This window comes from Mauremys reevesii, linkage group 3 (assembly GCF_016161935.1).
Source record: "Mauremys reevesii isolate NIE-2019 linkage group 3, ASM1616193v1, whole genome shotgun sequence".
Taxonomy (NCBI): domain Eukaryota; kingdom Metazoa; phylum Chordata; order Testudines; family Geoemydidae; genus Mauremys; species Mauremys reevesii.
The window spans coordinates 104,105,118-104,342,057 of record NC_052625.1 but is presented as its reverse complement, the minus strand read 5'-3'; the positions used below and the strand labels follow the sequence as shown (position 1 = coordinate 104,342,057).

The following is a 236,940-nucleotide window of genomic DNA, read 5'->3' as shown; positions in this document are numbered from 1 at the left end:
GGTCATAGAATATTACCGAGTTATTCCAGCATCAAGCCTATTATCTTGTAGTTGAATTGTGTAAAATTTGCAAAAGCACCTAAGTGACTTAGAAGCTTTGGGCCTGGTCTATACACAGTTTTTGTACTACTATAACTGTGGGAATAGAATGTGAGATGCTGAGATTGTTTAGGCTTCTGGGCTGGGAATTGTGTGTGAAGGGCTGGCCTTGGGCTTGTTCTCATTGGCCAGCTAATTGTGAACAGGATGATAAGTTAGACAGGTGTGTAGGATGATAATTACCCTATGGGTTACAGCTGTGGCTGTTTGGGTTTAATTAATTAATTAGCAATTGTGATTGCTTACCATATTGTATATAAGAGCATGCTGGGAATGAATAAACGCATATGCATACACACACACGCTCTCTCTATCTGCTTGGGGTCACATTGAATGTTGAACTCTGTTCCTGCTCTTCTGCGATGCAACAAATGGTGGAGAAGCTGCGGGCAATAGTATCGGTGGCCCGAAAAAAGGAGGCGCACCTGAGTCTCAGTGTCGAGCGTCTGGGAGCCGCAGGACGTCCGAAAAGAGGGGCGCACCTGAGCTCAGTGTTGAGCGGCAAGCTGCAGGGCGTCTGAAAAGGGAGGCACACCCGAACTCAGAGGTGAGCAGCTACCATGGGAACCGCTGTATCAGCGGAAGAAAGGATGGTGATATGCATCGCGGAGCGGGGCAGGCGGCGGAGGAGACCCGGCCTCGGCCCCTCATGTCCGAGCTGCTCCCCCGCGAGGGGGAGGCGTGGAGGAGGAGGAGCCGCGGTGGCGGTGGCGGCTACACTGGTTGCTTTGCTGTTGAAAACTTAAAACTTTCGCGGTTGAGGCAGGAGTGCAGGCGGCCTTTTCTGAGCTCTGCCGCCCAACGTCCGGAATGCTTTTTGTGTTGCCGGTTAATAGAGTGCAGTGCCAATGTGTGCACTGTGTTATCACGTCCGACAGAGAGAATGTTACTGTGATAGTGGAGTTGCCTTTAATTGAGTCTCAGCAGAATACAACAGTCTGCACAATCAGGAAGGATTTGAAATTTTGTCATTTTGCAGCTGGAGAGACCAAAGTACAGGCCAGCGGAGTTAGAGAGTTTTTCGGTGGTCCCAGTGGATACCGGCGAAGTGGGTCCGGCTTTGGCTGCGTCCTCGAGCGTGACAACAGGCAGAGTCAGACGAGCCACACGAGACGTGCCCGGATGCCGCGGAACCCGAGCCCCTGGAGGAGAACTGCTTGTTAGCTATGCCAGGATTTTTTCCTGTTTGATCCTCCGTGACTGATTTATTTGTTTGAGATAATTTTGCTGTGCTTGTAAGAAATCTTGTGCTGGCTGCATAGCATTTAGTGTACCATGCAATTATTATTAAGAGTTATGTTTTGTGTTTTTGTTTTGTGATGTCTTCTGGCCAGAATTGTTGTTGTGTTGTTAAAATGTTTATGTGGTTTTTTATGTATTTTCTCTAGGACCCCCCCTCCCTCAGTGTCAGTCTGATCACCTGACATCTGAGGGATGTTTCTATTGGGAAGGGGGGAATCCTGTAGAGTTTGCACTATTTATTTGTTGTGCCTTGTTTTTGTTTGGTGTTATTAGGGTTATATGTTAAGGATTGCATGGTTATATGGGTTGGCTTTATAAAGTTTTAATTTTGGCTTGTGATAGATTGTGGTGCTATGTTGTTATAAGTTGGAAATGTTTGGCGAATGTTTTTATCTTGTTTTCCTTTTTCCCCTTCTTTTGATTGTGAATAAAGGGGGGAGATGTGGGAATAGAATGTGAGATGCTGAGATTGTTTAGGCTTCTGGGCTGGGAATTGTGTGTGAAGGGCTGGCCTTGGGCTTGTTCTCATTGGCCAGCTAATTGTGAACAGGATGATAAGTTAGACAGGTGTGTAGGATGATAATTACCCTATGGGTTACAGCTGTGGCTGTGTGGGTTTAATTAATTAATTAGCAATTGTGATTGCTTACCATATTGTATATAAGAGCATGCTGGGAATGAATAAACGCATATGCATACACACACACGCTCTCTCTATCTGCTTGGGGTCACATTGAATGTTGAACTCTGTTCCTGCTCTTCTGCGATGCAACATATAACTATGTCAGTTAGGGTGTGATACTTTTATCCCTACAGTTATGCCAGTACAACACCTAGAGTCAGTGCAGTGATGCTGGTATCCATGTCGTTATACCAGTCCAGTTTATCCCTGTTTCGTAAGCTATACTGGTATAACTACATGCGTGCTAGGGTGGGTCATACCACTTTAACTACACTGGTAAAGTAAAGCACCACAACATTTGACTGTAGACAAGGCCTAAGTCCCATTTCAAAAGTGACTTAAGAATCCAAGTCTCATTGACCTTTTCAGCCCTTGAATCATCCTTCAAGTCCTTCTCTGTGTTATTCAGCCAAAGCTAAATAAAAAATACTTATATTTATTTTACCTTAGTTTGCTGATTCTTAAGCAGTGAAATCAATGAAGAAGTTCAGAGGGGTGGTCATCGCTAAACAAATTGAGCAGAGCTGGCGATAGGCATAAGCAGACAAAACAATTTGATAGGGCATCAAGCATCTCAAGGAGTCTCCCTATTCACTTTTTATTATGTGTTGTGGGGGGAGGGGAGCAAAAATATTCCTGCTTAGGGCCCCCAGTGGGGGCTAGCACCGCCTCTGAGAAGGAAACCCTTAAAGAGAATAAAGTAGACATAAAAATCAACTGAAAGGTACATAACAATCCTGTTTTTCCATGAAATCAAAAAATAATTAAGGAGCTACAAGTTCCCCCATAAAAGATTTTCCAGTGGAGATCAGGCAATACGAGTCCATTAAAAATAAAGTAAAACCAGGCATAGGCATACTTGATAGTGGGGGAAATGGCAAATCTTTTGCAAGCTGGCAAGAGGCTACAATGAACAACTGAGTTCTAAGAATAGTAAACTGGTGTGCAGTACAAATACCTATAATAAAACAAGCCTTTCCAAAGGAAATGTCAAGTATTAAAAGGTGGACCAGCAAAAGGGAGGATCTAGTGGTAAGCCTCAGATGCATTATTGAGAGAGATCTCTGTGCTCTGCCCCTCTTCCTCATTCTTCACATAAGTCATTTTCAATCGTGTCAGTTCTCATGACCTAAATCAGTCCCTAAAGGTGTGAAACAAAGACACATGTACAAAATATTTCAGAATGGAAGACCCCATGGAATTCTCATGCCCCTCAGAGAGAGGAACGCAGATGACAAACACACTGAAGCATAAAAGCCAAAGAAGATGGACATAGAACTAGCAGAAGCTTGCAGTGGATGTTAGAACCTATAAAAGTTAAATTGTCTGTTTTAAGTACTTGTTGCTTAAGTTATGAAATAACAGTAATCTGTACTATAAATTGGCTTCCAAAATGTCTACTGTCTAACAGCCAAAAATCTTCCTTTAATGGGCTGGGAAAGGCCATGCACTGCCAGAACCTCCCTGTCTCCTGGCTACAAACTCGTCGTTAATGATCAGTAATGAGTAATAACCCGTCTTTTGGAAAAACACTGGAGAGCAAATATTTAACAAATTGACTCTACTCCTGCACTGAGTGCTGCTTGGAAAAAGAGAAATAGTGTATAACAAAGACCAGAGCAGGAATGAGCACAACTTTTGATGGCTCTCTCTCTAAGTTACGGTGCTTCTTGTTCATGCTGATCTGTTCTCTTTACTGTACCCCTCTCCATAGCCACGGAGCAGAGTTGCCAGCTCTTGTGGTTTTACTGCAGGTCTCGTGATATGTTGTGTTTTCTTAGAGCCTCAGTAGCTGGAATCAGGTTATTGACCGAGAATCTCAACTTTTTTTTTTTTAAAGTATGTTGCTGACCCTTGTAGTTGTGGAGAAAAGCTTGAACTTGTGAGCCCTACGCATTCCAACACCAGGAAGCGATCAAAAGAACCCCCAAATTATTATTTTTTTAAAAAAACTCATGGTTTTCAAACCAATCCCGTGATTTTGGGGGGCCTGACTCATGATTTTTTAACACTTGGAGCTGACACTTGCTCCTTTTTATATGCATCTCCCTCTCCATTGAAACGTCCTTACCACAGACATACACAATAGTTTGACTTATGCCCACTGCATTAATCATCTACATTATTTTTCTGTTGCAAAGATGCAGAAATAAGGGCAGTTTTAAAATGAAATGTTAAGCTCCTCAACATCACACTAGATCAACAACAATTTTTTTTAAATGACACATTTTCTGAAAAAGAAGACTTTTCTGTAATTGTCTCAGTGTAGCCACTATCCCCCACTTCCAAGGCAGCAGAACAACCACAGCTACTCAACAAAAATGCAATCTGAATATTCTGAGAGGACAGTTGGGCATTTTTGGGAGATCTGAAAGATGTATTTGGTTTATTAGTGAAAAACTGCCTAACAGTCATCACAAGCTGAAAGAAATTTAGCCTTCTCTAGGATTTACAGAATTATAAAGTCTGTTTTGGTTTTTCATTCTGTGTATCTGAACTAACTTGTGTTCTCAGTAGTTCACCAAATTCTTACTCCCACTGCCTGAGTAATTCTCTAAGGGCAAGAATGAGAACCCAATTACAAACAATCAACTATTTTATATGGCTCATAATAGTAGCAGAATAGGTTTTCTTTTGAGCATTGTCATTCAGCTAGTGGCCTTTTGAAGAGGTTATATTCATTTTTATCTCACCATGCACTGCACACAATTACCCTAGGCTGTGCTGACTACCTTTAAGGAAAGGATTCATATTCTGCTAACTATTAACTAACCTCAAAGTGTGGTGCCAGAATTGTGTTAAGAAAATGGTTTAGACGTTTAACTAAAACAGATCAGAAGAGTTGGAGTCAAGGACTTACTAGTGTTTATAACATATGCAGCAGATGTACAGGAATTCAACAAAAAAACGAGGGATGGATTTTTGTTACAGATGGACATGAATTAAAAGCCCAAACATCCCAAAACTCTGATGTTTGGCTCCAAATTTGGATCTGAACATTGCAGCTCAAACCATCTGTTCTTATTAGAACTGGATGAATGCATTTCACCTAATTACAAAGCCTGAATTAATTTGAGAGTTCAAACGCGGTGGACTTGAGCTTCTAGACTTGACAAACAGAACTTACAGTTGCTTCCTGTACCAAAATGTAAACTATCTCCTGGGGGCAAAAGACACTTCCTTCCTTCATGGGTTGGAGATAATGTAAGAAGTGTTGTCCCCCAGGATGACCTGCCTATACAAGCTGGCTGCTGTGTGGCTGTGAACCATTTTGTTGAAGAGAGGAGCCAGAGGGGTAGAAAATCATTGAAAACACACAGAAGCTCTGTGAGGAACAGTACAGAAAGGGAAAAAAACCTTTGTTCAAATCAATACAGAGGGAAAAGGAAAACAGGGAAAGCAGTTACACGGCCTGAGGAAAAATCTTTTTACAGTTGCTGTGCTGTGTTGCGGGCAGCTACGGTGTTGCTGTGCTGTGTTGCGGGATAAAATATTTAGCTTAAATTTTCAGAAAGTGACTAGTAATTTTGGAAGCATTGTGTTTTGTCCTACTTGAGACACCTTAAAGGGGCCTGGGAAAGTGCTGGGCACTCAAAACCACTAGTCACTATTGAAAACTTAGGTTTGCAGTAAAGAGAATTGTGTGGCCTTTGAACTCTGGTGTCAAATTTTCAATAGGCTTATCTCAGCCTCAGAAGTGAGCAACTTTGCACTCACTGTCTTGGCACATTAATACTTGTTCATATAGTATGATAGAATATACAAACACAAACCCCATGTGCACTTGATTTGCATATGCCCCTGATTAGATTAAGCTGAAAGTAAATGTTTGCACACTAAGAAGATACACCAGAATGCCCTCGAGACTGTAATACAAAATGGCAACAGTTATTAATGCAGTTTTTGCTAGAGAATTTAATTATTCTCTTTACTTTTAAAATGTAGGTTGGTGGTATTCAATACCATTTTGAATCTTAAATCTCATCATATATTTTGTTACTGTATAAAAGACACTGACTAATATGAAAAATATTGCTCAAAAATGTGCTTTAACTGAAGTCTCATGAAAATGAATAATGTTTAATTTATGACAGAAAAGGTTTTAGAAAGCTCAGTCACCTGGTGAAACTCAAAGTGTCTAACATCTATGCAGCTCACGAAATTACCACTGAGTTTGTCTCTCCCTTGTATTTGTCCTTCGATGGCCATAGTTAATGTCTGAGTTTGGCTGTGTGAGCCTATTGAGATGGTCTTTAGAGTCTGGCTATTATGTACTAAGGGCAAGGAAGAACTACACTCATCTGTAAAATATTCAATAGCAAAAAATGACGTTGAAGCAGAGTTAAGGTTGCTTGGTGGTACATTGTCCCCTGGCAGAACGTTGAGTTGAGCAATACTCAAACTTCTGAAAACAAGGAAATGCACAGTTAACCTTGCCCATGCAACCTAATTCTGCCCTCTTTCAGCAATATGCCAATACACTCCATTAACACACATACCTTTACTCTGCCAACCCCAGAACTGCTGAAATGTACATGCTCTTCATCTCCATTTACAACCTATTCACTGTCACCCACAGAATTCCATCTAACACTATAGAAGGGAAAAAAGTGAGAAAGAAAAATAAAATAATAAGTTGCCACCTTACCTCTGTCCTCTTTGAGCAATGCCTCAATATGCACATAGCAGGACTGACACTGGCCTTTGGCACTGTAAGATTCAGGAGGTTCCAGATCCTGGTGTACACTCACACACTTTGCCAACTGCCCAAAAGAATACCACATGTGTACCATTTCCAGCCTTTTACCACTCCTTTACACACTTCTACTTAACTATCATTAAAGCATTAGAATCCTCTCAACACCACCTCACTGCTGACAATAGCCTTTGCAATAAAAGCCCTATGCTCTGCTACTGACATAACCTATACAAATATGCATATAAATTATGCACATTTAGGCATAAGGATTAGATTTGTGCCATACATGATTTCACTGTACATGCACAAACCAATGAACAAATGTTTCTATCCATAATAATCTAAATTTACAGATAGGCAAACAAAGAAAAATGCTGCTTGAGAACTATTAGTGTTTATTTAAGGATATGTATTTTGTATATTTTGATGTGTGATGTTGACCCTCCTCCCCCAAAATTTTGCACAACTGTGAAAAATTGATAAAAATATAAGAAGATGCTTAAAAACAAACATTGGTATTATCTGTTGACATTATAAAAACATAACAATTGAATTCTGCCAAGCCTATGCATACTGCATCCTGAAGGTATACATGCACCTTTTCCCATTCCTGACACACATCAGAGGGTGCAAAACATAGGAGTCCTCACATCACAATCATAGTTCTGTCACACACCTCAATGTAACCTGCCAGATCTCACAAACACACCTCTATCAAGTAGTGCTAACTACTGCCTCCACCGTTCAGCACAGCTATGCCTGATACCAACCACACTCACTTTACCTGGAGTTCATTATATTATATATACTTAAACTGCTTGCACATCCCAGTTTGCTACTGACAATAACCCTTGTAATAAAACCCCTGCTCCCGCCTAGTGGTATAACATACACCATTCTGCATTGCAGTGATGCATGCTGGCTCTTGAAGGTACACATGCAGCTCTTCCCTTTGCTCACACATGTTGAAAGATGCAAACATAGATCTCATGTCATAATCACAGCTCTGTCACATACCTCAAAGCAATCCACAGATGGCCTCATATCCCAAACACACCTTTGCCAAGCAGGCCCAACTAATTCCTCGATCACCTAGTGTAGGTACACCTAACACACTGACTGCACCTGAATCATATGCAGATAATGCCTACTGGTTACTGCCAGTTCCATGGGAACATAGGGAAGGCATGTTTCATTTCTTTGTTTCTGTCCTTTAACAGTGTTAGCTGGAAGCCTGTGGGGGTGAATGAATGGGTTGTAAAATGAGGTGAAGCAATTGTGGGGTTGGCAGAGTAAAGGTATGTATGTTAGTGAGGCAAATTAGGGCACTGCTGAAAGAGGGCAGAGTTAGAGTGCATGGGCTATACTCTGCATTGCCTGGTTTTCCTAAGTTTGAGTCTTGCTCAATTCAACATTCTGCAAGGGGATGATGTACCACCACGCCACCTTAAGTCTGCATTAACATTTTTTTTTGCCTTTGAATTTCCATTTTTTTTGAATAGGGAAAAATACGTGGTTGGCAGGCATTAGTAATCAATACAGCCGTTGTATGTATCCTGCCCTGAAATTAGCATACTGAGTCCACCACCCCACCCATGCACACCCACTCACATGCACCCTCTGAGTCCCAGCAGCCTGCTTTGGCACCCTGACCCATCCCCATGAGGCCCACCACATTTCAAAACAACCCAAAGATCCATTCAGATTTTAGAGCATTTACAAGAGTGGAGCTTTAAACCATATCAACAGGCAGGAGTGGAAATCCTTTAACCATTTTTCTCTATTGGTGCATATGCACAGTAAAAATATATATTTTCTTAAACACTGGTATCAGTTTGGGTCTCCCAATGATTTAGTGGGTGCTATCCACTATTTTGGGTAAAATTTGACAGATTGAGAGCATTTGACCCTCATCACATCAGTAGTTTGATCTCTAGCTCTGGACCAAACATACTCACCTAGAAAGTTTTTTTTTTAATGGTTATTATTTTTAGCGCTTATACTTCCAGAACCCTGACTCAAATTAGTCCAAATGTGGGTGACTAATCCTATCCTGCACCCTCTAGAGGAATACCAGATTTCAAAGAAATCTAAATATGTCAATTTTAGAGGACTTAGAAAGGTCAACCTTTAAACAGATATTGTGAGACAACCTTAACTATAGTGGGGCTGGCATGTCGCTATAATATGGAGTATTCTCCCAAACAGTGCTACTTGAAGTAAAGAAGCCATGGGAAAAGTTGAAGGCACCACCAGAGTGACAGGGGATGTAGCTGATTGCGGTAGCCATGAATATTTGAGGGGACCTCAAGTAGCCACCATGGCTTTGAAGGGCCATTACAGTGAGGTATTGTGCAGGAAAATGAACTGATTGGTGGTTTTGTGGAGTGCAGGGGGAGCAGGGATGAAGGCTTTGATGGGTTTAAGAGTGTGGTGAGAGTGGAGAAAGGGGAAGGAAATGTGATGAATTTGTTGGGGAAAGAGGGAAAGTGGGGAGGCAAACTGATGGAGAGTAAAACTGTGTCTGAATAGGCCCATGTTGAATGTCTAATGGGGATCTATCCAAAAATCATTACACTCATCCCACCAACCAACTGACCATGGTTCAATGACCAGAGCAGCTGGGTTCTTACTGCCCCAGCACACTAATTAAATACATTAAGTCTTCATGGATCAATTGAGTTGTCCATATATGGTTTTAATCAAATATTCACTGATTCTGAGGTGAAAGACTCAAAATAAAGAGACTATAAAAAAATCCTCAGAGTCTCATGTTTTGAAGACTTCTAGCCGCCACACAGACATTTTCATAACAGCTCAGACTTAGTCCCACGAGTTCCATAAAATATATTGGATCTCCTCAAAGAACAGGTCTCAAATTTCACCAGCTACTTCTGTTCTCTGCCACCGCCAGCCTGCCTCTCTGGCTCAACAGCTTTGTCGCTGAGAGCCTGGAATTCAGGGAGGCTGATGGTAAAACATGGAGTATAAAGAAGAAAGGGACAGGGGAAGAGACTGAGGTTCTAGCAGGAAAGAGGATGTAGGAAGAGAATGGGGCTGTGGGTGCAGAGGGGAAGGCCAATGACTTGGTGCATACAGACTGAGATCCCCATGCTACCAGCATCCAAAGGTGACACTATCTGGAGCTCGCCACAGTGCAGCAGGCAAATGGTGCCACTGGGCACTGGAAAAGGAGGGTGGAAGGAGATACTGAGACTCAATAAGGTGAGCTGTGGATGGGCAGGAGTTGGAGAAGACCTGCATGGGGCAAGGTTGGGTGAGGAATGCAGGGCAGAGCAGGGAACTGGAAGGAAGCCTAGATTCTCAGCCTGTACCAGAGGTCCCCATGGAGTTGCTGTCTGGCAGCAGCTCCATGAGGAGTCAACTGAGTCTTCACCAAGGGGAATGTTGCTATGAAAATAAAATTTAGGCAACATGATGCCGGCTTTTTGAGAGCAAACATGAAATATCTTTATTAGCCATGGTATACGCAGATGGAATACAAACCCAAACATTGTTGAGAGAATCTAAGAAAGTATAAGATGATTGGCCAAATTTATTTGGGGGTTGATATTATTACCCTCATCTGGATATTGCAACTGAATTGTTGTCTTAGCGCAGTGGTTCTCAACCAGGAGTACGTGTACTCCTGGGTGTACTCAGAGGTCTTCCATGGGGGTACATCAACTCATCTAAATATTTGCTAGTTTTACAACAGGCTACAGGAAAAGCACTAGCAAAGTCAGTACAAACTAAAATTTCATACAGAAAATGACTTGTTTTTACTGTTCTATATACTATACACTGAAATGTAAGTACAATATTTATACTCCAATCGATTTAATTCATAATTATATGGTAGAATGAGAAAGTAAGCAAATTTTCAGTAATAGTGTGCTATGATACTTGTATTTGTATGTGTGATTTTGCAAGGAAAAAGAATGCGGAGTACTTGTGGCACCTTAGAGACTAAAAAATTTGTGCATAAGCTTTTTTGGGCTAAAACCCACTTAGTTTTTAGGTGAGGTGAAACTTGGGGGTACGCAAGACAAATCAGACTCCTGAAAGGGGTACAGTAGTCTGGAAAGATGAGAGCCACTGGCTTAGTGATTTGCCTCATTGCACTGTATGAGATTTGTTTTGATAAATCAGTGATTAAAGAATCTAAACAAGTGTAATGAGAGCTAGAATATTAGACTACAATATGACATTTGTATCTAAAAAGACACAGGAAGTGTATAAGATTCTTGGTGACTTTATTAAGATAGTTCTTTACTTGAGTTGCTTGTCTTCTACACACATTCGTAAGCTGAGTGTATCACTATGTTGCCTCCCAAATACACAACTTTTTCTTTTTTGGTACAAGAGTTACATGTCTACACATTCTCCATCTCTTTTCATTTCAGCTTAGACAAAAGGTTACATTTTCACTATTGGTCAGGATTTTATATACGTCCTAGATCATCCCACATGACATTTTCCACAAAGATGTTTTACACATACTGTCGTTTCCATGGTGAGGAGTCTTTTGTGCTGACCATCCCTCCAGACCTGTTGTTCCTTTTGAAAAGCAAGTAGAAAAGTCATGGAGTTTTGCCAGTTCTTTCCCTCAGGGAAAAATAAAATCTAAGACATCTAGGGCTAGTTCAAAATTAAAAAATAATACAGGTTCACAAAAACACAATACAGATGCCCTAGCATTCCACAATTTTTGCCCTGAGGGCAACTCAGTGTCAATTGCTACCAAATCTGTTCCCATTGCCTAACAAGAGTAGGACACAAACATAAAACATGAGAAATATTGCTTCCAGTTTGCCCACAGCAACAATGCTTGTCCAATTAACTAAGGTCACATTGGTTTAGGAGACAAGGTACCCAGCATGCTCTGTCTTGTATTATAAGTTTCATAAGCCTTGGTCAGTCCTCCCTAGTCATTCCATGAGCAAAATAATGCTAAATATTTTACTGCATTGTTTCCCTGAAAAGTTTTCTTGTAGTTCTCTTTCCAGGCTGCCTTTGAATGTTACAAAGGAAAAGTTAATGGGGAGCTTAAGTTTTGTAAACACGCAATATGTTTGTGAAACTAAATGAACTGTTACTCCTGATTTCTGCAAATCAGGGAAGCCTCAGGGGCTACATTTATGGAAATATTTAGACCATAATGGTTAAGTTGCAGATATTTGCACCACTGACACCAAGTCAGATGAGCTGTATTTTGCAGTTCATAAAATGACAAACAGCATTGTCCTCTCTATAAAGAGGCACTCTGCTTTCCTGATGAGTTTGCCCCATTATGACTCCATTTTCATGAATTGAGTGGCAAAAAATATGTAAGTATTAAAAAACCCTTGAAATTAAGAACTTCAGTGTGGGACAATAGTGAAAGTACTGTATGCTTGTTTTGATATCTGTCAGTCTTGACTCTATCTCCACTTTAATTTTGCTTTTGTCACCAGTCATTTTGTATTCAGCCATATTCATCAAAAGAAAACAAGGACAAAAATAATATTTGTGCTACTCCATGTGACAATGGCCACCAAGTGTCATCAAATTAAAAGCAGTATGTTCATTTCTGTTCTAGAATATAAATGTGATATGTTTTAAGTTCTCCCCTTTGTAAAAATCCTACTTTCATTCTAATTTGATTCAGAAGGCATTTCTTACATAAAATATTTAACTAAAGTTAAGTAATGGATGCTCAAGCAAGACATTATAAAAATACAAATTTGAATTTTCCTTAGAATTGCAGCCATGTGCAACCAATTATTAACCAGTAGCTCTAATAAGATATAAAGACACATAAATGTGCATTTTCTTGTTATAAGAGGCATATCACATTTTGTCAGCAATGGAAAGATCTATTCATAAAAGGGGATGACTGGTCATAGAGATCCCAATATTTGATACAATTGGTCAATTTTGGTGATCTATTCTTCACTCAAGGATATTTGAATGTTAGTTTTCATGCTCCATATAAGCAAGCAATTGGTAAATGCTCATGACCATTGGGAAATGAATGACACAATTTACCTCTTGCCCAAAATGTTGGTGGAGCCTCCTTTTGAATAGAATTAACTTCTGAATCCTAAACATGTTCATGATGGTTCTAGATCAGGGATGGGCAAACTTTTTGCCCTGAGGACAACATCTGGATGAGGAAATTGACCATGAATGTAGAGCTGGGGCAGGGGGTTGGGGTGCGGGAGGCAGTGCAGGGTGCAGGGGTGGTGGTGTGCAGGAAGGGGCTCAAGTCAAGGGCTTGGGGTTTAGGAGGGGTGCAGGGTGTATGAGGGGGCTCAGGGCAGGGGGTTGGGGTACAGGAGGAGTGTGGGGTGCAGCAGGGGTTGGGGTGCAGGGGGGGTGCAGAGTGCGGGAGGGGGCTCAGGACAGGGAGTTGGGGTGCGGGCTACAGGAGGGGTTCAGGGTGCAGGCTTCGGCCCAGCGCCGCTTACCTCAAGCTGCTCTGGGGTGGCAGCAGCACACAGGCTTCCTGCCTGCCCTGGCCCTGCGCTGATCCCGGATGTGGCCAGCATGTCCAGCAGTGGTTCCTCGGGGTGGGGTGGGGCAAGCGGCTGTGCTGCACTCTGCCCTCGACTGCAGGTACCACCCCCCCCCCCCGGAAGCTCCCATTGGCCGTGGTTCCCCATTCCCGGCCAATGGGAGCTGCAGGGGGTGGTGCCTGAAGGTGAGGGCAGCACGCGGCAGAGCCGCTTGCCCTATCCCACCCCTCAGAGGCCACAGGGACATGGTAACGGCCACTTCCTGGAGCAGTGCGGGGCCAGGGCAGGCAGGGAGCCTGCCTTAGCACCGCTGCGCCAAAGGGATGGCAATCCCATGGGCAGGATTGAAAACCCTGATGGGCTGAATCCAGCCCGCAGGCCGTAGTTTGATCAGGAAATATATGACAGCACTGTTTCCAGTGATCCTTATTTAAGATTTAGCCTTATTCATACCTAATTTAAGATCCTACCAGTCTCTTTTTTGAAAGGCAGTGGGGGTAATATAATGCTGAAGTAATTGGATTGTAGCCATAAACTAGAAAAGATCTGCTCCTTACTAGACCACAGTGAAGCATTTCCAGACTCTCACTAACTCTTGTTTCTCTGTTTCATTGGCCAGGGGCTAGATTATGGCACCCTTACTCCCATGGAGGAACTCCATAATCTGGGCCTGATCCAAAACCTGTTGAAGTCAGTGGGAGAGTTTTTCTTGATGCCAATGGGCTTTGAATCAGGCTCATGAGTAGTCAGATCAATTTCAAACAAAAATTTCACCCAATGAGTTCAACGGAACTATTCACGGTGTAAGGTACTACTCAATGTGAATACGGTGGGCCCTAAATGAGTAAGCTGTCGTAGGCTCCCGCAGTACAGCTGAGTTTATGATATAATGAAGTTATTATTATTCTCTTTTAGCCTGCATTTCAATAAATGTAAATGTTAACAGCTGTCTGGGAGACAACAGAGAATTTTTTTCCTGTCTATTGAGACTGAAGAAATTAGGAACAACAAATGTACAACTTCAAAGGAGTTTTTCATCACTGAGCATCATTGGAGACATCTTAATGATCCTTTTTGTCTGTCTTGTCTTCTCTAAATCCCATGCTCATAATACAAGGTAATTTATTCATTATATTGCAGAGATGGCTTTCATGTGGAGAGATTTTTCAAATAATACAGGAACTGGTTTGGATATAAAATGAAAGGACCAAATCCTGAGAGGAGCAGAACAACCCCAATTCCCACTGAGTTCAGTAGGAATTGTGGGTGTTCACACTACTTGGGATTTGGGCCAGATGTTAAGACTGCTCTGCAGAATGTCAAAATTAAATCCCTCTGTTAAACCAAGCAGCACTGGTGCCATTCTAGTTGAACACAGAGCAAGCCACTCTAAATAAATTAAAGTAAATGAAGAAAAATATGTGTGTGTGGGGGGGGGTCTGTTTTCAGCTCCATTTTCTCCCTATAGCTTAATGGATGGATGCATTTAGGTTCATGAAAAGGAGAGAATGAAGAACATAGATCATCCTTAACTCTGAATGTCTTGGCTTTTTAATGGCTAGAGGGGTTGCTGGGGTTTAATGTTCCTGTAGGGTTGTTTACCCTTAGCTTACTGGTATGCTTTCTCAATCCTACCACTTTTTGTATGGGAATTGTATTTGTATGTACTCTCTCTACATATATACAGTATATACAGTATATAGAAACATTACATGAAAAGTATCTTTCATTTAACTAAAATCAATTCAAAATAAATCTTTGTCTCAATTATATACATTCTTAGTCTATCTTTTCTAAGTTGTTCAATGTCTGTTTCCCTTTGGTCTCTCTTTTCTATTTGTTTTATTAATTCTTTCTTTTCTCCTTTTTTTCAAAATTTTATTCCAAATCTACATCTCAGCTTCTTGTTCTCCTTCTCTACCTTCTTCTGCCATGTTCCCTTCTTTCCTTTCTATAGCACATTCCCTCTCTCATTTTCTCATTATTACCACTTGTTCTGACTTTTCTTTCATTCTGTAACATTCTTTCCAGTTCTCTTTCCCTCTCAGTCTTTGCTTATTGTCTGCTCCTCCTGCTATGTCCACTGCTTCTTGTCTATCCCCTTCACCTCACTTTTCTATATCCTGCACTCTCCCTCCTTCCAGTGCTTCTTCACACCCCCTACTCTTCACTTCCAGCAGTTTTCTCCTGACCCATCAGTCTTCTGAAATGTTCTCCTTATGTCTGTCTCAGAACGTATAAAGTCTCATTCTTTCCTCAGTTGCCTCATACCTTATCCCACCCTCTTGCCTGGGGCATTGGACTTTCCACTCCTGCTCAGCCATCGCCTGTTTGCCTCTGATTCAGTAAGGGGAGCCGCAACTTCCATTCCAGGGTAGTGCTGAACCCAGCTGACAGGAAGTTATTGGGAAGAGGAGTAGAGTGGTGACTGTATGTATGGGGAACAAAGGGAGGATCAGGGGTAGCAATTTTGTGCTGCATTGACCCACTACAGCCTCCTTCATAGAGTCATAGAATAGAATAATAGAATATTAGGGTTGGAAGAGACCTCAGGAGGTCATCTAGTCCAATCCCCTGCTCAAAGCAGGACCAACACCAACTAAATCATCCCAGCCAGGGCTTTATCAAGCCGGGCCTTAAAAACCTCTAACGATGGAGATTCCACCACCTCCCTAGGCAACCCATTGCAGTGCTTCACCACCTTCCTAGTGAAATAGTGTTTCCAAATAGACCTCCCCCACTGCAACTTGAGACCATTGCTTCTTGTTCTGTCATCTGCCATCATTGAGAACTGCCTAGCTCCATCCTCTTTGGAACCCCCCTTCAGGTAGTTGAAGGCTGCTATCAAATCCCCCCCTCACTCTTCTCTTCTGCAGACTAAATAACCCCAGTTCCCTCAGCCTCTCCTCGTAAGTCATGAGCCCCAGCCCCCTAATCATTTTCACTGCCCTCTGCTGGACTCTCTCCAATTTGTCTACATCCTTTCTGTAGTGGGTGGGGGAGGGGACCAAAACTGGACTCAATACTCCAGGGGTAGCCTCACCAGTGCTAAATAGAGGGGAAATAATCACTTCCCTCGATCTGCTGGCAATGCTCCTACTAATACAGCCCAATATGCCGTTAGCCTTCTTGGCAACAAGGGCACACGGCTGACTCATATTCAGCTTCTCATTCACTGTAATCCCCAGGTCCTTTTCTGCAGAACTTCTGTTTAGCCAGGCGGTCTCCAGCCTGTAGCAGTGCATGGGATTCTTCCTTCCTAAGTGCAGGACTCTGCATCATGGTCCAAGAAGGTGTAAGGTCATGGTGATGGATTGAGGAAGGAGGTTATTTTGTCCCCTGTGGAAAATAGTGGCCTAAATTGACACCTGCATTAGCTGAATGGTGTACAAAGTAACCAACCAGGTGGCAGGCCTTTTAAGCAAAGGGTAAGTCTACACTGAAATAAAAAAACCTGTGGCACCAAGTCTCAATGCCTGGATCAGCTGACTCGCGATCGCAGGGCTCAGGCTGTGAGGCTATAAAATTGCAGTGTAGGTGTTCGGGCTCAGGATGGAGCCTGGGCTCTGAGACTCTCCCCCTTCATGGGGTCTCAAAGTTCAGGCTTCAGCCTGAATGTCTACACTGTAGTTTTATAGTTCCTCGAACCCGAGTCAGCTGAGCCAGGCCAGCTGCAGCCATGCTCTGGGTCTTTTTATTTCAGTGCAGACATACCCTAAGTAGCTTAAGAGATACTTTTATTTTTATTTTTATTTTATTTTTAAATTTTGGCAGATTTTAGTATTGTAGACTGAAGTCCTCCTCCTTTCCACAGAAGAAGCACTGCATGGACATTGCCACGTTCCCCAACTTTCCTGCTCATGTGCCTCATCTAAGTCAGTCCCAATCTTTGTTCCATTTTAAGCCTGTCTGCTGAGAATTTCAAGAGACACACCAATTGGGATTTATGGCAGCATTTATGATGGTGAAATCAATCCAAAGGAAACTGGACTCAAATTCCCATTCGCATAATACACAGAAAAGCCTATAAATCATATCATTACTTTGGGGCCTCATTTGACCTACTAATCATCTAGTTTTCCAAATACCTCTAGCTTAATAAATTATTTACTGTATTAATATTGCCAAATTAATAAGCATGAACATTTCCACAACAGAAATTTCCTTTTGCCAGTGCAAAAAATAACGTGCTCAGAATAAAATTAGACAAAGAACAACCACAGAAAATATTTCGACATCATAATGAAAATGGTAAAACTTCAAAGCAACCGCTGCAAATTTTAAATTAATCGTTGTGGGTTGTCAAAAGGACAACAAATTAATTTCAGCTGAGGAATTTATTAGGCATGTATTTATTTCAGCTCTCTTCACTTTCATGATTAATGTCTAATGAAACTAATTTCAAATAATAAAATGAAGTTACAGCATGTTTCTGATAGAGAGAGGCAAATGAAAAAAGCATATCCAAACACTTGAATGTTAGAAACCTGAACCCAGGTCTCTAATCCAGGCCCACAGGCTGTGGCTGCCACCAGATCTAGTGGACAATGCTTTAGGCCAAATCTAGTGGACAATGCTTTAGGCGCTTGGCGTGCTGGGGCCTGGAGCCGGCCCTGCTTCCAAGGTATTAAAGTTCAATACATACTGACCTTCTTTGGGGTCTTCAGCCCCTTCATGGGGCCTATGTAAGCTCCCTCCTCAGGGCATGCAGCCTGTTCCCTAGTGGTGGCTGGGATGGGGGGGAGGGGCAGACCCACCCACTACTCCAGGTCCCAACTCAGGGACCCTACAGATAGCAACCAACTGCTGCATCCCTTTTAACTCTGCTGCTTCTGTTCTCCAGGCAACTTCCCTGCAGCCTCAGCACCTTCACCCTTTCCTCAGGGCTGAAGTCTTACTTGAGACCCGTCAACCAGCCAGGAGCTCCTTCCTTCCTTGCTCCCCTAGTCGCTGCCAGTAACAGAATCTGCTCAGGCCCAGCAACTTCTTTTATAAGAGCCTGCTGGGCTCTGATTGGCTGTTTCCCTGCAGCCCCTCTATTCTAATTGGCTGCTTCCCACACAGCTTGGAGGACTCACCTCTTCTCCTCTTTTCTGGGGCAGGGTATGGTAGGATTGTGAAGCCTCAAGCAGGGGATCCCAGGGCCTGGTACACCCCATCCCACTAACTATAAGGCCCCAGACTCTAACCATGCAGACAACCTAGAAAGAACTCTAACCTAGAGCATATCCCCCCAAAACCCACCTATGGCTGTAGACTCAGAGCTATTGCTAGAGTGACACTGTGCAGAGCTTCCTAGCCGCTAAGCAATGGGGAATTAGCTGTCAGAGCCAGGACCCAGCTGGAGGCCAGCAGCCAAGTCACAGCATCTCCCAACTGATGATAGAAGGCAGCCAGCTCCCCCTTTAGTCCAAGGCAAGCTGTGGCTGGGCAAAGCCAGAGTTATTAGAACACTAGCCCAAAGAGATGCAAGAGTCAGCAAGAATTATAGCAATTCCCATGTTCCTGAAGCTCATTTCATGCTGCAGCCTTAAGTTCTGGCCAGGGCCGGCTCCAGACCCCAGCGCGCCAAGCGCGCGCTTGGGGCGGCATTTTGCCGGGAGGGCGGCAGGCGGCTCCAGCGGACCTTCCGCAGGCACGTCTGCAAGAGGTCCCCCGGAGCCATGGGACCGGCGACTGCCAGCGCGCCCCCCGCGGCGTGCTGCGTGCTTGGGGTGGCCAAATTCCTAGAGCAGCCCCTGGTTCTGGCTAATCAGGACATTTGCTGTTATTTATGTGGATACAGTAATGCTTAATCAAATATGTGAAGTAATTTGCATAACTTCATAAGATTTATGGATCTTTAGCCTCAGCCGCTTTGACTGAACTGGAGCGCTCACAATGCACATGCTCTAACACCCCCCAGAGGCCCTTCAACTAGGGAAGACCAAATTTCACATTCCTATTATTACACAGGTAAAGACAAAACACAAACAAAAACTGCTTAGGTCTTTAGCATAAAGAAGCAATAATGGGTAAAATTCCATCTTAACCTTTTAAACCAATTTTACATCTTCCCTGAGTAAATTTTACATCTTACATGGACCAAGATTAAAAATCTGAGGTATTCTGATGTTGTGTTTTGATGTCAACTATAATGACAGAGGCCATTGTCCAAAATTCAGATAGAGATTGTAAAGACTGAGGCATCAATGGTAAGTTCTAGTGGTCAAAGTTGGAAGCCAGGAACCAGAGCCAGGGTTGTAGCTGGAGTCAGAGTCAGGGGATGAGCCAGGGGTTGAAACTAGAGTTGGAGGTTGGGTGGAGAAGCAGGGACCTGGAGAGAGGGGGGGAAAGCAGGAATCAGGAACAGAGGAGAATCTGGGATGAGGACATGAACCAGGAACAGGTAGGAAGACAGGGCTCAAGAGTCAGGGTCCAAAGTGTGTGCCTACCTGCTAGGGATCCACCTCGTTGCTCAGACAACATCCTGTGCCTCTTTCTGACTTCAGCAGTGCGTCCAAGCTAATCAGAAGCTTTGTGGGCTGAACCCTTGGTGAGCTAGAGCTCTGCTAGCCCCGTTGTCCAGGGCCGGCTTTATGAACTGCGGGGCCCGATTCGAATACCCGGCGGCGGTCCAGGGCTTCGGTGGCACTTTGGCGGTGGGGGGTCCGCTCCGGTCTTCCGTGGCAAAGAAGGACCTCCCGCTGCCGAAATGCTGCCGAAGACCCGGAGTGGATCCCCCCCTACCGCCAAAATGCCGCAGAAGACCTGGAGCAGACCAGGTGAGTAAAAATTTTTTTTAAAATTAATAAGGCCCTCTTAGGCGCAGGCATGCCTGCGGATGCTCCACCGGAGCCGCGGGACCAGCGGACCCTCCGCAGGCACGTCTGCAGGAGGTCCACCGGAGCCGCGGGACCGGCGACCGCCAGAGCGTCCCCCGCAGCATGCTGCCGTGCTTGGAGTGGCGAAATTGCTAGAGCCGCCCTTGCTTGGAAGGGGGGTGAACTGAACTGAAAGAGCAACTGAGCTGGAGAGCTGGGGTCGGTCAAGGCTTGCTACAAAATGAAGAGTCTCCAGGGAGGAAGCCTTGGGGGCACTGTTCCATTCCAAACCAGGGACTATTTGAAAGCTAGCCCAGGAGGGGTCTATTTGTGTTTTATACATGGGCTGTGTGGAGGGCTGAGCCACTGAAAACTCACCTGAAAAGAGAAACTGCCAGCAGGGATCACTGCAAGTAGAGCAACCAGGGCTAGAAAAAGAAAGAGCAGGCACACACATACATGATAGGAGGCACTGGAGGGAGGTGAGTGGCGATGTCACAGGATTCTGGAGGATTCTAAACATAGAGATCCCACCTACGGTACACATAACCATAGCGATACAATCTAGAGTACTTAGATCTCCAAATCAGGAAGATGTAGAACTTGGATGAGGGTAAAGAATAAATAGCTAAGAACTTGAATCTCCTGGTCCCAGCAGGAGACCAAAGGAGCCAGCTTCAGTGAGAGTAGAGCTGATCCAAATTTTCCAAGCAAAGTTTTATCATCAAAATAGAGCCTATTTAAAAAAAAGATGAAAATGTGTTTGAAATTGTCATTTGTTTTTTACAAAAAACTATTCCTATGTTTAGGAACTAAAACTATATTTCAATGTTTTTAATAAAAAACATAAAAATAGGTATAGATTTTTTTTTTCATTTAACAAAAACCTGGAGTTCAATGTTTTTCACAAAATATATATTATACTCAATTTTTTTTGTGAAAACTCAAAAAACACAGTCCCTTCTGAACACTTTGAAATGAAAATAACCAAAAATTTTCACTGAAATAAATTTAAATTTTTCAATCCAACAAAACCATTTAAGATATTGAATATCTAAGGTCTGGTCTACACTAGGATATGAGTTTGGTATAATTATGTCGCTATGGGGTGTGAAAAATCCACACCCCAGAACAACGTAGTTAAGCTGACCTAACCCTTGGTGTAGTCAGTGCTAGGTCGAGAGGAGAATTCTCCCGTGGATCTAGTTACCATCTCTCAGGAAGGCTTCACCAATGGGAGCTAGCATCTTCACTAAAGTACTACAGTGGCACTGCTGCATTTTCAGTGTAGCCTAGCCCTAACAAAGACAATTAACTATCAAGTGTTCATTAGGCACAGGAGATAGATAAATTTTAGGAAAATTTTAAGATAATACAAACAAAACACTATGGTTTGACACAGTCTGAGTGAAAATCTTTTCTTCTTTTATTTGCTTAACTTTCAGTTACTTGCCTCTCGTGATGTCATAATTTTGCTAGGTCTCCAGTCACTATAAAGTTTTCTGGGTAGACAGGACTTACATTTCCAAAATAAAAAAGCAGACATCTCCCATCTCTGCTCCCCATACCCTTTGGCCAAAACCTTTTCAGGCCTTATTTATTCATCATAAAGAAATACAAGTCCAATTGTTTTTCCTTTGTAGTATCACCTTTAAAATAAGGGACAGTAGAGAGGCAGTGATGGTAGTGTAAACTCCAGCATGAACCTAGACTAGACACCAAAAGAGATTGGTGGGTTTCGATTCCTGCGCTGCAGAGCTTTGTGTTAAGCATGCATTGTATAAAACTAAAACTTTTGTGATATGATACCACTTTGAAATAGAAAATAAATTTAGCTTGGGCTGTGTTTGGCTACTACAATGAGATGTAAACACATCTGTACAAACATGCTCTTCGTTATCTGACAATAGATGGGAAATTTGTGGAATCATGCACATTCATGTTCCAACTTGATAGGGTGCTTGCTTACTTCAGTAATGAGTGTCATAGCAATGTTTATGTATAAATAGACTGAATTAATTTAAACTGAAACGTCCGTGATGGGATTTTCCTACGCCCTCCTACCCCCTGCCCCATGGTTACATGCAGTGTTTCCAATTTAGTCGTTTTCAAATCCCACCCCGCTGTAAATTTAAACAACACCTCTAATTTCAATTCCTGGGGAAAACATATCTTTTAATAATGAATTAAACATCTTTGGTTTGTAGAACAGTGTCTCTGATTCTAATTCTGAGTTAAAGACCCATCTTTGAAAAGTTTTAGTGCATAATTCTCTGAATTTTGACTTCCTACTCCAGTTCTGCACCAATGTCATGAAAACCTACCATTAATTTCTCCCTTTGTCCGCACAACTACTGTTCATGTTCTAATAGACAGTAACAAAACTTGCCTTTGATTTTTTTTTATTTAATTGAAAAGTGTTATGAATGATTATCTTTTAGAATTCTTTTCCCATCAGGAGTTTGTCTATATTTTTATTGTGTTCTTAATCCTGTTAAATATTCCCAGGCTGGCATGGCAACCCCCACGAAGAATCAGGGAGCGTGAATGTGCACATGGAGATTAGCCCAGAAGCATGCTCCTGATGGCTACTTCTGTGCTGTAGGTCTAGGCAGCCCCAAGGGACAGAGGAAGGAGAGAATGAAGGGAAGCAGAGCCAAATGTAGGGTTGGTATTTCCTTCCCCTCAGCTCCACCTGAGGGCAGGTCTACACTTAAAACACTGTGCTGTACCGCTGTAAAGCTTTAATGAAGACTCTCTAAACCAACAGGTGAGAGCTCTCCTATTGGCTTAGTTAATCCACCTCCGCAAGAGGTGGTAGCTATGTTGGCAGATGAAGCCCTCCCACCGACATAGTGCTGTCTACACCAGCATTTAGGTCCGTATAACTTTGTTGCTCAGGGGTGTAGATTATCCACACCTCTGAGCAATGTAATTATACTAAAATAATTCTGTAGTGTAGACCAGACTGAGATGAGGATAAGGAAAGCCATCAGCACTACCCTCATGATGTGTGTGTCTGTGTGTTTTGGGATATATGTGTGGATAGGGGGCAGCAGGGCATGTTTGCAAGTATAAAGGACAAAATTCTGGCATGTGCATGCGTGTATGTAATCGATGTGTGTGTGGTTGATGCATTGTATTATAGTTAGTGGATGCAAGATTGGTAGTGTAGTCTGTTGTGTAGCTGGCATCATTTATTTGTTTTTTTTTGTGTGTGTATGTATGTGCATAGAAGATATATTGTGGTTATGTGATGTGTAGGGAACTATATGAGTGTGTATGTGAAGCAGGTTATGTTTGGGAGGGGGCTGGATTTAGGTAGTTTAAACAAAGTTTGATTCAGTTGGATGGGAAGTACTAAAGAAATGCAGGAGGAGTAGGCAGGAGCAGGAATCTGGTATCTTCTGAAGGTGAAGTGGATCAAAGTTATTATAGTGTGGTGCAGTTTTTAAAAATATATAAAACCAGGAAGCATATACACTTGTTAAAAAATTAACCATGATATCATGAAATGACACCCTAACAGCTTTATTCACATTCACGGTTTTAATATATTGATTTCACCAGCTCTTCACATATTTATCTCAGTATTCATGATCTTCATCCCTATACTATTCCTTTTCTTATACGGTGAATGGAGGAGAAAAAACATAGCTTGTAGCGCACTGCAAGAATATGATGATGTCGCCATGTTGATATAAATGAAGAGGAAGAACCAAGATGTGTCATACTCCCTGTTTGCATGTTTATATTCTGGTATTACCTGAGGGATCCGGTCAGTATCAGATTTCTAGGTGCTCCACAAACATATAGGAAGCAGAGTCCTTCCCAGGAGTTTGTAATCATATGAAAAAAAATTGTCAAAAATCTGTAAAAATCTGCAAAAATTCTGAAAGCGATTTTCTTTTTAGTATATTAAGCAGTTGTTAGTAGTATCATTCATTAACAGTGTCCTTATTACTCCAAGTTAATTCAATTGAGATTCTTTTGTCAAACTAGGAACATACACCCATAAAAGACACAATAGTAAAACATATTTAAATAGTTATTGTGCCTCTAATTTTCTCCTTATCTTGTGTTGGCTTGTCCATATGTTGCTCATTATTAATCTATTGTTCAAGGCCTCTTAAGAAAATATGCTTTAGCAAAAAGATATTATACCTCTAGAAGTTTATTGACTTAACTATTATTGGTATTATATTATTATCATTATTATTTTATTGCCATTGTGTAAAAATGCAGGATGCAGGGCAGCTGCTAAACATTAAATTTAAATTATTTTTACCACATTGAAGTACCTTTAATAAAATCCAGTACAATTTGTATATTTATCTCAGGCTTTTCTTGATTTGTCCCTGCTGAATATGGATTCTACATTTCGGTTTCTCTAACATGGAAAATAGCTGAATCTTTTTAAGCTGTAGAAACATGTTCCATGTTGAGGGTTCAGTATGTGGATATATTTTTAAAAAAATCCTATTTTTGGTAATCCCTCTAATTTTAGGCCTTTCATACTTTTAAGGGAGACTGGCATATATTGTATGCAATGCAGGAAGCACTGCCAATAGTTAAGGTTGCCAGACACTTCCCCATAATATGGCCCTGTTTTCAGTTGCTTATAACTTTGCCATGCTTTAACCATCTGGGATGAAATTTTCCATGCTGCATATCTGTCTTAGGCTGAATTTTTATTTTAAAGTTTCAGTGAAAATGATTCAGCCATTTCTGAGAACAAGAGTTAGGAAAATATGCTGTTTTGCCCATGTTTAAAAAAAAATGCCACAGATACTTTGTTGGAGCAGGGCCTTAAAATTTGGCAAGGAAATCTGGTGTCAGGGATGTGCCTTTTGCTGCCCCTCTGAAAATCTTCCCAAATTTGCCTCTGAAAGAACTGTTTGCACATGCTCAGTAAGGCCTGGTGGCACTTCATAGATAAATTCTCTGAAGATTCCATCTGTATTGGGCAAGCTTCTGCCCAGGATTCTAGGGGCTCAGCAGGACTTTCCCTGCAATTGCTCCTCTGTGCTGTTGTAGTGTCGGGGACTGGAACTCAGAGCAGAGAGCCTGTGCCCACACTGTTCTTAATGCACCCCTTGCTGGGCCCAGGCAGTATGGAGGAGGAAGAAGTTGTAATCTTGCCAACTCTTTTGACTTTATTGTGAGTCTCATGACCTATAATGTTTGTCTTACAGCCCCAGCTCCAGGAATCATGTTATTGCTCTGAAACCAGAAGCCCCAAAAAATAACATGTAGTTTTTAAAAAATTCCATGATTTTAAGCCAATTTCATTAATTTTGGGGGCTAGGTGCCTGGCATGGGTTTTTAACACTTGGGGTTGGTAACACTTGAGCTGACTGGAGTGCAGAGGAGTGAGGAGTGGGGGCTGGGGAAAGGGGCTGGCAGGAACCAGAGGGTGAGGAAGAAGCAGAAGGGGGAGGGGTATATGAGTCTGTGGGGAGTTAGGAGCAGAGGGAGGGGAAGAGGAGTGCATAGTGCATAGGGGGCATGAGCCAGAGTATGGGAGGGGTAGGACTGGTTAGGAGCAGCGTGTGAGGGGAATAGGAACTGAAGTTGGGGTGGGAGTAGATAGGAGGAGAGTGGTGGGGGCAGGAGCCAGAGGGTTGGATAGGAAAAGGAGGTGTGGGAAGGATAGGTATAGAAGGCAGGATGCAAGGCATGGAGAGTAATGGATGAAGGAAGGCAAGGATGGGTAGGAGTAGATAGGAGGAGAGCAGAACAGGGGCAGCCTTGTGGGGGAATGGGCTAAAGTGTCTGTGACCACTAGAGAACACTCCCCTCCAGAACTTAGGAATTATGAGTCTCACCAGTCCTCTGCTATCAGCAAATAGCTGTAAAACACATTGGCATCCCTCTTCTAGTCCTCATCCACATAGAGGAGAATAGACTACTACTGCTACTAGTTACTCCATTAATTCGAATGGTAGAGGTCTGTGTAGTGAATCTAAAGGTCCAAACCCTGATGATGACCCAAGCTGGGGTTCAGACCGATTCCACATGATTCTGACTTTTTTATTTTAAAAACTATGTTTTAAAAAAAACTATGCTAAAAAACTGTTAAGGCTGTAAATTTTAGCATTCAAAGTTTAGGAAATGCCAGAATTAAGGTTGCCTGTGCAATCCCTTTGTGTGTACATGTGAAAAATGTGGAAATTATCTTCATTAATTTTTGTGTGTGTTTTATATAATATCTGTGGGTTTGATGGACTAGGTTGCTTGTTAATGGTTAAAATCAGTCCTAATTAGCTTTTGGGTTGCAGGAACCCAGTTAACGACTATAAACTTCTCTAACTGTTGCTGCTCACAAGGACAATACCAGGAATCCACTATTTGAAGACCCTCTTCACAATACTTTGCACTTGTCTTTCTTGAATTTCATCTAATTGATTTCAGACCAATTCTCCAGTTTATCAAGATCATTTTAAATTCTAATCCTGGTTCCAAAGTGTTTGCAATCCCTCTCAGTTTGATGTCAGCCGCAGATTTTGTACGTGTACTCTCTACTCCATCATCCAGGTTGTTAATGAAAATATTGAGTAATACTGACCCAGGCCTGAGCCCTGCAGGACCTCACTTTATATGTCCCCCCAGTTTGACAGTGCCACTGCTAACTACTCTTTCAACTAGATTTGCACCCACCTTATAAGAGAGACAAAGTGGGTGAAGGAATATCTTTTATTGGATCAGCTTCTGTTAGTGAGAGACAAGCTTTTGAGCTTATATCCTGGGACCAACACAGCTACAATAATGCTTCATACACACACCTTATAATTATTTCATCTATCTAGACCACTTCATCTAGACCATATTTCCCTAGTTTGCCTATAACAATGTCATGTCTTCTACTGTAATGGCCCAAAACACTAAAATATCACTCTTGCAGGCATTAGTGTTCTTGCCAATTGCTGCAGAATACCATGAAGGGTTTTTATAAGAGATCCAATAGGCATTTAAACAGAAATACTATAGTATATACAAAGAGATATTTTTTTCACTGTCCACTAAAATTGAGATGAATTTACTTGGGTATACATGATGCAAAACCTCCCTTTCCTTCAAACTACAACACTACACCTCACAGGGTTTTATGCTCTTTGATATTTTCAATGTTTGCAGTTGTGTTTTGGCATTTAATTTTCATTTTACAGCAGAAAAGTAGATCATTTTTCTGACATGGCTAAAAACTAATTGAATGTGACTAATCTGGAATTATTTCTTTTGTCTCTCTGATCCTTTGTCTTTGACTTTGTTACCATGTGTGTATAAAAATATATATTAGTGAACTTTAAAAGGTTCAGCTTTATGTTGTGGTTCAGATAAGCATCCAAACATTTGGATACTCATTCAAAGCTTATCCACACTTTCCTAACCTCTGCAAAGCTGGACTGAAAATGTAGGACTAGGAAAAGCTTTCCTCATGAGGTTTCCAGTGCTTCCATTACTGGAAATACCATGAGGTCAGTCTTTCTTCCAGTATTTCAAATCTTTTACATCTGGATAGACACTGGAAGGGAGAGATCCTGTGTAGAAATAGCATTATCTGAATATTGCAGTGCCACAAAAAAGTTTGGTTTTAAAAATAGGTGAACCAAACTGATTTATCCATCACTTATGAAAATTATTTAAAAATTCCAAAATTATAGTGGAATCCAGGCAATTGGCACCAGAAGCAATGGCATGTTCAATTAACCCCTTTGTTGCTTAGCTGATGGCACTTTCCTAGGTGCTTTGGTAGTGTTTTTTTAAGTGTGAGACAGTTCGGAGTCAGTGCATGGAATGTGTATGTCGTCAAGGTAGTATGTGCATCCCTGGGTCGGTGTGTGTATTCCTCGGTCATGTGTCCCTGGGATGTGTGTATGTGCTCCAGAGGCGGGGTGTGGTGTGTCACTGGCAGCAGGGAGGGAAGCACAATGCAGTGTGTGACCCTGGACCAATGTGGAATGTATCTCTGGGAGTGGTGTGTGTCTCAGGGTTGTTGTGTGCCACTGGAGCAGTGTGTCTTTCTGGGGAGGGGGTGTATGGTCTCTCTGAGGTGTTGTGTCCTCACTGTAGTGTGCCCGCCTGGAGCAGTGGGTAGTGAGTGGGTGTCTCTGGGGTGTGTGCCCCTGAAGCAGTGAGTGGAGGTCTCTGGAGCAGTGTGTCTCTCTGAGTTGTGTCCCCTCTGTATTGTATGCCCCCTGGAACAGCATGTGGCGGGAGGGGGCACGTCACTGGGGCAGCGTGTGGTGGGAAGGGGGGTGTCCCTGGTTCAGCGTGTGGTGGGAAGGGGGGTGTCCCTGGGGCAGCGTGTGGTGGGATGGGGGGTGTCCGTGGTTCAGCGTGGGGCGGGAGGGAGGCATACAATACAGGGTGGCAGGGTGTGGCCGGTGGGGGGGTGTCCCTGGGGCAGCGTGTGGCGGGAGGGAGGCATACAATACAGGGTGGCAGGGTGTGGCAGGAGGGGAGGTGTCCCTGGGGCAGCGTGTGGCGGGAAGGGGGGTGTCCCTGGGGCAGCGTGTGGCGGGAAGGGGGGTGTCCCTGGGGCAGCGTGTGGCGGGAGGGAGACATACAATACAGGGTGGCAGGGGGTGTCCCTGGGGCAGCGTGTGGCGGGAGGGGTCACCCCTAGGGCAGCGTGTGGCGGGAGAGTGTCCCTGGGGCAGCGTGTGGCGGTGGGGTGTCTCCGGGGCGGGGCGTCCCCGACAGTGTGCGCTCTGGGCAGCTGCAGGGGGTGCCCCTAGCGGCCCGTGCTCTCTCTCCCGCTGCTGTTTTGGGGCTCAGGTCACTGCTGCCGGGTGGCGCTGCGCCTCCAGCCCGGCCTCCGAGGGGAGCGCCCGCGGGCAGGGGACGGCCCGCCGGCCGCACTGTCCCGAGTCGCAGCCAGCGGCAGCAGCGGCGCAGCCACCTGAGTAATCCCGGCCCGCTGGAAGCCGGGAGGCACCACAGCTGCCCGGGGCCGGCCAGCCGGACCCCAGCGAAGGGGAGGGGTGGGCAGCGCAGGGACCCACCCTCCCACTAGCCACCCCCAGCCTCCCCCCAGCTCAGCACCCGCCCAGAGCAGCGGCAGCTGCTTGGCCAGTTCAGCCCTCGCTTTCTCCCGCCGGCTGCGAGAGGCAAAGCCCGGCCGCCGCGGCGAGCGGGAGGGACCCGGGCTGAGCAGGGGCCGCTCCCCGCTTCGCCAGCCCGCGCGGGGCTCTGTGCGTGTCTCAGGTGGGCAGCGGCTGCTGAACTTCCCGGGAAGTGCGAGCGAGTGGGAGCCAGAGACGGCGGCAGCAGTACCAGGGGATGGTGGTTGGCACCCGCCAGAGGACAGCAGCCCAGTAATGTCAACATGTAAGTTTCGTCTCCCTGCGCTTTCCACACTGGGGCGAGGAGTGTTTTTAACCTTCGGAACAGTTTGGTAAGGACGGACTCTCTCCAGCTGCTGGGGCAGCAGACCGGTTTGTCCTTGGTCAAAGAGATTCAGGCCAGACAGACCGCATTTCTTTCCCCCTTTAGCCAGTGATGAATCTCATGTTTATTCTGTGCGAAAAGGTAGGGCTAGAAGAATGGGTAAACCGTGTTGTCTGTCTGTGCACACTTGCCAACGGATCCTGCTTGGCCAATATCTGGATTTGCCAAGGGAATGTTCTGTAAGATCTAGAGAAGACCGATATATATATATATATATATATAATTATTTACAGTCAGTTTGAAAGCAGAAGTTACTCTTTACTTTCGATGCTTCCAGGGGAATATTGCAAAACCCATCCCATCCTGTGTGTGTGTGTGTGTGTGTGTGTGTGTGTGTGTGTGTGTGTGTGTGTGTGTGTGTGTGTGTGTACACACACACACACACACACACACGCGTTATCTGGAGCCAAAAGTTCAACTCTTTCAAAGTGGAGTTCAGATCTAAGAAACAGATCGGCGAGGGGTACTCTTTCTAGCCAGCAAGGTACTGTGCCAAAAATAGGAAGGAACAGAAGGGAGAAGGAGGGGTCAGGCGGAATAAAAATTTAAGTTCCACTCCTCGCTGTTCCCCACAGTCTCCTGCTGGAGAGAGATTGTTAGATTCCTGCAGCCTTTTGGAGGGAGAGAAAGGGCACCTTCACAAGGGTTCGTAGGCGCTATCTTTGATAATCTATCCGGTCCAGGGGTTAGCCTTCCCCTCTGTAATTGTATTGAATCTTGGGCAGATTCCCAGGTAGACTCTTTTCCTTTGCTGACATATACAAAGGAGCTGTTGGAATCAGTGCTTCTCCAGCACATTCACACCTGGTGATACAGAGGCTATGATTGGGACTGAATGAAAGCAATGATACAGGCGCAAAGGGTAGATTTCTTTTACAGCATAAGGTAAAGTAAGAAGAATTTATGCCTAAAGAACAAACGTTGCACTAATACAGTGCTACCGCGTTAGTAATGTGAGGCATGTTGGTAACTTGCAACTCTAGAAAATTCATTTTGGAGGGAAATCCAAGGACCAAGAAAATATCGGACACGTACAAATGACACGTTTTAAATTAAACTGTATATGCCTTACTGAAGGAAGATGAAGGTATTTTCAAGTCAGATGTTTGACTGGCTCTGAGAACGGTTGTATATGGGGAGAGTAAGCAGCACTCTACAAAACGAAAGTTTTAAATGGCATTGTCTGAAGTTAGCAATTTACAATTAAAAATTAGGTAGAATTGAAATGTACTCTTGTTAGTTTGCAGGAACTAAAACGCTAAGTAGTCTCTCACTCGTTGCATTATAACTCCATAGTGATTACATCATAAAAGACTTTTGTTTCATAACTTAAATGACATGTTTTGAAATTGATGGTATCTCTTTTTAAATTTCAAACTGTCAGCAGCATTTTTTTCTTAATAGTTTCACCCATGTCAAAGATCAAAGAAAATCCAGTCAATCTGCCTAGGGCAGAATTCACATCCCACTCTGGAGAACTCTGCCCAGGTTTTGAACAAGGTCCATGGTGTATGCAGATATGTCCAGCATGTTCTGTAGATGGAGTATTGGTGCATGAGCCAAAGGTGATTGGATTATTTAGGAGTAGTATGTATTTTACTCCAAAGTTGTGTGCTTCCAAAAATATGCCGATGTTGCTTTAGCTGGATATTGTATATACAATGTGGGATTTTTGGTAGTTAGATTTAGCAAGGCAAGCACTAAATTGGTCTTGAACCATGTCAAATTACCACCCCATTTATGGTTTAGATAAATTGCATTACGATTTTGCTCTTCCAGAATGAATTGTGAATACACCCATTGTCTCCTGCACCATAGGAAATAGAAGTACAGTAGCTATGGGTTGCATGAAGTTGGTAGCTGGAGTGCTCAACTGGTTATGTCACAGCAGTATCTAAAATTGTCTTTTCACTGAAAAATTTGGTAATGCTTTTGTTAGCCATTGTAGACTGCATTTATTATTCTGCAGAGCATTTACATCTGCAGAGGGATAACTGAGAGTTATCTTTTTATACATGTTTTTAAAAACTATAGTGAGATTACATCCAACTATAATGGGATTAATGATAGTTACCAACTACAGTATATTGAGCTGCTTTAGCTACATGGATTTCTCTGAGGTCACATGCAGGTACTAGGTGAAGATTGAATCAGACTCACTGTTGTGAAGTTTGCCTAAATTTTAAAGAGAGAGAGAGAAAGACATCACCTTGAGCCATGTTCACAGTTGTAGTGATCTGGTTGTTAGAGGCAGAAATAATCTGCAGTTTTACTCCTCTGTAACAGACTTGTCATTCTTGTTATAGTTTACAGTATTTACTTAATCCTTTGGAGGGTTTTATTTCACTACTATCCTAATATTCTTGTCTCTCCATTAGTTACGAATAGGGCCCTACCAAATTCACAGCCATGAAAAATGCATCGTGGACTGTGAAATCTGGTCTCCCCCCATGAAATCTGGTCTTTTATGTGTTTTTACCCAATACTATGCAGATTTCGTGGGGAAAACAAGCATTTCTTAAATTGGGGGTCCTGACCCAAAAGGGAGTTGCAGAGGAGTCGCACGGTTATTTTAGAGGGGTTGCAGTATTGCCACCCTTATTTCTGCACAGCCTTCAGAGCTGGGAAGCTGAATAGCAGTGGCTGTTGGCTGGGTGCCCAGCTCTGAAGGCAGTGCCTCACCAGCAGCAGCAATGCAGAAGTAAGGGTGGCAATACCCAGGGCCGGCTTTAGGCCGATTCCCATGAATTGGGCCCCGCAGTGTCCGGAAGAGGGGCCCTTCAAGGTAAGGCCCCAGAAGACAACTGCTGCCGAGGAAGGAGCCTCCGCCGAAGTGCCGCCGGAAACAGCGGCAACCAATTGAGCTGCCGCCAAATTGCTGCCGCTATCTTCAGCGGCAGCTCAATCACTGCTGCTGTCTTCAGTGGCATTTCGGCGGCAGCTCTTTCAAATCAGGCCCCGCATGTCCTAAAGCCGTCCCTGGCAATACCATACCATGACATCCTTACTTCTGCACTGCTTCTGGTGGCATCTCTGCCTTCAGAGCTAGGCTTGTGGCCAAGTGGCAGCTGCTGGCCATTATCATAAGGACAAATCAGAGGGTATTGCTGATGGTGGTGATTATTTGCCTGGTACCACAAGCACAATATTGTTAGCGTAAATGAACTTGTGCAAAATTGTGTCAGGTAAGTCATTAATGCAGATTTTGAACAGTAAGGGAGCCAGCATAGATCCCTGAGGTAGACAATCATTGAGGGTGTGTGCTTTGATGATCTGCCCATTCAAAAGGACACTGTACCTTTGGTTGTTCAACACTGAGTCGCATAATGCTATGGCATTTGATGACCCTTGATGCCTTGAGCAATAGCCCATATCGCTACACCTGAGGTGGGGTGGAGGAAAGGGAAGGGGCAGGAGCTAGCTTCCTGAAATGGGGGAGGGGGAGTTCATGTACCGTCCATGACTAGCACAATAGGGTTCTGGCTTCTAAGCACTACAACAGTTCAAACCCCACCACCCCAAAGTTGTTGTTGTTGTTATTATTTAAGTCTTATAGGATCAGTTTAGTTTGGTCAGTTTTGAGAGAATCAGAACAACACAAGACTTTTTAGAAGTAGGTAGTCACCAGAGACAATGTAGTCCAGTGGATTTAGCACAGAACTAGGCACTAGAAACTCTTGAGTTGTACTCCTTTTGCTGGATGGTCTTGAGCAAGTTACAATGTCTGTTTCTCAACTTTTCCATCTATAATATGTAGATATGTAGCTCACAAAGTGTTAATGTGTATACAGTACTTTGAAGATGGAGACAAAACCAGGTTTCTTTCAAGTCCAGCAGAATTGTTCTGATTGTTTGACAGACTGGTAATGCTACCTCTGCTCAGAAATTCAGTCTGATGGCTCTGTGAATTCTACTGGTATTAGTGAAAGTCCTGTGCATCATGCTAAAACTTTACTCTGTCAGTGGCTGACATTAAATATGCAACACTTCGTTCTTGTAGAAACAGCAGTATCTTCCTGCATTTGAAATAGAAGATTTCCTGTTACAGTCACCACCCCAATTGGCAAATGTTGAGATTTTAATTGCATCACTGTATATAATTTGTTTTGTTGTCTCAACAGGGTAGATTCTCATCAACAGCAACTTTCTAGGGGAATATTTAGGGTATCTGTATATGTATGAAAATTATTTTTTGCATACTGTACAGCTCCCAAGTCTTGGCATTCTGTTGTCTGAGATGCTAACAAGAATTTATGGACCACTGAGTTGGAGGACAGTATTTCTATTGTCTAGTAATATGCTTATTCTGCTGTATCTGGCTTCATCAAAGAGATTCTTGTATTTCAGAGCCCTGAATGTTCTGTGCTTGTCTTTAAAACTTTTAAAGTTTAATTTTACCATATCTCAGAAAAATAAATCAGCTTCAAGTTAATAATTTAACAAAACTTTCAATAAAGAATTGGACCTTTTTGTAGTCAGATACTTATATTAGAGAACAGCAGTTAGGTTTTCCTACAATCCATTCGCAACAGTTGATCTCATGAAATGTTATTTACCTAGGTCTGTAGCATATATGGTTCAGGGGACTGATTTGAAGAACTATTACTTTTAAACTTGCAACATTAGTTGTTTCATCAGTTGATTATTTTAGGATGCTTACTCATCTAGGCTTGTTGGTGTTTACATTTTTTTCTTTCAAAAGCTAGAAGAGCCATTAGTGGACAAGATTTTAAATTTACCCCTGGTTTCCACTATCCGTTTTAAAGCAATATATATGGAGTGGGGAAAGAGAAAAGATTTCCATATGTTTAAAAAAATCAGGTTTTTATGATATGTGGTTTAACTGCCTGGTGTTTTTTTTTCTCACTAACCTCCCTCACATTCACAGCCTGACAAATGGCATTAAAGTTCATCCAAATGTCTTTTGGGTCAATTTATTTAATATTTCACTACCCTGACAGACATTTGTGTGTGATGATGTTTTTTCGTTACTGTTAGTTCGGTGTTCTTGCCAGTCCATCCTGTTTCCTTCCTCATTCTGTCCCCTCAATATAACCCAACAATTTCTTACTGGAAAAAGGCCAGTTATAGGCTGTCAGTACAAAATAGGATGGGAATGGTGTTGGTCAATATAATATGTGAGCTGTGTTTCACTATTTCTTCTTTGCTGTTGCTTGTTGCTGAGTTTTTGCATAAAAAGAGAAAGCAATACAATAGGTTACAATTAAGTTTGGATCCATAGTAAAGGTTGGGACTAAGTTCCATTATAAGCCTTATTTCTTGCTTGTCCAGCTTCCACACACCATAATTTTAGCTAGGACCATTTTGATTTGGCCTAAAAATTGTCATATATGCTTTAAAGGCAAAGGAATGCAAATAGAATTGGCCAAACTATTTTTGTATTTATTGTTTTAAATATCAAAAATCTAATTTATTTCAGTGAGAATAGGATTGGGCCTCTGGACACTGACAGTCAGAAAATACTACCTCTTTAAGTTAAGGTTCCTATTTACTGTACAATATGTAAACTAAGGAATGTTACAGCTATAAAAACCTTAAGACTGAAAAGTGTAGGAAAGAACAGTTATGGGAAGAAAGGGTAAATATTCAAATGCACTCTTCATATTGTCTATAATACATGTCAGTGCATTGCAAATTCCAAAAAGAACCTTAATTCTACCCATATTCCTGCCCAGTCTCAACATACAGACCATATCCCCTTTACGTCATCCACCCTACATGTTTTGAATATGGGTTACAAACTGTCATAAACAACCACTCACCCACCATGCATGGCCCACAGACCCAACCACAGTCCATCTTCTGGTTTGCCTGTCTGTTATCAGACATATGAACACCTTGTCTTTTACCTGCCATAAAAAGACCAGAGACAACACTCTTTTAAAGCAAGATTCTAAGGAACTCCATATTTTTAAACTGCTGGTGTAATAATAGCAATATCTTAATTATTACTGAAAAAATCAAGTTTTGGCTTGTTTAAAGGTTTCCTAAACTGTTGCTTTCTTGCTTCACAGGATGTCACCTGTGAATGATATGTGGTGCTATCACTGGAAACGGAAGCTGCAGCACTTTCTGTATTTATTGACTATTTACATGATATGTGCGCAGGATTTGGGTAAGTGAGCAAACTATCATCTCTTTCCAATAAAAAAATCATGGGCCCAATTTTGATGAATAAGAGCTAGTCTTATGTATGGCTGTATTATGTATTTCTGTTACATTCACAATTTAATATTTTGATTACGTTGTAATTTGATAGTTTGATTTATGTTTTATGCTATTGCCAACGTTCAATTTAGCTGTTTTTGAAATAGTATTTCACTCATCCATCACTGCCATTTCTTTTTCTTCAGCTAATTGTGAACCTTGACTTTGAGTTATTTGCTTGACCCTTTCTTCTGATTTTTCTTTGTAAGTTCTTGCATCTCTTCTGATTTTCTCATTCATTTCCTCTATTGACAGAATAAGGTGTGATACTTAAATATTTTTCCAAATTTGGGTATGTGGGCATGTGTGTGCGTAATGTAGTGACTCTTCACATCACAAATAAGTTGACCTTAAAAACTGTAAATGAAGTATGATGATGATTAATCTAAAATTGCTTCAAAAATCCATATGAACATAGAACAATCATATACTGGACAGGACATTTAATTAAAATCTCAGCCTTTGTCAGTCTGTAGAAATTGGTGAGTGCAGAATTTTGTAATATCTTGAAATTATTGTCTGTAAACTGAAGACCTATAGATTTGATTTACCAAATGCAGAAAGTATTTTAGGAGTTTCAGCAGTTTACTGCACAGTTCTTGAGCATAAGAAAACCTTGTAGCAGATTGTGGCATGCTAATTCCATATCAAATAGGAAATTTTCCAGTTATTAACTTCCCAATGGAAAGACCATACTAAATCTGAAAAACAGGGTGAAATATATAGCGATGTTCTGTTGTTTTTTTAAACAAACAAGTAAAGAGCTTTGAAATTTCATCAGAGGTTATGTATTTGTTAAACTGTCCAAGCTGCATATTCATAGTTCCAACTGCACAACAGTTTAAGTGATGTACTTTTTAAACCTAGATAAAATATTATAGACACAAGTCTACATTTGGGGCCAGACTGTCTGCTGTAGCTGAGGAGGCTCAGCACAGCTGGGGTGTGCAAAGCTCCTATTTGAATCCCCTTGATCTTGATCTCTCCAGCTGCCAGTCTGGTCCTTAGTGTAAAATAAACCAACTGGGGGACTGATCTAATTTTCATCAACTGTTTAGTGGGCCCTGTGTCTGGCAATTGTGGAATGCTGGGGCACAAGGATGCCTCAGCCAGTCTCCCTAAGCTGGTCACTGGAAGGATCCAGAGCCACTACAGTACAACGGCTCTGTACCATTGCAGGATCCCTCATTTGCAGGGGCATATATGCCAGCAGCTGGCTGGCTACACCAACTTTAAGGTTGCTTAATGCCAGTGGAGTGGTACAAAGAAGCCAAAATGCACTTGATAATCAGAGACAAGGTGGGTGAGATAATATTGTTTATGGGACCAACTTCTGTTGGTGAGAGAGACAAGCTTTCGAGCTTACACAGAGCTCTTCTTGAGGTTACCATCAGAAATTGGCCCAATAAAAGATATTACCTCACCCACCTTGTCTCTCTCATATCCTGGGACCAATACTGCATACTTGTTAATCGGGCATTTTGTTTTGAATTCACTGATTTGATACTTGTCAATTTTTATGTTTCTGTTTTGTTTTGTTTCTCCTGTGACTTTTGGCTAAAGAGAAAACTTGTGTTTTTTATGTGTTAATCCCTTTATTGCTATTCAAATATGAATGTGTATAGGCAGGAGTTTTCTGTTGTACATTATTTTTCAATTAATGGAACATCAATCATCAGACACTTTAGATAGGATAGCTAGGAATAAACAATTTCAATAGACAGATATGTTTGCTGTTCAGCAATGAAGCAGGTCGCAAGCAAAATTTGTTAACACTCTATTGAAATGAAAATGAGACATTTATATCTCCTGTGATGTGATTTCAGTGGACCTGTCTGCAGACCTTTGGGTTTTCATTGTTAATGCTGTCCTTGCAACTCACGGGTGTGTGTTTCTTCTTTGTTAGGCTATAACTAGAGATGCCATATACTAACCTTCCCCTCCATTTCTTTGTACTTTTTAATAGAAGTTTTGCTATTTGAGGTGTACTAAGCAGATGACAGCAGCCCTTTTAATGCATTACAGATTCTTTGCCATGTTTTTTCCTTTTTACTAAAGATGTATGTCAGTTTGGCTTTGGACACACGTGGTATCCAGAATGTTAATGTTAACTTAAATAATACTGAAGTTAATGCAATAGAATAAATACCATAAAATCTGACATTCAGGCAGCTTCACTAGTGATCCGTGATCTCAGAAAGCTATTGATTTTTTTTGCACTTTGACTAGCGGAGGTTAGATATGTGGAAGGATGATGATAATCAGATGCCTTTCTCATGGATTAACTATAGGGCTGGTAGTCAAGGCAAAAAAAGTCAGTCATGCCTTTGTCGGGGCACAAATGCAAAAGTAATAATTTTACAGTGAGAGCTTTGCTTGCGTAAGGATGCAGGATCAGGCCTGTTTTCAGGAAGAAAACTCAAGGGAGGAATAAACCTATAATAGTAGCAGAAAACCTATAATAGTAGCAGGATTGTCTCTAAATAGAATGTTTGTTCAGAGTTTTCTGTGATGTGTCAGCAGCTATTTAAGGTGAATAGTTCCTTTTTTATGAATTGGCTAGTTAAATGCAAACATACTGAAAGACAGGTGCAATAGCTCAGTGAATTACCCTAATATAGACCTGCTCAAAAGCACATTGAAGTCAGTGGAAACACTCCCAAGGATTCATAGATTTTAAGGCCAGAAGGGACCTCTGATCATGTAGTCTGACCTTCAGTCTAACATAGGCCATGAGGATTTTCCTGAATTAATTCCTGTTTGAATTAAAGTGGGCCTTTTGCAAAAACTTGCAATCTTGATATACAATGTGCTTTGGATCAGGTCCTAGAAGATCATGGGACAAATCCTCAGCTGCTGTAAATTGTCATAGATCATTGACTTTTAATGGAGCTATGGCAATTTACATCCGCTGAGGATCTGTATTGACCAGCAGGGTGAGAAATAGTGTATCTTTTCCCAGTGTAAGGCTGCCAGCTGGAGATATACAAATAGCTCAAAATTTCTTCTGTAATTTGAGCAACTGGACCATTGGTTAACATACTGTGCTCTTAAAAATCAGTATAAAAAACAAACCAAAACAAAAACCACCTCATTCAAAGTTTAGGAAGTGCACTTTCCACGTCTTTTAAAGTGTAATAATGCACATGGAATGTCATCCCCAATAGCCTGAACTCTGTTCTGTTCTACCCTATGCACCTGTTGCATCTTGGACATAAGAGAGTGATGTTATGAGGAGTGTGGCCTAGTTATAGGGCACTGGCTGGGGACTCAGAAGACCTGGTTTATATTCCTGGCTCTGCCACTAGACTGCTGGTTGGCTGTGGGGAAGTCACATCCCCACTCTGTGCCTTACTTTCCACATCTGCAAAAATGAGACTAATGATCATTAGCTCCCTTATAAAGTGCTTTGAGATCTACTGATAAAAAACACTATGAAAGAGCTGGGTGTTGTGGTGATGATGATGATGATGATAATAGAGTTTTTAATAAGGATGACGTAAATCCATCCCATTTATGTAGCTGAGAGTCTCTGGATTCCCTGGCTTTGTTTTTGTACAATATGTCAACAATATGTAAGTTGGTCCCCTGAACGTTGGCATAAAATCGATCTGAATTTTGATTCAGCATTTAGAAAATTGGGAGATCCAGATACATTATATCTCACAATATGACAATGTTTTTGCCATGGAAACCCTACATGCATTTGGGATATTGTACTGAATGGTTGGCTTAAATAAGGACATTTTTAGTGAAGAGATGTAAAAGTCTGTCTTTTTACAGTAACCTCATATCATCTTAAATAAGGCAGAAATAGTTTGATCTAGAGAAGTAAAAACATTGGGGTTTAATTGCCTCAAAATATATAATTAACCTTTCAACAACAGTTCTGTTAGATCACTTCTCAGTTGTTGTAGTTGTGGATGCATAAGAAGATGTCTGGTCTTTAGAATAGGATTGTTTCCTGATTTTGGTTGCTCTATGGATTGTAATACAGGATCAGAAACAAGGTTGTTTAGGTGACCTTAAATGTATGTTTCAAGCTCCATATTTGCTTTCCAATTTCTTTTTTTAAAAGTATAATCTCTTCATTGAATTTCCAGCTTTTCTAATGTCTGTGCCTTTTGAGGGACTTGCAACATTCTCTTAAGAATTTTTATCCCTTTAAGTAAATGCTATAAATCTACACTCTTAACTACAGCTTAATCAATTTTAATGTATTCAGGATGTGGAAAAGATATTTTAAAAATAAACATACATAGAAGGAAACTATAGTTTACGTTAGTTCCATATTATATCCCCTTCTAGTGCTATTATGGAACCACTCTGTTGCAGCTGATATCACCCAACCTGTGGCAGAACCTGATCTGAAGATGTCAGTAGCCATCTTTTGACTTTAGACTTTCAGTTGACTTCAGTGGGTTTTCAGTTAGGTCCATAGAACTAGATGTAGGGAGAAGAGTAACTGTGTGACATGTGATATCACAGGTAGTGGTATTCATTGGAGTGTAGGGAACCATGTTAGTCTTTCCAGTGGCTATTTAAAAATAGTTATTATTTGAACATAAGAACATAAGAATGGCCCTACCGGGTCAGACCATCTAGCCCAGTATCCTGTCTTCCAACGGTGGCCAATGCCAGCTGCCCCCAGAGGAAATTAACAGAACAGGTAATCATCAAGTGATCCATCCCCTGTCACCCAGTCCCAGCTTATGGCAAACTGAGGCTAGAGACACCATTCCTGCCCATCCTGGCTAAGAGCCATTGATGGACCTATCTTCCATGAATTTATCTAGTTCTTTTTGAACGTTATGGTCTTGGCCTTCACAACATCCTCTGGCAAGGAGTTCCACAGATTGACTGTGTATTTTGTGAAGAAATACTTCATTTTATTTGTTTTAAACCTGCTGCCTATTAATTTCATTTGGTGACCCCTAGTTCTTGTGTTATCAGAAATAGTAAACAACACTTCCTTATCTACTTTCTCTACACCGGTCATGATTTTATAGACCTCAATCATATCTCCCCTTAGCCATCTCTTTTCCAAACTGAAAAGTCCCAGTTTTATTAATCTCTCCCCATACGGAAGCCGTTCCATAGCCCTAATAATTTTTGTTGCCCTTTTCTGAACCTTTTCCAATTCCAATATATCTTTTTTGAGATGGGGTGACCACATTTGCACACAGTATTCAACATGTGGGTGTACCCCGGATTTATATAGAGGCAACATGATATTTTCTGTCCCATTATCTATCCCTTTCTTAATTATTCCCATCATTCTATCTGCTTTTTTGACTGCCACTGCACATTGAGTGGATGTTTTCAGAGAACTATCCACAATGACTCCAAGATCTCTTTCTTAAGTGGTAACAGCTAATTAGACCCCATCATTTTATATGTATAGTTGGGATTATGTTTTCCAATGTGCATTACTTTGCATTTATCAACATTGAATTTCATCTGCCATTTTGTTGCCCAGTCACCCAGTTTTGAGAGATCCTTTTGTAGCTCTTTGCAGTCTGCCTGGGTCTTAACTATCTTTAGTAATTTTGTATCATCTGCAAATTTTGCTACCTCACTGTTTACCCCTTTTTCCAGATCATTTTTGATTATGTTGAATAGGTCTGATCCCAGAACAGACCCCTGGGGGACACCACTATTTACTTCTCCATTCTGAAAACTGACTATTTATACCTATCCTTTGTTTCCTATCTTTTAACCAGTTACCAATCCATGAGAGCACCCTTTCTCTTATTCCGTGGCAGCTTACTTTGCATAAGAGCCTTTGGTGAGGGACAGTGTCAAAGGCTTTCTGAAAATCTAAGTACACTATATCCACTGGATCCCCTTGGTCCACATGTTTGTGACTGCCACTGCACATTGAGTTCTCTGCACTCAAAGAATTCTAGTAGATTCGTGAGGCATGATTTCCCTTTGGTTTGTTTGTATTCTTTAAGGGAAAGGGCTAGAGAAGAGAGGATGTCCGGAAGGTCTTCGCTTCCCCATAACTTGAATAGAAATCAGTGAGGGGTCTGGATATACACAAACTGGGAGTCAGGTCAGGGGATTGGAGGGGTTATCCACATGTAAAAGAGCCAGGTACTAGTTTGGGATGTTACCCTATCCCCATGTAAGGAATACAGGAGCCAAGTCTGGGGTGTTTGTGGAAGGTGGTGATTGCAGCTAAAGGTGGGATTACGGTGCCCACTTATGTAAGGGTGTGAAGCAGGTCTGGAGCTGAATGTCTCCTTCCCTCCCCCCATGAACAGAAGCCTGGTGAGAGCAAGTTTGGAGGAGAGGCAACAAGGCAGAAAGCATGCTAAAATAAGGTTAGTGTGGATTAGCAGGGAAAGCTAGTACTGTGCATCTACTGTTAAAATTGATTCAGCTTTATCTTTAATGTGCCTTTCTTGCCTACACAACTCAGGAAGAGTGTATTTGCAACTGTTCTGAATCAGCCTACCCTAAACAAGGGCCAAAGATCTTATCTCCAAGTGAGTGCTGAAATAACTAAAAGCAGAGTTGCTTATCTTTCTCCCTCCTACCATGTGTGCAGTAAGGATTGAAGTGCCAAGATACTATCCAAAACAGTCAGTGTAATTCTACATATACAGCTGAGAGGCAGGGAATGATTTGATAACTTAATTACTAACACTTTGCAAAAATTCTCTCCTGGCGTCACTGGGGTGGGGATAAGTGTGTAGACGCTGTGTGTAAGTGGAAGTGACATTTCTGACTCATACACACAATGAGTACTTAGAAAGTTGGGAAACCTAAAGAAGTTTCAGTTAAAAGGTATCTGCTTTCCCGCTGGCTAGAGGAAGGATATCTAATTTCTCAACTCTCTCTCGAAAGATACCTTTTAACTGAAACTTCTTTAGGTTTCCTAACTTTCTAAGTACTCGTGTGTTTGAGTCAGAAACGTCACTCCACTTACACACAGCATCTACCCAATATAATAGATGTGCATGTGTACATGGATGTTGAGAGGTTAAGTATCATAATACCGAGATTCTCTCTAGTAGTCCTGTAACACTTTTATTTATACCCTTTCCATGTTAATCTCCCTTCACATTTTAATGTAGTCCAAAGCAATATCAAAATAAGCACTTTATGCTGTATTTGTTTAATGTCCAGATTTATGCTCTAATGGGGTATGCATTGAGACCATTTATGGATTTACATCTTTTGTTGAAATCTGAGTTGCCTCTTTTATACACCCCTGCCTTGACCAGCTAATTAATGTGAAAATAAGTGTCAGCTGAGATGATTAGTTCAGGAAGCAGCCTCTTGTTATCTTCATTTATTTTATTTTTAACAATACATTTTTGATTGAACTGATTGTTATCTCCCTTGAAGTGTTTTGAACTTATTCTATTAAACATGAAAATATTACCTAAAAAGCTTGCTGGGTTCCCCTTCCCCCCCGATGTGGAACTGTAGCCAGAAAGTAGAATGCAGCCAAACACCACTGAAAATTCTGAGCTGAAGAGGAATTGTCAACACCTGGTCTATGCTTTCTGCTAATTTTTTTTGTTCCACAGTAGTTACAAAAATAGACTTTATATAAATAAACCAAAGGATGAAAGCATCAGTCAGGAAGGGTAGTAATAATTTTAAAGCACCTGTTGAAGAGTGTACCTTGAATAAAGATCATCTGCTTATCCCATCAAATACAGTTTGTGGAAACTGTAAATTACATATGATATTGTGTTTGCTCTGAGTAGCAGAGCCAAGAATAGAGCTCAAGTCTCCTGACTCACAGTCCAGTCCAATAGGCCACATTGCCTCTCATAAATGTTATGTTGTAAAAAGGTTCTCAAGTTGCTATAGTCTTCATCTGTTCCCTTAGCAGGATGAATGGCTTTCATTTCAGTATCTTTTATTCATCAATCTTTTAGAATTCTACTTTCCTCTACTATGAATTATTGACATCAGAAATATTGGATCATAAAGCAGAAATTTTAGTTGAGAATAGGACAATCCCTCAAGTAAGAACTGATACGTACATAAATCTAGCAAGTTTGCCAAATTCGTATTCATACAAATATCTTAAAATAAAATGAGTAATGGATGGATAATTAAAATAGCTGATTTCATGTGCCTGCCACTGTTTTATTAACTTTGGTACCACTAAAGAGTCAATATTTGTCAATAAATGCCAGGCCTCAATCTTGCAGGCACTTACTCACATGCCTTACATTATTCACATGAGTAGTTCCACAGGATGTTGAATCTGGTTACATAATGGGATTGCTGAGGTGATTAAAGATACACATGTGCATGTTCACTGGCTCAGGGCCTCATAGATCACTGTCTGGTAACTGTGGGTAAATGCTGGATTTATAATGTCAGCATTTGATCAGCTACCACATTGAGATAGCTGAGAGAGCACAGATTTGCCTTTATACGAACTACATGGACTTTGCTAAAAATAAAAGGCTTTTATTTTACAAAAAATTGAAACAAGCAGAGTGAAAGAATTTTAGTCACTGCTGAAAAGATAGAAAATACATCATATTACTCATTCAGATTTTAAGATTTTGTATAAATACACCTGCATAAATAAAAAGTCACACTTGCTAGTCCTCTGACTGCTGCGCCATCAGTATTTCCTCCATTCCTCACATCTGAAAGAAAAAATAAAGTTGGCTAAGCATGGGATGTAAAATTTTTCCACACGGTTAACTAGAAATGCAGCACAAAAATAAATTTCAAGGGAAAATGATATGCCTTTAACATGACATGGTGAACAATAGCCCCAACCTCCCATCACTACTACTTGTGAACCACCCCATTGCCCCAAGATCAGCTACAAAAGAAGCATCAATGGGGAGGGAGCAGGGGGAAGTGGCTAGTGGCTACCCCCCACCTTAAGCATTCGGACTTTGTAGGTTCTTGCCATGAGAATCCAAGTCTCCTAAGGGAACAAAAAATGGTATCTATCAATGACAACCCAGTAAAATGTATAATGATAGTAGGTCAAAATCAGATCATGTCCACAATAATATTTAAGCAATAGGGTTCAAGTCATACTGGAACTCTACAAAATACCTTTCCAACACTTTTTTTTTTGTGTGGAGACAGAACGGTGTTCCAGTACTTATGGTACTACTACTAGAAGTGTGTTACAACTCAAGTACTGCTAAGCAAGCGAGACTCTTCACAGACCTCAGTCAAGGCTGGTGTCCCTTGCTGAGCCACACCCTGCATCATGCCATTACAGAGTGGGAGTCTCCACTGTGTCTTTGCTCTTTTATATCATAAGGCACATTCTGAAGAGTATACTTGCACCTGCTGTTGGCACAAACTATGCACCACAATTTGTAGTCAGTGTCTGATAAAACTTAAGGACAGAAATTGAGCCTCCAACTAATCAAACTACTCTCTCTCTCTCTCTCTCTCTCAAAAAAAAAATAATAATAATACCAATTATGAATTTGTGACAACTTTAGTAATAGACAAGATCATTTGTAGCAAAGGAGTTAATCGGACAGAATTTGCCCTTTCTTGTAGTATTTTTCCCTGTCTTTCATTTTGGATTTTGTCCCACTGTCTTTCATATTTGGACCTTCGCAGTTTGAGCAGTACATTCATAATTGCTTTGTTATTAGGAAACAATTTTCTTTTACTTGTTGCTAATTATTCTCAAGGTTTCCCCCTGTATGGTCTTCCTGTCATCATTTTCTATTCCGTAAGCTTCCTGTTTTGTAAGTTCTATATAGCTCCAGTAGCTTCCCAGTTTTGAGTTGGATTGTTGACTGCATGGCACTTGAAACTGTAGGGCATAATTTTTTTCTTTTAAAAAGAAAGGCATTTGAGGCAATAGAACCCCTCACAGTTGTAACTCAGTTGTTTGTTTAATATTCTGAAGCTATTGGAATTATATTTTATAGTTAACATTTTAAATGTTTACTATTTCATGGGTACTATACATTTATTTTGTTTACTAATGAGCATATTCTGTACAGTTAAAAATTTACTTCATATGTTTGTGTATCATTTTGCATGATTTTTTTCAGTCCCATCAAAATTTAGGTTTCAGTTCTGAAAGTACTTATTCTGGGCATTCAGGTGTAATCCCATTGTCTTCAGAGGGCCAACTCATGGAAGTGAGTGCTACACCCAGTGGTAAATATGTGCACGATTGGGCCCTTATCTAGCAAGAAAAACAGAAATGTGGAAAGAGCTTAATACAACTGGCCTGATTATTTAAAGGGTGCAATATGATCATAGTTTTTTCCAAGTTCCAGCTTTTTTCCATTATGAATACAGTTCAAGATGAGTGTCAGGATACTGCAATTCCCCATCTTAAACAGAGTTTGTTTTGTTCAGATACATGCTCTGACTGCTCACTGTTCTCCTAATTAATGGTGCAGTGACAAACCCATTCTATAAAGCTGAGGTCATCTTTTATCAGAACTCAGTTATGAGGTGGAGAAAAAGACTTCATGGCTGAAGTTATCACAGAGGCATTTGTGGTAAGAGACACAGTCCTGAATGTGTGGTTTTTAGGTGGAGGAGGTGGGATGGAGAAGTGAGGTTATGGCTACTCTAGGGAGCTTTCCTGTCAACTTAATTAATCCACCCCCAACGAGCAATGGCAACTATGTCAGTGGGAGAAACTCTCCCACTGACATAGTGCTGTCCACATTGGCACTGAGATTGGTGTAACTTATGTCACTCAGGGGAGATGACTTATTCACACCCCAAAGCAACATAAGGTATACCATCCTAAGTGACAGTGTAGACATAGCCGCAGTGTGTGTTTCTCATTGCCTGCCTGGGATTTACAGGAAACTATTAGTAACTGCATCTGATTTTAAAATCTTTTAATAATTTTTCTTCTGTGTCTACTTTTTCCAATTCTCCAGCATATTAGCATATTTCATACTAGATATGTGAAAGAAGCTGATACCCAGGAACCATACTGTAATCACATCAGCTTAATGCTGCAATCACTACAATGCCCCAAAGACTATGGATATGATTTTATGGAATGAAGTCTAAATAAAGTGGAATAAAGTGTGTATTCATGTTTTCCCTAGGCATTGAGCAATTATCTCAAATGATTGATTTGACTGTTTCTGTGTTTTTGACTTTGTAAAATATTGTTATTACTTAAGAAATCAACACTATAATATACACTTGAAAAAATAAAAGCAGAAAAAATTATAGCATTAACTGAAAGCAGAATTGGTTAGAAAGAAAACTGAGACCTCTTTTGCGTCTTAATTTTGTGTGTGATATGAGTAATTGAGGAACTGGAGCTGCTGCAATGGGATTTTTTTCTATAAATAAGCAAGCAAAATCAGATGGTACAAAGAGATCTAGTTATGTAACAGTATGGTTTCCTGTACTATAAAATCTAGACTTTTTTTTCTTTGAGCTGTTAAAGCCTGACATATGATATTTGTTTCTTAGAGGACAGCTTAGTTAACCTTATTATCAGTCATATGCACCTGTTGGATAGATGAGATGTTTGTCCATTGTATTAGTAATTAATTTTTTTGTAATTCTTTAATTCTTTGTGGAGATGGAGGGCCCCAATCCTGGGTTGTATTCAAGTATTCTCAGCACACCTCAGGAAGTGGGAGAGCAAATAAGACAAAAATGGTTTTAAGTAACCTGATCCTTCAGCTGCCTAGCGACCACATGGCATCACAACTTAGAGCAGCCTCAACAGTGTAGCTCAAGCTTACACCCAGCTGCCTTCAGGGGGCTATTCCAGTAGCCAGGGATCACCAGTACATAAAGACATCTCTGCCATCTCCACCTTCCCCTGCCCATGCCCACTTGACAAATGGCCAGAATAGGGAGTGGAGTAGCAGGTGTATGTCACCCAGGGATTTGGCCACATTGGGTGGTGGGGGAGGGAAGGAGGGACTAGCCACTTATACTGGTATAAAACAGCTATAGCATAGATCAGGCCATAAAACTATCTACAAATTGGAAAGTTTATATTCTGTTCTGTCAATTACTGAATAAACCATAAAAGCACATTACAGTCAACTGTGTTCTCCCCCTGCTTCAGGTATTTCAGTTAAGGGTTGATGATTGCTTTCTGAATAACAGAAGCAGCATCAATAGCAGTAGCTTCTTTTGTTTAGCTCTGTACTTTTCTCACAGATAGCATTTTAATTAAGGTCACTATTAGAAAGTGACATCGAGGCTCAAGAAAGCATATCTATATGTAACCCCCAAGGAGATTACTTAGATTCCTGGGGCTCTGTCTGCTGGCTGCTCAGGGAGAGGCACACTGTCCCTGGTAGAGAGGGGGAGCCAAGGCAGACTCAGAGTCCACCCAGCAACCAATGGGGAGTGAGATGCGCTTCCCAGGAAGTTCAGGAAAGGGGAGAAGCCACTTTTTGAGTCAGTCTGGAGCCAGCCAGGGCAAGGGCAGGAGTGGCTGTGTGGGGAGCTGGTGAGTCCCAGGCTTGCATGCAGGGTTCCCCCTGAGAACTGGCCTCTACAGACCTAAAAGCAAGATAAGAACATAAGAACATAAGAAAGGCCGTACCGGGTCAGACCAAAGGTCCATCTAGCCCAGTATCTGTCTACCGACAGTGGCCAATGCCAGGTGCCCCTGAGGGAGTGAACCTAACAGGCAATGATCAAGTGATCTCTCTCCTGCCATCCATCTCCATCCTCTGACGAACAGAGGCTAGGGACACCATTCTTACCCATCCTGGCTAATAGCCATTTATGGACTTAGCCACCATGAATTTATCCAGTCCCCTTTTAAAGATCCCTCAGCTGGGCTTTTCCTTCTCCACTGATGATTCCCAGTTTGTAGAGTTTTGCTGGGAAACTTCCCCAGCCAGGCTGGGTTCGCCCTCCAGCTCCCTAGGGAAGACCAGTCACCACATGGTGAGCTCTGCTCTATCTGCTAGTTCAGGGCTGCTGCCTGCTGTGTGTGTGTCTGGACGCTGGGCTAGGAGACTACAGTTTGGATTTTAGTACAGTTGTGTAATCTGCACCTTGAGCCCTGCAGCCCTTTGTGGTGAGGGGAAATCCTGGGACCAAAGCAGCCTGATTCCTGCTTGAAGAGGATCCCTGCCAGCAGAGATCAGCCCCTCTGCAGTGACTGAGGAGTCCAGAGTCATCTCTGAACCTGAGGATCGTTCATGGAGTTTGTGAGTGCACCATCTTTTAGTTAGTCAGTCAGGGAATTTTGTTTCGGGGACCCCCTGCTCTCTGAACTGTGTCCTCAAGCCAGGGAGTAATGGTTTGGGGATTTTATAACATGCTGCATATTAAACCTGTGAAGGGATTTACCACCATCTCCCACTTGTGAGTCTTTTGAGCTGTACTGAATCCAGTCAGCTACACTGCTGAACCACTGCAGTGAAGAATTTTGTGATCATAGGTCATCAAGGGCCCCAACAAAGTATACATACCAATAGGACACAAATCTTACATTTGCTACATCAAGTCATGTGACTGGGAAGAGTCACAAATATTATAGGAGTGGGCACCAGTAATCCTAAAAATAGTGTTTTACCTTGTTATGTTATATTTGTCTCCTGTTTAATATAATTATTGTGTTAAATATATTGTATGTGTTTGTGTTATTTCTTGGAAGTCTCCAAGTATCTGGCAAGTAAGTGGGAATTATCCTGTGATTGGAGTTTTCCTCCCAAGCTGCCCTGGTGACCCTGTCAGGAAGGAGCGAGGGGGGTGGAGGCACCGCCAAATGAATTCATAGAAAAAAATAAAAATAAAACCTGCTAAGTGGGTGGCGGGATCCAGAAAAACCCAAACCTGTAAGCAAATTGGCATTAAAAAGGTAACTGGGTAGAGACGGGGCGCTACATATATATGTACTGATATATAGGTAGCTAGATAGATATAGATATATTACCTGTGAGATAGATAGATATGTGTGTGTGTATATATATAATGTGTATATGCACACACACACACACACACACACACACACACACACACACTGGACCGTAAAGCCATATTTTTCACAGTAATATAATGTAAAGTAAGTACTTCCTAGACCCTTTGCCAAAAAGCTAGTGACTGTTACCTATAAACAGTTCATGCCTTCTTTGCTTAGCTGTTTTCTTCTTTTTTAAGCTGATGCACTTAGTATAAACTGCATGAAGGAACCACTCCTCCTTTGGTGCTTCATCCTTCATTGACTCTGTCCATTTCTGAAGTGTTTGAAGCTGTTACAGAATGTCTATAAAATCTCAAATGTTGAGTGACCATTTGGCAATTTAATTAAAGTAATTATTAGCTGCTCTCTGGATCCTAAGAAAAGACTTCCTATTCTGTTACGTTTGGATGCCTAAATTCTCTCAGAATTAACAATGGAGTGTATCAAGTGATGGAAACATTGCTGAGAAGTCTTTCCATATTTGTAAAATCTCTTTCATAGAGATTATTTTCAAACACTTATGTTTCCTTGTGATCTTACTAATTTTCCCTGTGTAGTCACTACTCTGAATACTAATGAAGGACTATTCGTTGTTAGTGTGTTAATTTTTTTTCAAATTTCCATTTTTTGATTAAAAACAGGACATATCTGTGAGAACTTTTGCAATCCCCCCCAAAAAAATTTCAGTTAGTTTTAATGTTAATTAGTTCTTGTGACTTCCTGAGAAGACAAAGGGGGAGTTGATCTATAACATTTTTCTAGAACAAATGGGGAAATGTGCCATAAAACAGATTAATAGCAAATGTGCTCTTGGTTGCTTGACATCAGGAACAATCCAATTCAGACAGACCTGCTTTAAACAACGGGCTTGAACAGAATTTTGTGAAGTAGGAAATAAGAAGCTGTATGACTGATGTTCATCAATACATATTATGAGAGTTCTTACAGTTTTTCTCCTAATCAGTAGATGATAAATGTCCCAGTTGCAGAACAAACTTGCATATTTTGAATGGTATGAACATCCTTACATGATGGTGACTAAATGATAATTTAGTGTCAGATCCAATGAATGTGCAAGTTAATAGTTTTACTCATGTAATCAGTTTATTGAACTCAGGAGAGGAAAATTACTCATGTGAATACATGTTTGCAGGATTTGGCCCATTCATTGCATAATGGACATGGTTACTTATGAGAGACAAGGTGCGTGAGGTAATATCTTTTATTGGACCAACTTCTGTTAGTGAGAGAGACAAGCTTTCAACCTACACAGAGCTCTTCTTCAGGCCAGGGAAAGGTACTTAGAGTGTCATAGCTAAATGCAATGTGGAACAGATTGTTTAGCACAGTGGGTCTCGAACGTTTTGTACTGGCAACTCCTTCCAGACAGCAAGCCTTGGAGTGAGACCCCCCCCACTATAAATTAAAAACACATTTTTTATATTTAACACCATTTTAAATGCTAAGTGTAGAACCCTGTTATTTAAAATTAATTTCTCTTTTCTCACTGCTTTTAAATTAAGAGTAAATCACATTTTTTTGAATTATTGTTATAAGCCTTTTTAAATAGTTACTGTTTAATATTGGGGGGGCGAAGAAACTTTGTCAATATCACTTTTCACAGCAGACTTGGCGCCCCATTGCCACCCTTATTCTTACACTGCTGCTGGCAGCAGGTGCTGCCATCAGAGCTGGGTGGCCAGAGAGTGGACCAACAAAAGTTGGTTCAGTAAAAGGTGTTAGTCTAGGGTTCCCATATTTCAGGTTCCCAAAAAGAGGACACTGCCGGGGGGGAAGGGAGGAAGCAGGAAGGGGGAGCTGGAGGTGGGGTATAGTTAGGGGTGTTGGAGGCGGGGGTACTCACTGGAAGTGGGGGGCAGTGTCACTCCCTGTCATGTTAGCAGGGCAGCTGTGCAAGCCCAGGATGCAGCAATATCCATCAGTTAGCGCCTCTATGTGGGACCCCCTCCTCACAGCTGGGAGTGGGGCCTGGGTGGGTGGGATCTGGCACCTGTGGCTTCAGGGGAATGAACCAATCATCTGCCTATGCAAGGGAGGGACCAATCGGGGCTCTTTCTGAGCTGCAGTATCTGCTCTGAAAAAATCCTGGACATTGCCTGTTTGGAAAATCTGCCTGGACAGAGGACGGAGGCTCAAAAAAGAGGCAATGTCTGGGAAAACCCATATGTATGGTAACCCTAGATATTACCTTACTCACCTCATCTCTAATATCCTGGGACCGACAAGACTATAACTACACTGCATATCTTAGAATGTGTTAACTAATACTAAACAATCTGTTCCACCTTGTATTTCACTGTGACACTGAGTACCTCTCCCAGATCTGAAGAGCTCTGTGCAAGCTCAAAAGCTTGTCTCTTTCACCAGCAGATGTTGATCCAATAAAAGATAACAAGATAACAAAAATATAACAATTACTTCACCCACCTTGTCTCTCTAATATCCTGGGACCAGCACAGCTACAACAACACTGGAAACAATAGATTTATGGTATTAAGATTATCAATCTTGGACTGGGTATTTTTTCTGAATGGTGAAAAATTAATATTAGGAATGTTATATTTTTAATTTTTAGAAAACTGAGGCCCTGATCTTGCTAGGTGTCTTATACCACTAAGTTCAGGGGGTGTTTAAGGTGCTTGGCAGCTCACAGACTCAGGCCAGGTCTACACTATAAACCAGGGGTTGGCAACATTTCAGAAGTGGTGTGCCGAGTCTTCATTTATTCACTCTGATTTAAGGTTTTGTGTGCCAGTAATACATTTTAACGTTTTTAGAAGGTCTCTTTCTATAAGTCTATAATATATAACTAAACTATTGTTGTATGTAAAGTAAATAAGGTTTTTTAAATGTTGAAGAAGCTTCATTTAAAATTAAATTAAAATTCAGAGTCCCCCAGACTGGTGGCCAGGACCCAGGCAGTGTGAGTGCCACTGAAAATCAGCTCGCATGCTGCCTTTGGCACACGTGCCATAGGTTGCCTACCCCTGCTATAAACTTACATTGGTATAACTACATCGCCCAGGGTGTGAAAAATCCATACCCTTGAGCTAACCTAACCCCTAATGTGGACAGCGCTATGTTGACGGGAGAGCTTCTTCCCTCAACATAACTACTGCTTCTCGCAGAGGTGGATTAACTGTGCTGATCAGAGACTGTCTCCTGCCAACATAGTAGCATCTTCACTGAAGCTCTACAGTAGTGAAGCTGTACCATTCTAAGTGTAGACCTGCCCTCAGGCTCTGACTGAAAGAATATGCCCCTTACAGATCAAATGGGAGTTTCAAAAGTGGTTACCATTCAACTTAACTCTGCTCCCACTGAAGTAAATGGAAGTGTAACAGGTTGCTGGCCAGGAAGCCCTGAGCCAGACCCCTGTTAGGTCAGCTCCAATTAAGAAGTATTAATTGGGGCTGGCTGAGTATGCCATGCCTAATTGGTGGAAGAGAAGCTCCTGCGGGCCTTATTAGCCAGGGGACTATATAAGGCTGGCAGGCAGGAAGGAAGTGGAGGCGGGGTGGGAGAAGAGCAAGGAAAGGGAGGAGTCACAGGCTGTGTATCCATGCTGGCTGGAGAATCTAGCTGTCCCCCAGGTTGCTGGTTTACAACTGTCTGTAAATAGAAGGTGGTGGTGGGAGCTGACACTGTTAATTAAAAAAGCACTGGTGATTGCAGTTAAAGGAGGTCTAGGGCTGATTTGTGCGAGGGTGAGCAAAGGCCTCGTTATAGGAAGCTTTACCACTGACTTCAATAGGAGGAGTTAGACCAATGAATGCTTTTGAAAATCCCATTCCCTATGATCCAGTTAAAAACTATGTCTAGTTTACATCTTAGCCTAGCAAAGTTATTATGTCAGAAGAAGCCAAACCTATCTTCCCCCCCCTTTGTCTGCTACTACAGTAATGCTATTCAGTGTTCAGGATGGAAAAGGCTTAGAGGAAGAAAAAAGAATTGCTGTGTACCCTTGGCAGTGATTACATGTTTTAGCATGTGGTTTTGTATTGACCCTACTATGATCTCACCCACTAATGCCTGTAATGGAAGGGGATTTTGTATTCTGCTTTTTGCCTCTATAATCATTATGTCATATGATGACAATAAACTGATGCTTAAGGAATGAATTGATCCCCTGCTAAAGACCCTAATGCACAAATCCCATTGGAGGCATTGATATTAAATGACTTTTAGTCACCTTTATTCAGACTTAATGCAGGCTTTCCTATAAATACTTGCACAATATTGCCCTGATTTTCAGCAGTACTGAGCACCTGAGCTTCCCATGACTTCACTGGGAGCTATGGGTGCTTAGCCCTTCTGAAAATCAGACCAATACTAAGAATAGAGAACTGTTTTCATATTTGTATAATACATATTTTCATCTAATTAGATCTGGCACTGTGTTAATTATCTGTGTTCTGATTCCAATAATCCTCTTTTAAATAAGCTTTAAAGAACCTTACTGGTCACTGTTCAGTAATTGGTAGAGCCAATAAAGCAGTCAGTTGAATCTGAGCATCCATCCATGTTTCTACCTATTCATCCATGTATAATCTGGTTGTTTTTAATCCTAACTCACAGAGAAAAGCTTTCTTCACCCCTGTGAACAAATTAGTTGTGATCACATTGAGATGAAAGATTTGTTGTGGTTTTACAATAATTTCACTATGCTGTGTTGGCTCCTGATTGTAGGACTGTACAGTCAGGGCCAATTTCTAATCTCAGATGTGTGGTGTGCCGTGCTCCTTATCCTAAATAATCAGCTACTGCTTTTGTTCACTTGAGATACGTAAAGTACTGCACAAACATCTTGCATCAGCAGGGAGCAAGGCATAGTTCTAAAGAAAATGAAACTCTAATCTTTTGGCAATTTATATTATTTCTCATTAGACTTGTGCTTAGTGTCCCATTTAAAAAATTCACTTTTAGTTTAAAGATAGGAATCATGATAGGAAATAAACTTGCCACAGTTTAAAAGCAAAAATGGGTTGAAATCAGAATCGGGTCAATGAAGTTAAAAGCCATATTTTTATTTTGGATAATATTTTAATCTGCCCTCTAGGAGACAAAGGGAACATAAATTAGCTTGAAGCAGTTGGTGGAAGTTAAAGTAAATGACAAATGGAACTGTTCATTCTTTTTTTGACAGTTTGCCCTATATCGTTTGATATTTTTATATCTTTATTTTAAATACAGTTCCTGTTTGCAGTCCAATTCATTATATTGATGTAATATTCTTAATTAATTTTAATTAATGATATATCTGTAGATGAGAGTTTGTACCTTGTAAATAAGTAGATACATACCCAAAAGTCAATGGGATTTCAACCTATTTGTTTATGAAGCATCTAATACTTAGAGGCACCAACTTGCTTGGCCTTTTGGAGCTACTATAATATTGTTTTTTGTTCTTATTGATAATAATAGTCTACATTACTTTCATCACATAATGTGGTCAGTCTCAAACAACTGAGTTCAAAACCTAGAATGAACTATTAGTGGCTATCAAACCATGCTCTTCAAGGCAGGGACTCTCTGTTACTGTGTTTGTGCAGTGCCTAGTACAATGGGGTCCCATACTTGGTTGGCCCCCTAGGTACTTCCATAATAAACATGATTAATAATTATCTGGCTAGTGCAAACATTTCCATAAGAAACTTCAGTGGGGAAAAACAAAGTCTAATGAAACACAAGCTTATGATGGTAACTTAGAATTCAATAAAGAGCAATTTTGATGAACAATGTGAGTGTCAATATGCCACCACATGATGGAATTTCTGTTTTCTCAGTTTGCACTTTTAAAACCTAGGAAGTTCCACACACACAAAAACAGTATTAATAGAAAATTATTAAGATTGCAAAATCAAGCACTCAAAAGTTAGGGAATGCCATGATTAAGGCTGCCTATCATTCTCCCTCTCTCTCTCTCTTTCTCCCCTCCCCCATACGTACACCTTCTGCATATACATTATAAAACAGACATTAGTTACACAATCACACACTATTTTTTAATTAGGACCCCTGCCTTATTCATAAGAACATAAGAATGACCATACTGGGTCAAACCAAAGGTCTATCTAGTCCAGTATCCTGTCTTCCGACAGTGGCCAATGCCAGGTGCCCCAGAGGGAATGAACTGATCATCAGTAACATCAAATGATCCATCCCCTGTTGTCCATTCCCAGCTTCTGGCAGACAGAGGCTAGGGACACCATCCCTGCCCATCCTGGCTAATAGGATGGACCTATCCTCCAGGAGCTTATCTAGTTCTTTTTTGAACCCTATTATAGTCTTGGCCTTCACAACATCCTCTGGCAAGGAGTTCCACAAGTTGACTGTGTGTTGTGTGAAAAAATAGTTCCTTTTGTTTGTTTTAAACCTGCTGCCAATTAATTTCATTTGGTGACCCCCTAGTTCGTGTGTTATGAAAAGGAGTAAATAACACTTCCTTATTTACTTTCTCCACACCAGTCATGATTTATATACCTCTATCATACTCCTCCTCGGTGCACTGAGTGAGTCTGCTTTGGTGATGAATCTGGATTGTCCAGTAAAGGGGGCTGTTGTCTATAGAATTCTTGCCTCATTTGTTGCAGAAGCTGGAAAGTGTGAAGTACATGAGTAGGTTTGGCAGAATTTGATTTTTTTGTTTTATAATTCCAACCGGTAATCTCTATTTTTAAGCATTTTAAAATAATTTTAGCTATGTAAATGTTCACTGTTGCTCAGAATTATCGGTTTTAAGCTTTAAAAAAATCTATTTAAATTTTCACAATTGCAAGATGTTATGGGGGGGGATGTCCATTTTTTAATGACAGTAGGCATTGCGATTTAAGAAGTTAAAGCTTTATAGACATTAAGACACAAATTGTCAATATCACGTCAAAATATACAAAGTAAATAGCCTGAAATTAAACTCTAATAAATTCTCAAACAGCACTTTTCTTTCTTTGCCTGTCCATAAATTTCAATTATTATAGATGGAAATATTTTTTTCATTTTTGTGTGTGTGTGTGGTGAAATAGGCATTTACCAACATTTACTGATAAAAATCTAGTCGTTCCAAGCCTATGTATGTAGCAGGGAATTGCAAGAAGAGACTGGAGGTTCTCATGACAGTTGACTGCTGCCCTGGAGAATCGGATTCTGTCCCTCCCTCTGCCACAAAGTTCCTACATGATGCTGAGCAGGTCTCTTAAACCAAACTTTTTACAGGTGGTCACTATTTGTGTGTTCCTCGCTTTCTGGGTGCCTGACTTGAGATCCTGGGGTCTGAATTACAGCTATGCTGAGCACTCACAGCTGCAACTAAGGTCAATGGGAACTGGGCTTTGAACATATAAAGGGCTATGTAATGCTAAACTGAAAAATCAGGTCCTAGGCATCTCAAATCAGGCACCTAAAATTTGTGGATACTCTTAACCTTAATTTCTCTGTGTCTCAGTTCCATATCTGTAAAATGAGGTTAATTCATCCACTCATTTTACAGGGGTGTTGTGAAGAAAAATTGGTATTTATGAAGCACCCGGAGACTCTAGTGATGAGAGGCATAGAAAAGCTAATGAGGAAATCATTAATTCCATATTTAGAGCAGGGTTTGAATAGTGTTCAGGAAATAAGACATGGGGCCTGCATTGAACAACAAGGAGAACACAAAATATTGAATAGCTTTTCGTTAAGTAAGCACCATCCACCCCATGCACTGAATGAGGCAGGGTTGGCTATGGAAAAAAAGTATGTGATCATGTAATTAAAGACTGTATCATAATGTGTACTCACAAGGGGGGCACTTCCTACCTTTTGAGTACTTCACTTTACAACCATAATAATGTTATTGTAACCTAGTTTTCTGTGTGTAATTTTTATGTTTATATATACACTAGAAATGTTTGTTTGTTTAAAAACATAGCTTGACCTATGTAGAGATCACAAAGCACTGTTAACAAAATATTAGTTAAAAAATTTCCCTGGTGACATTGGCTTTTTGTTGTATTCTCTACTGCATTAACCAGGATGTTTTCTATGGCATTTTTGAGACAGTTTAAGGAAGTCTGGGGTAACTAGGCTGACACTTTGCTGGCTTGAGATAATCTAGCTACTTCACTGTGAAGCATGTGTTCTGGGAGTTGAAGATTTTTCCTTTTTAATGCATTACTTGTGCATTTAGTGTAGCCTCTTAATGACCCCAATCTTACAACAAACTGGTGCTATATGATATGAATAGCAGCAGCAGAAGTTGTTTCACAGTAAGAAAAAAAGGCCGGGAGATGTATGTATCTATTATATTGACCTGTATGTTATTTACAATTATAAAACTATTCTATTTAGGTTCTTTTGCCACTCTGATCCTGTGATATCTGAGAGCCTTCTAATTGACACATTAAGTGACATGGCCACCATCTATCACATGTGGTTTTTTCACCGTTCCTCTCTTCAGGGGACTTGTTGCATGTGGATTTATAAAAATTCTATATATTTGTTTTTTAATTCATGTAGATTCATGAAGACTAGGTAGAAAAAGCATGCTTTACACTTGGAATAAAATGGATATTAATATCCATAGGAAGAGGGGGGGAAACAATATGTGTGAAGACAAAATACTTAAGGCCCCAATTCTGCAAGGTACCTAAACATGTGTGTCTAAATTTAAGCATGTGAGTAGTCCCACTGGCTTCAGTGGTGCTTGAATGTAGACCCATGCTAAAGTACCTTGCTGAATTGAGGCATAAAATAATAAATACTTAAAACATACAGCCCAGAAAATAAATTGCATAGCATCACTTCTGCAAGACTAATCCTGTGGGAGGGCATTTGAAGAAAGCGGCAATATAAAGGAGTAGGGTCTGACATGGAGTGAGGTATTGGTTTACTATTTGATTGGATTAAGGCTGTATTTTGTTAGGGACTGAGGTTCTTTGAAGTCTGTACAATCTTTTTGTGTATCTAAGTAGTGGCAGGCTGCCCAGAGCTTGTGGAAGGGCACCTTCTTCTTGTATTATAAGTCCAAAAATAAAAATAAATAAATACCTTCTGTCAAGAATAGAGTATCTTTGATGTGAAGATCTTCTAACAGATGAAAGAGTCCAATTTCAAAGTTGATGTGCAATGCTAAACTCCTCTACTTCCCTAACACCTTTGGTGCCAGCATCTTCAAAAAGAGCAGGGTCATAATTCCTAACACATCAGATTTGAAAATGGATTCCTTTATTATTATTATTATTTTATTTTATTTTATTTATTTCTAATAATAGTTCTTATATAGTGCTTTTCATCAGTACATCTAAAAGGACTTTATAAAGGAAATCAGTAAGTCTGAGAATTCTTTCCAGGCAATTAGTTGGTGACAGAACAAGAAACACAAGAACTAATTCTCCAATTCTACAAGAATCAAGGGCTGCTGCAGTCTTTGAGATTGTCCATCAACTAACTTCTCTGATCCACAAGTATAGACTGAGATCTAGCACCTGTTCTCATGGTAGCTGGGGCACTCAGGAAAATGAGAAAATAAAATTAGAGCCTCTGGATGCTGATGCTTGTCGGCAGCATTTCTGCAGATGCTCATCTGCTGCCACGGTCCTCTGTGGCTCATTGTCTGGTGCCTGCCAGACGAAAAAGGTTGGGGACCACTGCACTAAACATTAAAAACAGTAAGGCGTTGATTCAAAAAGAGCCAACGATCCATTGTAACACAAGCAAAAGCAAAACCGTGATTCTGTTTGATGCTTACGATTAAATGTGCACACCAAGTCATAGCAAATGGATTAATGTACAGGTGGAAATGACTTTGTATAATGCTATAAAAACTTAACAGAAATCTGTCAAAATGCACAGCACCGTCTAGAGTCAAATGCAACTAGCAAATCTGAAGACCTGACATGTCTGGAGGAATCAGCTTTGCTAGTTATTCATTGTTGTGGGCATAATGTGCACGGTATGGTTCCCCCGACCCCGCCCCGAATACTTTCCACTCCTCCCTCCCCTCCTTGCCCCCCTCAGGAGACTTGCTCCCCAGTTTGAGAACCTCTGTTCTAGATGAATGATCTGTGAGAGGCTGTTACTCCAGAGTCCCAGACCTTATATTAACCCATTCCAGTAGCAGGCTTCAAAACAATAAGTGATCCTGACAGCCAATGAAGACGTCTGAGGGGTACATTCAAAATTGTCCTAAAAATTAATGAACACATGAGCAGCTCAAGGAAGTGACAGTTCCCCCATTTACAGCCATCTCTGTAATTACCATGAGCATAAGACTCTTATCACCTGCCACAACTGATAGATAAAAAGACATTTAAGTTGTGTGGCTAGATCTCATCTCCTCCATCTTTGAAAAAGGCCCCTTGTGGAAATGGGGGAAGTCAAATCTTCTCCATCTCTGAATTACATAGGAAGCTCCTTCAGACAGGAGATTCTAAGATGAGCACAAGAACCTAAGATAGGACATGTCAGTAGATCATGATGTTCAGAGCTTTCCCTTATTCAGGCATAGGGTGACCAGATAGCAAATGTGAAAAATAGGGACTGAATGGGGGGTAATAGGTGCCTATATAAGAGAGAGCCCCAAATATCGGGACTCTCCCAATAAAATCAGGACATCTGGTAACTTTATTTAGGCAGAATGGGAAGACAGTCAGCAACTTATCCCATTTCCATACTTACTGTCCTTACAAACATAGGGCCAAATCCCTCACTCTTCACAAAGCCCACGTAATTGAACTCTGCTCAGAGAAGTTCTGAGATGGTCAGCGAATGAGCATTCTCTCCCTGAAACTATGGAGCACTTCTGCATAAACTTGCAGGGATGCAGTTAGTCGTGCAAAATACATATACATGGGGCAGGTTGTTTCTCCTCTATGGAAAGCTGAAAAGTCCAGCCATTGTAGGAGATCTTTACATTTCCCTCTAAAATGAACCATGCTGCAGTATGTACTTAGCGGAAGATAACACTGTTATGCTATTGATGTTATTTTAGTGTACGGTATGCCAAGAACCTTCTGATACTATTATTTCCTGGAAAATGATTGTTTTCTCAGAACAGGAAATTTTGTAATTTGTAAATTAAATAGCAATGGTTGCATTTGAAGGGAACGGTGCAGCACTGATTAACAGGGTAGCTGGCCTAGCAGATAGATGTGGTATATCTTGATTTTAGTAAGGCTTTTGATACATCCCACATGGCAGTCTGTCTCATAAGCAAACTAGGGAAATGTTGTCTGGATGAAATTACTATAAGGTGGATGCACAACTGGTTGAAAGACCATACTCAGAGTAGTTATCAATGCTTTGCTGTCAAAGTGAGAGGGTATACATAGTGGGGTCCTACAGAGGTTAGTACTGGGTCCAGCACTATTCAATATTTTCATTAATGACTTGGATGATAATGGAGTGGACAATATGCTTACAAAATTTGCAGATTACACCAAGATGGGAAGGATTGCAAGCATTTTGGAGGGTCAGATTAGGTTTCAAAATGACCTTAGTAAATTGGAGAATTGGTCTGAAATCAACAAGATGAAATGTAATAAAGACAAGTGCAAAATACTTCACTTAGGGAAAAAAAATCAAATGTGCAACTACAAAATGGAGACTAACTGGCTAGGCAGTATTATTTCAGAAAATAATCTAGGGGTTATAGTGAATCACAAATTGAGTATGAGTCAACAATATTGTGCAGTGCAAAAACAGCTAATATTATTCTGAGGTGCATTATCAGGGGTGTTGTATGTCAGACACAGGAGATAATTGTCCTAATCTACTCAGCACTGGTGAGGCCTCAGATGGAATACTCAGGGGCGGCTCTAGCCATTTCGCCGCCCCAAGCACGGCGGCACACCACGGGGGGCGCTGTGCCAGTCGCCGGTCCCGCGGCTCCGGTGGACCTCCCGCAGACATGCCTGCGGAGGGTCCGGTGGTCCCGCGGCTCCGGTGGACCTCCTGCAGGCATGCCTGCGGATGCTCCACCGGAGCCACGGGACCAGCACACCCTCCGCAGGCACGCCTGCGGGAGGTCCCCCGGAGCTGCCTGCTGCCCTCCCGGCGACCGGCAGAGTGCCCCCTGCAGCATGCCGCCCCAAGCACGCGCTTGGTGTGCTGGGGCCTGGAGCCGCTCCTGGGAATACTGTGTCCAGTTCTGGGTGCCACACTTTAAGAAAGATGTGGAAAAACTGGAGATTGTCCAGAGGAGAGTAACATAAATGATAAAAGGTTTAGAAAACCTGACTTATGAGAAAAAGTTTAAAAGAATTGGCCATGTTTAGCCTTTTGATAAGAAGACTGATAATAGCCTTCAAATATACTCAGTGCTGTTACAGAGATGTTGATTAATTGTTCTCCACGTCCACTGAAGGTAGGACAAGATGTAATGGACTTAATTTGCTGCAAAGGAGATTTAGGTTATATTTCTAAGTATAAGGGTAATTAAGGTCTGGAATAAGCTTCTCAGGGATGTTGTAGAATCCTATCATTGGAGACTTTTAAGACCAGGTAGGACAAACAGGGATGGTCTAGGTTTCCTTGGTCCTGTCTCAACATGGGAGGATGGACTTGATAACCTCTTAAGGTCCCTTCCAGCCTTACATTTCTATCTATCTATCTATCTATCTATCTATCCACACACACAAGTATAAACCAACTTGAGTATGAATGATCCCTCTAAAATCCTATCTAAACATGCACTATAACACCTGCATGTATTTCTCACTTATATGTGGTCATTTTGGTTATCAGCATTATAACTAGCATGTAATATTTTACCCACTCCACCTCTCGGTGAAGCTAATGAGCATGTTACTCAGCTGGTGTAAATTGGCAGAGCTCAATTGATGTTAATGGAACTATAGGTGAAAATTGGTATGGCTTCCTTGAAGTCAACGGAGCTATGTCGATTTACACCAGCTCAGAATCTGATGCTGTATATTTTTAGTACAAGGCTATTAATATCATCTTCTGGAATTAGGTTCTTTTACCAAATATAAGTGCCAAAAGTTAAAAGTAGAAAATCATATGCTTCTGATTGTTATTACACATTTCTAATATGCACATGTCCCATAATATCTAGGTGACCAAAATTTAGAAATGCATTAACCCTTCTGAAAGGAAGAACTCCCCACAGTTCACTACATATGTTATCTTACTGTTGTCAAATCTTGGCACTGTGATTTGTCAGAGGGATTCATGGAATGAGAAGTGCTAGAGAAATCAGTGAATCTTGAACCACACTAAATATAGTAAGGCTTGGGCTTAGACATCATAGCAATAAGACCTGTAGGTGTGGGGTCCTCTCAAAAATGCCCTGCCTCCATCTCCTATAAGTAGGGCCCTACCAAATTCATGGCCATGAAATCAGACCTCCCTTGTGAAATCTAGCTATTGGAGGGAAGGGAGAGGGGCAGGACTGGGGACTCACCAGCCGGGGGTTCCTACTGTTCACCAGGCTCCAGCTGCTAGTCTGCCAAGGAACAGGACTTTCCTCTTCCCCTGCGCAGCCACTCTTGAGGTAGATCAGACCTACCTCTGGGTACCTCCTCTGGCTGCAGGAAGCTCCTCAGCTGCACTGCCTTCAGATCTGGGCTACAACCAGAGGAAGTTCAAGGAGGTGGGTCTGATCTCCCCTGTGCTGCTGGGAGTGCCCCAGCCAGGGGCTCCCAACTGCTAGTCCTGGGCAGGGGAGGGACAGAACTTCCTCTTCCCCTTCACAGCCACTCTTGGGGGGCGGGGGAGGGAAGATGAGACCCACCTCCAGGTCCTCCCCCGGCTGCAGGAAGCCCCACAGCTGCACTGCCTTCAGTGCCCCAGCAGCATGGGGGGAATTCGACCCACCTCCAGGAACCTCCTTCTGAAGTCAGCACAGAAGGGAAGGGAAGGGAAGGGGAGGGGAGGGATAGCTCAGTGGTTTGAGTATTAGCCTGCTAAACCCAAGGTTGTGAGTTCAATCCTTGAGGGGGCAATTTGGGGATTGGTCCTGCTTTGAGTAGGGGGTTTGACTAGATGATCTCCTGAGGTCCCTTCCAACCCTAATAATCTATGATTCTATGAACCCCCCTACTATTGCTTTGTGACACCCCCCCACCCCATGACTCCCTTTTGGGTCAAGACCCCCTCAATTATAACACCATGAAATTTCAGATGTAAACATCTGAAAATGTGAAATTGACTAATTTTAAAACCCTCCAGCCATGAAATTGATCAAAATGGATGGTAAAATTGGCAGGGTACTGCTTATGAGTTCAAACCTGGGCTCTGTCAGCCAATGTATCTACACTAAAAGTAGGCGGACAAGGTGGGATACAGGGAGAGAGAGAGAGGCGCAAGTCTTTGAGACAGCTCAATTTTTGGCTTTAAATTTGAAAACCATGAAGTGGCCCAGGACTGGTATTCAGAGCCAGTGTAAATAGTGATGTCATTTGGTGTTGTCAGTTTAACCCTTTAGAAGGTGGGTTGCAGTCAGCTGCACTAAATTACAACTTCTGGATGGTCTTTCTAGCCAGCCCAGTGCAGACAGAATAGCTTGTAATAGTCTAGCCTGCAGATGACAGCATGGCTATTGCATTTAAAACAGAAGGATAAAATCACCTGCCTACTCTTAAATGAAAGTTATTTCTAGCTGATGTTGCTATTTGGTGCACTTGATGAATCCAATAGGTCTGTCAGTTCACACACACAATCCATGGCATTTCAATGAGTAGAGACAGCTTAAAGTCGCTGCTGGCAATTCATTCCAGCCAAGTACTGAAGTTAGGGAGCAACAGCTCGTGTTCAGTGGTGTTGAATGTCAAAGACAGGTTCAGTAACATCAGCCTGCATGTTTGATCTCTGTCCCAAGCAGATCGTCCATCAGTGCTGTAAGTGTCATTTTCGTGCCCTATCCAACCCTGAAACATGACCAGAAGTCTTCTATACTAAAGAAAATCATGCCACAATTATAATTTAAGTAATTATGAGAACTGAACCTTTCTTTTTCTAATTATTGCTGCCTGAATGAAATAGGTCTTAATTATCATACATAAAAGGGCTTAAGAGCTGTCAGTATCAAGCACTGTCAAAACCTTCTTGGCTGTTCCGTACTCAGTTCCTGAGTAGTCAGCCAGGAGAGGGTGGGATCTTTTGTATGAAGAAACCTCCTCAGTAACTAGGGGCAGGAGAGAGCTACCCAGGCTACCGCAAGCCCAGCAATCTTTTCTGCCATAGAAGATACACAGGGGATGCTGGCACAACACGACTTAAGAAACCGCCACAGCCAAAGCAGGCAGAAAGAGAGCATCAGGATTCTTGGGGAACTGCTCAGGTGAGCAAGGAAGTTATGAGCCAAAGGTCCCCATTAGCAAGCACAGGGTCCCTCTGCTTTCTGTCCTCTCTCCGCTACAGTGACATCACATATCTTGAGGATCAATGGACAGGTGTAGAGCTGGCACACACACAAGGCTTATTGCAGTTTACCATGAGCTTGGATTGGGCCCATTGTCTTTAAATTCTCCCTTTCTGTCTCAATACTACATGTATTTCAGAACAAGCACAATGGGATAAGATAAAGATGGGATGTTAGCATTAACTGCGGATTTTCATATTTTACCATTTTATCTTGCCAATCTAACATTACTGAAATGTTGCTTTTCAGTTATGTTCTCATCCTCCCTATATTTGTGGATTCAAGATTGTTTGTAACAAATGAACAACATTTTTTAAAATGTACAGTTATTTGTTCTAACAGAACATGTTGTCCAAGGCATTATTAATGTATCTAGGTCAGGATTCTAAAAAAGTGACTTGTGATTTTAGCTGCCTGATGGTCTCTGGAAATCAGATCCCTTAAAGGTATCTCAAGTTGGGCACCCAAAAACGTGTTCTTTGAAAGTCTTGGCCCTACTATTTTGGGGCTCTAAAATGAAATTAGCCAGCTTCTGTGTGGCGTGGGAGCTATACTGAAAGTATTCATGTTGATTTGTCCAGACTTCCCAGTAACTTCCACTGAAAAACATGCTTGATCCTGTATGGTGGCATTTCACATCTAGTGCCAGGTACACTACACTGAAATAGGTTTGACATCAATGGAACTGGAGAATCTGGGATAATCTTTCTAGCATTTATTTAACTTCCTGGCAGGTTAAAAGCCTATTAGATAAGATAGCCTCGAGTGACAGCCATTCTGCCGATCTTGGCAGTAGGGGCAGAGCACTTTGGTGTGGTTATAGTGGGAAAGAATGGTTTCCTACACGAAGAAGCTCTTAGTACCTTTGTACAATGTAAACTACAGTTGAGAGGCCTGGATGAGATAATGTAGAAGAAAAAGATTCAGGCTATTGAGGCTGACTCATTAAACACTTAACCAAGGACCTGGTGTAAAAAGAGTGGATCACTCATAAGTCAAAGGAGTGACATTGAGAGTAAGATACATCTGCTCTCTAATCCCACCAAATCAAGCTTTATTAGAAGACCTGCCAGTTAGCCACAGAACAGGCAGCACTGACCTTATTTAAATAGCGTATTTTCTTTCCAATGCTGTTACAACGCTGCAATAGAAGATTCATTGATTCTAAAGCCATGGGATCATTTCGTCTGACCTCCTGTGTAGTCCAGGCTGTAGAACTTCCCCAAAATGATGCCTGTAGCAGATCTTTTAGAAAAAACATCCAATTTGATTAAAAAATTGTCAGTGATGGAGAATCTACCATGACTCTTGGTCATTGTTCGAATGGTTAATTACCCTCAGTGTAAAAAATTTACATGTTATTTCTGGTCTGAATTTGTCTAGCTTCAACTTCCAGCCACTGGATCATGATATACCTTTCTCTGCTAGACTGGAGAGACCATTTAAAAATATTTGTTCCTCACATAGGTACTTACAGACTATGATCATATCATCCCTTAACCTTCCCTTTGTTAAACTAAATAGATTGAGCTCCCTGAGACTATCACTATAAGGCATGTTTTCTAATCCTTTAATCATTCTCATGGCCCTTATTTGAACCCTCTCCAATTTATCAATATCCTTCATGAACTGTGTGCACCAGAACTGGATACAATGTTCCATCAGAGGTTGCAGCCGTGTCAAACACTGAGGTAAAATAACCTCCCAGTTCCTACTCAAGATTTCCCTATTTATGCATCCCAGAATCACATAGGCTCATTTAGAGAGGCTCAGAGAATAGGCAGGATGCAACAACAATGCCACAACACTTATAATTGGTTAAATATATAACTTGTTTGATTGTTATGATAATAAAATAATATGGCTATAGAGCGCTCCCCCAATTCAGAGATTCACCACCGTCTACCTTGATTATTTTAAAATCTCATCCAGATTAAATTCATACATTTTCAGTGCCTAAAAATTGTTACATTTTCTTTCTTTGGTTGTTCATGGTGACTAACCCTTTTTATTTATGTAAAATCTCGTGTGTTAAGATTGCAGTGACTATGCTGTGTTAGTTTCAAATTTCGTACATGACCAAAAATTAGATCTGCTATTCAATGTTCTTCCTTTATATCACATACATCTATTCATGTGTGAGCCCTAAAGGCCTGATCAAAAGTCCATTGAGGTCAATGGAAAGATCCCCCATTGACTTCAATAATCTTAGGATCAGGCCCCACAACTGCAAGGGCTGGAAAAAGCTCACATTTTGTTGAAGAAACGTAAAGAATCATTTAGAAAACTGTTGAAGTCACAGAGAAGGAATTTCTGCATGTAGAATTTCATGCCCTTGGCAGCTATATCTGGGAGAATAAGCAGTGGAAAGGCAAATGTGTCTTTAATAGACAGCAGTGTTATTCTGAAAAACACATACAGAACTTCTTTATTTAGAAAGTAGGTTGTTTTCTCATGATCAAGTTTAGTGCAGCCTTTAGTCTCAAAAACAGAGAATGAGTAAACAATGTAACAAAGGAAAATATTTCATTGAACGCACACAACCTACATCTTTTGCAAAGGTCAGCGTGTTTTGGATTTTACATTGTTTTTTTACTCTTGAGAAATAGATACAATATTGTAAATATCTCAATAGGTATGCAAGAATTGGGAGTTAAAACTATAAACTCACATTTCTATCTGAGACGAATGAGAACGACTCTCTTGCTTCTGAGCTAATGAAAATCAGCAGAGATCATGTAACACTAGTATGTATGCTAATATATTTCAAAAGCTGCATTGGACATTTCTTGTAAACTATCTAGACAAATAAATAAGAAGGAAAAGAGAAGATCTCCGGTAAATATATAATCCCAAACTAAAATATAAGACCAATAATAGTCTATGCCTTTTTTCCTTAACATACCTACTTCTCCAATACTAGAAATTTATGGCTCTGAATTCCTGTTTCTAAAGTTTATCTGGACTCCTGATAAAATATCTGAACCATATCTAGGCTGAACAACAACTGGAAAAGTTCACACTAAGTTTTTGTTTCACTGTATGATAGGGATGTGAGTGGGGGGCTGAGAAACTGTTCAGATCAGTCTCCTCACTTTGCTTTCATTCACTTAACTGACACACTTTCTTGGCCTCTAAAGTGAATTTTCAATACAGGGAAATGATTGCAGAGATTAGACCTTCAAAAGCCAAGACAAAGTGTCATTAATGGGTTCATTTAGTTCAGGTTACATTGCAAGTATCAGCAATAAGAGGGAGACATTAAAACCATAAAAATAATAATTAAATTACAGTGAGAAAATGTTACAAGTATAATCACATTTAAAGACAAATTAGTACATATTTCCAGAGCCGTGACACAGCAGGTGGCATAGGAGTCTATCTACATTATAGGATTTTTCTCCCCTGTCTTTTTGGTTTTAGCTTAAGAGCTATGCTCCAGGTTGCATTTCTATTGTTTGTTAATCATTCTTTTGCCAAATGCTAGGACACCTTTCTCACCTTCCCCTCGCAAAATTTTGCAACTAAAACTACAAGTGTGTCACTCTTTTACTACCAGCTCTACTTGTGGGGCTGATTATCCGTGCAAAATATATATATGTACAGAGAGAACATGCATCTCTCTGTGTCTGGGAAGCCCTCTCACACTCTCCAAACCTAGGTATTTAATTCTTTGTGTTTCTGTTGTTATTGTTGTTTAATCCAAGGTCAGAGTTTGCAATCTAACCATCCTGAAAATTTGCAGGATCAGGGCAATTTGTGATTAAAACATATTATAATCAAAATGTAAGTAATCTGAAGGTAATGAAAACCAAGGGAACTCAGCACTTCAAAGGATGAGGCCCTAAATCAGGGGTGGGCAAACTTTTTGGCCCGAGGGCCACGTCTGATGTGGAAATTGTATGGCCGGCCATGAATGCTCATGAAATTGAGGGCTCCAGCTGGGGGTGCGGGTTCTGGGATGGGGATGTGGATGGGGATGAGGGGCTGGGGGTCCAGGAGGGTGCTCTGGGCTGGCACTGAGGGGTTTGCAGGGTGGGAGGGGGATTAGGGCTTGAGCAGGAGGTGAGGGGATCAGAGGTTCAGGCTCCAGGCTCCAGGCAGCTCTTACCTCAAGCAGCTTGCAGAAGCAACGGCATGTCCCACCCCCCAGCTCCTATGCAGAGGCACGGCCAGGTGGCTCTGCACGCTGACCCATCCACAGACACCACCCCTGCAGCTCCTATTGGCCACAGTTCCCAGCTGCAGTGGTGGCGCTTGGGGTGGGGGCAGCGTACGGAGCCCCCATAGGAGCCAGAGGGGGCATGCCACTGCTTCCAGGAGCCACACAGAGCCACAGCACATGCAGAGCGGGGCAAACCCCTAATCCCGATCCAAGGCTGGAGTGCCGGAGCGGAGCAAGCCCAAACCCCACTCCCCAGCAGGAGCTCGAAGGCGGATTAAAACATCTGAAGGGCTGGATGCGGACCCTGGGCCGTAGTTTGCCCATCCCTGCCCTAAATGTTAAATTTGGACTAGCGTGGTTTTTATTTTAGCTTTTTTTTATTAATTATATCACATGATAGATATAAATGACAGGATGCTGGTGGAAGTTGAGGGCACTCAGCATCTCGCAGGAGGATGTAGCACCATGTAGCTGAGGATCCTGTTCCTTAGTTTCTGAACATTTCCACAGTAGTGACTCTTCAGTCAGGTTTGGAGTATGATTCTCAGAGCCGATTTCTATCTAGGATTCCTGTGCTGATGAACTGACTGGTGATAGTAAGTAGATAATCTAATATCATCATGAGTTTATATTTCAGGTGCAAAGGTAGAGAGCTACTTTGTTTGAGCTGGCAAATGGATTCCAACTCTAAACATCAAAGTTTATTTTTCATAATTGTTGTTTTGAAAATAACTTTCCTATGGAACATTTTAAGTGTAGTAATTAATGGTGTTGGAAGCACTTTCAGAGAGAGCACTATTATGATTGTGTTTTCTCTGTTGGCTTTTGCTGGATCCATTAGCTTCAAAGTTACAAAATGATGAAATTAAATTTTTGAGATGAAAACACATGTGGGCTTAGTTCAAGTTCAAAGCTCTGTCAAATGAAAAACAACCCAGTATAAAATTTAATTTTCTGTGAAAATATTTTTAAATGTAATGTTAAGTGGCAGCTCCATAACCTCAGGCAAAAGAAATATGGAATCCAGCTAGAGCCCAGCTTTCATTAACTGAAGCATTAATACAGCGTGATCTAGTACAGTGTGTTTAGAGTCAAGCTAAGGCACAGTACTTGATTGTAATTGTCAGGGTACAGTCATTTTTAAAGAACAATTTGTACATTTAGTTTCAGAGAAAGATGGTGCCATAAAAATTTGCCTTTTACTCACTTCCTGTCTCATTTCCAGGAACACAGTGCACCTGTCATTATAGTTCCTAAATCTTTTAAAACCTCCTTAAACTCTGTCTCTAGAGTTAAAATACCTTCTTCCTGTCTGCATTACTTTTAAATAACACATCATGAAAGAGATTTCCTTTGACTAATTTGCTTGGTTTGGGTTCAGAGATTACAAAACAAGGCAACTGTAAATCTCTGAACTTTCCAATGGGAGACTAGAGTTTTAAAATGTGGTTTCCAGATATCAGGGGTGAGTTCAGGATCAGGTCAGAAATGATGGTAAGTCCATTTAGAAGCAGCATGTTTTGTCGCTCTTAAGTGCACTAATTTTTATAAGCCAGCAATTACATAATTTGTTTTTTGGGAGTTTTGGAAATAGGAAATCATGAAGGCTTTTGCAGAAAAATGGAACAGTCACCAGGATCAGAGGGTATTTTTCCAAGAGTTTTGAAGGAACTCAGATATGAAATATCCTCCAGTCATGTGTACCAGATGACTGGAGGATAGCTAGTATACCGCTGATTTTTTAAAAAAGATCCAGAGGTGATCCTGGCAATTACAGGCTGGTAGGCCTCACTGCAGTACCAGGCAAAGTGGTTGAAACTATAGTAAAGAACAGAAATATCAGACACACAAATAAATACAAAATGTTGGGAAAGAGTCAACACAGTTTTTGTAAAGGGAAATTATGCCTCACCAATCTATTAGGATTTTTTCAGGGTGTCAACAAACATATGAACAAGGGTGATCCAGTGATTATAGTGTACTTGAACTCTCAGAAAGCCTTTGACAAGGTCCCTCAACAAAGGCCCTTAAGCAGTTAAAGCAGTCCTGGGATAAGGGGGAAGGTCCTCTCATGGATCAGTAACTGGTTAAAAGACAGGAAACAAAGGGTAGAAATAAATAGTCAGTTTTCACAGTGGAGAAAGGCTTATATTGGGGTCCCCCAACTATTTGTACTGTCACCAGTGCTGTTCAACATATTCATAAATTATCTAGGAAAAGGGGTAAACAGTGAGGTGGCAGAGTTTGCAGATGATTCAAAATTTCTAAAGATAGTTAAGACCAAAGTTACAAAGAGATCGCACAAAACTGCATGACTGGGCAACGAAAGGGCAGATGAAATTCAGTGTTGATAAATACAAAGTAATGCACATTGGAAAGCATTATTCCAACTATTCATACAAAATGATGGGGTCTTAATTAGCCGTTAGAAAGAGATCTTGGAGTCATTGTGGATACTTCTCTGAAAACATCCACTCAATGTGCAGTGGCAGTCAAAAAAGCTAACGTACTGTTAGTAACTATTAGAAAAGGGATAGATAATGGGACAGAAAATATAAAGCCACTATATAAATTCATGGTATACCCAAACCTTGAATACTGCCTGTAGTTCGTGTCACCCCATCTCAAAAAAGATGTATTGGAATTGGAAAAGGTTCAGAAAAAGGCAACAAAAATGATTAGGGATATGGAAGAGCATCCATATGAGAAGAGATTAAAAAGACTGGGATTGTTCAATTTAGAAAAGAGGCGACTAACAGGGGCTATGAGAGAAGTCTATACAATTACGAATGGTTTGAAGAAAGTGAATAAGTGTTTTTTATCCCTTCCCATGACATAAAAACCAGGGATCACCCAATGAAATTAACTGGAAGCAGGTTTAAAACAAACATAAGGAAATACTTTTTCACACTACACAATGTGGAACCCATTGGCAGGGGATGTTGTGAAGGCCATAAGTATAACTGTGTTTAAAAAATTAGATAAGTTTATGGAGGATAGGTCCATCAATGGCCATTAACCAAGATGGCTAGGGATACAATCCCATGCTCTGGGTATCCCTAAACCTCTGACTGTCAGAAGCTGGGACTAGACAACGGGATGGATGACTCGATATCTGCCCTGTTCTGTTCATTCCCTCTGACACTTCTGGCACTGGCCACTGTCAGAAGACAGGATACTGAGCTAGATGGACCATTGGTCTGACCCAGTATGGGTCATACCTTCTGTGTTCAAAGGTGAAAAAAAAATCCTGTTATATCTGAACTTTAAAAAAAAGTGTCATTGTATAAAACATGAATATATGTAACAGTTCATAGGACTGAAAGAATGAGGAAGTGTCTTTTTTCTCCCCACCCCCAAAAGTTCCTCCACTGTAATTTCTAGATAACATTAAAAGATCAGTGAATGGATTGATCAAGAACTTTGTTCCCAAGAATTATGGGTTGGCAAGATCATGGGAAAATATTTCAAAAGAAAATAAGTTATGAAAGTCAGTTATATAAACTCAATTCCAGAAAGATATTGACAAGTTGGAGTGAATTCAAATAACGATTTAAGGTGAATATCAGAAAACAATTCCTAACTGTGAGATCATTTAGCCTATGGACTCTTCTTCCCAAAGGAAGTGTTGGAAGCCCCATTTCTTGAGTCATTCAAAACTGGACTGGAAAAAAGCATTGGATTCTAGAGGGGAAATTCCTGCACTGGCAGAGGGATGGATAAGGTAGTTTTAATAAATTTCTTCCGTGATTATCTTTTATCACTGTAGAAAAGGAACCAAGGCTCTATTTCAAGGCTCATTGAAGCCAATGGAAAGACTCTCATTTACTTCAGTGAGCTTTAGATCAGTTCCTCAGAAAAGACTGTCAATATTCAGACACAGTAAATTTATTAATTAAAAATAAGTTGTGACAGAATGTACCCATGTCCACACCCTACATACTTTGTAATAATCTTTGTAGGAAGTATGTCTTGTAAGATATCCTTTGAAAACTCATCATTTTCTGATCAATATTGTTCTGATAAAATGTGTGTGGCAACATTGTATGTGAAGTTATACAATTCCACTGTATGGTGTTATTAACATATGTTGCAAATTGAGGTTGGCAAACTGGTCTGTCTCCAGTGGAATGTGTGCTCTGCTTACTTTGCATTTAAGCGTAAACTGAGTCATCAAGCAGGAAGGGGAGACAAAGGAAATTCAAACAGGTGACCAAAAAACAGCATGTAACATCCTTCCATATAGACTTTTTGTGTCCTGGTACCCAGCTGGAAATGTTTTTCAAAAGGGAGACTGAAGCTATAAAAAGGAAGGACAAACACCCCAAGAAACCCCTCTCTCTCTCTCTCTCTCTCTCTCTCTCTCTCTCTCTCCTTGCCCACCAATTCTCTACACCTGAATCACAAAAGGAAGCCTTCACTGGATTCTGGGAGAAGGGGTCCTAACCTGCAGGGTTTGGTCAGTAAGACTGCTGAAAGCATATGGCAAGAATCCTTGCTTAATACTGATATAGTTTTTTAATTTAAATACCAGTAGTGTTTTAACTTTATTTTCTTGTAATCATTTTTTACTTTTATGCCTCATTACTTGTACTCCCTTAAAATCTATCTCTTTGTAGTTAATAAACTTGTTTTATTATTTTATCTAATTCTGTATGTTGAAATTGAAGTGTTTTGAAAACTCCATTTGGAATGGCAAGTTATGTGCATATTATTTATATTAAAGAGGTAATGGACTTTATATAAACTTGTATTGTCCAGAGGAGGGCTGGGCAGTACAGGAGATACATATCTGTGGGAAAATCTGAGACTGGAGGTGTGTGGCTGGCTGGCTGCAGCACACACAGAGATGTAGCTGGGAGTGGCTTGCATGCTGGAAGCTGTTTGTGAGCAGACCAGGCTGGAGGCTACAGCAGTAAAGCATTGTAAAGGGCACCACAGGTTAGAGGGCAGAGGTGACACTAGTCTGGACTGTACCCTAGTATGTCCCAGAAGGAAATAAGAAATATTGAAAAAGGATAAAAATCAAAAGTCACTAGAGGGAGAAGGTGAATGGAAAGAAAATCTGAGGGAATGCTGAGAGAAATAAGAAACAACACATGGAAGAAAAAATGCAATATTGTGTGTTTAGTTGGAGGGATAGTCAAGGGGTACTTGGAAATAGAAACATTTAATACACTGATCCTGTAATTCATCTGCATTTATAATTGCTATTGACTTCAGTGGGCACCTGTTCTCTGAGCAGAACTTCTTCAGGTTGGGAGTAATATAAGAAGAATAAATCACACAACCCAAACCAGCAAATGTAAAAGGATCACACATGGATGAAGCAAAAAAAATCAGTTATTCCAGGTTTAATGCAAGTAGCATGCTTAACTAAGGATACACTTTCATATTTAATCTTGTATGCATGATCTTTGCATTTTTGCTGGAATGAGAAGAAATGAAGAAGGAAATGGAATCCAAAGATTGCTAATATTGATTGATCAGCAATGACAAAGTGAAGAAATTGTCAGTTTAGCTCATGTTATCTCCTTCACTTTAGGTCTGATTGGAATCATCTGTGCCGAAAAGCAGTGGTTGATGCTCCATCATTGAAGTTATTTATAATTACGTTGAATGACATTTTCAAGAATGTTCAGTAGAGAGGGCTATATCCTCACTTTGAAGAAGCTGGGGGAGGAGTGGGTGGCTATGTGTAGGGAAGATGGCTTTTTAAACCACTTTTCCAGTCTCCTGATTCTGAGGGTGCTGGGGGAAAATTCCAGCATAATTCAGAGCAGCCTAATAACTATTCTAAATTACTCTAGCTGGAGCAGTCCCAAGGTTGAGGATCAGCCAGAGTGCTGTGCATTGCAGCCTACCTCCTCACATCTCCTTTGCCAAAGGAGGGAGAGTAGATGCTGTAAAGCTAGTTACTCCAGCTTTACATGAGCTGAGGCTTCTCCAGCACTGGGGGAATCCTTAACAGCATATTTGAGGTAGATTTAAGCCCTCTTTGCATCACAGGAGCAGTGTGAAGGGAACAGAGGCTGGACCAAAGATCTGGCCCGGAGTATGCAGATTAGTCTGTGTGCTTTACAATTAATGATGACTGTGTCCACTTTGTAGCAAAGTGGATCAAGGATTGGATTGTGACTCAGGAGACTTGAGTTCTATTGTTGACTCTGCCACTGGTTTGCTGGGTGACCTTAGGCAAGTCATGTCAACTCTCTGTGCCTCAGTTTCCTCATCTGTAAAACAGGTGTAATGATACTAGCCTGCTTTGTAAAGCACTTTGAGACCTACAGGTATTAAGTGCTGTGTAATATTATAATTACGTATCACATGACCACAATGGATTTTCTGTTTGTTATTTCTATTACAGTAGCACCCAGAGGCTCCTTGGCGATCTGGGCCCCATTGTACTAGGTGTTGTACATACACATAGTGCGAGAATGCCCCTGTCCTGAAGATATTACAGTCTAATTAGACAAGACAGACAAAGGAAATATTATTAAATGACTTACTCAGGATCACACAGGGAGTCTGTGCAGGTATTGAAAACAAATCACCTGAAATCCCAGTTCAATGCTTTCATTCTACGACCATCCTGCCTCCTTCCTCCCTTTCCCCCGCCTTCATTCAAGGCTTTATGTGAACCTGACAGATTTTTAGTCATCAGATGCTCATAATACCCTGAAAAAAGAGAAGCTGAAATATTGTGCACCAGTCATGCTTTATTCTGTGACTAGGTTCTAGACTATTGATTTTATTAATAATTTGCAAATAGACCCTTCTAATTCCCAGGTGAGGTTCCTTGTACAAATGTTTCTTATGCAGATTTTAACAGGTGTTGTGTAGCCTTTAGAAATTCACATTAAGTAGAACAAAGCTGGAGGGCATATTAAAAATATCTAAAACACTTCATTAAATATCTGGTCAGGACCAGAGCTGGTTGAAATATTTTGGATTATTTGATCTTTTTCATGAAAAAATGACCTATTTTCCAAATTGGAAAACTTGAGTGAAAAAAGTCTGGGTATTTTTATCAAAATTGGAAAACGAAATTAGCTGTTTTTTTCAGGGTGTCTCCCATTTTTTTAGTCTACTGGTTTATCATTATTTCCTTTTTTATCCCCTCTTCTCTCTCCATCCCCCAGTTTTTTCCCCATTATCCCCCCTTTCTTCAGTGGTAAAATAGAAAAATTAAATAAAAAAGGGAGGAGGAGGTGCAAAAGAGAGAGAGAAAGATAAATGGAGACAACAATGAAAAATTTCAAATACTAATTTTTTGTTAAAAATGAAAATGATGATAAATGAAAAATCCTTCCTTTTCAAAACCCATTAAATGAAAATGACTTTAAAACTTTTGAAAATTTTCACAACTCTCCTGCTGCCACCCCTTATTTTTAAACCAGCTGTAGTTAGGATTGATTTACTAACCCACACAGGGACTGAACCTTGGGAGGTGAAAAAGCATTTTGAATTGCAATAGTAGATGGTGGGTGAAGGAGAATCACACGTGTTCAAATTATTTCTCTGAAAAGTAAATCTGAAATTATGACACTGCCCCTCGAAGATGAGATTGGACAGAGGTATCGCAACCAATGGCTAGCTTTCATTGTGTACTGAAATGACCCAACAAATACAAAAGGACTAATTGCTGAACTCTGTGCAACCCTAAATAATGCTGCTGAAACAGACAGATTGCCGCATATAATGGAAAAATGAGAAGGGAACGGTTGCTGGGCAGATATGCACCTAAATGCCTACGCTAGCATGTCATCACTATCATAGAGAATTCCAATGAAAAGTAATTACTACCTGTTTCTACACTCTGTTAATCTCCAATAAGCTGAATTCAAGCAGTCCCAACATCTGCTGGCGAGGATTCAGGCGAGTCACCAACAACTCTTACATTTTTCTAGGACAGCTCAAAGGCCCAAACATTCTGCTTACAAACACACAAAGCTTAAAGAATATCTTTGGCATACAGTTTGGTAAAATCCCAACCTGTTATGTTCTGATGGATTCCATAAGAGCAAAGAATGAGGTTGATTCAAATAGACAGATCCTTAGCTGGTGTAACTTGGCATAGTCGCATTGAAATCAGTGGAATTACACCAGTTTACACCAGCTGCCCAGCCCATTTAGCTGTCTTAGTGCAGTACAGCAGCTGAAAACAAAAAGAGCCAGCTCCTGTGTGACTAGCCAACTCTTTAGACCACCAGATATGGCTCTGTGGATCTCACTTTGAAACTACTGCTATATAACATATCAAAATCCCTCAAAAGCTCCCTTATTCCCACTGTCCCTAAACTCATTTACTCACTTATATTTCCCTCTATACCGACATGTATAATCACCTGCATACAGCATTTCTAGGTAGCAAACTGTTTTTAGTGTTGTAAAAATCCCTCCATGTCCTGAATTTTTGTTACTTTGTAAAAATCTAACTAAAGCCAAAGCTAGTTAGTCAATTCTGTTATTTATATAAGATTATTGTGGAGATGCCAATGAAAATATTCTGAACTTACAATGGGTGTAACACAGGATTTTCACGTTGCCCTTTCCCTCTAGGGGAAATCCTTAACTTTGTTTAACATGTGAACTCTGTGCAAACAGGTCACTGCAGATTTACCTAGCTGATGTGTTTGTTTCCACTTCCCTTTACATTGGCACAAAACCAAAGAACCAAGGGGAAACAGGTGGTGCAGGGCCCCTACTCTGGCTTTGAACAGATTTTCTTCTATTGTAGTTTGTTCCCTCGATTCCCCAGATCAATCAGAAACTAATAGTGTTACTGCTTCATCAAGCCACCCACTGTTAGGAGACAGAATCTTATGTGCATACATATAATGATAATCATATGTAAATCTTTATATTACATAATGATTTATTCTCAGCAAGTGTCCCTCAAGTGGAACTATACTGATGTACCCTAGTTGAGGAATTGGCCCACTGAGTCCAATTTCACTTCCATTGTCAGCAGTGGGACTCTGCTATTGGGAGGAGGGCTAGCTCAGTGGTTTGAGTATTGCCTTGCTAAACCCAGAGTTATGAGTTCAATCCTTGAGGGGGCCACTTGGGGATTGGTCCTGCTTTGAGCAGCAGGTTAGACTATGTGATCTCCCCAGGTCCCTTCCAACCCTAATAATCTATGATTCCCTTTGCCATGGTTTGTAATGATTGCACTACTAACATTAGTATGTAAGAACATAGGAATCAATCCTAAATTCCAGCTAGTCTAGTATGCTAGAACCAGATGCTTCATAGGAAGGTATAAGAATCCTGCAGGAGGATGCCCCCTCATCTGTAATAGGATAGATAGGTTTAAATCCTGAATGTATGAGGTTTAATATCTCTTCCACAATGTTTATTCCTATTAATTATGATATATCCAGAGGTATCTCTCAATATTCTTGATATCCACAGTAATGTCCCTTTCTCCCTTTTCAGTCTTGCTAAGTTCCTGGCTTCAACATTTTTCTGTAGCAAGGAGTTACACAGTCTAATTATGCATTGTGTGAAAAAGTATTTCCTTTTATCAGTTTTGAATTACCCTCCTTTTAATTTCATTGAATGTCCCATTGTACTTGTGTTACAAGACAAAGAGAAGTTCCTCAGCTATCTTTTACAGTAGTAAAAATTTGTTCACACAGTAAAGTAAGCAGTAAAGGTCAAAGCTACCAGGAACAGATAAATTGAATAAGAAGTCACTTTGCTGACTACAATTTCACTTTCATATATAAGACAATAAATGCTAGACTCTGAGGAGGTGTTCTCTAGTGCTTCACTGTTATGTGCACCAACCAGTTCAGCCATATAAAGAGCTTACAGCAAGACATACTGTATCAGCAAATGAAGATGTGAGGCAAGCGGACATGACTGGCCAGTGCATAGTACTTTCTTTGTCTCCTGGCTTCAGTGGCCAAAACCCAATTGTTGAATAATTTGTGTGAGAGCACAATCTTGTCTTTCATTATAAAAGTCTCCGTCAGGGTTATGTGCTATTTCTAGTCAAGAATATGGAGGCTTTAAATTCTTGCTGTGTACAAGGAATACTGCTATACAGATGATGTTATGGGGTTGACCCAGAATGTGTGCCTGAACTGAGGTTTAGGTTTTAATGCTTAAAATAGCATTTTTTCTTGCAAGTAAATCGAAACCCCCCCACATTTCCTAAAGTTCAAACCAAGAATAGTACAAAGAAGTAGGAGATTCTTACTACATATGGCGTATTATGAAAAATATATTGTGGCATGTATGTGTTTGTATGTATGATAAATGATGGATTAGGGTAGTATAAGTTTGGTTTGGGATGGGCATATTACTCATGAGATTATGCATGTTCTCTCATGTGTTCTGACAAAACTTTCATGCCACAGCACTCCGCCATGGATTCTGTGTTTGCCACATATGCTACAGAAAAACAATTTTAATAACCTTTTAGAGAACTTTTAAAAATTGTGTTTAGACTATTTTTTATATTCATCAGCCTGCAAAGCAAGGAGCTTTAGTATTCATGAGGCCAGCTGTCAGAGCTCTAAGAGGAACTATAAAAATGACCCATAATGTTCCAATCTGTAACCAGTCTCTTGGGCATGACCCGTTTAGTGGGCCAAGGCCCCAGGCTTCTCACAGTTCCCCTGGGGCAGGCCCCTGGCCTCCAAGACCTTCAGCACTAGTGATCCCTGTTTCTCTACATGGCTTTCTGCAGCGATTCCACCTAATCCGGGCTTCTGCAGGAGACTTGTACTGTAACTCTTCAGGGTGCAATGCTCTCAGAGGGTATTTACAGTGACACAGGCAGCCTTTTCAAAACAAGATAGCCATTTGTTGGCCATCTGGAACGCAGAATCTGAAAATCCTTAGATTAACACTGAGAGGCAGAAGTTACTCTACAGTCTGTCCTGAGCAAGCCAGTGCCATCAGTCAGGCTGCGAAGGTCTCTGTTCCTGGCTCCCTCCCTCTTACCTTTGTCTCCCCAGGTGAGAGCTCCTATATCCCTCCAAAGGGCAGCCCTCCTCCAGTCACCTGACACCTTTCCACCCCTTTGTCCTCCACTTCAGTTCACATCCCACATGCCAGCATTTCCTGCTGTTAAGTGCTGATTTTTCAGTCACTGGGGCATCTCTGTAGTTCTGGACCCTCTGTTGATTTGGGTCAGTTTCAGCTAATTCTTTAATGAACCTTTAATGAATTCAGTCTCTCAGACAGCTAGGTGACGTGCATTCCTCATGCCTCCTGCACTGTTCTAGAAGCAGACTTAGATCTTTTGATAATACAAAATGCAAAGGAGGGGATATGGAGGCACACATAGGATTCATAAAAATGCTAGAGAAAATCCCCACTTTGTCACACCATCACTGGATCAGAACTAGACCTTGCCTCTCCTGGGCTTTGGGTAGATTTGGGGGTGGAGGGGAATATTTCAGAGGCAGTTTGATTTGAAAAAAAAAAGCAACCCAACAACCACAGTGGCCTTTTGAAGTTGCTTAGTGGACTGAGAATGGTAGAATATGCACTTTGGGGAGGAAAAGGCAGGAAGGAGGGGATTTGATTTATGTGAAAACAGTAAGGCAGACATAACGTGAACCTTTGAACATTATTTTATCACATGGAATCTAATTGATCAGCTGGTTACCAACTCCACATATATGGTGTGTGTGTGTATGTGTGTGTAGCTATAGATATGTGTGCATAAGATATAATGTGTGTATATATTATTAGATATATATAATTACCTAGTTATTAGTGACATACCTGATAGAGAAAATGGGAAAATGGTCAGAAATGGAAGAGATGAGCTTACTTGGCATCCCTCCCACTGCTGTCCTGTCCTGTGCACAGGCTTTTCTGCCTGTTTCATACATTTGAGATTATATACGCTTAGGGGTATGTGGCAGGGCAATGGCGTTAATTCCCATTGGTTCCCACTCTGTGTTTGTCAATCCTTATGGAAGCAAAGCATAAGGGGGCACACATGACAGTAGGCCTTCAAATATAGGTTTTGATTCAAGAAAGCATCCCTGATCTGGACAACACTTTAGCACTTGCTTAACTTTAACCCTGTGCTAAAGTCCCATTGAAGTCAATAGGATTTAAGCACAGACTAGCAGTTAAGCACATGCTCAAATTCTTTTTTGAATTAAACCATGTAGTGTACAGGATGTACATGTAGTGTACTTGGATGTTTTCTGTGTAATACTCTGAGTAAATTTCCCAGATCTGATGAAGAACTCTGTGTAAGCTCAAAAGCTTGTCTCTGTCACCACCAGAAGTTGGTCAGACAAAAGATATTTCCTCACCCATCTTGTCTCTCTAGTATCCTGGGACCGACATGGCTACAACAGCACTGCACACAGAAAACATTCATCAGGGTTAGGGTAGGAAATTTTGGGAGTTTATACACACGCTTGTCAGTGTCCCTTCAACTGGAAAAAAAAATCTGGCTAAAATTCAATGTATCAATTATATGTAGGCAGTGCCAGTGCAGTGTGACATGCTAGGGATTTTTTCAGAAGAGGTCAAAGAGGTTCTACAAATTTGTAAAAAAAACAAAAAACCCTGCTGCACCTACTCAGCTGCAGCTCCACAAAACTCTCAGAAATAGTGGGATGCATGGGTTGAAAATATGTTTTCAAATAAAGTGCACTGAGGCCTCAAGAAGTCCCATGTGAAATGTTTATGAATGAACCGCATAGAGCTAGTTTTATAGCTGACACTGAGCAAACATTGCACTCAGTCCACTCCAAAAAAGGATTCAGTGTGAGAGCCCATTACAGCCACTCTTTCTCTCCCACCTTCACCTTTGAAATGATTTCTGAAAGAGAAGAAAGTGCAGCATGGGTGAGGTTTGCCACTGTTCAAACCTCTGGAATACTATAACTGTCCTGTGTTCAGTGTTTGCGCCCCATACTGAAAAAGTAGGGGATTGTTTTTCCTGTAGACCTTCCAGACCACACACATCATGGTGGTTTGGTGCTTTCTCCTGCTTGTCTGCAGGTGTGTCCATCACTGCCCTCATTCACACGCCTGTTTGGAGTCATAAATACATCTGACCTATCACCTTGAAACTTCTCTGTAAACCTGCTATCTTGTGGCTTCCATTTAAAATATGAATGTGATGAGCAATTAGTTGGTAAAAAGGGGAAATTATTTTCCTTTTAATTAAATTCAACAAGATAGTATAAAACCATAAGTAATTTTTATAAACTTTTAATGTATCTTTAAAGTGCAGTGGGGTGGTCGTGTGGTTGGCAGGACTCACTTCTATTCTGAGCTCAGCCACCCAATTCCTGTATATGTGAGCAGCCACGTCATATGACTTCTCTTACTCAAACCAAGATGACAATACTTACTACCTGTAAAATCTCAAGTCGTTAATGCATGTGAAGTGCTTAGGCAGTCTTCAGATAGAAGATGCTATATAAGAGAACATAAGAATGGCCATAGTGGGTCAGACCAAAGGTCCATCTTACCTAGTATCCTGTCTTCCAACAGTGGCCAATGCCAGGTGCCCCAGACGGAATGAACAGGACAGGTAATCATCAAATGATTCACCCCCTGTCACCCATTCTCAGCTTCTGACAAACAGAGGCTAGGGACACCATCCCTGTCCATCCTGGCTAATAGCCATTGATGTACCTATCCTCCATGAACTTATCCAGTTCTTTTTTGAAGCTTGTTATAGTCTTGGCCTTCACAACATCCTCCGGCAAGGAGTTCCACAGGGTGACTCTGCATTGTGTAAAAAAATACTTCTTTTTGTTTTAAATCTGCTGCCTATTCATTTCATTTGGTGACCCCTAGTTCCTGTGTTATGAGAAGGACTAAATAACACTTCCTTATTTACTTTCTCCACACCAGTCATGATTTTATAATCCTCTATCATATCCCCACCCCCCCAGTCATCTCTTTTCCAAGCTGAAAAGTATTCAAGATGTTGGAGTACCCACAGATGTGTAGATTTCTAGAGAGGCAATATGATATTTTCTGTCTTATTATCTACCCCTTCTTCTTCGAGTGATTGCTCCTATGCATTCCAGTTAGGTGTGCGCGCCGCGCGTGCACGGATCTCTGGAACATTTTTACCCTAGCAACTCCGGCGGGCCGGCTGGGCGCCCCCTGGAGTGGCGCCGCTATGGCGCCGAATATATACCCCAGCCGGCCCGTCCGCTCCTCAGTTCCTTCTTACCGCCCGTGATGGCCAGTTGGAACAGTGGAGTGCTCTCTTACCTCCACAGCCCTAGCGTTTCTCCGTTTCTTCAGTGTATATAGTTGGTTAACTTAGTTTAGTTGTTAGATTAGTTGAATAAGTTTAGTAGTTATAGTATAGTAAGGGAATTACAGGGGTTAGCCCCTCTTCTTCCACAACCGGTGCGGGCTCATGCCCAAGGCACCGGGGTTTAAGCCCTGCGCGGCTTGCCAGTGGCACATGCCCATTGGCGACCGACACGACTCCTGCCTGCGCTGCCTCGGGGAATCTCACAGGACAGATAAGTGCCCGATTTGCACAGCGTTTAAGCCGCGCACGAGAAAGGAGCGAGACTCTCGCCTCAAGCAGCTCCTTACGGAGTCGGCACTTCAGCCTCCCGCTCCGTCCCCGGCGGCACCAAAACCGTCCTCGGCACGCAGAGCACCAGCGGCACCGACCACCCCGGCACCGACGCGGCTAAAGCTTCGCAGACGGCACCGAAGTTCCGGCACCATTCCCTCTCTCCACTGAGGAAGCGGAAGACGGCGCACTTGGCTCCTAAACCTCTGACTTCGGGACAGCTTACCCAGCCATCACCGGCACCTCCGGCACCGGCTGTGGTAGTGCACAAGCCGTGCACGGTTCCGTTGACTCCGGCACCTCAAGAGCCGTCGAGTCCGGTACCTGCCTGCTCCCCGGTGCCGACTGCGGTCGAGCTGCATCTCCCGTCCACGCCTGAGACATTCGCAACGGCGAGAGAGCTTATCGAGCTCGCAGAGGCACCGAGCCTCCGGCCCCTGGCACCGCCGGTGCGGGCTGTTCAGTCGGTGGGCAAGACAGACGGGATGGACGGCGCTCCAAGTCTCGGACCCGGTCCCGATCCAGGAAACGGTCGCCGTCACGCCGATCCCGATCCCGGCACCGATCACCATCTCGGTACCACTCCCCGTCTCGGCACCGGTCGCAGTCCCGGTACCGCTCAGTATCACGGTACCGGTCGCACTCCCGGCGACGCTCACGGTCCCGGTCACCGGACCGACGGTACCGTCGGAGGTCTGGCTCCCGGTACCGATCTCGGCACCGCGACTCCCGAAGCCGCTCCCGTCACCGCTGATCGAGGTCGCGGTCAGGCTCCTGGTACCGAGGCAATCGACGGTCCCGATCTCCATCCTGGCACCGTGACGGCCGGCACCGATCCTCGGCACCGTCCGGGGACAAGCTGCCTCCTTCCACGGCGCACTCCATCAGCGCCTCTGCCCCGCCCCCCGTGGCCTTCGCGTCAGCCATCAGTCACCTCCCAGGCGGGCAGCGGGAGAGATCTCCGGGCGGGCACCCAGAACCAGGACCTTGGACCACAGCAGTGGGGTTTTTGGGTCCCCTGGGCCTACCATGAGCCCCAAGGGCTCCCTTTCCCCCCGCGCCCAGCGGGTGCTGAACACAGGGTGCCAGAAGCCATGGTGAGCAGGCCTCCCCCAACACCACCAGGGGAGGCCCTGTCGCCGTCAGGTCCCGCAGAGCATCCGGGGCACGATACAGCTTCCCAAGCCCCGGAGCAACCACCTGCAGATGTGGTGGTCCAGACTCTTTCCTCGTCTTCCTCACCGGATGAGGCGGTGGCGGGTGCCGCTACGGCGGACCCTCCCCCGATTGACCTGCGGGCCCACCAGGACCTTCTTCGCAGGGTGGCGAGAGCTATTGACCTTCCGGTGGTGGAGGTCCCGGAAGACGAAGACCCGGTGACCAACGTCATCGGAGCCGAGGCCCCGGTGCGGGTGGCCCTCCCGTTTATTAAGACCATTCAGAAAAATGCCACTACCATCTGGCAGTCGCCGGCATCCGTCCCTCCTACTGCAAGGGGCGTCGAACGAAAATACTCGGTTCCCCCCACAGGGTACGAGTATCTGTACACCCACCCCGCTCCAGACTCACTCGTCGTGAAGTCTGTTAACGACCGTGAAAGGCACGGACAGCCAGCCCCGGTGCCAAAGTCCAAGGACGCCAGGCGCATGGACCTGTTGGGCCGGAAGGTGTATTCGGCGGGGGGTCTCCAGCTTCGGATTGCAAACCAGTTGGCCCTCCTAGCTCGTTACACCTTTGACATTTTCGTGTCCCTCACTAAGTTTTCGGAGCTGATCCCGACAGCTTCCCGACAAGAGTTCTCGGCTCTGGTCGAAGAGGGCAGAAAAGCCTCCAGGTCCTCCATCCAGGCTGCTCTGGACTCGGCGGACTCAGGGGCCAGGACTTTGGCCTCCGGAGTGACTATGCAGCGCATCTCCTGGCTGCAGTCCTCCACCTTGCTGCCGGAAGTGCAGTATACCCTACAGGACCTCCCCTTTGAGACTCACGGTCTGTTCTCGGAGAAAACGGACTCCAGGATCCAGACCCTCAAGGACGGTCGTATAGCTATTCGCACTCTGGGTATGCACACACCAGCTACCCAGAGGCACTCTTTCCGGCAGCAACAGCCCTACCGGCCTTTTACCCAGGCCAGGTCAAGGCCGTATAATAGTCGGCGGAACGGTCTAAACCGCCGTAGGCCATCCGGCAGCAGGCGCAACCAGGCCCAGGCGTCGTCCAAGGCCCCGCAAGGGCCCAAGCAACAGTTTTGATGGGACGCCCGAGGACGGCCCATCAGTCTCTTTCCAGGATCCAACCCCTTTGTTTTGCAACCGCCTTTCCCGCTTCCTCCCGGCGTGGTCCCAAATAACATCGGACAACTGGGTACTTCGTACTATCCAGTATGGTTACCGCCTTCAGTTTATTTCGCCCCCTCCTTCCCGCCCACCTTCCCCATCCCTCTTCAGGGACCCCTCTCATGAGCAATGCCTCTTACAAGAGGTCGAGACGCTGTTGAGTTTGGGTGCCATAGAGGAGGTGCCGCACGACAGGCGGGGCAGGGGATTCTATTCCCGTTATTTCCTCATCCCCAAGGCGAAAGGAGGTCTCAGACCCATATTGGACCTCCGGGAGCTCAACAAGTACATGGTCAAGCTCACATTTCTCATGGTAACCCTGGGGACCATCATTCCCTCCCTGGATCCGGGAGACTGGTTTGCCACCCTCGATATGAAGGACGCGTACTTCCATATCGCGATCTACCCTCCCCATCAACGCTATCTACGTTTCATGGTCAACAGTGCGCACTACCAGTTTGCGGTACTACCCTTCGGCCTATCCACCGCGCCGAGGGTCTTCACCAAGTGCATGACGGTAGTTGCTGCAGATCTCCGCCATCGTCGCGTTCACGTCTACCCGTATCTCGACGACTGGCTGGTTCGCGGGCCATCCCAACAACTGGTCGCAGAGCAAATTTCCGAAATACTATCCCTGTTTCGGGTACTGGGCCTTCTCGTCAATGCCGAAAAGTCCTTATTGACTCCATCGCAGAGGGTGGAGTTTATCGGAGCGGTCCTCGACTCCACGGTGGCCAGGGCCTGCCTCCCTCGACCTCGGCACCAGACGATGGTCTCCATCATCCGAGACCTGCACACCTTTCCCACTACAACAGTTCGGTCCTGCCTATGCCTCCTGGGCCACATGGCATCGTGCACGTTTGTCACCGCCTACACGAGGCTGCGCCTTCGCCCATTCCAATCCTGGCTGGCGTCAGTGTACCGCCCGCACCGCGACTCCATAGACAGGGTAGTCACGGTCATGAAGCCTACCCTCGCTTTGCTCAGCTGGTGGCTGGACCCAGAGGTCGTGTGTGCAGGAGTCCCGTTCCGCCCTCCTCGTCCATCCGTTACACTGACCACGGATGCCTCGGCGCTGGGATGGGGGGCCCACCTGGGCGACCTCCACACCCAGGGTCTCTGGTCACCCCAGGAGCTCTCCCTCCATATCAACATCCGGGAGCTGAGAGCAATCCGCTTGGCGTGCCACACCTTCCACGCCCGTCTGCAAGGCCAATGCGTAGCTGTCATAAATAGTTAGTTAAGGGTTAAGTTTCCACCTGTAAAGGGTTAACACATAGTACCTGGTGAACACCTGACCTGAGGACCAATCAGGGAAGAGAATTTAAAATTCCTAGGAGGGAACTTTTTCTCTCTGTTCTTGTGTGTGTTGTTCTTAGCCGTTTGGAGTTACAAGGGTCCAGATGCTTAATCAAGTCTTCTACAAGTTTCCATCTTTCTGAACTAATTTCTTCTAGTCAAGATAGTGAGAATTAGAAGGGTACTTTGTGTCCTCATCTAGTAATCCTATGTTTGCAATTCTGTGTGTTTGTTATTGATTATTCTTAATTCTGCCTGTATTGTTTGTACTGAGAAGGAGAGAAGATTCTCTCCAGAACTTAGCAAGGTTATACCCTATGAGTGTCCAGCTTGGACTCATAGAGATTGTGTATTTTCTTGTTTTTCTTTTAATAAATTCTTTCTGTAAAGATTTGATTAAATCCCTTCTACTGTGGATACAGGGGGAGGGGGCTAAGAAACTCTCTCTCGGTGGTGAGACAAGCTTATCTCCAGGCAGAGAAGGGAGGGGGGAGAAGGGGAGATTTCTCCCTCTGTGAGTTGATCTGTGTTTCCCCAGGGAACATCTTTGGAAAGGGGAGGGGGGAAAACAGGGGTGTCCCGGCCCACGTAATTGACCGGGTGGTGGCAGCCAAAAGGAGACCTACCCTAGGATTTTAGGGTGGGGGGATACATGCTGGTCCTCAACTTGAAACCCCCCAGTTTCAAGTGAGGGTAAGACCCATGACAGTAGCGGTGTTCACGGACAACACGACGGCGATGTTCTATGTGAACAAGCAGGGCGGAGCCCGCTCCTCCCTGCACTGCAAGGAAGCGATGCTCCTGTGGGACTTCTGCGTGACCCACTCAATTCACCTGGAAGCGTCCTTTCTTCCGGGAGTGCAGAACACGCTGGCCGACCATCTCAGCAGGTCGTTCCTCTCCCACGAGTGGTCCCTCCATCCAGATGTCGTCCACACAATCTTCCGGAGGTGGGGGTTTCCCCAGATAGACCTATTTGCCTCCAAGGAGAACAGGAAGTGCCACCTGTTTTGCTCATACCAGGGTCGCTCGCCAGGCTCCCTGTCGGACGCATTCCTTTGCTCCTGGATGGATCACCTCCTCTATGCCTTCCCTCCGTTCCCGCTCGTACACCGAGTGCTACTGAAGCTTCGGAGGGACAGATCCCACGTCATACTCGTAGCTCCGGCCTGGCCGAGGCAGCACTGGTACACCCAGCTGCTTGAGCTCTCCATTCGGGATCCCATCCCCCTTCCATTATGGCCGGACCTCATCACGCAGGACTTCGGCAGACTCCGCCATCCGAACCTGCAGTCCCTCCATCTTACAGCTTGGTACCTGTGTGGTTGACCCACGCAGAGAGGGACTGTTCGGCGGCAGTGCAGCAAGTCCTGCTAGAGAGCAGAAAGCCTTCCACTCGCTCCACCTACCTTGCGAAATGGAAGCGGTTCACGCTCTGGTGTGATCAACGAGGCCTCAATCCCTTTGTAGTCCCTATCCCTACCATCCTGGACTACCTCTGGTACCTTAAGGAGCAAGGTCTTGCAGTCTCCTCCTTGAAGGTGCACCTGGCAGCCGTGTCCGCCTTTCGTCCATCTATGGGAGGTCGGTCCATCTTCTCCAACCAGATGGTTTCCCGCTTCCTTAAAGGCCTGGACCACTTGTACCCGCCGGTGCGGTGTCCTACTCTGACCTGGGATTTAAACCTCGTCTGGCCAAGCTTATGGGACCGCCCTTCGAGCCTCTGGCCACGTGCTCTCTGCTCTACCTCTCCTGGAAGACAGCCTTCCTTGTCGCAATTACATCAGCGAGACGAGTCTCTGAGCTCCGTGCTCTAACGGTTGGTCCACCATACACCGTCTTCCACGGAGACAAGGTGCAGCTTCGACCACACCCGGCCTTCCTCCCTAAGGTGGTGTCGGCCTTCCACCTCAACCAGGAGATCTTCCTCCCGGTCTTCTTCCCGAAGCCGCACGCCTCCCCTGGGGAACAACAGCTTCACACCCTGGACGTCCGCAGGGCCCTCGCTTTTTACATCGAGCGGACGAAACCCTTCCGGCGTTCGACCCAGCTGTTTGTAGCAGTTGCCGACCGCATGAAAGGCGAGCCGGTCTCCTCGCAGCGGATTTCCTCCTGGGTGACAGCATGTATCCAGACATGCTACGAGCTTGCTCGCGTGCCACCATGCCGCCTCACCGCTCACTCGACGAGAGCGCACGCCTTGTCAGCCGCCTTCCTGGCCCATGTCCCCATCCAGGACATCTGTAGAGCAGCCACCTGGTCTTCTGTCCACACCTTCGCGTCCCACTACGCGTTGGTGCAGCAATCCAGAGACGATGCAGCCTTCGGCTCCGCAGTCTTACACTCTGCCACGTCTCACTCCGACCCCACCGCCTAGGTAAGGCTTGGGAATCACCTAACTGGAATGCATAGGAGCAATCACTCGAAGAAGAAAAGACGGTTACTCACCGTAGTAACTGTTGTTCTTCGAGATGTGTTGCTCCTATCCATTCCAGACCCGCCCTCCTTCCCCACTGTCGGAGTAGCCGGCAAGAAGGAACTGAGGAGCGGACGGGCCGGCTGGGGTATATATTCGGCGCCATAGCGGCGCCATTCCAGGGGGCGCCCAGCCGGCCCGCCAGAGTTGCTAGGGTAAAAATGTTCCGGAGAGCCGTGCACGCGTGGCGCGCACACCTAACTGGAATGGATAGGAGCAACACATCTCGAAGAACAACAGTTACTATGGTGAGTAACCGTCTTTTTCTTAATGATTCCCAACATTCTGTTTGCTTTTTTGACTGCCGCTGCACATTGAGTGGATGTTTTCAGAGAACTATCAACAATGACTCCAAGATCTCTTTCTTGAGTGGTAACAGCTAATTTAGATCTCATCATTTTATATGTATAGTTGGGATTATGTTTTCCAATGTGCATTACTTTGCATTTATCAGCATTGAACTGTTTGTTTTCTTTCTATTTGGGATGAGTTTTTGGGTGTCATCATTTTAGGCCTCATCAGGACAATGCACAAAGCTGAGTTGGGGGATGGTGATGTTGTGAGGTGGGTGAAACCTTATTATAGTTTGAGTTAAAACCTCATTGAGATTGGGTGTGAACCTATCCTTCAATTAATATAACTATCAGGATGAGTTAATCAGAAGCCCCCAACCTAAGACAAAAGGGGGTTGTGAACCCCCCTCAGGAGTTTGGATTTTATTATATAAAGTTAGTACTTTGTAGTCATTTGCAACCACTTTGCACCAGTATAGATAACTGCGTAAAAAAGCTAGCCTAATAAAGTATGACTTATTGATATAGCTGGAAGAACCACCTGTGGTTAGTTGCCCAGCATTTTCTATTATAAGACCCTGTTTTCAGTTGCTTATCACTTTGCTAAACTTTAAGTAGTCAGGCTGAAATTTTCTGTGCTAGTTAGTTGCATCAAGCTGATTTTTAAATTGTTATTTTTAACAAAATCAGCTAAAATGGTCAAGCCATTTCTAAGGAAGGTCCTGGAGCGGGGTGAGAGGAGGAAGTGGGAGAGGGGCTGGCTGGAAGCAAAAAGGGAAGGAGGTGAAGGGTGATTCCATTTTCAGCTGGCCACTAATTGTGTGTTCCTCATTTTCTGGCTGTCCATTGTGAGATACCTGTGGCAAGATTGGCAGAAGTGCTCAGGGCTCGCAACTACAACTGAAATAATTTGGAGCTATGGTATGAACATGTAAAGTGCTATGCTAGTGCTAAGCACTCTGGAAAATTAGCCCCCAAATTTCTCAAGTTGGGAATCAAAAATTAATGGAAACTTTTGACATTTTGAGACAATTTTGGCCTTAAAGTGAATGTTAATTGGGAATTATTGAAGAATGCTTTGCTAGATGCCCAAAAAGCCACGATCAAGGAAGAAAGCTATATTGGTTTAAAAAAACAACAACTCTGACCTAGTTTAAAGGGAAGTGAAGGCAGTTATAAAAAATAATAAAATAATAATATATAACAAATGGAAGAAAGTAGAAGTTGATAATATGAATGTAAATCAGAAGCTAGGAACTGTAGAAAATTGTTAAGGGAAGCAAAGGGACATAAAAAGAAATCTATGGCCAGCAAAGTTAAGGACAGTAAGGAGTTTTTAAACAAAAAGAATCTCAACAATAGTATTGGTCTTTTACTAGATAGGAATGATAGAATTATCAATAATATTGCAAAAAAGGCAAAAGTGTTCAATAAATATTTCTGTTCTGTGTTCGGAGGAATAACAGGTGATATAGTCTCATCAGATGATGATAACACTCTTTCCATTCCATTACTATTTCGAGAGGATTTTAGACTTTTTAAGTCAGCACGTCCTGATAAGTTGCATCCAAGAGTTTTAAAAGAGTTGAGTGAGGAGCTCTCTGGACCATTAATGTTGATTTTCAATAAGTTTTGAAACACTGGGGAAGTCCCAGAAGTCTGGAAAAAAGCTAATGTTGTGCCAATATTTAAAAAGAGTAAATAGGATGACCCAGGTAATTATAGGCCTGTCAGTCTGACATTGATCCCGGGTAAGATAATGGAGCGGCTGATATAGGACTCAATAAATAATTAAAGGAGGGTAATATTATCAATGGCAACCAACATGGGCTTATGGAAAATAGATCCTGTCAAACTTTATTTTTAATGAGATAATGAGTTTGGTTGATAGATAATAGTTCTGATGTAATATATTTAGATTTCTGTATGGCATTTGACTTGGTATCACAACATTTTGATTAAAAAACTAGAACAATATAAAATGAAAATGAACACATTACATGGATTAAAAGATGCCTAACTGATAGGTCTCACATTGCAATTGTAAACAGGGAATGATCATCAAGCAGGTGTGTTTCTAGTGGGATCATGCATGGATTTGTTCTTGGGCCTCTGTTATTTAACATTTTTATCAATGACCTGGAAGAAACCATAAAATTGTCACTGAATAAATTTGCAGATGATGCAGAAATTGAGGGAGTGGTAAATAATGCAGAGAACAGTCACTGACACATAGCAACTGCATTGCGTGGCAAGCTGGGTGCAAGCAACCAATATGCACTTTAATACCGCTAAAAGTAAATGTATACATCTAGGAACAAAGGATGTAGGCCATACTTACATGATGGGGGATTTTATTCTTGAAAGCAGTGACTCTGAAAAAAATGCGGGCTTGGATAATCAGTTGAATGAGCTCCTAGTGTGATGCTGTGACCAAACCGGCTAACATGATCCTGGGGATGCATAAATAGGGGAATCTTGGGTAGGGGTAAAAAAGTTAATTTACCTCTGCATTTGGCACTGGTACGACTGCTGCTGGAATACCGTGTCCATTTCTGGGGCCCACAATTCAAGAAGGATATTGATAAATTGAAGAGGGTTCAGAGAAGAGCCATGAAACTGATTAAAGGATTAGTAAACATGTCTTATAGTGATAGACTCAATAGGGTGACCAGACAGCAAGTGTGAAAAATTGGGACGGGGTAGGGGGTAATAGGCACCTATATAAGACAAAGCCCCAAATATTGGGACTGTCCCTGTAAAATCGGGATGTCTGATCACCCTAAGACTCAAGGATTTCAATCTATTTAGTTTAACAAAGAGAATGTCAAGGGGTGACTTGTTTGTCTGTATCTTCATGGTGAACAAATATTTGATTATGGCTCTTCAATCTAGGAAGAGCACACACAAAAAATGTAGAAACCCTACTTCCACATGCTCCTCACAGAGCAAACCTCCTAGTTGGCATGCTGCCATACCAATGAATAACACAGAAATGGTCCCATGTAAACTCCAGAAATGGGATGTGGTCTGAGGAAATGTGGTGAGAATGAGGGCAAAGTCAAAATGCCACACATGCTACCCTGGTAAAACAAAAATACCTTACCTGCAGTTACCAGATGCCAGTCAATCCTGCTCTGAAATTTAACTTGCTATTGGTAAAAATTCACATCTCACTGAAATAACCTTGATTGGATGTCTGAATAGACTTGAGCCATCTCTCAGTGATCTTGATAATATTGTGAGGGGTTGTCTCAGATGGCAAGAGACTTCAAAAAGTGTACTGCATACTATCCATACCAGTGGGAGCTTCAGGCAGCATTGCACACAGTGCTTCCTTGATTGTTCAGAGGGAACAGCCTTCAGGTGCCCAGTTCTGGAGAGTGGAGTTGGGTTCACTGGCCCATTTGCTCTTACTAATCTGGCTTTTAGTTTTTGGTCTTTCTTCTGTGAATGAAAGGGAATAGAAGCTAATCCCAGGGTTTTGTTGCACTTAAGTAACCAAAATTAACTCCCTTTTTTTTTGTAATTAAGTTTTTATTTTTTCTAACCATTTTTTTCCTGTGATCCCCTATCCCCTGTTCTGAGACAGAAGAACTGGATACATGTCTGGCTATAAATGCTTCCCCCTGACTGACATTGTGTACAGAACAATTAGTATAATACTAGGATGGCGCCAAATCAAGCTTTGCTCACCTAATCCCGGTGCCTATGGGACAGCTCACCTGTAATGTGAACGTACTGGTCACCCCATGAACGTACTGCAAACAAAAGCTGGGAAACCTGCCATAATCCCATCATCAATTTATGCTCCTGAAGAGGACTTGAATTGGAAACATTGAGAAATTCAATACACTAAAAAGCCACCTTTATTTCATTTATGACAGTCATGGTGCATTGAGCAAACACTTCTTCCATTTGTTAATTGACAGGTCTAAATGTTAATCAATTGACTTGGTTCCTGTAAAGTATCCAGATATTGTTTGCCTAAGAATATTCTGAATACCTCTTTTGAGGCAGGCACCATCTTATTGTTCTGTGTTTGTGCAGTGCCTAGCACAATGGGATCTTAGTGAATGGCTCAGAATCCTAGGAATGGCTGTGATAGAAATAATACTATCATTTAAATTATTTAAAATGTCCCTATATACTACCTTTGCACTTACTGTAGTATCTGTGTATTGTATTTTAGTAGTAGCATATATTTTTTTCTAGTGCTATAATTTTTCTTTCTTTATAATCCTGTATTTTACCTACACTTTGGGAGTCTTTCCACTAACTTTAATGGAGTTTTAATCAAGCATTTTAGGCACAGTTTAGTAGCAATGTCTGCTGCTGATGCAGTATCAAAAGAGGATTCTTCTCTTCACAGAAGGGGGGGGGGCGTTAATTAATTACCTTTCTGCTTTTCTTTTAGTGAGTTATTAAAATTCCAGGAAGTTGTTATTGACAAAGTTATGTAACTTTTACTTGTTATGGCATTGAAGAGATCAGTCTTTAAATCCAGCAGAGGCTAGCAAGTGGAACTGAAAGAATAGTACCTTCTTTTTGTTTTGAAACAACTTTTAATACTTTATTTACATTTGATGTTGCATAAGATGCAGCAAGTTTTGACCCCGGCTAAGTTTTAATTCTTCATTTTTTGTTGCTTAACGCAGTTTATGTAATAACGAAGGTTCAAATTCTCCCACTCTGAGTAGTACCTTACTCCAACAGCAGGGCCCAATGAAATCAGGAGAATTATTTGCTGCGCAAGGAACTCAGCCTGAGTCCAGGTGGCAGGATCTGGCCCTTTTAAGTTTTTGCCTAAATTGCTCAGTATTCTTTTGGCAAGAGGTAAGCTGAATTGTCTTATCTACATGAGCCATACATGTGAGAGGTTTGAATGGCAAGAGGAAAACATTTTCATATATACCTCTTCATCTGAGAATATCAAGGTGTTCACAGGAATCATTAAGGGCTAGATCATCCTTTGGTCTGCATGCAGGGCATAAGAGGGAATAAAAACCCACTTCTACCCTTGCAATCCCCCTCTCCCAGTCCGCTTATGCCAGCCAGTCAGCATGGAAACAGTGCAATAACTTGTTGTTAATATAAGCCAGCAACAAATTATTATCTCTCTGCAAAAAGCGGAGAGCAGGGACAGAACTGTGGATGTATTTGTTGGAAAGTTGCTGATACAATTTGAAAAGTAGCTACTGTAGACTTTTTAGACTCTTTCAGTTAAAGGGTATGTGTGTGTTTGAGAGTAAGAAAGAGTTGCTTTTACATTGTCTGCATTAGTATATCAGGCAAATATAAAAAGATACTGCATGGCATACCACTGTGTATTCAGAACTGTATTATGTATTTCTTTCCCAGAGTATTTCATATATATGTGCTCCTTTTTAGTGATCGTTTACCCACAATGTTATTGTCCTTTAAAGGAACACTTTCCTTTCTCCTCCTTTCACTTAAATTTTAGTTGTTATATCAATTTCTTGATGTTTTAGTTCATGTTACAATATCTCTCATCCTTCCCCACCCCCTTTTCTTTTTCGGTCCCACAGTTCTTGGATGCTCTGATTGCAGGATATCGCTATCCAACCCCACGGGAATCTTCACCTCTCCCTGCTTTCCCAGTGATTACCCTAACAGCCAAGCATGCAAGTGGACCCTCCGAGCTCCTCCTGGATTCATCATTCAGATAACATTTATTGAGTTTGACATTGAAGAAGCTCCGAACTGCATTTATGATTCATTAACTCTAGATACTGGAGAGAAGAATCAGGTTAAGTTTTGCGGCGTCACTGCCAAAGGATTATCATTTAACTCCACTGGAAATGAAATGATCATAACTTTTGCAAGTGACTTTAGTATCCAAAAGAGAGGCTTCAATGCCAGCTATACCCGAGGTATGTAAGCATAAAGAATTTCTTCCCTCTTTTATCTAGCATGTCCTATACCAAGCAGACTCACTGTATGTGGTAAGGTGAATCTTTAAAGTGAGAATCTGGAGATCTCACAGGCTAAATTCTCCCATACAACTCCACTGACTTCAGTAGTGTTACACGAGTAACTCATGGCAAAATTTAGCCCTGACAGGCTATAAAAATGCAGTTTGGTAGAAAATGTTGCACTGATTTCTTTAATATTCATATGAAAGAGAACCATTCCAAAGTAACTTGGTTATAAAATTATATATGCAATAGAATGGATGACATTAAGGGGAAAAAAAATCTCCTTTCAAATGTATATGCCAGATCTCAACTCTTACATTCTGCTCCTCTTACTTCACAGGATTCTCATATTCAAATCATTCTTATTATCATCAACATGATAAGTAGACAAAGTCATGATTTCCCCCAGAGTAATGTGAAAATCCTGTTACACCCTTTGTAATGTTATGGGTATTTTCATTGGCATCCCTGTGGTAATCTTAGATAAATAACAGAATTGACTACCCAGCTTTGGCATTAGTTAGATTTTTACAAATTAATACAAATGCAGAACATGGAGGTATCTTTAAACACTAGACAATTTGTTTCCTAGAAGTGAGGTTTTAAAAGGTATATACTTTAGTATACAATAAGTACACAGGCCAATATACATGTGGGTAGAGAAGGAAATATAAGGGAGTAAATTAGTTTAAGGATGGATTTGGGTTGTGTAATGGCAGGCATTCACCCAAGGAGCACTCCCTGGTGGCCTAGGGTGGAGCTACAGTTACTTATCTGCCTCAGTTTCCCCTACTGGGCATTTTGTAAGTTCAATGAGCCTTGTATACCATGAACAGTGCCCCTTGAGAGGTCTAGTTTATTTAATTTACACCAAACATGGTATGTACACAAGCCTTATCCTTCTGCTGTAAGTCCTCAGGCTTCTCCCCTGCTGACTCAGGGTATCTCCCAGACCTCCTTGCTTGAAGAGCTAAGTAATCTCTCTCCTCTAGTGCTTTTTCTCTTTGTGTTCTGGGGACAGTTCCTGACCCAGAAGCCTCTTCAGGGAGACACCCTGGGAAGTAGGTTCCCACCTGGTTACCTAAGGAACACTTTCTCTCCCCACCTTCCCCCCGGAAATTTGTGTCTCTGTACTAAGCTCCTGTTTGAGCATACTTAACCTTTTATAAAGCCCAGATGTTCTTTATCTATTCAGCTACCAACCAGCTACTTATTCAATTAACCAGCCACAGATGGATCTAGGTTGGCTTATTCTCCATAGTGAGCCTGTCACAGGGAGGCCAGGTGCCTGACCTTTCAGAAAGCAGGGGAGTTTTGTGAGGTTTGGTATATTGTATAATACTGGCTTCAAATTGAGGTCCACAGAGCATTCCGTCGTCATCCACAGAGAGTTGGATGAGCATATGGGTGCTGGTTCTCCTTGTTTCCAGTTGCAACATTGTATGAAGACAGTAACTGGGCCAGATGCTCAGCTCAACTGATTTTAATAGAATTACATCAATTTATACCAGTTGAGGATATGGCTCATTAAATGCTTTCCTAGTATTACTTGTCCATGTAAGCTATCACTGTAGTTGTTACAGGGATGCTATTCAGTCACCAATGAGAGAGGAGGTGGGTCCACCAGGCAATCTCTCTAAAAAAAGTGTAGTTCACACTTTGTAAACGTTTGGGACCCTGTAGCTCATTCAGTTTAGTACATAGACAGAGCATATCTCCAGGTATAAAGCATGGTTTTGGTGCAGCATAGTTATATATTTGTTATGCTGGAGGATGTTAATAACTGCCACCTCAGTAAAGCTGATGGGTGAACTAGGCACCCTTTCTTCAGTCTAAATAGAAGAAGCAGTTAAAAGCCTGTTTATGTTATAAAAGCTAGAAAAAATAGGGAATCACCACCCTAGGACATAAACCATATAGCAAGGCCAATCAGAACTTAAGGCCAGGTCTACACTACGTACTTACTGTGGTATAACTACGTCACTCAGGGTGTGTGTGAAAAATCCACACCCCTGAGTGACGTAGTTATACCGACCTTAACCCCCGTGTAGACAGTGCTATGTAGGTGAGAGAGCTTCTCCCGTCCACATAGCTACTGCCTCTCACAAAGGTGGAGTTATTAAGTCAACGGGAGAGCTCTCTGCCATCACTTAGAGTGTACGTGTACATTTCTATTGTAGACCCACCCTAAGCTATGTGGGGTGAAGGGTTTCCCTGGGATAGATTATAAAACGTAGAGGCTAGGGGAATGATTCATTGCAGTCAGTGTGTTAGAGGCAGAAAGGCAGGAAAAGCCATCAGAAAGTGAGATAAGTAGTGGGCACAGTACTCATTGGAAAGGCAGGCTTGGATTTCTGAGCAAGGAATTGCTGTTTGCTGTTTGTTCGTGCTGTATTCAGGAAAACAGGACTTTGTGTATATTCTTGCACTGAAAAAATACTTGATTCTATCATCAATTTCTTCTCTAACAGAGAATTTCTTCTCCTAATGGCCTCAATATTGATTAACTGCTTGGGCCAAAAGGAACAACAATATTTGTTTTCTCCTTCTTACGGTGATCAGCGCCTTAAGTACTGATAGCTGGAATTTACCAAAATGATGAATTGCTTACATATTTGGTAACTGGGACAGAAATCTGCTGGTAACATTGACTCCAATGTTCTGCTCACTCTATCCAGAACACATATTGATATCAGTTTTTCCCTTTCTTGGGAGATGTTGGATTCTCAGGGGCAGCTCCAGGCACCAGCGCAGCAAGCGCGTGCCTGGGGTGGCAAGCTGCGGGGGGCGGCGTGCCGGTCACCATGAGGGCAGCAGTCAGGCAGCCTTCGGCAGCGTTTCTGTGGGAGGTCCGCCAGTCCCGCGGCTTCGGCAGCGGGTACGCTGAAGGCGCGGGACTGGCAGATCACCCGCAGAACCACTGCCGAATCCGCCTGACTGCCATGCTTGGGGCGGCAAAAAACATAGAGCTGCCCCTGGGGGTTCTGATGTTCAACCACCGCTCCCGCCCAGCACTGTGGAGTCATATTACAAGGCAGATTAGAATTGTTCAGTGACATAACAAATTTACTGAATGTGTTAACATTGCTTATTCTCTTCTTATACCTTTTCAACACAGCCAATGCCCCTCAATATTCTTGACCTTCCCAAACACACAATGAATAGTATTTATATAAATAACCTTCACCCTCTTTCTCAGCTCTGAGTTCTTATACTATTCTTTGTAATGTGGTATTTCACCTTACTTATAATGTAAATACAATTACATTACAACTAAGCTATGACAATGCCCTTGTTCTGTAAGGGGAAGCTTAACCAAGTTTCTATCTCTAAAATATGACTACTTGCTATTGTCCTCGAGGAGAGGACAAAATCCTTGAAGTGACTATGGTAACTGGGTAGCAGGCCCTTTGAAGGGATCAAAGGCCCAGCCTACCTGTGACAGGCTGCACAATGGGGGGGATGAGTCACTCCAGGCCAATGGGGGCTGCAAGAAGCGGCACAGGCTGAGGGATGTGCTGTCCGCCGCTTCCTGCAGCCCCCATTGGCCTGGAGTGGTGAACTGCAGCCAGTGGGAGCTGTGATCGGCTGAACCTGCGGATGCGGCAAGTAAACAAACCGGCCCAACCCGCCAGGGGGCCAAAGGTTGCCGAGCCCTGGACTAGGGCATAAATATTTGTGAACACTAGCTTGCAGCATTCAAACAGACTGTTCTTGAGAAAAATTGAACAGAATCCTCATACCCAACAAAAACCCATTAGTTGAGTTTGGCAAAAAAAAGCCTTTGATTTGCCAAGGAATGTAGCTGAGGCACTCTCTGCTACAGTGTTACAAAGATGTGGCATGGGCTTCAGTTGTGTAATGCACTCATGAAAAACAAGTCAATAAAAATCATGAAAATAAATTAAATGTTTTCAAATTACTGCTGTAGTGTGTTGCCTAATGCGTTTTTACAAGTTACCAGATGAATGCAAAGTAACTGTAAAAATGACTTCTTGCATGCCATGAGTTTTGAATGCAGCCTTAGAGGTTAATAGTTTAATATACTTAATTCAACTTCAGGAGTTATTAGTTATCTGTAATTCAGCACTAAAATGATCTTTGCCCATTTTTGGTTGAATGTATTGCTAAGCTAAATGCACCATAACGTGCAATACTGGGCCAGTTCAATGATAAAAGCATTCTTCTAAATGTTTGGCTTATTGAATATTACTTGGATCTTTGTCTTTAAACCAATTTGTATCTCCCTTTGAAATTTATTTATATATGGATTTTTGCATGTGTGTGTACTAGTTGCTGTTTCTCTGAGGAATCAGAAAGTCATCATCCCCCAAACTCCAGATGTTGACCCTGTGTCTGTGGCAAAAACAGTTCCAGTGCCAGTGCTTAGCCAGTTCACACTCTGCTTTGAAGCAACCAAAGCCAGCAATGATGCCAGTGACTGGAAGGCTTTCTCCTACAGTGATCCTATGTCAACAGAACTCCTCAGTTTTGGAAAGACCACAAAAGGCCACTTCCTATCAATCTCAGGCACAGAGTGCATACTAGACAGTGTCCTCATGACAAATTCAAATGGAGATTTTTTCACAGAAACTTTTGAACAATTGTGCATAGTATGGGATGGCTTCTCTGGAACTATAGGTGTAAATGGCAAGAGCATCTATCACACGGTTCTCTGCTCAGGTACCCTTGGCCAGGTTATCCCTGGCAATGGAAAATTGGTTTTGGGCTCTGACAGCAATGAATTAGGCTCTTTAAATGGGGACATATACAACTTTCGTCTTTGGAACTTCACCATGAGTTCCCAAAAGCTGTCCAACCTCAGCTGTGATGTGAAAGGAAACATTGTAGACTGGGAAAATGACTTCTGGAGTATCCCAACTTCAGCATTGAAAGCAGAAAACAATTTAAGTTGTGGTGAGTATGTTTGGCAGAATCGCTTTTGTTAATTTTTTCCCCCATGGCAATGTTCTTGAAGTATCATATGACAGCAAGAAACTGCATGTGTAGAGTTACAGACAGCAGCACTTCCCAAAAGGCAACCTCATTTGTCCTAGCCTTGCCAGCTACATTCCACGAAAGATTAATTTTGTCCTGGGTGTGTCTGTTCCTTTAGTTTAATCAAAGCTCATATCCAGCCTGACTTCAAAAGACAACTGATGAGGTTAAACTAAATTTATAAATGAGGGGTTTATATGTATTATTCAGGACAGAAGCAATAAATGACCAAAAGTAATAAGAGAAGTAAATAAAAGTTCTCCAATCTTTCCTTTCCATAAATTCATTAGTTTAAATGTGATTTTAAGACAAATTAGTTAATACACTTGATTGTGGAGACGTGGAGCAAGATAAAAGGTGTTTGTTTAAAAGGGGTAATAGGTAGAAATAATACTATCTGTATAATGCTATAGGCATGCAGAGCACTTTACAGAAACATATAAAGACCAGAGTCCCTGACCTGAAGAGGTTACAATCTAAGATTCTTATCCTGCAAGCACTTAAGAATGTGCTTAGCTTTAAGCCCTTGAAACACCAGTAGGACTACTCAAGTGCTTAAAGCTAGGCAGGTTATATTCTTTTCTGTGCCAGAGTTCTGTTCAGTGCAGGCGTGGATGGGGACCATTAGAAAGCTGGTTGGGCCACCCTGATTCTCCTGCTTTGTAGTTAAGATTACTCAGGCCCAATTCACAAGTCCTAAGTCTACTCATTGCTGTGTCTCTCTAAGGACATTGCAGCAAGAAAAGATTATCAAGATGTTCCAGAGGTACTATTCTTTTCACAGTTGTTGTGATTTTAATGATCCAAGAATTGTCTAGATCGCCAGGAAAGAAAGTGCTCCAAGTTTCTACCAAGGCAGGAAGTAGAGCTATCCACTCACTGTGTCACCTCCTTTATTCCTTCTCTTTATTCCTCATGCAACTCTGAAAATGTCATCATAGAGTAAAGGTATAAGAATGCACCTGGAAATATTATCTTCCATGGGTTTTTTACTCTGAGCGTACCTGGAAACTTTGAGAGGGGATACAATAGTTTTTTCTCTGGGATCTTCCCAAAATCAATCCCCCCAAAATACTGAATCGCTGCTTGAAATAATTTCCATTTCAAACTTCTTTTTAAACTGCTTGTTTGTTATTAGCATTCTTCTCACAGGAAATGAGAGAGAATCATGAGTGGGAAAAGATCCAGTAGATTTCAGTCCATCCACGGTGATCTTTGGAGACAAAAATTAATTGAACTGACAACTTGGCACATTAACCTGCACTTCTGGTCTCTGACCCTCTAGTCAGTAGGAAGGAGCAGTGTGTGCTTTGTGCATTTGCTGTACATCCATTGTGCTGTCTGTGAAGAGTGCCATAAAAAGCATCTGTGCACAAAATAAAACAAATCCAACCCCCTCCCTCCCCCCCCCAGAAACCTGAAGAGAATGAAAGGAGAATAAATAAAGGCAAAAGGGATTAAGAGGAGAGGAAACATTTCAGATTAAAATTGCTGGTTCTTCCCCTTTCCTTTGCACATCATAAGACAAATATTACCTCATGGTCCTGCCTCTTCTCACCCCCCCTAATCCCCCACTGCACAGTTTCTCCTCTACCCAGTTGCTTGCTGCTCCTCCCCTCCTTCCTAGACACTTGATCTTCTCAAAATCCCTCCCCCCTCCATCACTCCCCTCTAGTTGGGCTCCCTCTGCTCCCAGGCTGGGACAGGAGCTGCAACCTGATGCGGAGTCTGCTGCCTGCCTGCCCACGAGATGCAGATGGGAGCCGTCCCGGCTGAGCAGGCTCTGGTGTGTGTTGATGACCTGGCACCTGCCCTCTTCTCCCACCCGCAATAACCAGACTTTTGGTGTCTGGTCAGTATTTCTGACTGGACACTTCCAGGATCCCTTTATAACCAGACTTTCTGGTCAAAAACCAAACATCTGGCAACCCTAGTGTGGCTAGATGTATACTTTGTACGTGACTGTGATCTGCTTCTGAATTCCAGTTCTGCAGAGAGGGAGACCATCCCCTGCAAGACACACATGACACTGATTGGCTTTCCACAGAAACAATTATACTCCTACAAGAACAGTATTCTTCTCCTAGTGATTTCTCACATTCAGCTTTCCTGGTTCCTTACCATCTTAATGGTTTTGTATTATGTAAACTCCTTACCAAAAGCACCCATCTAGATCTCTGGATAACCTCAGCATAAACCAAAGGAGCTGTACATTTTGTGTTTTCTAACTTTGCTTGGGGCATGGAACTTGTCTTTGTTTATTGTAAAGAACTATGCAAGCTTACGTCACTAGCAAAATAAATATTAGGGCTGTCGGTTAATCACGGTTAACTCACGCAATTAACTCAAAACAATTAATCGTGTTTAAAAAAATTAATCATGATTAATTGCGTTGTTTAATACATTTCAATTGGTATTCTATTTAATATTTTTGGATGTTTTTCTACATTTTCAAATATATTGATTTCTATTACAACACAGAATACAAAGTGTACACTGCTCACTTTATATTATTATTTTTATTACAAATATTTGCACTGTAAAAATGATAAACAAAAGAAATAGTATTTTTCAATTCATCTCATACAAGTACTGTAGTATAATCTTTTTATCATGAAAGTGTAACTTAAAAATATAGATTATTATTATTTTTTTGGTTACATAACTGTACTCAAAAACAAAACAATGGAAAACTTTAGAGCCTACAAGTCCTACAATTTACAGGAGATAATGCTGCCTGCTTTTTATTTACGTCACCTGACAGTGAGAACAGGTGTTCACATGGCACTTTTGTAGCCAGCGTTGCAAGGTATTTACATGCCAGATATGCTAAACATTTGTATGCCCCTTCATGCTTTGGCCACCATTCCAAAGGACATGCTTCCATGCTAATGATGCTCATTAAAAAAATTTGATAATTAAATTTGTGACTGAACTCCTTGGGGGAGAATTATATGTCTCCTGTTCATGTTATAGCTGTCTCAGATGATGACCCAGTACATGTTCATTTTAAGAACAGTTTCACTGCAGATTTGACAAAATACAAAGAAGGTACCAATGTGAGATTTCTAAAAATAGCTACAGCACTGGACCCAAGGTTTAAGAATCTAAAGTGCTGTCCAAAATCTGAGAGGGACAAGGTGTGGAGCATGTTTTCAGAATTCTTAAAAGAGCAACACTCGGATGAGGAAACTACAGAACCCGAACCACCAAAAAAGAAAATCAACATTCTGCTGGTGGCATCTGGCTCAGTTAATGAAAATGAACATGCGTCAGTCCGCTCTGCTTTGGATCGTTATTGAGCAGAACCCATCATTAGCATGGAGGCATGTCCCCTGGAATGGTGGTTGAAGCATGAAGGGACATATTAATCTTTAGTGCATTTGGCATGTAAATATCTTGCGACACCAGCTACAACAGTGCCATGTGAACGCCTGTTCTCACTTTCAGGTGACATTGAAATGGGCAGCATTATCTCCTGCAAATTGTAACCAAACTTGTTTGTCTTAGCGTTTGGCTGAACAAGAAGTAGGACTGAGTGGACTTCTAGGCGCTAAAGTTTTACATTGTTTTATTTTTGAATGCAGTTATTTTTTGTACATAATTTTACATTTGTAAGTTCAACTTTCATGATAAAGAGATTTCACTACAGTACTTGTATTAGGTAAACTGAAAAATACTACAGGAATTCCTCACTTAATGTTGTAGTTATGTTCCTGAAAAATGCAACTTTTAAGTGAAACGATGTTAAATGAATCCCATAAGATTTAATATAAATGTGGGGGGTTAGGTTCCAAGGAAATTTTTTGGGGGCAGACAAAAGGCATTATACTGTATACTGTACAGTACTGTACTGTACTGTGGTGTGGAGGTGCCCCTGGCTTACCCCTGGTGCTCAGGGCTGGAGGCGCAGGGTCTGGGAGGGAGTTAGGGTGTGGGAGGGCGCTCAGGAGCAGGTGTGGGGTCTGGGAGGGAGTTGGGGTGCGGGTGGGTGCTCAGGGTCGGGCGTGGGGTCTGGGAGTTAGGGTTTGGGAGGGCGCTCACGGTGGGGGTGTGGCAGGAGGCTCAGGGCTGGGGCAGGCAGGAAATGCAGAGCACTTACCTGGGGCAGCTCCTGTTTGGTGCAGGGGGTGTGCAGGTGGCTCTGTGCAGCGCGGCACTGCCCCCATGGCCGCGATTCTGGGAGCCATGATTCTAGGAGCTCTCCCTTCCTGGCAGGCAGGCCACCCGGAACACAGAGGCTTTAGGGGCTTTTTCCCCTTCAAAGCCGGACGGAGAGAAGTGGCGCTTTGAAGGGGAAAGCACCACTTCTCTCCAGCCGCTGGCTGCGTGGCTGCCCCACTCCTCCTGAGTCCTCCGGCCCATGCTCGCAGGGCCGCATTCCGAAAGGGGCATTAGAGCTGCAGGCCAGGGCCCCGGGGTCCCCTTACCCCAGGGCCTTGCAGCCCCTAAAGCCCCTGCGTTCCGGGTGGCCCTGCCTGCCGGGGGGGAGGACAGCTTCCCTGCTTGCTCGCTCAATCCCTCGCTCCCTCCCTCCCAGAAAGACCTAAGCGCCGCCAAACAGCTGTTTGGCGGCGAGGGAAGCGCTGGGAGGGAGGGAGCGAGGGAGGGGGAGGAGGCGGAGAAGAGGAACTTGTGCAATGCTCCCTTGTAAAGTCAGCCAAACGACATTATAGGGGAGCACTGAACAACTTTAAACGGGTATGTTCCCTAATGGAGCAGCGACGTAACTTTGAAACAAAGTTAAGCGGGAGGACATTAAGTGAGGAGTTACTGTATTTCTTTTGTTTTTTACAGTGCAAATATTTGTAACCAAAAATAAAGTGAGCACTGTACACTGTGTATTCTGTGTTGTAATTGAAATCAGTATATTTGAAAATGTAGAAAACATCCAAAAATATGTAAATAAATGTTATTCTATTATTGTTTAACAGCATGATTAATCGAGATTAATTTTTTCAATTGCTTGACAGCCATAATAAATATTAATGCTGCCCTGACAGAAATAATGCCATTATTCCAGGTTTTAAAACAAAGTATAGTCACTGAAATATACCAATGGCAGGTTCCTTTTCTCCCATCTGTAAAATTATTGTAAAAAATAAATATGAATACTCATCAGACTAGCATGGTAGTGGACCCCAGGTTTTATACATTAATACTCTGTTTTACATATGTATTAGTTTTTATATTTAAAATATTAAAATAGTGGCCAAGGGCCATAATCAGGACCAGGATCCCATTGTCTCTGTGCTAGGCACTATACAAACACATTGTGAAGATACAAGCTCTGCCCCCAACAAGTTTTGTTAGCTAAGAAATTACTTGGGAAAGCAGTAGTAGTGTATGTGCAGTGGAAAGAGCACAGGAGTAGACTCCTTACCCACGTACACCACACTCTGTTTGGTAAGAGTGCAAAAAGGCCAAGCACTCCAGGGGAGTCTTCTCCCAGGGATGCTAAATTATTACAATACTACTGGCTTACCCAACTACACCATTTCCTCAGAAAAAGTACTGTGAGAAATACCACCTCAAAAACTCATCTAGAAACCCCAGAGGATGCACCTGTAAGATTTTTCTCTTCTCCTCATCTTGTTGAGTAATAAAGAATTCTTTGTCAAACCAACCTTTGAAATAAGAGTTGATGAGTCAGGCTATCAATGACAGGCAAAGAACTAGCAACATTAGAGAGATTACTTTATGTTACTGATAAGGATTCATTTAATTGCAAAGCAAGGGTTTGTTCAGAAAAGAGATATTCATCCTGCCATGTTCATGCTTTGGTAAGGAGCTGAAAGAAGCTAAGTAACAAAGCAGTCTGAACACTTACTAGTGAATGCAGCATATTTGCATGTGAATGTCACTTGTATTATTGAGCTCCGCAAAGGGCTCTATTTTCATTTGCAGTTAACAGACTTTTCAGACAGCATTTGCTAATGGCATTAGTGAGCAGCAGCAAATTGCTGCAGATAACCTTCTTTTGAGAACTGTGCCTTTTACTGGTTAAATATTCCATTCAGAATTTGATTCACATGCATGTTCTTACCACTGTATAGTGGTGCTGGGTTTTTCTGGGTTTTTAATACAGCACGCTAATGCTACTCGTCATTTAGATGGGCCTGCATTTCATTTCACTATAAAATCATCTGCTGCATTTGATACCAGTAGTATATGTCCTTATCCTATACCCACATTAATACAAAAAATTAATTGGTTCAGTCATAACTGGCCATCCCTTTTAAGTCCAAAACGTGAATTAAGCAAGATGTGTAGAGGGTTGACATGCTTAGGTGATATTGATGAAAATATAGCAGCAGCTCAAAGTATGTTGACATTCAGATCCTCATATCTTCTTTTACTGAGCACTGAGAGATGATATGGTCTGGCCAAAACCAGGCTTGATCAACACAAAAAAGGGTGTGTTTAGCATAGTGCCCAGGCATATTTATCTTTAAAAAATATACGAAAGTGAGGTCTATTGCCAAGGGGAAGTTACAGTGACCTTCAGGAGCTATTTAGCCACCCTCCTCTGATACAGACCCAATAGGGGATCAGCTTTCAGGGTGTTTTTATATTAACCTATTAACATTAGCAAATATATTTATAAAAATGCTTCACACAGGATGTCATGTGGCTTGCAAAGGATGCTCGGTGGAGTTTAGTTTCTTATATAAAAAATATATCACGCATCCCACCATCCCAGAGGTTTCAAGTTATTTCATGGAAAAACACTTCAGCATACTTTTAAGCCTGGCCCTGTATTCTCTCAGGTCTCCAGCCAGCAGTATCCCACTCTGGTGCATGACCTCTGGGTTCACTGCTGCCGAGTGATGAGCACCTGGCTCCATCCTAGCTCATTCTCAGCACAACAATAACCACACCACACGCCTAGCAGGAACAGAACAGGAATAATATTTTCAAAAATATCTAGGTGGTTTAGGTGTCTAAATCCTATTTGCAGCAATTATGTAGGATCCTAATTCTCATGGTACTTAGGCTCTTAAGTCACTTAGGCAATTTTAAAAGTTTTACCTTCTCATTCCTACTTTTTCTGTTGTTGTTTTTTTTAATGAGCCCAACACTGCTCCTATTAAAGTGAACCACAAAACTCCCAATGACTTCAGTGAATTCTGTAGGGTTGACAGGTGTCTGGTTTTCTACCAGAATGCCCAGTCGAAAAAGGACCCTGGAGACTCCGGTCAACACTGCTGACTGGGCTGTTAAAAGTCTGGTCAGTGGTGCAGTGGGGCTAAGGCAGGCTTCATGCCTGCCATGGCTCTGCACAGCTTCCGGAAGCAGCAGCATGTCCCCCCTCCAGGTCCTATATGTACGGGCAGCCAGGGGACTCTGCAAGCCACCCTCACCCCAAGCGCCATCTCTGCAGCTCCCATTGGCCAGGAATGGTGGCCAATGGGAGCTGCGGGAGCCGTGCCTGTATACAGGCAGCACACAGAGCTGCCCGGCCATGCCTCCACGTAGGAGCCAGAGGGGGGACATGCCGCTGCTTCTGGGAGCTGCTTGAGGTAAGCGCCTCCCAGAGCCTGCACCTCTGACCCCTCTCATGCCCCAACCCCCTGCCCAGCCCTGATCCCCTTCCCGCACTCTGAGCCCCTCAATCCCATCCTGGAGCATCCTCCTACACCCCAAACCCCTCATCCTCAGCCCCATCCCAGAGCCCGCACCCCCAGCCGTAGCCCTCACCCCTCAAAGCAGCCAACCTTCTGCCCCAGCCCTCATCTCCCTCCCGCCCTCCAGACTCCTCAGTCCCATCCTGGAGCATCCTCCTACACCCCAAACTCCTCAGCCCCACCGAGATTCTGCACCCCCAGGTGGAGCCCTCACACCAATCCCCTGCCCCAGCCCAGAGCCCCCTCCCACACTATGAAGCCCTCATTTCTGGCCCCACCCCAGAACCTGCACCCCCGGCCCAAAGCCCATACCCTCTCCCACACCTCAACCCCCTGCCTCAGCACAGAGCCTCCTCCCATACTCTTAACCCTTTGGCTCCACCCCCCAACCTGGATCCCTCTCCTGCACCCCAAACCCGTCATCCCTGGCCCCACCCCAGAGCCCTCACCCCCAGCCAGAGCCCTCACCCCCTCCCACATCCCACTGCCTCAGCCCGGAGCCCCCTCCCACACCCTGAACTTCTCATTTCTGGCCCCACCCCGGAGCCTGCACTCCCAGTTGGAGCCTCACCCCCTCCTACACCCCAATCCCCTGAGTCAGCCCAGTGAAAACAAGCAAGTGACTGAGGGTGGGAAGAGCGAGCAACAGATGGAAGGGGATGGAGTGAGAGGGGGCGGGGCCTCAGAGAAGGGGAAGAGCCTCGGAGGAGATGGCAGGCCAAGGGTGTCCGGTTTTGTGCGAGTAGAGAGTTGGCAACCTTAGAATGCAGCCCCAAACTTATTGGACCAGATCTTCTGTTATGGCTGTGCTAATTTACACTGGCTGTTAACAATCCGAAGAGGCCAAAAACTGCAGCCAGGGATTGATGCGGCATAGAAGTGTCCCAGTCATGCCTTCTTCCTCTGGACACACCCTCTTTCCACATCTAACATAGCTGCAGGCAAAGGTAGTGGTAGCAGAACCTCTCTGCAGCGATGTGCGCCTAAAGGAACCCTCTTGCACTAAGTATCAGAGGGGTAGCCATGTTAGTCTTGATCTGTAAAAGCAGCGAAGAGTCCTGTGGCACCTTATAGACTAACAGATGTACTGGAGCATGAGCTTTCGTGGGTGAATACCCACTTCATTGGATGCATATATGTAGTTGGGTTTCCATGCATCCGATGAAGTGGGTATTCACCCACGATAGCTCATGCTCCAGTACGTCTGTTAGTCTATAAGGTTCCACAGGACTCTTTGCTGCTCTTGCACTAAGGTGATTCTCCCAGGAAGATATGCTGGTTTGGGGGCCAGACTGAGCCAGCCATATAGCACAAAACATCTATACTTCACCTAGAAATCTGGCCCATTCACATTTTACACATACAAGCTCGGTTTTTAAATATTGTTTATCTAAGTATTTAGTATTTATTTAGTATTATTTCTGTACATGTGCATTATCGAGTATGCCATGCTATTTGGTCCCATTATTTTCAACATAATGTGCAAAAGTTGTATGTGCAGCTGAAGCACGGGAATATTCAAAATATAATGAATGCAGCTACCCCATTACTTGCTCAGTTGGTCACTGTATATGTAGTTGGTTTCCATACCACCAAAATATGTTTATGTTGATATGATTAATTCAGTAAACACACATTCTGATGTCTTTATCTGTTTATTATATATGCATACCACAACATTAATCATGCCCACGCCCAGGAACTGGTTGAATCACAGTTTATCTGCTTGGTATCTCCTTAGAGGAATTTCTCTGACTAGTAAGCTGGTAGACTACATTGCCACAACTGAGTTCAGAACTCACTTGAAGCTGCCATGTTGTTATCCATTAATTCTGCATAGGCCCTACAGCCACACTAACTACTACATTTTTAAACAGTTGGGTGGAATTTTGCCACATACTACTCAATGATTTCCAAGGGAGCTGCGTAGCTAAATCTTACGTAAATCTTGGAAAACATGAAGATGGGAGGTACTTGTTAGATATGACCCAAACTTGCAAGCCAGCAGGACTTTCCTGGAGTTGTCAGCAACATAGGGAAATTATCATACATGAGTCTTCTGAGCAAAATGGCATATCAGGTTTCCCACTGAGATAAACCAGAAAAAGACCTGTGAGTGCATGACCTAATATATTTTGAGATATGACAGTATTATGTATCATATACCAAACATTTTTAATGATTTGTCTTTTCTGATTCTAAAGGCTCATACCTAATTCTCCCACCTACAACGGAACCAACTAGTTGTGAAAATCTTGGAAGCCTTTGCCAAGGTAAGAAGCCAAAGACACTTTTTGCATTTTTCAGCTTTACCAAATCTCCCTGTTTTCTTTTCTTTTAATTTCATTTTACTTTAACTTCTTAAAGCTGATCTCTAGAAAACTGAGCAAAGAAAGGAATTTCTTAGCTTCAACAGATGTGTGGGTATACTATACATACAGTATGTAGAAAGAATGTGATCACACTCTTGATAATACAATCAAGTCCATAAAGTCTTCATTACATCAAAACCTAACAATCATATGCTAATGCAAAGATAAACTTGTTTCATTTCTTTCCCCATCTCTTTTCCTCCTGCAGTTAAAGGCTATATTGTTAACGCTGGTAGAAAAATCTGTAAATTAGGCATAAACTGATGTAATTACAGGAGCTGATCATTATTTAGATGTTTTTAACAGGCTGCTATGAGACTTAATCAATTGTTAGTCAGTATGGTTTGAAATCCTCAGGTGAAAGGTATTATACAAATACAAAGTGTAATTGTTATTATTCATATAATAAAACTACTTATTGTAATAGCTGATGATTTTCTGGCCTTCCCCCCATAGGCATACTACTGAATGATCACTGTAGGTATCAACATGTCCGTCAGTCACAACAGGAGTCATGACATTAGACCTCTTGAAGGGCCGGATCAGCTGAGTTACTCCTGTAGGAATTCTGCGCCACTGCGCATGTGCAAAATTCATATCCCTCTGCAGAATTTCTTTGCTTCCCCTCAGAAAATGACAGGGAAGCAAAGGGAAGCGCACAGGGGAGGGGTGGGGCTGGGGATGCCCATGGACGTAGTTTTGGGGGACATCGCAAGATTATCACTAGAGCTGGGTGAACACTGCAGAGTTCCACTTCTATGTGCCATGTGAATCAAACTGCAGGAATTACTCATAAGGATTCACCCCCAATCAATTCCTGCAGCTCTGCCTGGTGGTTGGAATTCAGCACAACCCCCTGGCGTGAATGGTGGCAGGCCTACTTTCACAATGCATTCATGAACCCAGAGCCTGCTAGTTGGGTTAAACTTCTCTACAAAACTTTCATACAGCTCTATGCTAGTTGCAGCAGCAGCACTTGCTCTAAAATAATTTCAAGTGATTTAACCCTTTTAAAAATAAGGGATGGAAGGCAGAGGCAGGAGGGAAAGAAAAGTAAATAAAGAGGAAGGACTTAAGATTCTTGGAACTCTTTCTGTGGTAAAGAGTAAAAATAAAACATATTGAGCTTAACAACAGAGGGTAAAATTAACTCCTGGTGGGGAGCCAGGGTAAAGGCTATAGCAGGCTATACTGGAGTTTTAGCCACTTGCACTGGATTTTCTTGTGATGAATTTGACTCAGGCTGCTGGAACATATACTTGCAGTGTTTCAAACTAGAGCTAAACTGATGTCCAGGTTGCAAAGTCCACAGTTAAGATGAAATGCCAGTTAGGTCCTGAAGTTAGTTTTAAATAGCATCTTTTGGACTTAAGGCACCCAAAGTACTTTGCAATAATGAGTTAAATACTGGTCCTGGAGCAACTCCTTAGGTAAATGTGGTAGCCATTGTGAACTCGGAAATAGCTCTCACACAGTCATGGTTATTAAAACCAGTTTTACTGAGACAGGATTATGATAACCAGAACATCAGGATAGTCTTTTTAGAAGAATGTCCAGAGATCTATGATTTGCACCAGACAGTCAGTACTGCAATATTATCACATCCAAGGATGGTGTTTCTTAATGTGCTGTCCTACTCTGAGACAGGACTCTGTTAAAATGGCACATTTCTGTATTTATTGTTTCAGTGGTGTCAGATCAAATCTGCTCAGTTTATAACTGAAGAGAGAGAGAGAGAGAGAGAGAGAGAGAGAGAGAGAGAGAATGTGTGTCTGTGTTTCTGACTGCCAAACCTGCAAACTTTCTTTGGACTCTTAGGGTCAGTGTGAGTTTTTGTCCTTTTTTTTTTCTTTTTTTGCATCATCACTAGTTATGAAATCGCCAAATTATGCTATCAATTACACATGTTTGGAATTTAGTAAACAATTCTGTTGGTTTAAAGAAATAAGATCCATATGCCTCTCTTAGCTGTGTTATGCTCTTAGCTGCTCTGTAGTGCTAAAAGGAGTAAAAAGCCTTAAAAACTTATTTCTCAGCAGATCTGGTTCTGAAATCTCAGGAGGAAGAGATCTGATTTATAAGAATATGCCATTTCTGTGTAGTCACTTTTCAGATTAAAACCACCCTCTGTTACAGCTTCCCAGTCTACCTTTGAGCCCATGGGTTTTTTGTCTGAGAGGCTAGAATGTTACAAACTAAGCTAAGCTAAGCTGCCACTATAACATTAGTTTTATTACTTTAATAGACAAAGCCTATGCTTTCACTTTAGTGGGTACCTAAGTACCTAAGGCATCTGCATACAGGCTGCTGAAATTTTGTTCATTTTGTGATTGCTTTTTGTTCAATTTTTCCTTCCTACAAATCTCTTTTTTATCAGGAAGCCATTATTTAAACACTTTACCAAGAGGATGACACACATTGTGTCCTCCTACGCTACCAATTTCATGAACAGGCTAGTAGTGGATGCTGAAGAAAGTTATGGTGGTGGCTGTCCCTAAACCAAGGACATTGTCTTTCCAGCAGATAAGGGGAAATGGATCAAACCAAATTTGTTTCAGATCACAGCTCACCCTTAGGACTTCATGGAGTAGCACTGTAGCCAAGCTACCAAGATGATGAAGAAAATTGGTTGTACATTTTCTCAGTCCCTGATCATTCTGGCAAGATGTTCGTCAATTTGCAAGTAGAACATTGTTCCTTCTCACAGTGTGACACAACAAACTAGGCCTGATTTTCAGCAATGTTGAGCACCCTCAGCTCTCACTATCTTAATCTAGAGTTTTGAGGTCTCAGCACCTCTGAAAATCAAGCTGCCTATGTTTACTAGGACTCTAGAATGCAAAGAAACTTTTAGCTTTTTCTGTCAAAGTTGGTTAAACTTCCACTTCTCTTTCAGATTCACCTACTTCTTTCACTGTAAGTACTGTCCATCTCCCATGAAGTATCTGGAATTTAGCCCAGAAATGGAGTCACAAAGAGAAAGCTTTTAACTTATACTTAATGTTTGTTAATCCTTATGCATTCCAAGTGATCTAAGTTTGATAGGGAGTATTATAAACTAATGTGGTACACTGAACATTATCGACATCTCCTGTTCCCTCCCACATAAGCCTGGTCATCTGTTTATAATTATTACTGATTACTATCCTTTGAATAGGTTGCCACTATTCAGATGTCAAGCATTTTTAATGAACTTATTTCCACAGTGTTATAAAAGCAATTGTTGAAGAAAAAGAACAGATGCTGTTTTTTTATGGGTTAAAGACCTTAGATTTTTATAGCAGCATTTTGTAATTGGGATGAATGCCTTTTTCTTTTTTACCGCTTTTGTTGATTTGGCTAATGAGGCCCTCTTTGTCATAATTATATAAATGGTTGAACACATATGATCCACTGAATTATAATCCTGTGTGTTCAAATTCTTTAATATGTTTCTCTGTTTTGCTTAATAAAATATGAATAGAATACAAGTAACAACGGTGAAACAAATTTATTCTCTCTCACCAAAAAAATCATACAAGAAGCTTGTAACAAAAACAACATAGAATGCAACTAGGAGAAAAACCAAACCCTGCTGAAAATACACTTTCATAAGCTTTGGAGCTTGGCTGTTGGCCAAAATTGTATCAGAAAAGAACATGGCAGGTTGAGAGTTTATGATGTATAGGTGTCCATATTGTAAAGAGAGCTTTTCAGCAAAAAGCTATCAATTTTGGGTGTGAGTTCCCTGAGAATTACTGAATAAAATACATTTCTTTTCCAAAGTGTTATTTAAAATGCAGTGATATGATTATTAATTGTTTTGCTGATGTTCTGTGTAAACACACAAAGCTATTCTGTTCTGAAAGGAATTTTCTGGTATATCTTCTCTGTACCAACTGAAAATGCATTTGATCTAGTCCCTAAGAGATAAATTTTGAAAGTGCTGTGTGAGGTGACTCCTCCTGATATCAGTAGAAATTGTACAGTACATGAAGTTTTGAAAATCAATGTCTTGAGAATATTCCATGTATGATTTTAATTCTGTTCATTATACAGATCTTAGTGGAGCTAATTAGATCCTTACACTGGTGTTTTAGTTTCATAGTTGTTCTTCATCTTCCTTTCCTGGGTAAAGACATCTATTTTTTTCACAAGCTAATGTTCGTAGTTTGTGTGTCTTTGAAGCTGTGTTATTTATTTTCTGGCCTTTGCACAACTCTTCATTGAAGATCTTATCAAATGATTCAGAATTTGTGGAGACAGTACTGGACTGATCTTGTAACCCTTACTCCCACGGAAGTCTGCAGGAGTAAGGATTGCAGGACTGGGTTCATTCATTCATACATCAGTTCATTCATATTCATCCGTTTATACAGAAGTTTGGTGTGTGCATATTAACATGTATAGTAAATGGTTTCCTTCACTCTCTATTTATGTTTTCATGCATTATTCCCATTGTGCCTGACCGCATTAACATTCATGTTTCATGCAAATTCACCTTTCTCTCATCTTTGTTACCAGCTACTACTGTAAATGCTACTACTCCTCCACCACCCACTGTCACCACTAACATGCCCGATACTAATAGAACCGATAAGCCAAACGATGGTAAGAAATCCTGTGTTACATTTTTCCTTGTACTGTGTCTAGAGCAAATGTATTGTGTTATAAGATTTATTTAAATATAATAAATGTCAAGTTTCACATACTGGGTTTGATTCTGCTCTTAATTACACTAGTGTAAATCAGGAGTTACTCCATGTCAATCATGTAAAACTGGTTTGGGAACAGAATCAAGCCCAATATTTGTTTAACATGTTTGCATATTTCTTGTATAAAAGCGAGCCATTTCTACATTATGTATCACTTGTTATTTATATTATTCATTCACTAATCTTCAAAGCACATAGGGCCAAGCTAGATATTTTAAAAAGAGGATAAAAATAGACATGTCGTTGAGACATTTTAACATAGCTGCTGTTTAGGTGCCACATAGAAGCCACGTTTTCAGCTTCCCCATTAGTAAATTTGAGAAGCCAAGTAGAATCTGTCTGATGGAGCCAAACAACTTCCACTGACTCAATAGGAATCTTTCCATTGACTTCAAGGGGAGTGGGATCATGTTTTATTTAGGAAAATATTGACAGCATGGAATATAATGTAGTTTTCATTCAGGAAGATTAGGGAAACTTTAATGGTACCAGATGAATCGATTATAAGCCCACTGCTATTCACAGGAAAGTAGAGATTTCATTTGAGATTTTGTCAAGTTCTAAGAGATCACTTTCCTCAGGAGATAGTGTAGCATGTCAGGGGAGCTACCAAAATACAAATTAAGTAAAAATAATAATAGTAATGAATTGAAAGAAACTATTTTAACACAACTTTCATTGGTTTTCTACAAAATATCACAGGAGATCTCACAAAAATCCTTGTCTGCAGGGATTTCATTTTCAGTGGGCTCCACAGAATTAAATCAATGATTGTGCGTTTTAAACAAATGTGTTCATTTCTATTGGAGGATTTAAAACCTCTGGTAGTTTTATACTATAGCTTATTATGTCCTGCAAACATTACTGTAAAGTTCATCATAGAATTTAGTAGTTTGTACCTATATTTTTCTTCTTTGATATTTGACTGTACTCTAGAGGAAAAGAGCCAGACCCTGGAAAGTGTTGAGTCACTTATGTCAAGGGGTGTTTTGTTTCTATTTATGGAGCCAATCCCTAGATGTTCGCACTAAACAGTTAACCAAGTGCAGGAAGGCTGAGATTTTCAAAGCCACATAGGGAAACTGGATGCCCAATTTCCAGAAAATCAATTGGATGTCTAAATCTTGTGGGTGTCTATAAAATTCTCTTCATAAAGCAGAAAGACTAAAAGACAAGAGGCCAAATTCATACTTAAAGTAAGCAAATACAGCTTCCACTGAGCTAACTGAGAGTTTATGACGTGAGGTGAATCATTTAGTTTGTATAAATAATATTTCTTTCCTCCATTAACTATATGGCTTGCTACATACAGACCTGCAGGAATTAAGAGTTCCTGCTACAGTTATCTTCAGAATGAAGAGAAATTCACCTGAATCCTCCCACTCACTACTACAAGGGCAGCAAGATTCTATGATAAAAGGGGTAAAAAATATAGGAATTATCTCAACCCCAATTATTTGGCCAGTGAGACAAAGGCCTCTCCAACCCAGTAAAAGTTCATCACCTAAGGACCAAAACCCAGAGAGAAAAAACGCACACAACTTGTTCTTCCTACCTACTTCTGAGGCCACATCATCTGCTTCTGGGGAGACTGAAGATGGTACCTTGGATCCTTTTACAGAGCACAATACTACAATGAATCAGTCAACCCATAATAGTGTTTTGAATCACTCTAGTGGCTTACTGAATGAGATTTATGATATAGCACAAATTCCAACAACCCCCACAGTTACAGATCATTCCAAGAATGTAGGACTTCCTCTTCTGCAGAGTGAAAGTTTTAGTGCAGAACTAACATGGATTTTGGCTGATGGACTGCATTATACTAATTCTGAATCATCATTCCTTACTCTGATGAGCAAAAGCACCTTTTATGAACACACAAAAGAACCCCTGCAGATTTTTTCTTCTAATAGTGGCACATCCTTTTCCACACATGAAAGTATATACAATGTCTTGGAATCTCTCAGCTGGTGGAACAATGCTGAATCATATCATCATGTTATTTCTGACATTCCAGAAGAAAACCATCATTCTCTGTCTAGCCTGTCTGCTACTTCTACACAATATGAGTCATCTTTTCAAAAAAGTAGGCTGGACTTACTGGAATTTTCACCTGAAAATGTTTACCTTGTATCCACTAAGAAAATTATGGAAGATGATTCTATTAGGAATAGCATTTATATTGCAGAAGCAAATGATGAACTGCAGTCTACAAAATTTAAATACTTTAAGGAGCATCAATCAGTAAACCTTAAAAAGGTAACCTCCAAACAGACTCAACTTTCAAACCCATCTAGTTTCTTCCAAGATATAAAAGAAATATATAAAGACGGTATGCTTGATATCCAACCAACAGAAACTCTTCTAACACTGGAAGACAGCACAGAGTTGCTAAGATTGTCAGCACCCTTGGTAGCAACAAGAAAGAGAAGTTCAGAATTTCAACACATTGTTACTGTTTCACCAGTTTATCAAGAATCTTTGAGTCATGCATATTTGAAAAGTGACTTATTTATATTTTGGCCTTTGACCAAATTGCCAAAAGAGGAAGAAGAAGAAGCATCTTCTCCAGAAGATGAATTTGAACTCTTCAACACACTTATTTCTACCAGCAACTATATATCTCATTCTTTAAAACCCTCTGCAAATATGCAGAGGAAACCAAATGAGATCCCTGGAAATGAAAAATTAGAAAGTAGTTTAGATACAATTCATAATGACAACCTACATGAAGATTCTGTTTTTTCCACACCTGAGCCAGAAAACATGAACAGAATCAGTAACACCTGGAACCCAGGCTATTTGGGTCTGCCAACACAGTATGTTAGTATTGCTCCTTCTTTATCAGCAAGTTTTTGGACTTTGTACTATAATTTCAAACAAGAGTCTCCAGAGTTTTCTGGGGAATCTTCAGAAAGTTGGTGGTTCTCATTTAATAAACCACTTGCTTCCCCAACAAAGAAACAGCCATTTTTTAGTTCCCCTACTGCGGCTGATAATATCCTTATGCACACTACCATCATCAATACATCAGGTTATGGAACAGAAGAAATGAACTTTTCTAGCTATATGTCATCTTTGGATATGGAAAGCTTTAATTCAATTGTTCTGATCTCTTCACTAGGAATTTCAGAAAATACAAAAAGGAAAATATCACAGTCAAAAATGACCATTTTTTCTAACATAAATGTGTCTTCAAATTCTCATTTCCCTTCCCTGGAAATGTCTTCATATCAGCCTTCCATGCAGTTACAGATGAGTACCTTTGATATTTCACATGCAACTTTCACAGACGAATTTAAAAGTGTTGCTAGTTTACACATACAGACTTGGGATCAAATTTCAAGTACTGATCAAATCAGCATGACCTTCCAACATCATAGGCAGACATTTGCTTCAATTTTCTTCACTTACTCAGCAGCCCAGCCTTCGTGTACAGAGGATAACTATATTGCCTGTTTAGCTGACAGATCATCAGAGAGTTCAGTAACCTATACAAAAGCTAATGGACCATCACAATCACAAAACATATATATGGTCAAAGAGAGTAATCAAACAAGTGCTTTTGATAATGGAAAAAGTAAAGTTCAGACAGATGTAGACACTGATTTTGTAGGAACATACAGCTCACTGCGTTCTAACTTCCTCACAATGACACTGTCTTTGGAAAAAACAGACACTCTTAATTCAGAACAAAAAATCAGGGCCAGTGCACATCCTAACAGCTACTCAACATCATTGTTATTTTCTACACCCTCACTATCACAAAGTCTTCAAAATGATCTTGACCAAATTTCACCAAGCTTGGGTCAGCTATGGAATGTAGCAGAGTTAAATTTACTAACAAAGCTAGCAATTAAAAGCCACATAACTGTTCTAGAACAAAAATCTGTTGACGATCCAGAAATCAATCTGACTCCTTCTCTTCAAATGGGAGTGCTCTATGATGTAAATATTGGGAGTACTACTTTACTGATGTCAAATACTGAATCACTTCTTTCAGGAGGAGAATCAGAATGGGAGGTATACCACTATTCTAGCAGACAGACTGAAGGGTTTATTAACAAAGGAATGTCCTCTTTGAATTCCAATAATATTCATGCCACTGATTTGCAACTACAGACAATGCCTCTTTCTTTTGAGGCATACACCGATTATGGAAAAATAACAAATATCTCTTTTATTTTGGAACCAACAACAATTTCAGTAGTGACCAGTGCAATATCTCTGTCATCTCCATACAGTGGGACTTTTATTCATGCCACTGAGAGTATTTTAAACCATGCTGTAACAATAACTGGAGCAACTGTTCATCATTCTGTCTTGCAGTCCCAAAGATCAGCTTCTCAAGTAATGTACCACCAGTCTTCTATTTCAGCATATGAAAATCCCTTGGCCAATGCATCTGCTGGAACAAGCCAAATCTTCACCACTTACAGACCACTGAATCCACTTACCAGCTCCCCCAAATTAGTTTTGTCTTATTTATGTAACTCCTTCACTGAACTGAGCTGCCTGTGTGGACCTGAGGTCAACTACAGTATGTCAAGGCATTAAGCTAGATGTAGAGAAAATATCACCTCATCTGCTAGATATGCACTTTATAGAACTGGATGTAGAAATAGCCAGATTTAATCCTTACATGTAGCTTCATGTAGATTGTAGAATAGCAATTTAATTACAGTAGGAGGGAATTTGTAACATGTTCCAAAATAATCTTAGCACGTGCCATTAACATGTGGTCTCTAATAGCTATCTTCCCATTCCCTAACCAATAGAGCTCTAAGGAGACTGCTGGGACAATAAGTTGATTGCCATCTATTTATTTATTATTCTGATGTTCATTATTTTTATTTTTAGATTTTTTTCAATTACAGTATTTACATTTTTGTGGCTTTGATTATTTTATAAAGTCAAATCCAGCATCCAGCTCAAATTTAACAATTAAAGTTTTGAAAAATGTGAGTAACATGGATGGAGAGGGGGAATCCAATCATGGTTATTTTGCTCATTTTCTATATTTTTGCAATTTTATTATTTTTATTTATTTATTTTTTAATGTTAAACTGCTTCAGTCCACTTTTCATCAATTATTTTCCTGTAAAAATAATTTTCTCCAAGTAACATTTTTAAGGGGGCGCGGGAAGCAATTTTAAGTGGGGAAGCACTTTTGGATTCACCAGCTGTCCTGTAGTCTCCTGAGAGTGATTAGAAATGTAGAATAGTTCTTTGCTAGTCTGACTGAAACACGCTTTGGGTCATCATGTGGTGGTGACTGTGAAACTATTTAACACTAGTTAATAGATGCTGTGTTAGAAAAGTATTTTATTTTGTACATTAAGATGATTTCACTCATATTATATGACACGATATGACTATATAAGAGACTATACATATACTATGACACTGTGTGTGTGTGTGTGTATATTTGTGTGTGTATATATACACACATAAAATACATTATCTATAAATAATACATACCATGCATTTAATTATCTATATGCAGTATATACACCGTGTATTCTATATGTATATACATATAAAATACATTAACTATATATGGTATATACCATGTATTTTACAGTACAGTATATTTTCTCTTTCTGAGTCCAGAATTAAACATTCCACTTTCTTCCATGAAAAGATCACAGTAAAGATAACAATGGAAATGCCATCTTCAGAGTAAATCAAATAATGAATTTTTATCTTTACTTAATTTATTTTTAACTAGAAAAACATACATTAGTGTCCTTTAGGTTTATGACCTTTTGCTGTGACAGTTTAGCTAAAACATTACTTGGCAATCAAGTTTCCTTTAAGGGCTTGATTCTTCACTGTTGAATTCAAAAGGAGTTTTCACACTGACCTTAGTGGCAGTAGGAGTGACCCTAACAAAGAGAAAAGCAAGCTCATGAGTAGGGCGATGCAAAATATTTACAATGACATTGGAAAATCTCAAGTCTCATTCAGAATCTATTCAACTCATTCTGTTTTTTCAACAGCCTGTAACATGATCTTCTATTTTAACAAAATCTTCAGCATTTTTGAAGTTTTGACTTTGATTTTTGAACTTGAAATCTCAAAGGGTTCAGAAAAGCCTGAGTGTCTGAGCTCTTCCACTCCAAGCCAGGACCATGGCAAGGCCTCTCCTCCGCTGCTTCTCCAGCCAATGGACTGTAAGAGCTGCCACAGACCCTCCGCACCCACTTAAGTCATAGGATCTATATAAATGGAGATCTGTGGACCATGCCCATGGCTAATATGGCATTCAGAGGCAGTGCTGATACCTTTTCCATAATTCATAGAGAGTAGGTAACCTGTATGGCTACTCAGCTGGTGGAGTCCTCCACAGTCCATGTGTGGAGCTTAATTGGTTTGGAGGTCCTTGTGCCACCTCTCCACATCCAGATGAATTTCACACAGAGAGAGCCATTTCCCATGAAAGATGGCAAAATTTAGCAGTGTTTTAAAGCACAATTCTTATTTTGTGAAAAGTCAAATTTTTGAGTTACAAAATGGCCTGGAACAAAACGTACTTTATTTATTATTTATGTATGTGTGAAATTTTGTAACAGGAAAAAAAGAGCTGTTTACCATCCTCATGAGTTTAGGGAGAATTTATCTAAAGTTAATTACTATCACTTCAAAATAGTCTTGTTCATGTTCTAAAGTTTCACTGTCATCTAAAACGTGACTCCTTAAAAAATGGCAAGATGAGGTTCTAGATTTATTGTATCTCAAGGGTTTCCAGATTAAGTTTGTTCATTTTACAGTTAAAATATGGTTTGTCTTTCTAACTGCCAGCTGTGCAAACTTAACCTGGGATTTGAGAACAAAGATTCTTCATGCAGTATTGTGTCCAAGAAACACCCATCCAACCCTACTATCTTCAAATTCTGTCCTCAGTTATTTTGTTGCTTTTAAACTGATGGGTTCACATTTTATTCTCAGACCATTATAAATCCTGAAAGACTCCAGTAAAATCTGCGAAGTTTTTCTAGATTACACCAGATTATGTCCTGTTGAAAACTCAGTATTTACGATTATTTTATATTTATGGCATTTTCAGGATCCGACAATTACATTTCAGTCATATACAGTCATATTTACATATAAATTCCATTTTGTTGAACAGTAGGCCCAATCCTGCATTCCTGGGTGTACTCAAACTCCTATAATAGCAAAGAGAGTTTTGGGTATACCAAAATGTGAGTTCAGGCCCTATTCACCAAGTTATCTTTTGCTACAAAAATACGGTCTTAAAGTTTTAAACAGAGAAAGTTTGGCATATATTATCTAAAGTTTGGCAATATATTATGAATGATGTTCAATGTTTCTGATATTTGTAATGCTGTTTTTAATGGACAGGGGGGCTATTCTACAGGATTTCCATTACTCTCTTCAATTACAAGCCCATCTTACAGTCAAAAATACAGAGTGTGGTGGCCGAATGGGTAAGTTAAGTTTCTTTCTATTTATGTGAGTTGTATATTTGTGGATCTGCACCTTAAATTACATCAAATTGATAAGAGTTGTGGAAAAGGGGGAACATCAAAGAAACCAGTTGGTCTAGTTTGTAAGCTCTCCGGAGCAGGGTCTGTCTTTGTGTTATTTGTTTGTACAGTAGTTAAAGCAGTGGGAATATGCTCCTTCTTTAGGCCCTTAGGTACCATGGGTAAAATTTTCAAATGTTACCTAAGGAGCTTGGGAATTTAAGTCCCATTTCAAGTGATGTAGGCATTTAGGGACGGAAATCAATGCCTGTTAAAAATGTAGCTCTTATACATCCGAGTCTCATTCAAAGTCAACAGGACTTAGGGTCCTAAGTGCCTAAGTCACAATTGAAAGTAGTGCTTAGGCTCCTAAGTCACTTAGGCATTTTTGAAATGTTACTCCACAGCAATAAAAATGAGGGGTTAACACTACTAGTGGTCCATGGACCCGAGTTTGCATATGTCTGGAGCAGAGATTCTCAAAGCCATGTATGCTTGCTATGATTGTCATAATACCAGAAACTGCCTTGTTTATTGTAGCATGCTCTCCCTGTGCCAGGCTAGTTTTATGTTGATACAAGGGATCCAGAAATGTCAAGCCACCAAATGTAGCTTGATGTGCATAAGTGGATGGACTGCAAACACAGGTCATCAAAGTGATGAGGAAAAGATCAGAAAATAATAAAGACACCACCAGAAAGAACTCTATCAGCAAGCTACTATTAGAATACAAAGAACTTCAAATATAATATTTCTGGAGGAGGCATAGCCCAGGGGAACCATGGAATTTTCCAAAATAACTTTTTCCTAATGTTAACATTTGACTGTAACATTTATTTATGTGTAATTAACTGCTTTCAAGCTAAAGTACATTACACGTATAAGATTGTCTTAAAAATGAGGTCAACACATATACAAAAGCAGAAAAGTAGGCAGCACAATAAGATCTTGTTCTTGTCTATGTGGTGTTTTAGAATTTGATTTAGTACATTAACCTTCTCTACCTCATATTAAGGAGCTGTTTCAGACAGATTAGATATGTGAGAGAATGTATTTTTATGTTCTGATAACTGTTTGTTCTTGTTATTATTTGTTTGTTTATTTTATTTGTTTATTTATTTGGTGGTAGGATGCCTAGATAGGCCTTTTTATTTTTCATATAAATTTAAATATTTTTTAATGGTAAATTACTATATATCTGTGAAAAGTTTTGATAATACAGCAACTTGAAGTGATATTTGCATGCTACCTACACATAATTTTATACCTAAAACAATTTTTTGGGCAAAACACCTTGGGAATATACAATAATTGGAATATGCTTTAGAGCATTTTGATGTCAATAACTTTCCTTAAAGTGTCACATTGTAAATTAGATCAGGTGATGGTTGATAGATGTAACTGAGGCTCATTACTTTTTTGTTAGTGGTTTGAGGTGGGCATTTTGCTATGTACATGTGGAGGGGCAGCCTTTCTATTTTTTTACTATTATTAATTCCAGAAGAAAAATAGTTTCCTGATGATAGATTTATTGACACAAATCTGCAGTATTTATATTTCTGTAGCAAGAGACCCTGAATCTGTACATTCATTATTAAAATAAATTATACTCTATGAAATGACTGAGATAGATTTAATGATGGTTTTTGATGGATGTTGGTGCTGAAAAGTGACAATTATGCACTATATTCTTATTGACCTGCTGCATCTAAATATCTTAGAGAATATTCCCACAGTGCTCTTAAAGCAGTCAGTGAAAAGCTGGTCCATAGGGAGAGCACAGTTGGCTCCAGCTAGGTATTTCATACAGTGTAGGACCCTTAGGGGGAGATCAATGGAGTAGTTGAGTGATTGGGCTGTTTGCATTCCATTTGAACAATAGGAGATCTCATACCCTAAAATGGATTAATTACAGTGTGTCCATCTTGTATGTTACTCCCACAATGAGGTTACAAAGGGTCTAGTCTCAGTGTGCCAATCACCCTACTGCAAAGATCCATGGCGATCTGATGAAATTGTTCACTGCTATGGTGTTGAAGTCACTCAGTATGGACATCTGGGTTTTAATTCTTGAACATGGGCAAAAAAATACCTTGTTCCACTCTCCTGGCCACTGTAAAGTAGTCATTGAAAGAATGCAGTTGAGCACCTCAGGGCAGGCCGCAAAGTCTTTCTCCCCGGTACAGGTACTCTCTCAACTCTCAATTTCCTCTCAAGACCACAGTCTGCGGAAACAAACAAATGAACAAACCCTCTCTGTCCACTGAACTTTCACCCCCACAAGTTACAATTTGATAATCCTCCCCAAATTTACAAAACCCTCCAATGTCATTCATAGAGCGGTGGTGCTAGGCAGCTCAATCCATTCCCTCCCCCAGCTTAAGCCAAACCATGAACATCCTCTGCAACCACTCCACTTCATAGGTCTCTACCCCTCCATGTGGTCTGAACTTTTTGAGGGGAGGAAAGAGGGAATAGAAACTAGTATATCACCTCTTTATGTACTTAGGGCTAGACTCTGCACCCTTTGAAGTCAATGGTAATGCTCCCATGGTCCTCAGTGGGGCAAGATTGGGCACTTCATGCCTATTTAAAGAAAAAGATTGAAACAAAGAGGTTCAGCAGCAGAATGTAGACTTTTGATGAAAATGTACAGCATATTTTCCATATCATTCGGTGCCCAGAAATCTTTCCAACCACAAACTTTACAGAAACAGTGGCATGGGGGGGTCTCAGCACCTCTTACAGTTGTCTATTGCTTTTATTAAGGGTCCCTTCCCCACTGAAACCCTCCACTTTGCACCGGTAAATGTACACATCTATTAAGGCCATAAGCTCACAATGGGGAAATGTTATTTTCTTCATTTTGCCAAATAAAGGCCTTGTTTTTGGTGGGAGAAGGTGAGCTTATAAACTCTGCTAGATAATGCAGGGGCCTTTCTTTACCACACCATCCTTGTAATTATTCTCTCTGTATTTTTCAGCTAAATCAGACCTTCCAGAACTGGAATTATACTGTGTATGTGGTCAATATCAGGTAAATGTTGGTGATGATTGGGAAAATACCTGATTTAAGTCCTTAGTGGAGTTACAACACACTAATTGCTATTTATGCTTCTTGCTTTTTAAGTATTCAGCCAACCACTGTGAACGAACTGCCAAGGGAGAAAAGAAGCACTGATCAAAGGTAACGTTTTGGGACTTTTTAGTGATAGAGGCAACATATACTATCAAAATTGTGTGTGACATAATTGCATGCTATGGGTTACACCCTTCCATTTGGTAAATGTCATTTATGGCCACCTACTGTCCTGGATCTGCACACAAGCCTCACATTGGTATGATGTGTATTGTAATTTAAACTACCTTCGATTTAAATCAGGTTGTTCAATGAGCTCCTTAAAACTTGGCTGATCATTTTGCAAAACTTAATTTTTCCTGTCACAAAATGTTGCAGACCCGTCTAACATACATGGGAGCAATATCCATTCTTCTGTCCCAGCACTATCTATCTTACATCACTGGTATCTAAGCACTATCTCTGGAAAGAGGTATTTTTTTCTCCTCTGCCTCATCTCTAAGGGCCTGATCCAAAGCCTGTTGAAGTCAATAGGAGTCTTTCAGTTGATTTCAATGGACAATGGATCGAGACCCAGCTGGTAGAAAATCATGCTGGAACTGAATGCCACGTTGATGCAAATCACATTACTTACCACATGCCCTCACTTCCTGATTTCAGTGGGCTGCTGATTAGGCACTGGGGTTGGGATTTGCAAAGATAGCCTAAGAAAGTTAGGTGTCCAACTACCATTGAAAGCCTGTGAGAGTTGGATGGGGCTAACTTTCATGGGGCTCTTTGAAAAGTCTAGGCTGTGGGAGGCAAATGAGAAGGATTCTGCTCTTCTGACCGAATCAAGGGCAGGTGGCCAAAACACACTGGCTGCTGTGGAGTAAAGTGAGACTGAGTATGGAATGCATCTCCTGGCAATGTAGGTAACTGCTTTGTCATTAAGATGTACATGAGAATTGTTGTGATAGGATAGAGCCTTTTATCCCATGGTAGCCCATTCAGGGATCATTATCCGGAGCTAGTTTCTGATGCTCTCAGTTCTTGTACACTCTTCCTTACTCTTAGTGACCTGACAACAGCCTGTGAGAGATAGATGTTGTCACCACTGAGGGAAGGAATCAAGGGATGCAGAGGGGATGAAAAGGTTTTCCTTCCAGTGTCTTTACATCTCTTACAAGAGAAGTGGCTGCCCAGCTTGTTAGCAGCCCTGCTCCCCTAGTACAGTAACAGGAGACTCAAGGAGGTTTCAGCCTCCCATCCTCCTACTATGAGCCCTAGGACTTTTTTCTCCCTTCTCTCTAGATCCTGGTCCCTAAGAAAAGAAGGGAAAGAGGAAGAAATATCTCTTTCTACTTATAGTGCTGTGTAAGTGCTCTGTCTGACAAGGTGCTAAGAGTTCTGGGTCCAATCCAGCAAAGCATTTCAGCATTACTTAATTTTAAGCATGTGAGCTTTACTTCAACAGGACTATTCACATACTTAAAATTAAGCGTGCCCTTAGAGTGCTTTGCTGGATCAGGCCCAGAGAGGTCGACACCATATAGGGATTGAGCCCTGAGATACCTGTTCAGCTCTGCACATGACTTTATCAGACGACTGTCCCCAGACAGGCAGCCTTCAGGAACTGGAGGAAAAATCCAGGAAATCCAAAATAAAGTGCTCAATTAAACTATTAATTTAAAAATAACTGTCAGCTTTACTCTAAAGTACCTTGTGATATCTAAAAGTATTGGCTGGGGAGTAAAACCACCCTCTAAATCTCTTTTTTTAAGAAATAGGCATGTGCAGTTCTGATTGTAAGATTTTGTCCTTTTCTTTTTTCTTTTAGTTCTTGGAGTTTATATTGCTCCTTCAATATCCTTCTCATCCCACTATGTTCACTGTCATGTTGTAAGGAGTTACCCTAGCTGCTATGCAATTAATCTAGCTGTTATGAATCCTCCTAACATCTAACAATGTGAATTTACGGGCACTGTATATGAACACTCCCTTTTCTTGATACTTCACTCATCACATCACATTGCAATGGGGATTATGTCTAACTCAATACTGTACAATTTTTCAGAATTAAAGGTCTGATCTGAAGGCCAAATAAATGCAGTGGCTTCAATAGACTTTGGGTCAAGCCCAAATAGAATAGAAAGCATTGTCCCTTCATTATGAAGTATTTATTTCAAATACTAATTGTGTTACATATAACAAGAGTCTGTTTCATATACTCTAAGTTGTTGTATAGCACATACCACACAAAAAATAAAAGCTCTATAAGGCCCTTGATTACATCTGAAGAAACTGACTGAAATAATTGAGATTGGCTGGGTGGAATTTAGCTCAATGGGTGTTTTGAGTAGAAATTAAAATCACATGCTGTATCTTTCTAGTGTTTTTATATTAGTGACATGTATTTTCATCTCGTAATGCCATATAGAGTGGAATTCACTGGGAAAGCCTGTATTCTTCCAGTGCCAGCAACAAGTGTATATGCATTTCTCACAATACACTGTCTTGTCATTGCAAAAGCAGGGGATTTATCTTCCCAGTTGCCTCCACCGTTCCTGTCTCTAAAGACCAGTCTTTCAAATCCTTGCAGCTCACATATATTAGTACACAGGTATTTGTAGTATTGACAAAGAGGAAATCAATTGAATCTCAGGTGAAGACCCAAAAAAACACCTCCCCTGCTACTTCCTCCAGACTGTTGACTTTAAAATGTTTGTTAAAATTTTTCAGTTTCAAGTTTTTCTTGGACAAGATTCTAAAGAAACCAAATAGCATTTAGGGTATCATTTATACCTATGAAAAGTTAGCTGGTGACACTTGTAAATCTTTATCCAAAATGGAGGTAATGTTTATTTCTTACTTTTAGGATGATCTGGTAGAAGATCTTAAACTTTCTTTTTTTATGGATGAGTCTTGCTCTCAATGTGTATTCATAAGGATTCTGTAAATACATTATAAAAGATTATATTTTCTTGTTTTCCATTCTATGGACAGTCATAAATAATGCTGATCTCTTAGTTTCAGGAAGCCCAATATGTCATCTATCTAATAAATTTCCCTTTGCTTTCAAATATTTTCATTCAACTTTCCCTCAGGTTTTCCCCCAGGTTGGCTCCAAATATAAAACTTCAGTCCTAGCCCATAAGCAGAATGGCCTTAGACCTTATCTTCTGTAGATGTAATCCTATTTGTCTTCGTCTTTTTAGCTCTCTCAGCATCATTTCTCACCTACTTTTCTCTGACTTTTGCTCAGAATCATGGTCTTGGTTCTTTAATTTAACTGTCTTAATATCTATCCTCTTTTTTTGCATACATCCAATAATTTTTTAATGCTCTAACCTCACTCTCTCTCTCTCTCTCTCTCTGCCCTCATCGTGCGTATAACTATTTCATTCAATAGGTTGAACTACTTCCACACTGCTTCCACTCTAGTCATTTTCTGCTGTTTTACTCTAATCTGTTTCCACCCTCATTTGCTATATTGCAGCCATAACTTTTAAAACAGCCTCAGCATAGTACAGTTCTTCATCAGACCTCCTGAAGTGATGGATGCAGAACCCATAGATACAGAATTACACAGAGGGAACATGGGAGTGGAGAAGCTGTCATTTTGGGTCATGTTAAAAATAGATATTTTCAATAAAAGTTATAAACAATTACATTCTGGAGAAGAGAAAAACAAAATACAAACATGGAAGGGGCTTGTTACTCTTGCATTGCTGAGCTCTTTGAGCTGAAACAATCCAAAGTACACTGTGCTTATGATGTGATAATTCAATGTGATGATGAGAGTCTCATGCAATGCCAAGTCCAAAAGTGAATATTATTATCAGCACCTTGAACACGTGTAAAGATCTCTGGATGGCAGCAATGTGACAATATCATGCATTGGTAGATTATTAACTAAAGTAAGAGACAGAATTTTATCACAACAGTGCTGTAGTTTTGTGTGTGTTTAATTTTCTCTTCTTAGTAGCAGTGTCTCTATCTCAGAAGGCGCTGGTTCAAAATAGAGTTGAAAGGACACTCCAGATGGGGTAGAAGCACAATGGTTTGTGAACATGGTGGTCTTTTCTCCCTGCCATTTTGCACAAATCTTTAACAATAAAGTAAATTTGTGTTCTTTCTGCAGATAAAATGTGCATGTTTTTTGTTTCTTCCATTGATTCCTTGCCCTTTTTGACACCACACATTTCTTCTGCTGCTCCTGCTGCTTTTCCAAGAAAGATCCTACAGATCCTAGGTGTAGCCATATGATCAAGGTTGGGTCATTTGGGTAAGAGAAATGGCTTCCACAGAGCTATTCAGCACCCCCACTTTCCTTATGCTTTTTTCCAAGCAATTTTGCAAACCTTGAGCCTTGATTTCATATATGAGCTTTTCTCCACTTACCAGCAAAATAAGATTGTGCTTGCTCCAACCTCCACTACTTGACTGTCATAATTTTGGCCCATACTCTGTACTTAATCACTCCTACTACAGGCAATAGCAGTTCTAACTACTGTTTAACAAATAAAAAATCAGTCACTGTTAACATGTTTAAAAGATCAGTTGCTAAATCTACGTAGAAATCTCTTCCCTTAGACATGAAAAGAAAGAGCTGAGCAAGAAAGAAAAAAAGTTCTACCAGGTCTGATTCTGCCCATTAAAGTCAGTAGGAGTCTGCTATTAATTTCAGTAAGAAGAGAATCAGGCTTCTGATGAATTCTGGGTGTTGTGATGTTTAATGGAATATTTAATGAATTCTTGATACTAGATAGACTACTGTTTAGAAAGTGTTATGGCTTCAGCCAAGAGTTAGCAGTTCAGGGCCCCCTGTTCTTGTTTTTATTGTTTTTGGTAAATTATCTTTAGTCATTTAAGTGTGTGACAAAATATAAAGTAGGCACATAAGAGTTTATGGAGGAAGCTGGCATAGTGCCCGACATTCCCATTGTTCATAATTGCTTTCAAATACATTATGAAGTATAAATACCAGAGTTCATATAAAGTAACACAATTGTAATGTCTGCTCTTATTTTAAAAAAATCCTGCTAAACTCTACTGCAAAATCACTCAGCATTGGCCCAACTCTGCTTCCTTTGAAGCCAATGGAAGTGATATCACTGAATTCAATGGGAGCAGAATGCTGAGCACTTTTGAAAATCCAACTCTGTGCGCACACATTTGCTTTTTAAAAGTGTTTTATTTCTGTGTAAATATTTTGCTTGTGAAAGATACCAAATTCTGAGTCCTGGAGACTGAAGTCCTCTTGTACCCATGGAAAAGGTACAAGGTTCTCCACAAAGCCTCTCTAGTGTATTTTAGCCATGACCTGTAGGGAAGGCCTCTGTGAGAAAATGGGTTATTCAGTCTGCGTGCTCATTCAATCCTTGGCCTCTCTGATGCAACTGCCAATAAGGAGCCTTGATCCAGCTCCCATTGTCTTCCATTTAACCTTTCCATTGACTTCAGTGGGAGTTGGGTGGGGCTTGAAGTTATCAGAGCGCTAGTTGTACTTGGTTATTTTGTGATGTCGACAACTTAATGATAATGTAACAAATCCATTTCACATAAGATGGCATCAGCCTTTGGTCACTGTTGACACAACATGGATTTTAACACTTTTTTTCCCTTTACTGCAGCACTTCCCTTTTAATTTGTAGTAGATTGTAGGTTTTACACTGGATCATGACATACCGTATTATATTAATAGTAAGCACCTATATAAGACTGAATACCAATGCAAAGCAAATGTTACATTCTGAAGCAAATTCAGTATGATCAACTATTTGTCTTGCCACTCCAATTCTATGAGGAGTCATGTAACCCAAACAAAGACACATGGGCATTGTCATATTGGATCAGAGCAGTGGGCCATCTAGTCCAGTACCCTGTCACTGAAAAAAGCTAGTGCCAGATTCTTCGGAGGAAGGGGTAAGAAACCCTGAGGGGGAAAATTATGGAATAATTTATCCATAGAGGAAGTTTCCTCCTAATCCATGTCTGTTTGTGGTTAATTTATATCCTGAAACGTGAGGATTTATGTCCCCTCTAAAATATCCACTTCTTCTTGTATTATGAGAGGGTAACTAGAAGTTCCTGATTTACCTTCTCTATACTACAGATTACTGTGTATATGTCTATCATGTATCCTCTTATTTGTCTGCTCTCTAACCTAAACATTCCCAGTCTTATCAATATTACCTTATTTAGAAGTCTCTCCATGTCTCAAATAATTTTTGTTGGTCATCTACAAACTCCCTCTATTCTGCTATATCTTTTTATAGGTAGGGTGACCAGAATTAAAATTATTCCAAGAAAGGGCCCTCCCATTGATTTATGTGATGGGATTATCAGATTTTCAATATTAATTCCGTTCCATATCATTTGAACATTTTGCCTGCTGTGTGGACCACCACTGCTCATTGACCAGATGTTTTCATTGAGTAGTTCACAATCATGGCTGGCTCTTTTTTCTTGAATAGTTGCAATTAATTTAAATTCAGCAACAAGTAGTTCAAATTATTCCTTCCAAGTCATGCACCCATCTGTGCTACAGATCATATTGCATGTATCCCAGTGTATGTTTAAACTTGCTACTAATTTACGAACATCTTCAAAAACTGCATAACAAAGTAAGATGTGTAGAGAGAAGCTGAAATAGCAGACAAGTCAAATTTCCAAAAGTGCCTTGTGACTTATGAGCCTAAGTCCCAATGAATTTCAATGGGTGTTAGGATCCTAAGACGTTTAGGTGCTGTTGATAATTTTACTCTATGTATTTAAAAAAAAATGGATTCCTAGCCCCTGAACAATAAGTTTACAATGATAACAAAACTAATTAATAATGACTTGGTAGCTGAGAGACTACAGTTGCATTCTGAAAAAGGACATATTAAATACATGATTAGTTCAGCCAATTAACATTATACAAGGAATAAGAGACAAAAGAAAACTCTGCTGTAATAATAATTGATTATTTATATTTCAGTGTGATCTACTTTACTGTATGTAGTGCATTCCTTTGGGGCTATATTGTGGCTTTTAGGACATGGCCTACTTGGTGGCAGCTCCAAGAGTCATTGTGCCTGAGGGAAGCTCATCACTCTGGTAGCAGTGATGGAAGCATACTTGCACCTCTGTTATATCCTGGATCAGGGTGCAACATGTGCTATCCTCCTCCTTCCGTGTCAGCTCCACTCAGCTGACTTGTGAAGAAGGCAGCAGGTCTTCCATGGGTTTCTCACAGCTAGTGCTAGCTTCATCTTTCCCCCATCTTCCACACTTATGCCAGATAATCACAATCTATTCTTCGATACACGGTGATTTCAGTGTGAAAGAATTTGTCATTATGATTTTTGAACGGAGTTTCATATAAACATCCATTTGCTATAGTATTACTGCCTTCAAGATACATTGTGAAGGATGAATGTGTGTTTTAAGGTTGGGATCACCAATCATTACATCACTGAAGCAGTGTTTCCTCATTGACACTTACATGAAAATTAGCCTACTATTTCACAAATTCAAACTACATTTCGTATTTCAACATCAAAATGTTCTTTGTCTGGGATCTGACTGCTACAAAAATGGAGGTAAATGATCAGCTCAGAACTGTGTTAGTAATCAAGTTAAAGTGATTATTATCTATTACAGGTTGTTAACATGAGTCATTTTGTACAGCTTAATATTTGTAATGTATGTCAAAATATAAAGGAGTTCCATGTTACACAATATGTACAGCATATGCTGTAAGAGTTATCAAAAGCCAGATAAACAGAATAGTTTAGCAGATGTTCTTTATTAGTGCTGCATAATCAATGTTTCCTCCTTGTAAATAGTCAGGATAACTAACCCATTTATAGCTGATCTATCATTACTCCTGTTGTTCTGTTGCCATTAGAGCATGGCTTTGATTGCTGAATGTCCAAAGTCACATTCTGATTAGCTGGTAGGGGGAAAAGGGGCTGAAACTGACATGCTCCTCAGACAAGTCTCACTCTTCCCCTGAAATAAATGCCATAATAACCCCTTTACCACTGTCACACTTGTGCTTCACAATGCACCCTAAGCATGTATCAATAGTCTGCTAATGCACAGCCTATTGAGGTTATAGCTGTGAATTAATATTCTGTTGAAGCCAATGGAATGTTAGGATGAACTTGGTAAGTGTGATAGCACAGCAGGGATGAGCTTTCTAGAGGTACCTGTAATTCTTCTGCAGCAGTAACTCTACTGGGGCCACCCACATCCAAGGCAAATGTGTGACTAGTGGCCAGGTTTAAACATTTGCTCAGCAATATAAAAGAAAAACTGTATATTTACTAGTGCAAGAGCAGAGAATAAATATTTCTATTTATATAAACAGTAAATATGTGCCTATTTGTGCACTGGCATCTCTCCTTTCAGCTTCCAAGGAGCCCATCATTGAGCCTGGCTCCTGGTTCAGTGTTATGCCTTCCTACTACTAGCCTGGCACAACCCTTGGACACCTTCTTGTTTCTCCTCTAAGCATTTTTCCTATACCTTGGGGTACTCACATTTCTTGGTGAGGTTTTTGAGCATTGGCTGTTTATCCCTATGACCTGGACTTCTCTCTTGTCTTAGAACAAGTCTAGCTGGGACCCCTCTTTTCATTTCACCATTCCATCTGAATGGCCAGCAATGATATCCTGCATCCAGAAAGTCCATGAGTCTGGACAAGGGGAAGATATTGTTCTAATTCCCACACAGGAGAGGGACCGAGGCTCAAGAAAGTATCAATGGGTTTCTGTCCCAAACAGTTATTACTATTCTACGACTACTTGTTTCTATTCGACTAAGCAGCCAATCTTTCCTAATTAGGGGTAATATTTTCCAAAGTAACTAAATGACTTAGTAGCCAAATCTTGTTGACTTTCAATGGGACTTTGGTTCCTAAGTCACTAAGGGTCAGATTTTTAAAAGTACTTAGGCACTTAAAGATACAGACAGTTCCCAAGTAGGGTTTTCAAAAGTATCTAGATGCTTTAGAAAGTCCATCTAGCCACCTACCTGTGTCTTTAGCTACCTAAATACCTTTCAAAATCTGACCCTTAGGCGCTTTTAATATTTTTACCTTCGATCTTTTAGAGAATTGCCTCAATAATAGTAGCTGCTGGTGGGATTTCCCAACAGTGCCAGGTTTGGAGGGCTATGTGTGTAAGAGAAGGCTAATTTACAGGTAAGGAACAATATTTTCTGAGTTATTCCCTCCATATTGGGATAGACATGGTTTGCTCGGTCTCTCTCATGACATATAGAGATTAAAATATGGGCAGGTACCTTCATCATAAACCTTATTTAAGCTGGTTGGATATTTTAATTTCAAAACCCTGATTCCTTTGTTATATCTCATTCTGATTCAAACACTGGGATAATTTTCCTTGCAGATTTGTGGTTTGGGCTCTTCTGGTTTACAATTCTACCAACAACATCAGTTTAGAAGAGCAAGCCATCCGGCAGAAACTCATAAGCAATAATGAAACCATAGGGGATGGACTGAGGGTCCATACAGTGGATGTTGATCCAGTAGGTAGGTAAAGAAGTTTCAACTTTGCCATTCTTCAGGTTTTGTTTGCTTTCCCCAAAACAAGTCCCTTCCCCTGCTCCCCCTATTTAGTGAACACTAAAGGCTCTAACAATGGAATTCCCTATTGTACTGAATCATAGAATAATAGAATATCAGGGTTGGAAGGGACCTCAGGAGGTCATCTAGTCCAACCCCCTGCTCAAAGCAGGACCAATCCCCAACTAAATCATCTCAGCCAGGGCTTTGTCAAGCCTGACCGTAAAAACCTCTAAGGAAGGAGATTCCATCACCTCCCTAGGTAACCCATTCCAGTGCTTCACCACCCGCCTAGTGAAAAAGTTTTACCTAATATCCAACCTAAACCTCCTACACTGCAACTTGAGACCATTACTTCTTGTTCTGTTATCTGCTACCACTGAGAACAGTCTAGCTCCATCCATCTCTTTGGAACCCCTTTCAGGAGGTTGGAAGCAACTATCAAATCCTCCATCATTCTTCTCTTCTGCAGACTGAAATCTGGTATCTTCTAATTCAGATAAAAAGTATGACCAGACAAATAGGGCCATCAATGGACTCTCAGCAACTGGTCTGTGGGCTTCAAATTGCCATTCTGATATCCAAGTTCTCGGCTGCTAACTCAGCATAGCTCTTTAGGCTTCAGCGGAGTTATGCCAATTTACAGCAGCTGATGATCTGGCCTGGTAGGTCCGGGACAAAGGTGTACGATGTACAGCACCCAACCATTACAAACATGTTGCAGGCACCCACTGGAGAAAAGATCTTTAACAGAATGGTTAAAAAAATGTGATGCAAGAGAGACTGATAAATTAAGCTATAATTTACTTGATAAAAGTTAAGATCTGTTCTCATTTATGCACATTGTTGTTCTGTAGAAAAATGTACAGCTGAAGAAAACCCTCTGAACTATTTCTGGCCAGATACCAGGCCCACTGGAACCAACTTTACATTGTGCCATGGGAGCTCAGTCCAGATTGCATCAAGAACATGGTAAGTCATCATGGAGACCTGTCTAGAAGCTGTGAGCTGTCTAATGGCAAAACCAATATTCAGTATTCACATTTTAGTGTGTATGCCATTTAAATTGTGTCCGATTTAGCCCATGAATGGATCCGTGTTATTTTAAAGTGAGGTTACTTTCATATTGTGACACATGCAGGCCCAAATAGCACAGAGAGGCACAGAGAGGCACATGGAGTAGAGATATCTCCTTGATTAGTAATAACCAGGAAAAGATACAAATAGACATCACTTCTTCAGGGTGTAATGAGACCTGCAAATACTATCTGGTCAAAAAATAACTATAATTGTATCTTCTTACCTAACAGATCTGCTCCCTGTTTATCTTCAAATCATTCTTTTATTTAACTGTCAAAATAATGTTTTACTACAGCTAGTACTTCAAAACCAATAGTAAAGTGGATTCTAAACTGATTTGTCCATCACAGACAGTGTTCTCAGCTGAATTCTGGTTGAAGAGGTTTATTTGGTAGGTTCTGAGACCTCTCATCTAGTTATAGCAAAGTCGGACTCACATTAAATACTTTGAAAAGTGCACTAAAATCCGTAGATTTACCAGAGACACTGGTTTTATGGCTCATTACAACAATTCGTAACACACCCGACTGCCTGCAAACCCTCCATTGTCCTACAGTATAGATATTAATCGCCTGTTTCATTTTAAGTGTGTGTGAACCACTTAGCAATCTGTTCCACCTTGTATTTCATTTGGACATTCTGGTTATCTTCCCCAGGCTTGAGGAAGAACTCTGTGAATCTCAAAAGCTAGTCCTTTCCACCAGCAGAAGTTGGTCCAATAAAAGATATTACCTCACCTACCTTGTCTTTCTCATTTCCTGGGACCAGCACAGCTACAGCACCAAAATGGGCAGTTTGGCAGTAGTTAGTAGTAACAGGGAGTAAAGATGTGGCTAAGGCTTTAGGCTGGAGGTTTTACGGTTTAGACTGGGGACTCAGGAGACTTAGTTTCAGTATTTGGCCCTGCCATAGACCTGCTGTGTGAGCTTCAGCAAGGCACTTAATCTCTCCATACCTCAATTCCCCACCTGTAAAATGGGGGTAATAATCCTGCCTTTCCTCCACGCATTGATCTGTCTTCTCTATTCAGACTATAAATTTTTCAGAGCACAGACTGTCCTTTCCTGCATGTTTGTACAGTACCTATCACAATGAGGCTTTCATCTAGGCATGATGGTGATACCAATGATGGTAATAACTATAGTTAATATGATAGCCATAAGCAATAATACAGGCTAATAATGAATACTTTTAACGCCGTAAAAAGACTTATCTGCCTACATTGTATCTGGGACATGGTCTGAGAAGGCTGATCCAGCTCTTTTACTTTCTGGAAACATGGCAACATGAACATCAGCCTCAAGGTTTTGTGCCAGACAGGAAAACAACCAGAGTTTGTGTTTAACTAACCTACTTCCTCAGCCTGTTAATCTTGTACAAATACCATTAGGTTCTGATTGAACAACATTTGTTGCAAAATAGTTGTGGCAGGGGTCAAACTGTTTTGATGTGTGTGCCACTGAGTGACTACACATTGAAGCTCCTGGCCTTTACTGCCCCAGGACTGCTTATCTCTATTGCACACTCATTGGGGCCTACACAATAACTTTGATTGTCAGCATAAAATATTTCTAATCCAAAATTTTTATTCTGCTTTGTAGCAGGCTTTTCTTGCCTAGCAGTCTCCAGTAACTCTTGCCAATACTGGGAACAAAAAGAAGCAGGCAACTACATGCTCAGCTGCTACACTGTAGAAACAAAAAGATACCAAAGATTTGTGTGTGTGTGGCTTACAAAGGATGAAATGCATAGCCAAGACGTGTAAGCATTCTGCCATCTGTTATGAAAATGGTGGGCGTGATTAAGTGAAAAATGACAGTCAGGGGCAGCTCCAGGCCCCAGCACGCCAAGCATGTGCTTGGGGCGGCATACCGCGGGGGGTGCTCTGCCGGTCACTGGGAGGGCGGCAGGCAGGGTGCCTTCGGCGGCATGCCTGTGGAGGGTCCGCTGGTCCCACGGCTCCAGTGGACCCTCCGCAGGCATGCCTGCGGGAGGTCGACTGGAGCCGCGGGACCGGCAACCAGCAGAGCGCCCCCCGCGGCATGCCGCCGTGCTTGGGGCAGCGAAATGTCTGCTCCACCCTGATGACGGTGGAGCAGAAATTCAGTGATGTTTTGATCCCACCCCTCAAAAAAGGCTCAAATAGACAGCCTATGTAGTTTAACCTGTCCCAGGCATGGAGGAAAATGTTAAATATAGTAATGTCTCTGTGACACTGGGTCCTAAGCAAACCCCACAGCAACAGAAGACTGATGTGGCCTGCAAACATTGTACATTATGAATCACAGATTTGGCAGTGCAGAGGTAACCAGGTGTTGGTTAGCACATCGGGAAACCTACTGCCGTGCTCTTGATGATGCGTGGAACTCACATACTCAGTCATAGAAAAAATGTTAGAGGGACAATGTCAGGTTACAATTTATATTTCCCAAAGCTACATTAAAAAAGCATTAAATATGCTATGTCAAGCACTCAGTAGTTAGGATATGCCAGAATTAAGGTTGCCTTAATTTGTCCCACTTGTGCGTATGAGTTATGATACCGTCTTTTATTACAGGGCCATAGAGTGTTTTTTCCATAGTTTGGAAATATAATCCATGGAAATAATCTATTGCAGTGAGGTTTTAATAACAGAATTTTTAAATGATTACTTATCAGTGATACTTTAACCTGGAGATACTTCTCAGATTTGTCACATACCCTTTATCACATCTTAGACACCTGCCTGCCTGCCTATCTTTGCACAGGATCAAGGATGGCAGAATGTTTATGTCCAGCTTTCTTGCAACTGTTCACACTCTTCTTACAGCCACTGCTTTTTTCACATAGGGCTGATTCAAAGCCTAAGTAAGTTAAAGTTAAAATATAATGGCAGGATTTGGCACTTTATGTGAAAATGTCAACTACTCTTCAAAACATTTGGTCAGGACATATTAGGAATGCTATAGACCAAATAGGTGCTTTGGTCACTCCTGAAATATAACTCTAGATCCTCAACTAGTGTAAATCCTCACCACTTCATTGGAGACAATGTAACTATGGCAATTCACACCAACAGGGGATCTGGCCCATGAAGCACACATTTTTGCACTATTGTTGATGTCACTGGTTTTATACAACAATCAACCACAAATTTCCAATATCAGTCATATCTTTTGTGACAAAGTTCCTCCTCTACCTTGGGGTCCTGCGCTTATTGGCAGATTTGCTCGCCTCAGAGATCTTCCCCTCTGGTGGAACCCACAGTCCGGGTCAACTCCTCCTGTATCTGATCAGGAATTGGGAGGTTGGGGGGGGAACCCAGGCCCGCCCTCTACTCCGAGTTCCAGCCCAGGACCCTGTGGACTGCAGCTGTCTGTAGTGCCTCCTGTAACAGCTGCATGATAGCTACAACTCCCTGGGCTACTTCCCCATGGCTTCCTCCAAATACCTTCTTTATCCTCACCACAGGACCTTCCTCCTGGTGTCTGATAACACTTGTACTCCTCAGTCCTCCAGCAGCACACCCTCGCCCTCTCACTCTCAGCTCCTTGTGCCTCTTGCTCCCAGCTCCTCACACATGCACTACAAACTGAAGTGAGCTCCTTTTAAAACCCAGGTGCCCTGATTAGCCTGCCTTAATTGATTCTAGCATCTTCTTGATTGGCTGCAGGTGTTCTAATCAGCCTGTCTGCCTTAATTGTTTCCAGAAAGTTCCTGATTGTTCTGGAACCTTCCCTGTTACCTTACCCAGGGAAAGGGGACCTACTTAACCTAGGGCTAATATATCTGCCTTCGATCACTCTCCTGTAGCCATCTGGCCTGACCCTTTCACACTTGTAGTTTTGTTGCTTCCAGGACTGTAATTTTAATATAACATGATGCTGTGAAATTTACAAATGAATTTTGAAACATCCAGCTTTATTATGCTACATTATTCTGAATAATATGACACGCTTTGCATAAATGCATATTCTGTCTTTTTTTTCCTCCACAGTTTTTTAAACCCGCACAACTATACATCATACTGGGGCCAACCTGATCTTAGAAATTGCACAGGTAAGTGTATTGATATTCATCCTTTATCTAGGAGCAATTTCCCTACACCCCCTCTCCCCCCCCCCCAGGGACAATGTACACCTCCCCCCGAACTCTCCCATCACCCTCAACCAAGATGAAGAACATACCAAGAACTAAAGAATATACCAACATGTCATCTGAAGGTTCAAGTGGTGTATCTACAACAGCCCAAAACACTGAAGAAATAGTGTCTCCATAACCCAAAGGCAGTTTCCGATGTTTCTTAGTCAAACTTTTCCCATGTATTGGTGCACCTCTTGCAAAAAAGATTACAAAGAAGGAAAGCTTCCCACTGCTACAATTGATAAAACTGGAGGAGCTTGGTTTGCCAGACCAATCAGCAAAGCAGATGCTGACAAACTACATGAAAAGGCTGCAAAACACCAAGCCTCTGGACTGCATCGACATGCAGAAAGCCTTATAAGCCAATCATTGTAAAAGCCAGTTTTAGAAGTACTGAATGAGGCTGTTAAGAATGCTGCCGACACAACACCGTTTATGTGAATAAACACAGTTGTTGGCATCATACTTTCTATGTAAGCAAGAGATACCACACACTACAAACTGGAGGCCAATGTTAAGTTCATTGTCACTTGTTAACCCTGAAATTGGACACTGTTTCTGAACAAGATTGTCAAATGCTCACTATCTTTCTGCAAGAAACTCAACTGACTAGAAATGTATCTACGGGCCTACCACTGACATCAAGATAATATATGCAATGACTTAATGCTTGATGCCAATTTGCATTGGTGCATTCATCAGTCATGTATGCAAATGTTTTGAATGTGGTGAGACAGTTCTTCACTTTTTCAACTGCTGAGTCTTTCACTGTTTCTGAACAAGATTGTCAAATGCTCACTATCTTTCTGCAAGAAACTCAACTGACTGATTAAAAGCAGAGTTGTGCAAAATTACAAGAAACCAAAAAGGATGTAGATATAATGTTTCACAGAAGGCCTGACTAGCCAACTTTAATATGTGTGATGATTTTAAAACAGGTGTTAAAGTAATAAAAGGGTTGTGAAACATTTTTCAGTTTTTACTATGGTGACATACAGCCCATCTTCGCCCTCATGGTCTCATCCCCCTATAAATTTTAACACACACCCCTAATTTCAATGCCTGGGGAAAATACTGTGGAGCATTCTTGTAGTGTTTGGTGGTTGGTTTCCTCACCCGATGCAGCATGTATCCCTCACTCATACGAAGTTGTTTCAATATTTTTTAAAAAAATCAAAGCAAATATTGAAAATCTATGAAAAAACAACAAATTGAATCCAGCCTATCCATGACAGTCTCTGGATCAAATTCAGTGCCATGAGTTAAATTTTTATGCCAAGACTGGGGGCAGGTGTTAATTTGCATCAAATTGACAGTCTGTTCCAGTCTGGTTTTCCAGTGTTTTGTACCTGGGGCCTGATTCAAAGCCATTGAAGTCAATGGAAAGGATTCCAGTGGGCTTTGGATTGGACTCCTGGAGCCTTATTCTCATTTACACAAAGACAGCTTTATATCACACTGGTTTTAAAGTGGGAATAAATTACATTTATACCCATTTTATGGCCCTTTTACACTGCCAGAGTAATGTAAAGGACCTTAGTGTAAATTGGAGTCATGTTCTTTGTGTACACCAGTGGGTACAGTCATTGGAACATAGGAGTGCAGAATTCTTGTTTGGTAGCATTTTAAACCCAGTTTGAACTTATTTTGCACAGGAGTAAGTGACCATACAAGGGATAAGGCAGTGCAGAATCAGGCTCTCGGGTGTAAAATGAATGTAATGTTAGCTAACAGGGCAATGGTGGTTGTATATCAGGAAAAATAACAAATGTGTGAGTGTAGATAAAGTGATTTGTTTATAGTTTTTTTCTCCTACATTCATCACTCTACCTCCTTAGCCTGTCAAATAACTTTTTCAGCACACTCACAGAATGCCAATTTTTTTCAGATTACATGGCTTGACCTTTTATGCTAGTTTTCTGGCCAACTGATGCCCAAAGTCTAATTTATACCACTATTTGGTATGGGGGCAGGGATAGCTCTGGGGCAAAAATTGGTCCTGCTAGTGAAGGCAGGGGGCTGGACTTGATGACCTTTCAGTTCTAGGAGATTGGTATATCTCCAATTATTACCTATAAACTATTACCTATTTTTTGTGTGTGGCCCACATTGCCACCATATTAAACACCCAATCTTGTCTTACCAAAAAAAGCCCTTGTATGAGATTTACTTGTCATGCCATTCATGCATAGGCTCTGGGTGAAATAAACTCAATAGAAAAATTCCAATTGACTTCAATAGGGTCAGGATTTTACTTTCTGAACCCAAAAAGGAGTTAAATTTCTCCTGGAACTGGGGCATCAGGAGACCCACAGTTTGGTCTCAGGGATGAAGGAGAATGTGGTTTTCCCAAAGAGAAAAAGATAAGGGCAGGAAAGGAGAGAAGGGAAGGAAATACTCTTATCTTCATTCTTTTTCCCCTTTTCTTTCATTCATCCATTCTAATCTTTTCCTACTTTAAATGAGGATAAACCCAGATAAAATTAGTAAAAGAAAGAGGAAACAGAGAAGTACATTATATAAGTTCAGCTCGTCCTATATACTTTATGTTGATTGGTTATTATGTTTGTTCAATTTAACACTGAATACATTGTAAATCAACAAGCAGGAAGTGCTCTTCACATGTATCCCTTTCTCCTTTTGCTCCCTGTTACCAATGTTCTCACAGAAAATGCAGCTGATATAGCCAATCAACTTCTGAATCTCACTGGTGAAGGGCAGCAGCTGACCTCAGACAAAGTCAATGATGTTGTCCAGAAACTTAAAAAAATTGTGAACGATGAAGAAATTGATGCGTCTTTGGGCTCTACTGTGGTGACAATTTTTTCCAATATTTTAACGAGTTCAGACAGTGTATTGGCAGCATCATCTTCTGAGTAAGTGTTTCTGAATTTGAAGGAGGAGGTTGAGAAAGTGTTTTACTACCTGTTGGGGCATGGGATCATAAAAACTTGAAGCTTTCTAAATAGAGATACACAAGCTACAGCCAACCTACCTTAGACTTTTGATTAAGTCCCTTGAAAGACATTTTTCCAAGTGAGATGACTTATGAGACATTTTTCCAAGGGATGTATATCAAGTCTTGAAATTAAGGGGCTTGACAAAAAGTAAATAATTTTGATATAATAAGTGAAACTGTAATATGAATTTCAATATTATTGGAATATTGTTCTGTAGCCAGAAATGTCAGACAGACAGATCCTTCCTTAGTGAAAGTCAGCATAAATACACTGGTTTCAATACCTGTGCTGATTTACATCATTTGAGGCTCTGGCCCAGAGAGATCAATCTATCAAATCTCCTGTTGGGTTTACAAAAATTAGTATCAGAAATGGACTCAAAACTCACAAGAGTAATTTTCTTTCCTGATGCTGTATTACTGGTTTCATCATTATTTTTCTTTCTTCTCATCTCTTCTGTTTTGTTTATATGTATATAGATAGATATAGATATATACAAACAACATTTTTGTTTATCACTTTCTTTGTTTTTAGAGCTTTAAAAACTATTGATACCTTAGCCTTAAAGATTCAGTTCACTGGACCATCCATGAGCATCTCAACTCGGAACCTGGCACTTGGAGTTTCTTCTATTAATTCAACTTCATTTAGTGGATCCTCCTTCAGTGTTGGTCCCCAGAACAATGCTTCAGATTTTCAGGTACAGAACAGACATTTACACTGGAACTCAAAATATTAAGAATTATTACTTATTATTTATTAGGTATGATACAGGAGCACTGAACCCCATTGGGAGTATTGTTTAAATTTTCTCCTGCATTCTTTCAAATAGCTTAATTTAGTACACCTCTACCTTGATATAATGCTGTCCTTGAGAGCCAAAAACTCTTACTGCATTATAGGTGAAACCATGTTATATTGAACTTGCTTTAAATAATAATAGGAGATATACCAATCTCCTAGAACTGGAAGGGACTTTGAAAGGTCATTGAGTCCAGCCCCCTACCTTCACTAGCAGGACCAATTTTTGCCCCAGATCCCTAAGTGGCCCCCTCAAGGATTGACCTCACAACCCTGGGTTTAGCAGGCCAATGCTCAAACCACTGAGTTATGTGCAGCCCCCCCTGTGTGCCTGCTCTGGCAGCACTGTTTTACTGTGTTATATCCAAATTTGTGTTATATCGGGGCATTATATCAAGGTAGTGGTGTACTTCCATGAGTTATAGGAAATCCAGACCAAATTGTGACTGTTACAAATTTAAATGTTTTGCTGACATATTCCAAACTAGCTCCATTTTTTCATCTACTTGGAAAAATGAAGAGGGAAAATATCCTCTATTAATCTTCTGTACAACCCGTCTCCTGAATTAGACTTTGGCAATCTGTTAGCCAACACACATTTAACAGCCCCATATGATTGTCACTTATAACTACATTTTACAAATAGCTGATGATGTTTCTTCAGTAAAGTGTTGCTTTACTGATATAAAAACAGCTGATGATATTGGTATCTCTGCCTATAAAAATGATATTGTTGATTTCATACATCATATTGCTGAGGACCAGAAGTTCCTACGAAATATTTAGCAAGCATTAAACCCAGGGCAATTTAACTATATCAACAAAATGCCCCACCTGCTTTATTACATACTTCCAAGTGAGCAAAAAATGGTGAATTTCAGACTTCCAATAATGTGTCACTATTGTATCTAAAATTCTTCTTAGAGATGACCAAAAGAAGTTGATTGAACTTAGTGTATCTTAGTATCACCCATGAAAAATAATGAAACATGGGTGTTTTCATCTCAGGCATAGAGATGGATTGTATATTTTTACCTCTCAGATCTACATATACTCTGTGATGTAATTTTAAACAGAACTAAGTATTCGAAGTTTCCTAAGCAGGAGTCTGCATTCAGTCCTCCTGCAGAGTAAATCAAAGATGGTATCTACATGAAGAACTTCTTCGGTGTTGTGGTACAAGCTTTCATGGATCAATATGGAAACCTCCAACAGTTTTTTTAATAATTCTGCTTACTCTGAGCCAAACCCTGAGTTCTGCTGTGCACATGCATCTTCCATTAACTCCAGCAGGAGATAAATGTTCACCAACTCTTTGATTTTGGCTTCAAGTTGTTAAATGTCTTTTTCCTCACAACATCCCTGTGAGCTATAAAGTGCTATTCCCATTTTGTTACAGATAAGGAACTGAGACGCAGAGAGACTAGAGGCCAAATGTTTAATGGTATTTAGGTGCCTAAAAATGAAGATAGGCAACTAGTAGGATTTTCAAAAGCCCCTGTGTACCTCATTCCCATTAAATCCCACCAGGCACCTGTCTGCTTCTGTAGGCACATAAATACATGTAAAAATCTCGCCCTAAGTGACTTGACTAAGATCACACAGGAAGTCTGTGGCAGAGCAGGGAATTGATCTTGAGTTCCTTAGTACCCTAACCATGAACTGTCATGGCTCTCCCACTGGACCACATGCCAAACACATAGTCTTGGTGTAAGTCTGCAGTGTAGGTGAAGGTAGGTGAGAGGGGAAAAAAGAACCACAATAAAAATCTTTCTATTATAAACAAATAATCAGACCCGAGGTGCTAATTTCATAATTTAAACATGAAGTTGTGCTAACAGTTAAATGCAAATCATTACAGTCGAGTGTAACAGAATAATATTGCTGTAATATACATGAGAAACTAAATTCTCTGTTGGTGTAAACTTGCTATTCCTAATAAATAACTTGTCATTTCTGTAAGTACCATGCAGATTTATGGCACGATGTACATGAATAACAATATCATAAAATATTATAGTATTTTTAAATATTGTTCATATTATCTTCTGGACCTAAAATTCAAAGGATCAAATTCTCTACAGATCTAAGTAGGCCCCGTGACATTTATTTTAATGGAGTTTCACTAATTTTCACTCTCAGAATTTTGCCCATTTTTCTCCAAATCAAATTTAGTGGAAATGGATGGGGAAGTTCTGTTATTAATAAAGCTTGATTGCTGAGTGTTATAAAAGAAAAGCAACAGTTATCATTCAGTTTTCTCCTTGCATTTATGGAGGTGAAAGGAAAAATTCTACATTTAGATCTGGGATGTCCTGCGTGTATAATAACAAATACCATCTGTGGCATGAGGACATCCAGGAATATTAGAATTTTCTTGCCCTGGAATAATTTATTACAGGACTGTTTAAATAATGATGAAATCCAGATTGTGCCATAAGAAAAGACAAGTTCATTAATAATGTTCCTATTGGAACACTGAGTTGGTTTTCGAGCTTTTACACTTCCAACAGCTTATTGACAATTCTTAGTCCCTTCCCCATCAACAATTTCCTCAACATCTGTGGTCACAGTTTATATTTCCATGCTTATTAGGCAAGAATTTTTCTCTCCTCTCTGGGTGGAGATTCCCTTTCACAAGGTCAAGAACTTCTACCAAATATTGTGATGATCTTTAGGGAATCTTAAAAACCTCAAGCTACGTGTTGTTTTATTTTTTTTTCCCTCTTAAGACGGATATCAAGGAAATCTATCCACAGCAGCTTGAAGAAATTGTACTTCAGTCAAGTATCTTTACAGTTCTTGCCAAATCTTTGACTGGTTAGCATTTGGGAATTCATTTTGTTAAATTGGTCCTGTAATATATCCCTATTTTTAGAGAAACCTCTTCCATTCTCTTCACTGAACCTAATAAGACATCTCTAGTAGATGCAGAGTTTCTACTAGCCTTAGCCAAATTATTCTTTGAGGACAACTTACCAGATAAATTTAGCCCTGCGTTCTGTCTGTCAGGTATTATTCCTAAACAGCTTGTGATTTTTACAAATGCGTGTGTTCTTCACAAATGCTTGATAAACAGTTTGTGAACAGGGCCTGTATGTCTTGTAGTTTTGTAGCCTATGTTTTGGTTGCTATTGCTATTTGCACCCTCTGAGTTATCATACACATGATTGGTCGACGTAAAGTTATAAACATTGGGAGTCCCCTTTAATGATCCTATATTATCTATGAACTACTGATAATTATTCAAATCAGTTGTGGGAATAATAAGTGCTTTCCAAAATGGCTGCAGAAGCTGTAATACATTCACACATTTCTTTGCTCTAGTATTTTTAATGTCCATGAGCGTTGTTGTCAATAAATATTCACTCTTTCAAATGTTTACAGTAAACAGATAATAAGGATTGCAAATACCAGTGTGTCATTCACAAGAGTATTTATGAATACATCTTTTTCTGTTGGCCAGTTCTATTTTCCTGTTTAGAGATGGGTGTCTATAGATAAAGTTACCAGACACAATGAAGTATTGTAGGTTCCAAAATCTCCTGTGCCAAGACAACTCTTGAAAGAACATTCCTGACGAAATAATATAGAGGTTTAATCAATGACAATATAATTTCTTTTGTTTACAAAAGTTCTTTCAACAAGGTCAAGTCTTAAATACCAACCATAGTGCTTTTGACCTTTTCAGTCCCAGCTAATGGCTCTTTTGCATGAATTTGTAAACTAGTGTAATATATGTTTATATTCATAGGCACTCTTACAATATTTCCCATGTCTACTTGTCTGCTAATTTCAGTGTCTTGTTCAGAAAGTTGTAAGTCTCTTGCATCTTCCACTGTAGTTACAAGAAAAGAGGAGGCTCTCAGATATATGACAGTGCTGACTGTCGAAATAAGGACCTGATTGTATGGACTGATGGATTGATTGACAGAGCTAGAGGGCTTCTAGCTGTTTGACACATTCCTGTGTAATCTATCCTTATTCTGACTCCAAGGAGTTTCTCATTTTTGCCATATCTAGTTGGTGACCCTAAATGTAATAAAAAAATCTTAGTTTTTTTCTTCCCCAGATTGTTTCACACGGAAACTGGACATGCTGATAAGCTATTACAGAATTCAAAAGGGAGAGAATTAAATCTTTTCTAAATGACAAACAACGACATTAATCTAGCACCATTGTTACTATGCATTAGTCAGTATAAACAGAATTCCACAAGGAAACATGTCGTTTACTCACCAATTTTGAATGAGAGTTATGTAGAAGCTGCTAAATGGAAACATTTGTTGCTCTCATGGGGAAATGACATATTTAAATATGGTGAACTAAAAATCCACCTTCCAGCAATTTACATGTATATCAAAAAGTCACCACAACACAATCTTAACAAAAAACTGGGGGAAAAAAGTCCATTAATGCTCTTTTATTTCGCAGGCCAGTCCTCCCACAGACAACCTGCCAACCTGAAGCATATTCTCACCAGTAACTGCAACACCAGTAACACCATCACAGGACCTAACCCAGCATCCACTCCAGACTAACACGGCTACCCCTCTGATACTTTTATTTCAATGTTGTTTATTAACGTAAAATGGCTAAAAATGTCTCTTCAGACAAGTTAAATATAGCCAGGGCCCATCTATTCTGTGATTTGGTAGAGTTTGCCACAAAATCAACCCCTTAATACAGAATTGTGCTCCAGGTCAAAGCTTTCATTTTATAAAGAAAAATATTTCTAGCCTGTATGGTTGTGAAGAAAATATTCTAAGGCTTTGCTTACAATAGAAATCCTGTACCCTTTTTCCCAGCAAAGGGGTAGGTGCACTGGTGCTTGTAGCACTGTAAGTGCTAATGTGGATAGCAGCCAGCATTAGTTTTCATGATTCAATAGTAAAAATGCCTGAGCCCTGCCCATACTGGTGTTCACATTGCCTCTAGCACCAGCACAGCCACCCTGCTGCTAGAAAGTGGGACATTTTCTAGTGAAGACACACTCAAAACACGAATTAAGTGTAAACTGAAGCAGTGTTGTGTCCCTGAAACAATGGCCCAGCTCTGCAACAATAGCCAAGGAGTACAAAACATTCCTCATAAAGGCAAAGGCAGAGTTGGTCAGTGTGCTCCCTTACTGCTTGATTGTCTCCTGGGCATAAGTGAGAGCAACATGAAGGGTGCTGTAAATTACCCTCACTGCTCTGGGCCCCAAGGGATCAATACAGCAGCTGGAGATTAGCTTTGTCTACTTCTTGAAGCTATTTGGGCACAGGAACTGTCTTTTTGTTCTCTGTTTGTACAGCACCTCACACATCAGAGCCCTGGTCCATGATTGGGCTCCTAGGTGCTACAGTAATACAAATAATAATATGTCTCAAGCCTGGACTCCCACAAGGAAGATGTAAAAACATACCAGAACATTATTTTGGACTGTATCAATCCTCATCTAGCGCCATGCTATATTTATGCTAATGGTTATTGTAGTCTTATGTTCAAATCACATTTGACAATACTGCAGGGAGTGTGCGCAGATTCAGTGGACCTTGGTTGATTTCATTTTTGTCTGACCTGCTCTTTCCTCTTTTTTATAAAACAGTTAGATTTTGACAAGACTCAGGGAAATGCCCTGGCTTCTGTTGTTCTGCCCTCAAGTTTACTGAAGAATTTAAGTCAAGATGAGTTTGAAGCTGTATCTAGGGCTCAGTTTACATTCTTCAACAAAAATGGACTTTTCCAGGTAAGTACAAATATGCTTGAACCAATTTCACCTGGAGTAAAGCAACTGAGCCTGCCACAGTTTAATCACTTTTCAATATCTCATGAGTTATAGAAATGATATGGTAGTAGTAGAGGTAGGCATTGGGAATAAATATTGCATATTAATAATTACTAGACTACCACAGTATTTAGGTTATACATTACATCAGAGATCTTACTGCAATTCTAAGGAAAGTTTCCTTCTGTAGCACACAAGCTTCTGCTCATAATAGTCTAGAAGGAATTGATATCCAAGTGGTCATAGGCATAGATTGGCATAGCTCCACTGTGTTCAGTTGAGCCACACTGTTTTACATCAGCTTGGCATCGAGCCTAAAATTATTTCTCTTCCTTTTTTTTTTTAAGTGATCACCCAGGGTGAAATTTACCCCTGTGCAGAAGATCAGCACAAGGCCAATGTACCAGTTAAATCCCACTGATACCTTTGTGCAAATACTTTGCACAGGGGTTAATTCCACCGATACGAGAGCATGTTAATTTTACTGTTGACCATCACAGATATGCCTTCTTAATCCTGATATAGTGTGTTTACACCTTATATACAGGTTTTCTGAGAGGAAATGGTTACTCAGTAAGGTTAGTGATATTGAGATCGGAGAACTGAGGGGATCTAGTTATTTTGTTCTTCTTTAAGTCTGATCATGTAATAATCACTTTCCAGGTCTTCATGCACCAACGAGGTAGGAAGATCTTCACAATTGAAAAAAATCACTCTACATTCAAAAGATATTGTATTCATTCAGAAGCAAAAATGAACAGTGTTTTTGACTTGAGTTCATTTTCCCATTAGTATTTCAAATGACCTTTGGCTCTTGTGCATCCGCAGGACTCTGTGGTATTGTGTTGTGTATATATTATCATTTTTATTGGCACTGTATTGAGATACTTGAGATAATCTAGGCTAGCAAAATACATGTGACCCATAGTTGCATTCTGAAATACACCCTGCAGTATCTGCAGCTGTGAGTCAAGAAACCAGAAGCATACAACAGTAGGTTTTGTCATAATGACACAAAATCCATACAATGATAAAACATTCTATCTTAATAAATAGCACTAAGCTTGGTCTTCAGAAGTTCCATCATGATTAGTCATGACTAATCATGGTTTCTTCATATTTTATATTAAGGGGCAAAGTTCAACCATAATGATTGTGACTTACAATTAACGATACCCTCTCAAAAGACAAATGACACTCCTGACGCCAGATTAGTATATAATTGATCTGTCTGACTTCCTCTCGTGTATTCCTGAGTGGTACTAGAATGTGTTTGTCAGTAAGAAAGATATATTTGATAGGAAGACAATAAAAACATAGGGCCGCAAGCAATTTTTTCAGGAATATTTTACTTTTTTAAACAATTCGTTTAGGCAGCCTAGGTGAGCTGGGTCAGACATTTGAGAAAGTGAGCATGTGCAAAAACCATATTTTCCATTTGCACATGTGAGCATTTATGCTTTCATCAGACCATGAAACAGAAACAGTAACTTGTGACCAATCACAAGTAGCCAAGGTTTCAATCCTCTAAGGAGCTCTCATCTCTTCACCAATGCAGGAGACTTTGCAGCACAAACAGTGAATATAGATGCTCCCCGACTTATGCAAACATTCCGTTCCGGAACGCCTTGCATAACTCAAATTTTGCGTAAGTCGAAAACATATCTCCGACCATTACACACACACACACACAAAAACCCCTCCTATTTCTAGCTTATGGAACTTTTTCGTAACTTTTTACGTAACTCGGGGAGTGTCTGTACTGAACACTCACTGAGAACTCTTGACAAGCCATCCAGAATTTAAAAAAAAAATGTAAAAAACTTATGTTAAATATTTTTGAGCCATAAAAATGTTTGAGGAAATCATGATGTGCTCACACATGTCCTAAACACAAGAGACTAAATTCCCTAGATAAATCACATGTGGAAAGTTATTTGCCATTCTGTAAGGAGGAGTACTAGAAGAGGAAGAGGAGGGTCTCTTTCTGGAGGTGGCTAGATGGAGGCATGAAGAAGGGAAAATTCTCATTTCAAAATGTCAGCCTAATCCAGACTAACATTCCCATCTTTCCTTGGAGTACTAATATTATACTGCTACTATATTAATAATAAGACCATCTCATTCTTCTCTAGATCGCAAAGCACTTTTAAACAAACAACTTCAGTCCTTGTGCTATCGAAAGATAGTCAAATACCTTTTCATGAAGAGGCTTCCAAAGAGCACTCAATGCTGCTTGATTACTTCAGCTAGTTTATACTGGATACTGATTATGAAGACAATTAAATAATGGTCACTTCCTATTCAAATAAACTACAATATAAAATAATCTGCAGAACATCTCAATCAACAGAAATTTACTGTTTGGTGCATGAAGCACTTTCTTCTGTTAGTGTAAAAATATGTAATAAATGCACAGTTCAAAATTTTAAAAAAATCTCCACAGGCATTGGCTATGCCATTTCTCTATTTGAGAGAATGCTCATATGTATTTGGTGCTATTGCATTACACTCCACTATAATTATCTTGCTTATTAAGGTTTATATGAAAACTTGATTTTAAAAGACTCTATTTTGAGCCTATGAAGATAGTATTTTAAAATGGTACAGTCTATATGAATTGTATTGAATACTATATAAATATTCAACATTTCCTCTCAGACCCCTGTAATAGTTCCAGCCACATAATCCTTTCATTTTTATACCTCTTATATTCTCCTGTCTAAAAGCTTTTCCCCAACCTTAATTCAGTCCAAACTAATATCATAAATAGAAATATTACTTGTATTTTATTTTAATTTACAGATGTCTCTTATCCTCTCTTAACGAAGTGTGAGAAGAAGACATCAAATGGCCTTTTGAAGTCTAGCCTCCAATTTTTTTACTAAGTGGCCGATCCAAAGCCCACTGAAATCAGTGGGAGTCATTCCACAAGCTTCATTAGGCTTTGGATTAGGCACTAAAAGCTAAGAGGTAGACTTGTCACCTTTTGTTGTGTGAACATAAATAGATTTGTAAAACTGTGGCTCATCTCCCTATGCCTTTTCAGAGCAGGTTAGGAATAGCACTGGGTCAGTAATAAAGTCACGTTCCTATTGAAATTACCACCAAATAGGACTGTGTTGGAAATATTGTCTCTTACAATATTGTGTCACTTAGAACTTTTTTTTCACATCTTATGTCACTTCATGACCACTTGCTGTCAGGTAGTGTATAATACTGAAAGTGGTGAATAGATCATGTTAATATTATATGTAATGCCAAACAGCCTCCCAGAGGCTGTTTTGTCAATAATATAAAAAAGCTCCGGTTCATTCTTGGTTAGGGAAATGATCTAATTATATCACAACTTGTTATCAGTCAGCATTGTTTGAGGTATAACGGTGGTTGGCATCAAACAAAGTGATTTAAGAGAGAAATTTTATGGAAATTGCCTTACAATCTGCCCTTAATTATGTGCTTGTGTATGTTTATGATAATAACGGAAATAGCAAAGGAAAAGCTGTAATTTGATCTTACAGACAGGATGTTCTTATAATGGATGGTCTTAAGTATAAAAGTGCTGACAGTTTGTTTATTCTGGCACACTGCAAAAATAAAATCATCTTCTCTGGCTAGTGTATTTGGTGCTCTGATAATATTTATTGCATTTTTTAATCCTTCAAAGGATGCAGAAATGAATGCCAATTTAACCAGTTTTGTAGTGGCATGCAGTATTGGAAATGTTACCATCCGGGACCTTCAGGATGCTGTCAAAATTACAATTAAACATACCCTGTTCCAGGTAAGAAAAAACTGGTGTAACCAGAGGTAAAAAAATTCAAATTGTATCTGGCAGTGGTAGAATCAGTGGTAGAAAGATTATCATTGGTTTTGTTGGGTCTGGGGAAAGATTCCAGTAGAGAGGGAAAAAATCACATTTGTTAACAAATACACAAAAAATCCAGTGTTTAATAATCATCTAAAATGTAGGTAATTCAACCTGTCCCTGCTGCAGTTTCCAGGCTGATAATACTTGATACTTAATCAGATGGACTCATAATTTGTGTCAATATTTATTGTTCAAGGGAACTTCAGGTTGATGTGGATTCTTTGACCAGACATGGAGCATTTTATTAATTGTACCTCAAGGAATTTTGTTATTTCTTTGTTTTGTGCAAAGAAACAAAGGACCGTTATAAAGTGACCAATATTACTGATGGGAAAGGAGAACCCAGAAAAATCAGTCTTTTGTCATGTTTTATTTATTAGTTTTTAAAAAAAATCCCCATGTGGGTCTCATTCGGCTCTCAGTTATGCTGCTGTAAACCAAGAGAAACTCCACTGGAGGCAATGGAGTCACACTGGTGTCAAACTCTTTAGGTGAGGATAATCAGGACCATTGACCTTGGGGAAAGGAAAGAGGAAATAATAGTTCATATTTCAGTTAGCTTAGACTATCTGCTCGTTATGAAATCCACTTCCAGGTCAGACTAGATGGCCTCGAAGTGGATTCAGTAAGTTATTGCCTTCAATTTTTACCCATCATTGGATGCCAGTTACTTGGTGAGTCCCTTGGGAGACCCCAAAGGAAGCGAACAAGCAGAAGAACTTCTACTTAGGCCCTGTCCTTGCAAAGACTTCATACATATGCTTGACTTCAATGAGATTACTTACATTGTGTAAAGTTAAGCATGTGTATAAGTCTTTACAGGATCAGGGCCGGATTTAGGGCAGGACTGTCTTTTTAATATAGTGGGGCGCTGATCCCTGACTGGAATTTGTAGACACTACCACGGTTCAAATAACAATAATATTTCTCTTCAGTTTTTGTGTGAAAACCTAAGTAATGGAACTCCTGATACGTCTGTACATTTTAATCAAATTTATATTTTAATAGATGAAAATGTTCATTTGTATATATGTGTTTAGGAGGATCTTAATCCTACCTGCGTCTTCTGGGATATGAACAAAAACAGTAAGTTTAAAAATATTTCCAATTATTGTATGTGAGGAATAAAGATGTCTTGGTTTTTAAATCAATCACACTTGACACCAGGGTAGACAGTGTTTATGGCATACAGAATCCATTTTAGTTGAATACAAAGATGCAGTTATGTAGGTTTTTTTCCCTTTCTTCCTTATCAGTACAAAATAGTAAATAGAAACTGGTGAAGCCACGGGATGCTATTGCTTTGCTGGCTAACACTTTTTGCTTGTGACAGCCAGTAGTGGAAATCCACAAATAGAATTTTGCACCCAATTTGAATAAGCTTTATGCCTGGACTGTATATCCATGGGCTTCAACATTGGATACCAAGGCTTCCAAAAGTGTTTATATCTAAAGACAATCAGCTTTTGATTTTTTTTCCCACTTGCACAAATCAAATAATAACTAGTAAGGAGCATGGGCAGCCTTTTAATGATCCTTTCTCAAGATTGATCTGGAAAAGATTGTGTATATCTTCATTTTAAAACTACGGGAGCTAGCTATCTGTGAGCTTGTATCGCTAATCATGAGCCACAAGCTCCTCATGGTTACATGGCATGAAAGGGAACAAATTACAATAACAATATGAAGAGAGGCTGAACATCCACTTCACCAGTGACAATGGCCTTTATGTCAGCAGCTCAGGGCATCCACAAAATTGGAGTATGTTCAGAGTTGAGCACACAGGCCATTAGCAGACATGCTAGCTTCCTGAAGAGTGAAAAAAAAATCTGCTAATGCAATGACAAAAATTAATGTTTCCTTTGACTGTTAGGACACTTTAGTAGCTTTTCTACCCTGCTGCTGCATCTTTCTCCAGCTCCTCCTCCTCTAAAGAGCCAGCTTGGATAGGTTCATGGAACAGGAGTCTGTAAGAATACAAATTTTAGAGTGCTCCAAAACATCTTGAGCCTGGATATCATTAACTAAGTATTCCATAGACCAGCTTCAGAAATAGGATATGTCATACTATTGGGTCATTATATTACAAAATTGACCTACCTTATAGGATCTGCTCAGGCTTTTGATATTTGGAAATGTACAGTAAGTAAAATGGTGCTAGAACCATCTCCAGGAAAAATATGTGGAGGACTGAGACCAGATCCTGTGAACGGCTAGCTTCACCACTACCTGCTTTGCTTTTACTATGCTTTTACTCTGACTGCTGGAAGCTCAGCTGATTGCTGCTGGCCAATGAAAATGTGTTATTTAATGCTTTCATGTCCCATCCTCTGGCTTGTTATCCCTTGTAAAAGGTAAGCCCTTTACCTGGAAGGTCCTCCTGCTGCAGCCAGCTTCTTATATCCATTTTCACCTCTCCACTGCTGAGCACAGCTCTCAGCTCTCCCTACCTTGAGACAGAAATAGAATGATAGGAAACCAGGGGTGGGAAACAAGCAAAAAGGTGTGTTAGAGAAAGGTCTTACAAGGGGAAGGTTTCCTGTTTGACCTGGGTGGGGGGTGAGGAGTGAAATGCAGACAGAAGAGCTCAGGAGAATGGGGTAAGTTACAAATAGAGGAGAGAGAAACTGAACAAGGACCTAAGCTGGATATAGAATATGAAGGAACCGGAGGGGGGGAGGAGAAGGAGGAGTCTATCCCAGGTGATTGCTTAGATTCTCTTCTATCCACTGTAATCTATCTACTTAATCTACCCCTCTGTAAGAGTACTTCATTGGCAAAAACTCTAAGAAATCAGATACTTCATTCTGCATTGATAAATATCATATTACTGGATTTGATGTATTCAATGGAGTTTTTCTACTTGAACGTATACTAGATTTCATGTGGGGGCTCTAGATGGCTGCCAAAGAAATTGTGCAGAGGTTTCATTTGCAGTTGTAAGTGTCTGTATTGCTTGATTTCTGTAGATGGTAATGGCGGCTGGAACTCTACAGGCTGCATTGCACAAGCAGAATCAAATGAGAATGAGACAGTTTGCTTATGCAATCACCTCACACACTTTGGGGTGCTGATGGTAAGTGCACCTTCATTGTTTGCTGATTATGTGAAACCACAATGTAATGATTTTGTTGGGGGGCAGGAGAGCTGCAGAGGCAGGGATGCAGAGCTGCAGTGTTACACAGAAACCTTCCCTAAAATAAAAATTCCCCCACAGCTAATCCTGAAAAGAACATAGCACAATGAGTCTTGTTCCTGGCTGAGTCCCTAGGGTGCTATCACAACACAAATAATGAGTAATAATATACTGTGGGCTGCAATATAACTCTGGGCTAGAGTGGTAGTGGTCAGACTTGGGTCCAAAAGAAGGCCATTATCCAGTGGAAGTAAACCAGATTCCCAAAAGAGACGCTGCCAATGCTGAAGCAGAAAAAAAATGATTTTTGAAGCAAATATGTTATTGATAAGATCCTGAAGACCCCAGAGAACCCAGAGACATAATGCATTAAACACTAGGCAAAGGGAAGCCTTGTGGTCATTGCCCCCAACAGCCATCTCATTGCTGCTGAACCTCTAACATCAACAGAGAGGCACTCTACGAAATACTTAAAATGACAAGCATCATTTGACTTTATGTATCAATTTATTCATCTCCAGTAAAAGGTGATCCGAGGGTCGAGTTAGTCAGCTGACGTCCTAAGTAACCGTCGCTTCTGTAATTCTTCTTAAGGGCCCAGGCCAACAAAAATTATTTGTGGTGTTTAGAGTCATGCGAGACCAGAATGCCTTTGATGAGACTCCAGAAGACAGATTTATACAAAGGAAATTGGGTGGGGAAGAAAAGCAATGTGCAACAACCAGCCAGAAAATAGGCCCTACCTCTGTGGCGGGAGGTTTCCAGGATGGCTCAAGGGAAGGAGAACCTGACACTGAGAATTAATGGCTCCGTTTGCAGAGAGGCTGAGAAGACTGCAGAAGAGAGGAGAATTTACAGACTGTGATGGAAGCCACACATTATATAGAGACAGAGAGGGTTAGGGTGGAGAGCTGGAAACTGAAAAAGAGAAAGACATAGGGCTGTGAGGGCAGATAAAGTAGGGGAAAATATTCTAGGATTAGAGAGAGGGTGAGAGAGAGAAATAAAACTCTGAAGTAGAAAGATAGATACAAAGAGAGAGAAAAGAGAGTGGACCCTAGTATTAGGAAGAGAGAAAGAAAGGGGAAAATATATGTCCTGCAATCAGGTAGAAATGCCACTGAAGAGGAAAAGTCAAGGCCAAAGAGCACGACAACAAAATCCCATCCTGCGACTCAACAGGCTGCAGATTTGAAGAGATTTATATTTATATTTTAATGTCAAAAGGTATAAACTAATCTATATATTTAGGAAAAAAATCCTTACTTGCTGTGTTCGGTAAATGGGCTTGATTCATCCCTGTGCTGTACTAATCTCAAATCAGTATATTCCAAGGTGCAACACCTCTACTGGAAGAAAATCCATTCTTAGGGAACTCGTGGTGGTGCAAAGCAATTGCCAGTTCTGCACAGCTGCCCAATTGGATGGCACTGGTGCGAAGAAGATATAGCCAGAATGCCTGGAGGATGCACTGTTTCAGCACTCATGTCTCCCTGGCACCTTGAACAATACCCTCTATTGCAGCCTCTTTTGCAGAATCCTCAGGGAAGGGCTTCATAGCAAACACAGTTTACCTTCCTGTGGGGGTGGTGTTGCCCCCAGAAATGTATATAGCCTTGCACCAGTGGGGTGAATCTAAATGTTTCTTAAAGAAAAAATAGAAAAAGGAGGGAAAGCTATGAAATGTATGCAGCTTTTCAGAAAGTCTGATGGTTTTTCAAAATCCCCCATCTTCTCTGGGTTCCCACATCCTTAGCAACCTTATTCAATATTGCTCTGTACTGCGGCTTTCTCTCTAACATTAACATTCCTTGGCTCCAGAAATATTCTTCCAGGGAGGATGTTTGCTACTCGTGCAGGTACATATGTTTTGATTTAACCAGTTTAACTAGGATATTTTAAAAAGAAAAATGATAAATATTTGAAATACCAGGAGATAAAATGAGGGGAAACAGGAAAATCTTTTCCTTGCAGATGATTTACAGAATCAGGGAGCCATATATTTTAAAATTTGGCTTCACTGAGCCTCATAATATAGTTGCTTTGTTCACATCTTGCTTGAATTTAAATAGGAAAAATGTCATAAGGCTTTTTGTCCTTTTGCACACTAATTATATTCTAGCTTCTCATGCTTATAGGGAAAAATGAGCATTCTTTCGGATATGTTCAATGAGTCCCTTCTCCTAGTCTGAATGTTTTTGTTGCATTAAGAAGTGAGAAGGAAGTCTTCTGAATTTTGGCTGTGTTCCAATGGAAGATTTTTACATACTTTTTACATGCTTTTTCTGTTTTAATAATCCTGCTTGAATTTCCACACAGATATTTAATTACTTTCACAGGATGTTCTCTGGATTTAAATAAACAGTCTTACAAGTGTCTGACACAGACACACACGAATTGACAACTGCATGCAAGTCTTGCATTTCCCTTGTGAAGAATGGCATATTTTTAGAGTTTAAAAACCCATTTGCTAGCTATTTTTGTAAAGGGCCTATCAAAGAATAGTTTCCATTAAATGTGAGCATTTGCTAACTGTTGCATCGCAGAGATGCTGTAGTGATTCTTATACTCAGGCCTGGTCTACACTTGAAAATTAAGTCAGTTTAACTACGTCGGTCAGGGGTTTCAAACCCCTGAGTGATGCAGTTATGCTAACCTAAGCCCCTGTGGAGACAGCTCTAGGTCAATGGAAGAATTTTTCTGTTGACCCAGAAAAGAAGGGTGAAAAGTCCCCAGAATTTTCACATTTAATTTTCAATTTTTCTGTTGAAATGTTGGTTTGAAAGTAAAATATTTGTTCCATGGATGCCTACACACATGTAATCTCCTCAGAGATTATATTAAACATAGCTATTGTTATGAGAATTTCTGTGATTTACCTATTCTCCAGCATGGTGTCAATTTGAATATAAATACATTTACAGTTATATTTCCTGCAGCAGATTCAATTTAGACGCATTCAGTGTAAAAGAGAGGTGCATATGGGCCTCTGAACATAAAGGGGTAGAGAGGATGAGAAAATTGCAAATGATTGATTTTTCTACAAAAAGCCATTTGAATTCTGGGTGATGAAGTATAATGAACAGCAGAGACCTATGTGTAGGGCCCTACCAATTTCACGGCCGTGAAAAACATGTCACAGACTGTGAAATAAGCCCTTCCCCATGAAATCTGATCTTCCGCTGGCTGCTGGAAGTGCCCCAGCCAGGAGGTTCTTAGCTGCAAATCGCGTCTGGGCTGGGGAGGGACAGGATTTGACCTTCCCCTGCATGGCCACTCTCACTCTCAGGGGGAGCCCAGCACTGGAAGTTCCTGCAGCTGGAGACTTGTGGAGGTGGGTCCGATCTCCCTCTGCTCCTCAGGTGACTCCTAGCTTCAAGTCCCTGGGGAGAAACAGGACTTGTCCTTCCCTTGCATGGCAGCTCAGGGGGAGGAGGGAGATCAGACCCGCTTCCGAGTACCTTTTGGGTTGGGACCCCACCGCAACAACACCATGAAATTTCAGATGTAAACTGCTTAAAAAGTGAAATTGACTAATTTTAAAACCCTCTGGCTATGAAATTGATCAAAATGGACTGTGAATTTGGTAGGACCATACCTATGTGTATCTGCTGATTCCAGCTGTAACAGTACTTCAAGTAATGGTCCCTATGGCATTCCACTGAGGGTTACGCATGCGCACCATGCACCCGGAGTCAGAAAATTTAAAAAGTAGAGTCCGTTGATCGATGCATGTGCCTGGCTCACCTTATGCTTCTGTTCGAGGCGATAAAGGATGGGGTGGACTGACTGCATCTCCAGTTCCTTCTCACCACCGCATGGTCCTGGTCGGAACTTGCAGTGTCCTCGTCCCTGACAATATTTCAAATAAGGATAGTTGTACATAGTTTACCAGACTATAGTAGTTTTACCAGTTTTATTGTAGTTTTTATTAGTCAATACTTTTAGTACTTTGTTTGGATAGACTTTGGGAGATTTTCAACCCCCTACCCCATGTGGGGGTACCGGACTATGTCCAGCCTATGTCTAGGCTTAAAACGCTGCACCTCCTGCCTGCACTCCTTCTTGATCAGTGACAGACAACATCATTGCCTTTCCTGCCTGGGGGAAGCTCACATGGCATCCAGGTACAGTATTTGCCAGTCCTTCCCCAGCCACACCTGAGAAGGCCGGGCTCTTCGCCTCCAGCAACACATCATGGAGCTCGCCATGAGACTGTACTCAGACCCAGGCCAGAGAACTCCCCCAGTGCATCGGCCTGATTCAGTGAGGAGTGCACCTCCAGCTACCATGTCTAAATCCGGTGCCGAAGATACCACCCTCATGGACCCAATGGCAGGGCCTAGTCAGGAGGTAAGGAAGCACATCCATGAGCATGGAACTAAGTCTTTCTCCAAAGCAAAGATGATGGATGCTCTTTCCACGAGTTCAAGGCATGGGGACAGAGCACAAGCTAAGTCCCATAGACATGAGAAAAAGACCCACAAGCAATGAGATCCAGCAGTTCCGAGCACCAATCCATCAGTACCACGAGCACCAGCACCCCACAAGATTCCAAGAAAGACCATCGCACCACTGATAGAAAAAAAAGAGAAACTCCTGCTTAGAGATCCAGATTTGTGGCCAAACCTCAGGATGTGTGTTGCTGCATGCAGTGCCCCCCCCTCCATGACCTCCATTCACTTCTTTCATCATCAAGAGATCAGATCATATATCTTCCCTCATCCTCCTCCTCTGGATGCACTGATATGCTAAGCTTTTCCTGAAGCTCTGATGGTCCACCAGCTCTGATGGCTTCCCTTCCCCTCCTCCAGAACCCTTTCAACGAATCAGAAACAGAGAACTGTACCATTCCTCTGCACCTTCATCTTCATACTATGCACTCTTGTGGGTCTCTGCACCATCATCACCCTCTCTCCCCATCTCCCCCTCCATTGGTACATTGGTACCTCATGCCATGGGCCTCCCTCCAGACCCAGCCTATGGGGGCCTGGGGGACCCTACACCCCCTCCCCCCCACCTCTGATGAAACCTGTCTGATCTGTCTTTGTTTGTTTTGATTTAAAGGATCTTTCAGGGCTCTTTCAGAAGAAAAGGAAGAAGTTGAAACAGAGCGATCAGCTTCAGCTCAGCAGATGGCAACAAAGCATCAAGATTTCCCTCCTCATCTCCAGACACCAGCATGACCTTCTCACCGGATGATTTCAGACAATTTTCAGGAGACATGACCTGAGAGAATTATAAATTACTGTAAATTAGAGGATGCCTGCCACAACATGGTCAGGCTTGTATTGGGTGGGGGCTTGGAGGAAGGGGCTGCCCTCCAGTGAGCCCAGGCCCAGCAGATAGCAGGGAGTACAGCATGAGGATAGCAGGGCATGGCTACAGCCATAATGCATCTAGATTCTTGGTTCCCTCTTTCTTTTTCTCTCCTAAATTTCAGCACTCTATTGAGATTCTTTTTTTCAATTAATTTTTTTTTTAATTTTGGAATCAAGGCATATGCTCAAGGATTCCTCAGGGCCCTTGATCTCTGCCACCATCTCCCCCAAACCTGCCCTGACCCAAACATTCACCACCAACCACCATTTCAACACTACTCATCTCCTCAATTCTACTCTCAGAAACTTTACGAGCCTTCAAGAAAATGTCTGAAGGCACAGAGGTCTTGCCTCCCAGGGCCCCCAGCTTTGCTTTGCAGGCTAGCTGCAACCTCCAAGAGAAAGAGGTAACCACTGTGTGATAGCCTGAGCCTCCCCACCTAGCACTCTTTTCCCACAGTTGAAGTGTGATGGGTGCTGAACATCATCCACCATCGCTATACAATCAAGTTTATCTTGCTACCTCCTCCAAGACTTCTCTACCCCATCAGAGACCACTCTCATGACACCATTCTTCCCCAAGAGACAAACTCCTTGTTACAACAGGGACCAATAGAACCCATTCTCCCAAAATATCAGGGAACGGGATTCTGCTCTGAAGAAAGGTGGGTGGAGACCAATCCTCGCTCTCTGGCACATCAATCACTTCATCCACAAGCTCAAGTTTTGTATGGTCACACTGGCTCTTTATGAAGGATGCTGACTTTCTCATCAATATTCATCTGGCCCACAGACATTTCCTGAGATTCACAGTGGGTACCCACCATTTCCAGTACAGAGTGCTTCCATTTGGGATAGCCACCACTCCCAGAGTCTTCACCAACATTTTTTCCCATCATAGTGGCCTATGTCAGACATTGTGGTGTACTCGTGTTTCCATATCTCAACGATTGGCTCCTAGCCACAAGGTCCAGGCAATAAACCCATGTGTCAACCCATGTTACTCAACCTTCTTTTGTCCCTCAGCATCAGTGTCAACATAGAGAAATCGATCCTAAACCCTTTGCAGTCCCTGAACTTCATAGGGGCTATCATAAGTTTGGTCTCAGCATGAGCTTTCTTGCCTGGAAACTGTCTACTGGTAATGGACAGAACTCACAATGTGAACAATCAATGTGTTCCAGCAAGGACTTGCCTGTCCCTCCTCGGCTACATGGCTTCATGTACTTACGTGACCTCCTTTGCACAACTCCATCTTCACTGCCTCCAGACATGGCTCCAGTCCATTTACTTGCCAAACTGCCACTCCATGGCTTCCATGCTGAAAGTCCCTGCCAAAGTGCTATTATACCTCCAGTGGTGGACAGACCCACATCCGGTATGTGTGAAGGCTCCCTTTTTTTCTGCCTCACCAGAGAAGATGATTATCACTGACATCCCTGGTGAGCTGGGGGGCTCATTTCAGTGACCACATGGCTCAAGGAAAATGGACTCCCAGAGAATCCAGGATGCACATAAACATCCTGGAGCTCTGAGCTGTGAGAAGAGCATGCCAATCCTTCCTTCCCTTCATCTGCTCCCATGATGGTCTCATCATGTCAGACAACATCACCAGTGGCTTTTACATCAACAAACACAAAGAGAGAAGATCTGTGCTGTATGCACAAGTGCTCAATCTCTGTAACTGATGCATCAATCACCAGATCTTCTTGTCCTTAGCTTGTCTTTATGGGACACAGAATTTATTCACTGACTCATTCAGCAGACATTCTGATTCGGTAGTACACACAACATTTTCACTCCATGGGATACCCCAACCTGAGACCTATTCACTTCACAGGTGAACAGCAAATGCACAACATACTGCTCCAGGAGAGCCCTCAGTCACCATTCTGCTCCTTTGGTCAGACCAGCTATCCCCTTCCTCCACTACTGCTCCTACCTCAAGTACTGCACAAGATTCAATGAGACAGAGCAATGGTAATTCTGATCACTCCCTGCTGGCCTAGACAAATTCTGGTTCTCTAATATTCTCCACATGTCATCCTGCTCACCAGTTTCCATCCCCATCTGTCAAGATCTGCTGACCCATTATAATATAATATATGGAGATAGACCTATCTCATAGAGCTGGAAGGGACCTTGAAAAGCCATTGAGTCCAGTCCCCTGCCTTCACTAGCAGAACCAGCTACTGATTTTGCCCCAGATCCCTAAATGGCCCCCTCAAGGATTGAGCTCACAACCCTGGGTTTAGCAGGACAATGCTCAAACCACTGAGCTATCCCTCCCCACAAAGGGAAGATCAGACATCCCAATCCACATGCACTTCACTTCAGAGCATGGTATTTGGATGGGTATCTGCCTTAGAATGAACATACTCTTCAGCTGTATGGGACATCCTTTCTAGCAGCAGGAAGGACTGCACCAGATGTTATCAAGACAAGTGGTGACGTTTTTCATCATGGAATCAACAAAAAGGTGATTTACCAGAATCAGTGCGGAGGGATCCCCCTCATATTGGACCACGTTCTGTCACTAAAGTCATTGGGTTTTGCCTTCTATTCTTTGAAAGTACACGTGGTGGTGATTAGCACATTCCACCCGCCAGTAGAAGGTTTCTCTATCTTCACAGACCCACTAACTGCCATCAGAACCTTCTCACCAACCGATAGCTCCTCAATGGAACCTGAATTTTGTTCTCTCTATGCTAATGAAGACTCCCTTCAAACCTTTAGCGTCATGCTCTATGTCCCTCCTTTCCATGAAAGTTGCCTTCCTTGTTGCTACCACTTCCGTGAGAAGAGTTGGCTACATCAGTGCTATGATCTCGGACCCATCTTTCACGGTTTTCCACAGAGATGAAGTCTCCCTATAACTACACCCCAAGTTCTTACCAAAGGTGGTTGCTCAATTTCACATACATGAAGCCATTCACTTACCTGTTTTCTTTCTGAAATGACATGCATCTGCAGAGGAATGTTGACTCCATTCCCTCCATGTTTGACGAGCTCTGTACTGCAGAGAATTAAACCAATCAGGAAGTCCTGTAGACTATTTATTGCAATAGCAGAGAGAATCAAGGGACAGGCCATCTCCACCCAGAGAATCTCCAAATGGATTTGAGGATGTATCAAACTCTTCTACCAGCAGTCTGGTCTACCTCCCCCTACAGGGGTACAAGCTCACTCCACAAGGGCTCAGGCTTTGACTTCGGTCTCCCTTCAGAATGTGCCGCTCATTGACATATGTAGAGCGGCCATGTGGAGTTCTCTACAGATCTTTGCTATGCATTACGACTGCTATGCAATAATCAGCAGTGGATTCCTCCTTTGGTATGGCAGTCCTTCATACTACTGTTCCATCCTCATCCTCGCACCCTCTTCTCCCATAGGTGCTGCTTGTTCATCAACCTCAGTGGAATACAATAGGGGTCATTACTCAAAGAAGAAGAAGTGGTTACTTACATGTAACTTGAGGATCTTTGAGATGTGTGGTCTTTAGCTGTATTCCATGTCCCACCCTCCTTCCCCTCTCCTATGGATCTGCTGGAGGTGGTGGAGAAGGAACTAGAAATGCGGTTGGTCCACCCACTCTTTATTGCCTGGGACAGGAGCACTAGGTAAGCCATGGCATATGTGTGGACCAACGGGCACTACTTTTTAAATTCTCCAGCTCCAGGCACATGGTGCAGATGCATAACCCTCAATGGAATACAGTTAGGGACCACACATCTTGAAGAACCTCCAGTTACAGGTAAGTAACCTCCTCTTATGGCACAATGTTGTCAAGGGATTTGGGAAGGAAGTCAGATGTGTGACAACTATATACTAAATATCCAGTAAACTCAACTTCTAACATTGGGATTATATAGATATTGCCTAAGTGTTCTTGAATTTTTGCTTGACTTTGCACCAACAAACAGTGTCATACTCATAAAAAAGGAGTTTGCTGCAACTTAAGTCTCTTCCTCTTCTCTCATGTAGGACCTCCAGGGAACTGCTTCACAAATAGATCCACAAAATAACAAAGTCCTCACCTTCATCACCTACATTGGTTGTGGGATATCTGCCATATTTTCAGCTGCAACTCTTCTGACATATATTGCTTTTGAGTAAGTATTTGTGCTGTCAAAAACAATTCAAAACAAATATTTTGTTTGTAATAAATAAACAAGCTAACAGAGGCCAGGATATTTTGTTTGATTGGGTTGGGATGTCTATGTGTCTCACAAAAAGTTGCTGAACACCACTGTGCTCCACTGTTAAACATAGAATGTTTCTTACAAAGAGGCCCAAGCCCAGATTCTCTCTTCCTAGCCTGGCCACTTTGTGTTGCTCAGGCTGGGCAAAGTAGCAGAATCTTGGTCCCAAATAATCTTCTTGAGGGGCATAATGTGTCCTTTTATATATTTTAAAAATCTACCAACATGTTGCTCAGTCTTTTTTTTAAACTCCCTGTTTAGGCCTCATAGTTCCTAAATCTAACAGGAAAAATCCAGCCCTTTCAGGCTGGAGACTTTCAGTAGAGTGGGGAAGTGAAATGAAGATATGCCATCTATATAACAATTCTGAAAACATCCTACGGAAATGGCAGAATGGCTCAGGGATAACTCTGTAAATTGTAAATTGGTAACCACAGCTGCTATAAATACCTCAGTACATTTTGGCTACTTAACATATGCCTCTGTTTTTGTCTCTCTAGGAAGTTACGAAGAGATTACCCCTCCAAAATCTTAATGAACTTGAGCACAGCCCTGCTCTTTCTCAACCTGGTCTTCCTGCTTGATGGTTGGATTGCATCATTCAACATAGAAGGCCTCTGCATAGCTGTTGCATCCCTTTTGCACTTTTTCCTGCTGGCCACCTTTACGTGGATGGGACTGGAAGCAGTCCACATGTACATTGCTCTAGTAAAAGTGTTCAACACCTACATACGGCGATACATACTGAAATTTTGCATTATTGGCTGGGGTATGTGTGAGAAGATGTATTTCTTAGATAGTGTATATTTTTAAATTATGTATTGTTATGCATTCCAGCAATGCCAAGAGGCCCCAAGTGAGGTTATAACCCCATTGTGCTAGGCACTCGATAAACATTAGAGCTGAGTTAATAATTGATTTTTTTGGTTCAGTGGCAAAACTGAAAAATGCAGGAGGAAAAAATTTCAGGTTGAACAAAATGTTTAAGCCAAAGTTAAATGAAATTTTTCCAGGTTTTTTTTTAATGTTTTATACTCTTTTGTTTGTTTTAGTAAACTTCACAAAATTGTTAAATGAAATGTTGAAAGGAATCAAAACAAGATTTACTGAGCCTCCGTCCAATGCCTCAACCACAAGTAAAATGTATCACTGAAAAATAACTAAGATTCATGAAAGAAGGCTTTTCATTTTTTTCTATAGCAGGGCCCTTTGGCTTCTGCCAGACATGCTGCCTGAAAGCAGCTATTGTGTTCAAAATAATACTGAGCAACACAAAACCATTAGCCTCATGAACAGAGTGGTGATCACAGTCCAGTTCCTAGTTGGCAAGTTCCATATAGTAAAAATAACCCTCATGACTGGCACCCTTGCTGGCAGTCTCAGCAGAGAGGACAAGGATTGAATAGTCAGTGAAACTGATCCTTAGGAGTAATTTCTCCAACACAGGGATGAGAGACAAACACATAGTATGAGAGTCTTACACTGATGCTGCTTGTGCTTTATCTCTGTGGACAGAGGGCTTCAATATAGCTGTCAGTCCAGCACCTTTCTCAAGCACTACATTCGCTTTATATTACATAGAAAAAAAGTATGTGGAACTTCTGTTTACGTAGGGGTGTAGATAGCGAATATAAGAGATATAGAGTTTTGTAAAAATACAAACTGCACAGCTTTACATTGTAGCTGAAGGAATAAAAGATACACAAGCTGTTTTCCTATACAAGGATAGTTGGCCGGGGAGCCAGGAACTGTGGGGTCTCCAGCTCAAACTTCTTGTATGACCTTAGTCAAGTCATTTAAGCCAGCACTGTCAAACATGAGTGCCTACAATTAGGCACCTAAATCCATATTTAGGTACCTAAGTAAGTGGCTTGATTTGGATGCTCGGCCCTTCTGAAAAATCACTGCAACCTGATCATTAGAGTCTCAACCTTTCTGTGCTTCCAGCAACACTTTCAAACTAGGAGTCTAATGTTACGCATCTAAATACAAGAGGGCCAGTTTCTAAAGGGATTGTGCCCTTGTAGCTCCCGCTGATTTCAATAGAACTAGTTAGTGCTCACCACCTCTGAAAATCAGACTGCTTTAATTTACATGCCTATATGTGGATTGGGGAGCCTAACTTTAAGCAATCAGGGTTGAACATTTTTACTTTACTTTCCCCATGTGTAATAATAATAATATTTATCCCTTAATTTCTTAATGCTTAAAGCACTTTGAGATCCTTAGATGGAGATTTGACATTTATATAATTGGTGAGAAATCATTTATTTCATGCTGTTCTTCCATGCTGTGGTATTTCATGGACAGCTCTAGAGTTATATGGCTACCTCAGGATACTCTATGCTAAAGCAAACATTTTCAGCTCTTTTGATCATCAGTAATGCAGCGTTGTCTGGAAGTTTCAGATGCTTTGGGTTTTGAAAACAAAAATACAATAGCTGTCTCTTGTATTACAGGTTTACCTGCGCTAGTGGTAGCAATTGTATTAGCAAGCACAAATACAAATGCAAGTCGTATCTATGGCAAAGTTGTATATGGCAGAGATGCTAAAGAGCAAGGAGGAGATGATTTGTAAGTAATTTTAAAAAAAATCTGTTACAGTTCTGTGTTTGCATTTTGCAAAGGATTTGGGAGTGGCCAGACTGGCACTCATTAATTGTCTCCTAAAGTTTGTAGATAAAGAACAAGAAGAGGGTGTGATCGTTATCTTCTAAATCAGGGGTGGGCAAACTACAGCCCAGGGGGCCACATCTAGCCCTTCAGACATTTTCATGTGGCACTCAAGCTCTCACCAGGGAGCAGGGTCCAGGGCTTACCCCGATGCAGTGCTTCAGCCAAGGAGTGGAGTCAGGGGCTTGTCCCGCTCCGCGCATGCTGTGGCTCCATGCGACTCCTAGAAGCAGCGGCATGTCTCCCTCCAGCTCCTATACAGGGGCAGCCAGGGAGCTCCAAATGCTGCCCCTGCCCCAAGCACTGCCTCCACAGCTCCCATTGGCTGGGAACTGCAGCCAATGGGAGCTGCCTGGCCGCCCCTCTGCGTAGGAGCTGGAGAAGGAACATGCTGCTGCTTCCAGGAACTGCTTGAGGTAAACGCCAACCAGAGCCTGACCCCTCCTGTGCCCCAGCCCCTTGCCCCAGCCCTGATCCCCCTCCCACCTTCCAAACTCCTCAGTCCCAGCCCAGAGCACCCTCTTGCACACCCAACCCCTCATCCCCAGCCCCACCCCAGAGCCCACACCCCCAGATGGAGCCGCACCCCAACCCCCTACCCCAGCCTGGAGCCCCCTCCCTCACCCTGAACTCCTCATTTCTGGCTCCACCCTAGAGCCCGCACCCTCAGCCGGAACCCTTACCCCCTCCCACACCCCAACCTCCAATTTTGAGAGCATTCATGACCCGCCATACAATTTCCATACCCAGATATGGCTCTCGGGCCAAAAAGCTTGCCCACCTCCGTTCTAAATTGTTTGCTTCTGAAGCCTTCTAAAAGCTCTGAGAAAATCAGAAGAAATCCTATGTTACCAAAAGCTATGTACAAAATATCCCTATGCTGCTGAAAGTAAATAACTCATAGCTTAACAAAATAATAATAATTCTGTGTTTGGTTTTGTCTTAAGTTTTTCACTTTTTGATGGAAACGAAAGATTGTTTGGGCGGGAAGGGAGGAAGATGTTGCTTAACAATCATGTTTCTTTTGTAAATGAAAGGCCTTTTCACAATGTAAGCCACTTAGCACTTCTGTCTTCCACATTTTTATGTAGACATCCCAAACAATCTCAGAGAAGCTTATTTTCTCACTAACTGTCTCTTATATTATCAATGTCTTGCATGATAAAACAGCACATTGAAAAAAATGCCATTATATCTTCTCATTAAAACTTCATGTTAAACATTCCAGTTCTCTCAGGCAGCCATTTGCAGCTAAAAGAATGAGCGACATAGGCGCAACTGATCTCTGGCCTAGTGCCTGTGATCATCGTTGTCTAGTGGCTAGCCCCAAAGATCACCCAGAATGCTACTTTCTTAAGCTCAAGTAGTAGAGAGCTGAGTTTTTCTGCTGGCGGTCCTGGTTTCGGTACCATCTGAGAGCTGTGAGCATGTGTATGCTGCCAGTTTGTTACATTAATTCACAATGTTCTATCTTAAGCCTGAAGCCACTTCAGATTATGGTAGAGCATTGCATGGTGGGACTGTAGTTCCCACAGGCTATATCTATATGGTAAACATGAATTTTATATACAGTAGGTACATCCCTCAGTACCAGGCAAGATACCAGTGTATTCCTTAGTTACTCACAGATGCCCTGGAGCTTCACCCTGCATAAAGAAATAAAGTGGTCACAGGTTTTGGTTGTTACACAGGAGAAATCTTATCTGTACAGCAGTGGAGACGGATGTAGATTAGTTTTACATGTAATGATTTAAATAACTAAAGAAGTGCATAGTTATTAGTATCTAAGAATGACTGTGTTTTTTGTTTTGTTCTTAAAAACAGCTGCTGGATCAAGGATAAGGTTGTCTTTTATGTGACTTGTGCTGGTTACTTTGGAATTATGTTTCTTATGAACATAGCCATGTTTGTGGTGGTGATGGTGCAGATCTGCGGGAGGAATGGGAAAAGAAGCAATCGGACCCTGCGGGAAGAGGTCCTGAGGAATCTTCGTAGCATGGTCAGCCTGACCTTCCTGTTGGGCATGACATGGGGTTTTGCCTTTTTTGCATGGGGCCCCTTACATCTCCCTTTCATGTACCTCTTCGCAATATTCAATTCATTGCAAGGTAAGATTAATTCCATTTCAGTAAAACAAGCAAGGATTCAGCTGCTGATATTATGGAAGGGAGTGCTTCTAGTGATTTGACCAGGGGACTTGGAACCAGGTTTCTTGGGATCTGTCTTTGGTACTAATTCACTGCGTAAACATGGGACACTTAATTCTATCTGTGCCTCACTCCCCATCTGTAAAACAAGAAGGCCTACCTCACATGGATGTTGTAAGGCTTAATTAATTAATGCTTGCAAAGTTCTCCAAGTCGACCAGCCCTGCTTTTGCTATTGCTCACAGTTGAAAGAAACGCCAGTGATTACAGCATTCTGTTCAGGTCTCTTTCCTTTATTGAAGATCGGGGGGGAGGGGAGTATTTTTCCAGCATAACTTATCCTTCAGGTGTGGAAACTTGTAATCAAGTTATTGTACATCATAAATTATAGAAATAGTCCACCGATATTTAAAATAATTTAAATTCAAGCAAATTTGTGCATACACCACCCAGCATAAGAATCTCCTGCCCCACAAAAACAAAAAAATCAATAAGTATGTCATTAATAGAGACCATATTATCCCACCAACAAATAAATATAGAGATAAAAATAAATCTTTCCAAAGGTCAGCAAAATCTTTCCTTCATGGAAAAGCACTTAACATTTGTTCTGTGTCGATTTCATTCTATCCGCTGCTACAGATGAAAAAAATTTCCTGCTGTAAGAGATTTACTAAGCTTTCATGGGAAGAAAATAATATTGGTAAAATGTGAGTCAAAATGTCCAAAAGGTGTTTGAATCTGGTGTTTTAAATATTTTGCCTCCCAAGGAAATATTTAGTGTTTTAAATATTTTTCCACCCCAGATTCTGATATGATTTACTTCTGATTAAGGATAAAGAAGTATTTGCTGTAATGTATCAATGAGTAATACACAGGGTCTAGAGAGATCGGAAGCGTAGGGAAGAACATAAAATGAGATTGAAAAAAAGCAAGTTAAGGGTCTGATTCGGCAAGTGCTCTGTCACGCTGCCTTCAGCAGGGTTTTATGTGCAATGGGCCTGTAGAACTGAGCCCTAGTTCAAAACCTCCGAGGAAACTTTTTCAGTGGGAGAGGCATACTTTAAACACAGTAATGTCAAAAGAAAAAAAAAGAAATGGGGAGGAAAAGAAACCCCAAGGAATGAAAGCAGATAGCAAATTAAATGTGCTTGTAACGCAGTATGGTGGCAGAAAATGCCAGTGTTTTAACTTTGAGACTGTCTGTACAGAGGCATTACAACATGAAGCAGGGAGATGATAATCCTGTATAAAACACATTCCAGCCTGTCTGGAAGTAGAATATTACTTATATTTCTGGGCATCTCCACACTAGAAAGAGTTGATAAACTGAGGAAATTCAGAGAAGATTAACAAAAATCATTGAGGCTGGAGACATTCACCTAGGAGTAATGAGGTGAAACTGAGCAATGGAAAATTTAGGATATATATCAGGAAATATTTCCTAATCAGAAGATGCACTAGATTGTGGTGTAAATCCCATTGCTGCAGTCATTTATAGTGCGCAGCACAAACCATTAAAATACACTGAAAAGCACTTCCTGCAGATGGAGTAGGGGACGTCCATTAACTAGTGGGCTTTAGGGTACCATCAAAGGGATACATTAAGGCCCCAGCTCAGCAATGCACTTAAATCCAAGCTTAACTTCCATTATGTGAGAAATCCTGTTGATTTCAGTGGGGCTACTCATGTGCTTAAAGTGAAGCACACACTTTAAGTAATAGAAAGGGGCAAATCATGTATAAAGTGTTGTATGTGCTCTGATGCAGTAACATACTTTATGTACTAGAGGGTTGCACACTTCATGGATCTTATTTACATACTAGTGATTCCTTCCATCCCTCCATTCCATCCCACAAGCTCCCTGTGTGCCATCCTCCCTCCCCCTCCATTCCAGGGACTCCTTGCAACTTCCCCAGGCTTTTCCAGCTGGTGTTTGTGTGCAGCCCTTCTCCCCTCCCTAATACCAGGGTCCCCAATTCCCCACACCCATGACAGGAGTTCTGTCTTTGCCCCCATTCCCTCCTCCCCTCGTAGCAGGGCCCCCCCACCTACTCCACACATCAGGGTTCTTTGTGCCTCCTATTCCTCCCCAAATATTATGGTCCCCCATTCTCCCTCCCCATGCCAGGGACTGTGTGCACACTCCTATTTCTCCCTACCCCCCCCAACACACCCCCAGTTGTTTATTTTTTTCTCACTGCGTGATAAGTCATGCAGGGAGTAAACATGTCAAACTCTGTTGTGAGGAGGGGCAGAGATGAGATGGGGTATTGTTATCCTAGAAGGAGTTAATGGGTGCCATCAACCAGTTATTTGATCTATAGACAACTGCAAAGGTGATTGCAACTGTGGCTGTACTAATCAAATTCAGAGGCTCTCTGTATCTCCCACACACGTGCGCACACACACACACACACACACACACACTTACTGCAGAAAATCAGAAAATTGAAAAGGGAAAAACAAGGTTCTGCCAACTGATGCCTAGAACTTTCCTTGCAGGCAGTGTAGCTGTAGCTGTGTGAGTCCCAGGATCTTAGAGAGATACGGTGGGTGAGGTAATTCTCTCTCTCACCAGCAGAAATTGGTCCCGTAAAAGATACCCTCTCCCATCTTGTCTCTTGATCTTTCCTTCACATTTTGGAATTGATCAGATGCAGCATCCAAAAGTTACTGTTTTACATAAGGACAGACAATTAGAAATGCCATCACTCCCTTTGTAAGGCCTTCACAAGCTCAGTAGTTAGGATTTTAATTGGTTTTGTACTTCCTGAATTTTAGTTCTCACAATTTTTTTTGTCAACTATCAAATAATTCACAAACAACATTTTTCATTATTCAACCATCACCACAAGATAGCAAAGCAAGCAGGTTGCAGCCCTCACTGACCTCAGTTTGGGCAATGTTTTAGGGTAGAGACTCACGTCCATGCCCAGTTGTACGTGCCAAAGTGCACCAGTGCCCAGATACTGAGATCTGTGCTAGCACATTTTTTTTTTATGATTCAGAACAATATTTTCCAAACCCTGCACTGTCTTGTTGTTCCACCCTCTAAAACCCAGTAGACGGAGTTAAGCATGATTAGGAAATGGAAAAATCTCCAAAGAAACCCAATTAAGCATTTAGGCCCACAACAGACCTCACTTAAATCATTTTTCAGATATAATCATTTAGGGATCTGGCATTAGAATTTTGCCCTCAGGTTCAGCCTTGGCTCTGCCTCAGTTAATGAGAATGAAGCAAGCACATGCCAAATCAGAGAGAGATGGAAGATTACACAACTAACACTTACCTGTGCAGGGCCAGGATCATGTTATAATTCCTATTTCTGCTTTCAAAATGAGCACTGGAGTATCTCTGTGGAACTATTACAGTTGTACTGTTAACCCAAATTACAAGATTCTTACCAGCACAGGACTGCATTCTGAAAATTGGAGGCTGTAGATCTGCATGCAAACAAAATTCTGCTTACAAGTGTGTGCACCTGCATATGTGGGCACATTTACAGCAAGTGTATGCACAAACCAGGCAGAAATGGCTAGTTGAGCCACTTCCATAGTCATTTATAAATGTATTTTCCCCATTTTCACACTCATTTGCAGTAAATATGCAAATAGTGATGATCTTTTTTTGTGCATTGGTGCGGAGACATCCAGTCTCCAGCATTTAAAAAATTGGCCCTGTACATCAGAACACTAGGAGTTAAACAGGAAAAATCTCCCTCTGCACTTGGCTTTGGGGGTCTTGATCTTGTCATGTTTATGAGCGCAAAATGCTCATTCAAGTCAATGAAAGTCATGGTTGTGTAAAATCTAGAGGATGGGTAAGCACTCAGTGACTCAAGCACCTGTTACCTTGTACACCTCAGTAATGCAGGTTGATGACGAGGACCAGTTCATAGTGGTTTTCAGAATGTTTACAACATTAAGATTTTATACAAATAACATTTTGATTTATCCATTTGTTTGCATTGCTCTCAGGTTTATTTATATTTGTATTCCACTGTGCTATGAAAGAGAATGTGCAGAAACAATGGAGGAGGCATCTCTGTTGTGGCAGATTCCGACTGGCAGACAACTCAGGTAAAAAAAAAATGCATGCGCATTTCATGGCTCCATTTCTGAGATGCAGAAGTAGACTGGAAAAGGCCAGGTGCAAAGCTTGGGTCTCTTGGATTTAACACAATTTAGGCCACAGATGTGGAAAGAGTAAGGAACAGGATTATTAATAGCCTATGACTGTAATAATGATTGCCTAGGGACTCTTCAGAGAACGCTCCATAAAGAAGTCTCCAGTCCTCACTTTACCAGCTGGCTTCACTGGAAAACTTAAATTTTGTAATGCTGTGAGCATGGCTTTGGAAGTCCCTTTTGTTTTACAGCAACAGTGATTCACTGTTTAAATAAGGATTCAGAGGATCAAATCCTGGCCCCTTTTCCTTATGTATGAGGGACTTGTGCCAGACCAAGTGGTCCTATGAGCTATCAGACTAATGTGGAGGGGATATTGGAGGTGCTTCAGAAGAGCCATATGTTGAACTGATGAGGCAGGGATCTTTCAACCCCACATGTATCCTGTGTGCATCTGAGCTCTTTTCCCCCAATATTATAGCCATAGAAACCAGAGTAGCCAGAAGAGATTTACCATGGGCAGAGTAAAAGAGGCTTGAGCACACCCAGAAATTGATGTCCCTTCCTACAAACAGGATCTCAAAGTGGCAGGGAATGTAAGGTCCCTTTGTGGGAACTCGCTACTGCTGCTCCCCATAGCAAACAACTATTGCTCTGGGCCTTCCGCAAGCACAAAAGCCACTTCCCAATGTGTTGATAATATTGGCCCAACTCCACGGCTGGTGTAAATCAGCATTGCTCCATTGAAGTCACATTAACATGCCATAGTTTGATATACTCTCAGAAATATTATTTTTTCTATGTAAACCATAAATCCACTGTCTGACCTAAAGATTTGAAGTGAGTTGCAGCAGTGTGGATGCTTACACTTTTGACCATATGATACTTACTCACAAACCAAGAGTCAGAGCAGCGGCTGGTGTAAATTGGTATTGTGTGTGACAGCATGGCCATGGGCAACTTAGTGTACTACCATTTTGTCCTAATTACTTTAATGCCAGCAGGTGAGGCATTCTCACTGTAAGCTGTGATGCCTCTTATATTGTCATTTCATATTAAGAAATCCTGACTCATGAAATCAAAGTTAAGACAAACTAGGAAAGATACATTAATTCTGATCAGGCATCCGGATTATTTCATGCATTCAGTTTCCAACATGCATGCTGTAAATTGTGAACTGGCAGCTGCAGATGGACCAAATTATTTCCATATTTTTACACTGCTGTTGGCAGCCTTTTGGGAGGATAGCAATAAAAGTTTGACGCATTCAAGGACTTCAGTGGTGGTACTTTCTGTGGCATAATTACTTTTTATACTTACCAACTCTTCACTGCTGGCTGGTTTGTTAGGGAGGGTCAGCATGACACCATTAGCAGCTGGAAGAGTAGAGTATAAATCAAATAAGATTTTAAAACATGATCAGATTATAATGAACTTTAGAACACGATCTGATCAAAAATCTGCATGTTGTCATGGTTAGCACAAAAATAGTAAAATTCACCCTAGTGCAAAGAGTCAAGATAAAATCCCGCTGCTCACATAAACCAAACCACCCATTAAAGATTTAAGTGGTACATAGGTCTTTGCTTGGGCCCCTCTGCATGTGAATTACTTTCCTCCCAGAAGAATAAATTATAATAGTAATAACAACAAAAGGAGCAAGGACTTGAAACTAACCTTACATGCAGGTATGTGTTGCAATGTGTTTTGTAAAATTAGCTGTTAAATTTACTCCTGTATGTACTAATTTTGAAACATACATTGTGATGTTTGGAATGTCAATATTCTAACAACATTTAATCGTGAAGTAACTTTTTATCCTAATTTGGGGGAGGGGAGTATGACTTGAGGGGGGGCGGGGATTGTTTGTTTCAATTGTAAGAAAAGCTTAGTTTAACAATGCAAATTAGATGCAAATTATATCATTTAAAATTATTCCATTCAAATGTATATTATTATTATTATATCAGTATGTTAGGTATTGTACACATATATAGGAAAACCCAGGGTCCAAATTAAGCAGTACAAAGCAGCCTTAGATCTAGCAGATCCAGCCCCCTTATGATTCCTTTTAGTAGGGGAATCCCTGCATGGAGTAGCCAGAGTAATAGTGCCCACACACCCCTTCTCCTGGGTTCCTCAGCACAGAGGATATGGCCAGGGCAATCTCAGACCCCAACAATCTCTTGCTGCTGGAATGTCTACCTGGGTGTAAATTAGATTCCAGCCACCCAGATCCAGAATTGCAAGAGTGCAAAGGTGGCTAAAAGTCAACCTTGGTTCTTCCCGCTCCACTCTTGATGAACCTGCCCCACAGTCCTTGCCCTACAGAACTCACAGTCTAAGATTTAAAATTATGGAGGCCCTTGGTTATCTATGCTAGTGAACCACATTTCTTTGCATTGTTCTTTTTAATCATAGAAAAAGAGTAGGGACCTGATTGTTTATTCTTTGTGCACCCAAAACTTGCACTACAGGGCCCCAATCCCTTCCTGGAGTCTCTTGGCGTTACCAGAATACAAATAAAGAATAGTAGTTGTTGTTAATTTTATAAGAAGTTTTATAAGAAGTTTGGCAGTGCCATTTTTTACTACCCCGTCAACAGAGGCACTGACTCCATCGGTGCTCCAGCAAAAATAGTAGGTGCTCAGCAGCCCCCCCCCCCATTAGCTCCTCTCTCTCCTCCCAGTGCCTCCCGCCTGCCACGATCAGCTGTTCAGGGGCATGCAGGAGGCACTGGGGGGAGAAGGGGAGAAGCAAGAGTGGGGCATACTCAGGGGAGGGGGGAAGAAGCGGGACAGGAGCGGGAAGAGGCGGGGTGGGAGCTTGGAGGAAGGGGTGGAGTGGGGGAGGGGCCTGGGGCAGATCAGGGATCAAGCATCTTCTGGCAACTCAGAAATGTGCCACCTCTGACCATCAATCAGTTTTAACCCTAACTGGAAAGTGGAAACATCAGCTACTGTTCTTTAATGTCATCCTTAATAACAAAGTAAAGCATCTTGAAATAGTCCTGCTTTCTAAAGAACAAAAGATGCCACCGGACAAGAACTAGAGCAGACCACTTTGTTATGAGTAAAAAGTGCTTCTGATGCTTGGAAATTAAATAATTGAGAGAAGCAGGAGTTTAGTGCTGATAGAAGTGAATGATTTTAAAAAATGTCTATTCATTTTCAGACTGGAGCAAGACAGCAACTAATATTATAAAGAAAAGCTCAGATAATATTGGGAAATCCTTGTCCTCCAGTTCTATTGGCTCCAACTCAACCTATTTGACATCCAAATCTAAATCCACTTCAAATACATACTTCAAAAGAAACAGCCATACAGGTGGGTTATTTCTAGTACATCAAAGAGATCTTTCTGGTATGGTGCTTCAAATTGTGAATGTTTACTTTGCACAATAGGTATGCCAGTGACTTGTGTTACCTTCATGCATAAAAGAAAAGTCAACTGATCATTTTAAAAAATGTTTTTTTGTTTAGTAAGGGCTGTCATGAGGCAATATTCACCAATCATTATAAATATCTAATCTTGGACTTTTATTGTGATAGAAAAAGTATATTTAATAAAAATACTTAGCTCTTATATAGCACTTTTACCAAAAGATTTAAAAGGAAGGTAGGCACAGGGAGGTGATGCAACATTTCCACAGTCATATAGCAAGCTAGAAGCAGAGTTGGGATAGAACCCATATCTTCTGAGCCTCATGGCAGTCTGCTGTCTACTGGGCCAGGCTGCCTACCATTTAACTGTAACTACATTTACTGACAAAGGAAAGGTACAAATGGAAGTTATTTGGAGGTTTGATAGTACTGTGTTAACAAAATATACACTGTTTTCCCCCTTGCACAAATAGCATTTACATAGCTGTTCAGATGCCATGTGTGTAATGAAAAGGACCAACTATATCTCTATATTCCATTCACACAAAATAATTATGTATTTATGCTAGGAACATTTTAACGATACCCAAACAACGGAACAACAATGACCTGAAAGCTCATGTGCTCATATTTGTTTTGGTTTAGAGAAGCCTATAAAGCAAAGTGATTTTTCCATTGAACTTTCATTAACCAATGCCTCCATGGATAGCTTTCTGCATAAGACAAATGTTATCAAGAAATATTCTTCTAAAATGTAATGGAAATCAATGTTCACATATATTTAACCCAGTCTGTAAAAAGGGAATCTATCTGTTTCAAAAACAATCTGTTAGATTCGCTCGTTGAAATTATCATCTCCTTTATGAATAATTTCAAAAATACAGACTTGGCTTAAATGAACTGACTAGAAGGAACTTTCAGACTTTTTATAATACTAAGTACACTTCACAGAGTCACAAGACAGGTCCCATTTCTGATACTCCAGTCTCCTTTCATGTGTAGATCGCCTACTGACATCAGCTGAAGCTCTACACAAATATGGAGAACAGAGCATCAGAGTCAAGTTTCACTGTGTGATTTGGAGAGGAGAATTTTGCCCACAGTCTGAACAGGTGATGTGGCTTAGTACCAGGAATTACCTTCCTGCTTTTCCTTCTCCTTATCACATGGTTCATTCAAGTGGATGATAGCTGGCTGATTAGATCCAATTTTTCAAATGTTTATGTTGCCCCTTTGGCCTGAGCAGTTAGCCAGTATTCCAGGCCTTGCGGGATTGTTTCAATGAGGAGAAGTTAATAATATGAGTCAGGTATTTAATTGGTGTAATCTTATTTGCTTACAAAGAATGTACACAAAGTCCTGTTTCCCTAAACACAGTGCAACAAACAACAGAAAGAAATTCCCTTGATCAGAAATCCCCCAGTGTGCCTGTTCAGTGAACTCGGGCTCCCAGAAGTCCTGTCCATCCGTTTCCCCTCACAGTCCTGCTCACAACAAGCTTCCTGCTGGCTTTGTTCGTCTATCACTCGCAGTCGTCAGAACCAAATCCTAGCATCTGTGACTGCCACTGGCAAACCCATTAGCTCACACTGCTTAGCATCGACCAGCCATGCAGACCATCGTCTTCAGCAGACCCCTCCCCACCCCATATTTCCAGCTGTCTTTACCATATAAAAGGGGTTTCCTCCTCACATCAGCTTTCATAGTGTTTGGTTTATTTCAGTAAGCGTGCTGCCATTATGACACTACAGCAATGCCAACTCAGCAGATAGTACCTGGTCACATTCTCTTGTTTCCTGATGATCATACTATAAATGTGTCAAATTTTATATGTTATAGAGTCATGTACATCTCTCTGTGGTTCAATCCACAGCACATTCTCAGTTCAGTGTGTAGTTCTGTTGACATACAATTCCATTTATGCCAATGACAACTGAGAAGTTATAAAACTGCTGTATAGGACTCTATCAACACTTCTTTTTTGTTAGATCACAGCAAGCCTGTGCTTAATGATAAAAACACACTTAAAATTAAATACATACTTCAATGCTTTGGTAAATTAGGGCCTTTGTAGAATGTTAGCAATTAGAGCATGCCTGATCATGCGTTTTCACTACTTTTAGTGCTTCTGCAGTGTAGTCTTAAAAGAAAATGGATTAGTGCATTGGATTAATGCTTTAGGAGAAATAAAAAAGGTCCCAGATAATAAAATGTAAGTAGAAATAGGAAGAACAAAAATATTAAAAAAACAAATGAATTTCTTATACCTTCAAACAAACTGGGAGACTATCCTTTTGGAATAATGATCAGACCAGGTACTGAATATTTTTTAACCTTATGCAAAATTCTCCACTCAGAACCTTAAGACTCAACATTTTGCTCTTCCTACATGTGCATATCCCCCACTAACATTAGTCAGAGCCTCTGCATGCAGGGAGATGAAACATCAGATAAGAGGTTCTGAAATGAACCGAGAATGTTGTTCATATAAGGGAATGTTTCTATAGGATGTTTTTATTACTCAAGCTAGTTTCTTATGCCCAAGTAACTACTTATATGTTTTTAATTGTGAGTTAACTACACTAGTCATGGAGTTTTATGTACTTTGCCACTGGAACCTGGGCTGCCAGACCTTGGTGGTAGAAAAATCCTATTAAAAGGGGAGTTACAGCAGCACAAACGTGCCACCACCACTATTTCCACAAAGGGCTAGCCGTGAAGAAGGTGTGGCCAAAGGCCCCAAGGATGAGCTGACTCAGCACCTTTCCTGAGCAGCCTCCATTGGATATCAGTGGAGCTGAAACTTAAAACAAGCTCACTCTTAATTGAAACTCTAGGTAGTGCTATTACTATATGCCCTTTCGAATGAAACGCCTCAAAGGCACAGCTATACTGTGTACACCTCATATTGCAATTGCACCTCCATCACCCCTGGCCATGAATCAAACCCCTCGGGCCCAATTCATAAAAGCATCCTCACTCAGGAAAACACTTAATCATATGCTTAAAGCTAAGCAAGTGACTAAGTGCTTCCTGGATAGGGATGGACTTAATTAGGAGTTTCAGGGCTCTTCTAAATTGGGTCATAGATAGTAATGCAATAATTTACTGGATATTATAGAAGCACCAAAATATTCTGTGTTCTTTTTAATATTATAGTGATTTCCTTTTCCCTTGACCATTTGAAATATATATTTTATTTCGCTTTTTCTACCTGTGACACAAGTAATTTTGACTGGATCCAGTTTTTTAGATATCTACATTCCTTCTCAAACAAGATTTCATGGCATGAAAAAAAATTCAGAAGTTATTTTTTGTCTATTTGGTTCAGTTTTTTGCACAGCTAATCTCAAATTGGTATCTTGGCGAATCTATAACCATTTTTAGTATACTGTGTAATAGATGTATGTCTTGGTAGCTGTTAACATGGTTGTTGATCCCTGGAATTGACCCAGACATTCATATGTTTATGGTATAGATAATGTCTTCTAAGAGCATTTCCTCAGCAGAGGTGGAACATTCCAGGTAAAGTGTGCATCATTTTTGTTGAATGCATGATTTCAGCAGGGTGGAGGGGGAATCACTTGCATGAAGTCCTAATTGACACAAAAAGGACTGTTGCTAATCAGAAATACTGCTTATTCTTCACTATTCGTCTTCTTGCTGATAGGCTGTAATTCAACGGGCAAATATGCTTCAAACTCTGGTTGTCTATACACTGCATGGAGCATGGGGTATCTGAAAGATTACCCTTCTAGAAAACGTAGTGTCACAGTATTAATGCTCACCATGTGATCCCTGTTAAAAAAAAAAGTAACATTAATTTAAAACAAAAAAAGTGCATTTGAAAGCCAAAAGACCCCCAAAAAAGCACCCTACTGTCAAAAGTGAGGTGATGAATTGCTAGATATATTACGGTACATTTCTAGAAGGAATAAATGTATAAAAGGTTATGCCAGGGCTCTAAAAATTGCCTCTTTATTTGGGCCTATAGCCATTATAGAATTCAATCTCCTATCTATTGGTTTTAAAATATCTTTCAATTACATCAGAATTAGATCTGAATGACAGATTGTATTTTTCAAATATGCCTAGAAACTTTGTTGTGTATTACTACTCAAGTTGAGTATTTGTTTAGTAGAACGGACAAAAGAATCATGTGGCACAGCTGTGATATGGGACTGAGAGAAAGCAGTCACATGAAGCAATGAAAGATTATACATGCTGAAATACTAACTCCACAGATATCAATGGCAAAACTTGCATTGACTTCAGTGGGCCTAGATTTCATCCACAGGGTCCGATCCAAAGCATGTTTAATTCAACCAAAAGACTCCCATTGACTCCAGAGAGCTTTGACTAGGTATATAGAGTACAAAAAATGTTTTGGAAAATGAGAGTTAGTTTAAGTGATGCTGTGTGAATGTGCGTAATCATTTTTTGGGTACCGAAACAGTCTTTCCTAGGACACAAGAATTCATTTTAAATTCCTTTCAAACAAAATAAATAGAAAAACCGCATTGGCTAGCGAGTAAATGAAACTGAAGAACACACAGTACCCAGCCATTTGCAGTAGTACAAGGAGTTATTTGCTATAATTCATTAGCCATTTTCACCCTCTTTAAAGAAATAAAAATTCTTAAACTGCCTGTTCCTTTGTTCATAATGAAACTGTTTAGATTTTCCTCTATGCAATCCATTTCTCTTTTACGTGCAATTCAAGCAGCATTTCATATTGCAAATCTTTATGAGAATTATAGCTTGGTACCATCATTAAATCTTTTCTGAAACCTGCATTTTTCTTTTGTTTTCATTGGTAAGCAGTATATTTTATATAAAACATATTCTAATATTAATATAATAAAATACACTGATTTAAATAAAATTACCTTTTACAGAAGAATTATCTGAAGGTGGTTTTACTATAAGCTGTATCAAGCTGGTTGACTAAAGTGCCAGCAGTAGAGAGCATTGCTTCATGCAGCCATTCATCTTGCTACCACACTTTGTGTTGGGTCATATCAGACTTGGGTTAAAAAAAGAGATTCTGGTCCCAAAGATGAGGTTGGAGAACTCATTAATATAAACAGTCTAAAAAGGGGAGGTAATGATTGCTCACTACATGAGCTCTCCCTACTGGTCAGACTCAGAACTGAAATGCTGTTAGCCACACAAGTGGATGCTTGTCCTCTTTGTCTGAAGAAAAGTACCACACTGGAGGCTATATGAGTGAAGACTACAGGGTTAAAGGTGGCAGCTGTGGAGGTACTCAAGAACCTCTTTGAATACACCTTAATCAGTATCAGGTGAAGTGGAGAACGATGATCCACATAGCAGAAACAAAATACTTTCTCCTTATAGCTGAGTACTCAGATATACCTGGGTCCCCTGTGTAAAATGCCCTTCAAACCAACTTGGGTATATGGTGATAATAATGTATGATGTGGTCATCAGAAGTGTTACTGACATCAGCAGACACAGTGGGATGTAGATTTTTGAAAGTGAAAGGAGGGGGGAAAATAGTGAACTGTCTTCTTCCTTTTTCTCTCCTGCTTCATGCTTGGTTTAGAGCACACGAAACATGAAAACATATGAGTTTTCCACATCTGTTTAGTGCCACAAACCACAAGCATAGCTCCTCAGCTCTCCTTGTATTCTCCATGTGCTAGAAAGTCAAATAGATGCAATTGTAAGAATCAGGCCAGTTTTAAAATCTGCTCATCTGTTTTTATTTGGAATCATCTGCTGCTTTCTGTGCTTGTTTTTGTTGTGTTATTTGATAATGGTTTAACTGTTATGATTCATATTATTAAATGCTTTTCACTAGCATTTTTCAGCTATTTCATTATTTGGTTCAGTGGGGCACTATTTACCAAATGTTACCAAAGCAATGCTTGCATCACCCCCTCTCCTGTAATACTCAGACAACCTTTTTAATTTGAGTGTTCTGTAGCTGGAATCTTCAGCAGACAAACTAATGTATCCTACTGTGCCTTGATATAGTTGCAGCATAAGCAAAAGGGATGGTAGGGGAGTAGATTCAAGAAAGGACTGAGCCGAGAGGCTAGGATTCCAGCTATGTAGGTTAGAATATGTAGAATTTAGTCTATAGCATATAACTGAAAAGAAAATAGAAGGTATAATATCAAGCTATTTAATGGCTATATCAAAAAAATCAGCAGGGCAATATAATTGAAAAAATAAATTACCTACAGTAATGTAGAGGCGGATTGCCTGCAGGTGACAAATCTGGTAGATAATGAGCTTGTTTTAAAAGCCCTAATTTCCTGTTCCTGTTTCTTTTCCCCTTCCTAGACAATACTTTCGTTGACAAGCCCTCATCAAAGTTTGCCAAAGTGGATGGAGAGCAGACACCAATCATCCCAGTCCATCAGGTTACTGACAAAGTCAAGGGGTACTGCAGTGCTCACTCGGACAACTTCTATAAAAATATCATGATGTCAGACACATTCAGCCATAGCACAAAGTTCTGATTGGGTTTCTGAACTTCTGAACCACAAGACAACATGCAGCCTGGAGATTCTAAACAATGGAGTACTTGGAGACTGAGTGGGGAGAATTATATTACCAGATTTAGTCATTTTCCCCATGGTATATTGTCGTCCTCTTAACAGCTTCTTCTTGAGAAAAGGTTTTTTCCCCCATTAAGAGAGTCAGTCATTTTCTCGTTCATAGTACTGATACTGACATTTTCCCACCATGAAATACAGACTTTTTTCAATCATCAGCTCTATGCCAGCCAATAGGATACTGGGACAGCTAATTTAGGTGTGATCCTATGTGTATATTTGCAAGACTGAAGAAGTTCCATAAGCCCATCTCTCAATAATGTCAGATCTGAATGGGAACAAGACTTGGGTCTGTTAGAGAAAACAGAAGAAGTATCCCACAGTACACACAAGCTCTTGGATGCAGCTTTCTTAGTCAGTCTCATCTTCATGAGAAATGTGGATTTTCCTTACTGTATTTGTTAAACTCTTGCTGTTTAGGTGTCCATTGCCTGCAGTGTTTTCCACAGGTGAGGAAAGCCCTAACTCCAGTGTCAAAGGGTTATTTTGACCAAATGAATAAGTAAATCGCCAGGGCTAACCACACAAAGAAAATTGGATCCAAATATTACATACAGAAACTAGTCTATAAACTCTGGACAGCATTGTATCCATATGCACAGAAAAGCATTTATCACATACATGCGCTCCAGGATTTGCTTGTGATAAGGGTGTGCAAAGCCACTGATAACTCTCCTGCAAATTTTAAGCCCATATCTGTGTGTGTGGTTTCAGTTAGTTCAGCATGAGTAAAAAAGTGAATGCTAGACTTTACACAAAGGCATATGTTTCAATATTCATTGATTGATTTACAAAAAGGGAACACCACCCATTGTAACACTGGTATGTGTGAGCCCATGCTGATTGCTCATGTTGGTCAAGTGAAATGGGAGTCATTAGCATGTACATTCATAGGAAATATTACAAAGGACCCCACACTTTGTAAATCATATAGTGCTATAAGCTTATTAGTTACAATACCTCACAGATCCCTTGTAAGCCCAGGTTAGCTTGTCCAATTTCTATATTGTGTGTACAGAGAACTTCTGTCACATGACATTGCAATTTATGATGGCTTTCAAGGTCACAGTACATTACACAATAGCATTCAGCATCTACCTGTGGACTTGCATCATCCATATCTTCAAGCTTTCACTGGCATCAGCTGATTAAACTAAATATAGATCCGTACTGTTTGAGATGCAATGACCAAGCAACATAAACTGAGTTCTGTATCATTGTGCTATGCACAGGAGTGTGTGCAGAAGTAAAAGAAGAATATAAAATACTTTACTTTTCTAAGTCATGGCACCATATGGCCATTTTTAACACTATTCTCAAAAGTGCACAACTATTCTTGAAAACATGTAGAAACTCATGCCAAATTGTGAAACACCCGTAAATGCACATTTCATTTAAAATGTCAATAATAGAGCTGGCCAGAAAATGGGATTTTTCCATGAAAATTTTAAAAAAAAATGTCTTTCCAAAAAAGGCATTTTCCCAAAAAGGCCATTTTTCATCAAATTATTTTTACCTAAAAATTTCAGTCAGTTTTGTTCATCACACTTCCATAAACCACTGGTCTGATGTCACACAGCTCTTGATTAGTTCTCAGTTAAGAAGCAATTAGATGTTCCATAAGAGAGTATTTGGATTTGTACCTTTATGGGCTCTTTGCATCCATTTGTTTACAAAGATCATTTTATTCTGTGCCCACACAAATGGAATATTATCCTTAACTACAAACACCTTGATCACTGCAGGGAAGACACATATTTTAATCATATTCAATCCTAAAACACTGTTCTGAAGTAACGGTCCTACAAATAACCCGACCAAACCTTTTTCATATTAGCGCAAAATCCTTACATGCCTGTATACGCTAAATTCATTCCTATTAACGTCAAATGTAATTATACTGGGGATGAATTTGGTCAAATACTTTTATCAAGGGAAAGAATTTAGAGAAAACTTATGTATGAGTATTTACAGAACTTGTATATTATCATCCTACCTGCAGTAGATAATAGTGTTCAGATAGTAGCATACTGTGAGATTTCTACCTGTCTAGGATGTTTTACAGTGACAAGAAGGAAAAGAAAATACTTCTGGACATTGAGGAATTAATGAAACACAGTCATTCAATAAAATATGAAGTAAAGAGTAAAAGAAATATCCTGGCTGAAGCCTAGCTGTAACTTAACCAACAGATTCATGTACAGTTGCCTATATTTTTGCTAAATTAAGAATTTGCTCTTTTTTTACTACCATGTAGTAGTCTTTAACTGTCTATGTCAAATGTTCTTGGATGCTCTCACTTTTGCAATGTAAAATCTCTACTTTGTTGTTGATGTCACAACCTCCCTTGTATATATATATTTATTTGTGAGGTTAAATATGTCAACATATATTTTAGCTCCATAATCTCTGTCCTTGTTATTTTAAGCTTCTGATTCATCATAGGAGGAGAGGGAAAGAATAATCTCTCATACTTTTTCCAAAATTGTGAAATAGTTTACTGTAGTTGTATCTTTTACCAATACGAGGGAAAAATGACAGTAATTTGAAATGTTAGTTAGTGGAAGTTAGTGTAACTGATTTAAAGATGGACTAAAGTGGAAAGAAATATTTTTCAAATAAATATTCATGTTATTAGTGTTACAAAGAATTAAAATATTTTAATAATGACTTTTTTCTTTCTTACAGTTCAATGGGAAAACTTTAGTTGGTGGAATGTTGGACAATAAGCTGCTGCTTATTCAGTATGTGCACTGGGGTTTGCTTAGCCAAAACTCTGGGAATAAATCCAGTTCAGCCGGGAATGTATTTTGCACAATTCAGTTTTTCTTGTTGCGATTAATTCAATGCCAAATCCAATGCATGACTGAAGAGTTATGCTGGGTCATTCATTTAGTGGCAACCCAGTTATATTGAGACACTGAAAGGGGAACAAAAGCAGAAATCCGATACTATACGCTGGCATGATATTTTCACAGGAGTATAAACAGATCATCTTAAACTCCGATTTACACCAAGATAGTTAGTTATTCATCTCCATTTGTTTCTAGGGGCAGGATTTGGCCCTTAAGTATAACTTCAATATCTTAGCAGGGTTTAAACTGAATCTCTTAATATATAGTATTTTGACTAATCACTGCTAAAATATTTTAGCCAATTGTCATACCTCAGCCAAAAACATAGCTGAGTAGTTGCTGTGGCTTACATGCAAAAGCTCTAATGTTAAACTGCAAAGAGCACAGAAAGCCACTGAAATGTATTTCATCTATGACCCCATACGTGAGCCTCGGCAGAGAAAATGCACTCACAACATATTAAAAACTAGGAGGATTTGTTTAGAAAAGTGTTCTGATGTTCCCATGAAGATTGAGTAGAATACCATCATTTTCATCCTGAAATATAGTTATTGGGCTTGGTTTTATTATAAAGCAAAATGACATGAGCACTGCTGCTTTGTGTCTTCACCGTGCTCTAGAGCAGTAGTTCTCAACCAGTGGTCCGGGCCCCCCGGGGAACCATGAGCAGGTTTTGGGGGGTCCGCCAAGCAGGACCAGTGTTAGACCTGCTGGGTCCCAGGGCGGAAAGCTGAAGTCCCACTGCATGGGGCTGAAGCGTGGGGCCCTAAGCCCCGCCCTCTGGGGCTGAAGCAGAAGCCTGAGCAACTTAGCTTCACAATGCCCCCTGTGTCCTGGGGCCCTGGGTAATTGCCCTGCTTGCTACCCCTTAACACCAGCCCTGGCTTTTATATGCAGAAAACCAGTTATTGTGGCACAGGTGGGCTGTGGAGTTTTTATAGCATGTTGGGGGAGGGAGGGCTCAGAAAGAAAAATGTTGAGAACCCCTGCTCTATAGCAAATTAAAGCAGATTTTGCATTTGCAAACATTTGCTAGCATTTTGTACAGCCTATTAATTAAGCAGCACAATTCATTCCATGGCAACCAACTAACAAAAAATAACTCATATCAGGCTTGAGTGAGTGGTAGATACAGGATTTTTTTTTAAAAAGAGAGGACACAAACTTGAAGAAGGCAGTGAGACCTCCTTGTACTGGGTAGATTGTAGGGTTGCTACAAGCAAAAGTCAGGCTTCTGAGGTCTGGCTGCAGCGCTTCCTAACCCTAACCCTTGCCCCCTCCCCCCACACACACACCGCAGCCCGGCTTCAGCTCCGCTCCCACCCCCAGCCTTGGCCCCCAGCTGGGGCTCTGCTCCCAGCTCCATTGGGGCAGAGGGATGTAGATGAGGGGGGAAATCCTGAAAAGTTGGGCACCACTGGCTCTAGGTATGTTACACACATTGCCACCTAGTGGCTGAACACTATTATACAGTTTAACATTCCATTATAGCTAGGACTACACAACAACCAAACATATGTGGTAGGTAGAGAGGAAGGGAAAATGTACTATCAATGAGGACACTGAAAGAGGGTCCATGTGCATACAGCAAACTCCCCACCTTAGGCCCTGATTTTACTTTGTATAGGTGGACCCCCCCTGCACCCTAAGGAGGCCACTGACTTCATTGGTGCTCTGTTTAAATGCAGGGATCTGCCATTTTGAAGTGTCATGAAGTACTGGGGCCTTTTCTCCTCATTCTCTTACTTATTATTTATTAAATATCAATAGCTATTTAATTGTAATCCTCTGTAAATGGCTCCTACAATAAATAGCCTCCACCAAGGCGGAGGGCTTTGCATGGGTGACTGTCACAGGGATGAGAAGACAATACTCCCAGCCAGCTTGTGGAACAGCAGTGAAGCTACTTCATGACCATACTACAACCACTCCTGTAGGAAGAGCTGTATTCTTCTATGCTCCCTCACGTTTTGGCCACCTGGTCAATATAGTTTGCAAATCCAGTGGCTACGCCCTTGTACTGGTATCCTCAACACCACAGTAGTGATCATTCAGTGCTTAATATGCTTGCAAGAGAACTGCTTAATGCTGTAAAAGGCTCCCAATGGCTGTGTGTAACCAGCTTGACCATACCTCACTCAAACTCTCTGGGAAGCAATTCCACTAAAGTCACAGTCCCCAACACCACATCTGTCCTTCCAAGCCACATTAATTAATATAACACAATCACAAATACTTATAACCAACCTCGGAACTAAACTTGCTAACAATGTTCAAATTAGTCTCCAAGGTGCCCTATGCTGTCAGTCGAACCTGCGGGGCTCCCCTGGAACATCAGTACCACTGGTGTCAGGAGGCAGCAAATCCACTTGTTCTGATTGTTCCAAGGCCTTGCACTCTGTAGTCTCTACCCACGGTGACGGGGGTTCTTGCTTGTCTGAGACCCTCTTGGGCAAAATAGGACACTCAGTGCCCCTCCCTTCTGAGATTTGGAGTAGCCTATTCTACTATAGCATGTGTCCAGCTCAGATGACAACCGCCTTGATCACAGGGCAAACTCTGCTGTTTGCAACCATTGTTTCCCTTCAGAGCGATGCACAGCATAGTTTGCATGCAGTGATGACAGCTCCTGGGACCCCCAAATTATATTGGGGTTTTTTGTTTTGCCTTATCTAGCTTTTATACATGTGCTAGTCCCTACTGACCCTGACATAGGTTCCTAGCAGCACAGGCAATCTTGTTTTCTGTTGAACAAATTGTCAGCAGCTAACAAACCATGTTTCATTGGTGCTGTTCTGTAATTTAATAGTACTAATAATGGATCAGCGTCTGACTCCACCGTCTTTTTCGGTAGGTACTTCTTTATTTTGACACTGTTTTCCACAACCCATTGGATTGGAGATAATGAGGCCTAGTGGTTACGTCTCAACCCGTATTTCACTGCAATCTGCTTAACCGCTAAACTGTGACTCATTGTCAGACATTACTATGTTAGATATAACATGCAGCAAAAATAGATTTGCTCTGCACAATCACCTGTTTAGATGTATCGTCTAGTAACGCTATGTCAGAGAAGTGAGAACAGCCTAGAACAAGTAGATAGTTTTTTCCATCCAACATAAACTAATCCAGGGAGCCAATTTTTCCTATGTCACCAACATGGGGTCTTTCACTTGACTTGGCCAGTATGTTTTTTTCCTGGGGTGTGGTGGGGGAGGCATACGCAACAAGCCTTAAGAGCTGCCTCAATGTCACTGTTCCTTTGAGGCAAGTACAATAAGTCTTGGGCCCTTCTCTTAGCTTTGTCAATCCCTAAATAATCTTCATGTAGCCTTTTTAATGTAGTTTTCTGTAACACCATAGGAATCACCACCCTGGTGCCTTTAAACAAAAGTCTCCCTTGTACTGAGAGCTCCCTCTTACATTGATAATGCGGCTTGGGAATATGCTGTCCCAGTTGCTCTGTGCTAATAGCCCTAACTACCTTCTGCAGGGTTGCATGCTGTGCAATAGCTCTGGCAAGTGCAGTACACATCTTGTCTGAGACTGGACAGTTTGTGTTTTTTTAAATCAGATTGACATGAACAAAAATCTCTCTGAACTTTGCTTCACTGAACTTCTGTCAAATGAGCAAGAGTATGTCTGCAACCACCAAATCTCTCCCCGGTATGTAGTCCATTCGCAAAGCACACATTTGTTGGTGAAAAAATAATCTCTTTATTCTTTGGGTGTTTGCCAGGCCCCTTTTGGCAGTGGCAGTTACTGGTTTATGGTCAGTTTCAGTTAACACAGGCCTCCCATCAATAGAGACATAAAACTTCTTACACCTAGGAACTAAGGCAGAAGCCTCCTTCTCTCTTTGAGCATATTGATTCGTAGTTTTTGTTATTGCCCCGGAGGCATAAACCACTGGTTTCCAGTTTTGACCATTCTGTTGTAAGAGGACTGCGGCAATACCTCCTGGGAGCTGTCTGCAGACAACTTAGTTGTGAGCTTACTGTTATGGTACCTCAGGACTGCGGCCTCTTTAATTAACACCTGCAGTTTCTCAAACACTAAGATTTGCATCCCAGGTCCATTCAGGGCCAGCTCTAGGCACTAGCATCCCAAGCATGTGCTTGGGGTGGCACTTTTCAAGGGACAGCATGGCTCTGCACAAGATTACTTTCATGTGCCTTTGAAACATGGTGCTGAAGGAAGAGGGTTTGTGTGCCAAGTTACCACTGAAGTACACGGGGCCATTGAGGGTGGTCAGCGGGGTGTCATAGGCACTCCATCTCCCATCCTAGCTGGGAACAGTTTTATCCTACAGTACAACAGGCTCAAATCTGACCTGGATCCCAGCAGTAAGTCTGACCAACTTGCCACAGCAGGATTCAAGCAGTGCTTGAGAAAATCCCAGTCAGTGAAAAGGGCAGCAAAGAGCAGCAGGCTGAGGTGAGTGCTGATATGTTGCCCATCAAGCTTGGCCAAGCCCTGGTAAGGCATATGTTTATAAGGGGGAACTGACTCCGGTGATGTGTCAGAACTGCTGTGGGGGGAGAGGTGGTTCCAGTCCTGCAGACTGGAAATGAACCTATAAATGCACTCAGAAATAAAGGAAAACCTGAGGCTGCAAAGCAAGTGCCAAGCCCCTGCTGGCACCAAGACTTCCACGTGCACCAGTGCTGAGTCAGGAAGTGGCCAGGCTCTGTTTGGGGGTGGGAGCCACATGGCACCAGGGAGCTGGAGAGAACCCCCAGGAACTGAGGACATGGGCAAAGCTGCCAGCCATCATAGCTAGGTGCAGGGCTGTGTGGGACATACGTGGGGCAGCTGCGCAGGGAGCCAATGCAGAGGGGCCCAAAGAGAGTCACCGAGCCTGGCTTGGAAACCCACAAAAGCATATTTGCTGGAATGGAGACTGAACTGATGAGGGTATCCCAAGCACTAGGCCTGAAGAGCCCTGACTGAACTGCCCCAGTAACCCAAACAGGAACCGCAAGTGCTCGCTTTGAACTGTAACTGTTTATGCCATTGTAGCTGAGGTATTTGCAGCCTTCCCCCTTTCCTGCCAGCCCTACTGAAAACTCTCCCTTCACCGTGTGTCTGAGGGGTTATTGGGACAGCAGGACTATTGCTAACAAGGCCTAGCTGAAGCACCTAAGGTACTTGCTGCTGAGATGCGGTGCACCACATGCGCTACTGGAACCACAGGGGTCTGGTGTACACAGTAACCCCAATTTCAACAGGATTTTTCAGCAACCCAAAGCAGCCATGAACCTGGCTCAACTGCTAAATCTGGCTCTTTGCATCCAGAACACGAGTGAAATGGAGCCAAAGAGCACTGCAAATTTAGAGGATTCAGGGGAGAGAGCAAGGAATAGTAACACACACAGTCCAGATTTTTTCCCCAGCAGTGCCTACAGTCTCAAAGGTCTTGCCCAGTCTTAAATCAGGCTGTGCACACAGATCCCACCTGTATTCTGTTGTTTGAACTCTTTGATAGATCTGGTTCTCCAGCTGGAGATGCCCCATCAGTAACAATCTGCTTCTTTCCTCTCCCAAAATGTCTCTGAAATTTGGCTGCTGATTGCTTTACTTTGGAGTCCTGGCCAACTCTTTACTGCTTCAATATCAGATTATTTTGGGAGAGGGGAGGGCGTCCAGAAGCGTGCTATGTTTTAGCTGCCGATTGGCTGATTCTGATAGTCCCTACAGTGCAGTACCTCACAGAATTTCATTTCCAAACACTGTACCACTCAATTTTGAAAAAACAAAAACATTTCCTGTGTGTTTTCCTTTTCTCCTGTGCCTGGATTTAATTATAAAATATTCCAGCAGAGGGCAGTGACGTATTACTGTGTGAAACTGTTTTAAAAAAACAAAAGACAAGAACACCTCAGCAAGATGCTTCCATAAATAAGCCTGGGTGCAAATATTAGTTGGAGGGTTCAACTCAGGATTACTAGCTTGTATATTATTTACTACAATTTTATATTATAGCATAAAGTGAATGGTTTGTGCGTGCACCTATTGGGCTAAAGAACTATCTGCATGTGTTCGTACAGCTTTGTGGGGGAGTAGAACACTGATTTTTTTTTCTTACATTGGTCATTGCATTTTCTCCTTTTTGGAGTAAGAGGATGTGATGGGAATTTCAGAATCTCTTTAACACCTAATGGATCCCGTTGACCAGCAATAGGGTGACCAGATCTCCCGATTTTATAGGGACAGTCCCTATTTTGGTGTCTTTTTCTTATATAGGCTCCTATTATCCTCCACCCCCATCCCAATTTTTCACACTTGCTGTCTGGTCACCTTAACCAGCAACTACTGTTCTGCTTGCAGCTAAGAATCCTTTCAAGTTTGTTCACCAGTTTGTTCCAGTACTGAACAGGTTGTACAGATGACTTGATTTTTCTGAGCTACTGTCTTGTGATTCTGCAAGTCACTGTACATATTGTCCAGGGAGACAAGACAATCACCATGTGTTGACAGTGCCACATGATATTATCCCTACATTTTCTCCAACAAAGTAGGAGGCATAGCCTGACCCTAGCAGATCATCTAATCCAAATGCAGATTTCCTACTGTTTTCCATTCACTGACAGCTCACAACTGAGGTTTACAGCTGCTTGATTCTGCTGTTTTGGTCTCCGCAACCTACCCTCATGCCTTTTTCTGGCCATTGTAGAGCTGGTCAGGCAATTTTCAAAGGAACCATTTTCTGACAGAAAATGCTGTTTTGTCCAAATTGTCGTGGGAACATGTTGATTTTTGATGAAAATTTTAGATGGATTTTTTTTAAACAATTCAAATGAAAACAAAGTGTTTTGTTTCAACTTTCTCATTTCCTTCCAGCTTTATTTTATTTCATTTTTTGGGTTTATTTAAGTCCACCTATTGCACCTTCATTCCCAGTCATAAACTCATCCTATAGGTCTAGCAATTAAAGTAATTGTTTACATGGACATATCAAATATACTTTTAGCTGCTAAACTGCACTAAAACAGCTACCAATGAGGAGAAGCCAGCACTATATGGCTACCAGCACCCATAGCTAACCCCCAAGCTTCTGGCGTCTGTAGGTGGTGGGGGCCCCTGGAGCTGCTGGTGGTGGAGAAACCTGCGAGCTCCTGGCCGCCACAGGTCCCCAGAGCTGCAGGCAGCAGGGGCACCTTGCAGCTCTCGGCTCCCATGGGCAGCGGGGGGACCCCCTAAGCTGTAGGAAGCAGGGGTACCCCACAGCGCCTAGCTGCTGTAGGCAGCTCCTAGCCCTTGTGCAGCTGCTCAGCTTTGGGTTGTGTGGGGACCCCACAGATCCCCATTTTATCACTGATTTTTAATAAAAGTCACAGACAGGTCATCTGCAAAAAAGAAAAATTAATGTGACTAAACCTATCTGTGACAAAATCTTAGCCTTACTCATAGCTCCATGTGAAAATCACTGACGCATCATGAGCAGGAGGTTGGACTAGATGACCTCCTGATGTCTCTTCCAAACCTAATCTTCTATGATCATATAGAGAATGCCTATGGAACTCATCCAGGCCTGGAGGTCTGTGAATTTATCATTGATTAGATCTATTTGATTTTGTAAAATACACTTTGTCACAGGGTGAGTTAGGCCTTTAAGAAGAGGTCAGCCACAGTCCCCACCTCCCAGATCATGTGACTGTGATCTAAGGCTCAAAGGACTACTGGACAGTGGGGGAAGCAGATATAAGAGCTTCCTGTGCGTAAAGGGAAGGCTTGTAGTAGAAAAGGCCAGGCTAACCCTCTAGAGGATAGGTCCTGAGCTGGTGAGGTTCCTTGTGGGGAGGGCGCTAGGGAAGGATTCCATGAGTGGTTTGGTGGAGGACTGCTGGAAGAGGCTGGGGAGAAGGCCTAAACAGAGAGAGGAGAGAGCAGTAGGAAGTAGCCCTAGGAATCATGAAGCAGGGCAGTGTGGAGCTGAGGGTGGACAGCTGCTGCAAAGCCTAGAGTCCCAGGCCCAGAGCCTGAAGTAGGGTTGGGTTTTCCCATTGCCTCTCCAGTACCATCTATAACTGTGTGAGGGGAGGAGATCAAGAAAAGGAAGGAGAACTAAAGATGACTTAACCTCCTGGTACAACAAGAGTTTGAGCCCTCCCCTACAAACAAGCAGGAAGGACTTAATAGCGGCACAGAATCTAGAGTCTGTGGCCCAAAGAGGGCAACATGTTTTTTTCTTTTTTGGTTTGGACTTAATTTGCCCTGGAACAAGATGACTTGTGACTTGGCTAGAAGACCAAGTCATCTTGTCAGCCTGGAGACTAATGTCTTTGGCAGGAGAACTGCAGGACAGCCACACATCATGTTGGAGAGGTATGCTGCATTCACATACCGTATTACATCACGGGACTGACACAATGACTGCATGACCTGCTGTTGCTTGTAGTTAGAGGAAAATAGAGGGAAAACTTGAGTACAGGTCCCATAGGTATTTCCCATAGGTCACACAAAAAATTGATGGTAAAGAAGACAGTTAATTTTTTTTAATTGCTCTGTTCTCTGGCAAACTCCCAGTCAATGTGAGTTTCATTATAAGCCTGCAGAGTTGGAGGTTTTTGTTGTTTAACAGAGCAGTTGGTTTGTTGTTACTGGTGTTTTAATGCCTCTTAAACTGTGACTCTCTTACCTAGTTTATTTTGCAGTTTAACCCTAAACTAATGTGAATTCTAATTTCAGTGCCTGCGCAATCACTTTCCATCTTATGACTGATGTAAGGGGAATGTTTGTTGTGTAAGATACTTCTGATGATGCTGAGCAGTTCCCCTATGTGGTGTTTACTGTGTCTGAGGGATGAGCTCCTTAATTTGGTCATTTGAATTTAAACTAACAATATTTGTGGGCAGTCACAGTGGACATTAACCAGAGACCTGGATTTATGGAAAATGATGGAATATTCCCTAAACTAACTCCCAGGCAAGGGCAAAGAAAACACATTTACTTCCCTTCCCTGACACTCCCAACTAAAGTGTCTGTTCAAGGGCTCCCTTTGTTAGTAGAACTGGACCAAGCTATTCGCTAGAGATCCTGCTACTTGCCAGCATCTTTGTGGGTTCATATGAAAATTGGGGAGCATCACTTAGCCACTCTGTGCAGGCAGGCTTGTGTCTGGCTCATCCTTTTGTCTGCCTACTAAATTAATATAACTGCTTCAGCAGTGTTTGATAGCGAGGCTGCTACTGCTGACCTCAACCTGGAGTGTGCTGGTTGGTCCTGCTCTGAATCTGCCAGCCAAAAGTGTCAGCCTCTTAATCTGCCAGTTTAAAGAAATGCATTCGGCGCTAAAGCAGCAGTGAAACAGGTTTAGGTATTTCAGTGAAATAGGGCTAAGGAGCGAGATAATGACAATCTACAGCAGGGCATAGAGGTGGAGAGAAGAAGATTTTTCTAAACCTGTCACTGTAAAGAAATGATGTTAAATTAAGCAGTCTAGACTCAGATCTGCTAGTGATTATTATAAGAGTAATGTGTTTTTAAATAGTGGCCTATATTTGTGGGCATGCAACTTTGGACATGCAAAACATCTGCAGAGCGTTCTTTTCAAGCAAAAACATCTCATAGAATATTAGAGTTGGAAGAGACCTCAGGAAATCATCTAGTCCAATCCCCTGCTCAAAGCAGGACCAATCCCCAACTAAATCATCCCAGCCAGGGCTTTGTCAAGCCGGGCCTTAAAAACCTCTAAGGAAGGAGATTCCACCACCTCCCTAGGTAACCCATTCCAATGCTTCACCACCCTCCTAGTGAAATAGTGTTTCCTAATATCCAACCTAGACCTCCCCCACTGCAACTTGAGACCATTGCTTCTTGTTCTGTCATCTGCCACCACTGAGAACAGCCGAGCTCCCTCCACTTTGGAACCCCCCTTCAGGTAGTTGAAGGCTGCTGTCAAATCCCCACTCACTCTTCTCTTCTGCAGACTAAATAACTCCAGTTCCCTCAGCCTCTCCTCGTAAGTCATGTGTCCCAGCCCCCTAATAATTTGTTGTCCTCGGCAGGACTCTCCAATTTGGCCACATCCCGTCTGCAGTGGGGGGACCAAAACTGGATGCAGTACTCCAGGTGTGGCCTGGAGTACTGCAGTGCCGAATAGAGGGGAAATAATCACTTCCTTCCATCTGCTGGCAATGCCCCTACTAATACAGCTCAATATGCCATTGAGCTTCTTGGCAACAAGGGCACACTGCTGACTCATATCCAGCTTCTCGTCCACTCTAATCCCCAGGTCCTTTTCTGCAGAACTGCTGCTTAGCCAGTCAGTCCCCAGCCTGTAGTGGAGCATGGGATTCTTCCTTCCTAAGTGCAGGACTTTCACTTGACCTTGTTGAACCTCATCAGATTTCTTTTGGCCCAATCCTCCAATTTATCTAGGTCACTCTGGACCCTATCCCTACCCTCCAGCATATATCTACCTCTCCTCCCAGCTTTGTGTCATCTGTACATTTGCTGAGGGTGAATTCATCCCATCATCCAGATCATTAATAAAGATGTTGAACAAAACCGGCCCCAGGATCAACCCCTGGGCCACTCTGCTTGATACCGGCTGCCAACTAGACATCGAGCAGTTGATCACTACCTCTTAAGCCCGACAACCTAGCCAGCTTTCTATCCACCTTATAGTCCATTCATCCAATCCATACTTCTTTAACTTGCTGGCAAGAATACTGTGGGAGACTGTATCAAAAGCTTTGCTAAAGTCAAGATATATCACATCCACTGCTTTCCCCAGAGCCAGTTATCTCATCATAGAAGGCCATCAGATTGGTCAGGCAACTTGCCCTTGGTGAATCCACATTGACTGTTTTTGATCACATTCCTCTCCGCCAAGTGCTTCAAAATAGATTCCTTGAGGACCTGTTCCATAATTTTGCCAGGCACTGAAGTGAGGCTGACTGGTCTGTAGTTCGCTGGGTTCTTTCTTCCCTCACATGCCACAATGATGGACATGGCCTAAGAACCTAGAGAGGTTTTACCCCTGCATGCACAAGAGAGTGCACAAATTTCAGGCCATCATTATGAAAAAAGGCCATGCTTTCCCACATCCCCACCCCATGTACACAAAAACAAAACAATAGCCACTGATTGTACTAGGGTCCACTAGACAAAAAGTCAAAATTTTCCAGTTGCCTAAAGTTACACACTTAAGTCTATATTTAGGCACCAAATTTAGGCTTGATTTTTATTCTCTTTATATTTATAATCAGGAAAAACATCTGACAGATTTTGGAATGGACTTCACTTATCCTGGCTTGCTACCTAACAGTTTTCCTCTGTGGATAAATCTTAAAAAGGCTTGACACAAAAATTATAGGGTTAGGCACTCAAATGGTTAGGATTTGCAGCTGCTTATTCTTATAAATCTGACATTTTGGTGTGTAATGCAACTGCATGCTCCTGATTGACACATGGCTGTTTACAAGAAGCCTGTTCTTCCTGTGGCTGGTGTCTGGGAACAATTTCCTAATAAGGTGGGCTGTGAAAAAGCAGCAGATGCAATAGCTAAGGAACAAACAATACTATTGCATTATGGAGTGTTTTGACTCATTACTGTATTTGAATCATTGATGACTCAGTTCCAAAGTACAAAAAATAAAGCTGGGACTAGCCCAGCTAAGGTGCAAGCTAGCACAATTTCAGCTTGTAGTTGAGAGATGGGGTCCTCCATCCTTGCACACCTAACATGAACATCCAGGCTCAAGCTAGGCAGCTCCAGTTCAGCACACACTTCTCTTATAAACATAATGGCAGCTTAAATGGGACCATTTCTCTTTAACTCTGTTGCCCCATACTTATTATGGCACAGTCTTTATAGGCCTGAATCAACGTTCATTAAAAGCTATTGGAAAGGCTCCTATTGACCTCAGTGGGCTTTAGATCAGGCTCCATGAACACTCTCCCACCATTCACAGCTCATTCAGATTGTACTCTGGCTCACTTCCACTGATGGAAAATTCAGTCCATGCCTGGCTTATGTCACAATGCCTAATTCCCATTCTAACATGGATATCGGGTTAATGGGAATGAGCTTCCCACCCTTTGGGTCTGATCCTGCAGCCCTTACTCACATGGTACCAAGAAGTCCCTCTGAGGGAGGGGCGCAGAAGCAGTGGAAATGGCTGAGATAAAGCAGATCTAGAACAAAACAAACCCAGAATTTGTCCCCAGGTTGAGTGAATGATGTTGACAAAGCTTCTCCTTACTGCTGCTTTGCTATGCAGGTGAGGGGTGGTAAAGCCATTGGGCCCACCAAGCTGGTAGCCCTATCTGGGTCTAGTGGAGGTATAGGGGTGACTGGAAAGCCTGTGGTGTATTATAAATTCCACTTCATCCAGGGTTCATCCAGCTGCACAGAAATTACTTCTCACTTGCATGGTTTAGTGTCCTATAAACCCACAGCATAGCATTAGCAAAAGCTCAAAGTCTGGGAGGAAGAGGCTTGTCCACACCCAATCTCGGGGGCTGGTTTTTTCCTCTCAAAGATTTGGCCCAGAGGCATTTTTCTTCAATGGCTCTTTTAATGACTTTGTTTACATGTATGGAAGTGCTGCCTTATCTCACAGCATAGCTTACAATGAAATATTATCTATCCCTCATCTTTTTAATGAATCTGACCCCCCACACACGTACACCACACTATGTACCTACTAAATAAGCATATTTCTGGCATGTGCACCTCTTATAGCTGCATAATTTTTATATGTAAGGTAAACAAGGAAAAATGCAACAGCCTCAGTGAGTAAGTGTTCTTACATTCTGTAAGTCTGTTTTCTTTTAACATGCCACTAAAATATATGAAAAAAGACAGGAAATTATTATGTAATTTGTCATATTTTGGAGACAAAAATGCAAACACTGGCTCACATTTTTATCTTCAGGTGGAAACAGATTTTGAAGTGCCTCACTTTAGGGGGAGGGATAGCTCAATGGTTTGAGCATTAGCCTGTTAAACCCAGGCTTGTGAGTTCAATCCTTGAGGGGGCCATTTAGGGATCAGGGCCAAAAATTGGTCCTCCTAGTGAAGGTAGGGGGCTGGACTCAATGATCTTTCAAGGTCCCTTCCAGTTCTAGGAGATTGGTATATCTACAATTATTATTTTTTTTATTATTATTATCACTAATGTGTGGTTTTTGCACAAACTTTGTTTGATTCCTAGCTGAGCAAAGTTGAGGCCCAGATGGCCAGTTACAAATACAGTAGTTGTGTATGACAATGAATCAAACAAAACATCCTGTATTGTGATGACTAGTAGAACAAATATCATTCAAAAATGCACTTATTAAAACAGAAACTGCTTCCTCTGCTTATCCTGATAGATCTATCAATCCCAAGAATCTGTCAATCAATTTATAAATCTGATTTAAAGCTAAAGCTAAAAAAAGCTAGCCTGGCATTCTAAATTGTTGGTTGTATTCATAAAGCTTGAATATGGAAGCAATACATTTAGCAATCTAGTAAGTAAGGTCTCTAGGCTATTGTGTGAGAAATAGGTACAAGGATAGGTAAAGTTGAGCTCTAACACACTACTAAGGTAATAGGCTCCTAACCTAGTGAACCCTCATCCTAGGGCAAGAAGCACTTCCTCCACCATGGGACTGAAACAGATCTGCACAATAGACTTATTTTCAAAGGAAACGATTGTGCAGTTTGCCTAGTGGTTGAAAAGTGACATTGTTTATGACAGCATCATTATGGGAGCTCCATTTTGGATACTTCACTAATCCAGTTTTCATCTTTCCTTCAAGCTAATTTAACAATCACAAGGAAAAAAAACCCTGCTGGTTAAGCTTTTAACACTTCACTTTGTTCAGGTGTAGGAGGAGAGAATGTAGAGTTTAAGGTACATGGCTGGGAGCAAAGAGAGTGGGGCTCTGCTCCTACCTCAGGAACACATTTCCTTTGACCTTCAGCTAGTCACTCAATTCCTCAGTACAGGGGTGCCAGAGCAGGGGGAGGAGGTGGAGAGGAGCAAGCAAGGGTATGGTCGGGGCGGGGGGGGGGGAAGAGGTGGTGTGGGGCTACGGTTCAGGCACCGGTGACCCCCCTCCACACACTTTAGGGACCTTCTGCTGTTTCTGCTTCAGTAAGTCACTCAGTTTACTATCTGTAAAATAGAGAAGTTATTTCTGCTCAGTAAGGGTATGATTAGCATATGGCGTGGGGATAGATGGGTCATGGACATGAAGCTCTGTGTGTATGGTTGTGTGAGGCCCTGTGTGTGACCTATCATGGTACAGCATGGGAGGGTGCAGTATCCTTCCTACCCCTGGGTTGTTCAGATATGTCAGGATCACTGAACAGTGGGATAACGCTGAACAAGGGCCTGGCTGCTGCACTAATTGAAATCTCTCCCCAGAAACCTCTAGCCATAATCCATATTTTGCAAACAGTGGTACAACATGTTATTATACAATCAATGGAAAGGCAAGAAGGCCTACCCCACCTCTATCCTTCAATCCTGGAACTCATTCATCCCTTTCCCACCCCCCCAAACACCCTTGTAATTCCCACATCAGGAAGAGTACAGCAGAGAAGAGAAGCAGTCCAAAATTTGGAGTCACTGCCTGTCGCCTCATGACACTGAAGCACCAAGACGACTTTCAGAATCTGAGCATGTACATGCCCAGGAAATCTATATGTGCCAGATGTTGGATGTTTTTTCATCTGGCCTAACTTTCAACCCGCCTTTGCCCATATGTAAAGGCATAGATACCTACTGCTTAAATCACAGAGGGATGGGACATGGGATGCAGAGACAGATAAGAGCTGATTTAAAATACCAGTTATTTTTTGCGGGAAATGTAATGAAATTTTGAAATTTCCCATCACAATTTTTTTTTTAAATCCTAAACCTCAAAAAAATGTCTGGATATTTGTTTTTAAACCAGAAACATTTTCCTTGAAAACATTGATTGTGTGCAAAAAAAATAAAGTGTTGATTAAAATGAAATTGTTTGTCAACAAGCTACTTTTCATTAAAAACAAACTTAAAGCAGCTCCACAGATAAGGCTTTTTGGAAAGATTCAGTCCTTCTATGCATAGAATCATTGGACCTCAAGAGGTCATCTAGTTCAGTCCCCTGCACTCATGTCAGGGCTAGAAGTATTACCTAGACCATCCCTGACAGGTGTTGAAGAAAGGAATGTGGGTACAAGCTCCTCTGTAGGCACACAACTGATGCCTTGAAAACTTGGCTGAAAATAAGATACTCCTACAGTTGCATGAGCAGTTTTGCTTCTGTTTGTGTCCTTTTGGAATACAAGGACACGCTATTTAGAATGCCAGCTACTCTTATTGATGGTGTGTTGCTCAGATCTCACAGATTTTGTCCCTTCACTAAATATTTCTATACCTACATTATGCTCATTTTTATCACACAAGGAAAATAGCTTGCTCAGTAGATTGGTATTAGATGGGCCATACTCTAAGTCACTGGGTCAAACCCACCCCAACCTTGTTGAAGGTCATGGAGTTTTGGGGGGCGTTCTGTTCAGTTCCTGCTCACCATCACAACTGGCACACTTCCTGGCCAGCTCAGCAGTGAGCCCAACAGTTGAGTGGGCATTAGTATCTCACCTCTAAAAGCAGACTTTCCAGACCTACTAGTGGGGAAGCATTAGACAGCTTGGCCTTCTGCTTCTTGTGCTATACCTGTTCTGTGGTTAGAATTCACTGGTCAGGCTGACATTTTTCCTCCCTTAAATTTTCTTTAGAAAAAAAAGAAATGCTACAGGTGAAATCCTGGCCCCACTGAAATAAATGAGAGGTTTGTCGCTGATTTCAACAGGACCTGGATTTCACCCCATCTTTCCTAGTTATTCAGTCAGAGGAGGTAGAAGTTTTGCATAGGAGTCAGTTGTGCTATTTGGAAATTCCAGAGTAAAAATTACTTTTAGGGTAAATTATGCAGACCACCACATTAGAAGTACATCAATTTGAAATCTAGTCAGTTTCCAAAAAACTGAGCTCCTTACAGTTCCTGCCAATTTATCTGATTTTACAGTGATATTTACCTATCCTAAAATGTCTGTGTTAGAGATACAGACAAAAGGAAAAAACTAACTAATGCTACACCCAAAGTGCTGTTTAGTGCACAAGATAGAGAAATCGATTTCTCTTTTTCAATTTATTTCCTTGTAGGTATTACCATTTATCAATATTAAATACAGAATTTTCACACAGAAGTGAGACTTAACTTGATGGTGCCACTTTAATGAACAGTACCTGACAAAAAACATTTTAGTGCACATAGTAAGATCCAAGTATCAATCTAATATTTCCATATGAAATTATTCTGAAAAAGACACTCCCAGTGGCTGACATTTTCAAACTCATCTAAGGGCTTTGGGTGCCCAGTTTATCCAGGTGGCTTTGAAAATCCCACCCTCTAAGTATTGGCTCAGATTCTGCAGACCAGCAGAGCCAGGCTCAGCACAAATCTGGATTTCGAGGGATGAGGGGAGAGGGAGAATATATTTAACATAGTTGAAGCCATCTTTGTCCTCCCAGTCGTGGGGCTGACAGGCACTAACCCAGTCCCTGGCATAAAAGTGAAAAGCTGGAAGGCTAGGCCACCACATAATCCCATAGGCAGGCACAATCTTCTACTGGCCAATTACATTTTAAGCACTACAAAGCAGCCTTAATGAAGTGGAGCATCTCAGGATTGCAAACCCAAAGGATGGACTTTGTCATGTTTTCAAGATTTTCCTCCATGACCATGAGGACTGGAAACTTACTTTAAAACTATAGATAGTAATAACAGGACTTCAAGAGCTGGGGCTTTAAGAAAAAAAAATCAAATGTTGGGATAAAATGGTGAGAATTAACTCTGTACCTAGCTCATTATCTCTTAGCAAGAAGTTTGGTACAATGCCAGACAGAGGGCCTGATTCAGATTTTTCTTACACTGATGTAAATATGCAGTAGTTCCACAGGAGTCACATCAGTGTAAAATGTAGATAAAGGTCAGAAATGGGCCCTTAAGCATTAAGTTTAGGATTTTCTAAGAGAATTTGGTTCTCAACTCCCATTGAATTTCTGTTGGAGTTGGGCACCCAGCTCCTGTAGGCTCCTTTGAAAAACCCAGCCTAAAATACTTAGTTTTCATGTGACACATCCTGGGCCAGATCCTGAGCTGGTGTAAATCAGCACAGCTGATATACATCAGCTGAGGATTAGGCCCTCTATAGTCTCACCTCCCCATTTATTTTATTATACTTCTCTCTTTCCCCCCCACCCACCATCAGATATGGATATTTTAAAAACTTGTTTAGAATACTTTAGGAACCTGTCCGTGTCAGCTTATTTCAAGTTTTGATGCTATGTGATTATGGTACAAAGCAGGCACTTCTTGTTGCATATTGAAGAACTGCAAAGATTCCCATTTAGATTTCCTTGAAAACGTTACTGACTTCTATTAGTGATACATTCCAAAGAATAAATTCTAAATGCTTAGAAACCTGCTGCATCCTGAAACCACTCCGCTTCCAAACTTATTGTGCTGAAGCTACAAGATAGAAAAGTAGTTGCAGCAATAGATCTTTTACTGTTCCTAGGTACTTACAGCCAACTTCCTTAAGGTCTGAACAATGTATTTAGTGCCTGCTTCTGATTTTGCCTACTTTGGTATAAATGGGGATTAACTCCAGGGAAATAGAAAAAAATTCAGCAACAGTAGTCAGAGTACACTACAGTACTTTAGGGGAAAGCCAGATATGAATATGCCAGTGTTTTTTATTACATATTAATCCAGTTAGCATATAGTGTGTACACACATGGGCTAAGAAGGAGTCTATGGGATAGATTTGGATTTTATTCTGAGTATTTAATATAAAGGGCAGATAACACTGGCTTGAGCCAGACAAGAGATGTGCAAATTCCCCCTTGCATCTCTGCCAACACATCTTGACCTACAGCACCCCTGTGCCATTTTTGTTGTTTGTAATATTTTTATTCACCTGGATGAAGAGGAGATTTAAAATTAAAGCTGGTCAGAAATTTTCCAACACGATGTTCCCCCTACCACCATCAGAAAGTGATTTGTTGAAAGCTAAATGTTTTGTGAAAATGTTGATTTTGATGAAAATTCATTTAAAAAAAATTTTTAAAGCACTGAGAAGGCTGAAATGGAATGGAATGTTACAATTTTTGGGGAACAGAACATTCTTTTGATACCACTGTGTTTCAATTATATTATATACAGTTTTTTAAAATGAAAACTGGAACAAACCATTTCATCAGAACAAAATATTTTGAGCAACTGGAATTATTCTGGTATTTCCTTTCTTGGGAAATGTTTAAAAACATCTCATTCCATTTTTGAATGAAAAAAATTGAAATAGAATTCCCCACAAAATGAAAAATCTGATCCCGACCCAGCTCTAAAATGTTATTGCATTTGTGGTCTAATTTAGCTCTGTATTGAGTTAGTTCACTCTTCCATCACTGTTTCCATCAGCACCCTTCTTTTATCCCATTAAGAAGATCTAGAGAACCAAATCTAACTGTATGTCAGACCTAAGGGTAAAAGTTTGATATAATTATTTAGTGTTATGTTTGGAGGGACAGTTAGCCCTTGGCAGAAATTCTAAACATTTATATACTTCACTGCAATCATGACCATTACTTCTATAGAAAAATAGCCTTATAATGAAAGGTAACTGATGCTTATAAACTAGGACAATCACACATTAACTGCAGCCTGCAGTTTGGATCCACCTCATTTGGACTGTATGTACCCTGTATATCTTGTTTTTAGTCTAATATAGTGTGAGCACTACTACATAGGCAACTGTATTCTATGCTGTGGTAAAATACCCCCTCCATCTGGAAACGTGAAACTAATTTTCTTGGCATATCAAGTCCCCTAAGTTGAATTTGCTCACAACATTACTACATGAGTAATGCATCCGTTCAATAGTTTCTCAGAGCTGGCTGCCAAAGCAGCAGGGCAATGTTAAATAAAAGGTATATTTTATGCTAGCATTAATGCCTTTTCAACCGAATGAATTGATCTGTGATAGCCTATCCACATTGCTGCCATTTGTTTTAGTTTTACTTTTATGTTTACAGTGTCTTATTTCAGATCTGCCTGAGAGGTAACCATTTCTGTTCAGGTTTAAAGTATCCCATTACATTATAACCCACTGGAGTCCATTATTACTCATTTTTTGCTGGCTCTTTTTTAATTTTTATATTATAAACCAAATTCCAATTGTGAGGCTGTAGGCTGTTACAAAGAGGAAGTATATATCAAATCTATGTCCTTGGGCTCAATAAACTACAAATGCAGGATACAGTTTATGAGAGTGAATTCTTTCCATAGGAATTTTGTTTTATTATTTTTTAGTTTTCCAGACAGAAACAATTATCTGATGTATTATTTCTCTTCCCTGGGATTATGTTTCAGTAATGGGATGGGCGCCACTCCCTGCCATACGAGGATCACAAAATGGTCACATCTTTTGAACTTGCAATTTATGCAGGACAATGTTATAGAACCCATGTGCAATTCTACACAAGAGCATATGGGCATGGGAGTGCGTTGAAAGTATATGTGTATGGGGGGGGGCAGGGATTAACAGCAAAATGGAAGACAATGTTGCCTTGCCCTTGACAGGCTGACAAAACATACCGCAATGAACAATAGCTGTTCCAGGATCTCTCTTAACCTGAGCTGGACTAGGGAAGAGGTGGAGGTGTGCTGTCTTTGGGACCATTCTGGCAGTCAAGGAGCACAGCCTAGCCAGGCCCTCTTTTCCCTGGCTGCACCCGGGCCAGTGAGAAGGGGAGGGCACAGCTAGTAGGCCTCTGAAGGATTCCCCAGCACAGAGGGAATCCTCTAGTGGCCAGTTAATCCATCTTTAGGGCTGCTTTGTACTGCTAGGTTTAGTGGACCAGAAAATACAGTCCATTGTATATGTTTGTGTCTAGCATTTGACAACCTTTGACTGAAAGGCACTGGAAAAGTCAGAGCAAGATAGGCTTTTATATTTCTATAGTGCATTACCCCCAGTGCTCCCAAATCCATATACAAGTTATATGGAAAGGAATCTCCAAACCCACCAGTGAAAGGCACTGCAGTGGTGGTTGTAACATAATAGCTGCACAAAAACATTTGTGATTACTTGGACAAAGGAGAAAAGTGTTAACCAATTAAGACTTAATGTGGCATTTAGGTAATCAGAACATAATTACCTATATCAGATGTACCAAAGTCATTTCTGTCAAACATGCCAGTGTGCCACAGAGTCTTTGATGCTCACAAGTGGTTTTATAATTTTTTTAATCTTATGTGGAACACAAGTGTTTCTACCTTTTGGGTTTTGATATGGCTGGGGCATGTACCCTTCTGATATCATTCCTAGTTTTAACCCCTCTTCACATGGTCCAGCAAATCGGCCTTCAATCCATGCTAAAGTAACAGAACAAATATGGAGACAAAAATCTGTAACCACAGAAAAGATAAGAGTCAAGAGCAATGAGAAGTATGTTTATTACTACAAACCTTGTCAAACAAACTCGATGCAAAATTGATCGGAGCATAGTAGGTGTAGTAATGAGTTTTAGTAAATTCATGGATGTCATCTCACTCCAGGGTATAAACAAGATCCAGTGGCAGGAAGCTGAAGCAAGACAAATTCAGACTAGCCTTTCTTTAAAAAAAGTGGGATTGGTGAATTCTCCATCACTTGAAGTCTTTAAATCAAAAGCTATGCTATAGCCACACCAGAAGTTATGGGCTCAGTGTAGGAATTATTAGGAGAAATTCTGTTATGGTGATATGCATCAGGTCAGACTAGATGATCATAATGGTCACTCCTGGCTTTAAAGTGTATGACTCAAAAAAAATTCTTCACAGTTGATTCAAGTTAGTTTCATATAACCAGTGATGTAAATTGTAAATTGCCATTCACTGAGGGCCCTTCAGTCAATGCTGCATGGCAACACTGAGTTGCAGAGTGGTGTCTAGAGAATGGTGACATTTCTAATATTTTAGAACATTTCCATTAATAATCTGGAAGGAAAGCAATAAAAACCCAGTAAAAATAATCCCTTCCCCTAGGAAAATACATTGAGTGGTCCCAGGAGGAGGAGATCTCGGTGAAGATCCCTTCACAGAGATTCCCCCATATTATTTTAGTTCTCTTTAGAATAAGTTAAATGTACCTACATACAGGCTCTGAGTGCATAGTTAATATTATGTGGATACATAATTGTGTATGTGTAAAACTTATGACCATGCATTGTCACATAATATCCCTTAACAGAGAAAGCCAGTGAAAAATGTTGGATCACAAAGGGTCAAGGGAGCATTGATAATTTTGCTAGAAAACACCACAAAGGTTCCACATTGCAAATATACACCAGCAAAAGTAAAAGATTTTCCTGGACAGATATCTGAAGATGGTGGAAAATTCTTGAAAAGTGTGCAACCTTGTTCTGGACTATCAGAGGAAAAAAATTGACAATTTGAAACCATCTCACCAAATCAGAGGCATTTAAAGAGAATAATTGCATTGCAGGGAGAAACAAAAATGCAGTTTACACTTCAGTGTGTTTCAACAGAACCACAATAGCACGAATGCTTGGATGTTGTCAATGGCTGGGTCTTAACTTGTACCACTGCAAATATACCATTATCTAAAATGGACCATCATTTCATACACCAGTTTCAAAACAACTGCGTCAAAAATGGTGGTGTAAGTCCAGGTTACTAGATTCTAGATGCATCTCTTACAGATGTCAGAGAAATAAACGTAAGGACAAAGTGAAGGATAACTATGTATGCTATATTCTATGAAATGACTGACAATGAGGGCTGCTATGCACTTAACATTCTCATGCCACTGGTGAAAGATGGTACTGAGAAGATATCCTCCTATCTTGCTGATACACTTGATGCAAAAAACAAATCACAGCACTGTGTCTCAGTCATACAGACTGTGCAAAGTTACGAAATTGCTTACAATAACATAGTTGTCTTTTATCAGAAGGGTAGCTGTGTCTGTCACTTTTTACAGATCCAGACTAAGTTCTGTGGCACCTTATAGACTAAGGGACATATTGGAGTATAAGCTTTTGTGGGTGAATAATCACTTTGTCAGATGCACGTCACATCTGATGAAGTGAGTATACACCCATGAAAGTTTATGCTCCAATATGTCTGTTAGTCTATAAGGTGCCACAGGACTCTTTGATGGTTGTCTTTGACACAGATAATGCTGCCTACATGAAAAAAAAAAGCTTACAAACTGTACTGTCTGGACTGTTTCCCCAATAGCATCCATATAACATGGGTTGCTCACACAATCAATCTGATGGGGGAAGTTTTCATAAGCCATTCAAGGATGTCAATGCACTGTTCAGTACCATAAAATGCACTTTCAATATTATTGTGGCTTTGCTGAATAGGTGGGTGTGGCAACTCTGCACCACATTTGTTGTGAGAACTTGAAAGAATGGATTTCATCTGACAGCACTCTATGTTTAATGCTGAAGATAGTGGTGTGTTTTATCAATGAAATGTGCAAGCCAACCATTGACCCAATGGCTACATTTGAAAGCCAGAGACAGTGCACTCTTTGCTTTTGAGAAAATGAAGGAACTGCTGTTTTTCCTTGAAACACATTCTGGATTTGAAGGAAATCACTCAAAGGTTTCTATAGATGTACATCAGTGATACTGAGAGTGGGTAGCCTGCAATTAAATTCCTGAAATGAGTAAGGATTTTCAATGCCAGAAGAGTTCCTGTAATGTCTCATGTCAAGGAGGATTATGCTTCAATTTCTGACATCACTGACATTTCAGCAGAGGAGTTTACTTTGTGTACTGGAAAGGTGGCATCTGACATGATCTACACTCAGGGGAAATTGACATTGCCATGTTTTGGTCATCAACAGCCAACCATCTTCTGAATTTGAAAACATTAGCTTTTGGATACATAAATGCCGTAACAAACACAGCTGATGCTGAGTGCAACAACTCACTGTATAATCTTGTCCTCTCCAATTGGAAGCACTCTCTTGTGGAAGAGAGACTGAAAGAGTGGATGTTCCTTTATTTCAAACTTGGAATTTAATAAGACTTTACCAAAAAAAAATCCATTGATTTAGTCTTACTAATGTTTTATTTTACTTACTGTGCTAGTATTTTGATGAGCAGTATCAGAGAAGAACCAAATATAGCTGCACAATTTTATTACATTTCACAATACTTGAGATACCACAATGACTCAAAGCATTCTTTTGAATTGTTTTTTGTTTTGCACTTGTACTGCAGAAAAAAGGGCCATTTTGCTGAAAATTATAAAAACTAATCTCAATTGAACAGTCCTTAAGAACTTTAGTTTTAAAATAATCACACCTGCTGGGTCCCTTTTTTTGTTCAAGGAATGCTAAACTCTACAGTAGATTGTGATAAAATGTGCTATCTAAATACAAAATACCTGCATATATTTCCAGAGAAGGCTCAAATATGGTCATATATTTTGTTTGTAAAAATTTACTTTTGCATAATTTTGCTTGCACAACTTGATTTTTTCTGTGCATAACTCCCTGGGGTGTATCTGAGCACCCTACCACTAACTTAAAACTGCAAAACTAAAATGCAATCCAATCAGCTGACCCCTTCTATCAAACAGAAACATGTCTTCAAATACTAACAGCCCTACCTCAACCCACCTAGCTATCTTCAAAGGGCAAGTAAAATAAATAGGCCCTGAAGTTTGAGCTGATCATGCATAGACATTCAAAGCTGGTGTAGGACTAGTGGTGACTGCACTTTGATTACTGCATTCATTTTTGGGCACCACAATACTAGAAGGTTATTGGCAAATTGAAGGAAGGTTCAAGTAATCATACCAAATGATAGGGGTCCTGGAGGGAACAACTTACAGTAAGAGGAAAGATTAATATACCCTGGCTGATAAAGTGTGGACAAGTATTTAGATGACTGAAACAAACATTTTAGGTGATACACAAGTACATAACTTGGAGTAACAAAATGCTATCAGGGGAAATTGGCCTCTTAGGGCTTCTATTCTTTACAGTGTCCACCCCTTGATATAACCTTCAAGAAATAGCCTTTTATCTTCCAGCTTCATCCTGCTACTGCACCACCTGTGCATTTGTTCCTTGTCACCTATGCCCTACTAGATAGGATGTTCACATGGCTCCAAACTATTACAGCCATTGCCCCGCCCTAGTGGTACTGTCATCTCCAGTAGGACAGCCCTATAAGAATTGCCCCTGTAAGAACAAGATGCCAAAAATGATTAAACTTGAGGGTGAAGTGTGGAAGCAGCTCTGGTATTTAAATAAGTTAGAAAGAGCTTTGGGACACTGATGAAAAAACTGGGTGTCCTGAATAGGATAACTATTTTTAAACAATTAAGGTTGGCTCTCTTCTCTCCATGACCATCACTTGCCAAGAAGTGGGGGACAGAAATTCTTCCTAGACATGTTTTAAAACCAGGTCATATAAATTGCTAGCAAATATTTTATGGGGAATAATCATGGACCAGCAGCAGAATGGATTAGATTTACAGATTCCAAGGCCACAAGGACCTTTGTGATCATGCAATAGAAGTTCTGCAAGATTCCTAGAGCATAACTTTTAGAAAAACATGAAATCTTTATCTTTAAAATGGTCTGTGATGGAGAATCCACCACACATGTTGGTTAGTTATCTCTCTGTTAAAACGTATGCCTTGTTTCCAGTCTGAATTAGTCTAGCTTCAACTTCTAGCCATTTGGTTGATATAACTTTCTGAAGACCTATTATCAAATATTTGTTCCCCACATAGGTACTTAGACTGTAATCAGCCTTCTCTCTGTAAACTAAATAGATTGAGCTCCTTGAGTCTCTTGCTATAAATTATGTTTTATAATCTTTTAATCATTCTCGTGGCTCTTCTCTGAACCATCTCCAATTTATTAACATCACTCTTGAATTGTTGACACCAGAAGTGGATGTGGTATTCCAGCAGCAGTTACATGAGTGCAAAATACAGAGCTAAAATAACCTCTCCTCCTACTCAAGATTCCTGTTTATGCAGCCAAGGATTGCATTAGCTCTTTTGACCATAGTGTCATAAGTGAACTAATGGGTCTTGTTTTTTCAACTTCTGATTCCTTAAGTCTTTGCAATTGCAGCAGGAGTTCAGTAACAATGCAATAGACATTTCCATCTAACTCAATATTCTTACTGGACTACTAATAGCTCTGAGCTGGCAAATTGATGCTTTTCCATCTTGAGAAAAATCTTACATTAAATTTTAATACAAGATGGCTAACCAGTAGGAGGTTGTCTCAAATCTGCATCCTCATTCAGGTTCACATACACCTTCTGTTGAATATCTTATTTCTAGAGTGATCTGAAACTTGCTTACGTTTAGAAGCTATGTTTAGTTTCAAACTACTTAGGAGTTTTGGACTCGGATTTCTTCAGTATTTTCCCCCACTTATTGGCAACATGGCTATAATGATTCAAGCCACTTGCTCTATAAGCCAGGAGGACCTGGCAGTAAAGAAAAATTCACACCAATGCAGAAGAAAACTGTCAGGTCATTAAATATTTGACTATTTAAAACTCTGTCTGGAGATAAGTGTCTAGGGAGAGTTACTCAAGGAGGCTTACTAAAATCAGGCATACAGATAGCAAATTGCAATTTGCTAATGCTCATGGACAGAAGTTCAACAAAATGCAAGAGGTGGCTTCGGACAGTGGTAGACACTAAAATGTAATAATTGCTTTCTAACTTTGATTTCATCGGACTATAATATTACACTGAAGGAATAGTATAACAATGCCAGCTGGTAAAGAGGCCTGGACGGGGTGCATAAAAGTTACAGATATCTCCCAAGTCTGGAACTTATATTCTAGATACTAAAGAATGTCATTACTGGGAAGTCTCTAATAAAAGCTTGTCATATTGATCCTCATAATTTTTGCAAGATGGATGGATGATATCCACAGACAATCCAGGAAGTTTCTGGAAAGTGTAGGGGACAATTTCCTGGTGCAAGTGCTGGAGGAACCAACTAGGGGAAAAGCTCTTCTTGACCTGCTGCTCACAAACAGGGAAGAAATAGTAGAGGAAGCAATAGTGGATGGGAACCTGGGAGGCAGTGACCATGAGATGGTCGAGTTCAGGATCCTGACACAAGGAAGAATGGAGAGCAGTAGAACAGAGACCCTGGACTTCAGAAAAGCAGACTTCGACTCCCTCAGGGAACTGATGGGCAAGGTCCCCTGGGAGAATAACATGACGGGGAAAGGAATCAAGGAAAGCTGGCTGTATTTTAAAGAATCCTTATTGAGGTTGCAGGAACAAACCATCCCAATGTGTAGGAAGAAAAGTAAATATGGCAGGCGACCAGCTTGGCTTAACAGTGAAATCCTTGCTCGTCTTAAACACAAAAAAAAAAAACAGCTTACAAGAAGTGGAAGATGGGACAAATAACCAGGGAGGAGTATAAAAGTATTGCTCAGGCATGCAGGAGTGAAATCAGGAAGGCCAAATCACACTTGGAGTTGCAGCTAGCCGGAGATGTTAGGAGTAACAAGAAGGGTTTCTTCAGGTATGTAAGCAACAAGAAGAAAGTCAAGGAAAGTGTGGGCCCCTTGCTGAATGAGGGAGGGAAACTAGTGACAGAGGATGTGGAGAAAGCTAGTGTACTCAATGCTTTTTTTGCCTCTGTCTTCACAGACAAGGTCAGCTTCCAGACAGCTGCACTCTGCAGCATGGTATGGGGAGGAGGTGACCAGCTCTCTGTGGAGAAAGAAGTAGTTTGGGACTATTTAGAAATAGCTGGATGAGCACAAGTCCATGGGGCCGGATGCACTGCATCCGAGGGTGCTAAAGGAGTTGGCCGATGAGACTGCAGAGCCATTGGCCATTATCTTTGAAAAATCATGGCGATCAGGGGAGGTCCCGGATGACTGGAAAAAAGCTAATGTAGTGCCCATCTTTAAAAAAGGGAAGAAGGAAGATCCAGGGAACTACAGGCCAGTCAGTCTCACCTCAGTCCCTGGAAAAATCATGGAACAGGTCCTCAAGGAATCAATTCTGAACCACTTAAAGGAGGGGAAAGTGATCAGGAACAGTCAGCATGGATTCACCAAGGGCAAGTCATGCCTGACTAACCTAATTGCCTTCTATGATGAGATAACCGGCTCTGTGGATGAGGGGAAAGCAGTGGATGTGCTATTTCTGGACTTTAGCAAAGCTTTTGATACAGTCTCCCACAGTATTCTTGCCAGCAAGTTAAAGAAGTATGGGCTGGATGAATGGACGGTAAGGTGGATAGAAAACTGGCTAGATGGTTGGGCTCAACAGGTATTGATCAATGGTTCCATGTCTAGTTGGCAGCCGGTATCAAGTAGAGTGCCCCAAGGGTCGGTGCTGGGGCCGGTTTTGTTCAATATCTTCATTAACGATCTGGAGGATGGTGTGGACTGCATCCTTAGCAAGTTTGCAGATGACACTAAACTGGGAGGAGTGGTTGATATGCTGGAGGGTAGGGATAGGATACAGAGGGACCTAGACAAATTAGAGGATTGGGCCAAAAGAAATATGAGGTTCAACAAGGACAAGTGCAGAGTCCTGCACTTAGGACGGAAGAATCCCATGCACTGCTACAGACTAGGGACCGAATGGCTGGGCAGCAGTTCTGCAGAAAAGGACCTAGGGGTTACGGTGGATGAAAAGCTGAATATGAGTCAGTGTGCCCTTGTTGCCAAGAAGGCTAATGGCATTTTGGGTTGTATAAGTAGGGGCATTTCCAGCAGATCGAGGGACGTGATCATTCCCCTCTATTCAGCACTGGTGAGGCCTCATTTGGAGTACTGTGTCCAGTTTTGGGCCCCACACTACAAGAAGGATGTGGATAAATTGGAGAGAGCCCAGCGGAGGGCAACAAAAATGATTAGGGGGCTGGAGCACATGACTTATGAGGAGAGGCTGAGGGAACTGAGATTGTTTAGCCTGCAGAAGAGAAGAATGAGGGGGGATTTGATAGCTGCTTTCAACTACCTGAAAGGGGGTTCCAAAGAGGATGGATCTAGACTGTTCTCAGTGGTAGAAGATGACAGAACAAGGAGTAATGGTCTCAAGTTGCAGAGGGGGAGGTTTAGGTTGGACATTAGGAAAAACGTTTTCACTAGGAGGGTGGTGAAGAACTGGAATGGGTTACCTAAGGAGGTGGTGGAATCTCCTTCCTATAGCAGAGGTGGCTTAGTTGCCATTTGGATGCCAAATGCAATGACTAGACAGGAGGAGGGGAGAGTAGAATGGAAAGTGAAAGAAAGTTGGGTATAGAGTAGAAGAGTTAAGAGTGAGAAAGTAGGAATGAAGAGCACCTACTGGAGAGACTCTGATATTGATTTATTTTTTCCCTTACTTTCCGGAGAGAAGTGTCTTACTTGACTTGAGAAGTCATGCAAAACTACATTGATATGTCAAGTATCAGGGTGTAGCTGTGGGAGGTCCGCTGGTAACGAGGTTTCGGCAGCATGTCTGCAGGAGGTCCGCCGGTCCCGCGCCTTCGGCGTACCCACCGCCAACCTGCTGCCAAAGCCGTGGGACCAGCGGACCTCCCGCAAGCATGCCGTTGAAGGCAGCCTGACTGCCGCCCTCAGTGACCGGCAGGCCACCCCTCGCAGCTTGCCGCCCCAGGCACGGGCTTGCTGGGCTGGTGCCTGGAGCTGCCCCGGTTCAGAACACTATTTACAGTATCTCATTTAGTTACAAGAAGTCATGTTTATTAGGCCTATCTCTTTTGTATCTCAGGAGCTAGTGTGAATGTTATATAGGGAACCCTCTCTTACCCTGACACTTTGAGGTATCCACACAGTTTCTGGGGAAAGTCTTTTGCATCAGGGAGTAGGTCCATTGTGGAGAGGTTCACATTCCTCTGAAATAAGGAAGTTGCCACAGCTGGAGGCAGGATACCAGACTCGATAGATTGATTGTATATTCCAGGGATAGGCAACCTATGTCACCCGTGCTGAAGGTGGCACGTGAGCTGATTTTCAGTGGCACTCACACTGCCTGGGTCCCGGCCACCAGTCCAGGGGGCTCTGCATTTTAATTTAATTTTAAATGAAGCTTCTTAAACATTTTTAAAACCTTATTTACTTTACATACAACAATAGTTTAGTTATACATTATAGACTTATACAGACCTTCTAAAAATGTTAACATGTATTACTGGCACGCGTAACCTTAAATTAGAGTGACTAAATGAAGATTCGGCACACCACTTCTGAAAGGTTGCCGACCCCTGGTATATTGCTTCCGTTGAGAGCTTTTTGGAGGACTGCATGTTGCTTTTGCACTACTGCCTGGGGTAGGGAGCAAATAGTTTGGACTACTTTTTCTGTTTAGTTATGTGGCTGCTTTTGCATTCATGTTTTGTACCTTTTAAAAATCCAAGGAGAATGGAATTTTACATCAACACAACATAATTTTGAAAGCAAGCAATAGAAATGGGGAAACAAATTCAAAGATCTTGCAGAAAGGAACAAAGGCACCAAATTGGTGCTTTGAACCTGGGATTTCCCTACATCAGTCACATGACTAGCCAAATGAGCCCCATGCACACACTACAGAAACATCTGAAAGAGTGTGGTGACAACTATTAGAGCAGTGTATTCACTCCCAAGTGTCTTGTGTTAAAAATGGTGGTAGTAAGTTACTGCTCAAGCAAGTAAGTGTTTCTACCTTCCTAGACTCCATATGCAGGAGGTATGATTCCCAGCATAGCAAAACTGCCTTCTCTTTCTATACCCCCTCCCCTTGTCCTCAGTGCAATTTTAAAGGATAACATAATGATCACAGCTGGGAATGGTACATACAGAGAGCATAACACTGAAATTGTTTGCATGCCTCTATTAGGTCATATAAAGTACAGTTCTGCTTCCCTTTAATCATACACTAAAGATAACATTTCATTACCCCACCAGCATCTAAGACTTAAGTGAATTTTAAGTCAGAACAGCCAAAATTGATCACCACAGCAAAGGAGGTATGTCCTGGGTTCAGTAGCTCAGGATTCTTCTTAACAGCAAGAAATGGAACTGGCTCAGGCCCCCGCCTAATAATCTGGGGAAACTAAACCCCACCCCAGGCAACTCTGCGAGGCAATACTTCCCCACTCACAGGCATTGAATGTGTGTACGTCAGAAGAAATATTTTATTAAAAAGGAACCCCCTATTAATTTGGGAAAACACCACAAGTACATTCAGAAGCATGTAGCAATATCAAACACCCACCCCATTGTACATTGGGCAGTGCCCTTTGCCTCAGTTTCCCACATGGCAGTGTGAAAATTTGACAAATGAGTGCCCCTTGAACACATCACTCACATCTCTGTAACTGGCTTCCTGTTATCTTTGCTGCAGTTATCACTGCTGCATATCGCCACTTCTGCAATGACACAGTCTGAGTTTCTCCCACTTATCCCAGCTCTTAATGATTTCACTGGGGAAGCTTCTATGCTGCCTTCATTGCCACAATACTGCCTCGATCAGTGATTTCAACTGCAGTGACCACTGAACAAACAGCAACTGACTCCAGCTAGCACTGCCTTTAAACACTGGAGAAGGGAAGAACAAATGGTTTCGAGAACCCTTTTGCCAACACCCATCTCAGATAGAAATACCCATCTCATCATCGGCATGCCTACTTCCTGCTTAGCAAGTTCAGTTCAGGGTGACCCCCTCAACCAGGACAGGCTAAGTACAGTTCTGCTGCCCTTTATTCATACAATAAAGATAAAATTGTTTCATTACTCCTGCATTCAAAGTGCATTGTGGCAAAGCCTGTTTGTTCGCCAAACACCTAAGCAGAATAGTTGTGTCTATGCAAATACAGTCTGCTATTGAAGTCTTTTCCCTCCAGTGCATCACTAGATATCAGGGGAGAGCTCATTCAGACCCTGCTTACAAACTGAAAAGCAGGATTACACACACACACACACACACACACTGACTAGCCTGGGGAACGGAGTCCTTCATATAAATAGGAACAAATCATTTAGTAAGTTTTAAAAAATATATAGACATTTCCATGAACAGCCTATGCTGTTACATTAGCTAGGATAACATCTCAAGAGCTACCAATCCTTATTTTTCAAGGCATAAGATAAGAGTCCTCCAGTTGGACCAATGAGTAATATTTCCTCTGGATGTGTATTTCACAACGATGTATTTGGGGGCCAAGATCCTGACCCACTCTAGCCCCTTTACACCAAGTAAGAGAGCTGGAGTGTCAAAAAGTGGTCCTAAAAGCCCCATACCCACTTAGGGAAGGCTTCTCCCAGCATAGGCACCCCAGAAGACAGATTAAAAGCTGCCCTTTGAGGACCTCATTACTCACCTCTCACAAGCACCCCCTGTCTCAGTGCATATACCTGCACACTTTGTGTGGTGAGTCTTCAGTGAATGGCTGAGTTCCACATAGTCTGTATGTGAAATAAAAACCCCTTCTGGGGTACAAGTCCAACAGAGGGCCTACCTCAATGCCCTCTGTAACATCTCTTTAGCTGCAGCCCTATCCCTTGGCTCAATCAGTCCAACAGGGCCTATCACAGTATCCTGGTTTGAACTCTCTCCCTTAGCCACTTCTGGGCTCTCTCAACCTGTCCCTGCTCATCAAGCAGTCCCAGCTCTAGTGTTGGGGCTGCATACCCCAGGGTTCCCTCCCCAGAGACTCTTTGTCTCTCTGGGCCTAGCTCTCCTCTTGCACCACTAAAAAGTTCAGTTTTCCTTCTGGGGTGCACTGAAGTCCAGTCTTTATGCATCAAAGTCTTTCCCAGTGGCTAAGGTGAAAACCCAGGCCTACTCTCTACTCCAGGCCCCAATCCAAGGATCCTATAGATAGTAGCCATCCACCACATCCCTTTAGTTAAACTGTCACTGCTACGATTCCCTGGGCCACTTCCCCATAACCCCAGTTCATTCTTCACCCTTACTTCCATCCTTGTCCTGGCTGAGTCCCAGCAGACAGCCCAGAGCACCTTCACATTCCCCTGGTCTCTGCCAGCACTGCTCTGTCTAAGGTCCTATTGCTCCACCAGCCAGCTAGGCCCACCTGCACTCCTCCAACTCCAGCAAGGAACTGATCTCACCCTAACCCTGAAGCTCTTCTTATATTAGCCTGCTGGTCCCTGATTGGCTGCTCCCTGCAGCCCCTCTCTGATTGGTTGCATCCCACACTGCCACTCTATGCCACTTGGAGGACTTTCTCCACTGCCCTTTTTGGGGTGGGGTGCAGCAAAGTCATGAGGCCTCCATTAGGAGGCCTCAGGGCCTAGTCCCCCCCACATAGTACCCTTCACAGGGTTTGGCTTAGGGAGTGTGCAAGGGACAGGGCTGAGGGTAGGAAGGGTGTGTTTGGGGCATGGCTCGAGCACACTGGGCTGCAGACATTCTGGGCAATACTGCAGCCTGTAAGGCAGCCCAGGGTGTCTGTTGTAATGAAGACAGACCTCCATGTCTGTCTAACATGCTGAGGGTCCCTCCAGCCCTAGGAGCAGTCCAGAAACAAGAGGTTGCAAAGGTGGCTTAAAACTACCATAGCCTTCCCTCATTCTTGGCTGTGAGCTCCACACTGTACCTCTAAGAGGCAGAGCACAGAATCTTACTCTGAGAGGTATATGTTCTCCATGGTGCGTTTGACCCTTTAACCAGGCTTAATAGTCCTCTAAGGTAGTCTTCATGTATTCCTTTGTTTGTTTTGGGTTAACTACTACTACAGTCAGCAAACAGATTTCAGCTCACATTTTAGTTTTATAGGTCCCACTCAAACAATGGCTAGCATTATTTTTGTTTTTGTTCTTTTCTCTGTTATGGATGTTTGAATTATTTAGATGATATTTAAGCATTGAGAATCTGGGCCATTTTGTAAAGATATAAATGACTATACAATGACATAGCATACAGAAACAGCACCCAGAAACTGAAGAACATTCTCCACCAGAATTACTTAAAGGTGGGGGCAAATCTGAGACTTACTTTACTCAAAATGTGCTTTTAAAAATGGCATGAGGCAGTATTATCAGTCTCAAAGATTCAAAAATCATGAGTCAGACTCCAAAAAATTATGAGATTTCCCCCTCAAATCATTACTCTCTCTGCCTTTCAATGGATGTGAAACTTATCATCTCTGAGTCTCATCCATTTCCCCATTTGTAAAATGTGGATAATGATATTGAACTCCTTTGTCAAGCACGTTGGGTACATCTACACTGCAAAGAAAAACTCATGGCTGACCTATATGAGCCATCTTGGGCTCAAGGACTCTGTGAGGTGGGAGGATCCCAGAACTTGGGCTCCAGCCTCAGTCTGGAAGTCTGCTCAGCAATGAGTCCCACAAACCTGAGTCGGCTTGCATGGGCCAGCTGCTGGTGTATAGTTGCTGTGTTGACAAACCCTTTGAGATCTACTGATGAGAAATGTTAAACAAGAACTAAAGGTTATTACTATACCTAGAATGTATTTTTCTAAAATGTGTAGTGATTAAAAATTAGTTTGGTCCAAGATCTGGGATTTTTTACATTCAGTCTTGGACCATGTATTGAAAACCAATGGTTGACCAAAGAATCCAGTGACAATCTGAAGAACCAATATCTAGCAAATCATCAAGACTATAAGTGAACACTTCATGCCACTGGAAATCTGAGGATGCCAGATTTCCAGTGAAACAAAGCATTCATTTCTAAGTTTGGCTGGTTGTGAGATATCAAATCTTAAAATCATATCACTATTTGGTTCATTTTATGTTTTCATTTGAATTCCAACATAACTGTGGTGGTCAGTGTCTCAGGAACCCCTAGAAACCCATGCTATATTACTTTCAAACACTATAAATAATTCTTCCATTTGTGAGAATTTGACTAGTAAAAGCCTATGTACAATACATAAAATCAAACAGAGTGTAATAGATGACATTGTACTTGGTAACCAATGCTGTTTTGTATTTTCTGTCCATGTTCTGTTATATTTTACAGATGTGACATTGAATGGACAAGTCGAAAGTGCTTCTTTAAGGTAGGAAAATTATGTTATGATTATCACCCACCAAAAAGGAACTGACTCAACAGATCTGAAGTGTGTGCTAAATGAATCCTTATATTAAACTGAGGAAGGACACTGACATTTTATGGCTAAGGTTATAAGTAGTGGCTTTAATTCTGCAGACCTGAAATTGGTCTATAATATGGGCCCTCATCATTATATAATAATAATAATAAAAAATATCACCTCACTCTTAGACAGTGGTTTTTATCAATAGATCTCAAAATGCTTATAAAGGAGGTCAGCATGATTATCCCCAGTTTAAAGATGAGGGCACTGAAGCACAGAGATGACAAGTTTCAGTCCCATTGAAAGGCTGTGAAAGTTATATTTATTCTGAAAATTCTGAAGCCCTTTACTGACAAAGGAGGCCCCCAGGTGTAGGAGAAGGAATTCAGTATTCATATTTTTCCAAGTAAAAGCATTCAAGGCCTGATCCAAACCCAATGACGTCAATTGGTGTCTTTCCATTCACTTCAGTGGGCTTTGGATCAGCCCTTAAAAGAGCAAAGGGGTCAGCAGGACTAAGTTTTCTGTTTTCCTACAGGTGAACGTTAGCAGGACTTTGAAAAAGCACTAGAGGAAATGTATAGATTGTAAAATTATGTAATTGCAAATAATACTACTTTTTAAGAATTTTACCGTGAATGTCTGTATAGTTCTTTTCATGTGAGGATTTCCAAGTGCTTTCCTAACATTAATAAAAAAAAGTTGAGAGAATAAAAGCCCCATCGCATGAGACCTTACCTTAGACCTTAATCCATCCCATGCTTTGCTGCACATTGGGCTACCCACATTTGCCATACTGGCCTGTCAACTGTCCCTCTCTGCAAATCTTCCCATTTCATGTAGAGATGCTTGATGTCATTCGGAACTGTTCGTTTCCATGTTATTCACAGTCTTCCTCTCTTTCTTCTTGTGTTTTCTGGCTTCCATTCAAGGGCAGTATTTGGTAAGCGTTCTTTTTCCATTCTCAGCATATGTCCCAGCCACTGATGTCGTCTTTTGTAGATTATTTGGGAGAGGGTGCCTTGTCCAGTCATTTTTATGACTTCTTCATTCATCTTCCTATCTCTATATGTTATTCCCAATATTCTTCTCAGACATTTGTGATTAAATGCATCCAGCTTTTGCATACCTTTCTTGGTAAGTTGCTATGTCTCACTGCTACATGTTGTGAAGGCGATAACAATTGCTTTGTACACATTCAGTTTTGTCTTGAGGGAGATGTTTTTCCGTTGCCAGATGTTTCTGAGTCTTCCAAATGCAGTGTTTGCCTTCCCGGTTCTTCTTCTTTCCTCTGAACTAATACCATCTTGGCTGATGGTACCTCCAAGATACGTAAAATTGTCCACCTTCTCCAGTTTCTCTTCTTCAATTTTGATTTCTGTCCTGTAGTTCCCATGAACATGACTTTACATTTCTTTGCATTGTATCTGAAACCTATCTTCTCCATTATTTCTTTTACTTTGATTGTGCATTTTTGTAGTCCGTTGGCATCTTAATTGATAAGAGCCATGTCATCAGCAAAGTCTAGATCAAATAGCTTTGAATTGTTCCATTTTAGGCCATATGTATCACTGTCACATTGTTTTAATCCATAGTCGATGACAAGCATAAACAAAAAAGGAGACAGAAGGCAACCCTGCCTTACATCTGTCCTGATGCTGAATGGCTTATCTGATGAATGAATCCATTTTCCATTTTAATGCAGCATTTTGAGTTGGTGTAGAATGCCTTCATAATGTTGATTAATTTTGTTGGAATTCCATATTGTTCCACAGTTTTCCACCAGTGCTGGTCCCAAGCCCAGATCAAAAAGGAGGTGATGGGGTGGCTTCCTCTCACCGTAAAAAAAAAAAGTTCTAGCTACAGAAACTACTCACATAAACCCCATTGCATGAGTCAGAGCCAAAAATGAGATCTGAGGATGGATAGCTTGAAATGGTTGTTTTCTAAGTAATTAATTCCAGGTTCCTATCCTAATGCCTAACAAATCCTGGATGTCAACACAACGGTTTTGATTGTTTTGGTTTTATGGTTTCAGGAGTATGCAGAACACTCTGCCAGAAAGACAGATGCCAAATAATAATGGTTGGAGCCTCCTCTGCTTGGAAAACATGTATGAGGCAACATGATTTTTATCTACTTTGAAACAATGTTAGTTATCACCACTCGTAACAAGGGTCAAGTTATCAATACCAAAAAATGCTTTTGAATCATTTGTGCATCCTGCATATAGTATGGCCTCACTTATGAAGCTCTAACAAGGCATTAATAGGAGTCATCTGTATTGTGCAAGTGCACTACAACATAATTTACAGCAATGGTTGGCATTGTGAGCTCTGGCTTCTATTGCAAAACAAGGTGAAGATTTTAAATAATATGCAAGCAGAGTATTGAAATAATGTAAAATACTGGCCAAACAGACCTTAGCCAAACACTCTTGATCAACCTTTCAAACATTAAAAAATAAAATAGTAGAAAGTTGCCTAGGTGCAAACTACTGACTTGCCACTTCATACCAAACTGTTGTCATATATTATGTAACTTTGAGTAATACAGTGTTTCAACATCTAATACTATGTGAAATGTTAACAGTGATTGCCACTGAAAAGAAAAGCAATGTCTGCTATCTGGATTCAGTGAAATGAGAGAGACAAGGTAGGTGAGGTCATATCTTTTTTGGGACCAACTGCTGTTGATGAAAGAGAAACGCTTTGGAGTTTGGAGCTACACAGAGTTCTTATTCAGGTATTAGAAAGGTAATCTATTACAGTTCAATATAAGGTGGAACAGATTGTTACGCATAAGGAGTTAATGCATGTTGCAAGAGACCATTCAAAACGAAATGGGGAATTAGCAACTCTGCTGTCATAGGGCAAAAGAGAACTACTAAGTTACAGATTGTTGTAATGAAACATAAAACCAGTGTCTCTACTGAGTCCATGATTTTTAGTGTCTAGCAAAGTTATGAATTTAAGTTACGAATTCAGTGACATGGTCAGTCTGACACTGCTCAGATCAATTTATTGAACTGATTTCTGCTTTCCTACATTTCCCCCCCATAGCAATTAGAACAATATCATTAGCAATATTGACCTGGATTTTTGAACCATGTATAGTGGAACAACCCTCTGGAAATACTTCAGTCATGGAGAACATTCAGTTGATCAAATCCAGGGTGAAACTTTGGGGTGCAACGATCCAGGCATTTTCAGTGAAGGCCAACTGACAATGGAACTCCCTGCTTCTGTGAATCAAGGATGCCGTGTCTCATTTTTTTAAGAGCTCAATGGAAGATAAACCTCTTCACAAAGGCCTTTCCTTAATACAGGACACAAGTAACATGGATATCCCCACACTTCCCCCATAGCATGATCCCCTAAATGACTCTGCTGAAGAAGGCACAGAAAAGACGTCTTATACTTGGTCTGTTATGGAGGTAAGTATCCTCAGCTGGTGTAAATAAGTGTTGCTCCACTGATTTCTTAAGCTTTCATTGACTTCTCAGGGGGCCTGATTCTTTCTTCACTTACACCAGTGTAATTCCAGTGACTTCACTGGAGATACTCCTCATTTTCCATGGTGCAAGTATGAGGAGAATCCAGCCCAGTACATAGATAAAAGGTGAAAGGTTTTCCAGCGAGACCTGGATAGGAAAACAAAGTCCATATTGCCTCATGTTTCATATCTCATGGGGGGGAACTAATCACAGAACAATCTATTCTTCTGAGTCATTTTCATAGGCTTAATATTCAGTGGTACTGGTAAGCACTCAGAGCGGTATTTCTCATTGAGGAGAGAGTGGAGGAGGTTGTTTATGTGGCAGAGTGAAAGATGAAAATCACAGCATAGGAGCAAGAGAGTGGGAATGGCACTGATCAAGCAATGTAAATCCTGCTATGCGTCTGCAAAACACACAGCAGCATGTCTGCCATGTATAATGGAAGGTGTGCATACAGCATGCTGACTACATGCTGGAGATTTAAATTTCCAGTGCTGGATCTAAGACAAGATAATTGCAGATCATTTTGCATTGTCCTATTTTTAAGTAAGTTAGACTGGCAATGTGCATAATCAAACGGCACAACATGCTCAGAACATATGCCACTGACAGTTTAAGTGGACACTGAGCAGGCAGCATGCTGCGTAATGTTTTCACTCTGAGAACAGTTCATCTAGTTTCAAGCAGTTTCTCTTGTTCACCAGTTTCAAATTCCCCCGTCCCCATTTCAGGCAATATCAGGCTTGAAAAAGCTTGATTTTTGCCACCAAATTTCTTTATGGTCTAAATGTAGGTACAAACTAAGGGTGAAATCGTGGCTCCAATGAAGTCAGTGGGAGTTTGGCCATTGATTTCTGTGGAGTCAGGATTTCAGCCTAAGACTGGCTCTGGGATCACTGCCAATGGTTGTTTACTTGGGCTGATCTGCTGTTGTTTATGCCACTGTTGTTTATGCCACTGGTTTCCAGGGAAAAATACATAAAGTCCAATTCCTTCAATTTCATTAAAAGTGCATCCCTCAACGATGCTCCTTGTTTGTCTTTTTCACTCTGAGAACAGTTCATCTAGTTTCAAGCAGTTTCTCTTGTTCACCAGTTTCAAATTCCCCCGTCCCCATTTCAGGCAATATCAGGCTTGAAAAAGCTTGATTTTTGCCACCAAATTTCTTTATGGTCTAAATGTAGGTACAAACTAAGGGTGAAATCGTGGCTCCAATGAAGTCAGTGGGAGTTTGGCCATTGATTTCTGTGGAGTCAGGATTTCAGCCTAAGACTGGCTCTGGGATCACTGCCAATGGTTGTTTACTTGGGCTGATCTGCTGTTGTTTATGCCACTGTTGTTTATGCCACTGGTTTCCAGGGAAAAATACATAAAGTCCAATTCCTTTAATTTCATTAAAAGTGCATCCCTCAACGATGCTCCTTGTTTGTCTTTGGGGGTCAGCTAAAGAATTTCTGTATCTTTATACACCAGAGTGTTAAAAGAAAAAGTGCACTGGCAAACAGAGCTGCAGAGAGCCACAAAACAATGGCCACGCAGTATCTTGACATTACATTGCAATGCACTTGGCAAGATATTGCAGCAGCATTATGTGATGGCATTGAGTCTCAGTGCTGGAATGGAATGGCACAAGACAATGGCAGACCGTACTGCAATTATTTGTGGCTTTCTAATTCCAACTGATTGCAGACTGCATCTTGGAGCTCCTCAAGACGGAGTGCCACTGATGAAGAATACTGCCTAATGTGCTGTATATTAGCAGTGAGAAGCAGCAGGGTCTACAAAAATGAGCACAGAGTTCAGAACTCCTGAATTCTAATTCTCACGCTGTCTTGATTCATTGTGTGGCTTTTGGCAAATTACTTCACCTTGCTGCCTCCGTTTCTCCATTTGTAACATGGAGTAACTAATAAATGTGTATTTCCGTCTCAAGACAGTTGTGAGGAGTTATTACTTAATGCTTGTATAGCACTTTGAATGTAGGCTTGGCGCAATTTGATAATTTTTAAAATAATTTTGATGGATAATATCACTGTTTATTTTTAAGCATTTTTTCTATTTTGATCTATTTAAATTTTCATAGTTGTGCAAAATTATGAGGTTTAAGCATTTTTTAATCTTTATTGATCTAAATTTTCACAGTTGCCAGAAATTATGGAGGGGAGTCAAACAATCATTATTTAATGACAGTAGATATTGAGATTCAAAAAGTTAAAGCTTTATAACCATTACAACACAAATTGTCAACATCACATATCTTTAAATCACACTAAGAAATTCTCAGGCAGCATTTTTCTTACTTGTGCTATCTGTAAATTTCAATTATTATCACTGGAAATATTCTTTCTTTGGTTTGTACATGTGCAGTGAAATCAACATTTACCAATAAAAATCAAATCTTTCCAAGCCTATGTATTTGTATGTACTTATTTGTTCCACGAATACTTTAAAACACACTTTGCTTCACCATGCTGTGCAACCTGCCTTGCTGAGTTCACAAGTATCTATTGCTATAACACCTGTCCTTCCTCCACCAACACCCTACTGTTTTACCACCACCTTCACTGCAGGACTCAGATTTTATTATGTTGGGGCCACATTATAGGCAGTGCAGTTAGAGACCCCTCTAAGTCATGAGTTAAGTTTGCCCAGTACTTTCCATTTCCCTGCAACTATGTCAAACTTTAAACATATGGGCTGAAATTTTCCAAGCCTCAGACTGATTTTTTTGGAAAATTTCAGCAAAGCAGTTCAGTCATTTCTCAGAACAGGGCTGGAGAAAATACTTTTATTTTGCCCATATTAATAAAAAATGATTGTATAACTTTTTAATTCAGAAACTCAAGGAGCTCCAGGCTTTGGAGCAGGAATTTTAAATTTAAAAAAAAAAAGGGAGGGGGATATCTTTGTGTCAGAGAGGTGCCTTTTGCTCTCCTTGACAAAATCTACCCAAATTTGGCAAAGTTCTGAGACTCTGAATATCTTGGGTCACACGTGTTCAGTTGGGAATTTAGCTGCCAAACTAATGCTGAAGACTTCATCTGCACTGAGCATGCTCCATCCCCTCACAGTTCCTACTTACTGACCAGACTGCGTGAGTGCCATGTCTACAAAGCGTGTGACATATTTCATTCCAGGGCTATGGGAGCTGTTCAGGACTTTCCTAGCTATTACTCCTCCTAGTAGCTGAGGCCCTAGTGGCATGGGGCATGGTATGAGACAGAAGTCCAGTAGAAAAATTAATATGTGATCATGTAAATAAAGATTGAATCACCATGCATACACACAAGCGGGTTGAATTAAGGTGTCACAGGCACCATTAGCTCTGGCATCTCCTACCTTTTCAATGCTTGATTTTGGAACCTTAACAGTCTTTTAATATAGTTTTTTGTATGTACTAAGTGACTAGATTAGATAACATGTAGATAGATGGGTCACGGGAATAGTCCCATAGTCTGTATTTCTGCTCAATATGTTGCCACATGTTGCTGGTTTCATCTTGTTTGAGTGCCTGCAATTTGACCAAAAGGTCAAAAAAGAGGGGAGTACATTATAATGGTCTTGCTGGCAGAAGTCAATTTTTGTACTTTGCAGCTTCATTAGATGGCATTACATCACAGGACATAGACAAGCAAAGCCAGAATTGATCCTGCTTGACTCAGTCCTAAATAAATGGAAAATGACTGCCTGGTTTGCCAAAGTGGAGCAATAATGGCAGGACAAATCTGTGATTTGGATGAAGCTTTAGTTCTTTATGGCACTTCCTTTCAGTTTTGTGTTTCAGCTGTGGTTTGGGAATTTGCAACATATGAGAGGGTTTTGCAAGAGGATTGTTCAAACAAGATGAAAATGTCTCTGGATTTGGAAAAATATATTGATTTATTGATGTGCAATTTGAAAATATTTTCTTTTCTTTTTTATTTTAAGAACAGGGCTACCCATTACTCCACATACATAAGGATCATGGTATTGTATCATCCCTTATTTTGTAGCATCAATGAGGGGATGTTATCAAACCACCCTTTCCCCTTCTTCCTTTAAAAAAAGGCAAAACCACACAGGTAAAACAGCAGTATGATGTAGAAGTGCTTTATGTGCAGTCTTTTAGTTTGTGGCGGGGGTCCAGAGAGGCCACACTGAGATTACTTAATTAGGGCAAACTACAAAGAATGGGGCAGACAATCCCCAAAGCTGGTGGTCATTCCAATACTTAGATCCACCAAGCTAGCAACAAAACAGCTTCTATAATACCTTACTGGTTACCCAGAAACCAAAACACTGTTCCCTTAAAGCAATCCAGCCTTGGGCTTCCACCCAGACACCCAAGTCAAATATGATGAGAGATTACTGAAAATCTTATTCATCATATAAGAAAGTTCTACCAATCCCAAAGGATCATGCACATTACCTCCCAGATTAATGAATATTTCAGATCTTACCCAAATACATGCTTACACCCAATTCTTATTAACTAAACTAAAAATTATTTAAAAAGAAAAGAGAGAGTATTGGTAAAAAGATCACTACACGTACGGATATGAATATAGTTTTGAGGTCATTTTCATAGTAGAGATGTGAGCTTTAGTGTTGCACAGAGTTCTTGAATCAGGCTTGAAGCAGTGATGAAATAAACTGTTGACTTGTTAAGTCTCTGGTTGCTCCCAAATAATTGGAAGGTCCTCAGTCCCTTGTTTAGAATGCTCCCATTAGTATAAGTCAATAGTCCAAAGATCAGAGCAGAAAAGAGGCAAAATGGAGGTGTTTCCAGGGCCTTTTATAGCTTCTGCCATGTGGAGGGAAACCCATTGTTTTAGTTTGTGGAAAATTATGGATAACAAGATGGAATCTGGAGTCACGTGGTTTAGTCACATGCCCTTGCATGATTTGCTGAGTCATAGCAGAGGCCATTACCCATACTCTAGCTAGAACATTCACATGAAAATCCATTAGGTGTAGATAGGCTTCTTCCATGGTCTAGTGTGTTTGTTAATAAGTCATCAACTTGAATAGTCCCTTCACAGTGTGCTGGCTGAAAACCTTGTGGGTGTTACCACAGGAGAAAACTTTTGAAATACAAGTACATGGTTAATATTCGTAACTTCAGACACAATGATACATGCATGCAAAATATGATTGTCCTATTCAGCAAATTATAACTTTTCCATAGACTCCTTACTTGACACACTTCGTACAAGATTTGTTGCGCGTATATAACAGTGGTAGCAACAATGATCTACCTGGTCATATTTTAATCATATAATGTCACAGGGTTAAATCTCTTTGTGGTCTGGTAGTTAGAGCAGAATATCTAGAATTGGGGATCATAAATTCTACCACCCTGTAGCGAAGTGAAGACTGTGTGGCACCTCCTGCTGGTCGTCTTGGGAATTAGCTTGATTCCAGCCCAGGGCGCCCTCTGCAGGCCGGTGGCTCACCTGCCACTTGCCCCTTGTCCCTCCCAGACCTCAGTTCCCTTTACCTTGGGGTTCTGCCCCAGCAGCACCCCCTTGCTCTGGGTCTCCCCTCCCAGGGGAACCCCCAACCCTCTAAACCCACCTTGCCTCAGTGACTACTGCCATTCACTATCTAGTCCCCATTCACTGGGGCAGACTGCAATCTGTAATGGCCACTCATCATTGGCAAGGGGTTAGTACCTGCTGCCTTTGCCTATTCCCAAGCTGCACCTCTGTAGCCCCGGTACCTGTGTAGGCCTTCATCAAGGCCTTCAGCCTGGGGAGTTACCAGGCTGGAGCTCCCCAGCTCCCTTGGCCTATTCCCCAGCACTGCTCCAGTTCAGGTACCTTGCTCTCCAACAGCTAGGCCCTCTCCCTCCAGGGCTAGAGAGAGACTCGTTCAGCTCCTGGCCCCCAGCCCTCTTATCAGGGCCAGCTGAGCCCCAATTGAGCTGGCCACACCTGCGGTAGCTACTCTGGTGCTTTCACTCCTTTTCCCAGCCACAGCTCTCTCCAGGGCAGCCCTCTCTCTGGGCCGTTTTAACCCCTTTCAGGGCTGGAGCAGGATGACCACCCTGCTACACACCCATAGAGTGACTTTGAGCAAGTCAGTTAGCCTTTCTGGACAAGAGCATATCCTCTTCCAGAGAACCCCACGGGAGGATGCTCAGGGGAAAACATCACAACAAGGATTTCCTCACTGAGTTACTCATTCTATTTGGTAGGAGAGCAGGGTATGCACCTTTTCCTATGTGGAATAGGTTGTGGCAACCTCAACCCCCAGGAGCTCTGGATGTGTTCTATGCAGAAAAGATAATGCAGTCCTATGTTGTATTAGCTTTTTTACCTAAATTCTGTAGGACCAAAGGTGTGGACAAAGTGCATCCATCCCAATCTCCATCCCTTTGCCCTATGCAGACCCTGAACTCACAAAGTGGGGGTAAATTGCCATGGAGGTAGGTGACCTCTCCTCTCCAGCACAGGAGTGGGAGGTCCACTTGTGGAGGATCCCCTGAATGCACAGATCTGATTGGGACAGGGGGAGAATGATGCAGGCCTTTGTGATGAAATGGTCTTGGTTGAAATGCAGATTGTCCAATTAGGGTGAAAGGTGGCAGGAGGCTGTGTAAAACTGTTCTTGAAAGAAAGCCCAGAAAAGAGTCAAACAAATAGTGTGAAAAGAGTTTCAAGGTTTCTGGTGAATTCACAGAATTGTTGTATCAACAGACCAGTTATCTGTTGCTTCTAATAGCATCTAATAATCATCTTCAAAGAAGAGGAAAGATAATTTGATTGGACAGTTACGCTGGTTGGTTTTTGTTGTTGGGTTTTTTGATTGGGGGTCGGGGGGTGTTGAGTAGACCTTGGCAAATCACTTTACATGGCAGGAGGCTTGTTTGGGCAGAATTGTTTTCACCCTGTTGACGAGTGTCTATCTCATTGTCTACCATCATATGCTGGGTCTGATCCAGGGATTTATCATCATTCCACTGGGCCTTTTTATTCCTGATCTTGAAGGATATTCTGACCAGACTGGATGATCAGAGGGAACCAAAAGCCATTGCCATCTCCAAGGGTATGTTCTGAGTAGCTCTTGAGATGTGAACATAAGGTTTATGCTACCACCCATTTTGCACCTCCTACTTCTTTCCTGTCTCTCTCTTTGCCTCCTGTCTCGTAAAAGCCTGGCTTAACCAGACAGGACAAATCTAACCTTACAACACTGTGCTGTGATTAAGACACGATCAATGAATGTACCAATATGGGCAGCAGGTTTGGAGGAAGCCCTTGGACCCAAAAAGCTTAAATCCAAGGAACTCTGAAGGTGTGTCTCATGGTTAGAGAGTGCTACGACTGCTATGGGGATGGGGGAGCAAGAGAGAGCACTGGCAGGAAGGGATCTAGGAGTATCATCGCACAGTTGTTTCTTGGCTGTACTGGGGCAGGGCAATAGAGGCTGCCGAAGATCTGCCGGACTCTAAATGGGAAATGGAGGAGAAATAAGGACTATCTATGCTTGTGGGGGCAATTGAAAAAGAAGGATCTGCAGACACTTAAAGGGGCATCGGTGAAGGGCCCTCAGTCTTGGAATGAGGGCCAGAAGAAGAGGGAGTCACATTATTGAGAGTTGACCCCAGAAAGAGTGTGAGGGAGGAATTGCTTTTTGGAATATAACAGATATAAAGTATTCTTGAGTACAGTTTGAATTAAGGCCTTAATTGCAGATACAAGCTGCAAGATCATCCCTTCAGCATCCCTTTTTTAGCACTATTCTGTCCTAGTCTGTTATGATTCAATGCTATAGTAGCAGCGTGGAAGCTAGTTTCAGGGGCAGTATCATTTGACATCCACAGCTACCAGAGGACATTTCTGATGCATCTGTCTGTCCATTGACATGCATGAGAGAGCAACCTCAAAAGGCTTAGAGTTTGGATTTGGATCAAGTAAGCACCCTAAGGTTTAAATGTTTATCCATTCTTTCTGCAACTTTTGTTTCTGAAAAATTGGACTAGACATTTCAGAAAACAGACATTCCCAGGACATATCCGATATTTCTGATTCTGCTCTTAAATGGACACCAGAAATAAAAGAAAAACATCAAATATTTTAGAAACTAAAAAAAAAAGTGTGGGGGGTCTAGAAACAGAAGAAAGTCCAGAGCCTTTAGTTAGTTAACAATTATTCTATCCTCGCTGTTCAGTTCAAGAAGATGAATGATCTGAAACATTTGGATCTTGGTAATCTGAGAAACTAAAGAAGGAAAACAGAAGAAATGGCACTTAGAAAGTGGTGACAGGAATGAAAAGAACATTTATTACTGAGGCAGTGAAGGAATGAGAAAATGAAGAGATTGCTGAAGGGAGTGACAGATACTGATGGTGTTTGCTGAGACAGGGAAACAAAGAAATATTGTTTTTAACTACTCAATCAACATCTCCTCTTCCAGCAACATCTTTCTCTCACCTTCCTCCCTCAAACTACACATCATAGTGTAACAGAAAGTAGAAGCAACGGAAGTAATATTAATGTGGTGTTGCACCTTACCATGCACCATGGTGGTATAGATTAGAAGCAAGAAGGGTTTTGGAAGAGTAGCAAAGGAGGCCTCCTATTTAATTAACCATTTAACACTGGAACGGTGCTGCCATTTCTGTGCAACAGAAGCATTTAGCATTGTTGTCTGTGCTGACATTCCATTACCAGATATGTGGGGCAGTACTGAGGGTAAACATTACACATATTACACCATGTGCACCGAATGAGTTAAGAGATAGAATAAATAAATAATACACTGAATGGGTTAAATGATCCCTAGAAGTTGTCTGGAATCTTTTCCCAAAGAGAATGTTTTCAACCTTTCCATGTGTAAAGACGATACAATATGTAGGAGAAAAGGCTGCTCCTTGATTATATTGAGTCACAAATGTAATGTTTTTCCATGTAGCTTTCCAAGCTATAGCTAGTTCAAGCCTTGAAAAGTGATATGAACAGTGAGGTACAAACACATAGTTGAATATAGATTAAATTCAACACTTGAGAACTTCTTTTTCCCTCAGTTTTAGTGGCTAAGCTTTGACATTTCCGTTTCATAATAACCAACCTCATTTTTCAAGTCAAATTCCTGCTGTACTGCTTTTCACACTATTTCAGAGATGTGTATTGCCCCAGATCAACATTAGTGTCAAAAAACAGATGGGACTACAAATAATGAGAGCTAATATTTAGCTATTCCTTTAAATTACTAGAAATAATCATGAGTACTTGACAATAGGCGCCTGTCAGTGGTAACAATTCAATATACCAAACCACACAGCAGACACTCATCTGATATCTTCTCCATTGATATGAATTGGCAGGGGGGTCGGATAGGGGCGGGGGTCCCGGAAGGGGGTGGTCAGGGGACAAGGAGCAGGGGGGGTTGGATGGGTTGGCGATTCTGAAGAGGGCAGTCAGGGGCGGATAGGGGGCGGGGGGCAGGCTGTTTGAGGAGACATAGCCTTCCCTACCTGGCCCTCCATACAGTTGCGCAACCCAGATGTGGCCCTCGGGCCAAAAAGTTTGCCCACCCTTGACACAGAGCCTGATTCTGCCACGTTACTCATGCTGAGAAGGGCCTTACTTCACCAGTAGCCCTGGCCAGGTGTCATGGCTATGAGCTCCTGCTGCTGGTAAGGGAGTGGGAATCAGGGTGGGGGGGTTGGTTAAGGGAGCGGGAGGTCCTGGGGGCAGTCAGGAGGAGGGGCGGTTGGATGGGGTGGAGGTTCTGGGGCGGTCAGGGGATGGGGAACAGGGAGGGTTGGGAGTGGGAGTCCCAGGGGCCTGTCAGGAGCCAGGGATGGGGATTGGAGTCGGGAGGGCAGTCAGGGGACAGGGAGTGGGGATTGGGTAAGGGGGTGGGATCCCAGGGGGCAGTTGGGGCAGGGGTCCCAGGAGGGGGTGGTCAGGGGAGGAGGAGCAGAGGATGGTTGGATAGGGGGTGGGAGTCCCGGGGGGGCTATCAGGGGGCAGGAGTGTGGATAGGGGTCAGGGCAGTCAGGGGACAGGGAGCAGGGGGGTCGGATAGGGGCCGGGGGTCCCGGAAGGGGGTGGTCAGGGGACAAGGATCAGGGGGGGTTGGATTGGTTGGGGCTGACCACCACTTATCTAGCTTGCTACCTTATACTGTGTGCAAAAAATGCACACCAATGTCAATAGCAGAATAAAAAGTCACATTCTAACATCTTCCTTCTAGCTATGATCTCTTAAATCATACAAAAATCAGTCAATAGAGACATACGGAAATGCCCATGTGCAATTTTGGAAACCACTAGGTATTGGAGCACCAAAATCACAGAACATAAAAGTAGCAAAAGGCATGTAAACATGCTCATTAAGGATAGCTGAGGCCTGGAAACACCAAAATGCTGTGGCTGACCCAACTTCAAGATCCACCCCACATAGATACTTCCTCACATGTCGCCTATCTCACTCACAAATTCTTTCTGAAGCA

General features: G+C 41.4%; 1 protein-coding gene and 1 long non-coding RNA gene across 8 annotated transcripts; one reads left to right on the top strand and one right to left on the bottom strand.

Moving 5' to 3' along the window:
• Nucleotides 1–10,978: 10,978 nt before the first annotated feature.
• LOC120400138 lies at nucleotides 10,979–20,496 on the bottom strand. The gene is made up of 3 exons (XR_005595553.1): nucleotides 20,404–20,496; nucleotides 12,753–12,807; nucleotides 10,979–11,282 (listed from the first exon to the last, which is right to left on the bottom strand). It is a non-coding gene; the product is annotated as an uncharacterized LOC120400138 (long non-coding RNA).
• An 8,664-nt stretch (nucleotides 20,497–29,160) lies between these two features.
• Nucleotides 29,161–188,709, top strand: ADGRG6 (adhesion G protein-coupled receptor G6). Of its 7 annotated transcripts, XM_039531358.1 has the most exons (26): nucleotides 30,936–31,043; nucleotides 35,514–35,614; nucleotides 95,634–95,978; nucleotides 100,317–100,940; nucleotides 110,854–110,922; nucleotides 115,525–115,611; nucleotides 123,087–123,172; nucleotides 126,196–126,248; nucleotides 126,342–126,398; nucleotides 135,674–135,816; nucleotides 136,707–136,821; nucleotides 140,906–140,967; nucleotides 143,720–143,927; nucleotides 144,546–144,711; nucleotides 150,403–150,543; nucleotides 154,250–154,366; nucleotides 155,494–155,539; nucleotides 157,423–157,529; nucleotides 166,895–167,022; nucleotides 167,613–167,881; nucleotides 169,572–169,686; nucleotides 171,610–171,893; nucleotides 175,917–176,018; nucleotides 179,241–179,393; nucleotides 182,928–182,974; nucleotides 185,765–185,886. In XM_039531358.1, the coding sequence occupies exons 1-25, from the start codon at nucleotides 31,018–31,020 to the stop codon at nucleotides 182,939–182,941; spliced, it is 3,618 nt and encodes a 1,205-aa protein (XP_039387292.1). In that variant the 5' UTR covers nucleotides 30,936–31,017; the 3' UTR covers nucleotides 182,942–182,974; nucleotides 185,765–185,886. The 7 variants fall into 7 exon arrangements, with proteins under 7 accessions (XP_039387289.1, XP_039387290.1, XP_039387292.1 ...); XM_039531355.1 differs by lacking the exons at nucleotides 30,936–31,043; nucleotides 182,928–182,974; nucleotides 185,765–185,886 and adding exons at nucleotides 29,161–29,358; nucleotides 180,452–181,211; XM_039531356.1 differs by lacking the exons at nucleotides 30,936–31,043; nucleotides 182,928–182,974; nucleotides 185,765–185,886 and adding exons at nucleotides 30,076–30,123; nucleotides 180,452–181,211.
• The last annotated feature ends 48,231 nt before the right edge of the window (nucleotides 188,710–236,940 follow it).

What these genes read in the sequence shown, in the direction of transcription:
- ADGRG6 (XM_039531352.1), top strand. Translation starts at nt 31,018, where the DNA reads ATGGAGTATTGGTGCATGAGCCAAAG. An exon ending in AGAGTGTGGTGGCCGAATGG is followed by an intron (nt 123,173 to 126,195) that starts GTAAGTTAAGTT and finishes TGTATTTTTCAG; the next exon opens with CTAAATCAGACCTTCCAGAA. An exon ending in AGTGGATGTTGATCCAGTAG is followed by an intron (nt 135,817 to 136,706) that starts GTAGGTAAAGAA and finishes GTTGTTCTGTAG; the next exon opens with AAAAATGTACAGCTGAAGAA.